At 50.5% G+C, this 239784-nt stretch overlaps 2 protein-coding genes across 9 annotated transcripts; both read right to left on the bottom strand.

Moving 5' to 3' along the window:
- Positions 1-38400: 38400 nt before the first annotated feature.
- On the bottom strand, positions 38401-60794 carry LOC104698121 (claudin-17-like). Its single transcript, XM_039554658.1, is given in 10 exon segments — positions 38401-38571; positions 38573-40734; positions 42908-43027; positions 43273-43443; positions 45052-47637; positions 52086-52219; positions 56926-57916; positions 58676-58902; positions 59207-59358; positions 60115-60794. Coding segments are annotated over 2 exon segments (660 nt in total). The 5' UTR covers positions 39164-40734; positions 42908-43027; positions 43273-43443; positions 45052-47637; positions 52086-52219; positions 56926-57916; positions 58676-58902; positions 59207-59358; positions 60115-60794; the 3' UTR covers positions 38401-38502.
- An 11724-nt stretch (positions 60795-72518) lies between these two features.
- On the bottom strand, positions 72519-230675 carry TIAM1 (TIAM Rac1 associated GEF 1). 8 transcript variants are annotated; one of them, XM_039554614.1, is made up of 29 exons: positions 230595-230675; positions 199730-199973; positions 184791-184850; positions 147339-147517; positions 141390-142372; positions 129416-129863; positions 127207-127379; positions 123441-123665; positions 121925-122110; positions 119337-119483; positions 116858-116932; positions 116220-116390; positions 110737-110841; positions 108609-108690; positions 104214-104300; positions 101512-101736; positions 94981-95084; positions 86312-86491; positions 85837-85905; positions 85422-85547; positions 83263-83371; positions 80778-80957; positions 80538-80656; positions 79666-79774; positions 78890-78948; positions 77973-78075; positions 77757-77844; positions 76760-76932; positions 72519-74901 (listed from the first exon to the last, which is right to left on the bottom strand). In XM_039554614.1, the coding sequence occupies exons 5-29, from the start codon at positions 142359-142361 to the stop codon at positions 74408-74410; spliced, it is 4809 nt and encodes a 1602-aa protein (XP_039410548.1). In that variant the 5' UTR covers positions 142362-142372; positions 147339-147517; positions 184791-184850; positions 199730-199973; positions 230595-230675; the 3' UTR covers positions 72519-74407. The 8 variants fall into 8 exon arrangements, with proteins under 8 accessions (XP_039410548.1, XP_039410552.1, XP_039410562.1 ...); XM_039554618.1 differs by lacking the exon at positions 230595-230675 and adding an exon at positions 213075-213170; XM_039554628.1 differs by lacking the exons at positions 184791-184850; positions 199730-199973; positions 230595-230675 and adding an exon at positions 172273-172429.
- Positions 230676-239784: the final 9109 nt, after the last annotated feature.

Below are 239784 nucleotides of genomic sequence, written 5' to 3'. Positions count from 1 at the left end.
GGGACAGAGCCCTGGAACAGCTGCCCAGGGAGGGCGTGGAGTCTCCCCCCTGGGGACATCTCAAACCCACCGGGACGTGTGTCACCTGCTCCAGGTGGCGGCAGGGGGTTTAGTCTGGATGCTCCCCGGAGGTCCCTGCCAACCCCAGCCACCCTGCGATCCCGCGATTCTCTGTCAGGGACAGACGAACGGGGACAGAGCTGTCCCTGTCGCCGTCCGTCCAGCCCCCGCGGGTCTCCCCCCGCAGCCCCTCCTAGGACGGGAGAAGCTTTCCCCCCGTGCCTTCCAGTCCCGCAGCTGCACGGGGCTTTGGGGGGATGTCCTGTGCCCGGCAGCTCCGTCCTGGGCGCCTGGCGTGGGACAGGATGAGGGTGCCCAGGGTTGGCAGGCTGAGGGACACCCCTGGGGACGAGGGGGAGGGAAGGAAGCGCTTTCAGCAGTGTCTTTGCTGCTCTGCAGCCAAGTAAGGGACAAGAAATGCGTCCCCTCAGCGCCCGTCCCCAAGCGTGGCAGGAGCCTCAGCGAGGGGACAGCAGGGCTGGGGCCAGGTGTCCGCCAAGCAATGAATCCTCGGGGCCAACTTTGAACGCTCGGTGACAGGGATCACAACATCCCCTGTCCTTGGCTTGGCCTGGTGACTTGGTGTTCTCAAACAATTTTTTCTGTCTGGTTTTTGAAGGTTTGATGAAACTCGGAGTGTTTCACATAAAGCAAATATATGGGTCCTGAGCTGCTCTGAAAAAAGAAAACACCACCAGAGGAGAATGACTCCCACCTAGCAACAGAACTAAAATTGCATAGCTGAGATCCAAAACTGAAATCATTTAGATTTGTTTACTTTGTATTCCTCTCCAGCCTGCCTAACTATTGTTGCAGAAATTAACTCCTCGGAGCGGTGGCAGCACATGCTGGAATGCAATGGAAAGAAAAGCATCCACATTTTATCTCCCAGTCAGTCTCAAATGGATCCTGGAAAGAGCTGCCTCCTGTTTACAGAGTGATGGAGGCTGTGCAGGAGTTTCCAGTGCTCAGATTCCCAGGCAGGATTCCAGTTAGAGCCCCAGTTTCTGTTTCTCACATGTTGTAAAGTATTTGAACCTTGATAGTGTGCCCCACACAAACCATTTTTGGGTATTTTTACCAGAGCCCTCAGAGTGGGACCAGGCTGGAATTACCCTCACTGGCTTCACTTGGCCCTTCCACCTTCAGCTGCAGCACATCAGCCCCAAGAGGGGTTTCAGCTCCAGTCTGAAGGTTCAGGGGGAGAGGTGGGACAGGTTTATTTCTGCTCCCTGGCCTTTGCTCTCTTGTTGTTTGGATTTCCTGGATTAACTTGGCTGCAGAGCACTGGATGGGTTTTGTTGCTGCCATCATCTCGATGCTGCTTGCCTGCATCAGGAGCCCCACCTGTTAGAGCCCTCAGGAATTCATCAAGGACTGAAAGGTAAACTGTGCTGAACTGGGAAAGAATTGGGAAAGGAGAGGCTGAAAAACTAAATACCAAGGCAGCAAGGAACAGATAAAAGGGACTGTGCTGCACTGCATTAAAACCAATCCTATTATCAGAAAGTGTGTGTGGAGCTCATGGACAGAACAGAGAAACCAATCCAGCACTGTGAGGTCTCGTGCACAGCAGTTGCAAAATGTGTATGGACTGTGTTATGTGAAGGTTGTAAAATGTATCGGTAGAGCAGTCTGTAAGAGTAGGTGCAGTGTGTAAGTACTGTGGTATGTAGAAGCTGTAAAAAGTACAAGTAAAAAATGCATAAGTATTGTGATATGTGTCTGTATAAGTAGTATAAGATAAGCGAGTGAAATGTATGAGTAGGTAGAATGGATCAGTAAGTAAGGTGTATAAGTAGGGTATGATGTCGGAGCTGTGAGCTGTGTGAGCACAGGGGTGTTTTAAACAAGAAGGAGCTTCTGTGTAATCAGATTGATTTGTGGATCAGAAGGTGTGAGTTCCCACACTCAGGGCATGGTTTGGGTTCACCAGAGACGTTCCTGCCTGAAATCAGCACTGTTGGTTTCTTGTTTGTTTCCCTGAGAGAAACCCTTTCCTTGGGAACTGCCCAGAGGCAGCAGCAGGTGCTGGTGCCCAGAGGGACCTCCCGCAGCCCAGGTCCCTGGGCAATCCTTTTCCTTCCATGAAGCCAGGGTGGGATGCCCTGAACTTCAACATGTAAGATGCTGTTCAGCCCACGCCGTGCTCGCTTGTTCTTCCATTGCTGTTCAGGGAATAATAAAAGGTAGGGTGGGTAGCAGCAATAAAAATAAAGTAACAACAATCTGCCTTTGCCATGTAGCACATTAACACTGCCAGTGGTGGCAGAGGCCTTTACTCAGGAATTTGAAGTCTTTACTCTTGTTCCACAACATGGAATTCCAGTTGGATGCAATGTGTTATCATTACACACACTGCAGTAGCTAAAGCCTCATCTGATATCAGGGCCTCATGACTGAATTTGGGGATGTCAACCACCTCCTTCCCACTTTGCATCCTTCTGGGATTCTGGTTCGAGTTTGGAAGCAGCCACAATACCAGAAGAACACGTGTATTCAAGTGTGTAGGGAAAGCTGGAAGTTTTCCAAAAAAAACCTTGTAAGTTTTCTCCATTTCTTGGTCAATTTCTGAGAAATTTTGACTCTGTTGTATCAGGACTTTAACCAGACCCTATCCAACCTAAGGTACTACAGAACAGTTTTAGTCGTTTTTTTCCCTCTCTTTAACAGCACGTGACCTAAACAGCACTGAGTTCCATGGAAGTGAGGAGGTAAAATTAATTTTTAAACTCAAAATTGTGAAGACCCAAGTACTTTTGCTGGAGCACCGTAACACATAAGAAAGCAACTACGGATTATCCTCCCAATGAAAAGAGCACTGTGATCACAACAAGTTTAAACATCACATTTTAAAAAGCTTTTGGGCTTAAGTGCTGTCTTTATTTATATTCCCAGGCCCATAAATGCAGTCCCCTTTTCTCTAAAGATGTGCCAGTGAAACTCTGAACAAACCAGCTCTGATCTCCCCCACTGGCCCAGGGTAACATGAACCTGCAGAACTGCCTCTCCCTGAGCTGGGGGGGCTTTTCTCCACCGCAGTGTTCAGCTAAAAGGCACAAATAACCCACAACTCAAACACAACCCCCTGCAAACCCTTCTCAGCCAGACACTTGCTGTGTTTTTCCTCCACTATACGATGCACCGGAGAGTTTTGGAAAAGAAACACCCCCCGCCTGGGTGTCAGAGAATCCTGGCACATCCTCCATCCAAGGAGAGGCTTCTGTTCATTCCTGCTTAGTCACAGGCACCTGGAAAGTTCTGTGAAATGAGTGTGAGCCTCCAACCTCTGACCAAGGGCAGTGCTTCTGCTCCGAGAAGCTCTTTCTGTACTTCCTTCTTACAGGAGAAGTAAACCCCCCAAAACAACAGCCTTTTAGCAGACAATGAGGAGGGGAGAAGAATACATTTAATGTTTTTATTCCTCTGGCTTGTTTTCCCAGTGCATATTTCTCTTTTCTGCCATTCATTACTATTAATTATGAGTAAGCTGGTGGGGTAAATTAATGACTGTCCCAAATCTCTGCCAGCATCATTTCAATGTGTCCTAACTCATTGTTCTCCTTCCACACTTCTTTCAAAAGAGTGACTTAAATGTCAGCAAGAGAGTATTTCACCTTATTCACTTTATTCGCCTTGGTCCTGGCATTGTAGACCCTTTTGCACTCATCCGCAGATGTGGGACAGGATTTTGGTAAGGAAAAAATGCTCTACTGCTTAAGAACTGCTAAGACTGTGCTCGCAAGGAGGAATGTCTCAATTTAAACACGTGCAGTACATGCTTTCATAGCTCACATCATCGTTTACATAGCACCTGGCAAAATTAAACCCACAGGCAGCTGCAGTTTTGGGGTTTAAATCTCTGCATTCTAAGGATCATGGAAGCTGTGTTTACTCCGTGAATGTTTTGTGTCTCCCTTGGCATTTGCATGATCTATTTTATATATCCACACAAAATATGTGATAAAAACAATAGATGGGATTTTGAGAATGTGTATAAACAGGTTTAAATTTATGTGTGTGTCAGCACATCACTGAAAGGATACTTAGAATATTTTAGGAGCTGTGCATTACACACTTGCACGTATATAAAATATAATCTCTGTCTGTATTATATATAAATGTGTCACTTCAATCCTGTGGGCTGGATCCCAGAAGGAAAGGTGAAGGAAGAAGAGGGAAGTGGAGCTGCAGGGAGGCAATGAGGAGTCAGGCATGGATAAATTTGACATGGATAAATTTTGGGGACTTCCCACTCCTGTGGCTTCCACCCAAGGGTCAAGGAGTCCCTGGGCTGGGTTGGCATATGGCAGGGAGGAAGGAGAAGGATTTTATTCCTCGGAGGAAGAAGAGGGAGTTCCATTTGCCATCCCATTTGTGGTGCAGCGTGAGGAGCCAGCTGGGCCTCTCCTGGGCCTCATTATTGATCCCTTCCCCAGGCCTCAGCAAGGCCACAGCTCAGCCTGCAGGCGTTTGCCCCAGCTCCACCAGGAACGACCAGTGTGCAAGTGACCCCTGGTCCTTCCCAGGGGCTCCAGGCACGGTGTCCTGCTGGCACTGAGATAGAACATTCCCTTTCCAGCGGTGCTCCGCTCCTCGGGGGTGCCCATTCCATTGGCTCCACGGCTGCACCAAGCTCTTGGATGTCCTGATGTCTGAGGGGACTTTGTCACCTCACACACTGCCTGTAATTGCAAGAGGAGCTCTACATGAACGTGATGCCGGTTAAAAGCAGCCAGGAGGAGGGGATGTCCTTCCAGAGTTAGCCAGGAGTGAACAAATCATGTTCTCCTGAGAGCTGTGTCTGATGGGGTATCCTTGTACAGCTGCTGCAGCCCACACCCAGCACCAAGGGCCTTTCTGTCAGCGCCCTGTGGCTGCTCCTCAAGTGCCTCTCCCCTGCCGAGTTCCCACTGACCTCGAGCTGCTCTGGTGCATCTGCAAATCAGCTCCTTGCATGCTTTGCCTTTTGCCTCTGACACCTTCAGTGATGCTGAAGACTTTGGTATGAGCATTTTGTTGTGAGGTGGAAAGAGTCACATTCACTCTGCCCTTTGTTCCTGCCCGTTTTGGGTTTGTTTTGGGCTTTTTCTGTCCTGGCTAATTCACATTCTGCCCATTCCATTGTGTTGCTGCGTGAATGCTCCCTGCAGTGAGCTGATGAGAGACCACGATTTGACCCACTGGAAGAACTCTTCTGCTGGAAATAGGACAGGATAATACATTTCAGCCAAAACTCCTCTTTTTTCCCTGTGCTGTGTCACACAATTAGGGCTGGCATCATCAATTGCTGAAATATCCCTTTGGAAAAAGCCCTGTATAACAAACTCAGGCACCTCTGAGCAGCTTCTCCCTCTCCTGCCTTGGCACTGATATTCTGTGACCCGAGGCAGGGGCAGGAGGAGATGATCAGCTCTGAACCCATGAAGCTGTAACTGAGGAACCCACAGCCAGCGTTCCCAGACCTCTTTTTCTCTTTTTCTGTGGTTCTCAAGCAGCTTGAAGTGCAATTGAAATATTCCAGTTGATGTAGGGCAGTGTCTTTTAGGAGTGAATGAAATGCTTCCCCAAGCTGAGAAGTTAATCAGCACAGTTGTTTTTATTGCCTTGGGTTACTTAAATCTTCCTTCACAGCACTAATTCCTGATTCTCTCCTACTCACGTAATTTATACAAATCTGATTTTCTAGCCATGATAAATAGATTGTTTCTCACTCTTACTTCTTTGACCAAGGAGGAAAGAAGAATGGAGAGGTATTGCACAAAATATTGGAAAAAGCCCCAAAGCAGCAGAGAAAGCTTCATTATTTTGTGCCTGCAAGTGGATGTGCTTACAGGTCTCCCTGATTATGCACATTAACAGCATTAAACCGTGCACAGAACTCAGGGCAAGATAATTGAGGGCAGATCTGTGTGCCTGCCACGGCCCTGTGCCAGCCTGTGCTGCTGAGGGCACAGCTCCTGTGCCACCCCAGCCCCTTGGGGGGTGTCCCTTGGGCTGTGTTGGTGACAGCAGAGGAATGTTCCATCTCCCAGATGGATGGAATTTGCCCATTTGATGGAGTATTTCAGTGCTACAAGCCAAAACAACCTGAAAGCCACGCATAATGATGTGAAATCAATCAGATTCTTATCCTGAGCTCCAACACAGTCCAGGGACACAAAAATCCAACCTCTATCCCTGGAGGAGTGCCATTAAAAATAAGGAGCTGCTGTCATCCCCTGTGGCAGGGAAGGGAATTCTCAGGGTCCTTGACACAACACCGAAGTTTAACTGTGGGGCAGTCAAACAACCCAGATAAATCCATCCTCACCGGCAGCAATGAGGGCTTTCCCTTGGGGGATTTGGGATTAAATTGCTGGCACTGGACTCCAAAGAGCTCTTTTTTTTTTTTTTTTTTTTTTTTCCCCCTCAGATTAGGTATTGCATTGAAAGCAGGCAGAGGCCAAGAATCTTCACGTGTTCTTCTGATATTTTGTACTCAGTGTCCTCACCTGGTGTTCACTGCAGTGGATTTCAGCCTCAGTGGGGCTGGGTTTATTCTGAGAGCTGCTGATTAACGTGCACAGACACCCTGATCTTATTTATGGTGGCATTAGCTCCTGCACAATGATTTTTATCAGCTCTATTAATTTTATGATAACCTTGCTGGGCCATCTCCAGGTGTGACTATTTTAGGGGAGATTACTGATTAAAAATATCAATGAGAAGAAATGGCAGTGATGGCATTGTTAAGGTGCTCTGGCTAGCAGAGCCCCTTCTGAGAATCACCTGGCATTTCTGGGAGGAGGAAGCCTGGGGAGGCCATGCCAGGATGCCTGGTCATGTTCCCACGTTGGTGTTTCCATCTGGCTTGCAGGAATGGGCGTTTTTACTGGTGCAGTTAATAAAGGCTCCCACTGAAGTCGGGGATGTGGGATCCACATCCACAACCGAGCACCATCTCTGGATCACTGAGTGGCTGGAGCTGGGGACATCCCCGGGAATCCTCTGGTTCCACCCAAACCAGGGTGCTCAGGGTCACTTCCAGTCTGGCTTTCAGTGTCTCCCAGGACAGGGGCAGCTTGTACCAGCATCTGATGACTCTGACAGTAAAAACATCTCCTCTTACCTTCAGAGTCCTGGTGAGAAGCCATCTTAAACCAGATGAAAAATGGGACAAAGGGTTTGTGCTGCAAAACCTTCCAAATATATTAAAAACTTCCTCTGTGCAACAGCAAAATGAGGTAAAAAATACCCAGTTTCTGCCTTTATTCAGCAGGAAAAGTGTGAGCTCCTCCACAAGGGGTGACCTACATATGCACTTGCTTGTTTGTTGAGCTCAAAACCTTTGCTCATAACCCATAAATCAGAATCATTTAGGTTTGAAAAGACTTCTGAGAGCACCAAGTCCTCCTTGAGTTTCTTAAGTATCCACATTAATTGGTATCGAATCTCATTAATCTTGAATTGACAGAGGGGAAAAAAACCCAGACAAAATTACGGAGAGCATTTCTATTAAAAGACCAAAGCTGAAATTAAGGCTCTTCCCGTCTTTTACAGAACGAGTGCCCTGTGCAAAAATCTGACTTTCAGCAACCTGTTGAGTGCAGGGAAGTACCAGGAGCAGCAATTCCCTGTCCCAGAGGCATTCCAAGAGAAAGCCAGAGACTTGGAATGTGAACAGGAGAGAGTCTGACCTATTTTGGAAGTGGCACCAGGGAAACACTTCTGGGAGCAGCTCCCCATCCCTGGCCCAGGAGCTGCTCAGAGCCTCAGTGCTGAGCTGGGGCAGTCGGGGTGAGCTGATCCCGAGGGAAGCCCCCTCCTGCCACAGTCCATGGATGTTTCTTTATGTGCTACTCATCCCCAGTGCAGCCACAAACCAGGTCAGGGAGGGCTCGGAGGGTTCTGACATCTGCTAAGAAAAGCCCAGGTGCGAGAAACATCCTTCTGCCCTGCAGGAGGGGCTGTCAGAATATTGTGCGCAGCTTTAAAACATCTCTCTAACACTTCAGTTCCAGAAAAAAAAAACCCCAAATGCAGAGAATCCACAGCAAATCTCAGAGTCCTTCCATTTTTTGTAGGTTGTGGAGACAACAATCTCGGTGGAGCAGTTCTGATGGTGGATGAGATCCCTACAAACACGTGAAAAGGAAATCCAGACTGGCTGACCAGGAACTGGGTAAGAGGAGTTAACATACAAAGAAAGAAATTCACTGTGTGCAATAGTGTGGCATGAGCAGAATAAGGGGAAAACATCTGCATCGTTTAATATTTCCTAATTTTAATAATTATAGTTTCAATTATTGTAGTAAAAAGTTTTCCAGGCAGGGCTGTGATCTATAGGGCTCATTGTAGTTTGGTGCTTCTCCATCTGAAATGAAGGAAAAGAGAAAAATGATTGCTCGGATTCCTGCCTTTGCATATCCCTTTTCAAATCTATAATTTATTATCAGTACCTGTGTATATTTTAGCCTTCATTTTTCAAAAAGACGTCCATAAATTCAACAGGAATTCAGCAATCACTGAGGATTTATTCTGTCACTAATGGTGGTCTAGCAGTGATACACGTAAAATTCTAAATGCAATTTCTTAGGGCTTGAATAAATTTAGGTTTTGTCTTCTTCTTTCTGGAAAAGTTAACAAGAAGCAGCCTGGCCGTTTCCAGGAGAAAAATGCCCATATTTCCCCAACGTTATGAAACACCAAACCAATCTTACAAATATTTCTTTGTATTGTGCATTCCTGTTCCGGGGCACGAATTTAGCAGGCCTGTTTCCATCTGGCTATTCAGGGGGTGTGGTTTTCCTCCCAGACTCTGCCTGTTCTGGTACCCCAATCTCCTCCCCTCCTCACAGGCTGGGATGGTGCCCAGGAGGAGCAGAATGTGTGCCCGCAGTCGGTGCTTTCTGCTCTCAGAGGTTTGAAGCGTTGCCCACGCGGTGTTCTCGTGTGTGCCCCGGGGCAGAGGCTGGTTGTGGTGTGCCCTTATGGGGAGGCAAACATCACTTGCTGCCTGACTTTGTGATGCCAGGGAGATAAACACGGCTGGGCTTTCAGTTCTGTTTGTGCCACGGCCGTCGTGCTCACACACAGCACCCAGAGATGCTTCTGTGGCTTTTGTAGCAGCTCCTCGTTTGATCCATTTGTAAAGCGCCTTCTTCACCCTCTTGGTCCATCTGCGTCCTGGGGAAGGTTTGGGGAGACCTCATTGCAGCCTCTCAGTGCCTGAAGGGGCTCCAGAAGAGCTCCAGGGGACAAGGGCTGGAGGGACAGGACACAGGGAATGGCTTCCCACTGCCAGAGGGCAGGGATGGATGGGATATTGGGAAGGAATTGTTCCCTGGCAGGGTGGGCAGGCCCTGGCACAGGGTGCCCAGAGCAGCTGTGGCTGCCCCTGGATCCCTGGCAGTGTCCAAGGCCAGGCTGGACATTGGGGCTTGGAGCAACCTGGAACAGTGGAAGTTGTCCCTGCCATGGCAGGGGTGGGACTCCATCATCTTCCAGGTCCCCTCCAACCCAAACCGTTCCATAACCTTAGGGGAAGTTTAGTGTATTGTCTCAAAAACCATTCCTTTCCCAGTGCAATCACTGGAAAAGGTGTTGGTGGCTGAATAACCTGCAAGCCATAATAGCCTGGGACTTTTGCACGGCTCAGGCTGTTTTAACCCTAAGCAATGCGAGAAAGGAAAGCTTTCTGCTGACACAAACATACCCCACGTCCTGCTGGTGGCAGAAGGACTCTGGGTGCTGTAGCAGCACAGAACTGTCTTCACAGGTAGAAAAGGGCCTTGTAAGCCCCCTGCACTCTGTGGGTATAGCAGCACTTTGCCCTCGTGTGAAATACCTGCAGCACAAACCCAAACGTGTTCCTTCCATCAAAAACGTCAAAAGAAATATTTTCTTGCACAGAAGCACTCTCCAGCCACGTGCCATAGAGGTGAGATTTAATTCCTGCTCTGTCAGCCTGCTGAAATTCCCATTGCAGGGGGCAGAGGCTCAAAATACTCCAACAGGGAATTTATTTTAGACTACTGGGGTGTCAGAGGCATTGCAAGACATGAAGACAACGACAAAACTTTGCCATTTGCCACATAACTCCAGTAAAACGTGCTCTGCTGTTATCCTGCATTTGCTTAATTGGAAGACCTTGGCTGTTTATAGTGGGGTTATTTGTAGCTCATTAGAGACCTGCTAATGATGCTTCCAGAGAGGGGCTGAAGCTATACCGAGGTTTGGTGCAATGAATAATAACCCTGAAAAATACGAAATACCGGGAGAGAACTGGACAAAAACTGGCAAACTCATCCCTGTGCCACAGAGCCCGCAGCTCCCAAAAAGGGCCTTGCTGAAAGCCAGAAATGCACCCTGGCTCTAGGTTCTGTTCTTCCAGGAGCCAGTCCCAGGTAGGAGCCTGCTCTGGGCTTTTTGGGGTGCCCCTGTTTCCCTCCAGGAGAAGGCTGGGAGGTGAATCAGCAATCAGGCACCCCAATTAGCCAAGCAGCAGCCACAAGAGATGCCCCCAGCTTCAGGCTCAGCCCTTCCCTTGGCTGCAACCCTCAGCCAGGGACACCCAGAGGAAACCACAGCTGCCCTGGCACAGCCACACTCCTGTCCCAGCAGATCTTGCTCAGCCTTACGTGGGGCTTGCCACAAAAGAGACAGGCTGGCAAATCCAACTTCTTAACACACCTCTGAGGGTGGTTATCCCGAGCACCCAGTGCAGGATGTTGTGCTGACACCTCAGACAGTGACATCAGTTCAGGTGAACTGGGGAAGTCCTCAGGTGTGGTTGACAGGAGCACCCTCTGCAGAAAGGCATTGATAGAAAGTGCCATTTTATGATTTCTATTCTTTATTATCTCTATTTTGCCTTGGCCACACTCAGAGACCCCCGTTTAGGCACCGCACAAGGAGTGATTTTTCCAAATCCACCCTTAAAATAAGCTTGACAAACCCTTAAAGGTTTTCAGGGACAAGGTGATGAACAACATTTCATTGAAAAAGAAATGTTAATTGTTAGTGGTATTACTGTTATAATTTCAACATCTTTTCTGTTAGAAAGAAACCAGGCATTCTTACAATGACTGAAAGTGTTAAATGCTGTGCTGAGAATTGAGGGGGGTAAAAGAGGGTAAGAAGGGTCATTTAATTGTATTACGATAATTCAAAGGCACTGAGTGGCTAGAGTACACAAAATTCTCATTATCTTCAGTTTTCTGCTCCTGTGAGTCCTTGAACAGAATCATTCTCCCTGTGCAGGCAGAAAAATCAGTGAAATATCCCACTGCTGCTGAACCGTGTTATCATAACGATTTGGGGTGTTTCATTCATTCCAGTTATCTCTGTTTGAAGTGGCTGAGGGGAGGGAAGAGTTGCTGACAGGAGGAAAGGGTGGGAGGGAAGGGTGTCACAGATGGACACCACCAGAATTCGCTTCAGGCAACGACGTTGCTTGAAGCTGAACTTCCAGCAGATCTGCCTTCATTAAACCGTGTTTTATCTTCATGTCATAATTACTTGTTGTCGTTTCAATTACGTCTTTTTGATGTGTTGAGATGGCAGCTGGGCCCTGTGCAGTGCCAGGTTTGTGACTTTGAAATCCAGACTTGTTATTTGGCTTTGCTGGCTTCCTGTAGGTCTGTTGTGTGTGCTCTGCCAGGGTGGGCACCCTCTACATGGGCAGTTCTGGCTGTGCAGGTGACTCATGCTGACTCTTTGTGACGCAGTCCCTCTCCCAAAGGAAGCAGGTACGGCCAACACACCTGGGTGGGATCAATAGATCAATATATTACCTTGAAATAGTGAGCTGGGAGAAATAAAAACCTGCTGCTCCAAGTCCAGGCAGAATCTGAGTTATGCAGGAGTCTCCAGCAAATGCAGTCAGTTTGGTTTAGTGGGTATAAATACTTCAGGGCAGGATCACAGGCCAAGGAATGCACATCAGAGACAGAAATCCCTTACCCACGCGTGGCTCCCGGCTCTCCCCGGGCACTGCCAGCCTGAGGCTGCTCTCCTTCCCTGCCCTCCCAGCCTGGGAGTGCCGTGCCGAGCTGGGGCTGGGGCTGTGCCCCCCGCCCTCCTCCTGCAGCCCTCCCGGGGCACACCCGGGCTCTGGGGATGAGGGAACACATGTCCACCCCCATCCGTGCCTGCCAGCACGGGCTGGTCACCGGGCTGGTGGCCGCAGCAGCAGGGACGAGGCAGCCCCTGTGGCAGAGCGCTTTCCAAGCCCTGGGCAAGGGTTAATTGGTTCAGGCTCGTTGCAGAGGGCAGCAGTGCTCCCCAAACAGGGACAACACACCTGCTTGGCCAATGTGCCAGCCCCAGGAGCCTCCTGCATGGCTGGGATCCCCAGCCGGGAATCTCCGCTCCCTGTCTCTGTGTGCTCAGGAAACAGGGAATACTGGGCTTGCTCCAGCCAGCTCTTTTCCTTCCATGCTGAGAGAAGGAGTGATTTAGGAGTAGGATTTGGCACATGCTCATTAAAAAGCTTCCCAAGCAGAGCGAAAGTGGCTGTTTGGGATTGTCTTCTCATAGGAAAATATACTTGTTGGAGAGCTCGATTTTTATTAATTCTCTTCAGAATTAAGCATTTCCTAGATAGTTTATCTGTTTTGTAGCCTAAAGGCTGCTCTTGTAAACCACTTCAGAGCAAAGATAAAGCTTCTTTTAACCCCCCAAAAGACTTCTCATGCTGAGGGCTCTCTATGGTTATTTATCCTACTTTTATTCAGATGTCTTGTTTCTGCACTATCTGATCATCCACGGCCATGTGGTGGCAAAACTTTGCCTCCTTCCATTTGGTTCTCTCAGAGGTTTTTTTCAGAGACCACCAGGGGATGGAAGGAAAAGGAGAATGGGGTTTTTACAGAGTATGGACCTTCACTGGGGGCACCTGATGTTTCTGTAGGGAGAGCTGTGCTCCCACAGGGAGCCCTACGGTGACAGAGGAAGGGAAGAGGGTGCTGGAGACTTCCTGAGAGGGGAAATAAAAAGCCAAAAAGGCCTTTTTTGTGTGTGAGTAATTCCTGATACATAAAGAAGACCTTCTGGCCAGAATTTTGCATCAGCTGAGGCTGAGTTTATACTTTGGAAAGGAGGAACACGAGCTCCCTGCTCGAGGTGATACAAGGGGAACCCAGCATTCCTGCAAAGAGGTGGCCAAGGCTGGCACCTGGGAATTTACTGCTTTTTCTGCTGGAGGAGAGCAGGAAAATGTCACATGTGCCTGCAGAAAAATCCTGTTTGACATTTCCTTTCCATTCAGGAAAGCCATCGCCACGCAGTCCTTCCCAATGTGTCACCATGTTCTCAGTGAAGTGAACAAGATTAGAACATATTGTTGGGGGGGGAGGGGGGAATGAATCATTTCCTGTTTTAAAAAATGGCTTTTAAACCTTCAGCTTGCCTTTAGAAGAGCTAAATACCAATAAAGGGCAAAAATCAGCGTTGTGCTGGAGGCCCTCTCCCCTTCCTCACCGGTGTGACCAGATTTCATCTCTTTTGTCTGGATTGCAGTCAGTGCAGCAGCTTTCAGAGGGTTGTTAATGCCAGGTTCTGGCCTGTACTTGCTTTTTTTAAGCATGACCATTATTCTGGTTTGTGCAGCCCTGTAGGTGGGCCTGGCCCTTTGTGGGCGAATAAAAAGGCCCCATCTTCTCCGCAGAGCTCAACATTTCAGCGTGGAGCTCCCATTCTGTGTTTCCAGAGCACTTTTATAGAACACAGGGCAAAGAGCTGGACTCTCCTCCCTGCAGGGACACATGAAACCTTTCAGTGACGTCCCTCGATTTCCCTGAACAGCTTGAGAAAAAAAAAAGCCTTGTTCAAGCTGCACTCTCAAATATTTCAGCATTTAAAGTGAATCCTGGGTGTTGGTGAGGAGCAGTGGTTTCTCCATTGGTCTGAGCCTCGAGATAGCTCTGCCTTAATGAGAGGCTATTTTTAAGAGGCTGCTTGGCCACAAGAGAAGGTCTGAGAGGTGCAAAAGAATCAATGGAAGGAGAATGTGTGGTCTGAAGAGCGGAACAGGGAAGAACTGAAACCTGCTCCCATCATTAGTGGGATTACACAAAGCATGAATATTGCTTTGTTTTTCCACACTCCTGCAAATTCATTACTTCCTGAATGCTTACAAAGTGAGCAATTAATTGGGTACTCTCTCCTGAAGTATTGTTTGTAAAACAAAGGTTGTGTTCTAAAGGAAATAAATCTAAACCTGCAGTTGGATCCTCCAAGAGCACTCTCACAAAATGCATTTTTATTTTAAAACCCTGAGGGAGGCAGCAACCCCCTGAAGTGTTCTTGTGTGCCCATTGGCAGCAGGGGGGGGATTCTCCCCCTCTGCCCTGCTCAGGTGAGACCCCACCTGCAGAGCTGCCCCAGCCCCGGGCCAGCAGCACAAGGACCTGGAGCTGCTGGAGAGAGCCCAGAGGAGGCCCCGGAGCTGCCCCAGGGCTGGAGCCCCTCTGCTCTGGAGCCAGGCTGGGAGAGCTGGGGGTGCTCACCTGGAGAGGAGAAGGCTCCAGGGAGAGCTCAGAGCCCCTTGCAGGGCCTAGAGGGGCTCCAGGAGAGCTGGAGAGGGACTGGGGACAAGGCATGGAGGGACAGGACACAGGGAATGGCTTCCCACTGCCAGAGGGCAGGGATGGATGGGATATTGGGAAGGAGTTGTTCCCTGGGTGCCCGTAGAAGCTGTGGCTGCCCCTGGATCCCTGGCAGTGTCCAAGGCCAGGCTGGACATTGGGGCTTGGAGCAGCCTGGGACAGTGGGAGGTGTCCCTGTCATGGCAGGGGTGGATGGATGAGCTTCCATGTCCCTCCCAGCCCAAACCATGTGTGACCCCACGATGCCACGGCTGTGGTTTGGATTCCCCACTTGCGATGCCCCAACACTGATACTGGGAACTGCGATTCCCAGACTCCCTGATGGGCCCTAATGATCCTGATGGGAAAATTCCAGCCTTGGCCCTCCCAGGAGCTCCCAGTGCCAGTGCAAGGCTCTCAGTTAACAGCTTGTTATGCTTAAGGAGTAAAGAGCACAGGAAATTATTATGGCCCATATGCTACTAAAAGGGTTTTAATGTGGATTAGGGGCTTATGTAACGTGTGGGCCTAACCCACATTGGCCTTAATTTATGGTGTTTTCTCCTTGTCTTGAAAAAAAAAGGGCTTGTTTCCTAATGATAAGCTTGAGCACTAATTTAATTTACGTTTTACTGCTCTTAGGCACAATCAGAACACATTGGAATAAACACTCAAAGCCCCTTACGAAACTATTTGTTGGGTTTGCCATTATTCTTTTGGCTTTTTTTTTTTGAGCAATGTTCTTGTTTTCCCCTGATGAAATAGTCTACTTAGGTTTAATTTGGAATTACAGGAGCCACAAATTAAAACAATGAGTCTGCTGCAATCTGTAGTCTCTTTGGAGAAATGAAAAAAAAACAACTTCAGGAAAGTTCGCCAACAACGGGAATTTTCCAAGCCCCTGGAATAAGCAAAGACCAGAAGAGAGCTTCAGACATATAAAGAGAATAAAATCAACGTCTAAAGCAAAAAATAGTCAAACTAAATAATTAGACAGTGCAGCTGGTGGGGGGGGAAAAAGGGAGAGGTTGAAATTGGTGATGAATTCTAAGTTTATTACAAGAAGAACTTTAAAAATTCCAAGTGCTGAAGTGTATTTTCTATTGTTTGTGTTTCCCAACACACACTGCCATCCCTCCAGTGCTGCATTTGGGAAGATGTGGGCTGTGTTTTTCAGAGCAGACATATGTTTGCTTGTGATGTGTCAGGGTTTTGTTGCCAGCTTGGTGTACTCTGGGGCAGTTCTAAAATGCTGAGCTGTTTTAGAAACAGTTCCAAATTAAATCAGAAATGTGCAGAAATTCAGCCTCTCTGCCAGCCAACTAAAAAAAAAAACCAAAAAAAGACAAAAAGCCGTCTGTGTTTTGTTATCTGGTATTACAGTTATTGCTAATTTGAAAAGAATCTCCCAAATTCACAAGGCATTCTCTCTCTGCACAGAAGCCAGAGGAACATGTGCCCAGTATCCATTTATTCACATACAGAATTGGTTTTATCCTTGCTCTGACTAATGTACCAACACAGAAATTGGAGGGGTTTGGAGGTTTTCTCTGAAATTCCTGAATTTCTCCTGTCCAGGATTAATCTCTGTATTTTGAATGTCTTTGCATACCTCGCTGTTTCTTGCTCTGGCCTCGAGGCCTCCTTGGGGAACAGGGATCAGCTGTGTGTCTGAATCCCTGTGGGATCTTCTCCTGGCTGCAGGCACTCAGTGCCTTCACTCAGCTCACACCATGGCCCTCGTGGGGAGGTTGCAAAACTCCAGAGCTTCTCTGGAACCTCTCATGCTGAACGCCAAGAAATCATTAATTAATCACTTCCCAAACACTGATAAAACTCCAAAACAGTTTTTACATTCCTTCCCCAAACTGTGAATCATTCCTGCTAGAGATGCATTTGGGGCGGGTTTTTTTCCCCTCTGGAAACCTCTATTAAATGTTATTCCCAGCCTGGAATATGGTGATGTCCTGAAGTGGTCTTTAGGTTACCTGCAAATATTTTACCTTTTCAGTGGTTCCTCTTAATGGCTTCTCAATCCTCTTTTTTTCCCCCCTGATTGTAATTCCATTTTTAAGTTAAATGTTATTATCGTGGATTTGTGTTTTGACTTTTCAGCCTCCAAAAAGGTCAGATTTGAATAGTTTATGGCCTCCTTTGCCGAGAAAAAGTTCAGGGGCTGCATCTTGAATCAGGTCACATACTCTGCTTGAAACTAAATTAAGAATGGCTATTTCTTTGTGGGTTTTGGGGCCAATCAATTGAAGAAGCAATTCTTTAAGTGTTTAAATTAATGCTGTCTGCAGGAGGCCCGGTCCTGACGGGTACGGAGTCTTTGTCAGCACAAAGCCGAAGCCAGAATTCACCTCCATCCCAGCCACACCAGCACACACGGAACACTTGCCTTTTTTGATTCTGAACACTCCTTAAATTCTTCTTTTCCCCCCTAAACCTGCCCTGCTTAGCCCAGTTTTCTGAGATGTCAGTTTGTTCCTTCTGTTGGCTTTAAGCCCGGCAGGCGGGTCTGTGTGTCCTCAGCGCGGCTGGGAGCTGTGGCCCTGCGCCCACAGGCACAGCCACTCCACCTGAGGCTGCTGCCCCGTTTCCTGTCTGTGCTGAAGCAGGGATGTCCTTGTTGAGCTGGGCTTTGCTGTGTTCTCTGTTTCAGCCCATCCTGTCCCTGAGAATTCAGCATTTTCCACCCCTGGGAAAGGCACCCTCCTGCAGCGAACCAACGCGCTTGTCCACATCCTGCCTTTCTCCCAGCCTCAGCTTTGGAATTCCCTTTCGCTTTTTGATTTTAATTCTCAGTCACTGGGCTGGATTTGGGATCCTCCCCAGGCAGCAACAAATCTCCCCTGTCCTTCCGTGTTTTCCATGAAGGGCTGAGGCTCTGCCCCTCCATCTGGAGAGCCCAGGCCTTCTCCTGCCTCCCCAGCTCCCATCACAGCACTGCTGACATTGGTCATGGTCATTTCTGGGCTTCCCCAGCTCTGCATTTGTCCTCCTGGCAGGCCAGGGTGCCTTTTCCCTCATCCAAGTGCTTTCACAGCCATCTCAACACTTATGTGCCAGATAATTACAACCCTCTGGGCTATCGACTGACAGGTGCGTGACAGAAGCGGCAGGGAAGATGCAAACCCATCTTTATCAGACCCATTCCCCCTCTTCCCACGTGTTTTCTGTGCCTACAAAGCCGTGCACAAGTGCACAGCCAACAGCTGGAACGAGCTGGGAAATCATCTCGGAATCACCGCGTGAAATGTGCTGAGAAAGTCAATTTATGGCTCAGCTGTGGCCTTTAGGAACCACTTAGGAAGGCGGGGAGAAGGAAATAGGCAACATCACAGTGTCACCGGGATCACCGGGGTCACCTGGTGCTTGGAATGTCGTGTGCCACCCCTGCCAGCCCCGCCTCCTCGGGAGCATGGAAAGGAGCAGGTGAAGGAATGTTGTAAAGTATTTGAACCTTGATAGTGTGCCCCACACAAACCATTTTTGGGTATTTTTACCAGAGCCCTCAGAGTGGGACCAGGCTGGAATTACCCTCACTGGCTTCACTTGGCCCTTCCACCTTCAGCTGCAGCACATCAGCCCCAAGAGGGGTTTCAGCTCCAGTCTGAAGGTTCAGGGGGAGAGGTGGGACAGGTTTATTTCTGCTCCCTGGCCTTTGCTCTCTTGTTGTTTGGATTTCCTGGACTAACTTGGCTGCTGAGCACTGGATGGGTTTTGTTGCTGCCATCATCTCGATGCTGCTTGCCTGCATCAGGAGCCCCACCTGTTAGAGCCCTCAGGAATTCAAGGACTGAAAGGTAAACTGTGCTGAACTGGGAAAGAATTGGGAAAGGAGAGGCTGAAAAACTAAATACCAAGGCAGCAAGGAACAGATAAAAGGGACTGTGCTGCACTGCATTAAAACCAATCCTATTATCAGAAAGTGTGTGTGGAGCTCATGGACAGAACGGAGAAACCAATCCAGCACTGTAAGGTCTCGTGCACAGCAGTTGCAAAATGTGTATGGACTGTGTTATGTGAAGGTTGTAAAATGTATAGGCAGAGCAGTCTGTAATAGTAGGTACAGTGTGTAAGTAGGTACAATGTGTAAGTACTGTGGTATGTAGAAGGTGTAAAAATCATAAGCAAGTAAGAAAATGTATAAGTAGAGTGATGTGTATCTGTATAAGATAAGCAAGTGAAATGTATGAGTAGGTAGAATGGATCAGTAAGTAAGGTGTATAAGTAGGGTATGATGTCGGAGCTGTGAGCTGTGTGAGCACAGGGGTGTTTTAAACAAGAAGGAGTTTCTGTGTAATCAGATTGATTCGTGGATCAGAAGGTGTGAGTTCCCGCAGGTTGGGGTTTTTATTCCATGATCAGTTTAAATGCAACGTGTCCCTTGTGCAGGTTAATTACATGGCTGGGTAGTGACTTGTAGCTTCAGGCTCTTGAGTGGGGAACGAGGCCAGTCATTGATGCACTGGCTATTTTAGTGCCTCTGAGCTGAAGTCTCCACCCAGAACCTCCAAAGTGGTGCCTTCGCCAGCCAGGTAAGACCCAGGCAAAATCTCTTATGTGAACCTGCCACTGAGTTCAGGAGGATGAGGTGTTGGGCAAAGGAGCCAGCTGAGAATCCAGGGAGTTATGTCAGTATCAGTGTGACACCAAGGGAGTTAGATCAGATTTATATCAGTGTGACAGAGGGCCAAGTTCCCAGCCTGTCTGGGATGACAGCTGCTGGCTGGAGAACATGGAACGAGACCCCTGGAACAAGCAGCTACAACACCCCTGTGGAATACTCCACAAAAAACTACCTGAGAACACATTTTGGGGTGAAAAAACCTATATATAGCTCAGAAACCATGAAACCCCAGAGATCTTGAGCCACAATACTCAGGGGGAATTGAGCAAGAGCATTTTAAGCTGTGGTCTGTGGGAAACAGGCACTACTTTTGTTTCTGGGAGACGGATGCTCATCCATAGCTGTGATTCTCTGTAGAAGTGAACAAGAAATCCTTTCCAGCACCTTTGAAAATCCCCATCTCTTAAAAAAAATAGATGTCACTGACCACTGGAGGCATTTTTTTCTCTGAGGGAGAGAGGAAGTGGAAGCCTAGAGTGCCAATTTCATTAGGCTGCTAATTATAGGTTCCTCTCCTGAGCTGGTTAGCAGCTATTTTGGTTTGCTGATGTTCAAGACCACTTACTGTCAGCCTTCTGGCAGTTCTACCCAAATAAAATATTTGTTTCAGGCAGCTCCGCTCCCCTCCTTAGGTAAGGCAGTTGCGTGCAAGCCTGCCTGCGTCTGTTTGTATCCGGCGTCCCAAAGGCAATGTTTGTTTTCTTTGTTTGCGTAGACAGAGGAATCGGTGCTCTCATGTTTTATTCATGGAAGCATTTCTTGTGAATGTGGCCTCCAATACATATTAGAGGCAAAAATATCACTGACAGTAACGCCTGGAAGACTTTTTTCCTTGTGTTGCAAATGGACGCACAAATTAAATTACTGCTGTTAATGCCTGCCCACTCCGTAATTGCAGCCCGCTTTGGAATGCTGCTGAAGCAATTATCTCCGTTCAGAATTGCAAATCGGGAGTTGGTTTTAATCAGGAAAGTAGGACACCTCATCCCGAACAAAGGCAGTGGCACAGGTCTGTAACACGTCTGACAAATCGCTGTCGGCTTGGCAGAACGTGTCCAACGAGCCTCTCTCGCCAGCCCGGCTCCGAAGGAAGCTCTGGCTGAGCGCTGCTTCCCTGCGCTCGGTCCCAGAGGCTGTGGGGGCTGCAGAGCTGCTAATTAGGGCCAAGTGTCTTTATTGTCCTGTTGGTGACGGTGGCATCCCAGCCAGCAATGACGGCAGGCAGTGCAAAGCGCTGCTCAGCTGTGCTGGCCTGTCCTGGTTTCATGTCCGAGCACCGAAATGCTCAGGTTCCAGGGCTGGGTGGGCGCTGAACTCAGCCGCGCTGGTGCTCCAAAGCCACACATCCGATCCTCTTTCCTGGAAAAAATGCGGAGTGCCACATCTGGCTCTGGGAATCACTCGGAGCTGGGCTTGGGCATCGCTGCTACCGAGCGGCTCCTTCCGCCGTGCCCTGGGAGCCGGGAAGCAGGGATCGGGGCGGGTCAGAGCCTGGGTGCTCAGGGAGGGGCGGCTGTGCCCCTCTGGCCCGGCGGGCCCTGGGCAGGGAGCGGTGTTATCTCCCCGCACCCGGTGCAGGAACAGCGCCCTGCAGCCCCAGTCCAGCCGGTTCTGCTGGTTCCAGCCAAACTGGAATGGGGAGCCCAGACAGGCTCACCCCCCCTGGGCCCCGAAGGCAGCGACGCCTGGCAGACCCAGCTCCTGAGTGTCCCTTAGGCCCTTGGAAACCTCTCCCAAAGCCCTTTTGTTGCCGAGTTTGGCTCTCCACATCCTTCTGGCATGACTGAAAACTCGAGATCCTTTACTGACAAGTTGCTGTTTCACAACAGACACGGTGCATTGTTACGTCCACACAGTGGGAAGGAAAACCAGTTTTTCATGGAGGAAGCTTAGTGCCAAGCCAGAGATGACATCCAGCTCCCACCCAGGCTTAGGTAATAACCCAGTGTGACTGAAGATTTATTTATTTCATGCCACCATCCTCATTCTTTGTGCACAGGGAACAGCTCACAGAGAAAACAGGAAGCAAGTGGCTTTTGGAGGTCGCTAAGGCAAACGTGGGGTTTGTTTTCCTTGTGTTACTGACATGGCCCTGGACATAAATTTCAGCCAAACCTTTTCATGCAGAATTAAACTCTGCTATAAACCCTTGCCTGGCTACCCTGCCATCCATGAGCAGAACACAAGGAAACATTTCCTTACAAGCTGAGGAAATGGGACAACTTTAGAGTAGGGATGTGTTCCCAGCTCTAAAAATATCGTCCTTAACAAGCACTGTAATGTGGAAAAGCGTCAAGTGCTGCTCTCATTCCTCCCGAGGTTTAGCCCAGGCCCTTCTACCTTCTTAATGCTCTCCAAATATTTCACCTTTTGATATCAGAGCTGGAAAATTTTGAGTTCCTGGGGGAAATTAGTTTGAAAATAGGGCTTGGACTAAGAATTTCTGTTCCCAGAGCTTGGCAAGGACCCGAGGTGCACAGCCAGCAGTAGCTGTTCCTCAGAGCAGTCCCAGGCTCAGGATAGGGCATGTCATCCCAATTAGGAGCTGAGAAAAACCCTCCTGGCAGGCCCAAGCAGGTCCCAGGAGCAAGCAGAGGGGAAATAACTTTTCCTCTCTCTGCAGGCAGCAGAGCAGCTGTAGATCCAGTCTTCCATGAAGCCTTGTTCAGCTCCAGAGCCACCGCAGAATGAACCAATATTTAAGCTCTGTTCCCTTGGTTAGACAGGAGCAGTGTCAGACAAAACGGCAGCAAAGCCCCCATGAACCCTGGGGGAAATAAACAGAGAGATCAAGAACTGATCAAAGAACCTTGTTGCAAACATCCATGGATTGTTTATGCCAGCATACCTGACCTACAGGAATTCAAACTCAGAAACTCCTTTAAGGAAGGGAATAAGGATTTTCTTATAGTTATGTGCCTATATGCAAATATATATGCATATATATACATACATATATATATTAATTTTTTGCACCAGCTATTAGGATTTAGTTGAAAGTGTAGCTGTGTTTGATGTTCTTAAAATCCTTTGAGTCAATGGATTAAGGAAGAATCCAAACTTTTGAAGTTCTTCCTAACTTAAAACGTAACTCCAGCTTTTATGATTTAATGCAAAATTCATGAAGAAGAACCTAAGGACTTTGAGATCCAGAAAGCATACAAAAAGTCCAAGTCAGTCATCTGGGTTTAAATGGGATTTCAAGCCAATTTGAAAAATGTCATGGTGGTGGCAAAAAAATCCCACACACTGGCGTCAGCAAGTTTGGTTCAGGTCCCAGAGCCTGATTCCCAGACTCCAGAACCCCCCATATTTAGTGGTGCCAACCTTCCTGTTTCTTTAACCCCATTTAATGTCAGAACTGCCCAAATGAGGCACTCAGGGGACACATTGAGTGTGTCCATCTCTCCAGAGCTGAATGCCCAGCTGAGGGAATGTGAGCTTCATGTAGAGTAGGAGATTCTGGGTGCTCTCCCAGGGAACAGCTACTGAAGGATGAGGTGGTTTTACTCCACGTTGGTGTTTGTTTACCTCCACTAGCTGGCATAAAGGACAGAGGTGGTTTGCAGTGCCGGGGCACACGCAGCTGCTCAGTGGCTCAGGATCAGGCAATCTGGGCTGCTCAGGCTCTCCCAGCGCTCCACCCTTCCCTCGTGCTGTGTGTGCGTGAATTTGAGCACAGGGGAGCCTCCTCTGAGAGCTGACCTGGCTGAAAACTCTGCTTTTTTTAGTGGATTAACTTCAGCAGCAGCTTTCAGCCCAGTGACCTCCCTGAGCTGGCTCAGGGGCCACACAGGAGCTCCTCATGGCACCCTGATGATCTCTCATGGAATCACAGGATGGTTTGGGTTGGGAGGGACACCTCCCACTGTCCCAGGCTGCTCCAAGCCCCATCCAACCTGTGTTTGGACACTGCCAGGGATCCAGGAGCAGCCACAGCAGCTCTGGGCACCCTGTGCCAGGGCCTGCCCACACTCCCAGGGAACAACTGGTTCCTTAGTATCCATTCTAAGTCTACTTTTTTTTTTTTCTGTGGGAAGCCATTCCTCCCTGTCCTGTCCCTCCAGCTCCTGCAACTGTTGTCCACTTTATGCCACAAAGAAATGTATTTGTTTGTATTCCCCTGCCCTGCCTGAGTTAAGGTTCCTTTTAAGGCAGCTGTGTGAGAACGAAATTATTTTTATCCCGGGAAACAGGGCAAAAGGGCACTTCAGGAATGTCTGTAGCTCCCCATCCTATACTCCAGGTCACTCTAGGCATAGCTGAGTGCATCCTACTCCAGCTGCAGGAGCCAAGTGGCAACCCAGCATCACAGGAAAGTCAGAAGCATCGAGGGAGAACAAAATTTGGGGAAGGGCTGAAAAGCAGGGGCAAGCAGATGGGGAGAGGGGAATAAAGGGGAAGACAGCTGGGGGAAATGCCAACAGCACAGCTCCAGAAGCCAAAGAGTGCAGAGCAGCCCAGGTTTTCTGAATGTTCAGGTGAGAGACATCCAGCAGAAGGGCTGTGCTGTCCAGAGCTGCTTAGGGTGGAGGCACAGGGCACAGACTGCTCTAACCCTGCCAGGATGAATTCCTGCTGTGAGGTCACTCAGTGTTTGCCTCAGTGGGGCTGCCCTGGGCACTGCTGGTCACAGCTCTCAGAGGAAACAAAGGAAAAGCAGCACCTTCTGGGAGCAAGGCACTGCCACAGAGTCCTGTTCCACACGTGGGACAGAGAACTCGGGGAAAGGCTTAAATCCCAACCATGGCAGTGGGGCTTCCAGCGCAGGGGGAGAAAATCCCTGTCAAATATTAGAAAAATACATTTGGAGGAGGAAAATAGCCCAAGGAACAGAGTGTCCTGCACACATGGCTTTGTGCAATACACAGAACAGGAAGAAGCTGTGGATTTAATCACTCTTCTCTCAGCAAAATGGTTTATTAATCCAGGACTGAAATCTGTGGTTTCACTTGGCTTACAATAACTGCAGTATTTCTGTTATCCTGCCCCAATCCTCCTCCAAGCTAAGTGAAGAAGGACAAACAAAGCTGGATATGCCTGTGGATGTGAGATTAAACTTGCTAAATTATAACTCTCCTGGTGGGCAAACTCTTTTGCTGCTGGAGTCACAACAATGAGTTTATCTAGGACTTAAAATACAGGGAAATTATTGTTTATTTGTTAGCAAATTTTTTATTATTTGTTTTACACATGAAAGGATCTACCCTTTGAATTCCCTAGAATGCAAATGGCAAAGTAGGTGTCAAATTTAGGTCTAAAACTGTGTCTTCTGCAGGGACGCCTTCCACTAGGCCAGGTTGCCCCAAACCTCATCCAGCCTGGCCTTGGACACTTCCAGGGATGTGATTCTGTGATTCTGTGACTGTCTGCTGGGTCATTCCGACTCCTACCCCACCCGTTGTTCTTTTTTTTTTTACAGAGGTCAGGCTTTACCTGCCCAAATTCACTCAGTTCCAGCACATTTATTCCTGCTTCTTCAACAACTCCCCACAGGGAGTGGCAGGGGCCCAGGCTGCCCAGTGTCAGTGCTCCCTGCTGTAATGGAATCTGATTTTCACTTTGGCTTTCTGGAGTGAAATATAAGCAAAAGTTTCACTTTTGAGGCGCAGAAAGGGCCCACTGTGGTGAAATTATCATTAAAATGTTAAAAAGTTCTTCTGCTCCACGAAAACCACAGCCTGCTAATTTACATATTAATAGCATAACTTAATGCTCGAGAAGATAAAAACTGCAATCTTTGGCCAGATGCAGAGAATTAATTACAGCAAGTGAAAGGAGCCGATGAAAAGCACAAAGCAAGCCCTGAATATTCTGAAAGAATCTTGTTGTCAGTCAAGTTTGAGAGTGTAGAGAGGAAGAGAGAATTGTTTTGTTGTTGCAGGGCTTTAGAGAGAGCCTGGACAGATATTTAGGATGTGCTGTCCCTTTGAGCCACAGTACCAAAGCAGATAGAACAGATAAAATGGAACACACAAGGCCACTAAAGCCACAGTGCTGAGCTCTTTATCCACCTCAGAGGCTGGAAAGCTGTAAAAGAGCTCAGCCTGACAAATAAAGAGCCTGATGAAAGGAGAAACCAAGCCCTGCAGAAGGTAAACGATTTGTTGAAGAGGAGTGAAACTGATGGGATCACCCGGTCTGGCACAAAATAGAAGTGCAGGGTACTCTCAGAATACTCGGTTTTCCTGAATAAATAGTTGCACTGGGAATCTGGGGGGCTGAGATGTATGGTTTGACAACAGACAGACAAGATGTATTGCATGGTAATGCTAAAAGCAAATATAGCAAATAAATATTCATATGTACCCATGAAATATGGGTGTAGGGCTTTAGCTACAACAGGGGCAGGAATTAAATCTTTTTTAACAAGGACTTGAGTCTATTGAAAGGTGGATTTTGGTTTCAGTCCTTAGTGAGGCTGATTGATCTAGACCTTAGCACACTTCCTGTGGCTCACAATTGCATTATGGCCACTGTTAAATGCGCTTCTGAAGAGAAATAAGCAGCAATTTGAGTTTATTCAACTAAACACATGATTCCTGTTCTTGCAATCAGCTTGAAGAATAAATCAACCACTTCCTACTGAAATTTAAGGGTTGTCTGCTATAAAGGAGGAGAGCTTTTCATAGTTTGGCTGTTGTGGAGAATGTTATGACTATTTAAAGAGATTGGCTTTTCTGCCCTTCCCCTGGGCCGTCCTACTTCCTCCATTAATTAGAGATCAATTAATCACGTTGTCCAAAACTGGGGACAAAAGTAAACATTCTAGGGCAGTGCAAATGCAGCACTGCAGCTATTGTAGAATCGCTGTATTGAACAGCCTCTAGCCCAACCACAGTTTGAGTTATTTCCTGTGATGGTACCACTACCTCAGGTCTTCCATAAATCATTTGGTTCCTGACTTTCACCAAAACATGACTTTTTCTTCAGCTGAAGGGATCACATCCAGCAAAACCAGCCCCTGGCCATTTCTTTTGTGTGTTTCCTTCTTTTAATATGGGATATTAGTGTTCATCTTGGAAGTGTTACTGTTGGCATTAACTGAGATTTTCCCCATAGAAGTTCTAGGAACTACACTTGCCACCACAGACAACGTAGGGAAACACGGCAGCATCAAACCCCGTTAAACAGATATTTTCCGCTCTCCTTCTCCTGAAAATCACTCTGTGCAGCTCTTCTCTCTGCCTGTCCAGCTCCCCCAGTATCTCTAGTACCTGTCAGCCAACTTCAATCCTCTTCCACAGGGGGTCAAACCTCAGAGAGAAATGAGTAACAACAGACTGCAGGGAAAATGCTGAAAGGGAGTAAAAGAAAAGGACAACATAATTGCACGATTTTAGAAATCCCCACATGTACCTTAAAGGGAGGGGTGGATTTTCAGTCGCTTGTTAGGGAAGTAAACACACAGTGAGTAATCTGTGCTTGCTCATGTCCTTCTAATCTTTGGGAGAGCTCCATGTCCAGCAGCACTTGGTCCACCAGTGATGCGAGAGATTGTGCAGTCTGGGAAGAGTTTTTAGACAATGGGAGGTTATTTCCGTGTTTGTGACCCCTGGGGCAGGTGTGTGCATGAGCATGGGTGAGGGCTCACGAGGATGTTCAGAAATGCTGGAGAAGGGACGCACCCAGCACTGAGCCCAGCAGGCCTGCAGGGCATTGTCCATCCCAGCAACCAACCTGACACCTCCAGGGCTCCTGGCAGCTGACCCTGGGTAACTCGGACTGGGGCTGACATGTCTGATCTTAAGAGATCAGCTGGTGACAACAAGAACCTTTCTAAGGGCTCCAGTAACCTCTGCCCTTCCCCTCACTCCTCACCAGGAGTGTCCTCAGCAAGCGCAGCATTGCTCTGCCAGCCCTGGCACCCCGGTGGCTTTGGCCCACCCTCAGGGACTGTAGGGATGTTTTGGCTGTCTGTGTGAAGTGGCAGTGGCCTGCAATGCCACAGGAAGGCAGGTCAGCCACGGAGTTCCGAGCAGGCTGTGCTGGAATACAGTTTGTTGTGGGCACTGCTCAAAGGCAGATTAGCCAGTGGTTCCTTCTTGGCAGGGAAGGTTTCCAAACCCTTTTGTTGTGGGTGCAAACAGCTTTTGGGTGCCACACAAACCACTGCTGCGTGTGGTGAGCCCAGGGAGAGGAAATCACTGCTGCTGCCAGAGACAGGGCTGTGGCAGCCAGCACCTCATCACCTTGCACACATCCCTTGCTCCACAAACTCCAATTCCTGATGATTTCTTGGATAATCACTGCACTTCCCTGCTTCAAGAGATATGCACTAAAGCTGGGAAGTGGAGGGAAGTGGTGTTGGAGAGAAGGCACATCCTGGGGCAGCAGCACAGACATGTGGAAACCTGCACAGTCCCTCTGCTCACTGAGAGCTCTGGAACCTCTTGGAATTCCAGAATCATTTAGGCTGGAAAAGACCTTGGGGATCATCGAGTCCACCCTGTGGCTGATCCCCAGCTTGTGGGGCTTTTGGATGCTTCAGTGAGAGACCAGGGCTCGGGTCAGCCTGTACAGTCTGGCCTTGCAGAAAGCACTCAGTTAGCAGCACCCTTTGCCTCCACACGTGGAGTTTGTGTCACCAGTTTCTGCTGAATCCCGGCAGAGTGTGACAGGGTGTGAGGGAATGTTTGTCAGGGCCTGGAGGTGATTTCCTACCCCCCAGCACCATCTGGCATGACAATGGGAACTCCGAAGGAATGAACATTGCTCTGCCAGTCACTCCCCCATCAGACAGGAGGTGGAATGCTGATGGACTCATCACCTTTGTCACCTGGCAATCAGGGAGCACTTCGTGGCTACCGAGACCCAGATTAAGAAGTGGGTGACAGAGATTAATGCACTGTTCACTTTGACTGGTGCTGATGCAGGGAACAGGTGGGTTTGTGGTTTCTATTTTTGAAGTGTCTTTTTTGCACAGAAGTGTTGGATTTGTCACTTAAATTGCCGCGAGCTCTTAATTTTTCCCTGTTGTTCCACTAGAGAAATGTTTACATTAAAAAAAAAGAGGGGGTGCTGAAGGGAACTGCGTGATGTGTTCATCGGTACACAGATAGTGTTTGATTAAAATTACACCTCATACAACTCTCTCAGCAGCAGGATTTGTTCTGGTGTGCAGGGAGGTGCTTTGAAGAGCAGCATCACTGGCACAGACCCTGGTCGAGCTCGCTGCCTCAAGTGCCTGGCAGCAGAAAAGCCCAAGCACAGCAAAGTTTACTTTTCTGTAGTGCCTTGGATTTCCCACTGTTCAGGTGATGACACATTCGAGTGAGGAGCCTTTTTGGAGGGACAGGGAGATGTTGAGGTAAAAGAATAAAAAGCCTAAAGGTATAATTAGCTCCCTCTTTCATTTTTAACGGGCTGAGATCTCAGGTAACCATTTGTGCTCTGCTTTTGTTCTGGTGCAGACAAATGAGTTCAATACAGCATTTGCTCTTTTTCCCTTAATTGTTTTTAAAATGAGGCAATTGGTTGTATTTACTGTCACCGAGAACACACTGGCTTCAGTCCCTTCTGATCCCTGGAACAGACCAAACTCTGGGGGTGTACATGGCTTGTTAACCCTGCTGTCACAACCCTTTCCCCAGCTACTTCTGCTCCTTGATGTTGCTAAAAACAAAATATTTGTGCTTTTGGATACGTTTGGTTTGTCCTCATTGTCAGCTGGAACATTTTCTGCAAGTGGCAACCCAATACAAGAAGCACGACAGAAATCTCCAGCTGAAAATGTCCTTCCCTGCCCAGTGCATTTCTCATTTTCTCTTCTCTTTGCCATAAATCTATGCCAAAAGTAGCCATAAAATGTCAAGTCAGTCTTACTCAGACTCTGAAATCAGGCAAGCAAAGTGTATAAATCAGAGAGCATTTCCGTGCCAGAGACGAAGGCAAGGAGCTGTTTATTCGGTGGGTCAGCCCTGTCCCAGCTTTCCAGGATGACGCAGGACTCCCCTGAAAAGACCTCTTGTGCCTTTCCTAAAGGCTGCTTGCAGCCACTCGGGAGGACACAGTCGAGCTCCCACGCCTGGCTGGGTCAGGCCTCACGCTGATTTGCAGGAGAGCTGTGACATTTCTGAACACAAACTCATTTAGTCTTAATGCCCCTCACACCTCAGGACTGAGGGCCGCGTGCATTTATTTGTCTCAAAGCCTGTCTGATTTCTCTCTCTGCTGTAATGAAGTGTTTTGCTAAGCCATTGTTTTTACCATAAATATATTCCCGTGGCTGCATCTTTGTAGTGGATGATTTGCTCCAGAATCTTTTCTTTTCATCTCAGAGATGAATATACATTTCGGGACCAGGTTTTGAAATACCAGCTTGCTTCAGGAAACTTCTTATGACCAAGTCTGGGAAGCCAGCACTAAATCACTTCTGTATATTTTATTTCCCAAGGAATCAGACCCACTTTGTTTATTATCTCACAAAACCCCAAGCAGAATGTAAAAACCAGGACTGAATCAGAAAGGAGCATTATAAAAATACTGAAGCTGTCTTTCCCTGGCAATGGGGAAATACATTCCTTTGCTTTAATATGAAAAAGAAATGATACGATGGTAAAGAAATAAAACCAAAACCAACTCAAGAGTCTGAGAGGAAAGCTGATGTCTTCACAAACAATTCGAGGGGTGAAGCCACAGGTATGAACATCTTTGCAATGGGTCTGACTGTCTGCACTGCCTTTGGTGCAGAGCCCAGGGAGCCTGGCTCCTGAAACACACAGGGGTCTGCACGAGCCTGAACTGTGGGGGAAAATGCCAGGTTCAAGGGGGAATGTGGGCTAGGCAGCTCGGGAAGGCTGCACCTTCCTAGTACCTCAGCAGTGGGGAAGGGAAGAGGGCACCGTGCGGCCGGGAGTTTGGGATAAAGGGAGGCTGTGCCCTCTGGTACCTGGAGAGAGAAACCCCGCGGGCTGTGCCCTGGTGGCCTCTCTCCCTTGACTCCAATAAAGTTGCAGGGCTCCTCTGTCTCCTTTTTGGACAGAAACCTCAGGCGTTGGTGGATTTTCCTGACAACTGGGAGCTCGTCCGGGATCCTTCCACCGTCCGGCACGTGGCGAGAGGAGCTGGAGGCGCCTCACCCAGTTTCGGTGAGCAGCTCCCTTCGGCGCTGGCCGACACCGGGCATTGATTGGTACCCGAGACTGTCCAGGAGAGAGATGAGAGGTGGCCCAGGGGGATCTGTGAAAAGTCCACAGGGAAGGACCACGGGACATGGATGCCCAGAGGGGGCAGTAAGGGAAAGTCAAGAAGGGTCCTGGCAAATCCCACCGGTGAGTACAACTTCAGGGAGTAAAACATGGCAGGGCGCCCTGGGTGGGCAGCAAAGGAAAGTCGAAAAAGGGTGTCGGCCACAGGGATGGCAATCCCAAAATACTTCTGAAGGGAGAATGTTGAGATGGTTTGCACATTGTTCCAGAGGCAGCTCAGGACATGGACGCCCAGAGGGGGCAATAAGAGGCACTGAGAAAGGGTCTCGGCAACCCGCCCCCAGAGCGGGCAGTGTGGCGTTGGTTTGGGAAAGGACTGGCCAAAGGGGAGTGTGGAGAAATCTGGCTCGGGCACATAGCAGTGGGAGGCTGTGTGGCAAGGAGAGAACAGTGAGGACTCGCAAGTTCTCTGCCTTGTCTTCAGCACATGCAGTCTGATACAGGGCCAGCTGCAAGCATTTTGTATTCCCAGCTGCCAGGATAAGGAAAACAGGGAGGCATTGTTGCTACAGCCCACCCCTCCCTGGGCCCTTATGGAGCCAGGGTGGAGGATTTGGGTTTGCCCACTTTTTACTCAGGACTTAAGGGGGTTTCTCTATGGTGAGGAGTGTGAGGCCAGGTGTGGAAGGTGGGATTGGTAGCACGGGCTGGGGCCTGTGGGAGGCGCAGGACCGAGCTGAGGCTGTGGGGCGGCCGGGGCCCAGCGCCGGGCGGTGCCTGACCCCAGCACCCCCCGGGCAGGGGCTGCAGTGTCCCCCGGCCCCACGAGGCTGCGGGATATTCCGTTCACCTGCGCATCCCTGTGGCACCGTGGCTGTGCCCGCCTGTCGGGACCTGGCGCTTTACAGAGGTTGTGGTGCTGGGAGAGCGGCCCGGGGGCCAGGACGGGTGTGCTGGGGAGTTCTGGGCACTGCGGCTGGACAGGGAGCGGCTTTGGTGTGCCAAAAGTGTCACCAAAGGCTGGCCCGATGTAAGAAGGGATTTTGTTTGGGTCACTGGGGAGATGAGTGATTTTGCAAAGAATTTGGTGGCTGTGGGAGGGTGAGAGCCCACAGGCAGCGGGAGCAGGGGCTGGAGAGGTGGCCGAGTGGGCCCTTGCAGGAATTGGCTAGAAAGGCACCTCAGGGATATGAAAGATATGAAAGGAGGGATGAGGAGAAGGTAAAGGTACAGGCAAGGATTACGGCACAGATTTTACAACCCCTGACGGGAAAAGCGCAGGGAGCCCCAGGAGCAAAGGGAAGGGGGCGGCCGCCAGGACAGCGATTGGGAAGGCATCAGTGTGCCGTTTGTAAAAAAGAGCACTGGAAATGGATTGTGAAGGGTGTCGGGATCTGCTGTTGTACCAGGGCTCACCACACTGCAGCCCTTGCTGAACCCTGAAGTGTGTTTCCTAGCAGGCACGGGAACTTGTCTGTCTCATTGGAATTTTATGCCAAAGGGGGAGCAGTTGTCCAGATGCTCTTTTGCTAAGTGGGAAAGACGAGCAGGTGCACTTTATTCAGCCACTGCTGGTGACTGTGTGTGTGTGGATGGGAATTCCCACCGTGGGCGTTACCTTCACAGCTGCCTTTGCCCATTCCCTCCAAACACATTGCACAGGGCTGGGAGAGGCCAGGAACAATGAGACATGGGCACTCAGTTGGCTTGTGCCCCACTGAGCTGTTTTATGCTTTTTCTCTGTTTAGCAGTATTCATCACTTTTGGGGTTTTTAAACTCAGTTTAAGATTCTGCACTGACTGTGTGCAGCGAAACTGAAGGGCTACCATGAGCCAGGTGAGTTCTCTGGCTTGCTCAGATCCTGCTGCTGAGGAGCCAGCGCCTTGAGAAGAGGATGGATGGATGGACCAGGCTGGGAGGGAAGCTGGGGGAGAGTCTGCTCCGCATCCCTGCCCCTGCCAGCCTGATTATGATGTGCTGCTGCGGGGTGCTGCACGCTGCTCCTCCCTGAGAGAAGAGGGTGCAGAACCTCGGGGGCTGCTTGAGGTCACCCTGCTAGGAGTAACTTGAGGTCATTGGAGTCCTGTAGGGGTTACTTGAGGTCATTTGGGGTTTGTCAGGGTCATTGGAGTCCCTGCTAGGGATTATTTGAGGTCACTGGAGTCCCTGACCAGGTTTACTTGAGGTCATTTGGGCTTACTTGTGATCATTGGTGTCCCTGACTGGGGTTACTTGAGGTCTTTTGGGGTTTCTTCAGGTCATTGGAGTCTTTTTAAATTGATCCAGGGGTTGCTTGAGGCCATTTGGGTTACTTGAGGTCGTTGGGACACCTTTATCAACCTAGAAGTGAGACAACGCACACTTGGGAGCTAAGCTCAGCGTGGGAGGTGGTGGACAAGGGGACCTTTCTTTGGAGGCCCCGGGGGCAGTTCTGGGCAATGCCCCCGAAAGCCGCCCACGCGGGGTGGCTTGGGGTGACTTTATGATGTGTATCCCATATCGCTGCCCTATGCCCAGAAATTAATTTTTGTGCTTTTTCCAATCAGTTTGCAGCTTGTTCAAGGTCACAGAGAGAGAGAGAGACTTTTTTTCAGCTGCGGCAGGAGAGCGAGAGGGAAGGGAAGCACCCGGCTTGCTTTCCTTTCCAGCCAGCTTTCGGCAGGTTTTTTTCCTCAGCTCCTTTTCCTTCGGAGAGTTGAACTTTTGTTTTCCTGGGACTTCGCTTTTTGCCCTTTTCTCTCTGCTGGACGGTTTCAACATCAGAATACATCGGGAGGAATTTCCACCGAGGCCTTGGCCCTGGAGGTGGGCCCACCACGACCCAGCTCCGAGGAGGGGGAGAGAGATCTACAGAAGGACTCTGAATTTTCCCCCAGGTTTCTCTCAGCAGAGCAAGAGGTTTTATTATTTAGCATCATTGTCCTTTTCCTGTGTATTTATTAAATAAATAGTTTTTATCTCTTTGTCTTTCCTTCGAGGACAATTTATTTTTTCCCGAAGCTGGTGGGGGAGGGGTGGTTGTAGCCTGCCTTCTCTCAGAGGATGTATTTCCAAATTTGACCAAACTGGAACACGGGGTGAGGACAGCTTGTGTAAGTTCAGCCAACTAGCCTAATTGACCAAAAGCACCAATCAGGAGGATGAAAGGGGATTCAATTTCCCCCCCCAGGTCGAGCCCCTTCTCTGGAGCCTGCCCTTGGTTCTCACTGCACTTGGTTCGTGAAAATGAAACCCAAAGAGCTGCTCTCAGCCCTGGTAGCCAGGAGGAACCCAGGCAGCACAGGGGCCCTGGAGCGTGTTTTCTCTCTCTGCCTGGGGAAAGGGCACGGAAAACTACTGGGAAAAGGAGCCGATAGCACAGCAGGGCGCAGAGCTACAACTGTGTGTGCAGAGAATGCAGAGAACTTGGAAAGGGAAAGGAAAAAGGAAAAACAAACACAGCACCAATTGGAGTCCCTGTGGGGGTTACCTGAGGTCATTGGAGGCTGTGTTAATTGATCCAGGGGTTACCTGAGGTCGTTTGAGGCCCTGACCGGGGTTACTTGAGGTCACTGGGGTCACTTGAGGTCATTTGAGGCCCTGACTGGGGTTACTTGAGGTCATTGGGGTCACTTGAGGTCACAGGGGTTACTTGAGGTCATTTGAGAATTTTTCGTTTGATCCGGGGTTACTTTAGGTCATTTGAGGCCCTGATCCAGGGGTTACTTGAGGTCATTGGGGTCACTTGAGGTCATTTGAGGCCCTGACCGGGGTTACTTAAGGTCATTGGGGTCACTTGAGGTCATTTGAGTCTTTCCTTATTGCTCTAGGGGTTACTTGAGGTCATTGGAATATTTTTTATTGATCATGGGATTATTTGAGGCCATTTGAGGCCTTTAGCAGCGTTACTTGAGGTTACAAGGGTGTTTGAGATCATTGGAAGGCTTTTTAAATACATCCAGGGTTGCTTGAGGTCCTTTGGGCTGACTTGGTCAGGAAGCCAGTTAGCACAGGCGCTGCCTTTGGACTTTGCTGTCCAGAACATCCACCCAAGGACTGCAGAGACAGCAGAGGCAGCAGCCAGGACAGCTGGGCACACGTGGACCCAGCACATTCATGTGAAGGTCTCCAAGCCTGGAGATTTGGCCTTCCCCGGTGGAAGAAAGGGATTGCTGGGCTAACATGAGCCACCTGTGCCTGCTTTATTGTCTGTGTTCCCTTGCTGCCCCTGCTGCAGGGAGCAGCCCTGGAACAGCCAGGAGGGGCTGTTCCCACTGTTCCAGCTTGTTAAAAAGGGCTAAGGCAACAATAACTAGGGCTTGTGAAGACAAATGGAGAAATGAGAAGAGGAAGGGTTGAGAGGAAAGATGTGTGCTGATGTCCTCACAAACAATTCGAGGGGTGAAGCAGAGGGTGTGAACATCTTTGCAATGGGTCTGACTGTCTGCACTGCCTTTGGTGCAGAGCCCAGGGAGCCTGGCTCCTGAAACACACAGGGGTCTGCACGAGCCTGAACTGTGGGGGAAAATGCCAGGTTCAAGGGGGAATGTGGGCTAGGCAGCTCGGGAAGGCTGCACCTTCCTGGTACTCAGCAGTGGGGAAGGGAAGAGGGCACCGTGCGGCCGGGAGTTTGGGATAAAGGGAGGCTGCGCCTCTGGTACCTGGAGAGAGAAACCCCGCGGGCTGTGCCCTGGTGGCCTCTCTCCCTTGACTCCAATAAAGTTGCAGGGCTCCTCTGTCTCCTTTTTGGACAGAAACCCCAGGCACTGGTGGATTTTCCTGACAAGTCTGTGCCTTTATTTCAAATACACAGCAAGATGGCAGCTGGACACATTTGTTTCCAAAGTCACCTTGTCCTGCAACCACCAAACATGAAAGCATACAATAGCATCAGGCTACTACACCCGAGATTGACCCACGATATTTATTCAGCTCTTTCAATCAGCCCAGGGAGGCTGAAGGCTCTGCCAGTTGTGCCTGTGAGCACAGAGCACCAGGGCAGCTTCCACCCTGCCCTCCTCCAGGAGAGCAGAGCTGCAGCATGCAGAACCTTTCAGTCACATTTTAGTCAACATTTTAGTCACCCCTGGCCCATCCACAGCAAGTGACAGCCTCAGCCCAGGCCTTTCCTTGCCAGAGAAAAGTGCAGTCTGGAGTGATTATTCCCACCCTCTTTCCTCCACCACAGAGTGTGACCAAGCTCTTCCTCCAGGGCCCTCCTGGACCCCCCTTCCCTAAAAGGCCTTGCTGCTCTACTCGTGTTCCTGAGCAGCCTCTCCTCACCTGTCTCACAGAAGGACACGTTCAGCCATCCAAATAAACTCCAAGAATCCCCTCAGACACTCGGGGTTCCTGGAGACAGGATCTGGCTGGATATAACCCAGCCTTGGGCACAGGGATGTGTCCCAGCTCCTCCATCACTCCCCTCAAGCCAAACTTTGCCTGTTACCCTCAGAAAACTCATCAACAGCAGCAGTTCAGTTTAAAATTCAACTGCAGGGTTTTTTGCTGAACTCTTACAGCTCCATTCTCCTGCTCCCACTCCCAAACTGCAGCTCCTGAGTCAGTTCAGAGCATCTGAGCAGGGGAAGGAAGAGGAAAAACTCTGCATCCCTTAGCAGGCACAAATGCACCCATTCAGTGCCAAATGCCTTCCTTGCACACAGAGACAAAACATCCACTAATCCTCTAAATGGGCTTTTCCCCACCAGAATCCACAATGTGGGATTTCAGTTTGGCTCAGCAGGAGGAGGCAACCCCTGAGTTACCTCTCCTGCAGATCAGCTCCTCCTGAGATATTTGTTCCTGCACCACACTCAGATGTGATAGTGCCACAGACTCCTGAGAGCCTAAAATGCTCCATCACACCACCAGCAATCCCCATTTGTGCCACTCAAACCCCGGATGTGCCAGCACCACCCAGCCTGGCTCTACCCTCGGAATCAGGGTTGGATTCCCAGCCCACACACGAGCACTGGGTTGTCTGAGCTCAGAGACTTTGTTTGGGCTCCTCTTTTGATCAACTGGTAAAAGAGAGAAATGGGGCAATATGTAGTCATCAGGTGTTAATGTCAGACATAAAAAGCTCAGGTTTTCTTTGAAATTGATGTTAAATGCTCAAATAAAGCAGTTTTATCTTTCCGCTCTTTGAAAATGAAGTTAGCAGTGCAAATGGCACACCCAGTTCCAATGTGATTCCTAGATGGGCCCACTGATAGTGGAAGCATTCAGGAGCCTCTAATTAATGTTATAGAAAACTGTACTTAATTACTTCTTAAGCACTTACATCTGCATGAAGTTGCATTACACTGAATCCATCATCATTTAAATCCATTACCTACACATAAATATGTATCAAATTTGCATTGCAAATGTCTTCATCCTCTGCTTTGTTAATCACAAATGTCATGTCTAAATTACTCCAAAACCTGCAATTCTGGCTTACTCACCAAATAGTTCCATATTAAACAAAATATGCATTATAGGATCAAAATACAATAAAATAGGAGGTGGAGGTCCTCAGGGTAGAGGAAATTATTACCAAAGACACCAGAATGACTCCACTGAAAATCAGCTGTAAGTGACAACTTCGTAAAGACAAACAGAAAAAATATATGGCTTAGTGCTGGAAAACCTGTTTATGACTGTTTTCTTCAATTTTCATCTAGAATTAGTAAGTGCTGATTCGACTGCTCAAGTGATAAGCTGGACACATCACACCTGTTTTGTGGTGCCTAGAAAATTCCCACTGCAAGATCTGAGCTGGCTGTCCTCAATGCAAATGCTCATGAGTGAATACATGTAATGAATTTCTGTGGAGCACTGCACTGTCTCATCTAAGTTCATCTGAAGCCAAGTTAATAAAAGGCTTCTTTAATTACAGGCACCTTTCCATGCTCCCTTTCAGACTGAGCAGTCAAATGAGCACACAGAGACATTGCTCTCCTCAGCCCCAGCAGCCATTACAGCCTTGCCACAGCACCAGCCACAGGCACAGAAAGGCTCAGGCTGAGCCCTGGGCCACGAAATGACCCCTTAAATGCTGCCATCCATCCCTGCTGGGTAAAGAACCAGAAAAACCCTTCTGAGCTGGACCTGCTTTGGGCACTTATCAACGCCACGGACACCGTCAAATGCAGATTCCAAGGTTTTCAGCTGGGAATAATAAAATGCCCAGCTGCAAACACTCTTGGATCCTGCAGGATGGACAGACAGGATCAGGCTGCTCCAGCTGCATTCCCAAATCGGCCTGGCAAGCACAAAACAGCCAGAGCAAGGCTAGGGCTTTGCAGAGGAGTAGGTGCTGCCTGCAGAGCAGGAGAAGCCATGGAAGATGAGGGGTAGCAAACAGCAGGAAGCCAATACTCTCACGGCACATTTTGGGGAAGTGGTTAAAAATCTGACTGTTCTGGCCCTGCAGAGGAGATGAGGAGGATGCACCAGCTCCACAAGCACCAGAGAATGCCAAGGACAATCCCAGAGGCCTCTGCTGGGGTAGCACGAACATCCCCGTGCAGGACTGGCAGCAGGATTGCTGCAGGCTTCTCCATTCACTGAGCCGTGCTGCCAGCCCCACGCTTCCCCCAGAGCACTCCTTACAGTCACTCCACTCCAGAGGGAAATGCCCTGCTCCCTTTGCACCTCGGGGGTCTGGGAAGGGCTGTGGGATATTGCACAGCAGCTCCTTCCCTCCAGCCCAGCACAGGCTGTTCATCTTCCCTGAGAGCCTCCTGACTGCCGCTGTCCCCACGCCTTTCCTCATTCCCAAATAAATGGGGACTGTGCTCTAACCAAACACCCGTGTAAGAACAGTTCCTGCCAGGCTGTTAGAGAGCAGATATCCCCATCAACAGTAAACAGCAAGGGAACAAAATTACTCCTCCATTACAGGCTTGAAAGTAAATTAAGGAGTCAATCAGCACATGTCAAATCGGAAGATCACAGGATGTCCCATCCCTGGCAGTGTCCAAGGCCAGCTTGGGCAGGGCTTGGAGCAGCCTGGGACAGTGGAAGGTGTCCGAGCCCATGGCAGGGGCTGGAACGAGATGATCCCTAAGGTCCTGTGCAGCCCAGAGCACTCCCTGGCTCCGTGGCCACGGGCAGCCCCTACACGTAGGCATGGACACCCAGGGCCGGCCCTCCTGCCCTGGCCAGCCGGGCCCGGGCCAGCGAGGGGGTACCTGGGCCTCGTGGCCATGTCAGCCCAGCACCAGAAGTGACAGTACATGGCTCCTGCGGCCAGCAGCAGGGCACTGCTGCCCCAGCCCACGTACAGGGCGGCTCCCAGCTCCCGCTTCAGTGGCACGGGCACGTCGGGGTCGTAGAAGTCCCGAATGATGCTGCCCCCAGTCCAGGACACCGGGATGAGGACCAGGCTGCCCGTGAGGAGGAAGGCAACGCCAGCTGCCAGGATGAAGATGCTGATGCCCTGGGGACCCTCCTTGCCGCGCTGAGTGTACTTGACCCCGACAATGGCCATCAGGAAGGAGACAATGGACAGCCCCACGGCGACGCACATGAGGGCCCGGAAGGCCTCCAGCGGCGGGGGCAGCGCCAGCACCGAGTCGTAGAACTTGCACTGCAGCCTGATGCCCAGCTGACTGATGCAGTCCATCCACAGCCCCTCCCAGATGGTCTCAAACACCACGATGTTGCCATCCACGTAGGCAGAGACCCTCCACTGGGGCATGGCCGTGGCTGCCAGGGTGCCCACCATGCCCACACCGCCGAAAATCAGCCCGGTGATCTGGAGCACGCAGCAAGCCATGCTGCTCCCAAACCTGCTCCCAAACCTGCTCCAGCTGCTGGCCCAGGGGCTGCCAAAGTCACTTACTCACAGAAATCGTGGACACCATGAGAAGGAGTATCGTCTCTGGCCATTTCCTCATGCAGCAGGTTGGGTTTCTCGGGAGAGGCTTGCTCCAAGGTTGGGTTTCTCAGGAGAGGCTTGCTCCAGTCAGGAGTTCAAACAGGTGGAAATCATTCCTGATTGCTCCAAGGCCCTGCTATTTATTTGCTTTGAAATCCCCTCTGACTGCAGCCCATCAAGCCTGACAGGTTTGCAGCCAATGGCAGCCTGGGAGAGGTGTGGCAGGGCTGATTTCACTGCTTCTCACAGGGTGGCTGAAGTGCTGCTAGAATTAAGCAAGTGGCAGGGATTCGATTAAAGGTGCCTAATTGCAGGGCTAGCAATTCTTAACTGCGAGACTGCAGCTCTGTTGCAATTCAGTACAGAAAGCCTGAACTTCCGTCTGCTAAAATCTTGTTTAAAGTGGGTCATTACAGTTGTTCTTACAACAAAAGCTTAACTTGAGTCTTGGAGTGGGGCTTATTTTCTAAGTGCTGCAGCCCTGGGAAAACATCTGATTATTATTTTCCTTTAAATCAAGCCAGGAGGTGCTTGGTGTAGCCCTTTAATGTAGATTTCTCATTTTGATCAAATACAAAAGTCTAATCATGGTATTAGACAGGTACAGGAAAGTCAAGTATTCCAATCAACATCAAAGCTTCGCTCTACCAGCTCCAAAATTCACGAGGGAGGCAAAGCAAAGAAGTGGCTGAGCTTCACAGCTTCTGCTTTTGAATCAGGAGTAAAGGCACAGTTAGGAGATGATCCTCTGTGGGTGAACGAGGAGGAGAGTATTGTCACTGTGTCCCACAGCAGCACTCTTACCCGGTGACACTGCGGGGCTGGGGGCACTCGTCTGATGTGTGTACAGGGAGTACAGCACACGAACCCAGAGTCCCTCCCACAGATCCCTGCAAGCCTGGACAAACACACATTCCAGAGGCTGATCCGCCTCAGGCAGCCCAGGAATAGCTGCTGTGGTAGGGCTTTGGCTGCCTCCATCTCCTGCCCTGAGACAGTGCTGCATGACGACAGCTCATGGGTGGTGGTGAAGTTGGAGTGCTGCTGCTTACTCCAGCCCTTTGAACCAGTTAAAAACCAGAAATTTAAAAAAAAAGTGGCCCACTAAAGGCAATAAAGGCCCCAGAAGTGCTCTCAAAGAAAGGCACGGTCTGGGGTTGTGTGTTTGTGGACTCTGTGTGTTTGGAAATATCAGACATTGCCTTTGATGGTATTAATTTAATTACAGCCTTAGGTGCCTACACAGCACATTCAAAGCCAAAGCTGAACCCATGGAAAGGGAATTGTCCACCCAAACCACCCACAGTCCAGTTACTCCTTGGAAGGACGGAAGGACGGAAGGAAGGAAGGAAGGAAGGAAGGAAGGAAGTGCCAGATCATGCAAATTTTTCAGTTTAATGTTACATTTCCACATGGAAAATGCTCCCGGGGGATCTGGGCAATTGAGCTTCACGTCTACAACCAGGAATCTGGAAAGAAAAAAATGTCTTCAGCTGAGATGTGAAACACAGAAATCAATCCACCATCAGGTTTGTACTTACAGGGAGAGGAGTTTCACATCACTGCAGACAGACAAGAAGAATTCTGTGATGCAGAAGTTGGAGGCACTTTGCTCTGTGCCCCAGTGGAGGTGAAATCAGGGCTCAGAGCTGGGTCTAAAAGAAGCTCCCTCCCCTGGCAGGACACTGCTCCTTTAGGAGAACACTGCACACAAGACCTGTACTATTTGAGTACAGTCTCCATCTATCTTGCTGGACTTCTTTGACCTCTGAATTCCCCAAACTGTTTTTTGGACTTCTTATTTTAACTCCAGAACTAGAAATCAATTTATGATGGAAAATCCCTCTTAAAACCAGCATTTAAATGCCTTTTTTTCCTAACAGAAAACCCCTTTGTGCAATGTTTTCAGGCAGGCAGCTCCCGAAGGTGTGTGCACAGCTGGAGCACAGAGCATGCCTAATGCCCCGAATCCATTCTCCTGGCTGCCTTATCTATCAGGAATGCTGGGAAATAATTCTCCCTCAGATGCCCTGGGAGGGTCAGCAGTTGAGGCCACGCAGAAAATCGCCAGGGCATGGTTTGCAGAGAAGATGAGAACTGCCCGGAGAAATAGGATTAAAATGCAGCAACACATCCAGGGAGGACCAAATGGCCGAGTGGGGCTGGATCTTGAGTGGGAATTAGAGCCTTTGGTGGGTGACATCCTGTGCAGGTGTCAGCAGGAGAGGGGGACAGCCAGGGGACTGCTGCAGGGCCAGTGGCAGGATGGTTCCTGTTGTTGGAACCTGAGGGGAAGGAGGCAGCAGAGGAAAACCACCAAATGGAATCTGAAGGCAAACTTCAGAGGTTTAAAGGAGCTACAGGAGACAGGTTGGGGGAAAAAAAAAAAAAAGAAACATTAAAAATATCTTGGAACTGGAAAACCTCCTGAACCTCTCCCATGCCAGTGAGCCCCTGACTTCACTAATCTGTGGAAAAAACCACCTTCTGCAAGTAAATCCTGTGTTTGGGTCAGCCTGGAGGGGGCTCTTACAGCCCTGTACCCCCCAGAGAACTGCAGCTCCATTGCAAGGCTCTCAGAAGGAGAGGCTTGGCCGGCTGAGGCATTCCCAAACCTCCCTGAACAGCACCTCTCTCTCAGAGCAGAAACCACAGAAGTTCTCCCAGGGTGGGCAGATACCACGGAGGGAACAAAAGGAAATGCCTGCTTACACCTGACCAGACGCTGGAAGCCTCCTCACTGTGCATCATCCCTCTGCTGTTCTATTGGAACGCTTCCCTGCCTCAAGAGGACAAGACCAGTTCTTATGCAAACATGTCCACCCCAAAATTTGCCTTCAAAGAGGAAAGTGGGTGACTGAGGGAGCACGTAGCCTTTACACCTCATCTCTCCCGGGATCTCTCTCAGATTTACATTTGCTCTTCCCTTCAAATCAGGATGTTCATTTCAATCTTTCCCTGGGGCACCACCTTCTGTTCCCTCTGTGGCTCTTAAAGTGCTGATGCCCCTTGAAAACGAAGAAGCAGAGCATCCCCAGTCCACAGGATTAACCGAACCGAGCCTCAGTGGTTAATTAGTTACAGGCACCAATAATGTAAACACTGAGTTGCCTCCCCGAAAGCAGGATGAACTCCTCTTTGAATAACCTCTCTGTACCTTGACTTTCAGAGTGCTTATCCCTACACACGCACCTATAGAGAGAGCAAGAGGCTTTAATCCTGTACAAATGTACAGCCATAATGGCCAGAGCTCATTACGGGCTCTCCTCGGCAGCACAGAGGCTGTGCTGCAGCCTAATGAGCTGCGCTGGAGGCTCAGTAACACTCCCGGAGCAGGCAGATACGGAGGTTTATCAAAGGCACACTTCCAGTCAGTGCTTACAGAGTCCCAGTGACGTCTCTGAGCTCCCAGCTACCCAGGCAGAGCCTGGCAGGGGGACCCCAGCGGGCTGGGGCTCCGTGGGCTCCCTGCATCCCTCCCGTGGGCAGGGGGCTCACCTGGAGCCTCCTCTGCCAGCCCACCCTGCAGGGAGTGCACAGACAGAGAGCAGGCTTGCGGCTGCCTGCGATCGTCTGTTTTGGAAACGCCTGTGAGTGGCATCAGCTCCTTCCTGCTCGTGGCTTTCATTCCCCAATCATTACCTGCTGCGTTAACCACTTTGTTTTCGGCTCCGTAGAGGGCTGCTCAACGAAATCACACTCCGCTTTAATGGCTCCACTGCTTCCTGTGGTATCTTGATTGACTGCCGCATCTCCAGCCTGCTGCTGAGGCAAAAGGTGATCTTGAATCTGTTTTTACACTCAGGAGAAAATGGCCTGAAGCCAACAGAGGCCTTTGTATTTGTGCTACCTTTAATATTGCTGCCTGCGCTTCCACTCTCAGTTTTTAATGTTAAAAGATGAAAGGGCGCCTCCTTCCCCCCCTCTTCAAGCGTGGCACATTTTGGGGTGAGAGGAACACCTGCTCTCCTTAGACAGGGATTTCCCCTGGTCACTTGGGCACTCACCTCCAACTCCAGCTCCGGGGCGACCCCTGACTGACGCTGGAATTGCAAAGAACTGACATTTATCTTCTGCCACCTCCTCCAGCACACCCGAAATCCCCAGCCTGAGAGAACGGCCGGAGTCCTGCTGGTGCTCCACGTCTGATGGATCCTGTCCCCTGGACACTGAGGAACCTGCTTGCAGTGCAATGAAACCCCACAGTAATCAAATATCAAACACTCCTCCGAGTATTTAATCCACCTAAACCGCTTCAGGCTTTTACAAGGAATCTGTCACCTCCCCGCCTGCACACGGGAGCAGAACAAGCTGACAGAGATAGAAGCTGCCAGAAAACTGCTGCCTCACTCTGCTGCCTACAGACAGCACCTCCAAGTGTATTTGAGGGCTGCTGATGGCCCTGCTGACACTGAGCTGTCGGAAATGCAGCAACTTCCCAGGGCAGCACTGGCTGCTCTCCGGAGTGCCAGCAGTTAGGCTGTCACTGCGTGGGGCACAGGGGAACTGCTTTATTTGCCTGCCTTAATGGGTGGAGTGAAAGAGGCAGAGAGGGTAGATGGTGGCAGCGATGGCCTACAGACAGGTGAGAGGCAGGCTTTGTAGAAAGAGGTGATAGCTTTTATCAGACTGGCTGATGCTCTCAGAAACAAGATTAGGCTCGGCCTCCCAAGATTGGTTTTGGAGCTCAGCATTATAATGCACCTCTGAACTAGAGCTTCCCAGTAGCCAAGCAGTGCTGGGAACTAAACCAGTAGGTCTCAAACCATGAAGAAAAGGGGGGTTTCCATCTTTCCTAGTCATGATTTGGACACCTCCCTGTCCAGTCCTGTCTCCCTCAGGTTCTGTCCTCTCCCAAGCCCATGTCCTGAATGCAATTACATTCTTAATTTTCACCTCCAAAATAAACCCCAATAACGTGAGCTGTTTGCCCCAGTGATGTGCCGGGAGCTAGGGGGCTGGAAGTTAGGGAAGGGAAAGGAAAAAAGACGGAAAACGGTCTGACATGTGCAGACTGACTTTAAAATAAGGATAAAACAGAGGAGAAAGAGGTCTCAGGAAACCTGGTGCTGTTGTGTGGGAGTGGAACGGGGCTCACATTGCAGGCAGAAGATGGAATTGAAGGATCATTAGGATGAGAGGAGCTGCATCTCTGCACAAGGCCATTGCCAAGGAGGTGAGAGTGCCTGGAGCAGCCAGGGAGAACAGCTCCTCTGATCCTGATCTCGTTATTCCTTATTAACCACACTGAACAGCTTAGGGGTGGGAATGGGGACGAGGCTTAAGAATTCCTCAGGAAGAAGTGAATGGGAAGTAAAACAAAATGTAGCATGGATGCAGTGAAAAATAAGTTCAGGTTTTGTTTGGTATCATTTCTAGAAAATAAAAGTTGATAAAATCAAATCCATTTGGACCTTATTAAAGCACCTGGCTCAGCATGGAAAATCAACAGAGACACTGGAGGGATGGCACGGAGTACCAAGAATGCAACGTGGAGGCAGAACCACGAGTCAGTGAAACAACAAAAGGCTCTGCTGCAAGGAGAACTATCACACCCCTATGCCCAGACACTGATTTCTGCTGCTGATGGAGCCAAGGATTTCTCTGGGGCCTCATCCTACTCCCCTCAGGAATCCAACAACAAAGGAGGAACTGCAGCCAGGAAATCTGCACCAGGCCCCAGCTGGGGATGTGCTGTCAGTGGCTGAGCCCCACAGCCAGGATGATGAAGTGGAGTGCATCCCACCCACCCTGGGAAGGGCTCTCCTGGCTCTGACAACATTTACCTGAGCTGTGGCCACCTGCAGGCAGTGTGCTCCCCGTGCTCTGCAGCTTCTCTGGGACTCTGCACAGTTCAGGGCAACAAACCTGGAAAGGGAGAGGAGAAGCAGCCAAAACCAGCCAGAGGGGGTAAATGAGTGTGGGGAGGAGTGTGAGGAGGGTGACAGAGAGGAAGGAATTGGAGGTGATGAAGCTGAGCAAGGGGGGCTCAAGAAGCCAGGTGGGATCAGTCCTGAAGGAAGGAAAAGCTTTCAGAGCTAAAGGAAAGCTGCCGACTGTGGGAAAGGAATCGCAGAGCAGCCTTGCTCTGCAGCCAGGAGATTTAGTTCCAGCTGCCTGAAAACCCTCTCTAGTGAAAATGACTACTAAGGGCTGGGATATACTTCTAGGGACACCGCAGAACAGCCACCTCTGGAGGTTTTATTGCAGGAACAGCTCTAAGGAACAATTGTGGCACTTTTATTCACCAAAAGAGCAAGGGAGCAGTCCAGAGGTATCAGCTTTTCTAGAGGAACTTCACCCACCTGAGCCGAACAAGCATTTCCTCCTCTGCCCTGCAGGGTGGGCATCCACTTACACGGCCCAGAGGGCACCAGGTGCACCTGGAAAGGCTCCACTTCCATGGAATGTGCGCGAGTCCCCAACGTGCCGAGTGAAGGGGGACAGGGCAGACCCCCTCGGTTTCATCTCTGAAAGCAATACTGCTTATTCCCCACATCAATGCTCTTGTCCCTAAGCAGGAAAAAGGGTTTCACATCATAAACTCCCAATAAAATACTTACAACAGTCAATCAAACTCCAGAACAGGACTGTTGTTCTCCATTAAACACCACAAATTGAATTACGCTCCCAGTTGAGTCAAAGGCAAAATTCCATCGATTTCCGTGGGTCTGGAGTTACACTTTATTATTGGTTACAAAATTCTATTAAAATACTGCTACTATTGATTGGTTTGGGTCATTCATTAAATCGATTTGTCTGGAATTACTTATTTTTTACTAGGCTTGGTTTCTTTACATTGCTGCTTATTGGGGGGGTCATGATCTTAATAGGAGTAATATAGTTTAGCCTGTTTTAATGGGAGTGAATACTATGGTTGTTTATGTTCCTTATCTCTATAAACTATGCTGGTGTGAGTGGGTTTCAGCAAAAGTCTTGACCTGGTTGTACAAAAGACCCTTTAAAAAAATCAAATATACATATGTATATGTATGTATACATATATATATACACACCACAGAGTCCTGTGGCAAGCAACCAGCACAGTTCTTGTGCTCTGTGCAATGCTGGAAAATGCTGTAAGCCATGAGTCTGCTGCCTCTGAAAGAAGGTTGTGAATGAGTTTGACCTGTTTGGGTTACAAAGGAAATATTAACTTTCCCTGAAAGGATGATAATTAGGATGTACATAGAGAGCTGTGTTTATTCTCTGAAATAAGGGATATTTTTTCATGTGTTTCAGCTTACCTTCCTCTGCTGGGTAAATTCTCCATGCAACCCTCCATTAAGCCTACAGTAAATCAATCCCTTGGTGAATGCTTTTCTTTTAAACTATTATTATCTTGTCTTTATTCACTGTTATCCCTTCTTTCTCAGGCAGAAAACAAAACCCCTCAGCCGCTTAACTCCTCCTTTCATTGCAACAGCCAGGCTTTCATACCGTGGTGTAATTCTAAGCCCTTTTTTACTGCTTGTCATACAAAATGCACCCAAAGCAGAAGCAGAGCCACACAGCCCAAAAGCTGTTCCAAGGTGCCACCCAAATAAGCCAAGCTGCTGCCCCAGTGCCATTACCCATCCACGTGTGCGTGCACTGGGATGGTGCAGCAGAGCCCCCAGTGTGTGGCTGAGCCCCCAGCCGCAGCACAGAGCAGCAGGAGGCACAGGCAGGCTCTCATTCCCTTCAGTGCCCGAGCCCCAATCCCTCTGGAAGAACTGGGACAGGGAGAGCCACTTGGGATAAATGTGCCTTCTGAGGCAAATGCTCTGTGTTGGAGCTGTTTATCTGAAGAAACAATGAAAAGCCCCAAGCCCTGTCCTTAGCTGTGGCTGTGTTCTGCAGCTCTAGGGATGGAGCAGGCCCAGCAGGGAGACACTGGTGCCACTCCTGGGTCTGTTGTACAGAAATCAGGAGTATCCCACCCCAGCTCAGTGGCACAGTGCCAGGGGAAAGCAGAGCCAGCTCCGTGCCACAGGGCTTCTCCTCTGCTCCCAAAAGCACTTTTGTTCTGATGCTTTGGGGAGAGCACTGCAGAGACAGGATCCAGGGACAAAGCAAAGCTAAAGGATACAGAGAAATTAACCCTGAACCTAAAGCTGCAACGCACCGTTTAAGGGGGAGAAAGGAGACCCAAACCTGCCAGTACCTCCACACATACATAGCTCTAGACACTCCTCTTGCTGCACACCGAGCTGTGGGAATGAGCAGGATTCCAGATATCCATGTGCCTAAAGGATTGCACATTCAGCTCCTCAGGATGGGGTATAAGCCACGTAACAAATTGTTTTCCTCTGCAGAAGTCAGCAACTTGCCTAAGATGGAAGGAAGTGCAATGGGAAGCATCGGTGCCCCAAGACCTGTGAGAGCTATACCTGTATAAATAGTTTAGAAAAACATCATTTCAAATAAAAAAATTAAAAATAATTTTTAAAAAAAGCCCACCACAAAAGCCACAAAAACCCCTTAAGAATTATGGCGAGAAGGTGAACTGTTCACTGAAGGGTTCTTGTGTGATGTGACCTTTCTTTCCTGGAAAATGCCAGGTGAAGAAATGAGTGAAAACCAGAACACCAGAAACCACAGGTAAAAACCTAAGAACAGACCCCACACAGACATGGAACAGTAGATCCTTTTCACAAATTCTTGTAGCTATGGGTGTATGCATGAGGTATTCAGCCTAATCTCTGAATGTGCCCCAGCACGGGAACTAGAAACCCAGCCTTAAACGAGGATTCTTTTGCTGTAAAATAGAGCTCCTCGTGTTAAGAGACAACCTAATTTGTTACACAGTAAAAGAACAATTTAGGATTTAACTGCCTAGATACTGAAATACAAGCCAGCTGCTATTCATCTGAACTTTCCCTCCTCTAGCTTTTTCCTTGCCATTTACAGCTCTTCAAAAGCAGAAAGCAAATGCACAAGTGCTAAATGTGCCAGCTCGCTGGCATATCAGAGATAGAGGAGGGATAGAAGTCCCATTTACAGGGAATATCTTACGCTCCTCGAGTGTGTTTCTGTGGGTAAAACCATGGTTAGGGGGGAAGGCAGAGTAAGAAGCATCCTACAAATCTTTCCATATTCCGTTTGTCTTTCATAGCCACCGAGTTTCCCAACCTCTGCAGCTGGCTGCTGCCCATGAAAACATGGGAAAATGGGGAAGGCAGGGGACCTCTCCTGCTGCTTCTGGCCCCCTGAGCCCTGATCTGTCCTTTTGGTGTTGTTTGCTGCTTTGCCTGCTGCAAACTTGTCCTGCCATCCGGCCCCATCACTGCTGGCTTCAGGAAAACTGAGTGGGGAAAATGCCTTGGATGACCGGATTCCTGGAATCACAGAGTAATTCAAGTCAGAAGGAGCCTCTGAGTGTCATCTCATCCAACCCATGCTTGAAGCCGTGCCCTTCAAACTCACGAGGCCAAGAGCCCAATCAAGATCCATTTCCATCCTCAAAAATGTCCCCAGGTTTTCCTGGGGGAGGAGGAGGGGGTTAAATCCTGCTCCCCCAGGAGGAGTGTGAGGAGAGCCTATGAAAGCACAGCATTTCCCTGTGAGAATGGATTTGACACAGCCAACACAGAATAATGGAACCACCATGGCATGGCCCTGCAGCCCCGTGGCTGCCACTCAAACAGCAAAGGAAGAGCTCCCAGCCCCAGCAGAACCAATAAACAGGCACTTCAGTAATACTCCAGCAGGTAAACGCAAGCGTGGTGCAAACAGCAGGGCTGATTTCTCTCAGAGACTGCTGAAGTTCTAATTTGCAGGACATGGAAAATAATTAGCAGAGCAAATATAATTTAACCACGTTATTGATTCATTTACAAACCCATTAAAGCTCCCATATAAATTCATGGTGGGATTGTGTCTGAGCCAAGGATTCAGTATTCGTACATTCTTGGAAGGATTAAATTTAAGTGCCTTATCTTGCTCAAAACCATTTTTGGAAGGAAATGAGGGGAAATCTTATTTAATGTTATGAATTGCATCTGCTTGTTTATAATTAAAACACAGGAAAGGGGCAAGTGATGAATCTCATTATTTGTTCTCCTCTCTATTCAAACATGTCATTTCATCATGGGGAAATATCAAAAATGCCTGTGAGTAGCTAACCACAGCTCACTGTCAGCCACAGGATCCTAACAGTGTGTTAGAAAACAAATATGTCCAGGCAAAATCTAGCCTTTCCTTTCCTCCTTCCCTTGCCTTCCCTTTCCCACTACATTAAGGAATTAATACCCCTGAAGTCAGTGTCCAACTTCTCTGTACAACCTACGTGTTTTCCTGCTCTGTGCTCCCAGCTCTGCCCTCCTCCCCTTCCTGCTCCCCAGAGCAGGTGAGAGCTGCAGCACTTTTATTCTCTATATTTGGACCTAAAATGTCCTAAAAATATGGGCCTAGAGCAACTCCAGCTCTGCCTGGGCAGAGAATACACAACATTTCAGGGCTGCTTTGGTGTGTGTTGGCTCCAAACAGGTCCCCATGGTCAGGACATTCTGTTCCCTGTCCCTTTGGCACTTGGTATTCCGGTTAATCCCCTCCTGTGGGAGCAAGAAGGGATTGCTCCTCACCCTCCTCATGGCTCTCCTTCCACTGCTGCTCTCTTTGGGGAGGAGATAACCCTGCCACGGCCCCCTTTCTCACAGCTCCCCTGGGAATCCACAACCCCACTTAAATCCCACCTATCAAACAGGTGACAAAGTGATGATGCCCCCCTTGGATCAACACGTGGTGCAGGAAATTCAATTTCCCTGGTTTTACCTTCTGTGTGTTTTGTGAGGTGCTAACGCAGGACATTTTCCAGGCTTGGAACAGGGACCCTGTTCCAAAGTAGGATTTCTGTAGGCACACAGTGGCTAAAGAGCTTCAGAGGCTGCAACTCCCTGAAGCCTCAGAGCTGCAGCCTCAGATGGATACAGACACTGCCTGAGCTGATCTGATTAAAAGTTTCACATCTGTGGACAAAACCAATCATTTGTGGCCCTTCTGCCCCAGCCTACTGGAGGTCACAACACCATGTTACGTCTCATTTCCTTTTCTAACAGCTCCGCAGGGTTTGGCATTCAGCCTTCCTGACATTCTTGCTGTGAAGGGCTGCCCATCCTGAAGGGCCCTCCCAGCACTTCCACAAGTGTGACAGGACAGTTCATTGAAGATAAGAACCACTGGCAAGGCTGCCCTTCTGTTACAGCCCCAGTGCCTCGGTGGCTGCAGCAGGATTTCACAGGTGGGAATTAGAGCAAAACTTCCTATTTACCTGCTTGCCAAGAGCCTGTACTGGGATTTCAGCAGAGGAAATGCTGACTGGGCAGAGAACGGATGGAGAGCCCCTGTGCTCAGGTGAGACCCCACCTGCAGAGCTGCCCCAGCCCTGGGGCCAGCAGCACAAGGACCTGGAGCTGCTGGAGAGAGTCCAGAGGAGGCCCCGGAGCTGCCCCAGGGCTGGAGCCCCTCTGCTCTGGAGCCAGGCTGGGAGAGCTGGGGGTGCTCACCTGGAGAGGAGAAGGCTCCACGGAGAGCTCAGAGCCCCTTGCAGGGCCTAAAGGGGCTCCAGGAGAGCTGGAGAGGGACTGGGGACAAGGCATGGAGGGACAGGACACAGGGAATGGCTTCCCACTGAATAAAGGTAGACTTAGAATGGATGCTAAGGAAGGAATCCTTCCCTGGGAGGGTGGAGTGGCACAGCTTGCCCAGAGAAGCCTCTGTTACCTGCCCAAGCCCTCTGCTGAGAAAGCTTCTCCCTGCCTCCTTCCCTGCTCTGCCCCCAGGTGTGGAACCCCTCCAGTGGGAGGGCACAGCAGCTCCAGGGCAGTGCAGGTTCACATGTGGGACCATTCCGAGAGCTCAGCCCTGACAGGGGGAGCTCTGCTTTTATCTGAGACACGAGAGCCCTCCCTCAGCCCCCAGATGAGGAGCACACCTGCAGCAGGGATCCAAGGCAGCCTCTGACTGCTCCTGGGAGGGCTCACACAGCCACAGCTGTTCCTGGCATCCCCTGAGCCCAGGGAAACACGCAATGTCCTGGGCTGGAAGGGCCCCACAGGGATCACCGAGTCCGGCTCAGGGCCCTGCACAGCCACCCCAACAAGGCCACCCCGTCCCTGGGAGCGCTGTCTCACAGGAAACACAAGGGAATTGTCCCACAGCTCCTCTGCCCTGACGTGCTGCTCCTCAAGCACTGCAGCAGTTCGCTGCCAGCAGCAGTGAGAGCGTTCCTCCTCCTGGCAACGCTGACCAATTCCACTCCAATGACTTGAAAAACTCCTGCCCCTAAAATCACTCTCCTCAGCAGATTTAAACAAAACCAAATTTACCTTTTGGTCAAATGCCTTAGACAAAATCAGGAGTGTTGGCTTCTATCATGAAATTAAAGATTAAATGGGTAATGGCTGGGAAACAGCTCACACCCATGGCAAACTCTCATCTACCTTGTTTTTGCATTTCCACATTTGTATAATAAAATAATTTTTATATTCCTGTTTTCTATAAAATACTGATATCAATAAATCTATGACACAGGTGTCATTAACCCCCAGTTTCCCCTCTGTAGGGAAGCAGGGACAGGGAATTGCTCTTGTGAAAAACCAGCCAGGTCAAGTTCCTTCCCTTGGTGGCTTCTGCAGCGTCGTCCTCGCTCAGTGACAGAGTTTTTGTGCAGCTCCAAGGAGAACAAACACAGGGATGTGCTGGAGAGGGGTGGAGGGGATGAGGAGCATGGGGAGGAAAAGCAGAGCCCTTCACTTCCAACCCCTTCTCTTCCCTCCCCTGCAGTGTCCCAAACAATCTGTATCTCAGTATTTTGTTCTGAAGCTGTGTTGCCTCTTACCTTGTTACACCGTGGTTTTGTACTTAATCTTAATCTTCCTCTGTTTAGCTGGTACCAGCCTCCGGCCTCCTCGCATTCAAGGATTTTCTGTCTGCAGAAATTTCCCATTAGGAGTAGGGAAAACCAAAGTGTTTCTGTGGAGAAATCATCACATAGGATCCCACGTTACACGGAGGGGGAAAAAAGAAAAGATAAGGCCATTTTAGCATGAATTCATTTTCCTAAAGCTTAAAGAAAGATCACATCATTTATTTTTTGCTTAATGCTGTTTCCCATAGGATGCAGGCACGATGGAGGCAGTGCAGTGAAATTACAGCCATTTACAATCCTGCAGCACAGCAGACTCCAGGCTCTCTCCAGAGCGTGCCTCCAGCTCCCACCAACAGCTCTGGAGTCCTCTGGAGGGAACATTCACTTCATAATTTCACCACAAACCCGAGAGTCAACATCAGCTCTAGTGCTGCTAAATTATTCCCCCCTCACAAAAGCAGCTGTGAAAGAACATTATCATTACAGATCTCAAACAAGCTTTCCTTTGGTTGTTGTTACAAATTCTCATTTACGACTGTTGATGAATATTAATTCTCATTATCCCAAAATACCACCGAAAGTACGTTCAGTCACGAATTCCTCATAAAGATAATCAGGATTTCATACTTGCAGCCTTCCAGGACCTACAAGTAAAATGGAGAGAGATTGTTTACAGGGGCTTGGAGTAGCAGGACACAGGGAATGGCTGCAAAATAAAAGAGAGTGGGTTTAGATGGGATTTGGGGAAGGAATTGCTCCCTGGGAGGGTGGGGAGGCCCTGGCACAGGGTGCCCAGAGCAGCTGTGGCTGCCCCTGGATCCCTGGCAGTGCCCAAGGCCAGGTTGGAGCAGCCTGGGACAGTGGAAGTTGTCCCTGCCCATGGCAGGGGCAGGAATGGGATGAGCTTCCAGGTCCCCTCCAACCCAAACCACGTTTCTATTTGAGCAAAGACAGCCAGTGTTGCACTGATTCATCTGCAAAAGCTCTGCAAAATATTTACCGTGACTGATGAGTCCTCAGGCTTTTATTTCCAGGAATTTGGCCTCAGCTTTCCTGGTTTCATCGTTTCTCAGAGACCTCCTCCCACTCAGCCACCCTCACACCAGGCTGCCTCAGCTTTTCTAAACCCAGGCAGCAAATGAAGGCACCGGGGTCAGGCAGAGCTGGGAGAGAAACAAAATGTGCTCTAATGAATTCTGCCTGGCCGTTTCTTAATTCTCCTCCTGCAAAGCACCCAAACAAACCCACTCAGGATGTTGGCTTCCAAGCAGTGCAGGCTGAGGGCTTAATTAGCCCAGAGCTCCCCAGATCGATCAGCACTGCAGTTAGAACCCAAGAAAGGAGGCAGGAATGGCCCTCGGACCTCTCAGTGTGCCCTGGAACAAAGGAGATGCTGAACACCTGAGATCAGGTGATAACATGATCCTTCTTTTAAAAGCGTGATGAAAACTGTCACTGCTGGCCTCGGGTCTCTTTGATCTGCTGGAGTGGGGCCCTCCTGGAGAGCAGCAGGGACACCAAACCCCTCAGGCACCCTGGGGCTGAGCTGTAGCATCACATCCTCACCCTTCTGGGGCTGCTTCTGGGAAAGGTGGAACATCTTGGCACACGGGGTCACAGCTGCCTTTGGATGAAAAATAAACGGGAAAGCCTCAGGAGCAGGTGAATGGCTGCAGCCACGGGTGTAAAGGATGCTGCCTTAGGAATTCTCTCTGGAAGCCATCCCTTCCCAGAAGATGAGACTCCCAAAGTGTCTCAAAAGAGGCGCCTGCTCTGTTTGTCTGTCCTGGCTCCTCCTGGCTGGGCTCCTCAGGGAACCCTTGGCAATGCAGCTGTCTGATGGCAGTGCTGTCTGTCCTCCTGCTTTCCCAGAGCACCAACTATCCTCTCTCTGCTGCCTTGGACAGCAGCATCCTCTCCCTGCTCTGTTTTGCATAGAGGTTCGGGCCATAAAAGAGCTGCACCAGGAACTCCTGTCCCCAGCACCCAAAATGTCACCTTTTACTGTCACTGCCACTTTGTGCACTTGCTATATTCATATTTTAATTGGTTGTGCTTCCTATTTCATATGGCCTTGCACTGAGAAAAGCTTTTGCAGCCCAGCCAAAGGCAGGAAAGGCTCCCTTACAAAGTCTTTGGTTTCCTCCCCTGGGGTGTAACTCAAATGATATTTAAGTGAAAGGTAGCTCAGGAGTTTGAGGGCAATGCCCATCTGTGTATGTGTGTCACAAATTCTCACACAGCCCCTCACTGAAGGCTGATGCATGACTCTGCCACTGCACCACGCCAGATATTGATGGGTTTGCTTCAGGGAAATCACTGAAGTTTTATTGATGCAGCGTTAGCACAACATGATGCAAAATTAGGTACATGATCACTGATGCCTTGGTCAATGCTGTGACTTTTTAAAAAATAAAGTCTGTTTTGCTTAATTGATGCCAGCAACAAACCACTCTCTATTTCAGGATTTATCTTCCAGTGCTTGGCCTTTTGAGCACTCACAGCTCCCCGTGCCAACTCCATGTCAGTTCTGTCCTGCTGTCACTTCACACCCACTTTGCATGAACGCCAGCTGGACAGAGGGATCATGGAGTCAGGGAATCACAAAAAGGCTTCTTGGGTTGGAAGGGACCTTAAAGCCCATCCAGTCCCACCCCTGCCATGGGCAGGGACACCTTTCCACTGTCCCAGGCTGCTCCAAGCCCCAATGTCCAGCCTGGCCTTGGACACTGCCAGGGATCCAGGGGCAGCCACAGCTGCTCTGGGCACCCTGTGCCAGGGCCTCAGCACCCTCCCAGGGAGCAATTCCTTCCCAATCTCCCATCCATGCCTGCCCTCTGGCACTGGGAAGCCATTCCTGCTGTGATGGCAGGGAACAGAGCCCCCCTGCAAACACTTCCCTGCCTGCTCCCCCGGCAGCCCAGGCTGCGGCTCCTCTGACAGGAGCTCACACGGCCCTTGGGGACAGGGGACAGGCAGTGTGAAGGATATCAAGTAGCAGGAAACAGAATGTTTTGTTCACTAAATATCAAGTAGCAGGAAACCAGCTGCCTAGATCTAGATAAAAGCCAGAGACAAATATGTGCTTGCCTAATCCCTATCTGTACTTGCTTAGCCAGCTTTTAGTTCCAGGACCTTGAGCATAATGACCATATAAGGAGGGGTCAACCATCGCTGCGACCACCAGGAGGAAAAAGACCCCCTAGCAACAAGTCACACATGCGCAGAATACCGTAAGAAAAGACACGTCAACCAGAAAAGAGACTGTATAAGAAGGAACTGGAACTGGCGGAAGGCGCGGCAGTTGGTGGAGCGGAGACTCCCCTGCTGCCCAGCGCTGTATTTGCCTTTGCCTTGCTCGCTTGCTGTTAATCAATAAAATGGTAATTAGCAGATTGAGTCTCGGAATTTATTACAGGCAGGACGGCCCCTTCTCCAGCTCCATCCTTCCCACACCAGTGGGACCAGTGACACTGCACACAGCAGGGGCTCCCCTCCCTGTTTTCCTGGAGCCACGAGAAGGAAAATTCCTCCCTCTGGAGCACCAGGGGCCGGGGAGCATCGTGTGCCAAGCACTGCCCAGGGAAGCTGCCAGCAGAGGCTGCGGGCTGGGCTCAGGGAGTGCTGACTGGGAAGCTCCAAACAGCTCCAGCCCAAGGACCGTTCTCCTGGTGCTCCGCAGCCCCCACGGAAGCGGGAGAAGCGTGCTGGACGTGCTCCCTGCCTGATTATCACCCACAACAGCTTGGAAACCCTGCTGGGATCGCACGGACCCAATCGGCCCAGCAAACAGCTCCAGTGCTTGTTGTTAACACGTCCCAGGCACGTGGAACTAAAGGTACAAGGCATTTGTTGCTCTCTCTCTTGTATTAAAAGCCGTTCTCAGACGAGCTGTTCCTCGCCACAAATTCATTACAACTCAGAGGCAAAGCCAAGTGAAAGCCTCACGTCTCCCTGGGGAAGCACGATCCATTTCCAACCCTTTTTTGTTCTTAATTTTGCTTTTCTGTGGACAGCCAGCCTTGGGGTGAAGCAGGCAGAGCAGAGCTGCAGGCTGTTCCCAAGCTGCTCAGACAGCCCGAGGTGAGGCTCCCTGCCCTCCAGTTTCCAGCGCAAAAAGAGGGAGAGTGGCAGCAGAGGTGGGAAGAATTACCACTGCTCCCACAAAAGATGGACAGTTGGTTCCCTGAAGCACGGAAAGCTCCTGCTCAAATACAATAATTAGCACGGGATGGGGATGGAGCCTCTTTCAGAGCAAGGAGTGATTACCAGGGAGGCCTGGCTGGAGAGGTTAATGGGAGTTTGTAATGAGGGGAGAGCTCGGGGAGGAGGCACAGAGAGCAATTGAATCAGCCCGGGGGTGGAGGGGTCACGGGCAGCTCCAGCAGGGCGGTGGAATACAAAGCACAGGCATTAAAATACCAACAAGGGAGGCAGCGGAGCCAGAACACAGGTGGGGAGTTAGTCACTGTGCTTCTCCAGACTGCTGGGTGCCACCAGCCCAAAACCTGCCCATTCCACTCACCTGGGAAACGCAGACACACAGAAATGCCCTGTCCATGTACTGGAAACACAGCGAGACCTCAAGCCCTGCAGAAGGGTGATGGGGTTACCCCAAAAAGCCCAGCCCTCCAGGGACGTGGTGGGCAGGGGGAGGCACACACGGTGCAGCCTCTGTGCCTGCAACACTAAAAAAACAAACCAAACCACGAAAAAACCCCACCAAAAGCAAACGCAACCCAAATCCAAACAAAGAAACAAACAAATCAGAGGAAAAAAAAAAAAAAACAAAGAGAAAGGAAATATTTACCACTTGAGAAAAATCAGAAATGCAGGAATTTCCAAGGCAAGCAGAGAAAAAGTGGCAGTGAGGGGAGGCGAGAAATAGATAAGGCTTGGCACAAAGGGAAGAGGGTGTTAAACTTTCCAAGGGAAGAGCAGAACAAAGGAGAAAGAGGGGAAAACCAGAGTCCCACTGAGGGGGAGGAGGAGGAGGGTGTCGTGCTCAGCTGTTCCAAACCCCAACAAGGTGAGTTAGTGCTGCCCTGAGATTGCGGGGCTCTGTCCGTCTGTCTGTTCACGCTTCCCAGGCACACAGCACCGCCAGGCGCCTGCAGGAACATGGATCCTGCTCGGGCCGAGCTGTCCTTGTCCTCCGCGTCAGCGGGACAGCGGAGAGATGAGAAATGACAGCGGGCAGAAGGTCTGAAACCGTGTCCAAACAAGGTCTGGCGGTGTTTGAATCCCTGTCAGGCAGCGCTGAGGGGTTTATGGGCCTCTTCTCCCAGTACAAACACCCAGGCAGACCCTATTTTCTCCTCTGTCTGCCCAGCAAAACTGACAAAAACTGCAATTAATACAGAGGAGGAGGGATCAGCCTTCATAATAGAAAGGTGAAGACACAACCTAACGAAGAAGTATCAGTCTGAGGGCGAGCACGGCGGAGGAGAGGGGATGCCACACCAGGGCGGGTGACACGGGTTATTCCAGGCTGGAAAGGGGAAATGAGGAGCCCCCCCTCAGCTGCAAAGGGACGCCGCTGCAATCCTGCTCCTGTGGGCGCTGCTGCTGAGCAAGAGCGAGCTCCCTGCTGGCAGCCGGGGCGTGGGCACCGCCGGAACTCGCACCTCCACCCAAATATTTCCCTGCATTTCCCCAGAGCGCCTTCACAACCTCGGTGCTTTCACGGGGAGCCGATTTGATTCCCTCCTAGTGCCACCAGCTGCCTCACACACAAAACCAGTTGGCTGTGAACTTCAAAGCGGAGCGCTGACTGTCACTGCAGCTTCATGCCAGGGTTCCTGCAGGAGAAAGTGGGGAAAGAGGTGGTGGGTTTTGGTCCCGGGATTTTGAGGGTTTTAAAGCCAAGAGCTCACAAATGCTGGGGCTCAGCTTCTACCCATTCCCTCCTTTGGATGTTCTCTAATAGCTTTTTATTCTTCTTACACTGTGCTGCCCAAAACTGCACCCAGTTTTTGCAGCAAGTAACAGCAGACAAGTGAATAAACCTGACAGGAAAGGCAGGGGGGAAAGTGCTTTCCAGTGCTTATGTCAGGCCACAGAACACCTAAAAACTATTCTTGCCTTAAACAAGTGCTGGGCAAGAGCAGCAGAGGTGGTGGCTGGACATGGAGCCCTCTCAGACCAGTTTAACAACATCCTGTCCCTCCCAGCCCTCCAGCAAGCCATTTAAATATTTTATCTCTTTCCTGCACTCAGGATTATGTATTAGGAGAAGGAAGGATCTGGAAAATTGTTTTCCTGTGTTCTTGTTAAGCTTCTCTCTCTCCAGCCCGATGCCCATATGGCCTGTTAATAATGCAGCACCATAATTTAACACAGTTTGCCTTCAGATAAATCCCAAAATAAGGACGGGCCGGGATAATGCTCCCTTAATAGGATGTGCATGGCCCAGGGGGAACCAACAAGCAAATCAAACCATGAATGTGGAAAGGTGGGGGAAAATACGTGCTATCTCAAGCACTTCAAAAATAATAATAATAATAATAATAATAATAATAATAATAATAATAATAATAATAATATGCAGTTGAGCTTACATCCCATAAGCTTGCATGAAAAAGGATTTGATCTTAATCTTCTCCAGCAGTTCCAGCGACTTCCAGTAAGGTGCAGTTTTAATTTGAATGATACAGGGAGTTTTTTGAAGAGGAAAGTTTGTGATTTTGATCTAATAGATTCCGGGAAGGGGTTTCCAGGCAGCTGATGGAAGAGGGAATGCAGGGCCAACAGGGTTTGGCACCCCAGGGCTCTCCACAGACCGTCACTGTCCCAAGGAGAGAACAAGAAAAAATGTGAGATTCCTGTGTTTCCAGGGATTGTCCCCTGGAGCACCACTTTTTACTGGGTTTTAGTTAATTTCTGCCTACAGCACCCGACCCAGCATAAATACTCAAGCACCCAGAGGAGACAGAAATAGTTCTGCACCTCTGTGGTCTGTGAGTGGCAATACTGAATAAGCTCCATTCCTGCCAGCCTTGTAGGAAACCAGGAACCATCACTCACATCACATTTACCTCCCTCCAGTGGGGCCCCGCAGCTCCCGTGTCTCAGGGGTCCATAAAAGGTACCTGCTCTGCTGGGCCGTGGGGAGAGTACATTCCAGAGAGCTGCTCCAACACCTGGAGCTCTCTGCTGGAGCAGGAGCAGGGAACTGAAATGTTACTGCAGCTGTAAAGCCAATGCCTTTCCAAAAAAACTCCTTCCAAAGAGCACCGGTGGCCTGGAAAGAGATTAAAAAATACAAGGTTCAGATGGGCAGCATCAGTCTGAGTTCCTGTTCCAGGGAAAAAAGGCCTTCCCCCCCCTCTCATGGCAAGGGTAGGGAAACTTGCCTTCTTTTCCCCTTTTTTTGTGAATTAGACTCCAGGAGTGCCAGAGGAGGGATGGAGAGAGCCCAGGACAATCCTCACAGTAGCTCATAGGCAGGGCTCCGTGAGGCAGCAGCAAAGGAGCTGACTGCTGACATTATTGGTTCTAAATGCAAATTTATAGACATGCAGAGATATACCCCACATGTCTCTTCGCTAAGAATACACCTGCAAGCCACTGGCAGCAGCCCTGTTGGGCCCTCAGAAATCCCAGGAGCAGCTCCCATGCCCCTGGAACAGCCCAGCCGTGCCCTGCACTCCCTGATGCACCATTTGCTGTATCAATTACATGGCAACCTATGGCAAACCTACATTAGCCATCCACAGAGAGGCTTAGATTTTGGCTAAGGATTAACTTAAGAGTTTTTATGTGATGCAGGCAAATCTACTTTGGCTTTGCAAGACTCTAACATTCCCAGGTTCGAGGGAATTTACTGTACAAAAATCCGCTTTCCCCCACGCTTAGAGCGCGTACAAGAATATTATAAAGCATAATTCTTCATGATCTACTCAATGCTGGCGTGCCCCAGTTCCACCAGATCCTGGAGAGTCGAACTTCACAGTTCCATCCCTGCCAATGGTTATATTTATTGCTGTTTCCAACTTACCTAAAAAGGATTCTCCAAGGGTTTTGTTTATCTTTCAAAGTTTCTTCCAGGAGAAGAAGTAGCAGCACAGATGACCAGAGAAGGATGTTGCCTGTGGGCTCCCACAAAGGATTTTCACCCCTGCTGACTCTTCAGATCTTACTTTTTATGGGAGATTTTAACCTGCTGAACCAGAAGGACTTTGGGAATGATGGTTTGATACAGACCCTGGTATTTTTGGCAAGGAACAACAATGAGATATGTTAGAAGTACCTACAGACCCCTGTGGCAGTTCTCCCGTGGGACCGCGCCCCACAGAGATTCCCTCTGCTTCCCCAAAGGCAGGAACATCCTGTCTGTGCAGTCCTCCCACAGCCTGATCCCAAACACCTGGGCAGGGCTGGCAGGGGACCAGGCTGCTCCCGCCTGCTCAGAGCCCGGGACAGCCGGGAGAGCCCCCTCCCTGTGGGAATTCCTGGCACCTTCCTGTCTGCACCTTGCTTGGGACGTTTCTTCCAGCATTTTTGAGGAAGAGTATCCGAGAGACCTTTTGTCAGCTGTTTTTATTCTCCTGAGCCAGGTCCCAAAGGTTGGTCCCTTGTCCAAAAACCTCCTCTCAAACCGTGGATGCCACGTGAGCTCAGTTTGTGGCAAAACAGGTCAGAGCCTCAGGCTGGGCCAGGGGAGGCTCAGGTTGGACAGCAGCAGGAATTTCTCCATGGAAAGGGTGCTCAGGCCTTGGCAAGGGCTGCCCAGGGAGGTTTGGAGTGCCCATCCCTGCAGGTGTCCAGGGAAGGGCTGGATGTGGCACTCAGTGCTCTGGGCTGGGGACAAGGTGGGCAGTGGGCACAGCGTGGACTCGATGGGCTGGGAGGGCTTTTCCAACCTCAGGGATTCTGGGATTCTGGTTCTGAAATGGTTCCACTTCCTGCTCCCCTTTTGTCCATTCTTGCTCCCCTTTTATCTATTCCAAGCCCCCAATTTGTGTGGGAGTTCTGGGCGGGCTCCTGCTGCCTCCTGTGCACACAGCACTTCCCCAGAGCACGTGTTCATGCTCGCTGTGAGCAGGGGCTGTGCTAGTGGCACACAGATCCTTGGATTACACACTTTACAGTGTGGAGGTGTTGCATCTGTTAATTTGTGCTCACGGTTCCTTTGGTGGGTGCCTTCAGCGTGGGGTTAGCGAGCAGCCTTCTCCCTGAGTGCATTCACAGCAGGGCCCTGCTGTTGGCAGGGTTCTGGAGCCCTGCTCCCTCGGTTATTACGTGCTCACCACAAATGGAATCGCTGTGTTTTAGCGGGGCCGGAGGGAGGCGGCGGGGTTTGTTTTGCCTGCTAGGAAACACATGTAACAGAGCTGTTCATTAAGGCACGGAGGCAGAGCGTGCTGAGGGCGGTGCCAGAGGGCGGTGCCAGCTCGGTGCTGCAGGTTAAGTGCCGGCAAAGGACACGGCAAAAACACAGGAGGTTCCCTCACACATGTAAGGACACCTGCACGGTGCTGCTGCTGCCCTCACAGCCTGACTGGCATCCTGGGTGCAGGAGCCAGCAATGTCACCTCTCCCCACAACCCCAGCTCTTGCCTCAGCTGCGCTGCCCCTGGTTCTAACCACAGGAAACAATGGCTGTGGGTTCCTGAAGCTGCTTTCTCCGAGAGCCACTAACGGTGGGTTATTTGTTCTGCCTTTTTACTCTGTTAAGGGGACTGCATGTAGATTCTCCTGCACTTTCTTTCTTCATGCTGCACAGCTCCACAAAAATATAAATTCCTAACTCAGAGGAGGTGAAATGAGATCTGGGAGATGCAAGGTCCCCAAAAAGAACAGGAAACAAAGCCCCTAATCAGTGTAGTGGGTTCATGGAAGACACTCCAAAGGAATTTAAAGCCACGCAATCCATATTTATGAGGCAGCTTTTTGCAGTCACACATTTGTCCCTGTTTGCTTCTGCTGAGTGCTAACGAGCATCACCAGACACAGAATGCACCAGGAGCCACCCCCAGCACAGCCCTCCTGGAAAGAGCCCCTCAATCCAGCACCATTCCCGTGGCTTTGGAGGGACACAGTCCCAGGAGCACCAGCCTGGGGCAGCTGCCTGTCCCACATCCCTTCTCCTGTTCCACCGGGGGACCACCCTGCAGCTGCTCCGCGCCCTCAGCACTGATGCTCTGCTCCATCACCTGCTTTCCTCTCCCTCTAAGCTGAGGAAACAACCCTGGTTTGGGACCTGCCCTCTGTCCCAAGCCAGTCATTAGGATGTGGACACAGTTTTCCCGGGACTCAGAACCCTCTGTGCTCAAGGTTCAGAGGGGGCCGGCTGCGGGCTCACCTGAGGGAAGGACATTGCTGAAACCACCCTGCAGTGGTGACCCAGCCCCACAAACTCTGCAGGGAGAGCACACAAGCTCCCACCCTTCCTGGGGGCAGGAATGTGTTTGTTACGGACCTGCTTCCCAACAAAGGGTCCGACCCAGCTCCAGGGTGGCACCTGATGCCCTTGGCTGCTGCTGGTGCTCAGTCCCGGGGGCCAGGCTGGCACTAATCCCCCAAAATCCACTGGTGTGGGTACCCAGTGCCCAGCTCCGAGTGTTTCAGTGCACAGCTGCTCCTGCTGGACCACAGCCCCCGCGGGTGGAGACAGGAGCACCAGCGTGACAATCCGAGCTGCCCGCTCCATTATCCTCCTCCCTCTGGGGTCCAGGGACCCCGAGCCACTTCCCCCAGCTGCCTTCCCTCATGCCCCACTGGCAGGGACAGGGTGGGGCAGCCACAGGTCCCACAGCCCTTTCCCCCACCCCCCTGTGCCCAGGAGAAAGCACAGGCACAGAGAACCCGCAGGTCTTCCCAGGAAGGGGAGTGGGATTTGGGGGATTTACTTCTCTCTACTCACGGAATCTCTTCCCAACACAGCAGCCTCCTTCTCTCCATGCTGAGCTTTCCCTTCTGTTCCTCAATCCCCCTGGTAAGTGTTGAGTTCTGGGAGGTGCCACGCTCTCCCCAAAAGACAAGAGCATTCTACTCACGGTAAATGGTGTTTCCAGGGGAAAATCGTCTCAAAAGCTGGGGTTGAAGAGGGCTGAAGTGGACCCAGTGAACTGTATTGTGCTCTCCCTGAGCAGAACTGTGCCTCTAGGTAGGTAAAAGATCATGCTGGAAATTAATTTCGGTCCATACCTTCACTGGGAGTGAGAGCCAGGAGAGTCAGGCCTTGGAACTTGTGAGGACCTCCACCAAATCCCTTATTCCTGCCAAATGCACAGAGCAACTTCATTAAGGTAAAAATAAAAGAGACCATCATATGCAATCAGGGTCCCATTATTAAGAGAGAAACCCGTTATTCCAGTGACCCTACACCTTTCAGGAGACACAAAATTGTTTCTGCAGACAGATGGGAAAATAGCCTTTAATGAGGCACCTTTTGGCAGCAAAGAGCGAGACCTATCTGGATTTCAAAAATTCTGAAAGTTTTTCAAAAAATGTCGTAGTTTGAGAGAGTTTGAGACTTCGACATGTCACCCATACTTGCTTTTAAAGCAACAGGCTGGAATGGAATGAGAACCTCTCCGAGCTTGTCCCAAGGACTCGTGGCTCTTTTTGTGGCAGATGGATTGCAGCCAGAACAGGCTGTCAGGGAAAAGGTCACACCCAATGAAAAACTGCAAAATCCCAGTTTAAAATGTGAATTAAAATTTGCACAAGCCACAGTGTCTGCTCCAAAATCTGTGAGATTCTGGAATTTTCCCCTTTGATTCAGCTGGTGTTTGCAAGACGTCTCTCTCTGGTTACGCTTTGGGGTTTGGACGTGGCATTGCCCTGATCCTACAGCGTTTATGGGGAATAGTGGAAGCTTTGAGTGGCTTTCCTCAATGCAGAGCCTCAGAAAATCTTTGGGGGAAATACTGAGAATCAGAGCATTTGTGACTCTTTCCCAGCTCACTCCCTGCTGTCCAGAGCTGAGGAATCAACAGGGTTTGCTGGCACAAGTGACCAGGCTGGGCTCTCCCTGTGCTGAGGTTAATCAGGATGTAACTGAGAGCAGGGTTTAGGATCCTGGAGGCAGAATTTACCATTCTGCTCTAAAGTCAGAGTCCCAGACCCCTTTTGTTCCTCCCTGAGTGAAGAACCCTGTGTGACAAAACCACGTCCCTGTCAATTCCCTTCCTGAGCCTTCATCCTACAACATCCCTGCTCCTTGTGTACAGGGAAAAATCCAAAGCTAGGGGTGTAAAAACCTCGTCTCCAAGGGGCTATTATTTTATAGCGTCCTGTTTCCCACCCCCAAAGTGCAGACTGCACAAAAGCAGAATGCAAAGACAGCCTCCTCTTCCTCCTGCCAAGGCCTTGCTCACTCTCGTGGCAGCTTCTCTCTCCTGGTTGTCAAAAAAATTGTCCAGATAACATAATGTGGAATGAAGAAAACACAGAGTGTGGAGAGGGAAACACATGTGAAAACATGCAGGAGCAGGAGTGGTGCCTTTGGCTCTTTGCCCAGGTTCGTTCCGTGCCCTCCCTGGGTCCGTCACTGAGGACACTCCAGAGGCCCCCATGGCTTGGGAAGAGCCACTCGGGGCTGGGAAATGAAGGAAAATCTGTGCCTGGAGCTCGTGCAGCTGCTGATCCGATGTGAGAGGCTGGAATCATTGCTCCCTCAGCCAGAAGCTCCCTCCCTGTCTCCACGGGATGGGGGAACTGACTGGGCGCGTGCTCCACATCCTTTGGAACAGGAAATGGAATAGGTGGCTTTTATCACACTCGGGCTATTTCTGGCCCCAGTAAATGAAAATAAATCTGTCCCATCAGCTCAGCAGGCATGATTTTCCCTCTCTCCCATGGGCACTAAGAGCTTTTGACAAGAAAAGTACCTTGTATTTGAGGAAAAGGGGAGGGAGCAAAAATAAACTTAACGCAGTGCCTCAAAAACTCAGCCAGCCCCCCCATTGTGAGTGCAGCAGGGAGCAGCTCAGCCCTGCATCCCTGGCCAGCCCAAAAATAAACCCCCTGGCTGGGGCATTCCCCTGCTCACAACCCCTGGCTGCAGGAGGCCTGGCAGAGCTCTGGGAGGGGAATTCTCACCTTTGCCAGCAGGAGTTGGTGGGAGCACACGGTCGGCAGCAGCTCGTCACAAAATTCCCCCTGAAACCTAATGTATTGTTTGTGCACTGCTGCTGAGCCTCCGGGTTATAGACTCTGTGTTTTCCTTCGTGTTGTCTTTTACACCAGTGGCATTTTATCAGGCTGATAATTCAGCCTTATAAGAATCCCCTGGGGTCAGCATTAGTTTTGTCAAATCCCTTACCCACCTCGTGAAAACAGACAGGCACTTTGTTGAAACAATAAATCCATTATGTCAACACAATTAATTCTGTTCACTGGCTAAAACATTCTGTCGAGGAACAAAAGGCATTACCTTAATATCTTTATCTAGTTGACAAAAAGCAAATCAGTTCAGAGCCTTTGATGTCATTGTGGTTTATGCCAAGGAAAATCCTACTTGTCGACATCCCATTTTATCAGCATTTTGTGAGGAGCCAGGACACAGGGGCTGTACCAGGGCTCTGCTGAGCGGCACAGGGACAGCTCCTGCATCTGTTCGTGCCTCCTGGGCCGGGGCTCCTGCAGAGAATTGTTCGTGCTGATGTGCTGGTAGCAGGTTGCTCTGCTCCCCGGACCGTCACTCGCCTTTGTGGTGATTTTCACAGCTCAAAAGGGAAGGGAGGGGCTCCCTCCCTGCTCCTGCAGCCCCAGCAGGAAGGGCTGGGTTGCTCTTGGCACTATTTAATGCCCATTTTATTTAATGGACCAGACCACTTCCAGGTCACTGCTGAGTACAAGGGGCTCTGACTGAGCTCGGCCCTCTATGCACGGCTCCATGTGCCCCGGGAGAGGCCCTCTCCTCACAGGGATGGCGTTTTCCTACAGCCGGTGGAAATGTGAGGTTCAACTTCCACATGGTTTCTTTGGGGAATCACCCGAAAGGTTCCACTGCAGCTCGTAGCAGGGGGCTGCGTGTGCACAGAGAGAGGAAGCTTTACCCTAACGTCATGTTCTTTCTTTTCCCTTTTCTCCTCAGAAGAGGTGAATTCCGTGTTTTCAAAGCAGGGAATCAGCCAGTCCTGCTTTCCTGGAGGCTGAGGTGAGGCGCTGCTTTCCCTCAGCTCCTCCTGGCCCTGGGACAGGGTTTGTGCAGCACCTCCAGCCCCCAGTTGGCCAAGTAAAATCAGGGGCTGCTCCGTGCATCCTCTGAGGAACAGCTCCCCTAAAGCTGCCCCTTTGTGCCAGCAGCACTCCCTGCACAAGGGGGTCAGAGTTGTCTTTCTGCTCAATGCAAAGTTTGTCACGGGAGGATTCTGGCTGAGATTGATCAGATCTGAGATTTGTCATATCTGAGCTAAGCCTCTGGTCTGCCAGTGACACCCTGTGCCAGGTTTCCTTCCCTTCAGTGTCCAGCTGGGAACGGCCAAAGCAGCACCTCTTTTCCTCACAGTGAGAATAAGCACCTCTCTTGAGGGAGAGAAGGTTGTGAAGTGCAGAAATCTGATAGCAGAACCAAGAGGTTCATTTCAAAAGGAAAAAAAAACTAAAAGAAGGAATTAAAAAGGTGCTTACAGTAAACATCCAAGGAAAATGCCCAAGTTCTCCCTCATCCTATCTCCTCCAGGCTTCTTTCCCAGCCTCCCGGCAGCCAGGTTTTCCCTGCTGCACCGAAGGCAGCAGCGCAGCTCCAGGCAATGCAGATGGAATGATTGTGAATTGTGTGCCCATCAATAGACTCCTGATGAGCAATTTTTCTTCCATTTATGCCTGCAGTGATTAAGAAACATCCAACGGTTTCTTTCTTTTTTTACAAAGAAACCTTTATTAATCATTTTTTCCTCTTCTGCTGGAAAACGAGGAGTCTGGGTTGGCCTGAGCTCTGCTGTGGCCACACAAGGAGCCGGAGGGGCTGTGAACGCAGCCCTGAGCGTCTCCTGTGCCTTCCTTGGGGATCCCTGCAGGACAATTCCTGGGTTTATCTCCCTGCTCGGGGCTGGGCTGGGGCTGAGCTGCTCAGCATCTCCAAAGCTCAGCTCCTGGTGGATGGGTTCTGCCATTCTCTAGACTAGTGGCAGCTTTAGTTCCACAGCCCAGGCTCTCCCATTTAGTGGGGAGCTGCTGCCCCTCTAAAAATATATTTGCTATGGCAGGTTTTGAGTGGTTGTCTCAACATTCCCGTGGTACCAAATCCTCTTCTAACACCCCCTTTTCACTGCCAGCGAGTCAGGGATGACTTTATTCCCGGCCAGGGTCTGTGTGTGTGGCTGACAAAATTCCAGCCTCCACATGGACACTGATACAGAACTTTTTCACTTATTTATGGATTTTTAGCAAAAAAGAAGAAATTCATGCTCATTGGTTCTAGATTACATAATTCTCTTTCAATAATTAGTATTCTATCCTCTATTGGTTATTATTTCTCACTTCTCATGCTAATTAGTCTGTATTTTTAGTATCTTTTTCCTCCACTTTCCAAGACATCTACTGAGTCTTTTTTAGCCTCTCCTTTATCTTCTGCTTTCTGCAAAATGTCCTTGTGGTCCATAAATTCTGCATTCCAGATGTCCAACCTCACCAATCCATCTTCCTCTCACAGGCTTTGTTTATTGGAGCACATCAGAGTTAGTTTATCAAAAGTTAACATTTCAGTCATTTTTCCCAGCCGTGTTTCCACAAAAGTACCTTATGACAACTTTGCTGAGATTAATCTAAGAATAACACCCTGTTTATAATTTATATATGTGCTGGTTATGATTAATTAAAACAAGGATTTTAAAGGGTAATTAAAACCATTACCTACAATTATTTAAAAGCTCTCTCGTTTCCGGCACGCTCAGACCTCCCGCGTTTGTGTCAGCTCAGGACTCCAGAGGTGGCACAGGAGCTGCCAGCAGATCGCAGCCTGGGATTCTCCTCCCCTGTTCCTGCGCATCCGCAGCTCACAGAGCCAGGGTGCCACCAGGAGCACCGACGTGGAACCGCCTCTGCCAGAGCAGACAGGGAATTCCAAAGGGCGCAGAGCTGCTGGGCACACCCAGCCCCTTTCCCAGGGAATTGCAGGACACAAACACAATCCAGGCCCCGCTTTGCCTGCGGGCGCGGCGGGTCCCCGTGGGCTGAGCTGCAGCCAGTGCCTCTGTGTCCACCGGCTTTCCTCTGCAAAATGGGGAACTTAACCCCAGGACTGGGATGCACAAACGGGTCACAGTGAAATCAGGAATTTCCCTAAGCCCCAAGCCAGACAAAATCCCCCACCATGCTGGAGAAAAGGTGTATTTGTTGGAATGTAACTCACACAACCTAAAGATCTTCTGGTGTTTTGTCTTTCAAGGAGAAAATGAAGCTGTTTGCCCTCTGCACTGGAGGGACCTGCACACCCCAGTCCCAGGCAGGTGAACACCACCTCACTTCAGCAGGGTAGATTTATTTGTGCTCCCTGTGAAGTCTGAGTGGGAAGAGCTTTCCCCAGCCACGGGCGGGCAAACTGAGCTACCAGTGTCCTTTGATTTTGGTTTACTCCTGTTCAAATCAAGGCTGTCGGGGATGCACTGAGCCTTCTGCCTTCTGTGGTGTTTCCCAGCTCCTGTCTCGATGGTCTGACAGCAGTTTTCACAGGAACTGGTGCAAAACCTCCTCATTCCCTTAAATCCATTGCTGCTTCTGGAAGGGCTCTTCTGCTGTCACCAAAACAAGAGAGCCACCAGCAAAGATGGCCGTGGTGGGTTTTATCACCCTGTGCTTGAGCACAGGCGTGTGTACCTGCATCTCTCAGCATTTCTGGGCACTGTGCTAACAGTCCCTCCAGGCCCAAACTCAGCTGAATTTCATTAGATCAGCAAAGTGGCAAAGTGACACTGTCCCTTTGCACCCGCGCTTTTCAGAAACATGCACGATGTCCCAAGGATGTTCAGTCAATAACCTGCAGGTGAGGCTGGCTCTGGCTGCTTGGACAGCGATGGAGGAGTCTGAGGAAGAAAATGCTCCCTCAAAACCAGACACCAAAGGTGAGCAATGCAGCCCTCAGCTTGGGGGGACTGTTGTTACCTCCAAACGACGCCAGTTCCTTACGAGGCAGAGAAAAGCCCTTTCCCTCCTGAAAAGAAACATCATTAAACATGGGGACAGCCCTTCCTCACCTCTTCCTGACCTCTTCCTGATTTCCTTGCCTTCAGGACAGGAGAGCAGGAATCCAAGTTCAATCAATGTGCTGTGCTTCCCCAAAAAGATCTGTTCCAGAGTCCAGGTGTAACTGCAGGTATTGCTAGCAGGAGGATGTCTGGCAGGTTCAAGCTATTCAGCCGAAATAAAACAGCCCTAACTCTCCCACAACTGAATACAACTGCTCTGTGGTGCTTCCTTTTCATTCCTCTCCACTTCCTAACCACATTTTCCCTATGCCCACCCTCTCACCCCAATCCTAAGTCTCCACACTGATGTTCCTGGCCTTCCCCTGCTCCTGCGCCCCAGCACAGCAGCATCGTTCTGGGCCACCTACAGAAGCGATGCCAATAATTCTTTCCCTGCACTGCCTGGAAATCCGGTCCTGAGCTCCCTGGGGCAGTGCAGAGAGCTGAGCCCACAGCTCCAATGTGTCTGTACCACGCTGGGGGAATCTTCCCACACTCAGCTACTGCGACTTTTATCGCCACACTCTCTTTTTTATTATACCTTTAACAACAGCTCTGCCTCTGCTTTTTACACAGGAGACGGGCAAGGAAGGGTCATTTATAAATCTCTTCATTACCAGCTGCTCATTTTCTCGTGTTTCGTGAGGGTTAGAGGGGGCAGAGGATTGGATTTTCTTATCTTTTCAAGTAACTTTTTTTAAATCTCCTTTTCCTGGAGTATTCCAGCATATAATTCAACTATTAGTCTGGTATTGCAGTGACCTCGAAGAAAGCTGATGCTCTCACTCTGCTTGAGTCTTTAATATCCTATTGGAGATCTGAAGGGCTTTTTAAGTGCTCTCCTAGAACCTGTGGCAGCTCTTTAAGTGCACTTCCACCCAAGCTTTGTTCCGCATCCCTCTGCCTCCTCCAGCACTGAGATCACTGCCAGCGTCACGGCATCGAAACAGCCACAAAGTTACTCGGCTCTCTAATACCGCTTGAGGAGTTAATTAAAGGGGTTTAACGTCTGCTGAGACGAAGTGAAGCCGAATCCATCCCTGGAAATTACTTTCCCTAATAGAATGACGCACAAGCCCACTCGCGGGCGGGGGGGGATGGGATGGGATGGGATGGGATGGGATGGGATGGGATGGGATGGGATGGGATGGGATGGGATGGGATGGGATGGCTCTGCAGCGCCAGCAAAGCGGAGGATGATGCTGCCGACTGCCCGGGAGCCACCACGTTCAGTGGTTTCGCTGAGAGCAGAAAGCCCTCGGATTTCCGAGGAGCCGGGCGGGATTTGCGGGGGAAGGGGGACGCCCGCCGGCCGCGGCTGGAACGGAGCGGGAGCAGCGGGATGCGGCAGCGGAGAGCCCCGGGTTTCCCTGGGAGAGAGCACCGGCACCGAGCCGGAGCGGTCACTCCGGCCATGGGAGCGGTCACTGCACTCACGGGCACGGCACGGACCGTGCCAGCCCGGCAGGAATCACCGGGAACACTCGGGAATAGAGGGAGAGCCCCATCCGGAGCTGCTGTGCTGCGGTGCCACCTCTGATAAGGGAGCGGAAGCCTTCAGCACGTCTGGGGAAAGCACACAGGGCTGCCTGCCCCTAATTCTTACAGTAACCCTCATCCTGGCCCTTATCCTAGCTCCAACCCCAGCCCCGTGCAGCCGAAGGAGCCTCAAGGCTCACGGAGCTCCCACGGAGGAAACTTAAGGAGCAACGATTGATGCTGGACCACCCCAGAAGGCAACAGACTTTTTTTTTCTCCTGGAACTGAAGGGAAAGCTGCTGGAACCGCGGCTGGGCAAATGGGTTTCAAATGCAGCGCCAAAGGCTCCTGTGGCCCTGGGAACAGCTGATCCAGAGCAGCCTGTGTCCCTCTCTGGGGCTCCCTCCATCTCCCCAACACTGTGGCCGCAGGCAAAATGCTCTCTCCCTGCCACCCTCCGAGCACCCCAGGCGTTGATTCCGAGCCTGCCCTCCATCCGTGGGCAGCCTGAAACATACTTAATATTCTATTCACGCCTCTCTGCAGCTTCATGAATCCGAGTTTCTGCCTTTGATCTGTTTCCTGCAACATTAATTAATTTCAAGCCCTCTATTTTTCAGCAGGCTATTTCTAATTGTTTCCTTGAGTTCCCTCTTTTGTTTCCAACAGCATTTTCCCCAGAAGCAGATCACTGGGCTGTTGGACCAAGGTGTGACTGCAGAGGGTCATCAGCTAATTGCCCCCTGTGAGCTGGGGATCTGGCACAGCTCTGGCACAAGAACCAGGGATTGGTGCTCACCTCTCCAACGGCACGGGGAATTGCAGGAGGAGGTTTCCCTCTGTCCTCTGTTTCTGGCTGGTGGCAGCACAGAGCTGTGAAGGCACAGCATTTCAGCTGCAGAGCTGGCCTACACGTGTCCCTTGTCACCACTCGTGTGCTGCTTTCTGCTTGAGGCCCTCGCTCTCCGTCTCCATTTCACCATTTCCCCAACTTCCTGAAGGGTTTGCACTAGGCTCGTAGCCTTCCAAGCTGAAAATAACCCTGCCTTAAGTAGCAAACATTACATTGCTGCCAGGGATGCTTTAGGAGGTGCTGCACACAGCCCACCCCATTTCAGTGCCACTTCCCTCCCGTGTCATTTCTGTCACCCCTCGGAGTGCGCCGCCCCAGCTCCAGCTCCATCTGTGGGGTGCCTGTGCTCTCCCACTGCTGTCCCGGCACCGGGGCCGTGCAAGGCTCCTCCTGCAGCTCTGGCCCCACTAACAAACACCTTGCTCCTCCCTCGTGCCCAGCAGCCCCTTTTGGGGACAGCCTGGCAGCACTCACCTGCCTGTCCCGCAGCAGTCCAGTGCTCCTGGGAGCAGAGTGGCAGTCGGGCTGTCCCCAGGAGCAGGGAAGCACAAAACACCAAACCCACAGCACACTCCCAGAGCCTGGGCTAAACCCAGCACCCCAAAGGGAGAGGGACTGGGCAACGAACTGACCACAGAGAGACTGGGGAGCTCTTCCCATGCAACTGGCATTCTTCTGGAACTTGTTAAAATGCACTGAAGGTTCCTTGTGGCCAGCCTGAAAAGCAGCAGGAACGGCTGGTTATGGATGCCATAAGGGAAATGGGAATTCTCCCCTCACCAAAACACGAGCAGAGCCTTACCTGAGGGCTCCTTCCCGAGCTACACCAGCTGGGAATGCAGGACCTCCTCCTTGAGATCCCTCTTCCCACCTCAGAGCCCTCCTGTGTCAGGCTCCACATGACAAGTGGCCTCCACACACCATTCCCTGCAGTTCTGTTGCTTTTTTTTCCCAGTATTTTATTTCTGACAGGCATTTACAACGTTCCATTCATAGAACTAAAAACATAAAAATAGACCTTCTTTCAGCTTATAAAAGAAATATATAAGAACCTTTGACATAGACATGTCATGACATTATGTACAAGAGCCACGGTACCTTCCCAGTACCAGCCTTCCAGTATTTGAGTGCTGGCTGCATCCTCTGGGAGCAGCCCAGGACAGCCAAACCCTCCAGCACGTGGGACACGACCGACAGGTGATGATACAAAAACAACCATGTGATCATACAAAGGGGGTAGAAACTCTTCTAAAGCTCTTACGAAAAGAAACCAGGAGATAGCAAAAAGTTACTAGAGAAAGCTTTCATAAGTCAAGTATAGTGCACCAGAAACCAGGAGAGGGAGGGGGCGAGGGGAGGATGCCAGCTGGGACACACACACAGTGATGGATGTTTGGGGGGGGGGGGGATAATTTTTGTTATGTTTTAAAATATAGTCAGAGTGGATTTTATAAAATATAATCCTAAGGCTATTATAAAATTTCAGGTTCTCAGAGTACCTACTGATGTGTCAAACATCAACAGATACCAACAAAACAAAATTTCATATAATCTTCCTTTTTTTTTTTCCTATAGGTGAGACTGCAATGGGAAAAGCTATATAAATCTTAAAAAAAAAAAAAGTGCTATTTTGTGTTTCGTATTTGGAAGTCTACTTAAAAACCACGAGATTTTAGTCACATTTTACCCTGTTTTAGATGTTTAACTAAAAAAATTTAAAATGCTAAAGAGGTTTACTTGCGTAGAACTTTTTTCATCCTCTATTGCAGTGGAAAAGCTTCTATAAAGGAATTAAAATACACTAGTTTCACCCACGGTAGGAGAGTGGGTGAGGTCAGTTTTTTGGCCATGAATTCCCTGTCCCCTAAGCCCAAACTCTGCCAAAGAGAGTGGAGCAAAGGGATCTGTGGCTCCAGCGAGGGTACACCACGGATCCCTTTGCTCCACTGCAATTCAGACATGTCATTTTAATTATTATTCTTTTTATTAGCTAACTAAACTCCAGTCTCAAACATATACAATAAACCTTTTCCTGAAGACAGTTATACCTAAATAAGAGTTTCCAGTTCATATTTTAATATAAAACCACCATTCCTAACCCTCTGCAAAAAGCCAGCCTCGTATCCTAGACGTGGAGCTACCCTAAATCTCTTGCCCCTTTGTGCCCCTGCATCTCAGGTAAAATACAAAAAAATATTTCTTCAAGTGTTAGATTTGGATCTCCTTTAAGAGAGTTTGGCATCTTTACAAGAGTATGTAAAACTAGAGCTTCCAACATTGACATTAAATTAGACCAGCCACAGACCAAGAGGACTGAACACAACATAAATCCCAAAACTTTCCTCACGCATTCCTAAAATACATGTATATTCTCTTACATTTAGAGAGGGAAAGGGAGTCAAAATACTGCGACTGTACAGGTTAAAAAGGCAGTTTCCTCGTGAAGGAGATGAGCCTACAACCGACGGCTTTCACGGCCACCAACCCCTCTGTCCTCGTGCTCCTGCCGGAGCTGATGCGCTGTACAGAGCTTCAGACATCCAGAGTAACTTGTTTTCCAGTGATTATGTTCTCCCCACACACAATTTCAGCCCCTGATTGTTTCAGAATAAATAAAATAGTGTGAAAGCCCTTGGGTAACGTAAGACAGGACCTCAAGCTCGTTTCGTTGCCGGTTTTTGAGCGTTTGACATTGCCCAAAGCGTGGCCGCATGGCTTTGGACCAAGTGAGCTGCCGCAATGGTGTGTGCAAGTGTGCAACCCGCGGGGTCATCGCCAGGGACACAGGGTGACGGGGACACCCACGGGGGCCGGGGCCGGTTTCAGAGCTCGGTGTTGAGCTTCCTGCCGGGCACAAAGTCCTCCCGCCGCACCCAGATGACCTCCTCGCCGTGGCCCTCGGCGGCGCCGTTGATGCCGGGCAGGGCCGCCTGCTTCCTCAGCTGGGCCATCCTGGCGGCGTGCGCGTCCCTGGGCGGGCAGGGCCGCTCTCCGGGCGGGCAGGGCCGCTCGGGCCGCCGGCCGCCCGCCAGGGACGTGGCCTGCAGCCGCTCCCGCAGCTCCCGCTGCGCCCCGCGCGCCGCCTCGCAGAAGTCGTCGTCGTCGCTCAGGATGTCGGTCTCCTTGATGTCCTCCTGCTCCTCGTACTGCGCCAGGTCGAACTGCTCCTCGACCCAGCGGTCAGTGTCCCCTCCCTGCGCGGGCTGCGCGGGCTCTTTCTCGGGGCTGCTGCTGTGGACGGCCTCTGAGTCAATGGTAAACCTGTTTCGGGCCAGCCGCCGCCTCCTCCTCCCCAGAGACTTGCTTGGGGCTGACACTGCACACACAAAGATAAAACCCCACAGGCGTTTTACACACGGCACAACTCTCGGGAAAAGCTAAGTCCTGTCCGAGCCCTGCACCTGGCACGGCCAGGCAGCGAGGAGGCAGAGCCCACGAGCGGCCCGGTCACTCCCATCCATCCTCCCTGCGGCCTCAGCTCCTCGGCACGAGGCCTCTGCAGCTGCAAAGGAGTTTTCTGCTGCTCAGATCCACCGTGGGGACAATGCCCCTCAACTGCTGCTCCTCCTGAGCGCCAGGCGGGCAGCCAGCACCAGGGCATCTGCTCAGCTCAGCTTCTCACTCGCAGCCCCTGCTGCCAGCACACCACAAAATCCGACACCTCCGCACCTCGGAGAGGGGAATCTGTCTGGGCTGGAGCAATGCTACAGCTTTTCCAGTGGCCACCTCAGTGCTGAAGGTGCTGCGTTATTTACAGGGAATTCAGTTCCCTGTCCAGGCACTGCTACTCTCCCTTCCTCACTTCCTGCCTACTGGGTGAGGAAAAAGTCAACCCCCAAAAATCCCAGAAAAACTATCAGAAGTTCCTTCCTCAGCATCTCCTCAGCAACTGGCCCAATTAGCAAATTCCCATCTTCTGTGTCGGAACATCTTCCCAAGAGACTCCTGAGGCCAAGCAGAGGCAAACCCTGCAGCTGGAGGCCCTGCAGGCATCCCGGTGCTTCAGGGGCACACATGGAGCTCTGAGGTTGCAGTTTGTCCCCTGGCCCTGAACAGCACCTCAGCACCTGCAGGATGAATTTATCCAGCTCTGCCGTGGGGCTGGGGTCACATTTTCATGTCCCTGAGCCTCACAAGGTGCATTAAGCATGACAGCTCAGCAGCTGCAAATTTTGTCTGTAGGGAGAGGTCTGGACTCCAAGGTGGGATTTTAATCCCTGCAGAATTCATCACACAAATGCCCCACGGAGCCAAACTGAAAGGAGGTCTGGCCTCTCCAGCAGGCTGGCCCCAGAGGCTGATGGAAGCAGCGCTGTGCGGTTTGGCCCTCCCTGCACTGCCCCTCCTCACACTGTGAGGCAGAGGGCTAGCAGCACCCCGAATGAGAAGCTGGGCTCAGCTGGTGTTGGTCTGGCCTGCCCTGGTCAGAGGAGGAGCAGAAAGCCCGGTTGTCTACGGTGCTGGATCTAATGAGCAGAACAAGAAATGAACAACAGACCAGAACAAAACATGCAGTGCTGCCGTGTACTTTGTAGTTGGAAGCAAACATTTCTTCCCTCCATCATCTAGAGTTCTGAAAATGAAAACCTGCTTTTCCCTGGGACTTTCTCACTGCTTTTTCCTGAAGTCAACTGAAAAGGAAAATCCATGGTTTAGGACCGGCCACTACAAAAATAAGAGTATCAAGTGCACGCTTCTCCAAATGTGGGAAGGAGGAGCACGTGCCCTTTAGCGACTGAGCTGAAAAGGCTCAGGTGGAGGACTCCCACAGCTTCCCCCTCAAACCAAGCTCAGGGGAGCTGCTTTTCCTTGTGCATTTTAGTTCCAAAGTGCTCGGGCTACCTCAAAATTCTGTACATGCTTTTAAGAAACACGCAGCTCCTGCTCCGTTCAGCTGAACCCAGTTCAGATTAAAGTGCACAGCCAATCGGTACTGCCAGGAATCCCATTTCCCTTCCATGCCAGAAGCACCACTCTGAAACTGAGCCTCAAGTGCAAAGCAAGGTAAAAAGAGGCAATTTAAGGCTCTCAAGGAAGTGAAGCATGGAAAACCAGCCGTTTTTACATACACAGGAGACAATGCTAATCCTAATATACAAGTGACAGACACCACCACATGTCCTACAACGGTGCTGGGGTTACCGGGATCTTGAAAGTCTGTAGCCCTACAGTACCTGCCCTGTTCATGGCTGGCCTTGCACCTTTTAGAGCACACAATCTTTTTCCACCAAAAGGAACATATTGCTGGGATGAGGGCAAGCTTTCAGTTTTAAGGAGCTGTCTTCTGTGTTTGTCCCGCAGGATGGAGTGCACTGCCTTCAGAAAGTCCTTCCTGTGTTCTGGTGAGCTGAAAAAGAGGTGGGAATACAAAAGGCAGAGTTACCCCTTGGGAACTGCTAAAGGCTTGCTGTAAATGAGGTAAATAATGGCCAGTTCTGTGACTTAAAACAGTACAAATCGACTGGCAGGCACTTCCCCAGAGAAGACTCCACTGAACTCAATACTTTCAAAGCAAAGCTAAATCCATGGTCACTGCAGTGGGCATCCAAGGAAACTGATACCCAGTTCATTAATAAAACATTCAGCCTTTCAGCCCTCTCGAGGTTTCCTTTTCCTGCAGTGCCACCCACACTCGGCTGTGTCTGACACACATCCAGCTGACCCGTGGTGCTCAGTCAATCTGTCCCTGCAAACACACCCCAAGCACAGCTCCTGCAACTCTTCCTAGAAGGAGGAACTGGCTTGGCATCAGCTCTGTTGGATCCCGATGAACTTGTGTTCCAAGTTCTTACCTGAACTGTAAGAACACGCCACGGCAACCACCACCCCAACAATGGATGTTTATTTAAGGAAAGGCAGTGTCCCAAGACCAGAGGCAGGGACCTGGTGCCATGAAAGGAGCCAGCTGAACACAACACCTGCCATAAAGATCCAATGGTGGAGTTTAACCGGAAAATCCCAGTAAGGCTTTTCCCATAAAGGTGCAAAGCTGATCGAGTTCGATGCCTTTATTTCAGAGACTGTACATAATTCTACCTCTCCAAAAGTAAGGCTTTAACACCCTCTCCCCACTCTCCCTACTGGCTGGTCCCAGATTGCCTCAAAGGAAAGACACGGGCAAGCAGGGATGCAGAGATGCAGCTGCCATGGAAAACAGGGAAACCCACTTACCTACAGCAGAGGTGAAATGTCCTTTCTGGCCTGCCCTCAGACTCAGATTTGACATGGACAATCTCACACACAGAATTGGTCTCTGCATCTAAAGGGAAAACCAAGCAGAACCTCATGTCTACCTTCACATTCAACTCCCAAGTATTCACTGCATAATGAGTGAAGGCCCCCAGGCCACACATCCAAACCCTGCAGGACTCCTGCCTGGAACATTACCTGCGCTGGCCAGGGCCCGGACCTGCAGCGCTTCCAGAGGGATCATGTGGCGAAACCGGAACGGATCCCAGTCTTCATAAATGGAGGCTCTATGTGATCCTCCCTGGAAGGATTTCAAACACTGCATTTCAGGAAACGAGACACCCTGGGGCAGGCAGGCAGTCCTGTGCTCTGTGCTGAGGGCTCCCAGCCACAGACCTGCTGCCATCCTCAATTTCTCACCCCAACACCTCCCTGAGGGGCCTCTCTGTGGAGACCTTGCTGAAATCTGGACTAAAGCAGCCCTAGGGCCCAGCAGCTCTTAGCAACGCCCTCCGAAGCCACCCAGCCCAGCCCTGGGTGCACACACACTCAGGAACACATCCCAGTTTTGCTTCTCACTCTGAAGTCACCCTGTGCCAGCTGCCTTTCCCCATGCAGGCACCTCAAATCCCTCTGGTTTATTCCACAGGTAGGGATCACAAGTTTCCCAATAGCACTGTAAACCATGCACCTGCTGTAGCACTGCCAAGCTCAGCTTTAACTTGGAATCCCAAACTGCAGAGGGATTCCTGAGCCACTCCTGATGCAGCTGAGAGCAGCCAGCACTTGCTTGGTGGCACACAACACCCAGGGCACTGTGTGAGGTGACAGACATTAATTAGCTGTCAGACACTCACACACACTGACCAAAGAACCAAAGGCAAGAGACACATTCACAGTGACATCTTCATCCCTGACAATCCACCCCAGAGCAGGGAATGGATGTGGCAGGCATGGCAAAGGATAAAGGAAGGCTTGCTGTGCCCACCCAGATCCTCAGACACCAGGGACCACACATGGCAGAGCACACTCCAGCCCCACTTTGTGGAAAACAAAGCTCCATCATAGCCCCAGAAATGCCCATGGCATCACCCAAACAGTCCCTGCAAACTTACGAGTTTCTTCTTCTGTTTGGAACCATCCTTGTACACAAGGACCACGGCAGTTTTGAACACTGGAGGAGAAAGTTAGAGACAAAAGTCATGGAGTCACAGAACCCCAGAATCCCAGGACAGTTGGGGTTGGAAGGGACCTCTGGAGATCACCCAGTCCAACCCCCCTGCCAAGGCAGGGCCACCTGGAGCAGGTGACACAGGAATTTGGATTTTAGGGATGTCTCCAGAGAGGGAGGCTCCACACCCTCCTGGGCAGCTATTCCGGGGCTCTGCCCCCTCCATGGACAGAAATCCTTCCTCAGGTTGAGGTGGAACTTGTTGTGTTTCAGTTCATGGCCACTGCTCCTCATCCTGTCACTGGCACCACTGAGCAGAGTCTGGCAGCATCCTCTGACAGCCCCTGGGGACATTTGTGTGGGTTGAGGGGACATTTGTGTGGATTGAGGGGACATTTGCATGGATTGATGGGATCCCCTCTCAGCCTTCCCTTCTCCAGAGTGACCAGGCCCAGCTCCCACAGCCTCTCCTCAAGAGAGTCCATAAGGCCTGGAATGGGTCTCCTCTATTCCCAAGCACACAAAACCTTTCACCTGAGCCAGGAAAGGAGGGTTGGAAGAACTATCAGAGAGCAAAACTGAGCACTGGAGCTAAGAGACAAACCCATGTTTAAGTTCCAGCCAGCCCTGGGGAAAGCAATGCTCAGTTACTTTCAATATCTGCTAAGGCACAGCTGACAGGCTTTCCAACACGCAAAATGAAAGTCCTGGGATACAAACCAAATGCTGCCAGCTCAGGTTCCTTCTTCCACTTGCCCAGGGAAGCAGGAGGGTTCAGCCATATCACTGTGTTATGCAAGAGCAAGTCCCCCATGGAAAGGTCGGCAACCTGCCAACACCAACACATGCACAAGGGCAAGGGTTTTAATCAGCTCAAGGCATCTGACGTGAGTTTTCAGCTCAAGAACACTTGCCTGAAGTCTAGTCCTGAACAAAATTTCCCCCCCAGCAAACTTCTGGAGTATTTCATCAGCTGACTGCAAACATGTGCAAATAGACCAGGACATTTAGCAAGAGATGCACGTAAACCCTTAATTAATGAGTATAAATCAGAGTAAGTTAGAGTATAGCCCTTGGACGTCAGGGGCAAACACAGATGTTTTCTTTGCCTTTTCTTCCCCTTTACCCATTTTTCTCCCTACCAGTTTCTTTGTGTTTTGTTTGAACATTGAATCAGTTTGGGGTAAAGTTTAGAGACTGCATCAGGTGCAGTGGTCAAAGCACTCCCTCCCCACAGTTGCTGTGGCTTTTGACTCTGCACAAAGGCTCCTCTGTGGACACACTGTTGGAACTAAACTAATACAGGAGTTCCCAACTGCTGGGGGATGCAGCAAGCAGACCGTTCCCCTTATGGTCCCCCAGAGTGACAAACTGAGGGCCATCCCCAGGCCAGGGGATGTTATCCCATCCCTCCACCCTCCCCTCAGTGAAGTCGGGATTGAACTCAATTCAAGTCTTGAACCGAGCTGGGATTTATCTGTTTGTGCCAGGATCTACTTCAATGGCACAGCAGGAAAGGTAAATACTGGATCCAGTTTAACAGGCACCACAATAACTTTTCCTTTTCCTCTATGAATCTGACTGTCTGTTACCTCTTTTTTCTCCCCTGTTTGTTCTGCTATGAGTTGGTCAAACACTGCCCCATACTCTTCATGGATTTTCTGCATTTCATTAATGTGGCTGGCAACTTTGTTCATTGTTTTGATGGCCACTGGAAAAGAGACAGAGAGACAGGGGGTGAGCAAAGGGAATTTTAATCCTCCGAGAGGAAGGGAGGGGAGGAGGGCTCCAGAGCAGAGGTGAACCAGAGAAAAGTGGGGTTAACTCCTTACCATCAAGGTGATAATGTTCTTCACTGTCCACATCAGTGAGAGCAAAGAGCTCCTTGAGCAGGAGGGGGTATTTGAGTATCCTCTGGATGGGTTTGATGAGGTAAGACTCCAGGGTGGAGGAGTGCTGCCGGCGCGGGTTCTGGGCATCCAGGAACGCCTTGAAAGCAGTGTCTGTCTTGGCTGCAAGATTCAAATGAAGCCATTGGATCAATCGAAAATTGCATCTGCTGCCCTGAGAAAGTGACTTTTCCAGGTTTAAACTGGTTTACCCAGAGACATTTTGCAAGGAAGTGCAGATTTATTGGGCCCGCAGAATTAGACTGACGCCCTCCAGGATCTGAGTCACTGACGCTCTCCCCGGATGTGCTATTTAGGATTTCACAGCAGGCATCCACCTCCAGCAGAGGCAATTTTTAATTTCACTATCCATGACAGAATTTCCTGAGTGGGAAGGGCCCCACAAGGGCCATTCAGTCCAGCCCCAGGCCCTGCACCCCAACAACCCCACCCTGGGCAGCCCTGGCAGCGCTGTCCAAACGCTCCTGGAGCTCTGGCAGCCTCGGGGCCGTGCCCATTCCCTGGGGAGCCTGGGCAGTGCCCGGCAGCCTCTGGGGGAAGAACCTTTCCCTGCTCTCCAGCCTGAGCCTGCCCTGGCCCAGCTCCAGCCGCTCCCTGGGTGCTGTCCCTGTCCCAGGGAGCAGAGATCAGAGCTGCCCCTCGGGAGGAGCTGCACACAGCAATAAGTACTTCTGGCCTGGCAGCTATCTGAGAGCAGCACAAACTGTTTTAATCATCTGTTCCTTTTAAGCAAAGTCTCAAATTGGACTGTGAGGAATCACTGCTTCTAAGCCCAGGTCTGGTTCTTGTTACCTCACTAAACCTTAAAATGCAGCACTGAGTCACAACAACATCAGGAGCTAGTGAGAGGCAGGAGCAGTAAACTGAGGCTAATGCACCCGATTCTGGGAGCACAGGCAGACTGGACACCTGACTGCCATCATCTTTTCTACCTGACTGCAACTGAATTTATAAAATTGCCATTTTCTCTGTTGCCCCCTCCACTGGAGCATAAGGAGGGAAGGGAAGGAGGAGGTGGTATTTATAGGCATACAAATTATTCAGTGCAGGAGCAATGCCACACAATTGCTTTTATTAGAGTCGTGTCCCCTGCTGGGGCTGGGGGGGTTTGCAGACAGTCACCTGATTTCAGTAAAGCAACTTGAGTTTCAAATCCAAAAGCCACCTGCACCTCAGCTGAGGACACCCAGTGATGCCTGAAATACAATCCCAGGCTTTGTAAGAGATTTCTCTCTGGAATGGAATTCTAAGTTCTGTTTGTGCCATAATTCAAGCACAACACTTTCTCATTTATAAATACAGTCAGCAATGGAAAAGAAAAGCTAAATAACCAGATCTACCTAGTCTACAGCTTTAACAATAAAATAACACCAAAAGAAAGCACAAATGTGACTAGCAACAAATCATTTATTTATGTATTCCACAGAGCTGCCAAGTATTCTTTGCAGCACAGGGAATAAAAGTTTACAAGCAGAAATGAAAAAAAGAAAAAGTGCACAGAAAAAACCATACCAAAGCCCCCCCCCCAAACCAACCAAGAAACAAAAAAACCCCAAATTTATGACTGTCAGACATCCAGATGTTCTTTGAAAAGTAAGAGCTCCTCCCTCAGTGGCATTGCTGCTACAACTGCAACCATTTGTTTGTTCAATCTCTTGGCCAAAAAGGAATTGCATGAGGCACTGGTAACTCCAGGAGATTAACACTTCCACAGGGAAAAAACCTCCCTGTGAGGCAGGCTGGCCCAGGAGCCAGACCACAGGTCTTTTATCAACAACTCAGCAAGCCAAGCTCTGCTAGGAATTCCGACATGGAAGCTTCTCAGGCAAAGTGGGAAGAAAGCAAGAGGAAGCAGAGAGGGGAGAAAGAGCTAAAATATTTTAACAGCTTCCATAAAACATTCTCCCAGGCTGATCCTCTCCTAGGGATCCAGTGTTCCACCACATTGGCCGGGGCTTCCATGGGATTGCCACCAGCAAGGACTCCTGGCACAGACTCCGGGAGGATGCAGAGGTCACTACAGAGCCACCACTCCTGGTTCCAGAGCACACCATGACCCATCAGCACAGAGCACAGAGCCACGATGTGATTCCCACTCAGGAAATCTTCTCATGTGACTGAAAACAAACCAAACGTGCCAAGGGAGAATGAACAAAGGGTGGGGAGAGAAAAACTGCAAGCAGGGTGAGCCACCTCCTGTAGCGAGCTGCTCAGGTATCACCACAGGGTGGTCCCACAACACCCACGCACTGAGCGCTCCAGGAGCCTCTGCAGACTTAGCTCCCTACTCCAAAGGCTCCTGGAGACCAGCCAGGCACACGTGTGCCCCCACTCCTGCCCTGAGAGGTTTGGGGTGCAGTGACCACAACCAGTGTGTGCCTGTGACAGCTCTGGAAGGGGCTCTTACCTTTCACCAGGACTTTGGGGACTTTCGTGTGGCTGGCACAGAAGGCACTGTACAGCTTGAACCGGTCAGCGTAGTACAGGAAGGATCCACCCAGGGAGAACAACACTTTCTGGGATTAAAGGGGGGAAAAAAGCATTAGTAAAAAGGCATTTAGTTACTCTGCCTTCAGCCACGGCATCTGAAGCTTCCACCCAGCTTTTGGAGGACAGGACAATGCAGTTTGAGTGTGTTTGCACACCAGGACATCACTGCTGGAGTGAGCCCAGAGGAGGCTCCAGGCTGATCAGAGGGATGGAGCAGCTCTGCTGGGAGAGCTGGGATTGTTCAGCCTGGAGAAGAGAAGCTTCGGGGTGACCTCAGTGTGGCCTTGCAGTGCCTGAAGGGAGCCTGCAAGGAAGATGGAAAGAGACTCTTTACAAGCGGCTGGAGTGCCAGGACAAGGGGGAATGGCTTCAAACTAAGAGAAGAGTAGGTTTAGATGGGATATTGGGAAGGAATTGTTCCCTGGGAGGGTGGGGAGGCCCTGGCACAGGGTGCCCAGAGCAGCTGGGGCTGCCCCTGGATCCCTGGCAGTGCCCAAGGCCAGCTTGGACGGGGCTTGGAGCAGCCTGGGCTAGTGGAAGGGGTGGAACTGGGGGATCTTTCAGGTTCCTTCCACCCAAACCATTCTGTGACTCCATGATTCGTCCACCAGGAAACAGGCCCAGCCCTGGTGTGTGGAGTCAGCCTCTGTAATCAGCATCATCAGCCAAGTCCCAGCCTGGAGGCAGCACTAACTCCACAGGGACTGGGCTCACAGCTCCAGAGCTGCATTTAAGAGCCTCACTGACCTCAGCAATGGCCAGAGGCCACAGAGAGGACTGGATGTGTCTGACCTTGCAATGGATCAAGGCACTGAGGAGCTGCAAGCAACCCTCATCCCTCACAAACACACCGAGGTGTTCACCTGCTTGGAGATGAGTTGGTGTTTGGGGTCAAACACAAACGCAGAACGTCTTGGGAACCAGACAGCACTTGGTGAGGGGCTGAGACCACACGTGGGCAGCTTGGGGACAGTGAGTGAGACAGGGAAGCAAAGTGCAGAACTGAAACCACAGAACTCCACATTTCCCAGTCTGCCTGCAGACAGGGCCCGGGCGCAGAAGTGAAAGCGAGCTCGGTGCAGCTGTTACGGGAAGAGCTGGAAGCAGCAGCACTCGGGAGAGCTCTCTCTGGAAGGCACTTCACTGGCACTCCTGTCTTGGAGCCCAGAGCACACAGGGGCCACAGAGGCTGCCTCCAGGAAAGAAGTGTCTCTGTGCTCTCTGTTAAGGGCACATTTCCCACCAACCAGAGCTGTGCTTTAGTTACAGGAGGGCAGTGGTCATGGCTGAGGCTCATGTTAAACAAACACCTGATGGCAAAGACAGTCATGCACAAAAACACAAATTCTTTCAACACTTCTTTCAGGGTTGTATGCTAGCTGAAGAGCAATCCCAGAGGAATTATTATTGTTGTTATTATTATTATTCATCCTGTCCTTTACCAAGGTGAGTGCTCAGAGCCAGACTGGAGTTCCCCAAAGGAAAAACATTCTGTCATCTCCTCGCCATGCCTCCAGAACCAGTACAACTGCATTAGAGACAAAATGAAATTTGTTTCCCCATTTCCCTGGGTTTTAAATGAAGTTTAAAGAGCTGCAGTTTACATTTCTACCTGTGAAGATGCACACCTGCTGAAAGCCAGGAGTATTTGCCACTATGGACTGAAAGTGCAAACACAAAATTTCATGTACTATTCTGATCTGTAGCCCGAGAGGGCTTCTGAACATGAGACTTGTCAGGACAAAGATTTTATGTAACTTTCCATTTCCAGCATTTCCTGACAGCTCAAGGCAAGAAATCTGGCAGAAGGGCAAGAATAGCACCAAAAAGCACATGGTTTCTAGTGCTCTATATGGCTAAATGTAGCATAAGCTACAACTGCAGCAGGATAATTTTTCAGCAGCACCAGCATCCATTGAAAACTAATCTTAAATGGAAGGAGATGCAGGTTTTTACATGAGCAGTGGCAATAGTCAGAAAAATATGATGGAGAGCGTTAAAGGTCTCCTCAAAATGTAAACAATGAGACAATACAAATAATGTGGTTTTATATATATAAAAGTAAACAATTATTACCTTAAATTGCTCAACTTTTTCAAGCTTTTCCAGGTCTGGAACCAGCCTTACTCCATCTTCCAGAGTTTTCAAGAACTCTACCTGGAATGCTACCATTTCAGTCAGATTCCCAAAGAGAACATCCAGCTAATAAAAGGAGAAAAAAAAAGAAAAGCAGAATGCTGAAAATATCACTTTGAGGCTATATTCTGATTTCTAGAACTGCAGTAATTCTCAGTCCAATTGTATAACCAGGAATGGTGTCAGGAAAAAGCAAGCTGCAGAAATTATTGAGCAGCACCTTGATGCTCTACTCAATCCATTGTTTGAAAGGAGTGGAATTAAGTGAAATTAATTTCAGACAAACAAGCCCAGCTGGGTGGGCAGAGTGGAGGGGCAGGCAAATGGTCTCTGGCTCAAGCGAAGGTCAACATACCTCATCTGGTGTGAGGAAGGTTTCTTTCTGTAGAGGCTTCAGGTATCTCTCCATCAGGCAATTTAAGTCCTACAAATTCAGAAGAAGATTCCCACATTGGTCCCTCAGACTGCCTCTGGATATTTACTGAGGTGGCAAATGATGCTTACCCAATCTGAGAATTCTTCCTTTTTACACACAACATGAAACAGTTGGATTTCACACAATTTAAGACAGGAGAAGGAAGCATTTACACATTTCTAGTTAGAAAATCAATACCAGATCTCAGTGAGCAGTAACTGCGCACCAGCTAAGCCATTTCAAAACGACAGCCTCATCATCTGGAAATGCCTTATTTCAGGGGTTGCAGTTACATTTGAGGCACAGACTGCAGAATGGAATGCAAGCTCACCACCAGATACGCCCATGAAACACAGCCTGAAGGAGCAGAGAAGAACCAAGGGAGTTTTGCCGGGAAGCTGAGGCAAAAGCTTACCTTGACATAGGTGCGCTCAGTCTCCAGGAGCTCACAGATGACCTTCCTCAGCTTGTCTGCGTCCGTGAGCTGCCTCATGGTGCTCAGCTGGGGCCCTGCACAGTCCTGGGGGGGAGCACTGCAGTCAGAGGGGTTCATTTCATGCAGACTGCGACAGAAAGCAGCGACCTGCTCTGTGCTCTTTGGAGAGAAGGGAGAGGAAAGAGCAGTGGTAATACTTGAAATAAGAGCCAGAGGAACGAGGGGGCTGAGAGGGGCTTGTGGCTGAGCAGCTGCAGCTTGGGGACTTTTTAACAGGCACTACAAGTGTCTATCCTGTCTCTCTGTGACTGGGGATAAAGGGAAAAAAAAAGGGGCTGCAGAATTCAAATTAACTGAAGTACTGTTCAACTCCATTCCTGGTTTCAGAGACACGTGAATTTTAATTAAAATAGGCTCGTCCAGCACTTAAGATTGAAGAACTCACAGAGAGGCCCAAGAACTGGGAACCAAAAATGCCTGTGCAAACAAAACACACACCCCAGCCCCCTGGCAGTTCCCCAATGTGGGCTGCAGCAGGCCTGAGAACAGCTCTGCTAACACAGGGCAGAAACCATCCACCCCGGGGTTTGGGGAAGCACAGCCATCCCAGCTAAAGCCTCTCCAGGCTCCAGCACAAGCTCTTTGGGAAAGCAGCTGTATCCCTAAGCTGTGTCTGGGAATGTGCCTCGCAGGGTGAACTTCCCTGGAAGTGTCATTTCCCAGAGCTGCTCCCTCTTGCTGCTTTCTTTAATATTTAATCAACTACCTATATATAAAGGCAGTTATCCTCACTTCACCCCCTCGTGTTAGATCATTCCCTCACATCTTTCATTACACTGAAAAGTTTGGAGCAGGAATAGTCTCTGGTGTCAGTGACGACAGCCCCAGGCTTCCAGGATTGCCAAGGCAGCCGTGGGCTGTGTCCATGCCTCCCAGAGACCTGGAGGGAAAAGAGCTGCTCCAGTGATCACACCTGATAATCCTGCCAGGGGATCTTAATCCAGGTTCAGTGATTTCCCAGCACTGCCTCTACAGCCCCCCAGTTCAGGAATTTCTCCACGGAAAGGGTGGCCAGGCACTGGCAGGGGCTGCCCAGGGAGGTGTTGGAGTCCCCATCCCTGGAGGTGTCCAAGGAAGGCCTGGAGGTGGCACTCAGGGCTCTGGGCTGGGGACAAGGTGGGGACTGGGGACAGGCTGGACTCCATGGTCTCAGAGGTGTTCTCCAGCATGGCTAATTCTGTCATTCTGTGAAACAACTGACCCAAAATCAGCCTGTTCAAGCAGAGAAATGTGAAGAGAGCAGAGGGAAAAAAAAACCTAACAGAAGAAAAAAAGGGGAAAAGGAAAAGAAGAGAAAATAAAGCACATCCCCACCTTGCAGTTTGGAGACAAAGCTCTGCCTCTGGGACATCACTTCACTCCCACCCACTGGTAGTTGTGATCTCCACATTTTTTAAGCCATGCAATCTGCTCACACAGAGCTATTTCCTCTCTGTGCACCTACAATCCATGCTAGGACAAAGAAGGATTTCCCCCCCTTTCCTCAGAGGTCTCTTAGGGCCGCAAATGCTCCCCTGAGGTCCCACTGCACAGCACATGAGCAAAGATGCTCATTACACAAAGGATCATTTTTTCAGGACACAAGTGTAAGCCCGGAACTCATTGTATCTGACTTTGGCTGTCTGTACAAAAATGCCTCTTAAACACACTTCATTACAGGGAAAATATTCATCTTCAGTTTCTCAGGTTTAACTCAGATGTGGAAGAAAGTTGCAAGTTGACGGCAGGAGGAAGCAGTGAGTTGGACCAGCCCATTTCCACTCCCTCTGTCCCTGGCATGTGTCACTGAGATTTGAGATTTATTAGTCTTAATTACTCAATAATTCCTGTTACTTTTCAACAAGGTTCCACCTATACTCATTGTGCTCTTAAGTATAAAACACACCCAAACTTTTAGGTTAGATCTGCACCAAACTTCAGCAGGTGTGACCTTGATCCCAACAGCCCCAAATCCACCAAGGGCAGCAGGTGAAAAGCCTGGCTCCAGCACAGGCTAAAACACCTTCCCCAAGCTCCCTGCTCTGCTGGGAAGGCACAGAGAACTGCCAGCTCAGATATGATAACCTGAGCCTGCAGAGACCCAGGATAGGCAGGGTTTTTGCTCAGCAATGTTTGGCTTTGTTAGCACTATGATGCCTTTTCCTGGTCTTAAAATCAAGAGGCATACACGGTTAGAAGGGGAAAAGGGATTTTACCTTGGTATTTATTCTTAAGGATCCTTAGGTGTACACGTCCAGGTCATATGCATCGAGATGTACCCCACCGAGTCTTTCCCTGTGTCTCTGTGTCTCTCCTCTTTCCGTATCCCCCCAACATTGGGTATAACATTATAGGTTTTACTAATTAGCATATCTATCAAAGATTCCCCAATGAGAGGCTCAAGTGAGCCCCCTCTCCCCAAGGAATCTTCCCCTGGATGGTTCTATCTTGGTTTACAGAATATGTTCTGGAGAGGACCTTGGGGTCTGGGGCACACTGATCCCCAGCTACGAAGCTTCTAAAATGTTCAGTCTCTTAGCTGAACAAACAAGTCTAAGAATGTAGGCAAAAAGCACTAGGAATACAGAAGCTGTAAAAAGGTATAACAGGGGTATAAAAGAAAAGGCAAAAATCTTCATGGCATCAACTACTTGAGGCAGACGTGTCCAGTGGTGTTTTGCTTTGAGAACCTGAAGTACAAATAAATCCAGTTCCAATGCATAAAGCACAATCTGCAATCCATCCCCAAAATAAACCAAGTGTTTGAAGCAGTTCCTGCCTGCCACCCTGCAGATCCTGCCATCCTGTGCATGCTCCTGCAGGGAAAGATGGGTCACCCAGAAAGAGACCGAAAATCTGCTCCAGGCGTGAAACACCAGCTCAGCACTGAAGTTGAAGTAACTCGTGGAGGCATGTGGTGTGCCCCAGCAGGAACAGTTACACCCATATGGCAGGAAGGAAGTGTGGAGGACTTCCCAAAGCCTTATCTCCACTTGTGCACGCTCAATAAACGGCTTGTGGGCTCCAGCCACAGCCAGCGCCGCCTCCCCACTGCCCGGCCCCACATCTCCTCGGGAACGGCCCACACAGCACTCACCCCTCACTCTTTGGACAAAGTCTCCAGCACAATCACGTTCACAAACCTGTTCTCTTGCTTGCTCACTGAACAAGCAGTTGTGGTGTGTGACCCCCAGTGAGCACCACAGAGCCCTGCTAAGTGATTACGACTTGCTGAACTCCGAATTCTTAGCCAAGGCATATAAAGCACTGGCTGTGCAATATAACCCTTCAGACACAAACCACTGACCAAGTCTAGGACTAGAGCAGATCCACCTGCACCAAAACCCCTCTCTGAGCTTAGCAAACAACGGATCCTTTCTGACCCTCATCCCTCAGTGCAAGGTTGCAGTAAATAACCAGGTGAGCCTTGCCATCAAGCCTTGTTAAACCACTGTCATAGAGACCAGCAAACGTGGTCACCTTACCAGTCCCTATCAATAAAAATATTGTTGCTTCTCTCCTAGAACTGAAATGCATGACTCCACCTGCAACAACTGCTGTGCTTCACCTCTGAGCACAATCCTGTCTACCCAGCATTCCCTTTAAAAAATCCTTTTCCAGACACAAAGCAGACACACATTGCACACGGGGGTCTTCAGGGCACAGCTATTTTGGTGAAAACTCTCAAGCAGATTTCACAAAAACCTCTCTGTCCCCATTTTCCCAGAGAAAGTGGATAGAGTAGGGAAGGTCTGGAATACAAACAGATCCTTTTATCTCTCTGCACCAGCTCTGCCAGCAGTGACAATGACAGCACTAAACCAGGATTTCTTTGGGAGAATTATGGCATCACACTTCAGACACAATCCTGCAGGCACTCCCTTCTAGCAAGCTGAAAATTAGACTGCAGGCTGCCACAACTGGACTGGAAAGCGGAGTTCACAAACACATTAACCCCTGCTCGGGAAGGGGCTCAGCGGAGGAGCCAGGCTCTCACATCCTTCCCGTGGAGGAGGATCAAGGACATTCACAACCACGGCGCTGCGGCCCACAGTGGGCAGCTCTGGCTGCCCCGTAGTTTTGAAAGCCATTCCCTGCTGTGTTTGCCACGCAAAGGCATCGAGGTGCCTGGCAGCAGGCAGCTCGCCCCTGGCCCAGCACAGAGCACCTCTGAGCAGCACACGCCAGGCAGCAGTGCCCTCCCAAACAAAGCAAGGCAAACTGCATCCTTTCAGCACCGCCAGCGCCCTGGCACGGCAACAAAGAGCCTCTGCAGGGCACACACGCTCCAGCTCAGCCTGCGATTCGGAACCTGCAAACTGAACGGCACGACAACCCCGTAATGCCGGTTCCGGAGCCCGTGCCCTCGGATCTGCTCACCAGGTACAGCATTCGGTGCAGGGAGTCCCCGTCCCTGGCAGCGCTCCCGCTCCGCAGCTTTCGGCTCCCCCTCCAGAGCGCCGACATGGCCCGAGAGGCAGCGCTGCGGGGCTGTCACCGCTGCGGGGCTGTCACCGCGCCGGCCGCACAGTGCCACTGCCGCACAGTCATCCCCGGCTGCTCCCCGCCGCTCTCCCGCTCCTCCCAGGCGCCCCGAGCTGCTCCCCGCCGCGTGTGAGCGGGGCAGGGCAGCGCCCACCTCCCCGCCGGCACAGCCTCCCCTCCCGTGCCATCTGCTCACCGCATCCACGGGATCCCGAGCCGGGCGAAGCCGGAGCTGGGCGCTGCTGGCGGAGGCAGAGGGGATGGAGCGCAGAGGAGCAGCCGGGAATATCCGTGTGTGCTGCTGCGGCTCAGCACGAGCCCGCTGGCTGCGAGCGGCGCTGCTCGGGAATATCGAACAGCGGAATGGACACGGCACCCAATTAGAGCAACTTAAAAGAGCCGGTTCTGCCGCGGGGAAACCGACCCCGCAAATCCCCCTTTTAATCCTTTCACGTCTACTGCAACACGCTGAAGGTTTGGGGACTTATGCTGGTCTCGAGTAATGCAGCAGAGTGCAGCCGACCTACTTTTCTTGGAAAAAATCCCTCCAAGTGGCACAGGCATGCACACACAGAGCCCATCAATCATGCTCCCCAAGCACCACTGCTGCCCGGTAATTGGCCTTTACAGCCACAGGCAGATGTCTGCAGTTAGAAACAGGCAGAAACCAGTGTCCCACAGTAATTGTAACTGGTGACACTTCTTAAAACACTTCCCCAATTAAATTCCAAGGACCACGACAGGAGAAGAAAATACACAAAGGCTGATTTTGAGATTCAAAACAGCACCTATTTTAGCCTTTGGCAACCTGCAACATCAGGAACTTGCGCATACACTCAGTTTTCTGGGTACCCCCTTTGAACTTCAATATTGAAAAGGCCAAAACAAGCAGGTCACCACAGGGGCAAGTAACCACTGAAGAAATGACCCAGGTGTGAAACGTTTCTGATGGACTAGAGGGCCATCCCCCCCGTTTCATAAACAAGCCTGAAAAGGTGGCAGAGAGCAGGCTTTCCTTCCCCCACTCTTCTCCCTCCCAGCTCTCTCCTCCCCCTCGCTCCTACATGAAATGGGCACAGAAAGGAAAGCCAGAAGCCCATCCCAGAGCAGAAGCCACTTGTAGAAAAGCTCAGGCCAGTGCCAGTTGCGTGGCTTAAGGAAAAGGGTTGCACCTGGAAAGCGCCTTGCTTGCTACCCTTCACACAGATGTCATCCCAAGAGATAAGAGGGTGAAATTAGATAGGGAGTGAGTCCAGAGAACAGCAGCTATCCCACACCACTGATACCTCGGCCCACCTTGGCAAAGGGTTTCCAGTGTTTTACCAGAACAGACACAGACACCTTATCTTCCCTTATTCTATATAATGGAATCATTACTTTGACAACAGCGACGGAGAAGAAAGCTCTGCATCACCAGGCCTTTAGGACATACAGAAGACAAGCTTCTCAGGAAGGGGAGGAATCTTCAGAGCTGCTGCTGTACCTCCAAATCCTTCAGCACCACCACAGCTCGGAGGCTTTTACAGATTAAGAAGCAAAAGCACCACTCCTAAGGAAACACACACCCACGTGCACACATGCTGGTCTGGGGGAAGGGACAGAGGCAGCTGCAGCCAGGAGGAGGAGGGCGAGGAGGGAGGACACATTCCAGTGCCTCCTGTGTCACACAGCCCCCTGCCACCTGCCTGACAAAGGCAGCAGGGACCAAGCCCAGCTTTTGGTGGGATTTCCCCCCACTTACCTTCACACAAAGCCTGTGCTATGAGAGCAGTTGAATGTGGGCTGTGAGCACCTCGCTCCTCTCCTCTTCTCTTGAATTATTGATGCTCCCCTAGGATCTCTTTGCTGGCTGGAGAGCCAGGGAGCTTCCTGGGGAAGCTGGGAGCTGTCCCTCTCTGCAGTGCATGGCACAAGACACCCCAAAGGCTTTTTTGGGATCTCCAGCTCCTAATGCTGCCTCTGTGCTGGAAGGAGGGGAGCTCTGCATTTAGCTGGGGAGCTCTGATGCTGGAACAGTCCCCTGCTGACCAGCGGTGAATGGATGGGAGTGCTGCTTTAGCCAAGGAGGGCAGAAAAACAAAGGGAGTCTCCCCTGAGCTCCACCATCCAAGGCTGGGAGCTGTGGCAGCAATGGGATAAAGGGGAACGTGGCACGAGGGCAGAGCCTTCCCCTTCCCACATACAAAAATAGCCCCTGTGAAACAGCCTTGAGGACACCACCTTAATCTTCTGTGCCATAATCCCAGGAGCATGGAAAGGTGTGGGAGTGCATGGACAGGAAAACAACTTGGTTTTTCTCCTCGCTGTGTGTGACTTCCCATGGGGAAACACACATTGCAAGAATCTTTCCTTCCCATGCACATCAGCTTTCCCAAGCACACAGAAAAGCCAAGGAATTAGGAAAATCCTCAGCTGAGCTTTTCTTCTTCCCCACTGCCATATACTGGAATTTTCTATAGGCACTGCAGAATAATTTGGGGGTTTCTACAGTCAGCAAGGAAGGCGCTGAGTACAGAGCAGGGACGGCAGCATCCCTGAGCTTGCCAAACTGTGTAGGTTAGATATATTCCATAGGTACTCATGTCCTTTATTTGTGGGAAAACATTTCAAGCAGTTTGAAACAGAAAAAATAAAGCCTCACTCCTCTTCACCCCACACAAATACAGAGCCACATTTCTGTATCCCAAAAGGAAACACGCAGTGATGTCAACATTTCATTGCCAGACAGGCAGAAGCTCCTCCCGTTGGAAGCTGGGAGTTACTCCTCCAGGATGGAATATTAAGCATTAAAGCTGCTAACACCCATTTCTCAGTTTGACTAAATCTGCTGAGCTGCAGAGCTAATCGGGTAATCCTTACGACTTGTGCAGGTAATTACAGCTCTGAGCATCCAGGAGCCAAGAGGCAAAACTCCCCAGCCTGTGCACAGCTCAGCAACAGAAAGCCCTGGAAAACCCATGGAGAGCAATGATTCCCCAGCAGCCACGTGCTGTGCTCAGTGCCCTGCCACAGCTTCCTTTGACAGAACAGACTCTGCTCAGAGCATATGAAAATCCCACATATTTACAGTTAGAAATCCCAAACTATCAACAAACACCTCCACTCACTGAAAAAGAAATTTACAGGCAAAAATCCCAAACTATCAACAAACATTTCCACTGACTGAAGAAGAAATTGTTTGCACTTACAAGAAAAAGTTCCTCAATAAAACCTTTGTGAAACAAACTCTGTGAGTAATCACCTTCTCTGTGAGCATTGCGTGTTTTCCCTTATCTGACTTCCACTGTCTGGCTATCAAGGGACAAAACTCCAGGCTAGAGTGACACCAGGGATCAGGAAACGAGAGGCCAAGGTCTTTTCCTTCCTTTCACTGCAGTAGAGCAGCAAGGGGCCAGCCCAGAGCTCACTACAACACATCTTGGTTAAAATAGGAGAGAAAACACGCACAGAGAAAAAACACCAACAAACTGAGATCCAGTTCTCACTAGAACTGTGAAGAAAAGTAGCTGTAAGATCTCACCATCACCTGCATCACAAATACCTAAAAGCAATCAAGATAACCTCGCTGGATTGTGCCTCAGAAGCCACCGATCCTCACCCACTGTCACCGAGTGTGAACCACCAACCAGTGCGGAAGGTCCCTCAATCGATGGCAATTAGCAACCCATTTGCACAAGCTCTTAGCTGTAACTGCAGAGTTTGGCTTCAGTTTAAGGCAGATTGGCCATGGCTGGTTTGAGGTTAGAAATCTGCATGTGAGCTGCGCTATTGCTTTAAGGAAATGCAGTTTAACTTACGTGTGTCATAAGCCTAGAGACAAGAAAGAATGAGAAATCCTAATGATCCACGTGGTGCAGTGGAGCTGTTCTGGGGATGGAAGTGATAACCAGCCCATTTTAAAACTGTGTGGGGTCATTACCACAAGGTACTGAGGATGTGGACCCACCCTGGAAAAAAGGCACAAGTCTCGCTGAAGAGGCAGCAGGTGACTGCCACAATCAAAGCTGTGCCTTGTTCCATTCAGGACCATCCATAAACACCTTCCAAGAAAAACCAGCGTTTTCGCAGGAAGGGTGCTCCAGTCTGGCTGCTCTCCCTGTCGGGTGAAAATTGAACCTCCTCACCTTGCTCATCTTGTCGGCCTCGTCCGATGACTCCAGGTCCTGCGCTTCCGCCTCCTCCGGGGCCGCCTCGGCGGAGCTGTCGGGGTCACTGCAGAGGGAGTGCCCTGCCAAGAGTGACACGGGTGTGAAAACACAGCCAGAACTCCCCAAAATCCCCAAGAAAGGCTGGGAGCAACCATGGAGTTCCTGTGGAACACGAGCACATTCCAACAGGAGGTTGTGCCAGAGGCACCCAGCGACCTCCGAGGAGGGTTTGCAGCACAGCTTTAAGGACAGGTGTAAAAACAAAGGGGTTATGACCAGACATCATTTCACTGGGAACTACAGATTCAGAGATAAGGCTGAAATGTCACACTGAAATTCTGACATGCAGCATTCATTGCTTGGCTGGTGAGCAGTGCCAAGGACCTTTCCACCCCAGTGGTTTCACATGGAAACTGTGGTAAGCAGCTCTTGGTGCTGGCCAGCCAGCCATGGCTCACGTGGGACATTTCTGGCCTGACACACTCACTTGCTGAGAAAACAAACCCAGTTTCAGGAGTTTTTAGGCGTCAGGACCCAGTGTTCAGCTGCTGTTCAGGCAAGCTTTTAAACCCCATTATCAAAAACAGTTTGCATGACTGTGCAAGATTTCCACTTCGTTATGTCCAGAGATAATCCGGAAAAACCAGAATTCTGGAAATAAATTCAGAACGTATTCTGCACGCTGGGATGGAGCCAAGTTGGGCATCGAGGAAATGGAAAGGACATAAAAGGTAGCTCAGAGCTCAGGCCCCTCTTCTGAAAAGGGAGGGTTTGCCTTGGAAAGAGATGTGCCTGGAGGGGTTCTTTGGCAACCCAGAATCTATTGGAAGAAGTGGTATTTTCTGTAAGAAGTTCCGTTTTCTGAGCCTTGCCCAGATCTTATCAAATCTCACTATCAGCTTTCTGCTCTCCCTATTAACTTGTGAAAAAGAATTCTTAAACCCCTCGAGGTATCTGTTTCAAAAACCAGAGAAGATAAGTGCTGTGTGCCATAATTTGTGTGGGGCAGTCGTGTTTTTTCACTGCAATTAGTTTCCCTTCTCAAACTGTGTGAAATGCACCTTGCAGCTGCTTCTCAGCCAAAACCAAGGCAATAATATTTGTTCATATTACTTTTAAGCCACCCCTTTATCTTTTCCTGCAACTTAAGCCCCATTTAACCTGTTTCGTGCACTTTCACCAAGCAGACAGGAATCTTTCACACAGCACGTGTACTCAGGCTGTTTCTGATGCCTTTGGCCACCACGGAGGTGAGCAGGTTTATCTGCTGCTCGTTAACTGCAGTCAGAGCAACAAAGCTGCCCCTGCCCGTTAATTCCTCCCAGTTACCGCCCCACTTCTGTCAGGATCGTTCCATCACCTGCTTTTTACCCTGCGAATCCTTATTTAGCTCTGCCAGGAGAATGTGCTGCTTTCCTTCTTCCTGACCACTGCCACTTGCTGCCTTCACAGGACATTAAGGAATGAGAAGGGGAAATCCAAAAAAGCAGCAGGAAAGGGGGTCAAAACCCTGTGGCCCCAGCACAGAGGGAGGGCACAGGAGCCCCCAGGCTGCCTCAGCAGTGTCATACCTGTGACAGTGTGACCAACGCCCATCAAATAACTCCCACTTGTGGCTACAACCAGCAAAACAGAAGGAAGTTTTGTATCACAGGAGCAAAGGTGCTGGGGCTTAAAGGCCTGGAGAATCATGGAAAGCTTCAGCATCAGCCCAACACTTGGCTATAATTTTCCACAGCTGCTGCTTCCAGTCTGCAGGGCTGGTGTAACTCAAGATTTTAAAATGAGACTTCCACGATGTGTGGTACCTCTCTTAAAGCCTCCTTCTTGCTGCTGGCCTAGATATTTATTCACTACTATTTATATATTTATTTACTACTATTCACATATTTATTTATTATTATTACTATTTGTATATTTATTTCAATGCAGCTCTGCCAGCTGCAGCACAAAGCTCCCAAGTGTGCACCCTGCTAACACAAAATACAAACCAGGAATCCTGCACCTCAGTGCCCAGGCTTCAAAAAAAAAACCCAATAGCATCTATTTGGGCAGTTTAACAGCAGTTTCCTTAATCCCAACGCTGCCAGGGAATGGCCCCGTTATGACAACAGAATACCTCGCTGAAGAGGCTCTGTCGTCAAATGCAACGTTTTTGACAGGAGTTGTTAGGGAATGGTGTCTCACATTAAATTTTTATTTAAGGTGACATTTCCCCTGTAAATCCGCAATAGAACAGAGTATGTGCTTCTTTCGTCCTTGCAGAAGAATTGTGGTTAGCTCTGAACACTGAACTATGACAGGAGCGCGTGCCCTGGGACACCGGGAATGAGGGATTTCCACGGGGAAATCGGGAGCACCAGCCTCGCCTCCTGCAGGTCCAGGCCGCCAGAGGGCGAGGCAGCACGGCAGGAATTTGGGGAACTCGTGATGAAAAATGAATTCTTATCCCAAACCCCTCCGGTGGCTGCTGGAGGAAGTGCACCGGAATTGCTAAATCAAGCACTGAATGAGAACAGTGCTACGGAAGGTCTGAAAGCAGCCGTCAGCCTCGTGAAAATAATCCTGAAGAAATTGACCTGAAGGTCACTGCTGGCCTCAGCTGGTTCTGAAATCCAAACTATACTCAGCCCAAGGAGGCCTGTGATGGACGAGGATGGAATAAAAAATACTGGCCGTTCTAACACTGCAGCAGAAGTTTGTTGCAGTTTCACAGCACAGATTTAGCCTGTGTGTTAATAACTCCAGCCTCTGGCTGCTTTCTGAATGACAGAAGAGCAAACTCCCTAAAACACCCACGTGCTCCCTGTCGAGGGGGACTGATACACCCATTCCAAGAGGAGGGGGCACTTTATTTTTTTCAGTCTGTATCCATTCTGCGTGGTGATTTATAAGCTTCACATTATCCCCCATGCTAAAGATCTCCAAAATACAGCGGCATGCAAAGCCTACACCTCAGAGGCTCTGCCCCACAGTGAAAAAAGGGAGTGAATTGTGGGGAGACCACAAACAAATATGGGTACTACTCCCATTCCCAAATCCCCTTCTAACAGCAGAGTACCTTCCTGACGATCTGGGGGAGATCCAAGGCTGTGTTCCCAGCTTTCAGCCTCTCATTCCCCTCATTTCCCCTCTCTGAGGGGAGCAGAATGGACAGGCAGAACACTCCTCGTGGAGAGGGGAGACAGAACCCACTGATCCTTTTAGGCAATAAGGAAAACCTGCTCCAGACAGAACCGGAGCTAATCCTCCTCAGCCAAATTTATGCAGGCTGTGTTAGCAGGAGAGAACCCAGAGCCAGGAAAAGCAATAATAGATGAAAGGAACAGAACTTGTGGCTCTGCAAAGGCAGCGCTATTCCACGGGGAAAGCATCCATCGTGCCCACGATGGCAGCTCACATCAGTCAGAGATCTAAAACTCAAGGTCACCTCCAGATTAACCTGTTAAGCAAACACAATGAAGTAAGCACGGCCACAGGGCTGATTTGCAGCTCCAGCTCAGCACGTGCAAGAGAGCTGCGGATGATGAAAGAGCTGTGAGAGACATCGGATTTAACAGGAGCTCTGGCAGACGCTCCAGGAAGGCCAACTCCCAGAAACACAGCCCTGCTTTGCTCCTCTAGACCTCCCACTGAGCAGCAAGGCACCAGGAAAGCTTCCTTAAAAAAAAAAAAAGTAACACATATCTTTCATATTTTGAAAATACACAATATAATTTGCCTCATCCAGAAATAAAATGTACCCCTTTCTGCCTTCACAGCTGATGAAGAATTGCTCATGAAGAGGATACTGCTAAGACACCAGCATGATCCTACAACCAGAGGCTGGGTTCCTGGAGAATGGATGTGTCCACAGGTGCTGTGTGCCTGCTGGCCCTCTGACCCTGAGGAGAGGGGGCTGCACTGCCCCAGGGCCACGGACAGAATCTGTGTCCTATAAATAAAGCATTCAGCAGAAATCATGGAGCTGATGTGCCCGGCCAGCCAAACTGCCTGGAATCAACAAGGACACAAATAAATAGGTCAGTGGGTATTTCATACTTGACTGCTCTCTGCAAGAAGCTGTGGAGCCAAGAACAAAAATCTAGGATACAGCCACAATATCCCAAATAAGAGCACAGACCCCTTTCTAAACATCACGTGGATCCCACTTTAGGTAGCGGGTCCCTGACAAAGCACAGGAGCAGAAGAGGAAAGGCTTCAGTACAACACTGTGTTCTACAAACACCTGAATAGAGGGAAATGGGTGGGGAAAATCACCTGCTGCCCAATCACACACTTGGGTGCAGAGACCTGACTGCACTCCCACCTCGGGCTAAGCCATCCCGAATGATTTCATGTGGCAACTACGGGCGCTTCCAGAAGCCGCCAGGGACACCCGCACTTCTCCTGCTGGCCGAAGAAATATTCCCCTCCCTTTGGGGGGGGAACAGAGGCAGATCCCAGCCCAGCATTCCCTGTGTTTAGAAGGAACGGGAACGTTCAGGAGGGAGGTGATTTGTCCCAGCAGGCACTTCACGTGCTCTCAGGAAAGCAGGAGCTGTTCCACACCACTGCCCAGCCCTGGAGGAGCTCACAAAGGAGACCAGGCAGGACTGGAGCTCAGGGCAGCACAAAGGAAGTATGGCTGCAAAGCAGCAGGGGTGGCGATGGTGCTGAAATGTCCATCAGCCACATCCGACCTCTTCCTTTACCACACAGTTATTACAAAGGATGGGCTCCTGGGACACTGCACTGTCCCACCCTCAGCAAGGGGAAGGAGCCCTCAAAGACCCTCAAGATCACGGTGCAGGGATGGCAGTGGCAGAGAAGCTGCTTGCTGGGACCCGCTGTGGAGCCCCCATGTCCCGGGATGTCCCTGCTCTGCTCAGGAATCACTGAAATCAGGAATCATCATGTGAACACAAATGCCAGCTCCCAACCCTCTGCTCCCAGGGCAGACACCTCAGGGAAAAGCTGAGCTACGAGGACCCAGCATTCAGGGTTTCAGTGAAAAATCACAGGCAAGGACAAGAGGCCTGTGAAAAGCTGGTGTTGAGTAGGAAATGGGGGCATCTTGTGGCCAGCTATGGAAATGTACAAGACTACCTCGATTTTCCAGCACAAAAGACTAACTGGGAAAACCTCCATGAAAATTAAAAGGAGAATATGGCTTGAAAATGTTGAATTTTAACTGCCTGTCCAGGTTTAGTCCACATCTTACATGAGGTTGCTTTTAGCAGTCCCCTCAGAGGGATTTGCAGTAAGCTGTTTGGAAGCTTTTCTTGCTCCCTCTTTTCCACCTGCTATGAATATCACACTCCCCAAAGCCAGTCTCAGCTCAGAATAGTTTTGATTAGCTAGAAACTACTTCATTTTGGTAATTCCACTGATTTTTCCTGTATTTTAAATGATTCAAAAAAACTGAAGCAAGAGGTACAACCAGTGTCCTCTTCTGTTGTAAAATCCAGAGGAGCATGTAGAAATTCGAGAAGCCAAACTCCTGGCAAAGAATTCCCAGTTGCTATAGATGAATCTTCTGCCAGCTGGGTTCTCTGAGCAGGGCAGTGTCATGAGCAGGAATGTCCCTCCCCATGGCAGTGTGCTGTGGGATCACCTGGATATGTCAGGCTGTAATGTCAATCCCTGTCTTTAGCTGTTTTAAAAAGTCCCTGTGAGTTATTTGTGCATCTCATCAAACACACAGAGCCCCTGTGCTCCTGGCTGACCCCAGAGAGGGTGAATCACAGAGCCACAAAATACCCTGAGCTGGAAGGGCCCCACAAGAATCATCCAGTCCAACTCCGGCCCTGCCCTGCACCCCAAGAGCCCCACCCCGAGCATCCCTGGCAGCGCTGTCCAAACGCTCCTGGAGCTCTGGCAGCCTCGGGGCCGTGCCCGTTCCCTGGGGAGCCTGGGCAGTGCCCAGCACCCTCTAATGTTCAACACAAACCTCCCTGGCACACCTCCAGCCGTTCCCTGCCACTGTCACAGAGAGCAGAGATCGGAGCTGTCCCTCCGGAGGAAGTTGCAGACCCCAATGAGACTCCCCTCAGTCTCCTCTGCTCCAGCTGAACATTCCAAGTGCCCTCAGCCACTCCTCGTGTGGCCCCTCCAGACCCTTCACCATCCTCGTGTCCCTCCTTTGGACACTCTCCAACAGCTTGAGACCTTTCTGACGTAGTGGTGCCCCAAGCTGCACACAGAATGCTTCTCCCTCTTCCTCCCCATCCCACGTGTAGATCCTGTGGGCAAATCCTGAGCTCCCTAGAAGGGAGCAACTGGTTCTGTGACTGTCTGTGGGCACAGCCAGAGGATGTGAGGTGCCTTTGGCAATGACACACATGTCACAGCCCAACTGCAAGCACAGCCATCCTTCAGGGGTACCCCTGTGACCCCTCACAGCTTCCAGAGCCCCCCGGGACCATCTGCCCAGTTCAGGCTGGAACTCCCCTCCCTCCCGCCATGGGATCTGCACACAGGGATGATGCAGGAGTCCTCCTGGTGATTTCTGTCCTGAAGCCATACCTTGGCTGCTCGCAGCGAAGGCCAGGGTGCCGTCCCCGGGCTCCGAGGGGTTCTCCGGGCGCCGTGGGGGCAGCTGGCGCAGCCGCTGCCCCTCCTCCAGCTCGGGGTGGGTGCGCACGGTGAGGCACAGCGAGGGCTGCACCAGGGCGTCCTTCAGCAGCGCCAAGTCCAGCTCCTCGGCAGCTCTCTGGTTGATCTCCACGACTTCATCGCCAGCTTTCAGGCCTGTGACACAGAGGAACAGGTCAGACTCGCACAGCCGTGCTCCCCACAGACACCGAGGAGCTCTGCCGGGTGTTTATCTCTAGACACAATCATTAATGACTGCAAATGTCGCTGAGATTTGATGGACTTTGTGAGATCTGCTGTCTGGCTACTCCTCCAGTGCCACCTTAAGAGCAGAGTGTCCAGGAGTCCCTCACTACCTGCCAGCAACAATTTATCCCCTTTTTCCTCACGGCACAGACCTGTGCCACACTGCACCCTACACAACACAGGCCTCCCCTGCGACCCTTCCCAAATACCGTGGCAGCACACACATCTTCAAAAGGCAGATCTGAGCCCTTGCTAAGTTAGTCATGGCTGTTTTCCAGCCTGATTCCAGGAGTTATTTATAGCAGCAGTGCCCCAGGGAGAAGGGGGTGTGCAGGGAAGCAGCTGACTCCCGCTCCCCGGGATGCTGAGGGACAGTGTGCGGCCCTCCGAGGTGACACAGGAACCCTGACCTTCCCCACGGCCAGTCGGGCCCTCCCTGACCAGCAACAGCGAGCTGGAGTGGGGTTTCATCCCCAGTAATCCCCAGGGCCAGGCAGGCAGCAGCACACCAGGAACAGCAGTGCCGAGAGCCCCGGCTGTTGGATCATCCCCGTCTCCATCCTTGCATTTACAGGGACGAGAGCTGGAATTTACAGCGACCAAAGAGTAGGGGTGACCATCCCTGCCATGCACAGGAGGAGTCCCCGAAAGCCTGGATGAATCCTCCAGGAGACACAGTACTGACCCACATTCCAGGAAGAAACGTGGAAGGGAGGAAGCTAAAGAGCTTCCTTAGGAAAATGGAGATCTCCCTAAATGCATGTAATTGTGCCCAGAAACTGCAGTGTGGTGTGCAGTTTCAGGGAGAATAAAATGAACTAGATAGAGTAGCTACAAATTAAATGGACTGTAAAATCATATCTGAAAGAAGGACAAAACAAGGCAAGTCAAGCATTTCGCATTATTTAATTTATTCTACTTAGCGATTCGGTGGCATAATAGCAGCACACTAATAGGCCTGCAACCATAAACATCGGATCTGGGGCTTCATTTACTCTTTGGAGTCTTTGTTTTGGATCATTTGGGATAAAGCATCACGTCTATCTCAGTGCAATCCCATTCCAACAAAGAATGCCCTGCTAAGGCAGACCAACAGAAGAAAAAGGATGAATCATAAAAATTACCAGGAGAAAATAAAAGTTTTCTAATTGGAGGAAAGACTGATAGTGAAATGCAGTATCTCATCTGATGGAGTGCAGTCGAACACAGACAATGCATGTAAATAATGGGAGGCACAGAGAGTTTTCCCCGCTTCCTCCTGCTACCTCAGGGAATCTTGTCCCAGCATCCTGCCGACTGCTGTCACACAGAAGTGCCTTTGCAGGTCAGTTCTGAGGAGCTACGGATCTGAGTTTTCATTCCCTGTCCTAGCACTGCAGCCCCACAGGAGGCACTCTCTGCTCACACATCCATTCAAGCTGTTCTTCCAGCAGTAACTAAAAGCAAACCAGGGAAGCCCTGATGAAACCCCCATCCGCCCTCACCTCACACTTGCCTTACTCCACACAGGAACCCACAGGGTTCCATTTCCCCTGGCAGCCTGGCAGGGAGCCCGCCCCCCCAGCCTCTGCTCAGGGCTTTTGGCAGGATTTCTATCCTGTTAGCCAGGGAGTGCTGTGGGGCTGAGGGACAGGAAGAGCAAGGCGGTCTTTTCACGTTTAACACACACCTATGTGGGTTTCTGAAGTTGGGGTGCAGCTCCAGGCTGTCCCCCATTCCCTGACCAGTGCTCCTGCTTTCCTGTTTCTGCCTCCACTGTGCCCCTTCTGCCACTCATTCCCAGCCACACAAGCCAGCTCCACCAGCTCGGGGTCACAGAAACTGCCAGGGCAGTCTTCCATCAGCTGGACTGGCTCAGCAGAGTGCCAGAGTCAGCACCAGGCCAAGGGATGCAGCAGCCTGGGGGAGAGCAGCTTTTGGAACAGCTTTTGCCAAGGGCCAACAGCTGAATAAGCTCTGCAAGGCCATACAAGCCCTCACCAAGGGAACTCTGAAGGTGTTTCTGAGGACTCTGCATGCACCAGTGGGTTACAAAGAGATGAGATTCTTCTCACCCCTCATGGTCCCCACGTTCTAGTTCCAAATGTAGGTGGGTTTCAGCTGCCCAGCTCCCTGACCAGCCTGTCTCTGTGCAGCAGGGGAGGCAGTGAATGGGAAATGCAGTGGCATGGCTGGCCTCAGCTGCATTAAACCAGATCCTGCTCTGCCTTGGGATGAGCTGGCAGCCTGGTTATCCCTGCTGGCTCCTGCTCCAGGTGCTGCCCTGCATCCTGCAAAGGCTGGGAGCAAAACTAGAGGCAGTAATCCCAGCCACAGGGAGCACTCAGATGCTTCTACTGTATTTAAGTCACAGTGACTGACTCGGGAGGGCTTTGGAAGTGTTTTACCTTGCTTGAAAGCCAGGCCTGTCTCCTTGACGCTGTTCACATACAGTCGGCAAATCCCTTCCTCTTCCACGGAGGAGAGAGAGACACCTGGGGAGACAGCCAGTGAGATGGTCAGAGAAAGGCAGCCCCCTCCAGGGTGTCCCAGCCACCACAGCCTGCAGCCACGGCTGTGCTGTCCCTGCAGCGAGCAGGCAGGAATCCCTCCCCTCTCCCTTCCCTCAAACCTCCAGCACAACAGGGAAGTGAAACGACGCAAGTGGCTTTAACAAAAACCTGAGCTGAATTTCTGAGTGCATCTATAACTCATCTACAGCCGTATTTGAGGATACCACAGCTGCAAAGCCTTGGAACAGACTCCCAATTCTCTTGCCACCAAAGGTCCCTCCAGGAGGTTTTGCTGTTCACAGACCAAAGCTGCACAGAGCCGTGGTTTGGGACAAAAGCCGGGAATCCAAGAGCCACAGCTGATGTGCTGTCCCAAACGCAGGCAAGGCACAACACCTCTGGCTAGAACAGAGTGCTGACCTCTGCTTTTTGAGGCTCATGGGCTGGGCAGGTTTGTAAAAATGCCCCTTTCCCTCTTCCCCTCAACTTTTTTCAGCTGCTTATGGCACAACCTGACATTTGACAAGTCTCGGCTCAGCACACATTTCATGCTCACCAGAGACCTACAGAACAGCCCTGAAGTGGAAGTGCTGACACAGCCCCATTTTAAACAGTGCAAATGGGACTGTGAGCTTTGGTCTGGGGGATTTTCCTGCCATGTGTGTGACACTGTAAGATAACGATGTGTAAAGGAAATACAACGTGCCGAGTTAAATGCAGGTTGTTTATTTACTGTTGAGAGCCATCTAAAGCAGAACATTTGCCTTTCTGAAAACTTCATTACTCCCTAAATGAGTGCAGGCAACCATTTGCTCTCTCTTTTCTAGAGACTAGAAAAACATTTACAAACCTCTGGGGGGAGTCGTTTGTTTTCACATGCAATCAGCCACCAGCCAAGAGGTGCAGATGTGCTGGGAGCCTATCCTGACTTTAGGACTCCCTTCAAGTTGATCCTTATGGCTGAGAGTTATTTTTTTCATCCGTGATTTAAAAATAAAAAAAAAGGAAGAAAAGAGGGGGAGGAATGTGGCAGCTCAGAAGTGAGAAGCATATGGCCTTTCATGACTTACTGAGCTACTTGGAACCTGCATGCGAGTTCCTCAGGCTGAATCAAATGAAATTTGTGAAGCTCACTCCACACACCAGCTTTGGCAGAGAGAAGAACCCTCGACTACAAGAGCAGCTGTAAAATACAGTAGTTACTGGTTGTCATCACCACAAAGCCTACCTGGAAAACCCTCATCCAGATAGACAGCAGAGCGTGCCCAAGGCTGCAGTTTGAGTCAGCACAAAGCATCAGCTCCTAAGAGCGTCGCCCTCTGCAACTGAGAGCCTGGTTTGGGCCAAACACCACACATTAAAACCAGGCTGAGGGGTAGCTCAGGCTCTCACTGTGAGGAGATCAGATCCAAACAGCCTCAAGCTCCACCTCTCCTACAAGGAAAGGCTGAGAGAACTAGGATTGTTCAGACTGGGGAAGAGAAGCTTTGGGGGGACCTCACTGCAGCCCTCCAGGACCTGAAGGGAGCCCACAGGAAAGATGGAGAGGGACTCTTTAAAAGCATCTGGAGTGACAGGACAAGGAGGAATGGCTTCAAACTGAAAGAGAGCAGGTTTAGATGGGATATTGGGAAGCAATTGTTTCCCTGTGAGGGTGGGGAGGCCCTGGCACAGGGTGCCCAGAGAAGCTGTGGCTGCCCCTGGATCCCTGACAGTGTCCAAGGCCGGGTTGGACGGGGCATGGAGCACCCCAGGATGGTGGAAGGTGTCCCTGCCCACAGCAGGGGTGGGACTGGATGGACTTTAAGGTCCCTTCCAACCCAACCCATTCTGAGATTCTGTGATTTCTCCATGAGAAGACCTCTGCCTCCCTCAATCCATCAGGTCTAAGTGCACACATAGTCATTTCTTAATTCATCCTTCATCCATACCCATAAATCCTGCAGTTATTCCTGGCAGAAAGGGCATATGGAGCAATTACACAGGTCGTCATCAGCTTTAGGAGATGAGAGATGGGCAGCTGGCAAGAGCCTGGCACTGGCCATCTCACACACACAGTCAAGCCCTCCACAGACAGGGGATGTGACCCTATCCTGTTTTATTTCCACAGCTGTGACAGTGGTTGGACCTCAAAGCAGCACAGCAGTGCCAGTGGCTCTCATCCCACTGTGTATGTGTGCAGTCTGTACACACATGTGGACAGCAGGAATGTACAGCTCCCACCTGGCTGGGTTCCACAGGGGCTGCACACAAACACTGCGGGAGAGGAAGGGCAGGAGTGGGTGGAAGCCACTGTGAATGCATAAGCTGGCATTCCTGCCAAAAACATTACCATCAGACTGTGCATGGGCTCTGAAACACAGGTGGGGAGAGATGGGTGGCAACCCAGGCAGAGCCTTGTCTTCACTGCAAAGTTCTGATCACAGGAGAATCTGCATCTTGGAGTGCACGTGGCCTCACCACAGCAGCTCAATAGCTGAGCAAATCCACCTCCAGACAATCCCCTCAGCCCCCTGGGAAAACCAGCTGCTGGTAAACATGCCAGCCCATTCCTGATACATCCAGGAGGTGGAAGCCAAGGATTCTTACCCATTTCTGCCCTCACAGCCCTGGCAAAGAGGGAAGAGTACCAGCCAAAGAGATGAGAACATCTGTGCTCAAGCACCAGCAAAGCATCCCACTGAGAGATCCAACACTGGCCAGACTCTCCAGGAGCGCCTCTTACTACCACAGACACACTGGTGGGAGTAGAAACACCACGGAATGTTCCCAGGTGAGCTCTCCCTGAGATGTGGTGTTGGAACAAGGTGATCTTTAAGGCCCTGTCCAGCCCAAACTGCTCCAGGATTGTGTGATTTCAGCACACACTAGTGACTGGCTGAACACACAAGGAGACACATACACACCACAGAAATCGTTCTGCCAACTAGAGGCAAACCACATTTGGCCATTTTCCTTCAGTGAGAGAAAAGTCAGCTTTTTTGGGGTGCTTTTAGCATTCCCTCCCTGCAGGGCGAGAGCACTGCACAGCTACATCCCACACCTCACACAGCTGATCTCGTTTCACAGGACACCACATTGCATTTCACGTTTTTTTTCCCATTTATCGCTTAGGAAAAAAGAAGAAAAAGAAATAAACAGGAAGTGCTATGACAGCTGCAACTCTTGCAGTGCTTTCAGGCACTGCATAAATACCAACCCTGAACCATCACTGGGCTGGTGAATATTTCTTTCTTAGGCCTTCAATATTCAAGCCCCAGTCAGTCCCACTGCTTTGTAGCAGAGCTCAATACTCCAGTGGCCTGCAGCTGTATAATAAGCAGTTTGGGGATGCAGAATTATTCTAGTCATTAAAACAGAATATTTAGATAAACAGCAAAAAGATGCAGATTGGCTTCCTGTGGGGGAGGTTGCACAGATAACTCTAAAATACACCCCAGAACTGCAACTGCCAGGCCAAAGGGCACACTCACCAGGCTGGAGGGCTGTAATCTGAAATACCTGAAAGCTGAGAAGTGTGAACTACACAGAGATGAGAGATTCTGCTGGAAGTACACAGGGAGGCCTTCCCCTGCTTTATGCTTCACACAGATCTGCCATGTGTCCGATTCTGGCTCCAGGCATCCATGGGACATCCTCGAGGGCTGGAGCATCCATGCGACACCCTTGAGCCCTGGAGCCAGGCATCCCCAGCCTCAGCAACGTTGGGGCCAGGCAGGAACCCACCTTGGGTGCCCCTGGCAGGTGAGAAGAAGCCAAACAGACTCTCTGCAGCTGCTCAGCCACAGAACTCGAGATGCCTCATACCCACAGCGATGCTCCCGAGGAGCGGGGCAAGGCAGAAGGAGTGAACAGGGGGACAAAGGAGGAAGGAGTGAGCAGGGGGACAAGGAGGAAGGAGGGGAGCTGCAGCGCCCTGCAGCCTGTGGGCAGTGTGGAAGCCCCAGCACAGCCCCCGGCAGGCTCTGTGTGAGATGTGACAGCTGGCAAAGGACGCTGCTCCCACCCACACCCTCCGTGGGTGGTGCTGGGAGGAACTACAGCAGCAAGCAAACATTTGTCCTCCCTGCACATCCTCCAGCTCCAGGAAAGCCACGTTCAGAGCACTCCAAACAAAGCTGTCCTCCTCCAGGGCAGGTGAATGTTCCTGTGGGTGGCTCAGGAGTCAGAAGTGTTTTCCTCACTGTGCTCAAGAGACCTTTCAGGTGCATCAATAAACAGCACGCAAGAACCTGCTCGCACTAGAACTGACTGGGGAGAAACAGCAAAACAAATGAAGGACTAACTCACCATAAATATCAGAGGATGCATCAGACTTCTCCATCTGAATGTGCTGGGTAATTTTCTGACAGATTTCTATTTCCTTGTACAGCTGAATAGAGGAAAAAAAAACAAACACAAAAATATGTTACTGTGGGAGGACACATTAATTGTAATGGTTTTGAACAGATTTTTGGGTTTTAATTACAGGCAGAAGAAAGGGACTGTGGTCATTATTTATCAAACAGTTTCTCCCCACCTGTGTGAGGCATTAGCAGTGTCACTCAGCTCTGCTGTTAGAACACAGTTAGGGAGGAGGAAGCAGTGTTTTCCCACCACCATCACCAAACAAAGCATGCATCTCTTTCACTCAGTCAATACCATTTTGAGTGCACGAGAAACAGAGCTTCTGTTCCTCTTTTCCTAACTTTCAAGTAGTAATAGCTTAATGTTTCTATATTGTTTTAATGAAGACATTGCAGGAATTCAATTATTCAACAGCATTAAAATCACAAGGAGTGATTTTGTTTCTTAGATACATTTCTTCATTATCAGATTATCAATTTGCTATACCTCAGCATGACATTTCACCTTTAACACCTTGCTGTTTATTCGTACCAAGGAAAGCCCCCAAGTCTTTGAAATGGTCATCAACATCCTTCCTGGGAGACCAGCACAAGTTCACACCTAGGCAATAGCCCACAAGTCCCTCCACCCAGCTGCAAATCCCTCTGCCTTTCAGCACCGAAGTAACAAACCAGCCTTTGTCTTCGGAAAAAATCATGGCCCCAGGTGAACGAGAGCCCACAGGTGAATATGAATTCTGTTCCCGTGCTGCTGTGAGCGTGTCAAAATGCAATTCACAGTAATGAACATTTTGAAACTCAGTGTTTGGACTGAAGTACGTAAACTGTTCCTTTAGAAAAGAAGAGGAACTCATTAGCAAAAGGTTTCCCGAATAAAAATGTAACTTCATCTTCACTATCAGCACCTACAGATCTGTTTAGCTGCAAAATCACGTTCTGCAGAACAGCTACAGCCCCATGGAAGTAACTCCACTGTTCTCCCCAAACAAGCCCACACAGGCCAGCAGACATACAAAGTGTGCTGGTTTAGTATTGGTACATTGGACATTGTCCTACAGTGCCTGTCTCTGCCATTCCCTTCCAGCATCTACACAGTCCCACTGACAGAGTTTTGGGTTCATTTCAGCTTTTCAGAATAAACAATAAGTGATGACTCTGTCAATCCTACACCCTCTCAACACGAGACAAGTCCCCAAAGTCCTTCCAGACAATGACAGCTAAAATCTGTCTCCTCTGAGTTTTAATTTTCCCCAACTGTATCACACTTCCCAATCCTAGCACTCCTCTAGCACTTTCTCACTAGTTGTTGTTGTTGTTGACAGCATTAACTGAAAATCCCAGAAGTTCTTTGCTAAATGAACAAAAGCCTCCATAGCTAGCAAAGTTTTACTTTTTATAAGTAAACCAGCCACCAATGCAAAGGACTTTAAAAAGCTTTACAGCATGCCGGTGTAAAATCATAGAGGTAAAGCATGACATTAATCCTGTTTGGTCTTTTTTTCTAATCTCTCATGGCAACATTCCTTTGAAGTCTGCTTTTGAGATGAATGAGATGAAAACAGCCAGCTGAGGCAATTAAGGAAGTATATTCTCACAGGTAACTCCAGACCTTCTTAACCTCAAACTTTACCTTCCCATTAAGAAAAAAAACCACCAAAAAACACCCAACAACTTGTGTATTTTCCTCCTCTTTAAAACTCAGACAGGGACTGTAACAACAAGTGCTCAGGCCTCAGCACCATGACTTTAAAACCCCCATGGACAGCACAAACAACAGGAAAAGACAACTTGGAGGGAAGTTAAGCTTAAATGTACCTTACAGTGACTTTCACACATTGCCTGTGGCTGTCCCTCCTCTCTCCCCAGACACATCCACACACACATATGAGCTGAACACCAACACAGGATGAAATGTTTGGAGAGATCCCTTTACTGAAGGCCAATTTGCCATGGTCTGCAAAGCGCCATAATTGCAAGCCAAAGAGCCTAACTGCGTGCTACAGGATGGCAGATGAACACTAATTACCAGCGTCCCACCCAGGGTCATTTCATTTGCCCAGGGGCAGCATTACCAGTTCATAGATCTCCTCCTCTGGCTTTGGTACATAGAACTGGATCTGGTTGTCAATGAGGAATTTCAGGCGCAGGTAGTGAGCAGCGTGGTCCAGCTGGTGTGTCTGCAAGAGACAGAGAGCCTTTAGACAGAAAAGCAGTGTTCACCTCATCTCTGACCCTCACAGGAACAAAACCACCCCAGCACCACCTTCCACCATGATCTCCTGCCCTGAAACCTGAACAAAACCTGGCCCTCCTGCTCTCCCCCAGGAGTAAGATCCATGTACCCACCGAGGGCACTGGGAGCAGCCTCCTCGGCTCTGCTGACCCAGCATTCTGCTCCCTCCCAAGCCAGTCCAGAAATAAGCCTATGCTGGAACAGCAGAAGCCTCAGAGCACGCCTTTGGATAAAAGGATATTTAAATAAACGTTCTGCCAACAGAGCGAAATATGGCAGGAAAGGGTTTTTCTGTTTGGTTTGGGTTTTTTTAGCATCTTCATAACTTAGCACGTAAATATGATGGGGCAGATTTCAAGCAAGGTTAATAAAGACAAAAAAATCTGTCTGTCCTCTAAATTCAAAGCAGCTCAGGATACACTGGCTTTATAAGGCTAGAAAAAAGCCAAGAGTTGCATTCTGGATTGCATCCCAGTGGAAAGAGGTCACACCATTTTAATAAATTAGTTATAATTAGCTGAGGATACAGCATTTGGTCTGGGAGATGTTAATGACCTTTTCTCAGCATGATTAGTAAGGTTGATTTAAGCAGAGGTTAATGCAGTGTGTAATCAAAACACATTACAAGTATGATAAACACAAAGGATATCATCCAGAAGTTACTTTCAAAGTTCCTAAACTAAAACTAATGAGAAACCCCGAAGTGATTCACAGGTACAGGAGGTAAATTCTCCTCACTGTCACTTCTGAAATCCCACTGTTAAAGGCTTTTATACCTCAGCCTTTTCATTTTACACCAGCAAATTACCAAGTTTCTCAGGCTGTGCTGAAAACAATGGCTTATCTGAAAATTCATGCAAGAACATCATTACTGCCTGTCTGTCCTGCTTTTTAAAGCCTGGCTTTTCCAGTTCCAGCCATAATACAGCAGCACTGAGGTGATGAGCAGTGTACACTGAGGGACCTGTGGAAAACCTGACCCTCCAGCACATGCACAGAGAACAGTGACTGCTTTGGGAAGCCTGGATTAGCCCAGGAGTAAAAAAGCCACCAACAACAAGAAGGAAAACCAAACCAGATCTATTGCTGCATTCTGCACAGTGCTCTGTTCAAATATGCCCAACCCAAAGATCAAATTTTCCTTGGATGAAATGGAGTATCTGAAATGGAATAACCTCCATAATCCAGGCAAATTCCTAGTTAATTAAATAATGACTTTGAAATCTATCAAGGGCCAAAACAAAAACAGCTGAATGTAGGAGATCCTTGCTCCCTCACTTTTTTCTTTTTTTGGAAAGCTTCTTGCTTGCTTTTCTCACTGATTACTGCTGTTTTCAGTAGTTTTCTCTTTACAGACACACATGTGCACACACTCCAGAAACTGAAGGGAAGCAGAATTGGCATTAAAGGTTCAGAAATGACACAGAGGAGTCCTGAGTTACCTTCTGGTCAGCTTAGTGTACTGCCCCTAGACACAAAAGTGTCTTAAACAAATACACAGAAAGGAGATCTAGACCCACTTAGTGCACCCCCCATGTCTGGGGTGTCCAGGGAAGGGAACGGAGCTGGGAAAGGGGCTGGAGCACCAGGAGCAGCTGAGGGAGCTGGGATTGTTTATCCTGGAGCAAAGGAGGCTCAGGGGGGACCTTGTGGCTCTGCACAACTCCCTGACAGAAGGGGGCAGCCGGGGGGGAGTCGGGCTCTGCTCCCAGGGAACAGGGACTGGACAAGGGGAAATGGCCTCAGGCTGGGCCAGGGGAGGCTAAGGCTGGACATCAGCAGGGATTTCTTCATGGAAAGGAAGGGGCTGCCCAGGGAGGTTTGGAGTCCCCATCCCTGGAGGTGTCCAAGGAATTCCTGGACGTGGCACTCAGTGCTCTGGGCTGGGGACAAGGTGGGGACTGGGCACAGCTTGGACTCCATGGTCTCGTAGGTTTTTTCCAACCTGAAGGATCCTGTGGTTCTGTGAAAAAGGAGCCAGGCAACCTGGCAGCCTCCTCCTGCCACCGGGGTGGATCTCCTCCCTGTCTCCTGTGCCCAAGCTGTTGTGCTCATGCTGCACCTCGGGCATGTCTGACGGTCAGTGCCAGCTGTGCTGCCCAGCCCCATGCCACTGCCCAAAGCCCAGGGCTGGCGCAGAGACCCCATCCACAGCCCATCCAACGTCCTTCCCTTGTGGAGGAGACCCAAGGGATGCTTTCCAGACGGGCCCAGGCAGGTAGAAATGACCACCTGTCATGAATTTATACAGCCTGGGGCCACCAAGCACTGGGCGGAGCATCAGCTGAAGATAAAACCGGGTAAAACGTTCATATTTAGAGCCACTCATTTCTTGCAAGAAACCCCATCAGCCCAAGAGGATGCCATCAATCCAATACACTGCAATCCCATCCAGGTCAGGAATGACAGTCCTGACCATGGTACGAGCCACCCCACTTAGTTAATTAACATCCTACAGCTGCCCCAAGGCTCTGTCTACCTCAAAATCAGACATTGGTTAAAGTGTTTCAAATAGGGCCATGATCTTCTACTGAAGTGAAAGGAAAAGGTCCCCTGAATGTGGACACAGCCAGGCTGCCCTAAAAGCCAAACCATTAACCCACTTTTTTGTTGCTGGGAGCTGCATCCATATGTGGGGAGGTGGGAGCAGAAACAGGGCAGCTTTAATGATATGAATATTCTTTCGAGACCACCCAAAATACCTTTCAGCCGTCCAAATCTGCTTCTTGGTTTATTTATTTCTCTCCTAATAACTCTGGCTATGTCTGGACTAAATTAGGCAGCTAACCCCATTTAAAGCACAACCCGACAGCTTAACCGAGGTGGTCGTGAAGAAGAATTTACAGCCAGGGCTGTGATCCGATTCAAGAGGCTCCAAGTGCCACAGTGGGCTGGCACACAGCCCCAGTCTGGCTCCTTTCTAGCCCACGAGAGGGCCTGGCACGTTGTCCCAGCTTGGTGGGGGAGGCCTTCGTGGCAGCAGCACAGGAACGCAGCAGCCACCCCACGGCATCACCCCTGTGTGGCCCCAGCTCTCCCAGCGGGAAAACACCAGCCCAGAAGAAAAGGAAGCCCCCAGAGCATCAGGCTTAAGTAACTTCTCAGAGGCTTTGAGCACAAACCCAGAGACCTTGGGGTATCTGCTTCTTGCCCCTCAGGCAGGTCCCTTTGAAAGACGTAAATTGTGAGGGGAAAAAACCCCAAACCTTTCTTGCTTCACTTTCTTTGTAGTCGAAGATAAATGCCATGTAGTCATCTATGCTTGTTTTTTTACTGCTATTATCTCCATATTGGGTTTTGGTGTTATTATCTCCACACTGGCTCTGCCTAAATCCATATACAGAGTGTGATTTCCTCCTCCATTTTAAGACACACCATTATGCAAATGTCAGTAATGCATATACATTCGTTCACACTGAGCAGTGCTATCACAGAATCACAGCATGGGTAAGGTTGGAAGGGACCAACTATTTCCTATCAGCCACAGAAAGCAATTTGATGCACATACACTGAGTTTTCCTGCCTTCCAAGTGATGTTGCTAGTTACATCTTCGGAGAAATCTTTGAGAAACCACTTTAAAAATGCTTTAAACACTCCTCCCACCAATCCTGAATCATAAAAGTGCCACAAAGCATCCTCGGAAGCCTAACTCGCTGTACAATAACAGGCAGCAATGTTAGCATAAGAACACATTTTCCGCAATGACTTCAGTGCATTTAATGTTCTCCAACAGAAGAATCAAGCTCAGTTTAGCAGCACAGATTTAACCACATCTACAAACATGAGGAAGTTTACATGAAATGTAGAGCTTGAAATGTTTACTGTACCAGAACTTGACTGGTTCTCAGATGGCAGATGGCAAACTGATGTGAAATGATGTGGATCAGATATTAAAGGGGGGAAAATGAGCTGAATGCAAGAGACAGAAGAAAGAGATTGATTATTAAATGCTACAGAAAAGAAGGCATCTCAACAGTGTTTTTCAGGCTGAAAACCCTTACAGAAAGGAAAGAAACAGATAATAGCTCTTGAAAAAACACTCACCAACCTCCCCTTCTCCTTTAACACCCCCACCCACCGCAGCAAACACACAGTGAGAGACCAGACCCTCAGCAGGCACCTGCTGAAACCACGGAGCTACACCGGCTTGCTCCGGCCGAGGGCTTGGTCCACTGAGTTAACCACTCTTACCCGAAGGAAAACATAAATCCTAAAAATAAATCATTACTAATAATGTGTCATCCAGCTTCCCTATCATGTCCCTCTCCAAAAATGTCATTTTTGCTGAGCACAAAGCAGAGCTTTCACAAGCTGCAGCGCACCTGGCAGAGACGCGAGCGCACCGTACAATTACTGGAAACGAACGCCTTTCCCTCACCTTCCCTCTCTTTGGAAGCACATGGAACGCATTCTGAAAGTCCCGAAAGTTAAGCTCTCAATAGTAGTAAATGTTTTCTTTTCTCCTGCTGTTGTTGTTGTACAGAGCAGACTCACTTTTCAGAGCAGCACGTGACAGGAGCTGGGTCTCGCTCGCTCAGAAAACACACATTATGTAGCTGCCAGATCTGAAAGCCTGTGTTTAATTTGTCAAAGTTTCCAACTCTTTAGAGATGTAACTCTTTTTAACGGCCCAATATCTCTGATACTTCATCTGGCAAAGAAATCCAGGTGGTTTTTCCTCCCCCCCACTCCAGTGTGGATAAAAGCTTTCCCCTGTCCCCTCGTGCCACCCACATGAGGTTGCGTCTGATTCTGCAGAGCAGGCAGCAAACACGGGCACCTTCTCCCACTCGTGGTGCTGCTGTTCTCCCCATGGCCAGCCCGAGGGGAAGGCAGGAGGGATGGCACATGGAAACAGGTCTCCCTGGCTGCTGGGAAGGGGTGAGACCACCTCATCTGCCTGGCGGAACGGAGAAATGGGGAGCGATGCAGAGCTGGGGGCACCAGGGTGGTGGTACCACCACACTGTGGGGCATCCAGGGGCTGGGAGAGGGGCCCCACACTCAGCATGGTCCCACTGGAGGGGCAGAGGATGGCTGGCTCTGTGAAAGGCAGCAGCAGAGGCAGAGCCAGTGTGAAGGCCCTTCCAGGCTGGTGCACAGCAGCCAGAGTGGGAAAGGCAAACCCAGCCTGCTGCCTGTCCCTGCACCCACGCCAAGTTAGCTCCAGCTGCAGGGAACTCTCTGCTGCGCTCCCGGCCTCAGCACTGCAGTGTAATTGTGGTTTTCACCTAACACAGAACTGGCGTCCCAGTGCAGAGCAGTCCCAGCACTGGCACAGGAGGCTGCACTGATTCCCCACCTGCCCCAGGGCACGTTTACCTTGCAGATCATTTCCAGCACGTCGTGTGAGGAGTCCCCAGGCCGGATGACTGTCAGGGCAGGCTGGTTGTTGGGCAGGCAGAACCACGAGGGCGTGAAGTACTCGTGGACCCAAATATCACAGTCGGGGTTGTGCTGGTGGACACTGCTCAGGGCCACCTCCTTCTCCCTCTAAATAGACAAAATCCATCATGACTACCCAGCGCAGCCCAACTCCCTCTTCACCAGTAACTCATGCACTGTGTGTTATATCAGAGCCCTCAGACAGAGAAGATATTTGGCTCCTAAGCCCAGGTTGAAGGCTTGTCTGGACAGGAACCTGCAGTTTTCCCTGAGCAGGAGAGCGCGTGCCTTCCTGTGCCACCCACCCAGCTACACTGCTGCAGTGTTCGTCCCCTGGGATTTCACCCTATGGCTACTGGGAATGCTAGGAATGCAACAAACAATGCGGGGGATGAAAGCAGATTTCAACTTAAAACTGAAATGCACAGTGTTTCTGGGCAAACCAAAGCCAACAAAACTGTTGTAGGTACTGCAGCTCCTATGCTTAGAAACGGCAAAATAGCAAATCTTAGTATTCTGAATTTACTGGCAGCAAACGTGGGGGAAGGAGGCACCTGGAGAGCTGGGGTTTTTACCTTGCCATCCGGGACTGTGTCATCAAAGATCCCTTCGAGAGATTTCTTCACTGAATCGACTCCTTCTCCAAACACCTGAGGAACAACAGAGGGAACTGCTTTAAAACATGAACGTGACTCCCTGTGTGCAGCACATGCCAAGGGCAGAACAGTCTGTCTAACATCCAGCATGGAAATCAAACTGAGAAATACAAACACCCATCTCCAAACGCACTGCTTGCAGAAATTTTTCACTGTTGTAGAAATCTGGGATGGGGAAAACCCTCTTCAGGGTGGGTAAGTCCCATCCAGCAGTCCCTCTAACCTCATTTTGCTTGAGCCTGTCATCCAAAAAGAAACAACACGGGAGGAACAGAGGTGTTTTCAGCAGAGAGGGGATCCCAAACACCAGGTCAGCTCACTCCAAGTGCTGTTCCTTAAACGCAGGGAAGTGCTGTCCTGTGTCCCCCACCCCCAGTTCCTCACCAGGACCACTCCTCCTGAGCACAGCTGTGGCTTTACTGACGCAGGCACACCTTTGCACCAGTCTCTGTCCAGACCTGGGCCCTCCACAGAGGTTTGCAGGGCAGCGAAGTGGGGGCCCTCTCCAACATTCCCTGCCTTTCTGCTGTAGATGCACTGGAGAGAAGGAAAATACTGGCTTGATGGAAGAGAAGGTTAGGTGAAAAACAAGCTGGTGATGGGGTGGTGCAGGAAGATTAGAGGCCACTTCTGCTTGGAGGTCTGTCCTGACTTCCTTCCTGGAGCTGGACTAACTTTATCTCCCTTTGTGCTGGGTTTCCCCACCTGTAAAAGTGGGAAATGAACACTTCCCCACCTCTGCCAACACTGAGAACTCAGAAGGGCTCTGCTTCTGGCTGGCTTTGTCATGACCCAGCTGCCAAAACGTACTCAGCAAACATTCAAGCACAAGTCAGTGGAACCCTTCTCTAATGAAACAGGAGCTGGTAACCCAGCACGAGCCAGAGAGCCAAAATCAACAGGATCCCGTGCAGGAGGAATGACCAAACAGGAATATTTGCAGGATCCACCCCAAATCAGCACAGGACTGCATCAGCTGGGCAGGCAGGGCTGGTGTTGCAGAAGAGGCCAATAATGAAAACTGAGAAGCTCAGTTTTATAGTTCCACATCAGGAGAGCTCTAGGATCAAGTTGCTGGGCTTGTTAATTATTCCCTGGCTAAAATGAAGCAGGGACCAGGCAGGATGGGAAAAGGTCTCTGCCTTTTAGGGATTTACAGTTGGCTGCTTCCAGTTGGCAACACCTTGCACAAGCAAGGGAAGTGTGCTCAGGCACTACATTTAGACACCCTGCTCCTTTCTCAGAAGTTCACACTTTTTACAACTCTCTCCACAATGACTTTCCCCTAACCTGGAACAGAATCCCTCTCCATGCCTGTGCTGGGGAGGAGCGAGGGGGGCAGGAGCAGGGGAGGCAGCGTGAAGAATGCAATTATCCCCACTGAAAGGGAAAACAAAAGGGGAGCTCAGGGCAGAAAAAAACCAGGTTTGAAAACACAGCATGGGCAGGATCCCAGCTCAGGACAAGGGATTTGGAGCAAGTAAACACAAAGCAACAGGGATGCTGCAGCATCGACACAAGGAACTGGGAATGTGCTCCTAGAGCTGCATTCCAGCCAAGCCCTGGGCTTTTGCTCAGCCTCTAAATATCAGGTGAACTTTTAATGTCTCGCTCCAAACGAGCTGAACAATTCCACAGCATTCATCCTCTGTTGAACAGAACAAACACCCGCTGCTGCTGCAATAGACAGCACAGGAAATCACAGGGCCCAGACAACGTGTCTCCCCAGCCCTTCTCCCCACAAAAAGTGAGGGATGAGAAAGGCAGAGCCTACATTTCCTGCAATTAGATGAGGTATGGCTCTCAAAAAGTGAAAGCTGTAATTAGGGATGTTTGGAAAGAGTAACAGGGAAGCAAGCACCTTCCGACCACACTGAAACACATTTTCTAGGGAAAGATCTGAGCAGTGACTGGGTGGAAACAGCACAACTTCACGTTTTTTGTAAATCTGAAGCCAAACAGGGAGTGTCCCAACTAAATGTAAAGCTTCTTGTCACTTTAGGAAGTTTTCACCAAACTCAGCTACATTTAAAGCATTGTACAAACTCATCATTTTAAATTAAAAATAACCAAACGAGTCTGAATTGTTTGGGGCTTTTTTCTTTTCAAAGCTGTCTCTGTTTTACACTGCTGCTTTGTTGCTCCTGAGATTAGGAAAGGCACCTCCAGGAAAAGCAGAAGCACCAGAAATGCAACAACAGAATTCAGCGGAAGAAAGGGCAAGTTCCAAGCCTTTGACAGGAGCTGCTGTGCACTGATCTGCAGCTACAGCCCCTGATTTTTGAAGGGGATGAGGAATGAGATGACTCTGTGCCAGTGACTCTTGGTGCGAGCTGCATTCTGCCTGCTAACAAACCAGCCTTGCAAACAACAGTACCCCAAAACTCCACGAGCTTACCTGGTTGATGCTCGGTCTCCCTTGCTTTTTCTTCGAGGTAGTGTCCAGCCCCCAGAGAGAAGAAAACCTGCTCCTCCGCTTGCTGGCAGACCTGGACATAGCCTGTGTCCTTCTCCTCACTCCCGACTCCCCCGTGCGAGCCGCCACCTGTCAGTGCCACATGGCTTCAGAGGAGAGGCTGCAGCAGCCCCTGCACACACCCTCCACCCAACTGTGGGGTCTGGGGTGGGGAAAAGGCAAATCCTATGGCAACAAAGGCTACTCACTGCTGGGACAGTGGGGGTGCTGCCAGGCCGCTGCCTTCTCACTGCAGATTAATTCACTTCTACCAACATCAAATATCAAATCTTGAAATGGGCACTACACACCACCCCTCTCGTTTTTTGGCATTTAATTTATTTTAAAGCACCCTATTCATCACAGAACAAAGCCTCAGCACCAGTGAAGGATTTGGGGTTTTTTTTGTTTTGTTTTGTGTTTTTTTTTTTTTTTTTTTTTTCCTAGCAAGGTTTCAAAGCTGGACATGTGACACCTCAGATTTCCAAACTTATCTGTTGCTTCCCAAAACCTCGGTCTTCCTCTTTACTCTTTCCTGTGGAAACACTCTGGGCATCCTGGTGCTGACTCAGAACTGCAGCAAGGCCAGATAAAGGCTTGCAGGGAGGTCAAGGTATTTAAACCTGCACTCCCTTAAAGACAAGTGACATCTGAGAGAGGGAGCAAAGCACAGGAAGGGGAAAAGTGAGCTGAAATGACCCTTCCCATCAGAGCAGTGACAACTGCTCTGCAAAATGGCCCGAGGCAGCAAGAGACAGTTGCCTTTACTGAGCCCAGCTACCTGGGGAGTGTCTCCCAGGCGAGGAAGCTCTAGAGGAGATCAGTGGGACATTAGTCAGAGCTGAAGTGTTCAGGCCCAATGTCAAAACACATTTCCCACATGGAGGTGGCCTGAGGAGAGGAGCTCCTCTCCTGCCAAAAAGGGAGTGGTAGGGAAGGGCAGGTATGAAGGGAGGCAAGGCACAGCCAGCCAGCCCCACCCTGCCCACTCGGCACTTCTGGAACACCTCTGCACTGCACTCCCACAGCCCAAACCAGCACCACAGCACTGCCAGCGCCCGGATGTGGGAACACCCACATCCCCGAGTCGTGCCCCAGCCACCGAGCTGAGAATTGGCTGCTTGGATGCAGCACAGCCAGAGCTACAGCTGGCAGGGACAGGGGGCTGGCTGCTGTACCCAGGGAGCTGTGTGAGCAACGGGGGCTTTGCTTGGGAAACGTGGGGAAATCAAGGAAAAGGAGAACTTCACCACGGCAGCAACGTCTCCATTGCCACAGCCCAGACTCTGAGAGGTTCCATAGTTGTACCTGGGACACTTAAGCAGAGCCACCTGGGATAACTTAACACATCCTTGGATGAATGTACTGAGGAACATCTTCAGGAGACTTGGGTCATGGAATTACAGAATGATTTGGGATGGGGGGACCTTAAATTCCTTCCCATTCCACCCCCTGCCATGGGCAGGGACACCTTCCACTGTCCCAGGCTGCTCCAAGCCCCGTCCAACCTGGCCTCGGACACTGCCAGGGATGGGGCAGCCGCAGCTGCTCTGGGCAAATTCCCTTCCTGAAACTTGAGTTAGGGCTCCTGACGTGAGGCTGCATTTCCCCACGTTCCTGGGGGCAAAGGAGGACATGAGAGTTTGCTGAGGAGAAGAAAACACGTGTCTCTTCCAACACAACATTTTCAAAACATATTTTTTCCCTTGGCTCTCCAGAGATACCAGCATGAAGAGGCAGACTGTTTTTCAGGCTAACGCTCAGTGCTTTGCTTGATGCAAAAAAAAATAAGCATAAATGCAAATTACAGCCCGCCACTTAAAAAATATAATAAATCCACCAGCAATTAGCAGGAGGATGACGCTAATCTTTTCATATAGGAAAGAATAAAAGCGCCCCTGACTGAATTACAGCTCTGCATTCAATTGAAGGGTACAGCTGACGTCTACAAGACAACAGTGGAGCTCAGCTATTTCTGTGAACCGCCAGGAGTCCAAGCCCAAACCACGAGAACTTGATTTAAATTCATTAAAACCCCATCACTTTCCTGTACTTTTAAGAGCTGTTGTTAAAGTACTTAAATTTAAACAACCATTATTCGCCACACTGCAGGTAGCAGAGAAGAACACTTCCCCCCCTTGTGGAGCATCAGGTGTTGATGACCAGAGACCGGATACTGGAATAACTGGTCACTAGTTTCATCCATACGGAAGAAAGTCAGATATGCCTGAGAAGGTCTCAGCCAGCTCATGCTGAGGGACTCAGAACGGCTCCCACCGACTTTGCAGGACTCGTGGATCAAGCCCAAGTCTGTGGACATTTGAGATGACCCTGCTCTTGTAACAGGAAATTCTATTTATGGTGGCAATTCACAATCCCAAGTTCAGGAGAAAGATGGCTCTTCCCTGAGGCCATGGCCTCCTTCAGCCACAGGCAGGCCCCTCTGGGAGCAGGACATCCTGCAGGCCCAGGGAAGGGCTCAGCCCACGGCACAGGTGTGGGATCCTCAGCCCTCCCCCGTGCCCACTCACCAGCGCGTGGAAGGACGACACGGAGAAGATGCCCAGGCGGCCCATGGCCACCTTGGTGGGGCGGCTGGCAAAGGCCAGCAGCCGCTTGGGGTTGGGCAGCTCCCCACCCTGCAGGCTCGCCAGGTAACAGCGGTACCGGAACAGATCCATCTGGAACTGCTCCAGGTTCTGCTCCCACACGAAGATCTGCGTCCGGACAAGGTTCGGCAGCGAGGGGACAGAAGGGGAGAGGAGGCTGGTAAATGCCTTGAAAAAATTCCCAGTAACACACCCTTTTCACCAATGCTGATCTCACTCAACAAACCTTGATTCCTGATCTTCCCACATGCCCCTGCCCTCCCAAACCCCCAGAGGATGCAAAGAGTAAAAAAGAGTTTTCATTAGATGGAAAACAACTTTTTCTACATTCATGGCAGAAGTCTCCTCCTGGGACAACTGATCCTCTGATACAATGCTAATTAACAGGATTAAAATTTCATTTTTAATTTTCTTTGTATTTCCAGGATTATCTGCTCAGCAGTCCCTTAAGAGGCTTCTTTCATGCATCAAGAGCATCTGAGGAACCAGAAGAGCAAACCCCACCAAACTCCAGGCACAGGGCATTCCAAATCAGCAGCCACAGCAGCAGCTTTGCTGTGAGCACCAACAGAGCTTGAAAAAGTGCCATACACTGGGGATAATTAATCTGATCAGTGCAAGAGCGCTGTAATCAGCCTATGGAAGGACTTATTTAAATAATTCAAATAGCTTATAGGAAACAGTTTCAAAGCATCCAGACAAACTCGGTTACATAAAGAGAGAGACTGCTCTGCCCTCTCACTGTGACTGACAGCTTTGAGTGGAGCTCTTTAGCATCTCCCTCCCCTTTCTCCCCCATTTCCCCTTCTCATGGGCTTCCAGGGGGTACAGATCTCTTCAGCTCAGCCCCAGCCACTTCCCATGCTTTGCATTACAGGCACACTTGGCAGCCGTGGTACGAGAGCTCCAAATGAGGAAAGCAGGAGCCATATGTTACGTTTCCCAAAATAAGGTGCTGCTGCAGCAGCGGGAGAGACATCTGCTCGAGGCTCTCTGCCTCTGAAACTCAGCCACGCTGTCCACTTGAAGGCAGGAGGAGCAGGCCCAGGGGGAGCCAGGGATGCAGCCACAAGGTCAAGGCAGGCCCTTGTGACAAGCAGAAACCAGGGATGGCTTCTTCAGCCCAGCTGCCAGCAGAAGCAGCAGCCTCTGGCACACTAAAACCAACAGCAGCAGCAGTGTTTGTTGGTGTGTGAGCAGCTGTTCCCCAAGGCATCCTGCAGCCATGGCCTGGCAGCCTCTTCACTCAACCTCCTGCTATCCCAGTCTCCTGGAGGCCAGCAGAAGACAGCCCATGCTGGACCTTAGTGAAGACACGGTGCAGCTCAGCAGCCAGCACAGCTCCCCTGCTCCCACCTGCTCCAAGGAGCTCCCACCAATCTCTAGAACACCTTAAACCCTTGCTAGGGACTTATTTCACACGAGCAAGAGAGTTTACCTGATCCAGGATGGTCTTCTTCTTCTTGGAGTCTGTTACAGAGGACAGCTGCATTTCACCCATCTTCTTCATCTTCTCATCCATGTCGATCTTCTGCTCCAGCTTTTTGATCTCTGTTTTGAGCAGCTTGACCGTGTCCTCCTTGTGGTGCTGCCGCGCCACGGCGGTGGCACAGGCCGAGTGGATGGCTGTGATCCAGTTCTCCAGCTCCGTCTGGCTGCACGTCTGCGCAGAGGGAAACGGGAGAGAAGAAGTCAGCATCCTCTTTGAAACTGATTGCAGATTAACAAATGCAATTCCAAGGAGTTCCCTTTCCCTTTGATCTCAAGATTCAAAGCCTTAAATCCACTTACTCCTGTCGAAGTAATAGCCCCCCATCATCCTTAAGCAGGCCATTTTGAACTCGGCACCAGGCACTCAGCACTCGAAATTACACCTCTATCTGTGCTCTGCAGCTGTGGGTGCTCCCCAGCAAGGCCTCAGGATTTACCTCCCTGCCTCAACGCAGTGCTGCCATAATTTCTAGCTCATTATTTAACGATGATTTCTGAACTCCAGTTCCTTAAAGCAGGGAATGCACCCTGCGCTCTTCCCAGGATGGAGAGCTTTTCCGGCATGCAGCAGTTCATAATAAATTCATGGCAGAAAATGCGACCATGATAAGTATGAGTAGCTTTATTATGGTGCACACACAAACAAGCTTTCCATTTCTGAAGGGCCCAAAGCACTCTGAAGACACCTCTGCTACCATTAAGGGCAGGCTCATCCTCGTTTTCACAGCTCTAGCACTGTTCCTTCCCAAGCATGGATATGACAGCTTGGGAAAAGGGAACACTTCTCCTTGCTGGAAGTGTCCAAGGCCAGGTTGGACAGGCCTTGGAGCAGCCTAGGATACTGGAAGGTGTCCCTGTCCACAACAGGGCATGGAACTGGATGAGCTTTAAGATCCCTTCCAGCCCAAATCACTCCATGAGACACCAGGCTGGAGCAGGGGACACCAGGACATTTTTCTGGAACAGGACTATTCTGATTAAGGACTTTTGACACACAAAGAAGAAACTTTCCAGATTCTTCTTTCCAGATTTTCAAAATAAAAAGTCAATCTTAGGCCTTTTACTAAACTCCAATCCTTTTTACAGTCGGTTATAAAACTTCCCAGAGAAGCCCAGCTCTGGGAATCATGTATGCATGGGCTGGGCTCCAGAGTGATGCTCCCTGAACTCTTGTGGTGCCGAAGCAAGTGGGACACACGTGTCCCAGAACGACACCACTCCCTCACTCAGGCTAGAAGCCCTAAGCAGAAGCAGGATCTGCTCCAGAAGGACTGACCTCCTGCTTCCCAACTTCCTTGCCTTCAGCTGGCACTGCACACAGGATATGGCTGAAACAGGTCAGGCTCTCTGCCCAGGCAGGACCATTAACAAGCCTTCACTCCACTGCTGAAGACACTGTGGAATTCTCTGCTGGAATTACAGGAACTATTTGCTGGAATGGAGGACACGCTGCCCACAGTCAGGTGGTGAAACTGCACCCCCAGCAGAGAAGAGATCAGCACTGGACTTACACAGTGTGTTTGTTAATTCCTAGCAAAATCCTAACAGCATTTGTTATTTTATTAAATTGCAAAGTGTTACCACTATACCATTAGATTCATTTTTCTGTTTGGTTTCCTGGGGGAGAGGGAGGGGAAAAAAGGGTCTGGAGTGGATTTTAGGAGCTGAAGACTCCCCGGTAGATGAGCAGGCGATGGGAATCGCACAAACAAGCTGCAAACACCTGACACACGTACGTGGGTGTCGCAAGTTGCTGTGAGCTGCTGGCACACACATGTGACATGTGCCAGGGCTGGCTTTGTGTGGGCACAGCCAGAGCTGCCTGAGCCATGTGGGAGGGATGGGATGTCTCTGGCTGCAGTGCAGTGGGCAGGCTTGTTACAAGGCATCCAGGATCTGTGGGCACCACCAACAGCCCTATTTTCTCCGCCACAGGACAGAAATGGTCTCCTGCAGGGCTGTGCTCTCTCCTTGCCAAACCCGCTACTACAGCTCTGTGCTGGGTGTGGGGCACGGGCAGCGAGGGGCCACTGCTCCCAGGGCATCCCCTCCTCCTCTGCTTCCATGGCAGAAAGCACACATCACAAAACATGTCTGGCAATATAAATGACTGGGTTTCATTGCAACAGGCTCATATTTGCGCCTTCCCTACACAAAAATCTACCTGTGGCATAATGACACTGGGCTCTTAGGGAATAAGCTTTGGGGTGACCTCACTGGGACCTTCCAGTCTGGGAGCCCACAAGAAAGATGGAGAGAGACTATTTATATGGACATGGAGGGACAGGACAAGGGGGAATGGCTTCCCCCTGCCAGAGGGCAGGGTTGGATGGGAGACTGGGAAGGAATTCCTCCCTGGGAGGGTGGGCAGGCCCTGGCACAGGGTGCCCAGAGCAGCTCTGGCTGCCCCTGCATCCCTGGAAGTGTCCAAGGCCAGGTTGGACAGGGCTTGGAGCAGCCTGGGCTAGTGGAAGGGGTCCCTGCCCATGGCAGGGGGTGGAACAAGATGATCTTTAAGGTCCCCTCCATCCCCAGGTCCTTCTGTGGCTCTGTGATTCCCTCTCACCTGGAGGAAGGTCTCCAGGTGCCAAAATAAACATCCCCTTCCCAGGGAAGACATGAAGGAGACAGGGGCAGGGCAGTGCTACAGGAGGAGCTGAGGAAAAATCCCACTGAAGTAGCAGAGAAGTTAGTCCACAAAAAAATGATGGGGTTTTTCAGTATGCAGTCAGATACTCAGTCCCTCCAAGAATCAAGAATTTTTTCTGCACCAGTTTGAGAATCCAGCCCTCTGCAAAGACAGCTGCAAGGACCTACAACACAGTATAATTTCATTTTTTGCACAGGGGAGTGATGATGTAGGGACACATCCTACCCCAGAGTAGCTTCTGGTTTAAGAAGGAAAGAAACTCCATTGTCATTGAAAAGAAAAATAAAGGGATTCCTCCAGTGAAGGAAACTGAATCAAAAGAGGAGGAAATGCACCCACCTCAGCACATGCTGCCAACTGCAAATAAGAGAATGTCACACCCTGCTTAGTGCCAACTTGACACAAGAAAGGAGATGCCAACCTAAAAACCACTCAGGGAAGCAGTGGTTACCAAATTACAGAAATCTTTTCAAGTGAAACACATCAACTAATGTATGGTCTTTGATGGAAGTCCTGGGTTTTTTTTCAATGTACCACCCAGCGAAATTGAGACATTGCTATTTTCTGATTAAAGAACCAAACCCTGCACTTCCAGTCTCCTTTCGGGCAGCAGCAAGATGTGTGAACAAGTGGCAGCTGGATCCTGCAGCCCCTCTGGGAGAGCACTTGCAGGTCCAGACATCCCCTTGCACTTCAAATTTCTGCCTTTAGCACACATCTCTTACAAGACACAGAGAGTGGCACATCACATTTAATGCCCAGCTGCAAGTCCAGTGTGGTGACTGGCTTGGTCTGTGTGTTCTAAGCATGCTGCCCAACCAGTTTTTACAGTGGTGCAAGAGCATTTCTTCATTCTTTGCTCCAGCCATCTACACCAAGAGAGTCCAGTCAGTTATTAAAAAAGCAGATTTGAGACTGATCATGTTCAGATCACGTCCTTCCTCTAGTGCTGCCAGAGGAAAATCCCAAACCTACTGGAGTCAGCAGGCTTTTCCACAGATCTCAACCAGAGCTAGGATGTCCTCCTTGCTGGGAGACAGAAAAAAACTTTGCAAAATCCAACCTGGAAGAGGAAGGCATCCCCGAGGGAGTTGCTGAGGCAGAAGACAAAGTCCTTCTTGGGGTGCTCAGGCACGGCTTGCACGATGCTGTTCTCCACCCAGACAGCGTGTTTGGGAATGCTGTTGTGGTCAATGCCAGAGCGGCCATCAGTCTCGTAGAAGAACAACGTGCACCCTGCAAGAGACAACGAGCAGCACATCCAAATGCCCTGCAGCCCCTCAGCACTGAGGCTGAGGCTGATCCTATAAATAAACCCTCACAGGGATTAGGGAGGGTTTGCCACCGCCTGTCCGGGTTTTCACAGTGCAGAGCACTGTGCCCAGTTTTTAGCTCGGTGAGGTGCTGGGTTTAGTGCCAAGCGGGCACACCACGAGCTGTAGAGCACAGCAAGCCCTGACCCAGGGCTGTTTGGTTCTCCCTGAGTTTTGTTCTCCCCAGGATTGCCAAAACAGAAAGGCACAGGCAGTAAAATACAGCCCCAGATAAGAAACATCGTAAGGAATCACAAGTTTGGGGTCGTCCATGGCCACCCCCCACCGCAGGGAAGACGCAGGCGTGAGATCCTGGTCCTCTGAGGGTGACAGCCAGCTGTGAGCCAGCCCTGGGAGCAGACAGGCCCTCGGGCATGGCCCAGCCTCAGCCTCTGCAGCTGCTGCTGCTGTCTCAGTCCCTGCAAGGCAAAGATCAAGCCATTTAATTACTGGATGCAGACAGTAACTGGAATCAAAATGGGCTGGGATGAGCTGTGCTTGCTGAAAGATTGATGGACAAAAAAACTTAGCTGGGGACAGCAAACAACCTGTTCAGTGTTACAAAATAATCTTTGCAATCCTCCGGGAAAAGGGTAAAAAAAGTATAGGGCAAAGGTGCAATTTGGGAGATTCCAAAAAGAAAAGGGTCCTCCTCTCCCACCTTCCCACACCATTTCCAGTTGTTTGTAAGCTGGCACATAGTTGCTGTGTCACTGGAAAGGGATGCCCTGGTACCCAGCCTCTCACAAAACTATTTGCAGCCAAACAATGGCAGCTGTTCACTTCAAAGCCTCTGTTAAACGCTGCCAGTATCAAGGCACTGCAATCCAAGGAGTTAACACTCCACTTAGGTCAAAGCACTTCAAAACAACATCACTTCCGTGCTCACCCTTCCCCTCTCTCCTCCCAGATGGCCCTTTGTTTGCCAGCTCCTCACAGCTAGACCTTCCTGCCACAGGGCCCTCTCCCAGGAGATCAGGGCTGTCCCTCACCTCCCCATGTCCTCTCCCGTTTCCCCAGCTCTCCAGCCACCCCAAGGGAGAGCTGGCTTCAAACTCTGCTGTTGGTTTTAAAATAGCGCTGCAAATTAAAAATAAACAAGTGCTCTAAGAAGAGCCCTCTGTGGGGAGGACAGGATTTGACCACACTGAGCCTTGTGGGTGACCCCACCTAGAGGAGACACTGCTCTGCCTCTGCTGGCTCCGGCTGCAGCAGAGGAGAGGGAGGCCCGTCCCAAAACTGTTTTACTGCTGCTGAACCACATGGAGATGAGGTTATGAGCGCATGCCTAGCAGGAACTGCAACAAACCAGGGAGAAGAGAGTCTGTGGCCCAGGAGGCCGAGGAGGAAGCAGGGCAGCTGGCTGCCCACCACAGGGTGGGTGACACAGCCAGAGCCACATGTCAGCCTTGATGACCAACCACGGCTTCCTGTCCCCTGCAGATATGCTGCAACCCTGAGTATTTATACTCATGAAGCACCTCTCGGGGAAAGAGAGGTACAGGAGGGACGCTGAGCGTGGCAGAGCCCCTGTGTGAACACGAGCCACTGTCACCACCAACAGCCTCCCACCATCACATGCCTGTGGCTGCACAGGGGTACTCAGCTGTCAGCAAGCCATGGACACGCTTCTCCAAGGAACACCCAGTGCCCAGGGAAGCCACCCTGGGTGCTGCCAGCAGGGCTCAAAGCAAGGTATGAACCCCACTGCTGTGCCTTGGACTACACACGTGCCATCACTGAGCACATCAGCAACTGCCACATAAAACCTCTGAAAAACAGCAGGGCCCCTTCCCCAAGCTTCATGTGAACAATACTGAAGTTCACAGCAGCTTCTGTTACAAGTCCAGGCCCCTGGTTTCGCCACCCCACTGAACATACCCCTGCCCACTTCCTCTGTACTCTGCAGGGACACCCAGTGTGCCCACCTGGACACAGCCCTGCCCGGTTCCTCTGTACCTTTCAGGGACACCCAGTAGTGCTTCCACTTCCTGCGTGTGGCCGATTCCACCTTCTTGTTCTTCTTGTGCACCAGGAAGTTTTTGACGGCCAGGGCGCCGGCCTTGCGCACGGTGCCCTGCGCGGCCGTCAGCAGGATGTCGGACTGCCCGGGGGAGCTGAGGGTGCCGCTGCTCTGCTCGTCGCTGAGGGCAGATCCTGCCTCCTCCAGGTGCTCGCTGTTTGCGGTGCTCATCTCCAGCTCGCGGCGGAAGTTCTCGTAGACGCCCTGGCGCAGCCCATCGCCCGCCGAGCTGCTGCCGCTGTCGCTGCCGATGAAGGCGCGGCTGGCCGGCGGCGAGTAGCTGGCCGTGGTGGCGTTGGAGCGCCGCGACAGCAGGTCCGTGTCGGTGGCTGCGCCCTCGATGCCGCTGTCGGTGAACTCGCTGCCCTCGCCCGCGTTGACGTCCTGGTTGTGAGAGAGACACGGGGTGAGGGGAGAGCCTGGCCGAGACCCCGAACGCCCAGGGGCACCACAGTTCTTCACACCTCCATTTTTGCTAGCACTGGCATTCCCTCATCCCTTTTCCTCCCTAAGACAACCAACTGGAGGAAAAGGTGGAGTTGAGGCTTCCAGCACAGGTGAGGAAAGACCAGTCACACATGCACCACTGCAGGTGGTGCCTCTATGGCCTTGGCAATTTGGAATATAAAATGCAGCATCATCTGTTTACATTAAGCCAAGTTAACGGTGCTAAAGGTTTTGCAAAAGGAGGACATATGGTAGCAAAAACTGGCAGTGTCGAGAAAAGCAGCGCCCAACCTACGCATTTTGAGGAGAAAACATTGATATTGTGCACTCACACCTACAGCTGAAGATACATTTCAGACACCCCAAGGCTGACCTTTGAAAATTATGTAACCAAAAAGGTTCTTATTTTTTTTTTCCTCCTGACAGGTTAATGTGGTTGAGATTATTTCTGTTTTCATCACAAACTGTAATGATGGGCCATGTGATATTCCCCACCAAATCCCACAGACCCTTCCTGCTCCCCAAGAACTTGCAGTGGAAGGATCAGAAGACACAAGAATATGGCCGGTTTCAGCAAGACAGGAGAAAACACCACTGATTTGGGGTTCTGTAGGCTGTGACTCAGCCTGCTACAAGGCTAATCCCCCAAGGGGGATGGCCACCACCACCTCAGCATCTACAGGCATCCGAGGCACATTTTGGAGCACAGATGCCAAACCCTGTGAATGGAAACAAACGTTTTAGGTACTTGGGTGAAGAGGATGCAAAGAAGTGAGAAATGTGGCCAAAAACAACAGGAATTGCAGCCTCTATCTCTCCTGCAAGAGGAGCTAGTGCTTGATTCACAAGTTTTTAAAAAAAAGAGGAATCTCCGAGAAGAGGTAGCAGAATGGAGTATTTATTTTGAGAGAAAACAAGCTTCCAGATGTTGGTTCAAGCACCAGTTTTCTTTGTATCCAAGAGCAGCTCTGTGGAAACAAAGAAACCCTCCATCAGCTCTGTGTGAAACTGTCCTCCTGTGGAGCAAGGGCTGGACAGGGAGAGCTTCGGGGCAGGGGAAGGGCTGACTAACTTTTAAGGCATTAATTTGCAATGGATGGCCCCGTTCTTTATAAACACCGCTTCCCAAGGGAGACTTGGAGTCCAGCTGGAAGAATAAAATAAGCACTTCCTTCCCCACTCAATGAGCACAGTTCTGCTGCTCCATCTGGTTATTTAATGCAGCACACAGTGACAGACAGGCTGCTCCGGACAGGCCAATACTGCTCTGCTCCACGTGTGAATGAGCTGAGCAGGCTTTCCTGGAAGTACAGCCCTGTACCCACCCAGAGCAGCTTTCACAGCCGCACGTGGATCCTGCTGTTCAATACACTTGGTTTTGGGAAGCCAGTTACCTTCTCATTCCGTGCAAAGGAGGAGTATCTGGCGAGGGGAAGCGCCTGGAGCAACCTGGGATACTGGAAGGTGTCCCTGCCCCAGGCAGGGGGTGGGACGGGATGAACTTTTAGGTCCCTTCCACCTAAACCATTCTGGGATTCCATGATTTTATGCTCTACCAAAAGTACATGGTTAGTTCCAAAATCTTAGCTGATGTAACCTTTAGGAAGCATCTCTCATGCTTTAGTTAAAATGAGTTGGTTTAAGAAAACAAAGAACTACTAGAACAGACCACCAACTTGACAGAGATAGGATCTGTAATCTCACCAGACAGAATGTGCATCAAATTTTCTTAGTGCTGATTGGCACGTGGAGTATCTTTCCAAAAACTCAAGTTCCCCCAGAGCTGCTCAAGGTCCCCCACACCCAGTGTGCCACAGCCTTTTCAGATGACCTTGGTGAGACACTGCATGAATTACCTCCCTTTTCCTGTCACTAAATTGGCCTTATACTCTGTAACTAATATATGAGCATATCAGTCTATAAAAAAAATATTTATAAGAAAACCTCGAGGATGGAGGACTCGGGGTGAATATATTTGCTATATTTGCTCGTAAGGTTAAAGCATAGTTCCTAAAACCCCAACAATAGCACATTTTGCAAAGATCTCTACAGTCTTTACCACAATGCAAGTGATGAGCTGGACTGGCCAAAAGATCTTTTCAGTGTATTGCTACAGCCCTGCTCCTAATCTCCCTCTGCTCCCTGCAGTCCCTTTTCCACTCCTAAATACCCCTTATCAAAGGTTTGTGGGCAGCCCATTCAAGGCCTTTGGTAGGAGGAGGGTCTGAGCAGACAAAGGTCGGAGCAGTTCACAGCCCAGAGCTGCCAATACCATTCTGCTCCCATTTGAGGGAGCCTCGCCACTCCAAGCCTGGCCCACGAGGAGATGGGTGCCGAGGTTAGGAGGCTTCAGGCCATCCACAGCACAGGTCTCTGCTTCCAAGTTCCTGCTGCAATGCCAGCTCATTCCCATCCGAGGCGGGGAGAGCTCCAGGCAGCTGCTGGCATCTGGTCCGGGAGCCTCGCAGCGCTGCACTGAGCACACTCAGCTGAGGGTTCTGCACAAAGCACAGGGGCTTAACACTGAGATCCCACAGAAACCGGCTGGGGCTGAGGGGGAAACAGTCCCAGGCCGGGAACAAACCTTAGCAGGGTTTGAGGGACACTGGGGCTCTACTGCTCTGACTGAGGATTGCTCCATGGAAAGGAGGGAGAAAGGCACGTGGAGACCACAGGCTGAGGAAGGGAACTAAATGGGCTCCGGGGCTGTGCTGTGACAGGGAGATGTGGGAAGCAGCAGCAGAGCTTCCACCGGGATCTGGGATCCCTGGCACTGCTGAGGGCATGGAGGAACAGCACCATTCCTTACACTGGCAGCGCTACCGTGTCCCTGGAGCGGCCCAGGGGTTACGGAAGGAGACTCAGCAGAAGGTCCTGAAGGGAAAGAGGAGGGAGAGGTGGAATGCCCAGTGTCACAGAGATCCCCCGTGCAATGAGGACCAGAGCAGGGCTGAATGGTGCCATTGTCCCCAACAAGGCCACGTGCCAGGGCAGCCCTACGAGCATCCCAGGGCAATGAAGTGGAATGAGTTATCACAGCCCCATCAAGTGCAGAGAACAATTTAACTGCTGAACCAACTGGGTGAAGTGCTACTGGAAGCATTAGTAACCCACTTAAATATAGGGGTTTTTTTCACATGAACACTGGGTTTCAGGCAAAACAAGGCAGTGGGGAATAAAACTGTAAGGCAACAGCTACATCAGGCTAACGTACCTGGTGCTGTCACTTCTGAATACTCACGTGATACTCACACCTCTGTATGTCCGCTGCAGCCACATCTGTTAAATCATTTTTGCTAAATTTAAAAGACATACAGAAAAAAAACCCTTTGCTTTAGGAAAAACGTCTACATTCAGCTAGCAAAAATGAGGGGAGGAGTTCTGGGACAGGTTGCAAGTGTCCCCATGTTGACCATACCTGGTACTGGCCTCTGCTAGAAGAGACCACAGGATGGGACAAGCCTTGCCCAGCTCTGGCTTGTGACTGGGCACACACCGAGTGCCTGCAAGAGCTGCACTTCCCAAACCTCCCACCACCAGCCCTGCCACAGACACCGTGACAGGCCTTGGTGAATCACTTTCTCCTGCCCCACCGACAGCACTGATTCATGGCCACTTGGGGGCTGATTTAGTAGGAAAAATCTTACTTCGCTAAATATAAGCAGTTCCTCATGGTTAAAACTCCATTCTAAATGAACCATTAGATTAAAAGTACAGCTGAGTGGGGGTTTTCCTTGGAAGGGGCTCCCTCCAAGCCAATGCAGATCCTTTGTTCCCGGTCCTGTTGAGCAACAGAGCAATCAGATGCTCACAACTCAGCAAGAGTGATTGCACACAACCTGTCTGGCTGCTCCTGAGGCAAGCACCACAGAATACATTTCAAATGGGTGAGCAGCCTGATGGTTTGCATGCTTTTATCTGACTGGTGTCCCTTTGAAGCTCCTATGTGGAAACAGATTGGCCTGATAAGTGTTTTTCCTTTCTTTTCAGTACTGACTCTGCCATCATTTGATGGCCAAGGTATGGCTTGCTGCAAATCCAAGCTGAATCCTTTCTCCACAGTCACGTCCTAGAAGCAAAGATAAATCATGAATTGCACCTGAGAGCTGAGTGGGAGAAATGGTTTGAGTCCTACTTCTGTGCACTCACCGCACTGGGGCAGAAGCTCTTGAGACGTCTGAAAGAATCAAATTTTTTTAAAAATTAAATTTAGGAAAAAGAAAACAAACAAACCCTTGTATGTGTCATTAAAGCTGCTCAGGTTAGTTTAATAAACAAGCAGGTTTGGGTCATGGCTCTCTGAAATCAAATTTGCCCCTGACGAAAAGGGAGTAGCCCACACCTCCAGACACTTCTCCTGGCAATAAACTCCAGTCTTACTATGAAAGGAGGAATCACAGTCACAGGTGTCTGGGCAGTAACGCCTGGGAAAGTCTTAGGGCACGGATTTCAGTGAATCTGGTCCCAGGAATCCTTTGTGAGCTTGTGGTGAATGCTTGCAGTGTAATTTGGCACCCTGGAAGGACAGACGAGGTACTGGGTGCAGAGGAGCCAGGAGATACTGGGATGTGGGAAGGAGAAGTGCATCCCCTGTGCTCCTGTGGGACAGCAGGCAGCAAACACCACTGTACCAAGGGTCTGCAACCCCACAGATCTGCAGGCAGCTCTGGCTGCTGTTACCTCGGTATTACCCCTGGCTCCTTCACTCCATGCTAAGCTGTCACCTCAGCTCTGGGCACTGAGGCTTGGCAGCATTTTTGGTTCACTGACTCCCCCGATGTTTTCCAGCCAATATGTGGGCCCTTGCAGAAAGACCAGCCCTGCGCTTTCCCAGGGAACCTGGCTTTCCTACCTGAGATGCCCTAAAGGCAAATTATGGACACACAGGGACTCCTGCAGCAGTCAGGAAAGTACAGCCCCGGAGCTGTGAGACATAAAGTGGTGAAAATTAAATCGTCCCCACCAGCTCCTCCCTGGCTCCAGCACTGACTTTTGAGGGGTGTTAAAGCACATAATTCCACGAAGGAGAATCCAGCCCTAATCCAGTAAAGCCTCTTGCAGTGTGGTCCCTGCACGCAGCTCCCAACACCTGCACGGATCCGGGGTGAATTCCCGCTTTCCACCCCCTCAGTTCTCGGGTGCTGCAGTGTTTAATCCCTCTGTTCCCAAAGGATACGCTGAGGGCCCCCCAAATTTACCCTGCTTTCATCCCAGTGGACCACCCAGCTGAAGGAAGTTTCTAGAGAAGCTGAGTTAACCATAAACTAATAAAAGCAGCCGAACAGTGCTCAAGTTAAAGCAAGGGCTATGTGCCACCAAAATCCTCCCTAAATTAAAACACAGGGTTGGGTTACTTTTTGTTTGCTGAAGCCAAGAAGACACAATTCTTCCTGAGAAATGCAATAGAGGGGGTAGAAATGGGGAAGGGGGACCGCTGCTAGAACGGCAGCCTGAAATCCAAACACAGCATCCAGGAGTTCACCTGAACAACCACCCAACTTAAGGAAGCAGGGAAATGCCTGTCATCAGGGATGATAACCAGGCACAGCATCACATGCTGAAGCTCTCTGAAAAGGAACATTTCAGTGGAGCACTTCACTGGAAAGCAGCACTCCTGCCAACTGCACCCATGTAAGTAAGCACAGCCCAGCAAACAAGCAGCTGGGGCAACCTGTCTGTGATTTTTCAGTGCAAAATACTTGGAACTAAAACCATGAAGTGCATATAGCTTTACAGAGAATACAACGATTGCCAATGTTGCTATATACACTTCAGATGTATAAATGACAAAGTCCTACACTGTTTGAAAAAACATGCCTGAATGGAGCTAGATCAAATACCAGGACTGGTGATTTGCTTTCCCTTGGCCTCTGGCCGAGAGCTAAGGAAGAAAAACAAATTAAGATCTTTGAAAGAGTATCAAAATATTTGCCAGTGAAGACCAAAACACCAATTTTCACATGCTCCTTTCCCTGACAATACTGGGGCGGAGCTGTGTGCTCTGAAGGGAGTGACTGCTATTTGCTTTAAAATATCCCGACTGGGAAATACCTGATCTAATCTCCTCCATCTGGGTGACAGGGCAGGAAAGACCTCAGAGCCTGGGTCTGAAGCCCTCTATTCCAGCCTTCCTCACTGAATCCACTTCCAGTCAGCCGGGCTATAAACAGCTCGTTTGGTCTAGACATTGAATGGGTCTGGTCATTCCGAGCTGCCACACCAGGACCCAAGATGTGGATTCCCAAGGAGTTTACCCTGGTGCAAGCCTGGGCTGCCGCAAAAACGAGTGGCTTCTGTTTCCCCCAGCACATTCCCACCCCTTCCTTGCCCTGTGGCTGGGGGCTGAAGGCAGAGATATGTGGGTTATTGGGGTGGTTTGCCTGGAGGCTCAGCAGGGTGACCAGCTGACCTGTGCTCCTCACTGGGATCCAGCCCCGAGAGCCAGCTGAGCCAAACGGTCCAATTCCCAGCTTCTGGGGATTGGGAGCATGGCTCAGGCTACATCCAAGACCTTGGGAACAACCTCTGTCTGAAAGGGACTGCTTGAACAGGGGCTGGAATCAGGGAGCCCCACAGTGCAGCTGCAAACCAGTAACACCCTGCTTTTAGCTACTCTCTAACCCATGTGCCAGTCACTACCACTGAATGTTGTCGTCTTTGTCTTTATTTCCTTCCTTGATTCCATCTGGAGTCAAACAGCTCAGATTACAGGTCCGTGTCCATCTGATTAGGAATCACACTTAGGTTGGAAATAGCCATGTTTTCCAGACTACAGGCGGAATTCCTTCAAAGGAGCAGAGCTTCAGCTGCTGAAGATGCTCTGCCTGGAAAAGCCATGGCCAAGGAGGGCTGGAGGAGCAGGCTGGAAGGCCACAAGTGCTCTGCAGAGAGTGAACAGGATGCAGTGGAAGCCAGAAGCAGAAAGTGATTTCAGGAAAGAGAATCCATGGGGGACAGGTCAACTCGAGAGCCTTGGATGCATTCCTTGCACAGGAAGACTGCAATCTCTGATCTGCTGGCTTTGGGAAGAATGCCCCGGAGGAAAAGTCACCCCATACTCTCTCTCTTTTCCTGAGCAGTTGGTATTTGGGGAACAAGGTACTGGGCTGGATGGTGCTTCCATGGGATTGACCCAGTGTAGTCCATTTTGAGGTTATATCCTCTAAGCCGCAAAAAGATTTTGTGAAAAAGTTTTACACAACTTAAAACCAAGTATCAGCTCTCTGGAGTTTAGCCATCCTACAGAACATAATGGAACACAATAACCAGTTACAAAATTCCCTGAGATAGTAAAAAAAAATCATATCAACTGGAAACATTGTCTAATTTTAGACCGGCTTCTCTGTACATCCTGATCTAATTCCCACAAACCCCCTTGGTTTCATCTCCTGCATATTCTGCAAAACTTTTTATGTAGGATTTTTTTAAGATTTCAGATCCCAAATTCCTGCAAGCTACCTAGAGAAGCCTAAAAATAGTAATAAATTTGAAAATTGGACAAAAGGGGATTTAACACGCCTAGGGCTGGTGCTGAAGCCAGTGCAGCTTCCAAGTGAGTCGGGCAGGAATTTTGTTCCTCTCCCCCACCTCAGCTTCACAAGGAATATGGAATAAGGAGGTGGCAAGACAGGCTTGGAAGGGGCACACAGCCACATCTCAAGGTTTTCATCCCTTAATTCATAGAATCACAGAAGGGTTGGGTTGGAAGGGATCTTAAACCCCATATTTAATTCCACCCCGTGCCGTGGCAGGGACACCTTCCACTATCCCAGGTTGCTCCAAGCCCCATCCAATCTGGCCTTGGACACTTGCAGGGATTCAGGGGCAGCCACAGCTTCTCTGGCAAATTCCCTTCTTGAAATGTCAGTTAGGGCTCATAACAGCAGGGGAGCATGGGGTACATTTGTCCCTGAACATCTACCAGGAGAAGGAGGAGGAAGGAGTCTCCTGCAGGCAGATGTTTAGCTGCCACAGGACACAACAGGGCCGCTAAACAAAATCTGGATCCCACAAAACAGCCTGTGGGATCCTGGGGATCTCACAGCCCACAGTCAGAACGAGCTGTATCCAACCGGTGCTTTCTCCCTTCCAGGAAAAATGGGTGCAAATGTCAGCCAATTAAGCCCTTTCCACCTACACCACATCAGCTCCAAAAGTCAAACACGATCCCAGCAGAGCTCCCCGGGAAGTCTCGCTCAGCAGAGCTGAACCCTTAATGGCACAATGTTGGGAAAAGCAGAACTGCTGCGTGGGTGCCCCAGAGCCACCCTGTGAGCTCTAATCACTTGTGCATATTGAATATAATTGTGTCTCCATAGGAAAAAGCTCCCTTCAATTAGTGGAGAGTGACTCCCACCGTTCAATTTAAGGTTTAAATTTGGACAGGGGGAGATTTTCTTCTCTGTTTTGGGTGTGTTGGTGTTTTTCCCTTTAATGTGAACCACGTGCTTGCAAAGAACCCACGGATGAGGCATCAGAACAAAACACGTGCAGCCAGGATTCTGGCCCCTTCTTTCTGGGATGCATTTTCCCAAGAGCACTGGTCAGCACAGCCCAGAAAGTGCAGCTAGTGACACTTGCAGCAAATTAACTTACAGAAACCGCGATGGTGTTCAGGCATGCAGCTGAGCATGCACGGAACAACGGCAGGAACCAAACACCAGGGCACAAGGCCTTCTGGCAGGGGCCTCTTTAGGGACTAAACTAGTCAAATATCACCTACCAGTGACCATCAGACCCTTCCAGCACTTCTAGCACCAGGCCACTGAGACTAAACAAACAGGCAGATATCCCAGCTACAGCTTTCCAAAAAGTGGAAAAACACCCCAACCCACTGGCAAACACAACCCCAAATTCTTGTGAGGACTGGCAACAGGGATCTGGGCAGAAACCTCACTCCAGGCTAGGAGAATCCATTAGGTGACTCTGCACTGTAACGCCACAGAGCAGTGACACCTCACTGGCCCAGAGGCCAAGAGGGAAAACTCTGTCCAACACCACATTACGCTTGGCCCTGGGTCACCTTTGTGTGGTGTCCTCATGGCCCTAAGATGCAACAATTATTTCGTGGGAGTGGGATGGGGAGAGGCACTTTAGAAGGCTGCTCAAAACACAAGTTTATAGCAGGAAGTGTTTTCCAGCACATGGACACACATGCCAGGCTCCGGGGCAATGGGGTCATCAAGAGTAGGAAGATACAACTGCCAAAAGACTGGGAGGGCAGAGGGAAACGAAACTGCCCCAAAGGTGCCCAAGTGGCACCTGGCACAGCCCAGCACAGTGCCAAAGAGCACAGCAAGAGCAGGGCAGTGACACAGCCTCAGCTCCCACCAGGCTCCACTTCACACCAGCGCTGAGGAGGCAAGAAGAGCAAAGTGTGAGACACTGCTGGACTGGGGACCTGGTGCAGACACAGATTGGTCACTTCCCTCCTCTCACCCCATCAAAGCCACCTCATCAGGCTCACCAAGGAACTCCTTTCACTTTGTGTGCAAATTTGGCCTTCATTTCTGCCTTTTTAAACACATAATGACAGGCATTTCCCTAAGCCTGCTCAGGCTAGGCTGGGGCTGACATGACTTCATTTCTGACAACTATCTTATTCTTACAGGCTGCTGCTGGGATTAAAGACTTGGGAGGAGGAATTTTGACCTTTGCAAAGCTTTAATTTTGTTGAATTTATCCATGGTAATAATCACTGCTAAGACTCCTTAGAGCCATCATCTCCAGTCTCAGGAGATGCATCTAGTGAAACCAGCCCCACTAAATTATTTCCCTGGGTACGGCTGAGGCCTCACAAAAAACGACTTAAATTCCAGACTTTCACTACATGCCTCGGAGGAATCTCCTGAATGCCAGGATAGGCACCGAGAAGGAAAACAAATGCTTGGCTGTTCATCACCGACTCCATTCTCTTTTTCCTTAAATACACTCAAAAGCAGGCTGCAGGCAGCAGTTGCACCCAACAGCCTTCAGGAAAGTTGTTGGGTCCAAGGCTGCCAAAACCCGTCTATTCTTTTTTGTTGTTGTTGTTTTCTCTTGCTTTTTATCCCGTGCTGGCGCACCAAAGGCTTTTCACCTCCGAGAGCAGAGAGCTGATCCTGAAGAACAAAGCTGCAGTTGTGGGACGCTGCAGCATCTGTTTCGGCATGTCAGCTTTATATTTAGCAGCAGCCCATCTCCACAGATCAAGCACAGCCAGGAAGTCCCTGAGCAGCCCCATCCCAGCAGCTCCCACGAGTCAGTGTCAGCGGAGGGGGGCACAGGCCCCTGGAGCCCTCCAGGAGCTGTTTGCTGCCCAGCCTGAGATGTCCTGCCAGCAGCTCAGGGAGCAAGCAGCAGGCCGTGCACTGGCTGGCCTCTGACCCTGACCAGTGTGCAGCTCTCCCCTTTTTCTGGTCAGGCACATGGTGCACAACACACACAGGACGAGCCAGGCAATGACATCAGGGGAGCAGCCCTGCCCCATCCCTGCTCTGTGTCCCCAGGCCACGTTTCTGAGCCATTTCTAGAGAACGGTGCCCGTCAAACACACCGCTGCCAGCTCTTCCACCAGGCAGCTGGATGGACCTCTGCTCTCAGAAGATCCAAATGAACTCACACGGAGCACAATCTGCCCACAACTTGTGCGCCAGGCATGGCTGGGAGAGGAGGGCAGGGTCTGAAGCTCCTTTCTGCTCCTCTATACAAGCCATCTGCCACTGAACTGCCAGCAGAACCACTGCCTGCAGCCCGAGGCAGGAACTCCATCAGGCAGGACAGGGTAAAGCAGGGCAGCATGTGGGAAAGCTCCAGGATCACAGGCCTCGTGTTTGGAGTGCAGGAGGGGCACCTGACAGCGAACCTCCTCTTGACTCTGTGCTGCCCCTGGCTCAGCGAAGCAGCATCTTCCCCATACGTCTCCAGGCGCCATCATTTCTTAGTTTACAGCAGGCCTGGCAGCGCCAGTGCTGTTTCGGGGAGATGTTTTGCACAGACATGAGCATCAGCTAATTAGAAGAGTGAAATTTCAGCCCAGTGAGTGTTTAGCACAGAGGGGAAACACTGACAGGTTTTTCCTTTGCCTCCAGCCACGGGTGTAGGCAGGGAAGGGTGACAAGGCAGGGAGGGCAGAAGGGGGGACACAACTCTGCAGTGGAGTGATCAGTTTTGGCAGCTACCCTGGGAAAAAAGGCACCGTCAGCACTGCAAAACACGCAGGGAAATCTTCTGCTGGCAAATGCAGATTTCCCTTTCCCAGAGGCAGTGAAGAGTGGAAAAGGTCCAAGGAGGGCTGCAGATAAAGAAGGGACAGTGATGGAATCGAGCCAGCTCTGGAGACCAGCTAGTTCAGCTCTCTCCTCAAAACAGCTCTCTGCTTGGAAAGGGGGTGTTGAAGGAAAACACGGCCTGGGAGAACCCGGAAAACCTTCATCTACAGACCGAGCCCAGCAAATGCCAAATCACGGAAGAAAACTGCCTTACCTGGGTGGTTTTCGCCCTTCTGCCTTGCATGCTGCTGCTATGGCTCATCTGGGGGTTGGTGGCCCCTTCGGAAAGGCAGTGGGACTTCCTGCAGGGGAGCGTGTTGTAGTTACTGTAGGAGGAGGGCGCGTCCTCGGCGGTAACCGATGCCATCTTATGGCTCCCGAGCTCCGGGATGTCGGACACCAGGTTCCGGCAGTAACCTCCAAAGGCGTTCCGGGGGCCACCGTTGATGGCAGCACCAGGGGTTTTGGGGGAATACAAGTCACTCATGGAGTTGGCCCGCTGGCAGGCAACCAGGGGCTGGGGGCTGCCGCCGGCGTCCGGGCCCTGCGCTGCCTCGGCGTCCTTCTCCTCGGCCAGGCCCAGGATCTCCTCGTTGCTGGTCAAGTGCTCCTGGCTGAGGTCGGACAGCGAGAACTCCAGGCTGTCCTCGCGCCAGATGTCGGCCGACTTGGAGCGCTTCTTCTTGAAGCTGGCCGCGTCCATGAAGGCGGTGCCGTTGGCCGCGTAGCGCAGCGCCCGCCCGTCGCCCTCGGCCAGGAAGGGCGGCTCGTCCCCGTAGAGCCGGCTCTCCTCCGAGTCGGGCATGCTGTGCACGGAGGCAGCCGTCAGCACCGTGCTGCTGTCCACGCTGGGCGTCACCGACGAGTCCGTGTGGTAGGACACGGGGCGCAGGCCCATGTCCACGCGCTCCACCCACATGGGGCTGCCGAAGTCCTCCAGGTTGGCCTCGGCGGCGAAGGGCTCCAGGCCGTTCTCGGCCAGCGACTGCGGGATGCTGGGCGTGCTGCTGGAGCGTGTGCTCACCTCCGAGTTGCGGTGGATGATCTTTCCCGAGGACGCGTGGCGCATGCGGCGCGAGGCCTTGCTGGAGAGGCGCAGCGAGCGCGATGTGTGCTTGCGGCCCAGCCCCGGCTGCTTGTCCCCGTAGAAGGCGTGCTCCACGCTCTGGCTCTCCGCGTTCCCCATGGCGTCACGGTCTGCAAGGGCACACAGCGGGCGCCGTTAGGGGAGGGAGGCACGCGGACACCCCAACACACCAAAAACCGCTCTTTGATTTAATTAATCACTGAACCTGTCCCAAAACCTACACCACAGATACTCGCAGGGCCTGCTCGACTGCAGCAATAATCCCACAGAATTAATTAAGGGAGCCAGCAGCTGTACCAGTGAACTTAGAAGTACAGTTAAATCAGAACGCAGCAAACAGCCAGACAGCTCTGCTGGTGCAAATGAAGAGCACAGAAGAGGGAAGGACTGAACCTTCGAGATCGGAGTGAACTGGAACCAGTTTAGCACCACAGTGCCATCTCAGCTCTGCACACAGTCGCCTGACTCTCAACGTCGGCATCGTCATTCCAGCCAACAAACTCAAAAAATCAACAGCTATTGTTTATCTGCAGGTAACAAGATGCTGAAAAGTAGAGGGATGTATACCTTTAGCTGAGATTTCACCTTTTTTTTTTGGCTAGGAACTGCAAAGTGAAGCACCAAAGAGCAAAGTACAAATCTACCCGTTTGGCAGCAAGCTAATGACAGGTTTGATTCCTGGAACAAAAAAACTGCAACATTAAGCAGGTACAGAGAGCCCCACACAAGAAAGCCATATTATGAAAAATCAACTAGCATGAGTGACTCAGACTATACAAAAATAACCTCTCCTTCCCACTCCCTCTGAAGCAGATAAGTAGATCTGAGCTCTTTGATCTGAGCTGGAACACAGGGACGGGGTTTGTGTCCCCAGCCCCAGCCCCAGCCTCCTGCATTATTCAGCTGTGCACGTCCCGCCGTGGAACAGGTTTCCCATCCAGGAGGTGGGAGTGATGATCTGATTCAACCTTGGAAAACACTTTGAGGTCTGTGATCTCACTCAACAAATGTCAGAAATATTTTATCAGTAGTACTGGGTCCTTCCTTCTGGCCTGACGGCAAGAAGAAGAATAAGAAAAGTAAATGCCAAAGTTCAAAATTAAACAGGAGATCCTGAATTACACACAAGGCAATTATATAGAGAAAAATACTTCATCAATCTTGAAAAGAAGTTCCAAGACAAAACTTCTTTGTTTTGAGGTTATTTCCATTAGTTCTGGTTGAAAACAAAAAAATCTGCTCTGACATTCAAATAATCTGGAGTTTTTGATTTCTTGGGGCCATTTCCTGTCCTTTGCAAGGATGCTGATGGGTACTGAGCCAAACACTGGCAGAATGAATGTGACCACGTATTTTCCCTCACTATGTATATACACACCACTGCTGCTGCACAGAACTGACTTAGCCCTACATGAATACATGGAAAGTGAGGAACTGATGGCACTAAACAACGGGACAGCATGGCAGAACTGAACTCTGCAGTGACACTTCTGACCACAGCCAGAGGACTGTGCCTCTGCTCCTCTACCCAGAAAAGCTGCTCATGGCTGAGGCTAGAAGTCTGTTCAGTGCTGGAGCAACAGACAACACCATAAGTATCTGGGCATTTCTGTATTGAGCATAAATACAACTGCATGTGAAGTAAACTACAGCAGGAAGTGCCCTACGTCTACTGAAATGAATGGCAGAACTCCCTTTGGCTGCCATGACTTGTTTAGAAAAATAAATGCACTGAAGAAAGGGCAGGTTTAAATCTAAAAAAAAAAAAAAAAAAAAAAAAAAAAAAAAAAAAAAAAAGACAGCTTTATCAATCCCTAGACAAGGGTTTACTATCTCCTAAGACCTACAGCTCTTTGATATAGACTGAAAAACCATCATCCAGCTTTTGCCTGTGGAACATTTTAAAGCACAAAACCTGCATCTTTTCTTCTGCAGACATCTAAAGCCAGGCCTCAATGCTTCCATCCTGCAGAAGAAACCCTCTCAGCACAATGCTTTCACTGCTTTGGTTCTGAGCTGCTTGCTGACCACTCTTCTATCCGGCAGGATATCCACCGGCTGCACAGCCCAGCAGAGCCTGCAGCCATTCATCCCCAGTCTCCAGCCATCCCTTCTCAATCTGTGTAAGGAGAATGAATAGTTCTAAAAATCCTCTTGAAACCTGGAATGATTCTTTACCTTCCGACCACACCAGGCAAGATTTCCCCCAGCCAGAAAAGCAACAGGACCACAAACGGCTTGGTGAGGAAAGGAGCAGCAGCTCGGGCTGCATCCGGTGAGGAAATCACACTCTCCTGGAAGGAGGGAACTCTTCTCTCCACAGAAGGAATGTTTAGGGAGTGATTTCACACAATGAAGTATCTGCTAGAGACTGGCAAGAAGTGTCAGACTTCAAAGTAAAGAGCTGACCCTTTTTAATTCTGTGGATTGGGGCTTTGGGTGAGGACACTTGCAAATCCACAGACTGCTATCGGTGAGCCCATACCTCACTCCTTCGCCCTGGAAAGGCCCTGCCTAATCCCGCTGAATTCCCGGCTGCAGAGTTGCAGGAATGCTGGCCAGTGGGTGCAAGAGGGCTGCAGGCAGTGCAGCTGATCCAGCTGCAGCCATGCAAGACAGTGCCATCCCCGAGGTTTGTCACCATCCCCTGGCAGAGCCCATCTCCCCTGGGAGATGCAGGACACACGTCGGGTGGGACAGTCAATCCCAGCAGGTCAAGCTGAGGGGGTCCTCTGAAACGGACCCTCATCCTGCCTTCTCACCCCCTCGGCATTGCTGGCTGAGCATTTCCACCAGTTAGCCTGAACCAATTCAAGTGCTCCTGCAGCAGAGTCCACTAAAACAGCAGAAAATAAATCCCGGGGTGGGGGGGAAGAAAAAGCCAAAAAAAGAGTTTATTGGTTAGGTTTTGCTGAGCTAGCAAGTTGGCCTGGCACGTGCAAGAGGCAGCACAAGGGTGCCTGTCTGGGGACGCAGCGGGGACAGGACGGGACAGTGTGTCCGGAGGGTGACGCAGCGGCCAGGAGGAGGGACAGTGACGGCACCTCCTCGGCTTTTGGCAGCAGGGGAGCTGTGAGGTGAGCTCAGGCAGCTGTGGAAAGGCAGCCCTGAGAGGGGAATTGGCACTGCCGCAGACGCCGCAGACGCGGCATCCTCGGCAAGTGGGAGCTGCGCAGGGGAGGGGAGCCCCAGCCTCCCCCTCCCACGGGCCACAGCAGACACCCTGGGGCAACAGCGTCTCAAACTGCTCAGCTACGACCGCCAGATGCTGCCTGTCTGTGGCTTAACTGCATTTAGCACACTCAATGAAAAAAATCTGTATCAAATTAAGAAAATGAGTAATGTTAATAGGAGCTGCACGCAAGTGCTGGTAGGACAAAGGCTCCCCTTGTTACCTCGGCTGCTAAATGCAAAGGCCACCATTAAAGACCCATCAAGGTACCACCAGGATATGACACAGATCAAGCGTGACACATCTCCATGCTTTAGGCAGGTCCGTCCCGTCGTGGTGTTGGGAATCTGCTGTGCATTACCCTGAACCTCGCAGAGATCAGCGGCTGTCTAACACAGCACAACTGGCTGGACGCTTTTCAGCAGAAAACGTTGATTCATCAAAACCCAAACTTTTTGTGGGAATAGAGGGCCTTTGACGACATCTCTCTCTCTGGGAGGGAGAGGTTTGAAAAGCAAAGCAGGGAGACAGGCACGTCTCCTGGAAGTGGCACCAGCGCCGTGACTCAGGCGCTCGCCGAAGACGCGGAAGATCCAGATTTGTATCTGCAGCCCGAGCCAGGCAAATGAGGGGTGACAACTCCTTCCTCCACATCCTCAAAGAGTGGCCTGACCATCCACACTGGGAAAGGGCTCTCTCTCCCAGAAAACCCGCTCCTTCCTGGTTCGGCGCAGGGAAAATGTCAAAATTGTGGTGACTTCAAGAAAGTCACCTTTAAGCCAGCTTGCACATCAAGGGACAGGACAGGGGGCTGAGAGGTGTTTTTTGAAAGCTCAAACTTAAGACTGACATCAAGATTAGGCTGCCAGAAGGAAGAACACAAATTTTGCAGCAAAGCACAGAAAAAACAGTGTTTCCTACACCATGTGCCCTGGAAAAGCACACTGACCTGCAGCTGAACTGCTGAGGTTTTGCTGGATGAGTCTTACATGAAATGGTTACACATAAATTGTATCACATTCTAGATGACCACTGATGATGGCCCACTCAAAGAACATAATTCCCTTTAAAAACAGTCATTTTCCTTCCTCTTCCCCTACCCATGATATTAAATTATTTCTCAAAATAATTACAAACCCAGAATACTCATTTCAATAAAACCTAAGCTACTAACTCTTAAACTTGCAAAAGATTGGACCACTGGATTCCAGAAGCATATCTGAAAAATATTAGATTTCCAACCAAATTTGAAGCACCTCACAAGACAACAGATTGCAAATTTAAAATTAGATTCTAGTGGGAGGCCCTGGTGACAAATCTGTATTTTTCTCCTGGAGTGTAGCTCCAAGGCTGTGAGAACCAGAACAATGATCAAATCCACAGCGGGCAGTGAGCCTACAGAAATAAACTTCTGCTAAAATCTGACAGCCAACAATAAAGATTTTTACTGAACTCACCAGAACCACATAGAAAAATGTACAAGACTAATAACCAAGTGTGAACACACACATTTTACTGTAATTAAAATGTGCTTTTTCAAAAGGGCAAGAGAGAGGCTGAAATTCCACAGAAAGCCTTTGAGTTTCTCGGAAACTCCAGCAGCATATTTCATTGTTTTCACATCAGAACCTCTTAACCAGGCACTTCGTTTTTGTGAGCCGCTCTCACATGTGTTAAAGCACGGGATGGACTCCAGAAAGGCCCTGCAGGCAATTCGAGCAAGAGGGGGAGGGAGGGAGGGAGGGAGGGAGGAAGGGATGTCACCAGGAGCTGCCTGACAGCCATAGAAAAGACCCGGTGCTGCCAAGCCGGGATACCCAGAACATGCAGCTCATGCCCTTCCCCTCCCCAGCATCCCACAGCACGGCCAAGTCCTACAGAAACACACAGGGACGCACATGTACCTTCCGAGGCAGTCCCGGTATCCAGCGCAACCTTCCCCCAGAGAGATGTGGCATTTAGAGGTATAGAATTGCAAATGACCCCAAAATGAGCAGTTACTGGGACTGCAGAAGCTGTCAGCACCTGCCACTCAGCGACTCCATTACTCCCGCGTCAGAGTCTATGACTACATGCCAAAAACCTGGGGAGAAAGGGGAGAAAAACAAATCAGACAAAGGGTTAGCAGTGAGGGCTGTACAGGAGCATCTTCTGCCGGGGCCTGTCATCAGCACTTACCTAAGGAGCACTGGGCAGTACAGCACGGAATGCTGTGCTCAAATTCGGATGATGGAATCTGATGGTGGCAGAATAAATGAAAAACCCAGTCAAGCACCGCCGGCCCCAACCACAGGACGTGGAGAGTTCCTCTTCCCACAGCTCTGCACAATCAAAATCCCCCTGGACTTTAACATTCCCTTGCTGAGGCCAGTCTGTCTCAGCTCAGGGCCAAAACCACACCTGCATCTGAAGACAACCACCAAGAGAGGCACCTTCCAACAAGGCAGGGCTGAACTCCTGGCAGCAAGGGGAACCCAACCGCCCAGGAGATGCTGGAAGGCCTCAGAGGAGACCTCTCTGCAGACTGTCTCATTTATGGAAAGGGCTGTTTTCCAGGCAGGGATTTCATTACCATTTTCTAAGGGCGAATCAGACATTGGGGCAGAGCATTTACCTCTGGTTTTTGTGAGCAAGGAAAGGATTCTCAGGTTAATTGTGCTCACAAAGGTGCAGATACAAGAGACCAGTCTGTGCTTACCTAGACCTGAGACAAGTCCTAAGGACAGTCCTCAAGTCAGACACAGAGCTCGTGTGGGTACCAAATCCCAGCCCTTTCCAGGCCTGGTACCACTGGTGAGCTCCCTTGCAAGGAGCCCAGCTCAAGTCCAGGCCTGGGAGAGGCTGAATGCGCTTCCCAATCCAGCTCTCACCCAACTGCCCCTTCTCCCAGCCAAGCACCGGCACTGAAACATCACCTCAACACTGCACAGACTTGGGAGAGTTATAAACTTCTCCACAAGTCCCAGGGAACAAAAACCAGGGGAGGGATTACCGCTGCCCTTCATGTTCTTAGAGCTGCTTGGCAGGGAAAGTGTGATCCTCGCTCTTGGCTGGATTCTCAAAAGAAATCAGAGTCATTGGTTCTATTTAAAATGAAAAACATTCTCGTTTTCTTTCTCTTCCTTCATGTTCCCTTCTTTGCTCCCCACCTCCCCCTCTCCCCCCAAGCTGTTGGTTGAGATCGGAAAAGCAGTTCATGAATTGCTCAGGAGCTGGCAGAAATTAATAAAATGAAGCTCATTTATATTGAAATGGACTCATTATCATGCCAGCTGCCAATAATTTCCAAGAGGGGAATCTTGCTGACAAAAAAGGTCCTACAGGCAAGAGGTTTCCCACCTGCACCCACCGCACGGGGAGCAACCCTGCTACATGCACTCCTCACCTCCCAGGAAAAGGAATTGGGACCATCTCTGTTCAGATCCGCCTGCTACTGCCCCAAAAAAACCTGACCAAAAGAAGAACAAAAGAGACACAGCCAAACATTTTATCAGATCTTCCACCCTGACGTGGCTGTTAAGGAGTTTGTAACTCAGTAAAATCTGCTCCGGGGTGACACAAACTTTGGTCACTCCCCTGAGAAACCAACTCCAGCGCAGCCCGTTCCGCACACCGCCTGCGCTCCTCCAGCAAAACCCCTTCTCTCCTGGCAGTCCTTGGTTAGAAAGGGGATGTTTGCACCTGGATCCCGCATTATCCAAATCCTCACGCTGCTGCAGTACATCTGAAGGGCTGGCAGCATCCTCTGCCACAAACAGCTGAGTCCTGGGCGCACACAGCTCCTCCAGAAGACAAGGATTTATCATCACCCATCGACTCTTTGCTGAAAAGTTTTGCTCCCATCAACTTTTACAACTCTGACAGTCCTTCCTAAATTAAACCAATTCATACTTTTCAAGAAGACTATCAGTTTTTCATATTTTGTCTGACATTAATATGCACTGGAACAGTCCTCAGTGTCTTGGTTCATTCCAACAGCCTAGGCTCTGTCACAGCAGAAGTTCTGGAGTTCTGAGGCAGCCTCCAGCAAAGCCTTCCTTCTAGCAAGGCCTTGGAAGGTCCAAAGGGGCAAAAAGTGATGTCCATGCTCCTCATTCAGCAGGAAGGGCGGAAGTAACACGAGCACAGCCCCATCACTTCCTTTCCAGCACAGAGCCCTTTCTGGACATGTCTGCTCCTCTGGATGCTCCCGTGGAGACTGGCTGAGGGGGAAGCTGACCAGTGACCCACCAGTCTGTTCTCGGGGGAGATGGACAGCTGTAAACATTGACACATGGAACAATTGGTCTAACTAAAAGAAAAAAAATCAAATAAAGATTTTCAAACTTCTACACTCGAGACAAGACCTCCCCTGTTAGCGTCGACTGCTCCCGACACACTCAGACACAGCCCTGGTGCGTGCGAGCCAACGCCTGCACACATCAGTGCAGCTCCCTGCATCCTTTGAAGGTCTGCAAGCAGCACAGCTGTATTTACTGCACAGCCACAAAGCAGTGTCTCCACAAACCAGGCCAAGGAGCTCCCACAGGGCTCATTGTGCCGCCAGTCCCGGCCGGGGGAGCGCAGGAAACCTGCACGGACGGATTAAACACAGAGCAAGGAAGTAGAACAGATTAAAAGAGCACCTTGTTACTCTTCACATCTGCTACCTGCGATTCCAGGTACAGCAAGAGCTCTGACTTTTACATGCTGGAGCAGTTTGCAATGCCCAGAGTTTGGGAGAAAAATCCAGCACACCTGTTTTCTTTTTGCTCGCAGACACTTGACAAGAACATTAATAGATGAAAAATATGGAAGCTGCAAGCTTTCTAAAGGCCTCCTTTTCAAAGCACAACCCTTCCTTTCCAGTACGAAAAAAATCAGTATGCAAATATATCTCCTTGTCCAGTGAACAGGAAAAGCTGGTGAAAAGGACGACAGCTCTCTTTCAATTCTATTTTTACTTTTTCATTTTGTGAGGCATTATTTTTGTCAGATTTCAAATGCAATCAGTTGGTTGTTAAGTAAATCTTCATCCAGTTTGGAGAAGCCCTCGGCAACTCTACCATCAAGCATCAGGATGTACGTACAGAGACAGGAAGTAGTAGTCATTCCATACAGAAACCATTCAATATTCATCAGCGGCTCTGAGCTGTATTCCCCACCCACGATCCCAGTTCCACACCACTGTAACTCCAGTGTTCGATCCCATCTCCTGAAATGGAGAATCAGGCCCTTTAGTTGTGACTGGAGGCCACATTTTGCTAGTTAATAGTTAGTTAGCTAATATGAATTGCTGCTGAAATCAGTGCAGCCAATGCCCTGCCCTGAGACCGAGGTAAATGCTCTGCTGTGCTCCACGGTTCCGGTGGCCTGACAGCTCTGGCTCTCCCATCCCATCCCATCCCCCTGGGCTGCCCTCTGCAAAACAGAACCCACAGGAGATGGAGCGCAGAATATCCTGAGCTGGAAGGGACCCACGAAGATCAGAGTCCAGCTCTGGCCCTGCACAGACACCCCAACAATCCTCCAGACCCTTCACCATCCTTGTATCCCTCCTTCGGATGCTCTTCAATAGTTTTAGACCCTTCTTAAACTGTGGTGCCCAAACTGCCCCCACACCTCAAGGTAAGGCCGCACCAGCGATGGATCCACGGATGGATGGATGGATGGATGGATGGAGAAGAGACTGCTCTATGCCCAGGTCTTTGTTCAGAAATGCAATTCAGAAAATCTCCAAGCTTCCCCGCGCTCTTGATCTAGACACTGAGCCCCGAGACCAACTTTAGAGGATGGCAGAAGCTGGTTGACTTTTAAAGTAGTGAAAATAAATGACAAACATCTCTGTGTTTTCTTTCTATGACATTTAAAATGTCATAGAAGCCTTTTGTTTGTGAGAAAAATTAATTTCAAACCAAGCATGGCTTATACTACCTGTTGAGGAGACTGGCAGCTCCTGAAACTGGAGTCTGATGACAATGGCCATCCAGGAAGGTGGGGGATCCATCCATACATCCCCAAGAACGGGCCGGCAGAGCTGGAATTGCAAAACCTCTTTGCAAGCGTCTCGCTAACGCGCAACCTCCGTGTCTGTCACGGCTGGGAGAACAATGCTGGTGATCCTCCAGATGAAGAGGAGGGCAATGAAAAATAAACCCACATTCCCTTTGAGAAGAACTCCTAAAGGGGAAGGTGTGGGAAGCCCTGCTCCTCCAGCTGGAGCACCACCCCTATGACAATTTCCAAGGGAGGGAAGAATAGGCAAAAAGAGAGGGAGGGAGAGAGGTTTGTCAAGAGACCATAAACCTCCACAGAGCCAACAGTCAGCCATCCCCAAATCCCAGCTACAGGAAACAAAACCAGGAGCACAGCACTGACAAAGCACCGTAGGGCCTTAGCAATAAATTAATGGAAGAGCAGAGCAGGTAGCCCAAGGGAAAGCCCCCTCTCCAGGGTTTCTCTATTTATAGAGGGGATGTGAGTAATTGACACGGTTGTGGGTTTCTTTGTTTTTCAAACACTTTTACAACTATCTGAGCATGCTTTAACTCTTTCTCCTTCCCTTCCCTTTTATTTTTAATGGTGGGAAAATCCCCCTGTCTACCCTGGGGGGAATCTGCAAGGTTTTACACGTTTCCAGCAAAGGGCAGAGTAGGGGGAGGATTCTAATTTCAGATTATCAGACATAAGCAAATCTATGGGAAGCCACGAGGGCAACTCCCTGCAGCCTGTGGGGCAGACTAAACCCAGCCACGAGGGAACTGCGGGGAAGAAGGAGCCCACTTGGCCTCCATGGAGGCTACGAGGATTGCATGGACATTTATATGATACTTTAAAAAATGAAAGAATTCCCAAAACGCAGCTGAAATAAAAAATAAGGTGTGGCTTGTTTATTTACCTTTAGGTTCTATGTTATTGTTATTACACTTTGCTTGAAAAGGGCTTTCTGCTTGTGCCAAATGAGCAGAGAACTGCTGATACACAGCAAGGGTGGGACGAGCCAAATGCACTAAAAAGACTGAGAAGTAACAAGAAAATATTCAGGCCAGGAGACAGAGCTCCAAATGGATCTGTGGAAGCTCTCACTGTACAGCCAAGGACACAGAAGAACCACCCAGCACCACAGGCTCCAGCAATAAAAACTGAAACCCTTGGCTTGAGTGACCAAGGAGACAGGATGTGAAGGATTAAAATGTTGTGGAAAAAAATTAAGAGCAATAATTGTGGTAGGGGGAATTGGAGAGGAAGTGCTTAGTGTATCTCCTCATTTCAGCACTGAGGTAAGTAATCTGATTTTCAAGCAATGCCAAAGACCTCACACAGATCATTAAGATGGTGCCTGAGATATGAAGTATCTAATTTTAGATACTCTGACTTAAGTACTAGGGAGGGATTCCAGAGGTCTACGGAAAAACCAGTGTGAAACACAACTCGGGCAAAATCACAGTGAGCAGCGCTCTCCCATCCTGGTCCCTCTCTCTCTCTGAGGGAGCACGAGGAACCTCACTGAGCACCAAAGCTGTGTCAGGTTCCTCAATTACTGCTTTAGAGTCAGGAGAAAGGACAGAAGAATAACTTCCGTGCCGAGGCCACAAGGAAAGCATAATAAGGAAAAGGATTGAAGCAAAGGATGCAGATGACAGCCTGCCTTGCACAAGTTTTGGCACCAGGGTCTCTCTGTGAGCTTGTGCTTTTACATCAGCAGCGCTCAGGACTCGGCCTTCACTGAAAGTGCACTGCGGTGGGATGGAGAGGCCGGCAGCTGCAGCACTGCAGGGCAGGGCTGGATTCCTGCTGCCAGGCTCTTCAGAGCTCCTTCTCTCTGTGAACACAGCACTCCCATCACCTGCAGAAAGACCCTACACAGCCACATCTCCAGTGGGAAAGGGCACTGGGGGACTGAGGAGGAAAGATGCATTCAACCCGCAGAAAGCATGCAGTGAACACCCTAAACTTCCCAAAACCGGGAGTTTATTGCCTGATGTGTCAGTGACAGCATGGACACAATTCTCTGGTGGGACAGGGACAAGTGAAGAGCCCAAAGCCAGGACTCCCCACAGGACTCCCACCCTCCGCCTGCTCCAAGCGCTCCTGCCGCAGCTGCTGGACATGATGGGAGCAACAAAAAGGAGCCCAGGGTGAAGCCGAACTTCCCCAATCCTGACTGGAAATCCTAACTCCTGTTTAATCAGAGCCTGCGAGGAGGCAGGCGAGCAGATGCCCAAGTGGCTGCTGTGTTCACCTCCTGCTATCAGCCCCAACAGAGCAGCTTTCCCAGCCAGGCGTTGCCATCACACAGCCCCGTTCCTCCAGCAGGGAGAGAAGGAGAAACCACGAATGCAAAGCTCGGCTGGTCTGTACCAGCTTGGCACCGCTGAAGGTAAATTAAGCATTCAGGTTTTATCTTGCACGTCCTGACAGAGCCTGATGGCTTCAGCTTATCTGGGCTGACCGGTTTCAGTCACGACTCGTCCATCACATCTCCTGACACGGCTCTTCCCCGAGGGAAGAACACACAACCCCAGGGCCACATGCCGGGTGTTGCTTCTTTAATTAAGAGGGGACAAAACGCATGAGGGATGGGAATCCTAGGAGAAGACACCCCCGGGGCTCAGGGGGTGAGCCCCCACCCTGGGAAGAGGTGGGCAGGGAGCAGAGCCGGAGAAAGGACGGATCAGCAAACGCTCTGGAGAGGAAAAGCCAGAACTACCAAAAGCCAGGCTGAGGCCACCACTGATACCCATCAGCTCCGAGTGTGGCCTCCAAATAAAATGAAGGCTTTGCCTCCTTTTCCAGGGAGTGCATGGAAGGGGGAGAGACACATGAATCACCACATCTGAGGTTATCAGGAGCAAAATCCAGAGTTTAAAATTTGCCAGTCAGCAGCAGCTTTCAATCTGCATCCCAAAACTATGAGAGAAGCAACCACAGGGATACGGGCAAGAATTTTCATATTAAAACCTGCGGATCAGGATCCTGCCTGGGACTGCAGAACAAGCGATCCCAGCAGTGATGTATCCATCTGTCTGTCAAGGGAATGCAAGGCTGGAGAGCACAGCTGGGAGATGGAACAGGGAATGACATGGGAAGAAATGGGAAACTAAATAATTTCTGCCTGCTACTCTTGATCACTCCCTGCAAGAAGATGACCCATTTTCCAGAGGAGGAAAGGCAGAAGACACCTTTCCAGGAAACGACTAATGGAGCTGAAGATGACAAAAACTGGCACAGGAATTACGATCTACATAAGAAACTTTGCACAGAGGTTGTGCTGAGAAGACAATTACCTCACTCGAGCTTTTTCATGTTTCCAATGACAACACATAAAAAGAAATGTGACGGTGACTTGTGCTGAGGACACAAAGCTGGAAGAAGTCACGGTACAGAGCAGACCTTTTGTCTCATACTGATCCCAGAGGACCATGAGCTCCCAGTGTGGCAGTGATGCCAAGAAAAGCAAAGGTAAATCAAAGGATGGACCAAGCAGGACCTGCCCAGCAGAAGCAGGAGTGACTGATGCTGCAGAAGACACTGACCTCATCTGGAACACCACGTGCAACCCTCACTGTGGCCAAGGTTAGCACAGATCAGACACCTTCAGCAAAAGCAAGGCCAGAGTGAAGCTTCACTCCAAGAGGAGTTCAGAGCAACAAAACTGCTGTCAAACAGAACACAAGCAGAGAGGCAGCCGAGCAGTGCCTCCAGCTGGAGGGTTCAGCCCTGGACTCCTGACCAGCCTCGGTGGGACCCACGGATCACAGCTCCACCAAGGGACAGAGCTCGTCCTTCCCAAACTCAAGCTGTTCCTGAGCAATAGGAAAAAACAACAACAAATCCTCCACAGTTTGGCAGCACCACAGTTGGTCCAGGTCCTCCCCTGGCTTTGCAATCTGTGGTCAATAAGAGGAGAATGTTGTTGCTGGCACACAGGAGCTGTCTGTGAGCAGCACCCAGCAGCAGTGCCAGGTGAGCAGCTGCAGGGCTTGTACCTGTGAGCTCCCGACATCCTGCACAGGACACTGCCAAAAACAGCTTCAGTTGAGTTCTCCCTTGAAAATGACTCAAAAAGTAGTGCCAGAGAAGGAGCAAGGAGAGAGGTTCCAAATCCTGCTCAGCACCAGGCTCTCGCTGCCTTTTCAGGCAGTTACTGCCAGGTATAGTCACAGAAACAAAACACTGAGCTAAAGTATGAAGAAATGGGACTTTTTTTAGCATTCTAAAGTATGTGTCAGAAATGCAAACTCCTCATAAAGCAGCAGCTATGCCTCCTCCAAATGCCAGGCTGGTGAAGTATCAGCCACAGCATCAAACAAAAGCACAGTAAATCTACATGGCACTTTACTGACTGGACACGGCACTCAGTGCTCTGGGCTGGTGAAAAGGTGGGGATGGGGCACAGCGTGGACTCCATGACCTCAGAGGTCTTTTCCAACCTCAGTGATCCTGTGATCGGTACTTTCAGCAGCAGCAAGTGCCATTCCATCATTCCAGTGCCTGACGTTGGCCCAAAAGAGCCCTGGAAGAAGAAAATGACCAGCCTCCTCTTTACATTTAAAGAGCAGTAGATGATTTTAGTGGCTGAGAAAGCCACTGGTATTTTTCGTGGCATCATTCCCAGGCCAAATGAAAACAAACCCTGCAGCAGATGCACACACAGTGTATCTGTGGACACACTGCCCAGAGCCACCTTGCCTGTCTTACAAGGGAATTACTCAGCCCACCTGAGCTCACAGCAGCTCCTGAATTCACCCAAATGGCTTCTGTCCCGCAGCAGAGCCACCTCCAAGCTGCAGGCAAGTCCAGCCATTCCCAATAAATTCCCAGCAATGTTTTTGTCTGCATGCCCCCAGTGTGTTACTGGTTAAAGCACTTTTACTCAAAAGGGTGTTAAAAATAACATCAGGGACCAGGAATTTCCTCTTGAGACATGCTTTTCCTCCCTTCTGAGCCAAAGCCACCAGGAGAGGTGAGTCTCCTGTGCCTTCCACTCCACCAGCAGCCACAGCCACATCTCCACACTGATCCTACAGATCCAGGCCAGAAGCAGTAACTTTTTTTCTGCAGCAAGTGGATGCACCCCAGAGACAAAGTGACTGCTGCCATTTTCAAGGGAAGGCCTTTAAAGAGGGGACAAAAGAGAGAAGCAAAGGACACGTTTACAGCAGAGCTACACAAAGACTGAGTGGCTCTGCACCAGCCCTTGCATCTGTTTTTGGAAGGCAATAACCTTTGTGCCAGTTCAGGGGGTTTTACCTTGAAATTTTCAGATCTCTACTACAGAGTCTGCCCTACAGGTGCTCTGGAGACTTCTGGATGTTTTGCCATCAGTCTCGTTCTGAGAAGATCCCCTTATCACACATCATTGATGAGCTGTACATGCTTTCAAGTCACTCATGAGTGATATCAAAGTATTTCAAATGCAATTCCCTTCTTTTCTTGTTTTCTTAGTTGTTTTCCACCACTTTTCAGAGCTGACATACCTACATGAAAAGAGGGGGAGGAGGCAAAAAGAAAATGTATTTTGCACTTCATTATTTACAGTTTTCAATCAACTCCTACAAAACCTTTCTCAAGATGTTATTCCTTGTACATCAAAGGAGGAAGAACAGCTCTGTGCAGTGCAGGAATCACAGGACACTGAGGCCAGATCTACATGACAAATATTTGCCAGCACAGCTGTATTCACTGCTGTGATGGGACACAACCTCTGACCGTGCCTGCAGAGGCCCCTGCAATATGGTTACAGGAGCAAAATTATGATGTGACTTCTAGTAATACATCTTTTTTTTTCAGTCCCAAAGAAAACCAAGCTCCAAAGAAGCTCCTCCAGCAGCAGCACTGCTTTGCTGGCGTGATGCAGCAACACAAACGCTCCCAGTTTTTCCGATGGCTTCCCATCTGCAGGGCTGCACCAGGGATGGGCAGAGCCCTGGGCTCTGTCGGGGAAGCAGAAGTGTCTCCCTCCCTCCCTGCAGAGTGCTGACTGCAGCCTTTCCTTCCAAGGGAGCTGCCAAGCCCCTGCACATGGGGCAGCTCGGAACAAGCTGCCACACGAGCGGCCCGGCGAGCTTCCGCCTGCACAACAGCAGCTCTAAACACCCTGCCCAAGAGCCACACTGCAATCAGGGCAAAATTCACCCAGGGGGCTCTGGATCGGGTCCCCAAAGAAGTGACGAGGTTTGAGGAGTGGCACACGGAACCAAAAAGCTCAGCCTGGCTTCTGACATCTCTGAACTGCAGTGGGAAATCTTGCTCTGCCTCATGCACGAAAGGGTCACACCGAGAAGGAAAAGGCCAAAGTGAACAAAGAACAGAGGGGAAAAATCTCAGAGAAACAAGATGCTGTTTCTCTGGCTTTTCCACACACCATTTCCTCAGGGGTCATTTTTAGCACCTTTTCTTTGACTCGCAGCCCCCTCACCAGCCGGGCCAGCTCCACTCGCCCCTCTCAGGGGCTGTTCCTGGCTACAGCGAAGGCTCCTTCTCCTCTTCCTCCTCCTTCCCTTCTCCCTGCTCTGTCCCAGGAGACCCAGCAGTGCCAGTGAGGAGGAGGAGAAGAAGGAGGAGGAGGAAGCAAAGGCAGTTCTCTGACATCTCCCAGCACCACCCCAGGTCACAGTCCCTGTCTCACTTTCCCATTAAAATAAAAAAGTGCCCTTCAAAAGAAACTCACAATAAGTCCTGAAAACACCCTTGGTAACAACTTCAGTATAATTTTTTAAAATACCTGAAATTCTCCCAGCCAAGCACCCAAAAAGCAGCTAAATACTCCCTCTGCAACAAGTGTTCATTGCTCTGAACTTCAGGGAGCCAAAGGAAGGCAGCACAGGCTGGAGAAATCCATCCCTCCTGGTGCCATCTGTAACGCTGCAATTAGCTACCAGTATTTCTGCAACCCTATATAGTGTAGCAAACAGAAAATCCATTAACTGGGACATTTTTGTGGGATTTCTGTCGGTTTCCTTGTTCCAGAGGCTTATATTTATAAAAGATACAAAAACCTGACGGCTTCCTTTGTTCAGTGTTTCACAAAGATCCAACCAACTTTCAGGGTTCAATTCAGCTTTAATTATTAGATTAATAATTATGTAAACAGGCAGTAAATTCCTTTTAAAGACAATAAAAACATTTGGAGAGTAAGTTAATGTTCAGAAGCAGAGCGATGCTCCTCCAAGCATCGCCCGAAATCCCACTGCACCAATTAATATCGGGATATTGTTTAGCCTGACCATTTACCAGCACAGCAGGTCACGAGGGAGGAGTAATTTAAACCAGCCGTGGAATGGCTTTGAAATGAGACAAATAAACTGCTACAGTGATGGCTGGAAATGTGGTTTGAGGCCCATTTCCACCACCCCCACTCCCCGTGAGCTCTGCTTTACCTGAGGAGCTGCAATGACCTCACTGGGCAGCAGGACAGGGGGAAAAGGGGGCTCTTGGCACAGACCTCATTCCCTGGATGGGGTGGTGGGGTGGGAAAAGGGGTCAACAGCAAGCACCCTGGTGAGGAGGGCCACAGGGATGTGGGTACCATGCCTTGAGTGCCACAGGGGAAGAGGAGAGCCCCTCGACCACCTCACCCCTCTCCATCTCCCACCAGCCCCCAGGGGACAGGGCTGTGATCACAAGGAACCAGGCACTGAGGTTTGGCACGTCCTCCCTACGCCCAGCTGTGGGAAAGGAGGGAAGCACTCCATTATCACTCCTCACACAGGTTTTAACATGCCTCAACTTATTCTCTGCCTCTTAAAAAACCCAAACAAGCCATGAAAAGGAATGTATAATCACCTGGCAGGGCACCTCTCTGCTCCAGCTTGCAGGCTCTGCCCCACCATGTTCTTTTCCCAGCCCAACATGACTTGTGAAACATTTTACACAATGGGCACCTCGAACTTTTCAAGGGAAACAACTTCCAGCCCCATTGGCAGAACAGGCTGAGGGCTCCTGACAAGGAAACATGCCCCACTGGGATGTGGACATGGAGGTGAAATGAAGAAGAACAACGGTTTGTTTACGCAGGAGATGCGGCAAACGCTGGCCAAGTGGCATCCGAGTGCATCCCAGGCTCTGGGGGAACCCTTTCAGCACCACAAAACCCCACCTGCGCAGCTGTGCCCAGCACTGCAGCACGGGCATGCAGATGCCAGCGGGGAAAAGCCTTCCCAGGAGCAGCTCAGCTGTGGGCAGGCAGGAAGCTGTGCCAGCACTGCCGACTCCAACAGCCGCGTCCCGTGGAGCTGCTCGCAAAAACCGGAGCTTCATTTGGGGCACGAAACACTGAGAAAATCCCAACCCGGGAGGCAGCCAACAAGATCTGGAATATCAGAATCCCAGATTCGTGGAATGGTTTGGGTTGGAAGGGACCTTAAAGCTTATCCAGTGCCAGCCCCTAACAGGAACAAGGACACCTCCCACTGTCCCAGGTGGCTCCAAGCCCCAATGTCCAGCCTGGCCTTGGACACTGCCAGGGATGCAGGGGCAGCCACAGGGAGGGAAAAAGGATTGTAGTTAATCCTCCCAACAAACAGAAAGGCTGGGAGAACGCTGGGAAGGTTCAGTGTGAGGATGTGTTCCTGCTCCCAGGGCTCAGCAGGGTTAATAACCTGCTCTTCTCACAGCCCCACATGTAAATACACAATTCTGGGGCACAGGGCCGCCGCTGTGAGTTGATGCTCAATAGTTCCATTTTAGTTTTCCTCCTTAAGGCCTGACTTCCAACTGCGTTCTGAAAAGGAAACAAGTCCTGGACTTGTTTGAACAAGTGGGTAACACCTGCTCCAGGCTTTTGGCTTTACTGCATTGTCTGGGGTTTGGGGTTTGTTCTTTAAAGCCCAACCTAACAGGCTTAGAGGAAAAAAAGAAAGGCCCCTAACCAGTTTCAAGAGTAAGAGAGAAAAAGACTTCATTCATTCACTCCTTTGTTTTCAGAAAACCTACCCTGACATTTCTTTGCCAATACATCAGGAAAACTGCAGCAAATGCAAACACAGGCAGGATGGTGCTTCAAAGGGAGAAGGTACAGCCCTGCTTTGGCTCCAGTTTCTCCTGACCCAGCCTCTATTCTGGGATATTTCTGTATCAGTGAGCTCGTTTTACTGGAACTCTTAACAAGCAGGGAAGACACGGCAGCATCCCGCCTGCCAAGTGCTATTTGTTTATGCAAGATTTCCAGAATCCATCTTCTTTTCTTCCCCAGAAACATGCTGTACACTCAGAAGGAAGACATTGAAGTGTCATCATGTGAGAGCTGGGCAGAGCTGAGCCGTGCTGGAGTGGGAACCCACTTCAGCAGACTCCGGAGACACTTCCATCCCAACACTCACATGACTGGAGTTCTGCACAGTCCCGCCGGGCCGGGCCCAGCTCACGGCTTCCGACACCACCCTGACAGGCAGCTTTGCTAAACTAACCAGGAGTAAGAAACCCTGCAGAATTCCAGGGAGAATCAGCCCATGACTCCCGCTTGGAGCAGGGACGGACGTGAAGCAAGAGCTGTTAGTTCGCCTGTCGCCGGTAGGGCTGCCCCGGCCCACGCTGTTCCAGGCAGCTTCCAGATGAAGATTAATGGAGACAGGAGCACAGCTCCCCTGCAAGCCCAGCCCGCCAGCCAGTGACTTCAGCCCAAATTGAACTAGGAATTGGGAATCCCACAGGAACGCTGCTTGGAGGTTTTCTCCACTTAAACACGACCCATCCGCATGAAACAAAAATCTGTCGGGGGTGATTTTGCCCAATTAATCCAGTAAGGAGTTTGGTGGGAATATTCCAGAGAATGCCACATGCTGTGAGCAGATAAGTAACATGTCCCACTGTAGAAGTTTCCTAACTTAGCCTGTATTTAAGGCAAGCAATAAATAACAGCACTGAACATGGTTCTTAACACCAACATAAAATTAAAAAACCCAAATGCTGTTAATTTTGTTGATGCCTTTGCTGTGCCAGTTGTAACAGGTTGATAAATTCCTACAGAAAGGATATCATTCATAAGGACCTCGCCTGCCTCTGCTGGGACAATTTTTAGGGATGTACTCAGCAAAAGATAATGCACAACAGGTTATGTGCACCACAATGGGTTGGAATTTGCACACAGAGAAGAATAAATCAGAATAAAACCCATTTACTATCACAACAGTTAACTATAAACTTTAATTTAGCTGGGAGACCAAATATTGACATCCTGCACTGGATTGACCATGAAGTTTTGCCTGATGGCACACAAAGCTAACCCGATGCTTAAACAACAACAATTAATAAGTTGGCAGCTACACCAGCTTTAAATATCAAAATTCTACCAATATTTTCCCAATCCATTCAGGTGAAAAAACATCAACGCAAGAGCCATCCACCTTTTTCAAGATTACAGTGCCTTTCATGCAAGAAACCAGAAGCAATGCCACCTCCGAAGTCAGTAAAGAAAATTAGAACTAGAAGAGTAATAAATTCCATTTTTAATTGGGGAAAATGCCAGAAATAATAAAAAACTAATAATCCTTATGGAAGCCCAGCTGAAATATTTGCTGATTCAAAATTCAAATGGTCCTGCGTTGGACTAACAAAGAGTTATATTTAGAGTATTTCCAAGGTTCTCTTTCTGAGAACAGCACAGCCCTACGTGCATCCGCCTCCCTGGTGCCAGAGGGAGCCACAGAACACGGTTATCTGCACGGGGCTGTGAGAAGCTGAGGCACAAATGGTCATTTAGTCAAAACCCCCACTCAATTTCTGTAAGAAACCCCGATAACCCAAGCCCAGGCACATGGTTTGAAAGCCTCCCGCTCTCAGGGATCAAGCGCCTCACGTACATTTTACACGTAATCCTCTGAGCACTATTACAGCGTCACAATGGAAATTAAGTAACAGCTTTCAAGTGCAGCTATTGAGATAATCACACTCAGCCCGGGAAAGAATCAGCAAGCCCCAGCACTCCCATCCACGGCCCCCAGTGAAACAGCTCATGCCAACAGGGGGCATTTCAGATCCCACTCTGTGCTGCTGAATAAACCCGGGCTTACACAAAGCTGTCCCGGGGGAAGCCCATTTTCTGTCCCTGCTCTGGTGGAACAACCTGCACTACTCACACGGGGAGGGCTCCTGCCCCCGGTGTTCTCTCTATGCTCGGTGCTGCTGCTCATTTTCATGTATTCAACCCAGCTGTCAGAGAACACTCGGCTCAGAGGCGGGGGAATGTTTATCAGAGAAGGGCAGGGGTATTTAATGCTGAGGGCCCCTTTTTTTCCCCTTGAGTTTTTAAATTCTAGAGGATTCTGTTCAGTTGCAAGCCAAGAATTTCAGCACGCAGCACCCCTGCTGCCCGACAGCTTCAGTGGGTTATTCAGTGGTGAAGCGTAAGCAAAAGCTGTGTCTGAGAGAGAAGGTGCTAGATTAGGGCTCCACTCTTCAACTTAATTCCAGGGATTCACAGGCAAGTACCTGAAATCTCCCTGAGACTCAAATCCCCTTTTACAAATGGAGAAATTCCTCTCCTGTCTCACTGAAATAAAGCCAGAGTAAATCACAGAATCACAGAATGGTTTTGGCCGGAAGGGACCTTCCAGATCATCCCTTCATCCAGGTGAGGTGCCCGTGCAGGGGACGTGGCGGTGACAAAGATCTCCTCAGACAGCAGGGGCTGTGCTCAGTATGGTGCAACTTCATCACAGTACCACAAAACTCAAACTCACTTTGCTCCACACGAAAGAGCTCTAAAATCAAGTGAAAGGAGTCACATTCACCTCCAGAATTTGGCTGCTACACAGACTTGTGGGACCCACTCAATTACTTTGGGGTAATATTGCCATAAATTGTAGGTCAGGCATAGAGGAATATGAATCCCTGGCCTCTGCCATTCCTCTACTAGGTTCAAAAGAGAGGTTGGACAAAGATAATCCCCTTATTGCTCTGTCAATTTTACTAGCAGAGACTCTAAATGCAAAATTTGGTCCAGCTTGAGCAATAAAAAACGATTTTCATTTCCAGGCTCCCAAGAGCTGCGGCCGAGAGCCCCACCGAACTCCAGGAGCCTGAGAGCTCCAGGCTTTTGAAAGCCCTGCGAGCAGGGAGCTGAGAAGGAGGTTGGACAGGCTTCCACACGAATGGATTACAGTTCTGAGACCTCAGGAGAATTCCGCTCCAAACCTCACGGCGACACGTTGTGGTGCCGTCTGCTGCGAGCGGGGTTGTGAAAAGCAGGAGCTGCCAGGGAGGCGTGAAGTCTGTCCCTTCTGTGCCCAGCTCTGAGCAACGTGGGGACGTGACTCACATCTCACTGCGCACCGAGCCAGGCAAGACATTTCATTGCCATTTAGACAATGAATCAGGAGCTCTGCGAGGAATACAACCCCTACGAGGCCTTATCTTCCTGTATTCAAAAACAGACTTTATTTTTAAGACCAATCTGATAAAAGGGTAATTCTATATACCTGCTGAAAATGTGCTGATCCTTGATTCCTTCTCAGCAGTAGGACATGCTGCCAAACCCTCGAACCACAGATCCACAGAACATCCTGAATTGGACGGGACCCATGAGGATCGAGTCCAACCCCCTGACCCTGCACCAGACACCCCAACAATCCCATCACATTCCTCAGAAACACCTGGCTCCTCCTGGATGTGTTTTACTTTTTCCATGAATAATAGAGGCCCAAAGCAGGTTACAGAAAAGTCAGTGGAAGCGACAGGTAGGCAGAGGTTTTGAAAAACTGCTGCTGCTGCCTTAAGTGACTCGTTTTGGGGTTCAACGAGCAAAAAGTGCATTAAAATTTCAAAGGATTCCTGTACAGAAATAGCTCTGCACAGCTGGAGTGGCTTCAAGTGAGATGCACACTCTGATGAGCAGGTTCAAGATTGCTCTGAAAGAGCTAAATATCTGCAATCTTGTCTGAATGCCAGGTGAGCTGTGCTCCTCCTAAACCCGCTGAGGGAACAGGGGCTGGGCAGCCACTTCAAACGCAGGATGATCAAACCTTGGGATAAGCACGGCAGAGCTCGAGCAGGTTCTGGGGACCAGCAGGACAAGCCCCTCAACCCGGGAAACCCTGGAGCTTGAACTAGGAGCCCATCTCATCCTGCAAGAGAGGACGTGGTCACGGGGACAGCAGGTCTATGTCCTAGAAGTGAGGCCAGCTGGACCCCAAATTAACTCCAAAGGCAATCACTCAGACTTCTTGTTCCCCTTGTACACAATAGTTCTTGGAAAAATGCACTGGAAACATGCAGACTTCAGGGAAGGCTCAGGTTGGACAGCAAGAGGAATTTGTCCATAGAAAGAGTGGCTCAAAGATTGGAACTGCCCAGGGAGGTTTGGAGTCCCCATCCCTGGAGGTGTCCAAGGAAGGCCTGGAGGTGGCACTCAGTGCTCCGGGCTGGGGACAAGGTGGGATCAGGCACAGCTTGGCCTCGATGGTCTCTTGAGTTCTTTTCCAGCCTCAGCGATCCTGTGATTCCGTGATTCTGAGCCTGGGGAAAGGCCCCATGGGATAACGTGGCAGCTCCTGGCACCCCCCAGGCTGGCGCGCCACAGGACCAGGGAGCCAGCTTCACTCCCAGCCAAAAGCACCCACAGGAAAAGCCTGGAATCCCAAACTGCTCATGCTGTCCCCACAGCTGTGCACATTTTGGTCTACAAGGGGTTATTTCTTCTCTTAATATACTGGTTTGCAATCTTGCCTGCCTGAACACCTCCTGTCCAGGAGCTGTGGGTCTTACTGGGTTCCTTCAAAGACTTCAGCCTTTTTTGCCCTGCACGTTTGTCCTCATTACCCACAAACATTTGCTGGAACACTTCACTATTTCCCTTCACAGGACACATTTCCCCAACGTTCTGCGTTGCTGAATTGTGCAGAACCAGCAAACTCCACTGCCACACCTCTTACAGGTTTGCAAGTCCTTGCATCTGTGCTTTACACACACGAGGCCTGTGGTGTCTGGAAGTGTCTTCCTTGTGGGACACCATGCACCCCGACCACCTCGGGAGCTGTTCAGGGGCCCTGCTGGACTGATCCTGCAGTTGTATCCCAGTGCTCCGGCGTGGGCTGAAACCAGAGCTCCACAGTCACACGAAGATAGGTGATCCTGGGTCCAGGGGCTCACACAAAGCTGGAGCTGTTTTCCCAGTCATCACAGACTTGGGATTGGCAATTATTTCATTTCCATCTATTCCGTGCTGGTGGGGGAATCTCTGTCCTGCCTCGGGCAGCAGGGCAGCCCCAGCTCCCATTTCCCAGGGCACCTAATAGAATCATAGAACTATGGAATATCCTGAGGTGGAAGGGACCCACAAGGATCAGAGTCCAACTCCTGGCCCTGCACAGACACCCCAACAATCTCACCCTGTGCATCCCTGGAGCTCTGGCAGCCTCGGGGCTGTGCCCATTCCCTGGGGAGCCTGGGCAGTGCCCCAGCACCCTCTGGGGGAAGAACCTTTCCCTCATAGCCAACATGAACCCCTCCAGACACAGCTCCAGCTCTTCCCTGGGGTCCTGTCACTGGCCACTGGAGCAGAGATCAGCGCCATACGACAGTGGAGCCAGGTTTTTGGCAGGCACTAAGTGGGTCAGCCTCCTGCTCTCCAGCAGAACTAACCAGTGCATACCTGATGAGATCCCAGTCCCTGCAGCAGATTCAGAGAGACCAGACCCTCTCTGTCTGACCTCCATCCTTCCCAAATCTCTACCCCGTTCAGTGCCAGCCTCTCCCTGCTCCCTAACCAAACCCCTGCCTGGAAAAAGAGTTCCCAACAAGGACAGCTGTAAAGTACTGGGACAGAGGAGGTTTCTCCCTTAGCTGTGAAGCCCCAGGAGGCTGCCAGCACACCTTCCCTGCAACGCCTCTGCTTCCAAATAATCCAGCCCCTCTTCCCAGCAGCCCGAGCCCTGCAGATGGATCTACTGTCAAAGCCACGCTCCCAAAAAAGCCTTGGTTTCTCTCCTTGCACTTGCCCAGAAGCACAAACCAAGGGCACTGCGATTTTCTCATGCCCCCAAACAGTCACTGCACATTCCCTGCATTGCTTCACGTTGTTTGGAAACACAGACTCAACCTACACGGATGTGCAACTTTACCCTTCTCTTGCCTCAACCCCTGCTGCACCAAGGCTGGAGGGCACATTTCAGGAGAGAGGCACTGGCTGAGCCAGGGAGGAACGGACAGCCCATGACCAGGGGCTCCCAGGGACATTCCCAATGCGTCCTCAGTCTTCATGGAGCTCTGGACATTTATATGAACTTCCCAACTCCAGGTGGCTCAAAGCAACTGACTGCATGTTATTCCTCCTCAAAAATCTCTTATTCCTTTTAATTTCCCTTTTGAAAAACCTCCATAAACTCCAAACTTGAAGGTATACTCGGGTAACCATGTCAAACATAAAGACCTGTTTGAAGCAGTAAACAGAAGCTGAAATGTCATGGATTCATTCAGGTGCCTCCAGGAATGACAGCTTGAAGGAACACATCACACAGTGTGACTTTCCAAATTTTTAAAAACCAGGCTGGTAAATTACAGTGATTTATCACTCCACAACAAAGTACACACACGCAAAAGTGCTTCCCAGAAAAAGATTACAAAGCAATCACCCAGATGTTACTAAAGCATTAAGATTAATTTAAAAAAAAAAAAAAATCAGCAAGGAGCTGACTCCCACTGGCTTTTTATTGTCATAAATTTTATCCTGCAACTTCCAAGTGAACTGAGTTCTGGTTTGTACCTCAAGTTGTACACCCTGGCTGTGTGTGTTTGTGATGCCTCTGCTGCCCATCTCACACCTCTTACAGCAGCCCCCTCTAACTCACCATGGGGGCCATGAGAGTCAACAAAAGCACAACCCTCCTCCCACTTCAGCCAAAAAAACCACCAGATTTTCATTGTTGCAAAGGAAGAAAAAAAGGTTCCTTGTTACTGCTAAAAAAAGCACATCAATCATTTTTCACCAAAACAACCTTTGGCATGTGTTACACATCACCCACAGCGAAAGGCACGGGATGCCTGACAGAAGTTTTCAGTCGCTGCTTTCATTCCCCGCGCAGCCCTGCAGCCGTCCCCGAACAATCACACACACCCCCGGAAACCTGGAGCACTCGGGAGTTCCTGCCAAGGGGCCTCTCTCCCAGGACCCCCTCACCAGGAGGGGAGGGAAACCACTGGCAAAGGGAAGGAGCGGCCTGTGCACAGCTGAGGAGCAGTGGGGAAAGCTGGCAGGACCAGGCACAACCTCTGGGTTGGGTCTTCCAGGTTGTGCCAGCCATCCTGCAAAAACAAGGCACTGCTGGAGTCCCCATCCCTGGAGGTGCCCAAGGAAGGCCTGGATGTGGCAATCGGCGCTCTGGGCTGGGGACAAGGTGGGCATCGGGCACAGCTTGGACACGTTGATCCCAAAGATCTTTTCTGACCTAAAAGATTCTGTGCTTCTGTGAGGTGGCTGCACCAAGCAGCTTCCCAGCTCCTTCCCCAGCTCCCTTCCCAGCGGTGGCCTTGCGCAATGGGGAGTCTTTGTCTCCATGTCAGTGTCTGAGGGCCTGGGGCACACTCTGAATACACCTTCCCCACCCAGGTTAATGCAAATGAACAGCAAAGCAATTCCCAGCTGGGAAGCAGACAGCAGGAGGTTCTTTGTTTTCCCTGTTGGAGGGACTGGATGAGCACAGAGAGCTGCGTGCTCACCTGGCCAAGGCAGGACATCGGGATTTCTGAGCGTTACAGCAGCTTCCCATAGGTGTAGCCAAGCTGCTGTGAGGGTATTTCAGCAGCCACCGGGCAGTGTAAGGTATGGAGGGAGATCCTGACATGAGGGGCTCTGTTCATCTCCCAGAAACAGGGGAAGAAGGCATTGATGCAAAACCTACACACTTCCCTTTTTCCCTCCAACTTCTGCTATTTCAGAGACCCCAAAACCACTTTCTGGCTTTGGACAAAATGCTGCAGGAAAGGTCTGGCAACTTCCCCAGCTCCTGCAGCTGTGCTTTGCTGGTGCCCTACACTGCCCAGCTTCAGGGAGCCTCATCTTTGGAAAGGTCACCCTTAGTGCTCAACAGCTCCAGCACCACCTGAAAGGGACATTTCCCTACACACACAGGAAAAACACTTCTTTCATAAAGACACTGCTGATCCAGAGCTGGTTCTGCACTTATTATCCACTATCACATCCCCTCAACAAGTGACTCGTTCTCTTGCACCTCACAGGAGAAATTAAGACCACCACTTCCAAATTGTTTGGAAGGGAAAAGAGAAATAGAAACGCAGGGTAGCTTTCAGAAGAAAATAACAGTTTCTGCCTCTTCAGAAATAAACACAACTGCTCCCAACTCCATGGCTGCCCACTGGCACCCCTCTTTCCCTTACACCCACAGAAGAGCATACCCACTGTGACTTCCACACATTCCTGTGTCCACATGGCTGATCTCTGGGTGATGTCCCTGCCTGCAGATGCTCATGCCCTTCCAGCAGGATGTACGTGTGCAGGGTGATTTGTGGTCAGCCCCAAATCAGCTTCCAGAGGTGCTGCTCATTCCCTGTAGCTCAGGGGCACTCTGGCACTGCAAGGTGACGCAATGCGTCCCATACCAGTCTTGCTGAAGTGGCACCACGGAACATTTTCCGTGCTCCTCCTAACAACAGGCACACAGGGAACAACAGCCCAGGGAACGCCCGGCCACTTGTTAAACTCTGTTAACATCACCAGGAGCCTGAGCTCCCAATTACCCCATACTCTAGAACCATGGAATCATACAACTGTTAAGGTTGAGAAAGACCTCTAAGACCATCGAGTCCCTCCATGGGACATCTGTCTAGACACTACTAGAAAATGCCACAGTTGAACCACTGCTGGTTTCCCAATTTCCAGCCTGCCAGCCCAGAGCTCATTGCTGAGAAGACCAAAGGCAGAAACCAGAGTGGGAACTGCTGTGGGTGCTGGCAGCAGCGAGACCGTGGAGATTCCTGAGGCAAACCAGGAGCAGACCCCCTCTTCCCAGGACCAGAGCTTTCCCTGGGCTCGGCCTGCAGTTCTGAGGATGCATGTCTTGCCTGACGGGCACCCCCTTCCCCTGCCCAGATCATTCCTTTGCTTGGCTTTACGAGGGCTTTTCAAGCTGCCTGAGAACATCACAGCCCAACTCTCAGGGAAAGGCTAATTGGAAGCCTCAAAAAGCAATTACACTAAAAGCACTCTGCAGTGAATCAAGTACCTGTCTGCCAGCCCCAGCGCCACTCACAGGGCTGTGCCTCTGGGACACGGGCACGCAGAAAGGCTTCACATGTGGAACAACACAACAGCTTCCCCTGGAAGGAAGGAGGGGCTGGCAGTTCTCACAAACGTTCCCCCTTCCTCAAGCCCTCTGCCTCCATCCCACTGGGAATGCAAACACGCTGCCAGGAGCGAGTCTGCTGAACCAGGGAAAAGGATGTTCATGTCTGTTTCCAGTTCACTTAGAATTTGAGATGTCACAACCAATAAAAACTACATTCTGGTTCTAGAAACCCCTAACTCTTACGTGACCCATGCCTTGTGAGGCACAATAAAAACATAAATATCTACATGATAACTTCCCCTTTCACCCCCTGCTCCCGCACTGCTTGTGGCACAGCTGGGCTAATCCCATTCCCACTGCTCTGCATTCTGACCTCCTTAAACAACCCCATGTGAGGATGTTAAAACACTCTAATCTATAAATAATGTATTCCCCTCATCCAGCAATGGATTACTGGGCCATAAAACTCCCTGGAACGCTCTGCACAGTCGCCAGTTTAACAAAATAATACCCAGGAAGATGCATCAGAAGAGACTCATCCTCTTTCTTGATGAATTCTTGCAAAGATTCGATGCCACCGTTACTTCTGCACTGGATTTTTCTTTACGATTAATTATTTAGAAGCTGATATTTTATTCTAGCGGCCTTTTTTTGCCCCACATCAAAGACCCTTTAATTTGTTGAACTAATAGCCCTCACAACCTGAGAGAAGACCAGTGCTGGCAAATGCTTCAGAGCCAAAGGGAAGCAATGAGGTCTCGCTGCTTGATGCACACAGTGAGGTCACAGTTTAGACTCAAGCCAGCCTGTTGTCCTAAGCAGGGAGCTCCCATTTCTGCCCCTCATTCTCCTGCCCCAACTTCTGGCAGGAGGATTCCCAGGCATTCCCTGAGCCAGTCCAGGTCACTGATCCTGCAGGAAACTAGCTGCACTTTCCTGGGGTTCATTTCCAAACAACCATTACCTACAACTCAAGCCACAGTGTGTAACTTCATTAGAGACAAACAAGTCTGCTCCAAACACTGATGCCTAATAGACTCACTGCCGCTGCAAAATCAATGCCATTCCTCAACACCAATTCCAGCAGGAATCCTACCACTGATTTCCCGGAGCAGAAGCATAAAGCTCAAGCAAATGCTTAAATGATGCAAATTTGCGGCTTGGCAGATTTTTTTTCTGTCAGGCATTTTGGAAAAATAAAGTGTTTCTGCCTCAAAACAAGTTAGAAACCAGACAGGCACCCTCTAAAGAGCAAGTTCCCCAGGAAGCGTAACCAGGCCTGCCACATTTGGGCACCTGATCCCTGAGCTCCGTGTGCCATGCTTAGCACAGCAATTTCCACACCTTTTCCATAATGCACGGATCACTTTTAGCTCTGAAAGGATGGGGAAAAACAAGCAACCCAGTGACACCCACCAAACCTGCTCGCTTCGTTCCACAGCACTGATCACGTGTGGAAATGTAAATCCCTCCTGCAATATTAAAACACCATCCAAGGAACTCACAGCCAGCTCAGCAGTGGGGCTCTGGTATACGAAACAAAACTACGAAAGCACATTTCCAACAGCTCCAGAGTGACTTAATTCCCAGAAAAAGGTATGCATTATCCTTTGCCTCTGCCCTGGAGGATTACTCATGGCTGATGGGTTGCACAGCTCTGAGTCAGGGCTGAACCCTGCCCGTGGGAAGGCAAGCCCGTGCCCCTTGGGAAGCAGAAGCCATCCCCAACATTCCCACAGCAGCCCTGGGGACAGCAGGTCAGGGTGGAGAGCCGGGACAGGATGGGGAGCTCGTCCCCCAGAGCGCAGGGCCAGCAGACAACGCTGCCGCTTGGTGCTCAGCCCTGATGCTTAGTCACAGTAATTGCAGAGCCAGGGCTCTGTGCTCACATTTCCTGTCACCAACCCAAGAATTAGGCAATTTAGATTCAGAGATAGCACCCGGGATATTAAATAACTTGATAAGCCATCGCTGAAGGAACCAGGAGAAAAATGAGCAGCTCGATACGGAGGAGGTTCCCCCAGTCCCAGCTCCGCAGTGTTCCCAAATCTCTGGGAAGTGTGAGCACCCCCAAGGCAGCCTTCCCCCCTCACAGAGCAGCACTGCCCTTCACAGCCCCCCAGCTCTCCCCACCTCGCAGAGACACCCAACAGAGCTGGATTCAAGTTGAAACCTTTCACGGGGCTCATTTTCAACAATTAAAGAGCATGGCAACCTGTAATTACAGAAAATAAAGCCAGACAGCTGGAGAAGGGAACATCTCTAGCCAGTAACACAACACTACATTTTCTCTCTTAGGGAATTCAGCTATGAAGTCCCCAGCTCCCATTCAATCAGTTTGAGCCCGCAGTGTCCAGGGAGCAGTGCAAGCCCTGGAAAAGCAAACAGCCCTTGACAACCCAACTAAACACAACTCAGAGAAAGCAACCCCTCTATCCACACCGCGGAGAGACGGGAATTGGGAGAGGAAAGCCTTCCTGGACACACAGCGTCAGGCAGCCCGAGGGTGCTACACCCCCAAACACATTTCCCCAGCTTTATCCAAGTCCCAGCTGCTCCCGCTCCCCCCGCCCGGCTCCCAGCGGGCAGGCAGAGCTCCTGCCGCCCGCCAAGCTCTTACCGCTCATCATCAGCAGCACAAACATCTTTGCCTGTTGTGCTTCCCAAGCCCCAGCTGCCGGTAACAGAAAGGAGGAAGCGCCAGCGTTTCATTCCCCTTCTGCTTCGGAGTGGGTGTAACTTGCGAAGTTTCACGCTAAGATGAGACGGGTCAATTGGGTGTGTTTGAAGGTTTGGGGTTTTGCCCATCCCTCCCTTCCTCCCTCCCTCCTTCTCTTCCTCCCTCCCTCTCCTGATTAATTCCTCCCGTCACAGGCTTCAGATGAGCTGCCACTCAACCCCCCGGCTCCTGAAATCTGGATTCCTAGGGACATCCTTCCAGGGTGACTTTAACTCACCAGCGCTGCGAGAGGAGCCAAGAACTAAATCCCCAGTGAGCCCGCAGAGGCGACTCGCTCCTGCATTCCCAGTGCACCAGCTCCCTTCCCCACGCACGGTATTCTGCTGTGTTTGCAGGGAGCAGCTCACCAGCAAGACAGAAAATAAAACATTCGGACCTACTCTGTGCCTTTTGCCTCTGCCCTCGACTCCCCCACGACTCCGAGGGTTTCCCTGGGTACGTATCCGGATGGTGCTTCTGGAGAGAACGCGTTAAAAACACACCAGCAGCTGCTCCCACCGAGCTGCCCACAGGTGCAGAAGGGTTTCCAGGATCAGGAACTTCGGGGAATTAGAAATTACGCGTAGATCTGGTTTTACTTAATTCCCTACTTCCACATAACTGTCTCTGGATTAAGATTTGAGCAGCAGCATCCTCCAGACCAGGGCTGGCTAATGGTTGCTATAAATAAGAAATACGAACACAAAACCCAAACCATCTGTGTTTATCCCCCAACCTCCCCCACCTTGCCTCTGCACCACGTATATGGGACAAGGCAAACAGGTATGAAACTGCTCTGGAAAGGAAGTAGACAACACAGTAAATATTCTTTACAAGCAGAAATCAAATTAATTAACAAATTAACATTTACAACTCTGCGTGATACTTCACAAACACCAAGTATTGAGCAATAACTGTACCCTTGCAGTCCCACCCTCTGCAACCCAGCAGTGACCGCAAGTCGGGAAAAGGACGGAACCTTGAGGAAAAGAACAAAACAAAATGGCAAAAGGCTCATGCAGGAGCCCAGTTCTGACCCAGGGCTGGACATGCTGCTGTGGGACTGCAAGGATTTAACAGCTGGAGTGCGGCTGTAGGGCTCCCCACGCCCAGGTGCTGCGGGTACAGAGCAAGGGAGGGGATGATTCTATTTTGGGACAGGGACGAGATATCAGAGAAGCAATTTGACACGGCACAGTCATCCTTACAGCCCCCGCGACCAGGAACAGGAGTGAGCAGTGAGTTTGAGCCCACTTCAAACAGCACGTTGGGTTTAACTTCTCATCTCAGCACTCGCAGCCTCAGATGTTTCCAACAGATCCACCCACGCTCAGCACGAGGTTCCCCCATGACCATAGGCACACCCCAGAAGCATCAGAGTGCTCCACCTTGACAGCAGCAAAGGGCTGAAGGAGGGATGGGATCTGACACTGTTTGGACTGAGCAGCACTGAAACAATCAATCCTCAACATTATGGTGAATTTAAACCCAGAATGAGCAAACCAACAGCTCCCATCTGCGCGACAAACAAACGCGAGAGAAGCTTTCAGTACACCCCGAGCAGACGAGCAGGTTTGGTGAGCCCTGAGTGACTCAGAGGGCAACAGGGGCTGCTGCTGCCTGCCTTCGGGTCCACTCAGGCACGGCCACCTCCAGCCCGCTGGAACAGGTCAGCGCTCCCACACCGCCCAGCCGGGATCACTCCCATCGGAATGGAATCATTCCCATTGGAGCGGCCTTGCCGTGAGGCGGACACGGCATGTACCTACACACAGGTGTGCACACACCAGCTCCCACAGACACAGCACCCACATTGCCACACTCAGAGGAGGGACAGGTGCTTACTACGACAGATCCAGCGATTGTCTGGAGTGATTTTCAGATTTGGAGGGCAAAAGGCAGCACCACCCTTCTGCCACCAGCGCCGGGTCCATCTGCGCCCTGCCACAGCACTGTGGGGCGTCTCTTCCTGCTACCCAAAGAAAATCCTTGGAATGGCCAGAACTCCCAGGAAAGCATGAGCTATGTGTGCTACCCCTACTCTAAGAGAAGCTTGCAGAAAGCTTCAGACATTGGTGAGACCACTGGTGGGTTTTTAAATCATTTTGTTGGAAAAGACCTCCAAAGCCATCAAGTCCAACCTGTGCCTGATACCCACCTTGTCCCCAGCCCAGAGCACTGAGTGCCATGTCCAGGAATTCCTTGGACACCTCCAGGGATGGGGACTCCAAACCTCCCTGGGCAGCCCCTGCCAATGTCTGACCACACTTTCCATGGGGAAATTCCTGCTGATGTCCATCCTGCCCCTCCCCTGGCCCAGCCTGAGGCCGTTCCCTCTTCTCCTGTCCCTGTTCCCTGGGAGCAGAGCCCGACCCCCCCCCGGGCTGCCCCCTCCTGTCAGGGAGTTGTGCAGAGCCACAAGGTTCAGTGCAGGTGTGTAAAAGAAAAGTAGTGACTTCCCCCTCAATCATGACCCTCAGCACTGGAAGAAAAACCAGCCAGCCATAAACAGCAACCCTTATGTATGGAGAGAGATCCACAGAGGGAGAGGCAAGGAAAGCCTTCGCCCAAGTCATGTAGGATCCAACCCACCCTCCTCCTAGGAAATGAGATGCTTCCTCCAGAGAAGCTTGGCTGCGTGAGCGACCTGGCAGGGCCCGGGATGGTGGGAGCAGGAGGCCTGGCCACGCAGGGAAGGCGTGGAGCAGCCGTCCAACAGGAGCCTCGCCGGGAGCCCTGGCGGGCAGTACCCCGGCGGGCAGTGCCAGGCCCGGCGTGTCCGCTCCCGCTGGGGAGAACAGGCATTTCCAGGCCTGGCCCCGGCTCCCGGCCCCGCTGACACACTGGGATACACCCTTTTGATGTGGGCTTCCTCCGAGGGCGCGAGCCAGCTTGTGTAAACAGCAGTGCTCCCCTGCGCCAAGCAAGGAGCGAGGAACTACCAAAACCTGTTCTGAGCCAGCCCGGCATATTCTGCCCGAAACGGCACGGAGACAGCCAGGCCAGCTCCAGAGCTGGATGCCTGCAGGGAATGTCGCCTCCAGGAGCTTCAACAAGCAGCCATGAGCTCAGCCCTGCAGCTGGGCACAAAATGACCCTCCTCTCTTCAGCCGAGTCATGATACCACTGGGAAAAGTCTCTTTTCCTTCCGTCCTTCTGGCAGGATGAATCCCACCAGTCTGGAGAAGAGGAAATTAGGTCAGACCTCAACGGAGGCTGCACCTCCTCCTGAGGGGCAGCTCCGATCTCTGCTCCCTGTGACAGGGACAGGACCCAGCACAGCTGGAGCTGTGCCAGGGTAGCGTCAGGCTGGAGATCAGGAAAAGGTTCTTCCCCCAAAGGGGGGAAGATGGTGGTGGAGCACTGACCAGGCTCCCCAGGGAATGGTCACAGCTCCACAGAGCTCCAGGAGCCTTTGGACAACACTCCCAGGGATGCACAGGCTGGGATTGTTGGGGTGTCTGTGCAGGGCCAGGAGTTGGACTGGATGGTCCTTGTGGATCCCTTCCAACTCGAGACATTCCGTGATTCTATGAACCTTCCAGGGACCCACAGGCTCTCCCAAATATTGAGCTGAGACATGGATATCCCACCACAGAGCCCAGAGGAGAAAGGTCCCACAACACAGCACTTCTCTGCTGTGAAAGGAAGGGAGAGGGAGTCCCATCAGACACAATTCGGGTCTGCATCCTGCATAAAGGTGTGTTTACCAACCCTAGTTAACATCCTGGGCCTCTCACACCCTGGCACACCTGCTAATTAGCACACATGAGTTAATATCATTTTAACAATGGATTAGCACTTGGGGCAGAAAGAAGGGAGTCACTTCAGCACAGTGACTCACCCTGAGCACAGCAGGAAGGTGAGATACAAGGAGCATCTGCTACACTCACACAGTGCTCCGCAGACCGTATCTCCTTAACTAAGGCTTACTTTACAAAGACAAGGTGCTTCAAAAATTCATGATTGTATCTGTCTTATTTTTCACCTGCACGCACAGCTGGCCTTGGAGGAGCATTCCGTCTCCACCATCCAGACAACCGGAGCCACTCGGGTCCTTCTGCAAGTCATGGTGGGGTTCCTGAGGTGATTATCACCTACCTTGATCAGATGTGTTTCAGGACACGACCCTGGGCCCACTAGCCACTAATCATCTGTCAGGAACATCCCCGGGGGAACACCAAGGAGCTGATGTCCATGGCCCGTTTTGGTGCTTCTCCAAACATCCCATAAGCACAGACGAAGCTGGCGGCACTCACAGGCACGGGGCACACGTCACTGGGATGTTAGTGCCCTTTTCCACGGAATCCTGGAAAAACTGCAGCCCTGTAAACGTGACCTGGCCTTCAAAGTCCCCCGTGGATGATGTGGGCAAGCCATGCACTGGCCTTCACCCTGGAATCCCACTCCTTGTGCCTGTGCAGCCTCACGTACCTGGCAGGACCAAAGGGTTGTCCCTGCGTAGGTGGGGACAGTTTGACTGGAGCCATCTTGGATTCAATCATAAACTGAAGAAGAAAGCTGACATAGCTTGCATTGGTTTTTTTTAAAACCTCAGCTTTCAAACTGGATCTCTGTGATGCAGCACCTCACAAGATGGAAAACCACTACACCGCCATCAGAATCACTTCTGCGCCCTCAAAGTGATGTTTAACACACTGCCTGCCTTTGCTTTGTCCAATAAAAACCTGCCAGCCAACCCTTGGCAATTACAAAACATTAATGCCATGAGAAGTTACACTGTGTTGAATGCATCCATACTCCCTGCTATCACAAAGATTTTCTCAGCCTCATGTTTCTATTTGGGATTAGGAAGGGAGTTGTGAAAGGCCAGTATTGTTCAGTCACAAATAGTTCCCTTTCAGCCTCTACAGAAGTCAGGTAATGAATTACAGGAGGTTTTTTTCCCTTTGGAGAGGTCAGCAGATATATCAGCTCCTGGGAAAGCTGATCCCTGTTGTTTCGCTACAAGGGGAGCTGAAAAAGGTTCCTAATGAGCTCCAGGGAGTGGATGCTGGCAGCGGGCCAGCACCTTTGCCTGCAAAACCAAGACAAGTGACGAGAGGCAGGAACCACCTCTGGCCCAAGCACAAGTTAAATTTTAAAGCTTGCATTTCATGGCGCTGCTTGTGGCTGGCAGCTCTCGCACCGATGCGGGCACTCTGCTTGCAGACACCCAAAGAACACCCTGAGCCTGAAGGGCCCCACAGGGATCATCCAGCCCAGCTCCTGGCCCTGCACAGACACCCCAACAATCCTGCCCTGTGCATCCCTGGGAGCACTGTCCCAAGGCTCCTGGAGCCCTGGGGCTGTCTCATCACTTAGTGGCATCACCTCATGGGCAAAGGCAGGGCTGCTCATCTCCCCTGGGACCGTCCAGGTGTGTGCAGGTACGACACACACCTTTGTGTATGTAGGATCAGTACCTACAGAAAACCCCTGTTTCCAGTCATCAACAGACCACCCGCAGTGGGGGAGCCCTTCTGGACGCACACACAGGCCCAAAGTCACCCCGAGCTCTTCACTGCCCAGCACCAGGGGGATTTATGGGGTGCCCAAGACCATCTGGCTGAGCTGGAGGCTCCAACCCAGGTGCCCCTGAGCAGGGACATGGCTGTGGCTGTGACATCCCCATCGAACTGGGGGTGCAATGCCCCAGGGCAGCACCCACCACCCCATTCAGTCCGCACCACGACAGCCGCGTGGTGCAAGGATAAGCCAGAGCTTAACAGAACAGGGACTGCTTCCTTTTTCCATGGGAAGGCTCAAGAAGGAACATTTTATTCAAGACCTCTAATGCAAACACCTCCTCTCATTTTTTTGAAGCCAGGCAGTAGCTGCTGTCATTTTCATGCTGCGTACTGACACACTTCCACCACATCCCTGCCAATAGTTTTAATTTCATTGGAAAAATCAGCTCCGAACGAGAGTGACAAGCTGCACGCTAGTGACGATGCTGTCAAGTGATGGGTAATGTAGGTTTACTTTAGCTGTCAAAACTTTTCAATACTAAAAATAGCTATCACAAGCTTCTGGACTCACTGCACTGAAGCATTAAACACACAGGATATTGACACCCTCAGAAGCGCCCAAAGCCACTCACAGCCGAGCAAAACCAGCAATGTGTGATGGACAGCAAAGGTCTCCGAGTGTTACTTACTTTGAGGAGAGAAAAACAACACACTGCAGGATGAAATCTCATATCCACGCCGGCCAAAGCGAAGACAAGATGCTGCACACACCCCATGAGACAGAACAGCACAATATGGGATGCAAACACAGGCAAAGACAGAGAGCAAGAAAGAGAAAAGCTTAGAGAGGAAATCTTGTACCCTGTTATCCCAGCTCTTGGTCCAGATCCCACGGAAAGGGAGGGCAGAGATCGTCCCATGGCAGCTCCTCCTTTCCTGCCTGCCATCCTTCACCTGCCCCTGCCCAGCAAGAAAGGACACAGAGCTGTGAGGCTGGGAAGGATGGGAAAGCAGGGAAGAGCAAGGGGTTTTGCCAGAGGGATGAGGTTTCCATGGAAGGGGTGAGTTCTCCCCAAGCAGTAACCTGTCAATGGACACCAGCTAGGCAGCAGCTCACCAAAGGGGACAGTGGGTAAGGTGGCACAGGAAGGTGGGGGGGGAAAGGGACCATTTCCACATCAAATCCAGCTTTTTTATTCCCTCTGAGGCACTGGGATGACAAGCACAGGCAGGGCTGTCCCTCTATTAGACCAACATTTATGGCAGAAAGAAAATGAAGCATCATAAGGAATTACTAATTAGATGTTATCATAACCCTGTGTATAACTGAAGCAGCACTCTGATGTGCTTTGTAAATAATTAGCAAATTAACTTTCACAATGCCCCTGCAAGGCAAGTATTATCCCCATCTCCTGCACGGCCCTGATGGAAAATAAAAGACAGTTTGGGCAGATTGCTCCCCTGCTCTGGACAACTGCAGAGCCGCCCAAACACAGGGAAGGGACATCAAAGAGGAAGAGGGAACTGGAGGCTCAGGGGGCACCTCGTGGCTCTGCACAACTCCCTGACAGAAGGGGGCGGGCTCTGCTCCCAGGGAACAGGGACAGGAGGAGAGGGAATGGCCTCAGGCTGGGCCAGGGGAGGGGCAGGTTGGAAGCACTGGAAGAGGCTGTTCATGGAGGTTTGGAGTGCCCATCCCTGGAGGTGTCCAAGGAAAGCCTGGATGTGGCACTCATTGCTCTGGGCTGGGGACAAGGTGGGCATCGGGCACAGCTTGGACTCCATGGTCTCAGAGGTATTTTCCAGCCTAAATGATTCTGTGATTCCATGATTCCTCATGTGCTGGAAGCAGGAATTGAGAGGGGAAATGCTCTCCACTCCCAGCAGACCCAAAGGAAACAACTCTGGGCTCCTTTTCTCCTGAACACACAGCTTCAAGCACAGACCATCGGTGCCTGCCACTCCAGGGACATGGCAGAAAGCACCCTGCCAGTAAAGAACTCCTCTGTCCAGACAGAGCTTCCCTGTCCATCCAATTCTACCTTCCACCTGAGCAGGAGGCTTCCACAAGGTTCCTTGCTCCCTTCCTCTCCCACACAGAAGTTCCTAAGGGAGAAGGGACCAGAGCAGCACCACAGCCACCCGCCCACATCCTCGTGTCACTGCCACCTTCCCCCCGCCGTGTGGGGCTGACTGGCACATCCAAACACGAGTCACCCCCTCAGCAGCTCACTGCCAAGTGGTGGGAGCAGGGAAGTGAGGGGAGGGAGCACAGAGGAAGAGGGCAGGAGCACCAACGCTGCTGTGACTTTGTGCCGGATGCACGCTCTCAAAGAGGCAGACTTGCATCTATTTTAGACGTGCTGCATAAAAATAAAAGATGCTGGTTGACTGCACATGTTCTCATTTTTAGAAAACAAGCTCCAATTTATTTCTTCTATTACAGCCAGATGGCTAAAAAAAAAAAAACAAAAAACAAAACCCCAAACCAAGTCTCCCGTCAATGTCACCTCAATGAAAAGAAGCCCTGACCTGGTTCCAACCTCCCTGGACCAGAGCACGGCAGAGGAACCTCACTGTTAACACCTCTCTCAGGGGACCCTGACCCCACTCACAGCCTGACCCAAAGCCCTCCAGGGTGAGCAGAGATCTGGACCTCAGGCCCTGCCCAGAGGGCCACCAGCACTGACTGTCACAGGATGACTCAGGGTTATAAACATTACAGCTGGCACACAGGGCTGGCACAACTGGACTGACCACACGTCTGTGCTCTATGTCTCACCGCCTTCCCTGCTTCCCCTTTCCTATTAACTTGTTCTAAGCTGCCTTGGGCAGTCTTTTTCCCTTTCAAAACTCACATCACGTTCTTTAATTGAAAGATCAACATGACTTTATATGAAGGTAAATGCTGGTTTTCAACTTTTCCTATTTATCCTGCCCTCATTCACAGCCATGACACAACATCCCATATAACACTATTTCCATGTATCTGTTTGCCTGTGCTGTGCTCCTCACAAGGAACAAACCCTTCATTTCAAAGCACAGTTTGTATCCATCTGTGGTCTCTGTCAGGCCTCCACAATGGTGGTGCCCTGCCAAGTCCAGCTGCACCATGTTTCAGTGGGACACAGGGAATCACAGGCAGAGCAGCTGGGATATACCAAGGTCTCCACCTTGAAGATGCTCATGGCAAAAAGGGAAGTGGGATCAGGTTCTCAGGAAAGGTTGTGCCTGCTCCATCCCTGCAGGTTTTCAAGCCCTGCCTGGAGAAGAGCCCTGAGGAGCCTGGTTTGATCCCAGAGCTGACCCTGCTTTGGGAGGACCCCACACGTCCCTTCCCACTAGAGTGACATGCTGACCCCAAGTGCAGGGGCACTGCCCAGACAATTACCAAACGCCCAGGAGCACCCATGCCTGGCAGAGAGGCCACAACTCCACATCAAGGGGAGATGAGCCACTGCCTTGAAGCCTCCTCGCCATTCATGGAATGGCAGCAACTGAGAAGCACGACCAGGGAACACCTTTAAACAATGACTCTTTTCCATGGCCAGCAGGAAAAGGAGAGGAGAGGCAGAACAAGTGCAAAAGAAAAGCATGAAGCAACTGGAAGCATCTTCTCTGTACTGCAGTCAGAAGTCTTTGGCTATCTTTTGGTACCAGCACATTTAAAACAAAATAAAGAGCCTCTAAACCTTGTTCCAAAGTACTTTTTGGAGGAAGCCACGGCTCACTGTGGACACAGCAGGCAAAGAATTCCTGGTTTGTGGTACTCCATCCCCAGCCCTGCTCCTGTGAGCCCATTCCTGAATGCTGCACAGCAGCAGCAACCCTGACAGACAGCAGGTACAGACAGCCATGGGCTACACACTCACCTCTGGCAGGGCTGCATTGGGGTCTGACCTGAGCCCCCAGCTTCTAATGCCACTGCTGCGTGACCTTGCCTTTTTACCTGCACAAATGTGAGACTGAAGGCTCAGAGATCCATCAGGCTCTGAGTGATCCCTAAGACTGGGAGTTCATACACAGATTACCTTCTTGAGCAAGCTTAAGGGCAGACACCTGGTCCCTTTTACTGGCAAAAGCCTTGCATTCTGAAAATCATAATGGTTCCAGAACTGCTGATTAGTTTTCCTCATTTATACTTTTTTTTTTTTTAAAGTCCTGCCTGCTCCTCCTACTTCTTATGAGGCTTTTCAGTATTTGTCTGTTACTTGAATGCTAAAGCCTGATTTGGGATTAAACACAACATTTGTGAGGTGGACTCCAACGCTGCCTGCTGTCACTGTTCCAACTCTAAGAAGCTCGCAGAGATATCAGGGCAGATCCTGCTCTGCATAAGTCTGTGTGACCAACGTTATCTTCCCTTTATTCTGCTCCCCACACACACGCACACAGATGTGCTTGAGACACAGAGCATGGGATGGATAGTTCTGGAGAGGTATTGAAAGTGGCAATAAATAGGCAGGGAGCACACAAACACACTGCAGAGCAACAGAACAGCTCAGTTTCATGGGCTGCATTAATTGCCCAAAAGCAGAAGTGGGGGGATCGTGTGCTGAAGCGTGTCAAGAATGCTGGGCTTGGTCACTTGGAGAAACGACTTTTATAACCTGGCCCACCTCCCCCACTGCAGCCACACTCAGGGCAGATAAGGGAACTCCTCAAACCTAAATAACCACGTTCTGCATTTCGGGGTTCTGCAGAACCCGGCTGAGCTCCCTCGAGCTGGGGCTGGGCCAGCACAGAGGGCGTGAGCATCAATCTCTTCTCCCTTTTCAACAACACACCCAACTGAGAGCCTCCTACATCAGCCACGGATCAAAGTCCTGGAGGGACCCCTGAGAAAGCAGAAAAAAAGGCACAGAAGGCCTCAGATCTCCTGCGCTCTCTCCATCAGGGGATCCCACAGCACGAGCGATACAGAGCCTCGCCAGGGAGGGACCTCCTCTTCCGCACTCTCCACCCTGGTCCTTACAGCAGGTGTCCCCCTGGGACATCACCTTGCAGGACGCAAGCAAAGAAGCTCTAAAATGCACAGCAAAGCAGCACAGCCCCACAGCTGGCAAGGAAGGGTTAACCAAGGGTGTCCATCTATCACTGGGCTTTGGAGTGAAGTGTTCTGATGACACTACTGGGACTACGAGAGAGCCAAACAGGCTCCAAGACACCTCCTTCCTCCTCAGACCTCTCCAAAAATGACCACATCAGGGCTGCCACATCCTGCCTACCTCTTCCAGGAACCTGGCTCCCAAAACACACCTGGCCAAAACACCAGTTTTATTTTCTGGCCATTTTGGCTCCCTGAACTTGCTCGCTGTGCGCTGAGCAAAGCCCCAGTGCTGCTGCAAGGAAGGGAGAGGGAACACATGGCCCTGATTAAAAGGACAGCTCAGGCTCAGAGCCACGTCTCCACCACTGGGCAGGGAAGCACAGGAGGGAATTGGGGCTGGCTTAGGGCTACCCAGGTGCACAACACACAGGTTGTAGTCTGGATCAGTACCGTGGGCTGATCCACAACCACCGGCCCTTGCAGGTGTTTCAAGCTAGAAGTGCTCAAGACTTGCTCCTACAAAACCCACACAAGCACAAAAACATCACAAACAGCATCTCCCTCCCAAAATTGGGAAAAAAAAAAAAAAAAAGGATTAACTTCTATGTCTGCCATGGAAGAAGCACCAGGCTTCAGGGGGGCAGCCCCTCTGGCATGAGTCAGTATTTGATACAATAGAGTGGGAGAGAAGGGAAGAGAGAGTGGAAACCTCTCCCATCTTTCTGTTATTTTGCCTTAAATGCACTGTCGTTTATGTCCTCAATAAAAGCCTGTGCATATCTTTCCAACTTAAATGTGGATTGGAACCTTGGGATTACTGCCCTGGCAGAATTAACGTATTAGACACGAACACCATAACATTTCATGATCCATTGTAAAACACATGTGCTTTCCCCCTGGGGAGACTAGAAATATCACCCAATTTCACTATCATTTTCTGTTAACTGACTGCCCTGCCACATGTTCACACACTGGAACGCTCACTTTGATGATCAGCAGTCCTCTGGTTTCATTCCTCTTTCTTTATGATGCTGACATTTTTTTAAATCATGTTTTTCTGTTCTGCTTTTGCCTCTGTGAAGGCACCGCACTACAAAACCACTTGGCTGGAAAGGAAAACTTACCCTGGAACAGAAAAACAGCTCATATTTGTCTAGCTGAAAAAATACCATAACCTGATGTCTGAAACAAGGGTAAAAGGCAACACAGAGGCAAGAAAACCTCAAACACAACAAGCAAGAAGACTCAGAGTCATTTATGGGCACAGTGGGGTCTGTGGTCAATAGTGAGGCACTAAAGAACAGAATCTCTTCCCTCTGCAGTTCAAACTCCCTGTATTCCTCCTCCCCACTGTTAGGCTGGCTGCAAATTCAAAGATTTGCATAAGCCAGAGATTTTGTCTGTCTCTTTGAAAGGTCACAGCCGAGAAGCAGCACAACCCCACACAGGACGAATGGCCCAGCTGGCAGCAATTTGGAGTGACCACACAGAGGAATCGTGGGGAGGAACAGGGGCCACAGGGGAGCCTTTAAAAGCCAGGGTCACCCTTATATTGCAATTTAGAGAGTGCCTCAAGGAATCTTTTTATTTAATCAGTTTTGTGTCTCTGCAAAGATTAGTGACCAACTGTCCCGATTTAGTGCTGCCATGTTTCTATAAACATTGCTGGACATGCTGCTTGGACAAAACTCGCAGCTGCTGACAGGGTCTCTCCTATAAACATTTCACTCTCCATCTCCAAGAAGCCTTCACGTTTTTACTTCTAAGAGACCACTTGTTCTGCTCTGCAGGCTGGGGGGTTCTGCCCCAGGACGGAGAGGGAAGGCACAGAGCAGGAGGAGGGTGGGCAGGAGCTGCAAACACACACCTTCACCAAATCCACCCCAGTCCTTACTCACATGAGGGTGTCACAGCGGCAAACAGGATGGGAGGGAAACATTGGCTGTCCCACGCAGCTCCTGGAACAAAAAAGGAAGATCAAAAGGTCACCTTCAAGCATCCAGATACACAGAGCTGCTGTTAAGCTGCCTGACCCCTTGAAACACACCTCGGCCAAACTACAGCAGCCAGACTTTTATCACTGACACCACCTCGACCTATTAATGCAGGGGGGAAATAATTCAAATCCAAATTGCTTCTCACTGTTTGTTGCTGTTTGTATCCTGCCAGAGCCACAACAGCCAATTAAGGCAGTTTCCCTTCGGTCTGCGGTCGGTCAGCTCCAGGCTCTGAGGGCTGCAAGGCAGCATTTACTTGTTCCAAAGCAACTCTTTCCACAGGACTTGGGTTTAGCTAATTGTACCCCTGCTATTGATCTGGAGTTTTACAGAAAGCTTGGCTCCCAGTAGAATGCTCTCAGCAAAATTATGCTCGGGGTTAGCGTGGATCTCACAGAACAATGACCTGGAAGTACTGGCAGAGGTTTCAGGTAGCAAAACAGAATCTATTTTAAAAGTAAGTCTCTAGAATGCCTGCACAACGAAAGCAGTAAAAGGTCACTTATCCCCAGCAAATATCACCCCCACACGCTGCTCGGAGATTGGAGACATGAGTGGACTGACAACTCCTGAGCATCATCCAGCAGAGATTTCCTACGGCTCTTCTCCCTGACCAGCGCTTCCCATCACCTCAGGACACAGATTTGTGGGAGGCAGCGCTTGCTGATGGCACCTTATGGGAAACGCTTGTTTTCCCACACCAGGAAAGTGGGAAGAGCAGAGCATCCCGTGGCCACCTAACCCACCGCAGCACACTGAGCCCTCCAAAGCCCTCACAGCTCCAAGGGCTGGGGATGATGTAACACCATCAGACATCTGCCAAATAAATAAGCAAGCTCCAACATGCCTTGCTCCAAACCTGCACAGCAATTTCCATTCCAGAGCAGGAACTTGTACTGGGGTTTAATATTCTCTCCAGTATATCCCTTTCCACAAAGAAAATCTGTGCCTACTGCTCCAGGAACACACGTAATCCTTGTAAGCAGATGTCAGCCTCCAAAGCTGAGAAAATGACTTTGTTCTTGGGGATCAGGGAATTTAAAATGCAAGAAGTTGAAATGTCCTGATGAATTTGGTAACTTAAACCCCGGGAGGAAACACCTGCTCTCTGAACAGCCGCCCGGCTGAACACCCGCCGCTGTTTCATCCATCCATAATTCCACAGGAATGGTCTTTTGCTCACTGACAATCCAGCAGCCATGGCCAGAGAGCTGGGAAAGAGAGGAGGGAGCTGCCAGGAGCGAACGGCCCCAATCCCACAGCAGCTCTCAGACAAAAACTTCCAAGCTGGCGTTGCTTCACAAGGACCCACCAAACCCAACCCGAGTTCCTCCAACCACCCACCCTGGAGCGAAACCAGGTCACCCCAGCAGTGATGTGGGGTCACAGATGCACAGCTGCACCTCCCCTCTCCCAGCAAGCCATGCACAGGAATAGCAGCATCTCCCTGGTTTTTACAGCAGGTAAAGTACGGCTCTGGGATGTCACATGGAAGACAAGGCACGGCCAGAAAAAAAGGCATTTTCATCAAAAAGTCCACAACAATTGGATGTAGTCATTTTCTCAGAGATCTGCTTGGTAGAGTCCCGTGGGATAAAGCCCTGGATGAAAGAAGGGTCCGTGAAACCTGGTTAATACTCCAGGCTCACCTCCTCCAAGCAGGAAGGCAGGTAAGAACTCCAGGAGACCTGTGTGGACGAACAAGGAGCTCCTGGAAAATCTCAAACACACAAAGGAGGCCTACAGAGGATGAAAGCAGGGACAGGTAACCTGGGAGAGAAATTCTCCCAGCAACCAGGTTGGACAGGGCTTGGTGCTGGTCTATGGAAGGTGTCCCTGCCTAGAGCAGGGGATTAGAGTGAGGTGGGATTTAAGGTCCCTCCCAACCCAACCCATTCTGTTTCTTGTGCTGGTTGCTGCTTTGCCTCAGCAGAGCTGGGTTTTCAGGAAAGAAATCAGACAAAAGGAACAAACAACAAACAGCTGAACACAGGGTGTCCCACACACCTTGTGGAGCCAGGAGGGCTTGGCACAAGAGGGACTGCATCTATAGGGAGCTCAGGACAGACAGCAGCAGATTAAAAACACTTCTGGGAAATTTTATCCTGCGAAGGATATGGAGATCAGCCTGGAAGTTTTAATTCCTGCTGGCTTGAGTCCTAGTGATGGGCAGAGCTGTCGCTCCGCCGCGATTAAATCTGCGCTGATACCCAGGGCCGGGCCGGGCGCTTCCCCTTCCCACCACCCCCGGAGGGGTGTGGAAAGCCCCGGGGAGAGGCTGTGCTGGCCCTGAGCCAGGCTCGGGATGCAGCAGCTCCACAGAGCCTCCACCACCATGTGCTCAGCACAGACGGGCTCTGCAAGGACGCTCGCACCCAGCACCCGGCAGCTGCCACGTGTGCCCAAGCCCTTCTCCCAGCCCGCAAAATCCTTCTCCCCAGCCCCTGCCCCATAACAGATGTCTGCCCCCAAGCAGCTCTCTCGGACATGAGGCATCTCCCTCTCTTGCCTGGCTGGGGCTGAAGAGCTCAAGTGATGGACACACGGCTCATGAGCCAGACCACCAAGTCCCCAGGAGACGCAGATCCCAGGCTCCCCAAACTGACAGCAACAACCATCCTTCTTCCCAGTCCTTGAGTCCCTCTTGGGACAAAACTGGGGCAGGGGGCAGCCCACTGCCGCCAGCACTGCCAGGAACCAACCGTGCTGCAGGTGAGGCAGGAGCTGCCCTGTAATTAACACTGCACCAGAGCCCTCACAGGGAAAGAGACCAAGTCCAGATTAGGCAGACAAGCTCAGCTCTAAGAGCTCCTAAGCTTAGCTTCCTCAAAACTGTACTTCAATAGTATGTGTTTAACACAGACCTCAGGCTATGCAGAGTTTTTAATGCATCTCTTGAAAGGTGAGCACAAAAACAAACGAAAGTGCTGCTAAAACAACTCCATTTTCCCATGTAAACTAAGGGAAGCTCAGCTAGGAGGGCTGCAAAGAGTTTGTATTTTGTGTGAGAAAAACCTGTGATACCCAACTACCCCCAGGTCAGAGCTCTGATGTTTTCTCCCCCCAGGAACTCCAGCCTTCTCAGGGACCTGTTTTGTCTTATCTACAAAAGCCTTTTCTTCCCTTTCGCTGTTCTGGAAGCTCACAGCATCCCCAACAACTGCCGTAAATCCCCAGTCCTTTTTCCGATTTAAGCGTGGCTGCAACAGCCTGGTGTCATCAGGCAGTACTTACCCTGGAAAACATGTAACTCCAATTCAACAATCCTATTACATATGCTCCCAGCATTTGTTCAGGAGAGCTTTAGCTCTTAGCTCTCCATTGCTTTATCTCTTTCTGCGTTTGCCAGGGCAGAAATTATCTCAGTCTTTAAACAGGTCATATCCAAATGCTTCTCCTATCTTTGCTGCAAATCTGGGAAGAAAAGGTCACAGAGCTGCTGTGCACTGTCCAGCTCCCTCAGCGCTCACCAGGCCCCTCTGGAGTGCCATGGGAAGAGCTGGCTGTCCCAGCTCCCCAGCATCCCATCTCCTAGCATCCCACCTCTAAGCCATCTGCCAAAAACACAGCCTGTCCCATCAAGGGGTCCCTCCCAGCAGTGCAGGGAGGGGGAACCCCTGTCACACTCCCAAGGATCGTGGTGGCTTCAGAGGTGACAGAACTGGCAGGCGGAAGGGCAGAGAGCCCATCCAGAGCAGAGATGGCAGAAGACTAAATGAGAAAGCAAGAAACACGGGCATGGATGGAAAACCCCACCCTCTCTATCTCAGTGACTTGCCCTAAAGCCTGTGGCTGGGCTGGGAGGGTAGATCCAGCCCCGACTGCCTCGCTGCTGGCAGGGGGACTCATCCCATCCTGCTCTCTTCTGCCTCTGATCCCCCAAACCCCACAGCCCAGGTGCCCCTGGCCCTTCCTGTGCCCTACTCTATCTCCCTGACTTTGTCAGCAAACTGAGCCACCACCGAGCCATCCCCATGTCTCAGCAACACACCCACCACCTCTTGCATAAAAAAATAAAATAAATTAGAGCTAAACCACTTGTGCCTCATTTATTCCAGGAGTGCTGTTCCCACAGGCCTGTATCCATGAGATACGTGTGCAGTGCCTGAATCACTGTCTCCTCCATCTAACACTGACACCCAGTTTTAGGGCTGTGTTCCCATCCACCTGCCAGGTACCTCCCTCCCCCCTGTGCTCTTGCCCAACACCTGTCTCTTACCTCACATCACACCTCCAACACACTCCTGTCAGCTCATGGTTTAGTGACTCTTAGCAAGTCCAAACCCCAGCTGTGTTTGCCAGCAAGACACTTCTATCTCCGTGAGAACATCAGCCTGGCTTCCAGGATTCCTGCTCCCAGAAAGTCTGGGACAGCCCACGGAGCAGGCAGCGCTCTCGAGAAACAACCGTGAGGGCAACAGTGGCACTTCCAGAGCCTTTAGGCTCATCCTGCAGCAGCTCCACTCAAGGAGCACAACTGGGATGGACGTGCAGAGGAAAGGAAGGATTAAGATAAATGGCTGTGCAGACATGTCAGTAAAATCACGCCGCCCAAACCCACAGCAACTGAGTTACGGAGCATTAAAAAGTCATTTTAAAAAATAAAATCACCCTGATACTCAAGAATGCAATGTTTCTTTTCTTTCCTGGAAAACACGCCAAGGGAAACAGAGAACAGGTCACAGGCAGCCCCAGCCATTCTCCGCCAGCACCACTAAAGCTGCTCACAGGAGTCTCTCCTGTTTGCTCCAGCAGTCTCTAAGGACAATTGCTGCTCTGGCTTCCAAGGGGAGCAGCCCACCTCACCTTGGGAGCACAGCATCCAACCCCACAAGGAGCCATTCCCGGTCACAACACTGGAGTTTCACTCACTACATCACCCTACAGGGAAAAAAAACCCCTACAATATGCCTGGGAATGATCCCAGCTGTTTCCTCTGGAAAACATCTTCTCCCCACCCTTGGCAGCACCCTGAACTCCTCTGGCTGTGCTGTTTGGCTCTGCCCCCATGGTCAGACCCCGAGGTGTGGCTGCTGCAGCCCCTCACCCCTGACCCACCACTTCCAACATCCGTTTCTCCTCCCTCTCTCCCTCTTCCATCTGGCCCTTTCCCACCAGCCAACAAGCCCAGCCTTTGTCTTTCCCTCCAGGCAGCTCTGATCCCTGTGCCCTCTCCCCAGCCTGCTCCCCCTGCTCCCCACGGCATTGTGGCATCCTAAAACTGCAAAGTTTAGGAATATGTAAGAGTTTCTGGAGGGAAAAATTTAAAAAATAGCCCTTGAGTGTGCGCTGGGCATTTTTTTTTCCAACAGAGCTTACACCTGACTGCAGGCACCAGTGACTGTGGACACACTCCTCACCTCACCTGTCATCCAGCTCACCCCACACCACCTGCCTTCCCCATGGAAAACCTGGACTGGGGTCTTTGCCTCCAGTTTCTGTTCTGCAAGCAACTCTGCAGAGCAACACAGCCTTGCAGAAATGTGTCCTGGCCCAGCAGGCTCCTCTGCCCTCACAGCACCGTGCATTTGCTTCCACAGGAACCTCTGGAAGAGCCCCTCTCCAGGAGGTGCCAGGACACAGCGCCGCAGGTGCAGATCAAACAGATCAAAGAGGGAAGCCTCCCCTCTGCTTTCACTTGAGCTTTGCCTTCAAATCAGCCTCTCTGATGTGCTGCTTCTCTTTCATTACTGCTCCTTTTGCCTCCTGGTCCTGGCCACAGCTCTGGGCCTTCGATTTTACGCCATCAGCTCCATCACCAGGAATATTTTATCAGTGCCTGCCTGGCTCTTCTCTTCCTTCAGACTCACTCCTTGCACCTGCTCCTCCCAAGACACTTTTTCCCCGTCCAGGTGATGGCTTTCTTCGTGGCAGGGCTGTGAGACCAGAGCTGTTACAGGGCTGAGCACATCTCCTGTGGCAAGCCCCCACTCTGGGAACAGCACAACAGCACGCAGGAAGGTGGCAATCTGCACCAGATCTCTGTTTATACACATACACACACACAAAAATGCTGCTAAGTGCTTTTTGAGAGGGAGGTGGGACCAGAGAGCTCCTCTAACCTACACAATCCTACCATTCTGTCAGTTTCTCGTAAACAAAATAATCCAGGCTGGAGCTGGAAGCGGCTGCTCACTTGACAGCACAGCAGAGAGGTCTTGCAGCTCCGAGTCCCCTCTGCTGTGGCATTTCACTTCTCAAATCAATCACCACTCAGACAGGACATCAAAGGTCACTTTCTAGTGCTCTACCTCTGGAAATCCTCCAGTAAGGAAGGAGGTAATTGCACCAGCTTAAGGCTCAGGAACATCACCACAGTGTAACACGCTGTTCCTGTAGCACCTGGAAGAACTGGATAGAGAAACCACCAGTGAAAGTCCCCACTGCCCAAAAAATACTTCGTGCTTTTCCCTTTCCCCAGTGCTTTTTGACAGGGGAAGGAGGGCTGATTTCTGGAGTTAGGCTATTTAAATTCAATCTTTAATTTTAATTGGCAGCCTGTTCCCAGCCCAAAGACGTCCATGCCTTCCACTGGCATTTTCCAAAGGAGCAATTGTGCCCCTGGAAAGCAGGGAGCTCTCAGCACCAGTAAGAGAGAGACGATGTTTAGTTTGACAATGAGACTGTCAGTGGGCTCTGAAATGTCACTCCCACACCTCGCAGATGCAGTTGGCTCATCCCTTTTTTCAGAGAAATGTACTGGAGCTCCTTTTGTAGCTGATACAAAATGTTTCACCAGGCTGAAGCTTTATTTTGGAAAAAAAACCCTCTCCTTCCCTTTCCATTGAAAGGCATTTTAATTAATTCTCTTGAACATATTTAAACTGTTCCATCCTTTCCAAAGATGCTTTTCCAGGGACAAACCATGTCCTTAAGTAAAACCCATATGGCACCAAGCTCAACTAAAAAAGCCCCAAAACAACACAAAAAAGCTAACTGATTTCAAGAAGGTGGATCTTCCACCTATCATCATTCCTGTCCCTGACTTTGCCAAAACTTGTATCTGTGAATAACTCTGGAAGGATTACCAGGACAAATGTTTGTATAATGGCAGCCTGACAGTGTGACTTGTTTTGAAACAAGCATCTAAGATAAATCACAACTGGAATGACAGGAAAAAAAACCAAGCGAGAGGAGACACCAAAAACCCGTGGGAGAAGGATAACACAAGTTCCACAGAGTTCTGGTATTCTATCTTACAGTGAGCCCATCACTTCAGTACCAAAAATAATCTATTTGATGAGCTTTTCTTCTTAGCATCAATTTTCAATCCATATAAAAACAGTCCCAAAAAGCCTCAACCACCACCACCGCATGCTTCACATCTCTTCACCCCTTCACACTTCTTGCTCCTCTCTGGCCAAATGCAGGTGGAAAAGAAGGAAAGCCCTACAAAGCAGCTCAACTTCACTGTATCCTGAATCCTGAATATATGAAAATGTGGATGTAGAAAGCAAAATTTATCCCTGAGTTAATATTTCACTCAGAAACAAAGCTTTGATTTTTATCCTGTGGCAACTCAACCTCCCTTCCTTGTGAGTCCTGACTTTGAACTTCGTGGAAATTGGACTCGGCTGTGACATTTTCCAAGGGCCCATAACTATACATCCCTGTGGGTGTGTGGCTCTTCAACCTCATCAGCTAAACACACCAGATTTGTCTCTTAGGGTCGGAACAACACTATTTGCTCTCTGTTCCATCACACAAAGTTTAAAAGTGAACTCGCCTGGGTTGGTTATTTGTCTTAAAACTGAGGCGATGATCACTTCATCACTGGCAGTAAAATCAGCTTGTCCTTAGAACTCGTCACAGCTCTGTAAATTGCTCTTCTGTTTCCACAGGAAGCTGAATTTTCTTCCTGGAGACAACTGGCTATATACAAATATTCTCTGTATATAAATCAAAATCAGCCCATGAATTGGTTGCTGATGTTTGGTTGGAGCAAGGACGACAAGCACACCCCACACCAAACCCTGTGCAGTTGTTCTCCTCCATTACACAAACACTTGGCAGGCTTCCAGTGCAAAATTTATGCACTAAAATTAGCTCTCACAATTGCAATCAATTGCAACAATCCAGCATAAGTAATTCCAGGGAAAGGGGAAAAAAAAAGGTGAGCATGGCAAACAATGCCAGAGCACTGCAGCGGTTCCTCCACGGATCCATCCTTGTGTCCCAGCAGAGTTTTCCTGCCCAGCAGAGTTTTCCTGCACACACAGCCCCTAACCACAGCAATTTCTCACAGGCAGCTTCCTCCTGCCACACTCCAGAACTTTTCCCTGTCATCTGCCTTTTGGGACACTCTCCCCATCTCAGGCAATGTTGCTGGGAAGAGACCCTGGAGACTCTGCAGTGGAGAGGATGCCCAGGGAGGGGAGGTACAGCTCTGCAGGTCCCCAAGGAGCCACAGGGCTCAGGGACAGCACAACCCTGGCTCTGTAGGTTCTTGCCAGGCTGAACCCCATCTCCAGCTCTGTCTGTGCGTTCCAAGAGGGACAGGCATGGATGGGGCTCCAAAGTCCCCATCACAATGTGCACAGCATCACTTTACAAACAGGAGCCCTATATTTTCTCCTCGTGGTGTGGAGAGGGGTTGGGGTTAAAAGCCACCTTAGCAACCACCCCAAGGCATCAGGAGGAGCCCTTAGAAAGAGATTTTCGTGGGGTTTAAGGCAAGTCCACAGTGCTTTGGTTCATAGACCACTTTTTACCCTCCCGTGTGACGTACTCGGCACACACAGGCCTGGTGCCTTGCCAGAGCACAGGTTTGTGCAGGGCTTTTTCCCCCCTTGAAACAACAACTCATGAAACTCCTAATAAATGTTACATTGTTTGGAACGAGAGGGAGAAAATGTATATAAACTCCTGGCAACCAAACACATATGGCAGGAATATGCTGGAGAATACAGAATGCTCCAGAGAACACAAGTAATTACAAGCCCTCCCTGGGTAATTGAGTGTAAATATTACAGCTGATGGCTTCTCCTCTCCCACATACAAATAAATAAATATCTGTCCCCCGCCTTAATCCAGGCTGTCTTCTGTCTCCTTATACCAACAATCTACGTAACTTCTGGCCCCTGAGAACCTACATCTTGCATGTCATCACACATTAAAACTCAATTACCTGCCACTGTTTTCAGTCCCTTCTGGGGCCTGGGTTGGATTTTTATTTTAAACAAGTCGCAGCTGTATTATAAAGGAGTAGAGATAGAAAAACAAGCAGATGGTGTCAGGGGCACATTTTAGTTTTCCAAGGAGTACAAGAAGCTTGCAGGGTACAGCCTGATCAAACCAGCAAAGCCCTTGGTACCACAGAACTGTCTCCTTTTCTCAGTTCCCAATAGCAGATGCTCTTCTGACCCACACCTATCCCACCAAAGACAAAACCAAGCATCTACTCATCCTTCTTTGTATCACCTAAAAGCTACTTTAAACCCAAGCACACCGAGAACACTTGGGATTATTTCATGTTTTATAAGAGAGTGTTTACGCTTCCAATGCAACTGCAAATGATAAAAGTTATGCACAAAATGCAGGGGCAAAGTCAAGTTATCTGAAATTCCTCATTTTGAATTTGCATCAAGAACAAAAAACATTTAAGGAAAGATTTTTAAAATATATATGAGCTACATGGGATAGCTTTAAATATTGCAAAAACTGGAGATGGCTAGAAGAAAGGATCTGGAGGAAAATGAAGCTGATCATCACGAATGGTGGATGTGACAACACGCCAGGCTGCAGAACACCCTCCAAAAGCAATGGAAAGACAATCTGCAAAAAAAGCTTTGCCACAGCAGCAGATGACCACTGAACACTTCTCTTTAAGTCCCACAGTGCTATGGAAATGCAGTGATATCCCAAACACAGGAATCTTCTTAGACTGGAGACACAGGGAAAAGCAAACGGCCACAATCCAAAAGAATCTTAAAATATTTCCCGTGCTGACTATCACAAAAACAAACAGCAGCAGAGACTCGTGCTGCCGTGTTCCCAGAAAGGAGAGCTCTCCTGGAGTGGCTGCCCTGCTCCTCAGGAGGGACCCGTGGTGCCAGGCTGCTCCAGGGGCACAGGGGCCAGCAGCAGCCTCTTCAGCAGGAAATTCCAGCCCTGGCATGGCCAGCCTGGCACCACCCGTGTGCCCAGGCAGGTGGCTGCCCAGGTAACAGGCATAAACACACTCACGCACGTGGGCACACAGGAGCAGCACCTGGGCTCCAAAGCATTTCCCTCAGCACGAAAACACCGCAGGAATTCCTCTCCTGTCTCAAACAGCATCACTCACGCAGAGTCAATCCACCCCTGGTTATTTCTGTCCCATCCCACCAGAGACAGCACTGCGGCCTCTGAGCGCCCTGGGCGACCCCAGAGCCATGTCCGGAGGTTCAGAGAGGCTCTGCCACCCTGGGAGGAGCTATTTTTGGAGAGCTCTCTGGTTGCTAGGGCAAACTCCCAGAGATGCACACCATCCTCCAGGCAGGGGCTGGTGCGCCAGTCAGGAGAGGGGGAAGGAGTTGAGAGGAGCGATGACTAAGCAGGGGAACGTGAGAAACCAAACAAAATGCCAGGCTGGGGAGAAAAACATGGCCATGGCTCCCATCAGCGCTCAGCTGAACTCCTACGTGAAACGAGCCTGGTTGGACTGAGCCAACAGAGCCAGATCGGACTCAAAGAAATTTCCAAAGGCTGTACGAGGCCTCCTGCTGCCCCCCAGGCAGGATGAGCTCCGTCCAAACACCAGCTCTGAGCCAGAGCATGTGTTCCTACAGCTCTCCTGGACCCCTGCTCCCGGTGCTTTACACCAGCGAGTCACAAAGGCAGACAGAAAGGAAGCACTCAGCCCTCAACTGCACACCAAGGCTCCTGCAAAATTAGGAAATCGCTCCAGATGCTCAAACCACCCCCCCCCAAATAAGTGATGGATCAGATTTCTAGGAGCTGTATGCATGGACAGCTTCTCATTTTCAAAATTACTGGAGCCTTGGTTTACAGCAGCCTCTTACACATCTGGATGGTCTTACGTAGTTTACAAAAGACCACAACAGTTTTCTATCCCCTTCTCTCTTGTTTTGAGCTTTCAGCTCAAAAAGTATCTTTAGAAAGTTAACAGGGAAAAGGTGGTAAAGAGAGGATGAAGTTGGGGGGGGCTATAACCTCTGTTCCCTTTTTTCCACAAACAGTGAAGAGACTCATACAATAATCTCACTTGGGCTTCTAAATAACTGAGTTTTGGAAAATGGGGTTTAAACACCACTGAAACCTAAGACCATAAAGAGAAAAACATATGTGCACATGGACTTAAGAAAGCAAACAGCTTTTCGAAACAGAACTCCTCTGACATACTCCTAAAGAAAGTGGTTTTTATTTAAACCATCATCAGCTGAAGGGCAGGAGAAGGACTCCAGCACATGTCAGCAAGAACTCCCACTTCACACGGGCAAAAACATTGGCACTGAAGTAAACTAATCGCTTCCTAAGGTGCTAAAATGCCATTATAAATTACAACATATATATATATAGATGTCCATGTGATATTTGTATGAGAACACATCCCTCTATCACAATTTAGGGCTTTTTTTAAATAACTTCAGGAGATAATTTTGTCATAGGACAACACCCCTGTACAGAAAAGACTTAGGGGGGAAGACACACTCTAATCCAAGTGAAATCCCCCACAGTAAGGAGACCCAGCCTTACTGACAGAGATCCTTGAAGGTCTCTTCCAACCCTGATGATTCTGTGATTCCCTTCTCCACTTCCCACTAGAGGAAATAGAGGTTAATAAATATTGGGAAGGAGCATGCCTGTAGCATGACTAGGATACGTAAGTGGTTGGCAGTTTCCTGGAGCACCAGGAAGCCTAGGGGGAGAACACAAAATGCATGATTAGGGAAGGAGGGTGGAAGGTACCAGGAGGTCTGAGATACTTTGGGTGAGATACATACACAGGCTCACCCCATCTCCTGACAAGCCCTCTGAGTGTAAAAGGAACTTTAATCTGTCTCAGACCTACATAAACAAAGATCATAGAAACAACTGCCTATAGGAGCCTGGGAAAGAGGCATTCTGGTATCAGCTTTCACTGTGCAGCTTCATGCTGGAGAGGAGGAAGGAGATGGGAGAAGGAAGCAAAGGAAGCACGCTCAGCACCACGGCGGGACACGAACAGGCCTGTTTCCTTTGTGCTCTGGGTCATCAGGATAATTAATCCCTCTACAGCAGCCACTGACCCGTGTCAGGCAGCACAGATAACCAGGACCCAGCTTCTCTGGGACCTGCTCCATGCTGCAGGGCATGCTCTGGGGACAGAGCCTGCCACTGGCACTCGAGCAGCACCATGCCAAGGTGAGGGGACAGAGGGAGGGACAGCAGCAGCCCATGCCAGCCTTGGAGCCCAGCACATCTGGGAGCGAGGAGGAGGCCCAGTGCCTGAGGCACAGCTGCCCCGGGACCCTGGGTCGCCCCACTCAGACACCGCATGCGCCCCTGGAAGAGCGCTGGAGTTGACGGAAAGGTCAGCCTGAGCTGCTGCACTTCTGTTTCCAGCCCTCCTCCCTGAGCTGCACAGTTTCTAAATTAATCTGGGTCTTTGGACTTGTCGGCTTTATTGCCATTTCTTAGGGAAAAGCCCGGCTTCCATGCCAGGGCCTGCATGGCTGAAATCCCCAGACAAGTTCACTGAGTGCTTTTTGCAGTTCGCCTTTGCCCTCACTCAACCCGGTCTGCTCCCTTAAGTGTCTCCTAAAAAGCTAAGGAAGGAAATGCGCTTAGTCTCCTCCTCATTCCCCACTCCCTGGAGCATTTTAATCAGGAGGCAGCCGCCTGCTCCCCCCGGGAACAGCCCTGCTTTGTAGGATTGTGCTTCACAGGTCACACCAGGGGGTCAGCCTGCACCAATCCCCCCTCCCCAAATCCTGACCTTCCGACTTGAGGATGCCAGAGGGCAAGAAATCCTGCTTCTGTGCAACAAGGCATTGTTAAAGGGAAAATTCCTCTTTTTCTTTTTTTTTTCTAAATCCTTTACAAGTCTGGAAGAATTGGGATTGTTCAGCCTGCAGAAGAGAAGGCTTCGGGGTGACCTAATTGCAGCCCTCCAGGACCTGAAGGAGCTACAGGAAAAATGGAGATAGACTGTTTAAAAGGGCCTGGAGTGACAGGCCAAGGGGGAATGGCTTCCCACTGCCAGAGGGCAGGGATGGATGGGATATGAGGAAGGGATTGTTCCCTGGGAAGGTGGGCAGGCCCTGGCACAGGGTGCCCAGAGCAGCTCTGGCCGCCCCTGGACCCCTGGCAGTATCCCAGGCCAGGCTGGACATTGGGGCTTGGAGCAGCCTGGGATAGTGGAAGGTGTCCCTTCCCATAGCAGGGAGTGGGAATGGATGGGCTTTGAAGTCCCTTCCAACCCAAAGCATTCTGCAACTCCGTGATTCTGTGTGTTTATCGCCCCATAGCACAAATCATCCTATGCCCACCAAAATCAAGCAGAAATTTACTGACCCCTCTCAGACACTGCAGGGGCGGACCCACAGCCTGGAAACCTGCACTGGCCATCCCATCACAGCAGATGATGTGATTCCCTACTTCAGTTGCACTTAAGTGCAGGAGGGGGAAGAAAGAAATAGTAAAAAAAGGCATTTAAGTAATAACTGGAAACTCTGTGTTAAACTAATCAGGGCACTGCACTGGGGCAAGAGAGCATGGAAACAACGCAGGCATGGCCCACCCTGCCCTCCTGGCAGGATCAGCTGCTCAGACCCAACAGCTCACATCTGGCAGTGCTGGCAATTTACAACTGGAAAGCCTTGGAGAGGGCTGATTAATGGCTACACTATGGAATTTCCATGCCTTTGTTTTACACTGGCAGCTTCTGAGTGAGAGAAACCCTGAGGGAAAAGCAGGCAACAGGGCAGTGGGGGCAGGAGAAAGAAGCTCCTCTCAGATGTGCCCAGGGCAAGGAGAATCCTCGGGAGGATGCTCCCCTTCCAGCAGGGCTTCAGCTTTATCAGAAACAAAGCAGGCCCCCACCTTTGCAGGAAATGCTGCAGGTAGGAACTGATCCAGTGACATCCTCCAGAGCCCCAGAGAGCCCTGGGGTCACACAGCACTGACTGCAGAGATCCCATGGCCACAGCACGGATGGGGCAACGCCATCCATCCTCCTTCCATCTCTCCTTCCCCTCCAAAACAGAAAGCTGAGGGCTGTGCAGCAGCTCCAGCACTGCTCCCACCCTCCTCCTGGCACAGTCCTGGTGCCACATGTAGTGGCCAGCAGCCTTTACAGGGGCACACTGTCAGGAGCCACCTCTGCCCCACCAAAGCACACGAGCAGGCCCAAGGACACGCACCTGAATGGGCATGAGACAGTGCCAGCCACGGGAAAATCCCAAATCCTCCATGGGAGGGCAAGCCCAGGGACACACCGGAGAAACCCCATCCTTGCAGGGAGCTCCACTGCTGGAACTACAGTATTGACAAACTTCAGGCATCCAAACCATGAGGTCTACTTCCCACCTGGGGTTTTCTGAGGGGTTTTTTAGTGGGTTGGTTTTTTAACTGCTGCTTGGTCCATGTGACAGATTTTAAGCATGTGAGACTTGAATCCTCATGACTAAAGAGGCAGAGAAAAGGGGGGGATGTGTGGTGGGACACACATGACGCCACAACAGACACCCACACATTTAAGCTATAAAAACCTAAGAAGAAGGATAGCACACAAGTTTTGTCCCAGAAGTAGCAAAGCCTTATTTTTTTTTCTTTCTTGAAAACACCTCAGGCACTGAAGAAACAAAAAAATGAAATAGAAGAACGGAGTCATGATCTGACATGTCATTTGTCCTTACCTTGGCAAGATCTGTTTTCCAGAGGTCTAACAGCTCCTAGGTGAGCACAGCAGCTCTGGAGGGACAGGGCTTGGCAGCGCTGCCTGCAGAGATCCCTGGAAACCAGCGGGGCTGAGTTTTCCCTCTGGGTAGTCCCATCGACAACAGACTTCAGCCTTCACGGTTCCTCCGCTTGGCTTCTCCGTGGTGAAGGGTCTGGAGAGGAGTTGCCATGGGACACAGAAGGAGCCTCTCGAGGAGCTGCCTGCACAGAGAGCGAACACGGGGCTGACACGGAACCCACGGGCCGGGGTTTAGGCAGCGTTCATGACTGGTGCTCAACATGAAGGAGAGCTCGCCATGGAAACTGCAAGGAACTGGCTGCTTTGAGGCACAGAGCCCACGTTCCAGTGAGAGCTGCTCACAGGCAAACATTTGAACTGCACTCGAGGCTTTCCATTGCCATGTGCTCCCCAGAAGACGGCCAGTCCCACCCAGAGGCTACAGCACGCTTCCGAACAAAGACATCTGGAATTGTTCCTCCCTACAGCTCCAGCCAGGTGACATGAAGGAATGCATCCTCCACTGTAGGGTTTGGAGGGGAATCCCCAAGGGACCGCGGAGGCCTTAGCAGGCTGCCAGCCCATATCAGCTCCCGAACTGCGGAGCCTCCGGGACCGGTCCCAGTCCTGCCGAGCCCGCGGTGAGTGGAGCAACCCACTAATCCAATTAGGCTGTCTAGAGACATAAACCGAAAGGAAAGGGGAAGGAAGGGAAAAGGAACCGGAAAAAAGCTCTGCCTAAAGCAGAGCATATCCTCATTACTGCCCCAACCTGCAGCTGCAAGCAGGAGCTCAGCCAGGAGCCAGCGCCTGGGAGAGAGGGACAGCACCCTGAGGGGAGCCCAGCCACCAAGCACAGGAGCTGCCCACTGCTGCATGGAGCCCAGGCATGAGGAGACAGCCCTTCCTAACCAGCTTGCTCAGGAAAGCTTGGAATGGTGACTCCAGCCTGTCCCAGCTGCTTCCCGGGCTTCTGTCACACCACATTCAGCACTACCAGGTATTCTGAGGAGCACAGTATCCAAAAACCACGTGGCTGCAACAGGACCAGGGGAGGGACTCAATGATCCTCACAAGTCCCTCCCAACTCCTGATATTCCATGATTCTATGATCATTCCTTCTGAACACAGATGGATGGCCGAGGCTGCTCCTGGGAGCCGTCCCTCAGAGTGCCTGTTCCCTTCTGCCCATCCCACCGGGTGCCCAGCTCCAAAGAACATCCATCCCACGGACGCCTCGCATCACACATAAACATGAACAAGTCCAGGAGAAAGGACCCATGCAGCTCCAAAGGTCAGAGCCCCCAGGAAGAGAAAGGAAGCGCAATTTGGGAAAAACCCCACCATGGCAGAAGGGGATTTCTGGGTAAAACAAGTGTTTAACTTCACATGCCTAAGAAATGAGCATGGCCAAAGCACTAAAAACATGTCTTAGGAAACTTTCTGGCTGGACTCTGGCTTCTGCTGAGACAGGAGGTAATGGCGGACTCAAACCCAGAGCAGGAGATTGCAGCCACCGACAGATTTGATTGTGGTGCAAAAGCTCAAAAGCACAAAACCATCACCTCAGCTCCCATGCTGGAAGCTCAAACAGCATCATCTGGGAGCTGGGAAAACAACAAAATTAAAGAAAAAAGCCTTATAAATGCCATTGCTCTGGAAAATTAGAATCCTTAATAGGAAAGTAAACATAAGGCTTGTTCTATATGATGATAACTATCAGCATGCCAGGGATTTCATGGTTTCTCCATTATCATAACAAAAGCATCTTGCTTGAACTGCAGGAGTTAAAAATGCAGAACATCCTGACTTCCCAGAGGTAATTCTGCCAACAAGGAGTGACAAGGATGCACTTCCACCACCGATTTCTTTCATGAATAACTTTATCAGCACTTTCACTCCGCAGGGAGATCCAGATGTTTTATCAAGATGGATTTACAATCCAAGATCCAGGTTTGAAAGCACGACAGGCTGAGGAGCTGGGCATCACCTCTTGCTTAGAAAACTCCTTCTCCTGAGCATTACTCAAAGGGATCCTTTTGCTCTGTGTCCTGTGACACGAATGAAGACGAGGCACCACTGAAGTGCTTTGCCAGGCTACCAGCCCCTGTGTGAGCGTGGCTGGCAGCTGCACAAGCCCAGGGAGCCACCAAATCCTCGGCAAACACAACATTTTTGTACCCTCTCCACGGACGATTAGCAACAGAGCCCGAAATGTCAAAATCCAACTCTTAATTACCGAAGTCGGCACTTAATGACTCCAATTACAGTTTCCACTGATTTCTGAAAATTGGATTCTCCACTACACTTGCCGTGTTTAAATGAGTTTCTTACCTCATTCATGGTAATTACACTCTGACAAACTAATTTAAAATACAGTAGAGATTTCTAAAATACTACTTAAAAATAGCGGGGATTTAAGAACAAAACATTGCTTAAGCCTCCCCCTTCCCACATTTTTTATCACATTCCTTTCCGGGCCCAGGAAGGCAGAGGGTTAAAAGATGAGAGATACAAAGGACAGCATTTTGTCAAAATGCCATCAAAAGGATGTTTTCACAAGTAGGAAAGTTTTATTTCTGTGATAGAAACTCACTGTCTTATCCCCCCGCATCACAGAAGTTAACTCCTCCTTTTATCCTAAATCCCACCAGAAGCTGCTCTTCTCAGTCACCACCAGCTCACCATCAGCAGAGCCACAGAGGAGCCCAGCAAGGAGGAGATTCATCGGGAAGGGATAAATCCATTTCTCAGGCACAATGAACAGCTCTGTCTCTCACCTGCATGCGGACACCGACCACCAAACCTGCCCGTGGGGTGAGCCAGGCTGCAGCACCCACCTGGGGATGCCTCCCCTTTATCAGGGAACTGTTTTCAAGCCCCTGTTCGTAATTAGCAAAAGAAATGGAAAAGAGCAGGAGAGTCTATTTCAAGAAACTAAGCCACCAACAGAAAGAGCACACTAAAATGTGGTATTTTAGGGCTCATATGATACAGAGAGCAGCGATTTCTCCAGAGCCTGCCTTTTCCATGCATTCTTCTCCTGAAAAAAAGGCAGGAAAGGCCACTAACATCCCCCATCCCTTCGCCAACCTCCAAAGTCAGAGATTCAAAGCAGGGAGCCCGGAGCTGCCACAGCCTGGCAGGAACCACAGGAGCCATGGCAAAGCCGACGTGGCTGTGCCAGACAACACGGTCCCAGGAGCGAGCCCCAGGAGCTGGACAAATCCATCCTGATCCCTGCAGGAGGCAGGACATGCCAAAAGCCACCTGAGGGGAAGGTACAAACAGGGTTACAGTTTCTGAGGGACCACAACTGCCCCAAAGGAGCAATGACAACTCTAGAGGGATGCTGGGGTGCCACCCTCCAGCTCCTCAGAGGGACACCAAGCCCCCACCAGCTCAGCACAGCTGGAGAGCAGCACGGAGCAAACCTGCTGCAGCACGTGCTCACTGTGCACAGAGTTAATTCAGGAGGACACAGGGTCACATTCCCACTGTGGCACAGCTGCTCCTTGCAGTGACACCTTTGCATTCTGCTCGTTTCTGCTTTATTTTCATTCTCGTCTTTCAGATACCCATTACTCAGAAGTGGTTGTAGGATTTTATGTTCACATATGGTTTAAAGAGGTGGCTGTTTAATGTTCCCTATATGTAAATAACTACATGCTGCTCCAGTCCCTGCTGAGCAAGTGAAGGAATGATTAGATTATAAATCTCCAGCACAGAAACATGTCAGGTTGGTTTTTATCTACGAACACATTAGAGCTTACACTGGGTTACATTTTCTATCTTCTCTTTTACCCACAAATTCCCATTGCTTTTAATGAGCTTATAAAGCAACCAGCAACAGGAAAAATTATCCCAGAAAACAGGAGTCCAGGGGAGCAGGCAGTATCCCGCAGCCATCCCTTGGCCTGGGGCAGGGCTTTCACCACCCCGGTGTGAAGCTGAATCCCCCATGGCAATGCCAGGGGTTGTGTTGTGGGTGCCTGGGAACCCCCACGGCAGAGGGGGGAGCAGGAGCCCCGACCCCTGTGCTGGCACTGCTGGGGCACCTCAAGGGCTGTGTCCAGTTCTGGGCTTCTCGCTCCAAGAGAGACCTGGAGGGGCTGGAGCATGTCCAGGGAAGGGAACGGAGCTGGGGAAGGGTCTGGAGCCCCAGGAGCGGCAGAGGGAGCTGGAAAGGGGCTCAGGCTGGAGCAAAGGAGGCTCAGGGGGGACCTTGTGGCTCTGCACAACTCCCTGGCAGGAGGGGGCAGCCAGGGGGGGTCGGGCTCTGCTCCCAGGATGAGAGGAAATGGCCTCAAGCTGTGCCAGGTTGGACATGAGCAGGAATTTCTCCATGGAAAGGGTGCTCAGGGATTGGAAGGGGCTGCCCAGGGAGATCTGGAGTCCCCATCCCTGCAGGTATCCAAGGAAAGCCTGAACGTGGCACTCAGTGCTCTGGGCATCGGGCACAGCTTGGACTCAATGGCCTTGGAAGTCTTTTCCAGCCTCAATGATTCTGTGATTCCATGATTCTGAGCCTGGGGAAAGGACCCATGGGATAACATGGCAGCTCCAGCCACCCTCCATGCTGGTGCCCCACAGGAGCAGGGGTCACTGCACAGGGAGCCGGCTTCACCCTGAACCAAAACCAACCATGGGAAAACCATGGAATGACTGAATGGTCTGGCTTGGAAGGGACCCTGAAGCCCAGCCAGTCCCAGCCCCTGCCATGGGCAGGGACACCTCCCAGCAGCCCGGGTGGCTCAGCAATGGAGCATAGCATGGTAGGGGCCAGGAGGGCAAACATCTGCATTTCAAATGACTCTGCTTTTCCTGTATTGTGGCATAACCCCAGCGCTGCTGCTGGAAACCAAAACACGTTTTTCAGTGTAATTTATCATCTGTTTCACATGGCTGACAGTACTCATTTCAAATCAAAGCTCCCAGGCCAAGCACATTAAAACCATTTCTATTTTTCAGGAGTGAATGCCACGAGGGCCAGGAGCAACATTAACATATCCACTCACATTTCCAGCCTGTCCGGTATCTGAAACCAGCACAGAGAGAATAATCTTTTGAACTTTCCAAGGTGGAGAAACACTCTTTAAATAAAGAGAAGATACATAATTCCTTGCTCAGCTGGTCTCCCTTCCTTGCTGAGCCACAACAGACCGTAGGAAACACTCCTGCTCCTGATAGTCCCAGGCCTTACAGAGCAAGGAAAGGAAAGCAGAAAGGTCTCCCTGGATCCTGGGAAGACAGGAAGACATCCTATAGCCACAGGTAAATAGCAGACCTCCATCACAGGCACCTCCAGGCAGCCCATGCTGCCAACCCACAAAGGCACCAAAGTCACTCAAGTGCCACCACAAAGGTGCCAGGGCTTGCCCTGCAAGCACCTGCCTGGATGGTGGGCGTACAAATCCATCCCTGGTGGCAAACAAACGAGCAAAACCAGGGAAAGGCTCACCAGGCAGAAATGAAGACACTAATGAAGAAGGCAGGAGGAAGGAAAAAAACCCTTTGGCCTGTGGAAACAGGCAGTAGATAGCCTGAAACTGGGTATTAATTCAATTTATACAAATGCAGCCCAAGCTACCAAGTTTGGACACAGCCTCCCTGCAGTGAGGAGTCATTGGAGTGACTGCAAGATCCAAAAGACGCTCCAGACCAGCACTGCAGAACAAGGATGGGAGGAACCCCAAAGCTGCTCAGGGTTGCCTTTTCCCTTCCCATCCAACCCCACACTCTCCTGATATACTAATGAGGAATCCTTGCCCAAAGCCAGCCCCTGTACCCAATTCTGCTGACCTAAAGTTATCCTGCAGCAGATGATGGATCTCTTCCTACCCCAGCAGCCTCTGTTGCTTGGCACTGCTCTGCATATTAATGATCCCTAATGACACCTAAAAGCCTCTGCAGTCTCACATATGGATTTTACCACTTAGTCTGAAGCCATAAAGAGCCAACAATGGCAGAGTGTGTTTAACGACCAAAACCAAGCAAGGAAAGCATTCATTAAGACATCATCTGACTCTTGTGGAAAGGGGCATTAAAATGATTTTCCTTCTGGACCAGTAGTGGGAGGTGAGGAAGGTGATGAGTAATATCAGTTTGAAAGGGATCTTTGAAATACGCATTATTTTAGTTGGCAGGGAATAAGTCTATTCCGTGGAAGCAGGGGAGGGGAAATGTGGTCAGGGGAGTGAAGGAAGAGAGCTGCTTGTCCGTGACATTGTCAGCTTCGGACAGTGATGGAAGATTAGTCCTCAGGAATATAAATCACCTTCAGCCAGAGCTCCTGGAATGCACTGCTTCCCGTGACTGCTGAGGAGGCACTGTCAGCTGATCCTCACCTCTCAAGATCAGGATAAGACTGGGGGAACAAGGCTGAAAAGAGGGGTTAATTAAACAAAGAGGCAAACAGGCAAGAGACTTGAGAAATTGATTAGACAATGAAAGTAAATGACTTGGCAAAACAACCCTGGTATCACATCCAAGAGATGCAGCGCTGTTCTAGTGATTGATATTCTCACTGGATGTTCCTGCAGCAACGAGGAGTGCTGGGACATTTACTGGGGTAAATGAAATCACAACCCGGACACCTCCTTTTCTACTCTGAGCAAGGAGAAAAAGCTGCTAGGGACCTCTTCACCCAGAAATCAAAGCATCACCAAGGTCTTAGGAAAATGATCACTTTGCCAAAATAAGGCTCAGAAAAACACATTCATCAAGCTTATGTGGCATTTGCAGTTTGCTTGCTTGGAGGAATGGTACATCACCATTCACACAGGTGACCAGAACCAGAAACCCACTACCCTTCCTCATTTCTGCTCTACAGCTAGACTCTGTATTTTCCACTCTCCCATGCAGATCTATTTCTGTTTGTTTGGGAAGTCACATGGCCAGGGGAAGGCCCAGAGCCTTGGGAAAAAACACATGTCTACCATCAACCATGCCCATGTTACTCATCCAAACGTTATTCAGTGCTTTTTTATAAGATATCAGTAAAGGAAAGAGACTTCAGGCTGGTTTCAAGTCTTGAATCACTGTGTTCATGAGGTCAAAACTACAGCTGGCATAAATTCACTTCCAGCACCATCAATCGCGGCGTCAGAGCGCTGAAATATTCCGGCCGGCCGAGCAGCGACGGTGCAGACTGCCCTGCATTTTTAACCTTGATTATACATAATTGTTAATCACTGACCCATTCTCCGGCCGCCCTGGTTGCTAAGCGACCCATTTTTGCTCCAGATACTTTTAGAGCTGGTTAAGAAATGGCCAAAAGTCAACAGAGTGAGGATTGAGACTATTGGGGACAGATCTTGTCAGAAGGGAGGGAGACTCACCCACACCTCTATGCAGCAGGGTGTAATAAAACACTCAGTAATAACACCTTGGGACCTCTGAAAGCCCCTCAGAGCAGCCCCAAGGCTCACACACCTCCCAGGGAAACCCAGGCTCCTAATGGGAATGTAATTACCCTCCCTGGCAGGAGGGCAGGGACTTCCAGAGACCAATGATTAAAAATAATCAGGTAGAGTTAATCAGGTGAGGGTAGAAATTGTCCAGCCCATGTTTCTGTGCCCATGACACCCCCCACCCCTCCCCTGCCAGCTCCCAACTGTGCCCAAATTCCTTCTGCTGCTGCCTTCAACAGCCTGGGGCTCTCGTGCGCACCAGGATCCTTTGGATTTGCAGGAAGGGACCTCAGAACTCCGGGACTTTTACCCTTCTGGCAAACTGAGCGGGACGTAGGGCAACACCCACAGTCCTCCCTGTGCCATCTACCTCTGGTTTTCCCTCTTTTTTTCCCTTTCTTTGGAAAACATTCTAAGAAAGGGCAACACCTTCTGTGTTATGTAATTCTCAGGGCAATCTTGTCCTGCTGCTCCACTCCTGTATCACCCTCTCGTGAACAGCCACTGCGGTGGGTCGTGATTAGCTATAGAAACACCATTTTTGTCCTGTAGAAACCAGCGGCTAAAATGCTATGGATTCACGTAGAAGCAAGACTGAGCAACCACATGAATTGTTAAGAACGAACTGGAAAAAAATTCAGGATTTGCAAGGAACAGGAAAATGCCAAGATTGTGCTTTTTCTGCCTTTTCTCCTTTTAAATACGACCTCGTGGTGTGGGTTATGGGCACAACTGGAGTTACTGGTGTAACCAGTGTAAATCAGACCTTTGAGATCAGGTTCTCAAAGCAGCTGAGCACTTCAGTAGGAGGCTGTGGCCATGTGCCAGAGTGGAAACTCCAGTAGCTGAACACATTCTTGTTTGCATGAACTGTTATCAGTTCAACACCTTGATGCAAACATGCCTTTTTTGAGGTTTTGGGGGTTTTTTAAGTTTTCCTTTAAACTGTCAAGAAACCTTAAGCACAGCCTAACACGTCCAAGGCCAGGCTGGACGGGGCTTGGAGCGACCTGGGATGGTGGAAGCTGTTCCTGCCCAAGGCAGCAGGGTGGAACCAGATGATTGTTAAGATCCCTCCCAACCCAAACAACTCTGTGATTCTCTGATTCTGTAAAGTACTGGGGTACATACACCCAGACAGCAAAGGCCTCCAGCTTGTGCCTCTCTTTTCCTGTCACGAATCATCTTCTCACCAAAAGCAGCCCAGGCTACGCCACCAATGTTTCATGAGTACCAGACATGCCTTAAAGCACAATTTTGTAAAGAGAGGGAGAAAGATTTGGACAACAGGATGATAGCCAGGGACAATGAGCAAACAGAATGCAGAGAGGTATCAGGATCAAGAGGCTGCTATGAAATTATTAGCTTGGAAAAAAAATTATTAAGCATGAAGAAGTCACCCAAAACCAGAGGGCCCCATGAGTAATCTGACCACTTGTGTTTGGATATTTTTTGATAGTGTGTTATAAAGGAGTGAAAACCTTAGCCCCGCTTGCCTTCGCTGCTGCTGCTCCTGGGGCTGGGTGGGCTTATGGCACTTGGTGGGAATAAAACCAGAGCTGTGCAGCACAAAACTCTGTCACTGCCCCGTCAGTCACTGCAGGCAACATGATCCCATCACCTCCAGCTGACCCCGGGAAGTTAAGCATGGTTTCGTGAAAAAATCCTGGAGCTTGCTCATGGCAATCTGCCCTCCAGACAGGCCTTGCGCAACCCCGACCCCGTCCCAAGCCAAGGCATCGCCCAGCAGGACTGGGAACCCGAGACAAACACCCCAGCACAGGAGCCAGACACACAAAACCAGGGGCTTCGGGAAGGCTGCTGGGATTAAAACAGCGGCGTTTCCACCGATTCTGCAGAGGAAGGGCTGGAGACAACCCAGAGCAGGAAGCTCTGCCAAGCAAAACTGCTGGGAGCAGCAGTGCTCCCTGCTCACTCCTGCAAGCAAAGCTTCCAGGAAAAGAAAACAAACTCCTTTTGGACCGAGAAGCGCCTGGAGTACAAAACCTGCCCTTGGCTCTCTCCTCTGCCTTCCCCAACACTCCAAATAATCAGTGGGGAGAGCAGGACAGCGCAGTGTGTCCGCACAGAGACAGACAAACAGAGGCTGCTGCATCAGGAGGGAGACAGCAGAAGTCCTTTTGTCTCAGGGATGCGCACGGGACAGAAAGGGCAGCGCTGGCACAGCCACTCCTGTGCTGAAGCCCTTCTCCTGAACAGGCCTCCCGTTCCCAAAGATCCATTAATCCACCACCCCCTTCAGCTCTAAAATTCATACAAATTATTTTATTCATAATTAATAAAGGTCTCTAAATGTGGAAATTAAATTACCATTTACAGTGCAGAAGGAGATAGCACAGGAAAACCCGGATGGCAGCGACAGCTCTGCACGGATCAGGAGGACACGGGGCATGGGGGCTCTCTGGCAGGCATGTTGAGGAATCATACAGTGAAACCTGTGTTAGCTCAAAACACAGATTTCAGCATCTCTAAAAGGCTGCTCAGGCCCAGTCGCAAGAGACCTTTATGCCTTGGGTACCAAACCAACCCCAAAACTCAGGTGCCCTCAGCTCTGCTGTCAATAACCCCAAGGATTCTTGCATTAGGAGCACATTTTCAGGACAGCAAAACCCCCAGGGTTCCTTTTGTCACTTGGCTCCTCTGCTGGCAAACAAGCTGTTGGGAGAACAAAGGAGCCGCTCCTCGTCACGTGCATCCGACCTCACCTTTCCACTCGGATCAGGCTGCCAGGGAAGAGAGAGCATACAGGAAAACAGATGGCCCTGCGCCCCGAACACGAGGCAGAATTCACTCGGGGGCCGGGGAGGGAACGGGATGAGCAAACTCAACACCACCACTGAATTCAGCCATGGCAGGGCCCTGACGGAACTATCCACAGCCACCGACGTTTGCTCCCTAACTCACAAGGGAGAGACTGTGAGAAGTGGTTTGGCTTCCCGTTTCAATGGCAAAGAAGCATCTGAATTGGTGGTGGGGATGATTCCATGGTAGTTTCAAAGGCAACTCCTCCCCATCCCTGATAGCCCAGGGATGCACTCAGCATCAGAATCCAATCCAAGAGTGGGGATCTTTTCCCCTTACAGTCAGCTCCTGGCTTGCCCACTTGCCAAGGGATTTTCAGGGTGAGAAGACAGTCTGTACAAAGTTACTCAAAGCGACCGGGAAACAGACGTGGTCCCACACATTCCCATGCTCAGCAGGGCAGGCAGACCGCAGAAAGGGGAATGGCCATGCTGAAATTAAGCAAAGAAGAAAAGGTTCATGTATGTGACCCTTCTGGTTCTGAGCAGCCAAAAATAATGGTGCACCAAGTACAGGGAAGTTTCAGGGTTAGATTCCCCCCAAAAACCCTTCGTGAAGTCAGTGAGGGCTGAGTGGGTGCTTGTGCCAACAGTTTTCTTTGCAGAGGGAACAGGGGGAGCTCCCTGTAGCACCCCATAGGAGCCTTTCGGGATCAGTCCTCACTTGGCAAGGCAAACCCACCACGCCAAGGAACAGCACAGGCATGTCTGGTGCTGGAAAAGCAGGCTCTGGAAAGATTGGGAATGTGGATAGCAGGAACAAGAAGAACTGCTCCGTCTGGTCCCTCCTCCTCAGGCGCCCATGGCCACGAACCCGCTATCTGTGTGACTCCAGCCACCTGGTGAGTCCCTTCTGCAGCTGACACACGAAGGATGTGGGATTCCGTGAGGGATCCACATCTCCCAGGCTGGTGTGATTCATGCCTTCAGCTCCACAGGAGCCCAGGTCAGTTCCTATGGGGTGGCTGCTCCATGAACAGTCAGAGGTGAGCACTTCCCAAGCGCCTGCAGGCACACTCACACACACAGATAAAACTGAGCATCAAAAGAAAAGCAACTCCTGTGGAACAGGCAGGGAAAACCCATGGCTTGTTCCCTTCGATATACCCAGCAGACAGAATGCAAACACAGTTCCATTCTCCCTTCCAGTTCAGGCTACTCCAGCTGCTGATGGTTTCAGCCCCACAGAGGCCAAGGTTTTGCAAGTCTATCCAAGTTCTGTATTTACACACCACAAGTGTAAGAGTTCAGCAGATGCCCCAAGTGCAGTTGGTATTTCAGTGCCATACCCAAGGGAGATAATCTCTCTCATCTGTACCTCCAAGTTCCAGCAAGCTCAGTGATCACAGCGGAGCTGAACAAAACTCTCGGATTTCAGCCAGAATGAACAACACAATTTTATAGATCCAGCTCAAACTGAGTCCAGGGAAGGGCAACTAAACTGGTGAAGGGTCCAAAGAGTAAGTCTGAGGAAGAGAGGTTGAGGGAGATGGGAAAGGGGCTCAGCCTGGAGCAAAGGAGGCTCAGAGGGGACCTTGTGGCTCTGCACAACTCCCTGACAGGAGGGGGCAGCCAGGGGTGGGTAAGGCTCTGCTCCCAGGGAACAGGGACAGGAGGAGAGGGAACGGCCTTAGGCTGGGCCAGGGGAGGGGCAGGTTGGACACCAACAGGAATTTCCCCATGGAAAGGGTGCTCAGGCCTTGGCAGGGGCTGCCCAGGGAGGTTTGGAGTCCCCATCCCTGGAGGTGTCCAAGGAAAAAGCCTGGACGTGGCACTCAGTGCTCTGGGCTGGGGACAAGGTAGGATCGGGCACAGCTTGGATTTGATAATCCTGGAAGTCCTGTCCAACAGAAACAATTCCGTGATTCAGAGATGCCAGCATCAAGACAGGACAAAGTAAGGAGACGTGGGTGAGAAGTGAGCTGAGGTGCACCTCACAACTTCCACTGCACAGAAACATCCCTCCCACACTGAGGGCAGCCAAAGGCCCCTCCAAAGGCAGCTCTGTTATGATTTGCAGGCAGACCTCTTCTCGAACACCTCAAGAGCTGCAGCTGTGTCCCAGGCACGGAGGAGAAAGATGTTTCTAGAAAGGAGATGCTTCCACACTCCCTTGCCAGCATAGCTCTTTTCTGCAAAACACTCTTTTGTGAAGCCTGGCTTAAATAGACCCCACTCCTGCAAAACACGTCCTCGCCTCCCGTTCCCAACATACAAACCTAACGGGACTGCTTCCAAACCCATGGGTGCGCCACACCATCTCAGGCCTGCCCTGGCACCCCGTAAGCCTTTGGGTGGTGTGAGCAGGGAGCACCGTGCCCAGCTCCTGGATTTTGTCTGCACATTTGCTGCTTCACTTAATACCAGATAATCCCAACCACGTGGGCACCGTGGTGCTCAGAGCCCCCCGAGCTCCCTGCTCAGTCTGAACGCTGCCACGCTCATTCCTGTCCCCAGCACTGGGTCAGGCTTTCCCCAAGGAAAAGCCACCAGGGTTCTGACTCGGACAGCCCAGACCCCAGACACTTCCCAGCAGCACCAACACGAACTCTGGAGCACAGCAGGCAGGAAAACAGCAATTTCCTCATCAGAACCACTTCCATTCACAGCAGGACCCAAAACAGCAGAAACACCTTCTGCAAACCACCCACACCAAAGTGAGGGCACCTCACACATCATAAATACCACTCCTGAGCTGGGCATCAAGGGCTTTGCTTCCTAATGAGCCTTTTCAAACCACAGCAGACAATGACCACAAAACAATTACAAAGAATAATATTGGAAAATGCCCATTAGGAAGAGTACATGAAAAAAAGCTTCAAAGGAGAAAAAACCTTCGACAAAGACACTCCTCATTTTTACCCAGCTACAGACAGCACTGATTTAAGGGAAAGCATTTGGCTGAAAAACATAGAATCATAGAATAGAATTTGTTTTAATTATGTAACTGACTTCCCACACAAACAAATCCCGGCTATGGAAAACACTTTTAAAATGGCACGAGTTGAGCCGAAGACAGGAATATGCCACAGTAATTAATGTTTCTTTGCAATCTCTACAAGGTACTCACCATTTGGTTTTGCCCAGGGGAAATAAACACTGCTGCAAAGTGACATAAAACACTGCTCCAGAGTAAAATCTGTCTCTGCCCCGTCCTGATTTCTCCCTGGAAAAATCCACATGTGCACATGAGCTGAGAGAAGTGGGTGAGCTCCTGAAGACAATTCCCAGACTGGGTACCCCCTCTCCATCCCAGGCTCCCTGTGGGAGCACTTCCAGGGCACCCAGCAAGGCTGGCAGGGGACCAGTGGCCAGTCCAGCCCCTGTCATCTGTCACAGAGGTTCCTGGGGCTGCTTTGGGTGGCTTTGGGACACCTGGCAGAGCTTTGCTGCCCCTTCCCACCAGGACCAGTGGCAAAGCCACCGCAGCCACTCGTGGTGTGGCAACCAGGAACTAAAAGGGCAGAAATCACTGTCACCCCCACTTCAGGAAACTGTCTTCAAGCATAAAAACTTTTAATTTCAGCTCCATTTCTACCCAGCTGAAGCATCCCCAGCTGCCTGGGGTTATCAGCATAAACATCAAACGTGTGGAGCCACATTAGGTGCGTCAGCAGCTGCCCCAGTCCCAGCAATGCCAGACTAAATTGCTAACCCAGCGATGATCACCAGGATCCCAGGGAATTGCACGCACAGGAAAAAAGAAAAAGGAGATAGATATCTAGATAGTTAAGAAGAAAGCGCACCAAGCAATTAAAAAGAAAAGAAGAATATAAAATTTCTTCACATCAGAGGCGAAATCATCATCCAGGCTATTCCACTCCATTAATTTTTTAGCAGTGCTACCCATTCAAGGCAAATATCAGACAGAGAATTTATACTTCAAGTCTTCCGACGCAAACCTTCTTCCAGAAAAAGGAGAAGCGACCTGATAGCAATCCATTTGCAGTGAGGATAAAAGGGATTCCCTCTCGCACACAGCAAAGTCAGCAGCCAAACTCCCCAATTACTGCAGGCTGGTTTCAGCAATACAGCTGATTTGAAAGGGGCTCAAAAGACAAGGCTTAAAACAAGCCAGTAAAGTCAAATACTTTTGCAGTGAAGGGTTCAGAGGGAGTGAGTTTTTGGGAGCTTGGACATATTTATTTATTCATGTTTTTCCTCCCCAGTTTGTGACACTGTTATATCAAAAGCTCAATCTAAAGCCCAAAGGGGAAAATGCCAGTTTATTGTATTTTTATATACTGTTTAAATGGCAGGAGGAGATTTTGGACCCTCTCTAAGGCAGCAGCCCCAGAGTCAGGCTGCTTTCCCAGGGAAGAAGCCAAAAGCTTCTCCTGTCAGTGGGATGCTCACGCAAGCCCTCCTTGCTTTTGTTAGGGGTTAGTCCTGATCTCCTAGCCTGTGGAGAAGGAATTTAACAGTGAGAAGGACAACTCTCTCTGTAGCCCAGCAAAGGTCTGACATGAAACACAGCCCAAATTCCCCCAGCATCTAAACCATCTCCAATGGGAACTCCCACAGCCAAGAAAGGGAGAGCAACAGCAATTCCATAAAGCCACAAGAGGCGCAAAGCAGAGCAACAACCTCCCATCAAAGACCTGTCCCACTATTTCAGCGCAAGCTCCTTTTGTAAAGAAAAAGGAAAAAAAGGCAAACTTCTGCTTAAAATATATTTTGGAGGTTACATAAGGGATGTTTAAAAAACCAAAACCCTATTAATTCTTTGTTAAAAGGAGACATCCTGAACGAAGGCCTTGGGAAGAAATAAAAACAAACTCCTGCCACAATTGCACAGCATTGACTCAAGACCCTTCTGCTGAACGCACACAAGGAGTCTTCAGGCAGGGCTTCCCCTGCACTTCCGAGTGTTCAACTCCTCTGCTCTTAACACTGCATCAAATAAATAAATCAAATTGAATGCTGTACACATGAGTAACTCCTGACTTCAAATATTTATGAAAGACTATTCTCACTGCCCCCGATGCGGGTCATCCGCAGCGCCAAGACATCCAGATCCACCGCAGCGAGGGCCAGTGAGGATGAGCATCAGGAACGTTCTTTGCCACCTGGATCACTCGGAGCATCAGGTGGGTCTCAGCCACCAGGAAGAAAAGGAGGGTCCCCACAGTCACAGGGTCAGACAGCAAAGCCAAACAGCCACACACGAGGGACGGGGGTCCTGGGGGGCATCGGGAAGAGCACTGGCAGCAGGTCAGGGAGTGATCCTCCCCTCTGCTCAGCCCAGGATGATGAACATCCCTGGGCAGCGAACAAGCCCTGAACAAACCAAGCCCTGAACAAACCTCCTCCCTGGGGATATTCCACACCCCTCTGGACACAATCTTGTGCCCTGTGCTCTGGGATGGCCCTGCTGGAGCACAGAGGTGGCACCAGGTGACCCACGGTGGTCCCTTCCAGCCTGACCCACCCTGGATTCTGTGATTTGGGGAAGGGGTTGGTTTGACTGCAGGTTTCTGAGGGAAATCTGCTCCTAGACGTTACCCTGCACTGAAGCATCCACACGAGTTAGACCAGCACAATTAAAACGAGCCAGAACAATCCTATTACAGCTAGGCTGGATAGTTTCTAACACAGACAAGCTTAAATACATACTTAATTAGCTATTTTAAGAAAGCTCAGTAGTCTCTTTCTAGGACTAGCTTTCCAGAACTCAAGGGATCACCAGCAGCAATTCTAAAAGACGAGGGAAAAAATCCAAACCCATTTCCTTCTGTAGCAGAAGCCCCCTGGAGACCACAGGCACAGGGACACACTGATCCCCCTCACCAGCCCTGGGGCTGTGCAAACCCACATCACAGGCTGCCTTGAGGCCCCTGTGCCCTGGCTGGGGCAGAATGCCACACCTGGAACAGCAGCCACATTCCAGAGACCAGGAGAAGTCTCGCTCACTGTGGCAGGTAACCAAAGTTCCAGGGCAAGCAGCTGACTCCTTATTCCCATTATCCAGTGTGACAGGGAGCTCACAGCCCCTGGCAGGGTCACTGCAGCTGAACCACAGGGCGCAGCATCCTGTGATACTCACAACTTCCTAGTTAGACTTGGATTTATTTTCTTTATCAGTGTTTTCTTTATGAGGCAGACACTATTGTACATGAAATGCTTAAGCACACCGGGCCTCCGGGTCATGGGCTGGCCACCACTTCATCACAAATAAATACTGAGGGGTATGCTGGGTTATAGTCACCTCAAAATAAAAAACACTAAAACAACTAAAGACACCACTTGAACCAGAATAGCAGCATGTTTACTTTAAGCCTCTGGAGTGGGAGCAGGTATTGCAACCCAAGTACAGAGAGGGCAGAGTAAGTGGCAGCAGCACTCTGATAATGAGAAAGGGAGATGAAAACAGACCCAAACAGAACAAACCTTCAGCAGATCTGAAAGGAGAAACCCAGGGTCCGACAATCACAGCGACATCACTGTGATTTGAGCTATATGGATGGAGAGATCATTAGCAGCATTTAAATTCCCTTAAACACTATTTCTGCAAGTGGTATCTTATTCTGTAAAAAGCAGTTACACAAAACAACTCTACTTTGGCACACTTTCAGGCCCTGAATTTTAGAACGTTCTAAAGTTAAATGAGAATGGGAAATTTTAATCTCAGCTAGCAGAAACAGTATTTCAAACAGAGAAAACATTGGCACAGGTTAGCAAAAGACAAATTGATTGAATCTCCTTCAAAAGCTTAGAAGGGTAGGAATTATCTTCTTCCACTGAGCTTACAGAGATAATTTTAAAGGAAAGCATCCACGGAGGAGTGACACTGCCATACCCAACTGGAAAGACAAGATTTAAGGCTAGATTGAGTTTTGTTGGCAAGCCACAGGAGCTCCATCGCTATCAGCTGTCCTACAGACTCAGGCCAAGCCAGGACGTGTTTTATGGCACCACACAGAGCAACCTCGGCTCCGAGCTTGCATTAGGAACAGCGCATCCCACGGAGCCACTAAAGCCCAGGGACTCATCCAAACCTTCCTGCGCGCGGCCGGGCGGGCACCGCCAACACCTTCCCTCTCAATCTGCCACCAAGTCAAACCAGCAACAATTACCATCCTGGTCTTGAAACATGCAATGCCACATGCAAGAAACACACTCCACTTGATCTGAGAGGCAGATCAGAGCCCAGCACTTCTTAATTTCTTCACAAAGACAGAAACCTTTAATGCCTCAAAAACTAGGCCATTCCAGCAGCATTTGGCTGTCTGCACTTGGTGAAAGACAAGAAAAAGGTTACCAGTTCTCTTTAACAGGTACCTAAAGATTGGGAAGGAAGGGCACACACACACCTTCCGCGGGGAAGCAGAAAACACCACACACACACACACACAATTGCCTCTCCCTCATTGCTGGCATCTTCCCATTCAGCAGTGGTACAGAGCAAAAGGAAAGCCCAAAGCATCCCACACAGAGAAGAAAAGCTGGTCTTGCACAGGGATAAAGAAGGACGTGCAGTCCCTGCCCCTGAAGTACAAACACATTCAGACACTTTCTCCTACCAAGATGAAGTGTTGCACATGCCAATTCCTCCCACCACCTCCAGCATTGGGGAGGGAGGGAGGGAGGGAGGAAAGGAGGGAGGAAGGAAGGGAGGAAGGAAGGGAGGACGGAAGGAAGGACGGAATATTGTACATTCACATCAGGCACTTTGATGAGGTGAACAGCTCTGTGTCTGTCCCCTGTATTAAAGAGGTGATTAAGTGCATAGACATGCTAGAAATGAATTATTTAAAAGTGGGGGGGTTGGGCTTTTAGTTTGTTTTGGTTTTTGTTTTGTTTTTTTAATTTGACACAGAATCATTCCCTTGGGACAACTTGTTCTTTCTATCCAGAATTGCCAACCCAAGCTGAGTGAAGACACTTCTAACTCTTTGACTCCCCAAGTGCCTCTGTATTTTTGTAATCACCTGTCACAGAATCTCCTGAGCTGGGAGAGCCCCACAAGGATCATCCAGTCCAGCCCCTGGCCCAGCACAGCCACCCCAACAATCCCACCCTGTGCATCCCTGGAGCTCTGGCAGCCTCGGGGCCGTGCCCGTTCCCTGGGGAGCCTGGGCAGTGCCCCAGCACCCTCTGGGGGAAAAGCCTTTCCCTGATATCCAACATAAACCCCTCCAGACACAGCTCCAGCCGTTCCCCCGGGGAATGGTGCTGGTAATTAAACGATCCCTTCTCACAAAGCCCAGTGCTGGCCTAGAACCAGAACAAGCCAAGCACAGGCTTGTCCATTTTTGGCACAGCCCTCCAGAGGAAGCAGTTTCACCACTGAAGTACAACTGACAGCCCAGATCAAGAAAATAACTTAGTTGCATGGAGAGACATGCTCAGCTTGGCAGATCAGCGCCCCAACACTGGTGCTGGGAAAGCCCTGTGCAGACCCCAAGCAGGGCAACACCCCTGGGTAACTCTCAGAAATGCCTGATGACTCTCACTGCTTCCTTGGAAAACTTTCAAAGGTACAAAAAATATAGGAATTCCCACCTTCTGTTTGGGAGAAGGGTTAGATTCCTTCTAGGACAGCCTAAAGAGAGACTTCTGTCCACCATGGACATTATGTTGACTTGTCATCGGTGCCACTGTTTTCCCCTCATTCCAACCCAGGTTTCCCCTCAGCAGGTACCCTCCTTGCCAGCTCTGCACAAACAAGGTCAAGAACACCTATGTCTTCCCAAGGTCCCCACCCAGCAGCCACCCAGGTTTGCAGCTGAGTGCCGACAAACCCCTTCACATGAAGACTCCCCTCAAGTGGGGCACAGAAACCCAGCAGGAGACTTCCCCACACCTAAAAGATTATTGGTGGCCCAACGGGATAAACAGGTCCCTGTCTGCTTGTGCTGAAGCAGATGAGCCATGAGGCAAGAAATCCACACATTCCTTCTGTCAACAAGGATTTGGGATGATCTGAGAGAGGATCCCCAGCCCAAGCTGCTCACATTATCCCGAGGCTCACTCCCACCACGCATGAGCTCTTCCCTCTCCTGCCCATCCAAAAAGGGAATCAGTTACCTCCCTGTGCCTGAGACTCCGTTGTTCACTGATTCCAGAGACCTGCAGCATCTGCAGCAGGCAGATCTCCTGAGGCATTTCACATCCTGCCACTCCCAGTTCCCTATGATTCCCATTAGGGTGCCCCTGCCTCCTCCACAGGATTTCAGCTGCAGTGGATCCTAAGGGCTCTCAGCAAAACTCAGCTTCCACTACTGCTGCCAACCCTTACAGCATGCCAGAGCTCCAGTCCTTCTGGAAAAACATTTTTTCCTCTTTCTTGTCCACCCATATCCCTTGTTTTCTTGTCCCCCACCCCAGGATAAAGCAAACATGTCAGGCAAGAGCCAGGCTCAAGGATGTCCTTCCATGCTTCCAGCACAAGGAACAACCTGAAGCATAATTTCTCTTCAAGAAAATTTAGGTTCTCTGCAGAAAAATTATGGATTTACTCCTACAGCTACACCAAGTCGAGAGTTTGGTTTCAAGCACAGGGTTCAATCCCCTTGGCTGCTGCCTCTCCTGCTCCCAGTGCAGGGCAAAAGGAGGCAATGGGGAAAGCACTGACAAAAAAACCAAACCAACTTACAGGCTGCACTGGAACGGAACAATCCAAGGCAGCGAGAGGGTACCTGTTACCCCAGCAAGCCCTGCTTTCATGTCTGAGCTCTGCAGGAACAGAGGGCCAGATCAAGAAACCAAACTGGAGGGGCCAGGGCCAGAAACGGCCCCTGAAGCTCAGCAAGGAGGGAGCAAGTGTGCCAAGGAAGCGTGCAAACTCACCTGGCCGGAGTTCCAGGTGTCCAGCAGGAGGAAGGGCGCCTGCTTTCCTTCCAGCAGCAGTCCTGACACACCTGCCCTACCCAGACCTGCACAGAACCGGGGGACACGGGAGAAGCCCCCCAGCAGCCACATCCATCTGCCCCAGGAGCTCCCTGGGACTGGGCCACCAGTTTAGTTCTGTGAACCAGTCAGTGAAACCAGAGAGCATGGAGGGCAGATAAAGCCCACCTGGAGCAGGGGCTAAGGCAAGGAGATGACTCCCTGCCACAAAAATGCAGACAGCTTATCTATCACATCGCGGGGGGGGGGGGGGGGGGGGGGGGGTCCCTTCTGAGGGATGTTTTTCCTCTTTTTCCAGGAAGAGAAAGGAGCGGGGAGTGGTTTTGGCACTCTTAGTTAAAAAATACAGAGCAGACCTATTCTCTGTTGGCTGAACCTACAAGCACTCCTCCCACTCCCCCCTCCAGCTGTCTCCTCGATGTCCCCCTGCTGCTTTCACCCCTGGACAAGGCCAGAGGGGGAGGACACCAGTGAAGATTCCAACCTCAGTGGGGAGAAAAGGCAAGGAAAAGGGATGGCGTGTGGGATCCGTCAGTTAAGTCAAGCATTTGACTTCACAACTGCAACCAAGCACTGCACAGGTACATTTTTCACCCTGATTTGATTCAAGGGTGCCCATATTCACGGGTTTTGTTTTACCCGTTTTTGTTTACCCGTTTTTAGACAGGTCTGCTGTCTTAAAAACAGAGCCCAGCTCTGCTTCTGAGAGCTTTGGGGGAACTTCTTTCCCTCTCTATGGGAGAACTATTTAATGTCTTTGCTGGCGACAAGGACAGTGGGACTGGTGCACCCTCAGCACGTTTGCTGATGACTCTGAGCTCTGTGGTGGAGCCACACACCGGAGGGAAGAGATGGGGCATCCAGAGGGATCTGGATGGGCTGGAAAGGTGGCACTGGGTGATCCTTAAGGTCCCTTGCCACCCAAACCCTTCCCTGTGTCCACAGCCTCAGAGGCAGCCCGTGTTCCCCAGAGGCGGCCCGGGCAGGCTGCAGTGGGTAAGGCAGCCCGGGAGCCCCAAGTGCCCCAGAGGGCCGTGAGCGGCAGCGCGGCCGGGCCAGAGCCCTCAGCACTGCCATCCATTCACCCTTCACCTCAGGCACACACACACATCAAAGAAATAAATCAAACCAAACTAAAGCCACCCCGCCCACACCGTGGACTTGGCCATCAGCTGAACTGCACCTTCCCAGCCTTTCCTTGAGCCATCACAAGCCTCACACAACACACCCCTGACAGATAAAATGATGGCACTGCCAATGTGCAAGTTCATATTGCCTGCAGAGAAACGCATGCAGCCCTCACAAAACTTGGTGCAGACTGTCAGAACCAAGTGAAAGGCTTCCTCTGGGGAAAAAAGAAATCTGCTAGATACAAATAGGCTGCAAAATCCCCCCCAATGCACATTACTGGAAGCTGGGGGAGCGTTTTGGAGAAGTGTCAGCAGCACCTGCCCTGGTCTATCCTCATGCCTAGGACAGAATGGTCTGGCTCTATTTAGTACCTTCATATTATGAGTACAGAAATACAGATGTATTTCATAGTGGAAGAAAAATCCGTGTGATGTGAGAATGCCTTCACGGCAAGAGGAGGCTGCACAAAGAGCTGCCTTATTCATCCAGGTTGAGTTCACCCCAAGTCCTGCCCCAGCAGGTACCTCCAAACACCTACAAGTGGCCAAAGGAAAACTGTCCTTTCATTCTCCCAACCTTCTGAAGCCTTCCTGTGAGATGCAAATCAGAGCATTCCCCCGAAATCACATGCTGCCAACAGTTTCCACGTGTAGAAGAGAAGTAAGAATTTCACACCAATTCCAAGCTGAAAGCTAAACAGCTTTAATGTGGGAAAAAAGGACAAGAACTGTGCATTGCCAACAAATAATTGCCCGAAGTAAAACAAGGCACTTAGCCTCTCTCACACAACCCTTTCAGAGAGGACACAGGCACATCAGGAGGGTTCCAGTGCAATAATTACAATTAATCCATTACTTAATCTCCTAATCACCTCTGGGCAAACACCATTCTCAGACATTGGTAAACCACAGAATCATCTGGGTTGGAAAAGCCCTCCCAGACCATGGAGTCCAACCTGTGTCTGATCCCCACCTTGTCACCAGCCCAGAGCACTAAGTGCCACATCCAGGCCTTCCTACCTTCCTGGACAGTCCATTCCAATGTCTAATCACCCCTTCTGTAAAGGAATTCCTGCTGATGCCCAACCTGAACCTCCCTAAATGACACATTCCTTTTCAAACCTTCCTACTCATGAAAATTTCACCGAGAAAGAAGTTGGAAAACGCCCAGGTAACACCAGTTACTTCATTCAAAGCTCCAAGAAAAGCAGATTCTCAGCCAAGACCCAGAAGCTCCCCACACTGGGGGTCCCACCCTCCTGTCCACCTCCTTGGGCTGTGGTTTAAATGGTTCATGGTCCACAAGCTGCTCCCGTAACTGGATATGCAGAACCCCCAGCAACTCCCTCTTACTCAGTATACTCCACCTAACACGCACAGATTTACACGGGCAGGGAATGAGTTTAACCACCTCGTGGGACACAGTAACTCCGTGTTACCAACACGGTCTGAGAGCAGACAAGGGTAAGAATAGAAATTCTGGCACTTTTTGCGACACTTCAGTTCCCTGTCTCACGTGGCAGGTTTAGGAAAGACCTCAAACACCGACTTTTTCTTTGCTTTATTAGCAGAGGAAAGAAAATATTCCAGCATGGGAGCCCTGAAGCTAAAATTAAACCCCTGTAATTTGGGTTCAGCAGAAGTTGGTACAATTCAGATCCCAGCCACAATGAGAGGTCTCCAACATTATCAACTGCCAACAATTGCTACTGGCCAGGCACACAAACCAGCTTTGTTCTGCACTGGAAGCCACAAATGCAAGCAGCAGTAATTGCTACCAAAGGCAAAACACACAAAAAGCCCAGCCAGGCCATGCAAAATAACTCTCCAAAGAAGAATACAGGAATGGACACACAGCTCTTGCTATCTCCACTCACAGATTTAAAAAACCAAGAGTAAAATCCAATACAGTGTAACCAGCAAAGGAGGGGGCTATCAAGGAAAAAGGATCCTAAAAAGACACTTGTTAACGATGAGGAGTTGAATGCACATTTAATGGAACATCCTGTTCATTAGTGATGGAATTTCATTAGCAGCTTAAGGGAAAGCGACACACAGAAGAGACAAAACGCAATCAATTTGTCCTGGAATTGCACACATTGCCACACTGAGCCCCAGCAAGCTCATCCCAACCCGTATGAAAACCCAACTCAATTAATACTAATTGCTCACCTTATTCTCACAGAGGGATCTTCGCACTTCAGCAAGCCTCAATAAAAAAGCAAAGCCAAAAGGGGATTTGTACAAAAGCAACTCACTTGTCTGGTGTTTTCATATTCACTTAGCTATGCATTTCCTTATGCTGGCAGGTGCTTCTGTCAGCTCCAGTGTCCTTCCTCACAACCACCCCTGAGCAAAGGGGCAGCACGAGGCCACCCCATTGTTAGAAGCCACAGAACAAACAAAGTTTTATGAGTCATGGGAGAAATCCCAAAGCCACTGACTTCACTCGAAGATCTGCCAAGGTGCCAGTGTGACTTGTCCAGGAGATGTGTTTTACTGGAAACAAGCCAGGATTTATGTTCACAGGGATGGTTGGGATCTCTGGAGATCACCCAGCCCAACCTCCCTGCCAAGTCAGGGTCATCTGGAGCAGGTGACACAGAACCCTCCAGGCAGGTTTGGGATGTCCCCGGAAAGGGAGACTCCACACCCTCCCTGGGCAGCTGTTCCAGGGCTCTGCCCCCCTCATGGAACAAAGCTCTTCCTCACATCGAGGTGGAACTTGTGTTTCAGTTCACGGCCATCACTCACAGCTCCGCATCTCCCGGATCACAGACACGAAATCCTCTGGACCAAAACCCACTGCCACCTCCTGAAAGCCTGATGGGGCCAGAACATGAGATTAAGTGGAAAAGTTAACTGCAGTCAGCTCTCTCTGTGGGGTTTTTTTTTCCTTCCTCTGCTTCTGCAGATTTAAAAGGGATTCTGCAGCTGCATCACACCTGCCCAGACATCAGGGGAGGTTCGTGGAGAGGGAACAAGCTACACATGGAGGCCTCCTGCAAGTCCTGCAGGTAGGAATGCAGAAATGCAGGTAGGGCATGAATTTAGGCTTTCATCGAAGTTCCAAACAGCACAGAAACTCCCCAGGAACTCGCTGGGTGGTCAGGAAGCAGGACTCTCAAGGTTTCAGACATGCTTTCCATAAGCAAACTGAGCTGAGGGGCTGGTGCAGCCAAACAGAGCCGTGCTGGAACACGGAGGAAGAGGCTTTTTGTCCAAGACCTCGCTGGTGACTGAGGGCAGCAATTTCCAGGGAAAATCCCAGCAGAGAGAAGAGCAGAGGGATAGAGCGAGAGGGCTGGAGAGGCCATTCCTCCCCAAGCCATGCCAAGGGGCAAAGGCAGGCAAAGATTTGCCTTAGAAGAGGCAAAGTGTGATGGGCTGGGGTAGGGGATAATTTGAAACAACAAAAACCTGCCTGCTGCTACAGCAACAGATGCATCCCACAGACAAGCAGGAACTGGGTCCAAGCAGGAATTGCCCTGGCTTGCTGAGACCTGGGTGTCTGGCTGAGCACTGCTTCTAAGGGAGGCTGGAAAGCCACAGAGAGGGCTGAAGCCTTGACAAATCCACCAGGTTACTGTAAAACACAAAAACTAAATAAAAATATTTAAAAAGTGGAGGTGGGGAATCAAAACCCCCAAAAGCCAAGCAAAACTGTCCTAACACCGCTGGCTTTCTGCACACTTCCTCCTGCAAATCAGACAGGCAAGACACAGGCAGTCAGGATATCCATGTTCTTGCAGAGTCGTGCTGGTGCAGCAGGAAAAATCGTGGGCAAAGAATTCCGCCACAGCTTTCTGGCACGAGGTTTCACATCTCTAGATAGAAGATGTTCTGAGTGAGAGATGAGAGATGTTTTCCAGCTGTGGTTTAACTGGAGCCCAGAGACATCCAGCTGCTCTACAGAGGTAGTTCCTAAGAGCACTTTTTGACAACAAAGGCAGAGGAAAACTCCAGTCATCTGAGAGTGCTTTTGTCGGCCAGTCTGAGCGCTGACTGAGGCAGGATGAGACGGATCACACATCAGGGAAAAAGATTTCTTTCTTTAGGTGCTTGGTTTGGGACAAGCCCACAGCAGCAGGATTGGGGTACCAGGGACTTGGCTCCTGGCTGCTCAACCCCTCACCCCAGCAGTGCCAAAGGCAGGCAGTCCTGCCCTGCAGCAAGGCACACAATTAGGCAAAGCAAACGAGTTGTCAATAAACCTTTGAGCATTCAATGAGATGCTGCTAATGGGGAGGGCAAGTGCACACTGTCAGAATCCCTGCCACAAGTGCAACAGTCCTCAAGTTGTGCTTGATGTTTCTGTGATAAAGCTATTTTCAGTTGCTTTGAATCTTCTTCAGGAAAGGCAGTCTTGGAATAGGGGGGGGGGGAAAAAAAAAAAAAGTCACGACTGTTCTGAGCTGAGATGCACAAACTTAATCAGTCCAGGTGTTTAAATTATTTATCCACGAGGAAGAAAACGGTACTAATCTTAGGCACAGCGCATATGAAGGGGAAAAACAGACACAAAGACATGGCAAATACTGTGATGCAACACAGAATCCTCTCATGAACAAGGTAACTGGCCAGAGGTGTCCCAAGTGTTTGTTAGTGCAGCCTGGGCTGCAAAGCTCAAAACACAGAGATTTGCTGCTACCAGAAGAAAGGTTTCCAGACTGTGAGGTGAAATGATTGTTTTCAGCAAGCACAAAGCCCTAGTCCAAAGTTGGTACTTTCCCTAGTTGGAAAGGCCAGAACTTTATTTAAAACTGGTTTTTTCCAAATCCAAATCCAGTGTCTGGGGTAAAACACAGCACTTCAGGAACTGTTCTGCCCCAAGGGAGTGCCACATCCAGTGCTCTGGACCAGCCCAGCCCTCCTCATCACTGACACACAGAAAACAGCCTCTCCTTTCCTCTCTGATCTGAGCCTTCACCTCCTCTCTCTCACCTGCCAAACCCAAGGGTCTGCCCAAGCTGCAGCAAGACTTTCCAGTTGGAAGGTACACAGCATATCCTGCTCCAGCCCACTGCAGCCTGGCTCTCATGGGAACAAGCTCCAAACTAAAATCCCTTCCCAGTCCATGCCGTATCACAAAGCTCAGGCTGAGCATAGAGAAATAAAAATCTCCACCTTTCCTTAAAGCAACTCAAGGAGAAGTTCAAGGTACTTCAGCTCACTTCCAGCCACTGCCAGCTGCTGTTTCAATCATTTTGTTTCCCTAATCTGGGCAGCACACCAAAGATCACAAGGCTTGAGTTTAAATTTCATTTCAAAAACATCTCGTAGGAGAAGAATCATTCCTCCATTTTATTAAGCAAAGCCCATAGGCTGCTGACAGGGCTGCTGCAGGCGGCAGCATCAATGGGACACTATATACATGGTAAATATGTAAAGAGGAAAACACTGAGCTACTAATAAAAATAGAGAGGAAGACCCCTGAGACACTCTCTGTAATTTCTTTTTACACAAGCCAACACTTAAAAAGTCTCCTGGCTGAGTTTCCCCAAGAAACCTACAAAGCACTTTACAGCATCATTGCTCAAACCAATACAAGCACCCAGCAGGTCCATTTCTAGGGGAATGTTATGTTTGTTACCGACAAAACACCTCACTGAACAAGGAGACACCGACTAGGAAGCGACACCCACTGCTTTGAAAGTAACACGGGCTCTAATTGAGTTACAGTGGGAAAGTGACTTCTTGCTATGCCCAAGGTCCTTGAAATTACTGCTCAGATAAGTGTCCGTGAGACGCTGCAAGAGGAACACGGTTTCACAAGGAGCAGCAGCCAAAGGGGAGGGGAAAGAGAAGGAAAGGAAAAAAATAATAACAGATCTGCCTTCGGCACCATGGTCTGCCCAACTGCCCCCAGGTCCAGGGGGTCCTGAGCCCCACTGCTTCTTATTTCCAGTCTTCATTTGATGTTTTCAGCTGACACCAGCCTTTTTACACTGCTTTCCCAGACTATACTTTTGTCATTAGTTCTGGTCAGAGACAAGATCACAGAGCCACAGAATATGGTGGGCTGGAAGGGCCCCACAGGGATCATCCAGTCCCACCCCTGGCCCTGCACAGACACCCCAACAATCCCACCCTGGGCAGCCCTGGCAACGCTGTCCAAATGCTCCTGGAGCTCTGGCAGCCTCGGGGCCGTGCCCGTTCCCTGGGGGAGCCTGGGCAGTGCCCAGCGGCCTCTGGGACAGAACCTTTCCCTGATCTCCAGCCTGAGCCTGCCCTGGCCCAGCTCCAGCCATTCCCTGGGTCCTGTCCCTGTCACAGAGAGCAGAGATCGGAGCTGTCCCTCCGGAGGAAGTTGCAGACCCCAATGAGACTCCCCTCAGTCTCCTCTGCTCCAGCTGAAAATTCCAAGTGCCCTCAGCCACTCCTCGTGTGGCCCCTCCAGACCCTTCACCATCCTCGTGTCCCTCCTTTGGACACTCTCCAACAGCTTGAGACCTTTCTTATGTTGTGGTGTCCAAAACTACCCCCACTCAGCAGGGCACGTGTCATTCTTTTGTATCTTCTTTGCTTGGGGTTTCTTCTGTGGATTGTTTGGGGTTTTTTAATTAAAGTGCTTTTTGCGGTAACTCCAAGCATAATTTCTTTGGGCTGACATTTCCCATTCCTGTTCTCGTGGCAGAGGTACACATCTGAAGATCTGCTTGGTCATTCAAGGCTTTTAAACACGTTCCCAGATAAGCACAGCTGCATTTGCAACAGTAGCTGAAATTACAGAATTTAAGAAAGGAAAATTTGATGTAACGTTTCATGCTTTAGTTAACAGTCTTCCAAGACACAAAGCTGCTCCAGTTGCTCTGGAAACTGTAACTTGGACACAACCATGCAGATACATCAGCCCCCTGGCTATAAATGAAACCACTTTAGCAACACTGCACATTTGTATGACAAACATTTATTAAAGCAAGCATTGCATCCTGATCCTCCTATAGGAAGGGCACATCCCATGGTCCTCCACAACAGTGCACAGCTCTGTTTTCCTTTGAGCTGTAAGAGACACGGCTGGAGAGCCAGGGGGGCCGTGGATCTACCACTGAAATAAGAACCTCCCAGATAAGGGAGAGAGGGGGAACATGGGTGGGTGTTTGAGCGACACATCATGGATCCAAAGCAGGGCTGCGCCTATCACACCCCAGCACAGCTGGGAGCAAACACCAGTACCAAAAGGAGGGCTTGGAAGACAAAGGGACACGGTGGCCTGGCTGGGATTTGGTGCACACACTCCTGGCCCAGGAGAAGGCAGTGGGAAGCTGGGAAGAGAGCAAGAACAGCCACTGGGAGAAGGAAAGCAGGAGTGGGGGAACACTCAAACACCGAGCCGGAGGAACGCGTGAGGGGTGTTCGCGGAGGAGGAGTGGACACAGCACCACAGCAGATGCCAGACACATGGGCCTTTTAAAAACAGGGGGAAATATTCCATACACAAACGACGGCCTGAGTGCTGGTTGCTGTGGAAACCATAACTTTGAATTCAGTGGCTAAAACCCAGCACTGCTATTTATACCATGCTCCTCACTACAGCACGAGAACTTCGCCTCGAAAGCAGAGCTCTGGTACTCACAAACATGGTTTCCCCCCCGTTACACACACTGATCCCCTCAAACCAGGCAGCACAAGGTTTTTCCACTGCTCCTGCCCACTGAAGGGCTACACAGCACAATCACCTCTGATGGGCAAAAAAACGCCCACCACTGCCTTTCCTCTTCCAAGCAAGACCAGGTGAATCCCTGGACGGACATCGGGCAGGAGTCATTGGATTCTGCTTCAGTAAAGAGCAACCAGAGACACCAAAAAGGCCGTTTCAAACACCAGTTTATCTTGTCTTCCTCAAGGCAAATTCCAGGCAGCATCACCTGAGATTACGCAGGGCCAGAGCCCAAAGTCAGTTATCATTAGAGACGATGAGCATTTGTGCAAGGACTCCGGAAGATTGCCTTTAATATCCCGGAAAGCATAACTGGGTCATTAATGCGAGAACAACAACAACAACAACAACAACAACAGAAAGGCTGCAGAATAAACCATTTCGGGGAGAATCCCTGTAACAACACACATTTTCAAGCTGCTCTGCTGTTGGAGAAGGAAATGGCTTTTTCCTCCATGGGAATCATGATTCTGGGGCAGCAAGTGCTCCCTCCTGCAGCCCAAGTGGGAACAGGAGTCATCTGCCTGCAACCAAAGCTGAGGTGAGCCAAGTATGTCACATTCCTTTTCCACCTCCACCATTCCAGGGCCTGGAAGGGAAGAAACACCCCCATTCATTCCCCACCCACTCCTCAATCCTGTTTTCCCCCAGGCAGGATGAAGGTGCAAGTGTAGCACAACCAATAACTATCCCAGGGTGATTATCCCATTCCAAGACACTTCCCAGCACCTGGGCACTTATCAGTCCCCAAATCAGCGTAGAAGAGCAAAGAAGGCAAAAGCTGAGAGAGAACCACACTTGCCAAGGTCACTCACACCTTCAGAATCCCGCGGGACTGTCCCATCCATGGGGCTCCCAGGGAAGCATCAAGGACAGCAGTTCCATGCAGTCCAACAAGAAGACTCTGACCGCCCAAGGCAGGGTTTACCAGGGGAAGGGCAGCCAAGGATTGTGCAGGGACAGGAGCAGAGACGCAGCAGACAATCTCCAGGAGCTGCCGAGCAAGGAAGGGTGGCAGGAAGTTGCTCTCTGCGGGATTGGGCCCTTACAGCACAGGTGAAGGAGGTCTCGTCTGCCCTTGCTCAATAATTTACATCACAGCACTGAAGCGTCATTGAAAACGACCGAAGCATTTTAATAATACAGGAAGGGGGAAGATGCTCTCATAACAGACACCCGACTAATCACTCCATAGATCTCAGCTTCCCCTAATTTAGCCCAATACATTTTTTAATCAGAATTTCAAAATTATTAGCAAGTCCCGAGTGCTACCTACTCCCTAGCCCCGGTCGCTTTCCACTAGCCCAGTCCTCCGGATGCCCCGAAGAAGTGGGAATGAAGGACCATTCAAGAGGAACAACACGTCAGTTTCTCCCAGCGCTTCCCAATCCAACGTGATAGCGCTAGAAATACGCACTCGTTCCTGCAATTCCATTAGGACCGCGTTTGTGCCAGCGCTTCCCGCGGATCCCCGGCCCGCGAGCATCCTTCGGGAGCCCGCAACTCCTGCCAGGGCAGCGCTTCCCGTGCATCTCCCGCCCGCGAGCATCCCACGGGAGCCGTAACTCCGGGCTGCGCCTGCCTCCAGTGACCCTGCGGCCAGGGCGGACACCTCACCTGCCCCGCACCGCTCACCTGTGCGCGCCCCCAGTGCCCCGCGCCGCTCGCCCGCGGCATCCCCCGGCGGGGCAGCCACCGGCCGGCGCCGGCCGCGGGGGTCCCTGCGGGTCCCGCAGCCCCAGCGGCGGCCGACGGTGCCATTTCCAGCGCAGCCCCGGAGGCTGCGGCAGGGCCGGCTCGGGACGCGCCGCACGCCCCCCACGCCCTGCCCGCGCCCGCCGTGCGGAGCGGGCGGCGGCGGAGCGGAGACGGGGGTGCCCGCGATGCCCCGGCGCGGGGCGCTCCGGCGTGCGCGGGGATGCGGAGACGCGACCGGACGCGCACTCACCTGCACGGCGCCGGGGTCGCCGCCACCGCGGCTGGGGGGCGGTGGAGGGCGGTCGGTGAGGGGTGGCGGGCAGGCGGGCGGGCGGGCGGGCGGTGCTGGGTGGTGGCCGGTGGCCGCGGGCCGGTCGCTGGCCGGGGGTCGCCGCCCGCCCCGGGAACCTCTCCCGGTGCCCGCCGGGCGCCCGCGGCTCAGCGCGCGCCGCCGCCAATAGGCGCCGCTGCCATATTGAGCCCTCCGCCTGCCGCGGCGGGCGCCTCTTATTGGCTGCGGCGCGCGTCAATCCGGGCCGGGCCAGCCAATGGGCGGCGGCGGCGGCGGCGGCGGCGGGGCCTTTGGAGTCGGGGAGCCCCGTGCGTGACAATGGGCGCGCGCGACCGCGCGCGGGAGGGGCGGGGCCGCCGCGCCGGCCAACGCGGGGGCGCGGGAGCAGGGCGCGCGCCGGGGCTCGGCCAATCGCGGCGCGGTGCGCGCGGCGGGCGCGTGGGGCTGCGAAGCCTCTGCCGCCCCTCACGGACCCTCAGGGCTCCTCACGGCTCCAGACCCTCGACACCGCCGGCCCCGCATGGCTCTCCACTCCCCCCGCTGCCCCCGCAATGTCCCACGCTGTTACCAAGACCTCCGAAATCGTCGGGATGAATAAAACCCTCTAACACCGTTTTTTTAGCGCCAGCGAGTCAGGCGTTGCTTTATTGTTGGCCAGGGAGTGAGTGTGTGGCTGGCAAAACTCCAGCCTCCACGCCGACACGGATACAGAACTTTTTCACCTATTCATACACGTTTCATCAAATAATGGCATTTCTAAATTACATAGCTCTCTTTCATTAATTAGTATTCTATCCTACTGGTTATTGATTTCTCACTTCATGCTAATTAGTCCATATTTTTAGTCTTTTTTAGTATCTATTTCCTCCAGCAGGGACTTTCCAACACATCTACTGAGTCTTTTTTAGTCTCTTCTTTATCTTCTGCTTTCTGCAAAATGTCCTTGTGGTCCATAAATTCTGCGTTCCAGATGTCCAACCTCACCAATCCATCTTCCTCTCCCAGGCTTTGTTCATCGGAGCACATCACAGTTAGTTTATCAAAAATCAAAGTTTCAGTCATTTTTCCCAGCCGTGTTTCCACAAAAGTAGCTTATGACAACTTTGCTGAGATTAATCTAAGAATAACACACGATAATTAATGTACATATTGGTTATGATAAATTAAAACAATTAATTTAAAAGCTAATTAAAGCCATTAACTAAAATTATAAAGCTCTATGGTTTCTGACAATGCAGTGGGGAACTGCTTGAGGCACCCTCTCCTGCCTGGCTCCCAACCCCTCCAAAGCCCCTAGGACCTGTGCTGAGCTTTCCCTGTCTCTGCCTCTGTCCCAAAATGTGGAATATGCAAAAGCTCCCTTAAACAGGATGTTCTGTGATGTTTGATCGTTCAACACTTTCAAGCCTAATCAGCAAAAAAGGAGATTTAATCCCAGAAACAGAGAGCAGCCAACAAGCTCTAGGTGATATCCAGGTGTTAGAAAAACAAATTACTTGCTAAGATTTAGGACTGGACATGTTTCCATGATGTCAGAACTAAGGGAGGTGAACAAAGCTTGGGAAGAAGGATGTGCCTCTGATAGCGGACACAAGGAATGCAGGATTTACGGGCCACAAGGACATTTGGCAGAACCCCCAAGATAAGGAAGAAACTAATAAAAGTAACTGTGCTGAGTGAGCTCCCACTGGGGTAAAGGGAATTTGGGGAGGGCAGACCATGACCACCAGCTCCAAAACCCCACCGACCCAAAAGAAGAGGAACACCGAGCATGGGAAGGAGCAGAAGCAAGAGAATCATTAACCAAGAGATGATAGAACACTAATTAATGAGAGAACTGTGTAACTCGTAGCCAGTGAACATGAGTGCCTTTGTTTGCATCATGCACAGCCCCCCCTCAGCAGGACATGGGTCAGCCCGCAGAGAGCACCCGGGCACTGCAAGCACTTGGATCTTGTTAAGCCATGACTCAACTCCAGCCTGGAGAAGCACATTTTATAATGCACCAATAAATAAACAGGAGCTGTGTCTGAACTGACAATGTTTTTCAGCACAAAAAACTGGGATCACCTCCCCAACACCTTTCAAAGTCAGAGTGGGGAAATTCAAACCAACCCAATGTGTATCTAATAAAGAATATTTTTTTTTCTGGTACTGTGTATTTGTTCTGCCTTTAAAAATCAAATACAAAATCGCAGCTATCATTAATCACATGTTGCTTGCAAATCAAGTCCAAATATTAAATTTAGTTAGTTGTCTTCATCAAGCCATTGACTAATTAATGGCAAGTTTAAAATGGCATTACCACACCAAGCACTTCAGGCAGAGCATTTAATCAGCAAGATTAAACACAGGTCCTTTCCTGACTTTGATTTCAGGTGTGCCAGGGCCTCACCACCCTCACAGCCAGGAATTCCCTCCCAATAGCCCATCTAACACTGCCCTCTGGCACTGGGAAGCCATTCCCTGTGTCCTGTCCCTCCAGCCCTTGTCCCCAGTCCCTCTCCCTCTCCAGCTCTCCTGGAGCCCCCTTAGACCCTGGAAGGGGCTGTAAGCGCTCCCCAGAGCCTTCTCTTCTCCAGGCTGAGCAATCCCAGCTCTCCCAGCCTGGCTCCAGAGCAGAGGGGCTCCAGCCCTGGGAGGGTGTCACACCAGCAGTGGGAAGAGGGGCCAAAGGCTGAAACCCCTGCAGGCACTCACTGCTCTTCTGTGCCCTGGTGCCCACCAGACGAGTGCAGGAGAGCCGTGTGTCCCCCAGTGCTGCCCCCCTGCCCCGCTCCAGCCCCGCACGTGCCGGACACGGCTCCCACGATCCGGCACATGTGGGCAGGCATCCGCAACCCAGCAGACCTGCAGCTTATGCCAGCTAATATGGGCATATTTTTAACTAATCCCACCTAGTTTGCTACTTTTCCAGAGCCTCAGCAGATAATGGGTGAGACTCATTAGTCATCTGACAGTTCCAGTTACTCTGCATGTCAAGTCCCATCTCTTCATTTGCATACCCAGACTGTTGTGCCAAGCCCGTGTGCTGGCTGTCCCCCTCCACCTACTCACTGCTAATTTCGGAACTGCTATTTTTGTCTCACCGTGATTGTGCACATAGAAAGTTCCGTTTTCTTCGAAATGTTTTCAAAGGAAGCAGAAGACAGGCCTGAGCTGAAAATTCCTCTTGCTACGTGTCAATTGCCCAACATCAGCCCAGCCTTGTTTTCAGGGAATGTAGCAGGAGTAAATCACCTTCCAGGAAGATCCTGAGTTTATGAATGATTGAGCTGCACAAAAGAGAGTTGTTTCTGATGGGGGCATGCAGGAGTAGCTCAGTCAGAAAGAAACAATTTGGCAATTCTCCATGAACAGAGAAAAACTTAACTGCAAGGGCGGCAATTCCATGATTGGAAACACGGCACAGCATTCCTCATGGAAGAATCTGTATGGAGGAGGAAAGCTCAAAAGAAAAGTTCTGTCTCTACTGCCGACATTCTGCTTGTTAAATTTTGTAAATACAGCTTTCTTCTCTTTGCAATGCATGTTGTGATATTTCTCCTCCACACAAAAGAATGCTCTTGCTCCGGAGCAGTGCACGCCAGTACCTGAGAGACAGGAACCACAGGGGACATTTCAAGTGGGAAGGTGGAAAAAGGGTTTAAAAAAAAAAAAAATTGAGGAAACTGTTCTTTGAAAAATAGTGGTAGACTGTGACCAGTTCAAACCAGGCCATCCAAACTGGTCTTAATCAGGACTTGTTCTGTACTGTTGAAACACTTATTTTCCTGTCAGGTTTCCCTGTAGCTTACAGAAGATGTTCACTGCATCCCAGAAGTTGTTACCTTCTTTTTGTCTTTGAAAACAGGAATAACCATGTAATAATGAAGGTTTCTGGATTTTATGTAAGTGACTCAGGTTGGCTGCCAACTCCATACACAGAAAATAAGTATTCCTGCGTAGTAGGAATTTTAGTGAGGACAGTCCACTCCCCTAAGTGCAAAATATCCATTAGCCCTTACAGTCCCTCGGAGAAGCTCTCCCAGGCCTCTGCATGCTTCAAAAATCATAATACTGCCTTCCCAGGTGTTTTTCAGCTGGTATTTCTGTCAGGCTGCAGCAAGGCTAATAGTGGGATCACATCCTGGTGCCTCTAGGATTATGCAAAAGAGGGAAATCCATTTGATGAATTATTGCCCACCTCAGCCTCTCTTTTGAGCAACACTGTTATCTGTGTTCACTGCTGCTGCAGGTGAAGTGGTCTGTGAAATCAGAGTTCTCTGGATAATGGCAGAGCCGGAGCTTTCCCAGGGGTATTGCTGCTCATCCCATAGGACACACATGAGGCAGGCAAGAGCCTTGGCTTCCAATCCTGTTTGTTGTCAGCCCATTCTATGAAAATCTTGCTTTCAATGTCAGTGCTAATTTCAAAGAATCCCAGAGTGGTTTGGGTTGGGAAGAGCCTTAAAGCTCATCCAGTCCCACCCCCTGCCATGGGCAGGGACACCTTCCACTAGCTCAGGCTGCTACAAGCCCCGTCCAGCCTGGCCTTGGGCACTGCCAGGGATCCAGGGGCAGCCACAGCTGCTCTGGGCACCCTGTGCCAGGGCCTCACCACCCTCACAGGGAAGAATCCCTTCCCAATATCCCATCCAGCCCTGCCCTCTGGCAGTGGGAAGTTCATTCCCTCCCAGCCCGTGATTGACCTTGGCATTGCCCTGACCCAGGTGCAGGACCTGCACCTGGCTTTATTGAACATCATGAGGTTCTCACAGTGCCACCTTTCCAGCCCATCCAGGTCCCTCTGGATGCCCCATCCCTTCCCTCCGGTGTGTGACTCCACCAGAGCTCAGAGTCATCAGCAAACGTGCTGAGGGTGCACCAGTCCCACTGTCCTTGTCGCCAGCAAAGACATTAAATAGTTCTCCCATGGGAAAACAGTTGGGCTTAATGATCTCAAGGGACTTTTCCAACCTAAACAATTCCATGAGTCTATGCCCATGAGACACACGGAGGCACACAGCTGCTTGTGAAAGGCACAGGAGAGAGTACTCCCACCCCTCCTGGCTCAATCATTAGCCCAGAGCTTTTCTTCCTCAAATATTAATTACTGCTCCTTATGGGAAGGTGACTGTGCCTGTGTACTTCTCTGAATAATTCATTTAAAGTATTAAAGCCATACAGAAGTGACCTTTTACTTAACAGTGGGTTGGAGAATGGTCTGTTCAATGCCATCCTTGCCCAGTGAGGGAAGCACTGGGAAGCATTCCCAGCATCCCAGTGCTTTGGAGATAGCAGTGTGGAGAGCAAAACCAGTGTCAGAGCTGTTAGAGAGCATCTTGTCCCCCGTGTGTGTTGGTGTGGAGTGGGGAAGGAAAGCAGGAATTGCAGGGGGGAGTGGGAGGCAGGGGTGGCAAGCAGGCTGATGAGCTGCCCTTCGATTTGTCTCTATTTCTGAGCCACACTCAGCAGCATTGCTTCTGCAGGGCCTGTGAGCAATGGGGTCACTGCCTTGCCTCCAAAGAAACAAATTAAACCAGCAGTGCAAACCTGGGCCATTTGTCCTCCTGCTACCTGTGGTGCCACAAGCACATGGAGCAGCTTTAAACAACTTTTGTGAATTCTGCCTTGAGTTGTCTGCTCAGATTCTACACCTCTGAGGTGCTCAATGCTGTATGATTGCAATATTTGAAAACTCCCTAAGTATTTCTGTGCCATTCACTTTAAAATCCTTCTTCCCTGGACAGAGTGGTTTCATGTCCGTGGATGGGGTTTTTGTCCCCACAAGCCAGTCCTTACGCCCCTTGTTTTTATCACACTCTGTGCAAGATGCTGTATAAACACCTGCTCCATGTCCCCAGAGGAATTAGAGCAATCATTTCTACCCATGTCAGAGCTTTTGGATCTTTTTCCAGACTAGTTGTTTTCAACCCTTGCGAGACAGATTCTCCCATAAAACTATGAGCTGTCCTCCACAATCCCTGTGTTCTTTCCACAGTTTATGCTGTCACACAGGCCAAGATTCATCAAGGTACCCAATCTACAAGCCTAGATGGAAAAGACATTTATTTTGGTGGAGCTGATCAGCCTACGTCATTTATTCCCTTTGCTTCCTCAGAACCCACACTCATAAAGGTATCTTACTTGTTGTTGTGGCTACGTCCAGTTTGACAGTATTTTGCCAAAGAAGGGAAGCACTGTGGGAGAGTCTGTCCACCAAACCTGGACTACTAACGCCACTCAGTGGCACTCACTGACACTTGCCAGCGCTAACAAACCCCGAGCTGCCTGCAACAACCATTAAACTCTTCCCCTCGAGCTGTTCGCAGTCATTCGCACTGCGGCTTTTTGTCCCCATCAGAGCCCCAACTTATCCTGAAAAAATGTAAGAAACAACACGTTGGTTCTACCTTGTGTTCAGCACATTTTCCTTTCGTACCTCTGTTTTCTGTAAACTGTCCTCTAGAGCTCAGTCTCTGAAGTGATACCCGAAAATGTACATGCTAAGGGGGGACCTTGTGGCTCTGCACAACTCCCTGCCAGGAGGGTGCAGCCAGGTGGGGGTCCGGCTCAGGGACAGCACAAGAGGAAAGGTGCCGTGAGGCTGCAGTGAGGAGGATTCGGCTCGGGAGGGTGTCTGGCACACCAGAGCAGGGCTGCACGCACCTGCCTGCACTGAGCAGCTCCTTCAGTCTCTCAGACCTCCCGGCATAACTGCACCTGGAGCTGCTCCTTAAGCACGGCACGGCAGAGTGATCCTGGCTACAAAATCCCTGCTCTTCAGAGCGTGGCTTAGCAGGGATCATAGCGACAGGCCGGGATTAGGGAATAAGCACACGTGCAGTCAGTGCTGCTCTCCAGCAGCTGGGTGCTATAAGCTCCCCCTGCTCCAGCCGCGGACAGAGCGGCACTGCCAAGCGTTCCCAAGCTGTGACACGGTGGCTGCCAGCCAGGGACTGTCAGGAGGCTTAAACTGTCCCACCAGGCGCACGTGCCCGCCCGGATTCCCCGGACTGCCAGGCCTGGACGTGGTTGAGCACAGACACAGGCTCTGGAGAGTGCCACAGCCTGTTCCGCAGCAGCAGCAGCACAGCCTGGCCCCGGCAGAGCCCACAGGCAGGGTTTGACGTCTCTCGGCACGACTCAGTGTGGATGAACTTCTGCCTCCAACTCCAGCAGTCACAGCCCAGCCCCGGCCTTGCAGGCACACAGAGGTGCTTTGAGCGCGTTTCAGGAAGGCGTTCCAGCCACACGAACCTGCAGGGACGGTGGCTCCCGGCGGGCACACCGGGTGCAAAGTCTGCATCCTGCAGCGCCCTTCGGCCCTTTGGCACGGCTGGAGACTGCGGAGAAAACTTCCACACAGATGCGGGGCAGTCACATAAATATTAATGAATAAATACTCCACGGCGCTGTGGAAACTGTATGAAAATACATGGCAGTACATGGCTGGTGCGTTTTTCAGCTGCATTCCCACTTACTAATTGCTTGTATTAAACCAGCACCCCAAAGCCTCGTCTGACTGACAGCTCTACAAACCCAGCGTGGTGCTTGCAAAGGAACTCACCCACTCCCTGACCATCCAGAGCTCCCAGAGAAGAAACCACGTGTTCAAAACTCCAAATAAAGCCACATCTTTGTTATTCTGGACACCTGCCTGTTATATTTTTTGTCCTCCCTGCTTTCCTGCAGAGACAGGGTAGTTTATACCCTGTTGTAGCGTTTATTTTCTAATTGTGTATTAATTAGCATTTTCCCTGTGGTTTTGCACTTTGCATCTCAGGGATTACCCAACACAGCTGAGTTAAATCCAAGCCACCTCGCCCCTGGGTGTCCTGACACCTGCTGTACCACTAAACTGCGTATGTGGCAAAAATGAGAGTGCAGGGCAGTTTGTGTCTGAAATAAATCCAAATGAAGCCCCCTGGATCTTACCTCTGGCACACGCTCAGGTGGGATGGGATTTGCAAAGCTTTTTGTTTAGTTTAGTTACCACTGTAAGGACTTTTACAAATAAAAAGCTGGCAATAAAATCTAAGACCAAGCTTTTCTTTTTCATCACTGTGAATGGAATCCTTGTCCAGTCATTATATATAAAGCATGACAAGGTACAGACTTTCTTTGGACTTGGTTGATTTTTATCCAAGTCGATATTTTAAAATATATATTCCATATATATATATATACATACATATATATATATATTTGTACACAGACACACAGTGTTTTGGTTGCATTCCTTTAGGCACCTTTCAGTGGCCAAAATAACATTCCTGAATGCATAAACGTTTTGAGAGACTCTCATTCAAAAAAAAAAAAAAAAGAAACATTTTTCAGACGAGCTTTCTGGACAGTGTTCTGTCTTTGGCCAGTTTCAGAAGTGACATTTCCATTCTCTAACAACTTAAAAACCATTTGAAACTCCAGCTAAGTTTCAGTTGGATTGCAGTCATCCCTCTGTGCCGCAGCAGCGGCTCCCATGAAGCCCTCAGCAGATTGTTGTTTCTGCAAACGCAGGGGAATCCTCAAAATCCCTATTTTCATCCACCCTGGCTTTCCTGGCTTTGTGCTCCCAGTTTCAGGCTGTTTCCAAGGGGTACACTGCGCAATACTTAAAGCACTTGATGAACAAGCAAAAACAGCAGTAATGAAACAATAATTAAAGCCCCCAGTGGGCAGACCTTGAGCAGCTCCAGTGCCCTGGCAGGCTGTGGAGAAGTGCAGGCCACACCCCACACCGGGTACAAAGTTCTTAATCAACATTTACACAACCTCTCCTCTGAGTCTCGTGTTTCAGGTTTGCTCAGCTCGGGGAGCCGCGCGGGGTGAGGGACTCACGGCACACAAAGATCAGATCAGCTCAGCTCAGCTCAGCCGCGAGTTGGTTTTAATGTTGCCTGTTCCATGCAAAGGCTTCCCCGCTGACGCCCCTTTAATTACATGGACACTTGGGTTATCAGCACCGCTTCCCCCCACTCCAGCAGCAGGCTTTCCACCAGGCAGCCGCCAGTTTGTAGTGCGGTGATAATTTCCACGGCACATTTCACCTTGGGAATGCCGCGCAAGCACCAACTCAGTGAATGCCCTCTGGCAGCATCCCCCGGAGGCGGGGAAGCGGCGCCACCCACGTGTGCTCCAAGGGAAGTGTTCATGATGCACAACC

Source organism: Corvus cornix, chromosome 1 (genome assembly GCF_000738735.6).
Source record: "Corvus cornix cornix isolate S_Up_H32 chromosome 1, ASM73873v5, whole genome shotgun sequence".
Taxonomy (NCBI): domain Eukaryota; kingdom Metazoa; phylum Chordata; class Aves; order Passeriformes; family Corvidae; genus Corvus; species Corvus cornix.
The sequence above is the reverse complement of the archived record's forward strand: the minus strand, read 5'-3'. Positions and strand labels throughout refer to the sequence as shown.

Coding starts and splice junctions, on each gene's coding strand:
- TIAM1 (XM_039554609.1), bottom strand. CDS start 172,297: ATGTTTGTGCTGCTGATGATGAGCG. Junction 123,666..127,206: donor GGGATGCCTTCCTCTTCCAG/GTTGGATTTTGC, acceptor CCCTCTGCGCAG/ACGTGCAGCCAGACGGAGCT. Junction 101,737..104,213: donor AGGCCTGGCTTTCAAGCAAG/GTAAAACACTTC, acceptor TCTGTGTCACAG/GCCTGAAAGCTGGCGATGAA.